We start from the raw sequence: 285411 nt of genomic DNA on the forward strand, positions 1-285411 counted from the left end.
GCAAGGTGAAAAAACAGCCTTCAGAATGGGAGAAAATAATAGCAAATGAAGCAACTGACAAACAACTAATCTCAAAAATATACAAGCAACTCCTACAGCTCAACTCCAGAAAAATAAATGACCCAATCAAAAAATGGGCCAAAGAACTAAACTACATTATTAACATTGTCTCCATGACTTAAGTCTAGAGCCTAGACTGGAAGCAATAAACAAAACCAAGTTAACTCCTGATTTATGGCTTTTTGCTGATTTTCATGATGTAAATATTCCCACCAGAGCCCATTTCAAGCAACCAACACATCCCTAAACAGGGGAGTCAGAAAGAGATGAACAATGAGGAACAGCTTAATGTTTAAAAATGACTGAGTTAAACAATCAGCTCTCAAGATTCCTAAAAATTGAACCATCAGCTATTAGGAGCCAGCATGAGCTGACTCCAGCATGTCGAAGTTTGCATGTGTTGTTTTTCAGAATGCAGAGCAAGCTGGGCCTCAGATCTGACTGCAGTGTTGGGGTGGTTTAAGCTAAGGGGACTAAGTGCTTCACCTGAAGTTACTCAGATGAAGGGGTTCAAGACATATATTTTTAAAACTTTTTCTATGAATTCAGCAGCTATAAACAAAGTGCCTGCTCCATGCCAGATTCCTGTTGAGACAGGTCATCCCAGGATGGATAAAATCATCCCAGCCCTGCCTCATAGAGTGTACAGTCCCAGCTGGTCACGTCCCCTAGGCTTTGCTAAATCCCTTTCCCAGGTCAGCTCCGGAGAAGGCCATGGCAACCCACTCTAGTACTCTTGCCTGGAGAATCCAGTGGACAGAGGAGCCTGGTAGGCTGCAGTCCATGGGGTCGAGAAGAGTCAGACACAACTGAGCGACTTCACTTTCACTTTTTACTTTCATGCATTGGAGAAGGAAATGGCACCCCACTCCAGTGTTCTTGCCTAGAGAATCCCAGGGACGGGGGAGCCTGGTGGGCTGCCATCTATAGGGTCACACAGAGTTGGACACGACTGAAGTGACTTAGCAGCAGCAGCAGTCATTAAGCTTAGTCAAGGATCTTTAGTTCTTTCTCACAGGCTATAGATAATATTCTGAGCCATATCCTGTGAGCTATCTTACAGACACAAAACACCAGGCAGAGAAAACCACATGATGATCAGACCGCACCCAGGACATGAGCTGTCACAATTCCGAGAACTGGCCTCAGAGAAATGGGAACAAATGGACCCTGGAAATGAAGATAAAATGTACCTAGAACAACCAAGATGATGCCGGTCAGACCACCGATGACCAGTTTGAAGATGACTGTCAGAGCTGACTGTGCTGTTACGGCATATAGCCCCCTTCCCACTTCTGTCTATAAAAGCTCTTGCCCCACTGGTTGCCGGGGTGGTGGTGGGGGGTGGGGGGGAGTTGGGTGGGGAGGTGGCCTTTGGAAAGATGTCCTCCCCCCGCCACCAGTTGCTGGCATCTAAAATAAAACAAACTTCCTTTCCACCAGCCTGGCCTGTTTATTGGCTCTTGAGTGGCGAGCTGAGTCCCACACCCCTTTCAGTAACAGAAGCACACCCCATTGTGCTTCGGAGGAGCCTGCCTGGCCCACCCCTCTCCTTCAGGTCCTATCCATCTCTCCTCCCACTACTCCACCTCTGCAGCCTTGACCCTGGTACAAGCCCTGGTGACCCCCCCCTACCCAGACTCCTTCCTGCTCCCTCTTCTCCCTGACCGTTCTCTACTCAGCAGCCAGGGTGATTTTTTTAATAAAAATTCCTGTTTTTATATCACTGCTCAACTTAAAATCCTCTAATGGTGGTCAGGAGTGACAGACCCAGCCCTCGGGCTCCGTTGCTCACCAGCTGGGTACCTTGGGGCTCTGTATCTGTTTCCCCCCCTGCAGAAAGAGGATCACAGAGCGCCCGCTGGAGAGGTTTAAATGCTCAGAATAGTGCGTCACCATCCTTCCCACTAGGTAAGCATGGCATTAGCATCCTTACCTGCTCCTGACCTCAGCTCTCACACCTCTTTATGCTGAACGATAAATAATGATAAATCTCTGCTCTGTGTTCCAGAGCCCCGTGCCTCTCCGCGAGCTGCTCACCACACTGACCTTGCCTGAGCTCGCCCCACTGCCTGACACGCCTTCCCTCATCAGCCCAGCATCACCTCTCAGCTCATCCTGCAGAGCCCTTTCAAGACCGTATTTGCAGCACAGCCTTCCCTTGTCCCAGTCTAGATCAAGTCTCTTGCTGTGTTCCTTCAGAGCACACATCACGTTGTCCTCACACGTGGATTAGGGTGAATATGTAACAGTTCATGTCCTGTCTACACTGTGGACTCTGTGAGCATGCCCAGTGCCTTGTAAAGTACCTGGGACAGGGTGGGTGCTCAGTGTATATAAAATCTCTGTAAAAAACAGGGCTTATTTAAGAGACCACTCATCCTAAGCAGTGTCTCACTCAGTAACATTCCAGTGTAAACTGGAAACTTTGGCCACAAGCCTTGATGTGCCTAAAGGTAGCATTTGGTGTCAACCCTTTCACCCTACTCTCATTTCCCCCATCCAGCCAGGAGCCCTGCTTAGCCGTGCCAAGTGCTCATCCTGACAGCAAAAGAACAAAGATAACATCAAGACTTTTCCCAAGAATTTTGCCCAAGAGGATTGTTAGCTGTTGAGCACGTTTGACTTCCCAAGACCATTCCTAAAGCTTTCAGTGGGTAATTAGTCACTTACTGAGCATCTACCAGATGCAGGACATCATTGCAGCTGCTTCACACACCCACCTTGACTCTGTTCTGCCACAGGAGACTGACCTAGAGAAGGGGGTCAGCTTTCCCGAAGGAAATCCTGAAAGCCATGAACATTCAGCTTACTAAGGTCGAGCAATTCTTCCCTTGTAGGTGCCACATACTTTGTCTGTTTTAAGTCCTTATGAGAGAAAAATATTAAATATTATATCAGGAATTTGCTTTAATACGTCCCAACAGCAAAAATGGTAGAGGAATCAGATGGCACTGGTAACTGAAGCTGGTTGCGAGGTGGTGGATGTGTGGACCAGGAGTGAGCACAGGAATTCAGCAGACTGTTTCTGAGTGTGTGTGAAAATTTCCATAATGAAAGTTTTTAAATAGCGTCAAAACGTATGAAGCCAAAACTGATAGAACTACAGGGATTCGTTGACAAGTCCACCATTGTGATGGAGCGTACAACATAGTTCTTTTCATTATAGATGAGTCTAAGGCTCAAAAGCCTAATTTCATGGATATAAATAAAACTTGGCACCCAACAACTAGAGCGTCACAAAATGCTTTAAGACAAAAGTGGAACATTTATAAAAATTGATCATATAGGGGACCATAAAGCAAGCATCAACAAAGTTCAAATAATCTATACCAAATAGACTATATTTTTGGAACACAATGCACTTAATGTATAAATCAATGAAAAGACAAAATTGTCTAAATATTTTAAAATTTGAAACGCATTCTAAATAACCCAGAGATCAAAGAAAAACAGATAATGTCTTGGTCATAGAGAAGATAATTTTGTCACACTAGCAGTGAGCTGCTGGCTATTCATGTTGACAGGAAAAGTTTTCTGTAAGCTAGTTAGTGCCTTTCAAGTTCTCTATGATATGAAGAGACCCAAGCCAATCACTGAAGGGACTGGGACAGCAATTTAAAGTATTATACATATTATAAGAAAAGTTTAAAAAAATGTTTACAGCAATTATCTATCAGTGATGGATGGACGGATGGATGATTTTCATTCTCTTGCCTAAGCTTCTTTATGTTATTTACGTTTCTATAATGAGAAAGCATGGATATCAGTGCTTTTGGGGAGAAGAAATATGTAAATGATCCAAGGTAGTTAACCCATTAATGAGCATTCACTGTGGGCCAGGCATTGTACTAAGTGCTCTACATAATCCTACCCACTAACTCATGACTGCAAAGGCGCCAAAACAGGGAGTATTCAGCACAAGCTCATTGTTAAAAAGTGGTGGTGTCAGTCGTCTTTCTTGTTGGTATCTGTGCTCTTAGCCACAATTGAATGAATATGTTTGCCTTCTTGCAGTTTCATAAGAGCATCAGAATAAGATAATGGTCCTCTTGACAAGTGAAAGTGTACAAGGCATTTGACGTTCAACAAACATGTATTAAGTACCTATATGAACTGTGCACACACGTAACTATATTAGTGTTAGTTACTCAGTCCTGTCTCTTTGCAACCCCGTAGACTGTAACCCCCCAGGCTCCTTTGTCCATGGAATTCTCCAGGTAAGAATACCGGAGTTGGTTGCCATTCCGTTCTCCAGGGGATCTTTGCAACCCAAGGATCGAACCCAGGTTGCCTGCATTGCAGGCAGATTCTTTACTGTCTGAGCCACCCGGCAAGCCCGTTAACATTGTTAGTGGTGTGTGTGTAAGTCACTCAGTCGTGTCCGACTCTTGCAACCCCATGGACTGGAGCCCACCAGGCTCCTCTGTCCATGGAGTTCTCCAGGCAAGAATATTGGAGTGGGTTGCCATTTCCTTCTGCAGGGCCTCTTCCTAACCCAGGGATCAAACCTGCATCTCCTGCATTGACAGGCAGATTCTTTACCGCCTGAGCCACCAGGGAAGCCCCAGCACTGTTAGTAAGACATGGCTAAAATGAAGGTACTAAACATTCATTACTTTTGCTAAAACCCCATAACCACCCCCCCCAAAACTCCACTGAAACAACAGTAAAGGGATTTAAAAAAATAATAATTCTTACACCCTCAAGAACAGGGCAAGTTTGCAAATCATTAAGCAAATGAGCAGATATGCAAAGCCTAGATGCTTTGCCTGTAGTGAGGAAAGCTAAAAAACAACCCAGTCTGCACCATAAATTCCTCAAGTATTTTGGGAACTAACAGCAGAGTCACTGTCTGTAGAAGTGAGAGTGAAGATGGGGCAAAACTCAAGATGGGTCACTGCAGACCACTAGAATAGCTGCAAGAAAAAATCTCAAGGGGGCTCCCCTGGCAGTCCAGTGGTTAAGAATCTGCAGTTTCAGTACAGAGTCATGGGGGTTAACTAAGCTTCCATATGCCACACTACTAATAAATAAATAAAAACCTTGATAAAATCAAGAGTAGTAAGGATATGGCACAACTGGAATTCTTATACATTGTTGGTGGGAATTAAAATGTCACAATCACTTTGGAAAACCGTTTGACTATATCTACTAAAGCCAAGTATATGTCTAATCTATAACCCAGTGATCTCACTAGGTATAAACCCTAGTAAAATGAGTGCTTATGCCCTTCCCAAAAAATACACAAGAAAGTTCATAATCAGAATAACCAAAACCTGACAAGAGAATGGATAAATTGTGCTGTATATATACGCACACAGTGGCATGCTATATAGCAAAAACAAAGAAACCAAAGCCAGAAAACACTGCTGTCTGGCTGGGTTTATACTGCTCCACAGAGAAAGTGCTGTCCTGAGACTTCCAGGCACTGGCTTTTAACAGGCCTGTCAGCTTACGCTATCTTTTCTGGATAACCTACCACCATGCTGTGAGGGAGCCCAAGCAGCTTCATGGAGAAGCCTTTCTGAGAGAGGCCGTTGGCCAGCAGCCCAGCTGAGTTCCCAGCATCAAATCACCAGCAGTGTGAGTGAACCGTCCTGGAACTGGATCCTCCAGCTGGAGGATATGTGCCACAAAGAAAGACAGAGGCATGGGATCCAAAGAACAGAGGGAGGGAACTCCCTGGCTGATAGTGAAGGGATGGCGTAGCCGACAGCTCTGCACAAGGCATAAGGCAGCCAGTTCACAGCTGGTAGTAATTACAGAATACTGTGCGGCTCAAGTGTGTGTGATATTCACAGAATTGTTACATATATACCAGCGCCTGTGTACATGTGACATTTTATCTAGCATTTCCAGCTCTTTGTGGTAAAAGAGGTAATGTAGCACATTAGTTACCCCCACGGTGCCGGAGCCAGAAGATTTGCATTGTCCTTTTAGGGTCTGCAGTAGTTCAAAGTTGAGGAGAGTGTAGGCTGGAGAAACTAGAGAAGGAGTCCTGGAGATATTTTTTCTGGGGGTATCTCTGAGGTTAATTAATATTTCCCTTAATGATAAGCTTTCTGTAGCCAGTCGTAAAATAATTGAAATATGGTATATGCTGGTCTCATAATCTTTCTCACAGTACAGACAGCGTGTGTCTTCTGAGCTCCATTCTTTGTCCTCTTGAGATGGTTATACACCATGCTCACATTATTGAATTAGGGCTAAAACCTAACTGCACAGTGCAGGACGTTCAGAAGTTACGGGAATACTTGCACGACCTGAGGGGGCAGCTTGGCCAGCAGACAGACAAGTTGTTCCCAAATATAAGGGGGGGCTGGGCAGCAACTAAAACAGGATGATAAAAATAAAGAGCGAGGAAGAGTGGGTGAAATTAGAGCACAGCTAAAAGTAGCAGGAAATACAGGAATTCTGAGAATATCTAAACGTGAGTGATCATTAGACTTAACAGAGCTTTGAAAAAATTTAGGTTCCTGAGAACCATATTCTATAATTTAGAGTCAATAGTGAGTTGGGCCCCAAAATGTATATTTATAAAAGGCTTCTCCCCTGCTTGCACAATCAACCCCATATGGAAACCTGTCCTGAATTAAGCTGGAAGCAAGCTGACATCATCTGGAACAACTGTTTCTCTGCTTGTTATGGGAAAATTCACAAAAGGAGATGACACTGTCTTTAGATAAGTAGTCCCATGGAGGGTGTGTTGATATGTGAGTTTTATTTTACACACTAGTGTTAAGCTTTGCAGAGGATGAGAAAAACGCCTTTGCACAGACTTGCTTTTTTATTTTTTTGGTGGCTATAGAACGTGTGGAAAGAGGCATCTCATTTGGCCACGATTCTTCATCATTAAAAAATATTTATTATGACATAACCGTGATGGGTTTCATTCAAAATGTTTTTACAAAAAAAAAAAATAAAATGTTTTTACATCAGGTCAAGTGGAACTCAGGAAGGAGGGGCGAGGGGGTGGAAAAAAGGCTTTCCGGGAGCTGTCCGTGGTGCTGAACTGATGCCCGGCTCCAGCCTTTGACCTTACATCAAAGGGGCTCTGGGTCCCGTCCCCAAGTCTCAGTTTCCTTTCAGTTTTCACCTCCAGCGTATTCCCTTTCCCCACCCGAGCAGTAGCAAGGGTAGCCCTTTCTATTTTAGTCCTGGGCGGCAGATGACCTTGTGTTGGCCTCCCCCACCCCCACCCCGGTCCACTCCCTCTCCTCCCTGGGCGGCGGCCGATGGGCGCGGCACCCTCCGCTCCTTAGGCCCCCCTCGGCGGGGCGGGGCGGGGCGGCGGGGCGGGTACCCCCATCTCCATCCTCCCTGGGGTTGGCTCCCCGCGCCGTGGCTGGCGCCCTGAGCGCGCCGGGCCCCACCGTGCTGCGCGCCCCCTCCCCACCTCCCCCGCCACCTGCTTCTGCTCCTCGGTCCCGCCCAGCTGGCCACCCCCGCCCCCGGTCCCCGGAGCTGGGAAGAGCGAGGGGGCGAAGGAAGCAATACAAAGGGCGGAGCGGCGGGGAGGAGGGGACGCCGGGGCTCGCGCGGACGGCGGCGGCGCCGGGCGCGGGCGGGCGGCGCGGGCATGGACACCGAGTACCCTGCCTTCGAGCCCCCGCTCTGCAGCGAGCTCAAGCACCTGTGCAAGCGGCTCCAGGAGGCGTACCGGGAGCTCAAGGAGGACCTCACGCCTTTCCGAGATGACCGCTACTACCGGTAGGGGCGCGCGGGCCGCGCGGCGGGCGGAGGCGGCGGAGCCAGGCGAGGGGCAGCCCCGCCCCCGCTGACCCCTGTCCCGGGGCCGAGCTGAGCTCCGGGGCCCGGCGGGGACCCGCCCTCTCCGCCCCCTCCACCCCGCGCCGGCAAGGGGCAGCAGGCCGGCGGGGTGGGCTGCGGCGTTCGCGTGTTGGGGGTCAAGGGCAGCTCCAGGGAGCTGAAGTGGACAGCTTTTTTTCCGTTCTTGAGCCGAGACCCTCAAGTCCTGAGGAAGGGACCCAGGGGGCTTCGGTCCCCGCTGAGTTCCTCCCTCTCCCTGCCCTTCCTGTCCCCCCATCCCCACCCCCACCCCTCCACCCTCCGCGGCCTTCGCTCAGGCCTTGCCCAGACCTGGTCTGCGATGACATCTCTCGCCCTCGAGGGCTGCAGGGAGAGCCTTGGCCTCTCCTCCGAGGAACTCAGGCCCCAGGGGCTTTGGTGGAAATCCCCGAGGCCAGGCTGCTGCGGAGGGTTGGGGGCCGAGGGCCTCAGGGCTGGGCGGCACCAAGGGGAAGATGCAGGGGGAAACGGTGCTCAGCACCCCAGGCAGCGGTGGGTTTGGGCTCGTCTTTGTTCCTCTCCGTCTCCCTCTCCTCTAGCCGGCCTGAGAGCTGTGAGCACCCGCAGCTTCCTCCCTGCGCTTTGCCTTTATCCACTTCTGGTGGCTACAATTACCTGGGGTGTTGCCTTCGAAGTGAAAGGACCCTTCAGGAGTCTGGAGACTGGAGCCTAGATTGATTTTGTTATTAACCCATCTCCCTGACCCTGAGAAACTTAATTGCTAACTCTGCACTTCAAGCTTTCTCATCTGTAAAATGGGAAGCTTGAACCAGAAATCTTGTTTAAGGTGAGCCTTCTAGTGACAGTTCACCGACTCTGTGCTTGAGGACGGCAGTTGTGTTGCACAGCTATCTTTGAAGCGGTGGTACTCATTTTTGTACAGTCCACTCTGGCTAAAGTTCATATGTATGTATTCACAGGTACTCTGGAGAACACGTATCACATTTATCATCAGATTTTTTTCAAAAGCCTAATGGTTTCCCCCAGGCCTAATTGGCACTATACTGCTGACTAATGTATTTGTCATAAAATGACTGAGTAGAAAAGCCCATTTTAAAAAAATGTAATCTCAGGATCATATGGGGTAGCTTTTAGATGAACCTCACAATCTAGGAGATCTGACCGTATGGGTCCCTGATGTCATGGGGCTTATAGGTAATTGACAAGTGAGTGCAGGCTTCAGTGAGTGCTAGGAAGATAATAAACCAGGTGGCATGATAGAGTGATGGGGTGCTGCTCAGAGAAGGTGGGCAAGGAAGGCCTTTTGAGAAGGTGATGTTTGAGAAGGGAGGAATGAGTTCTACCCACTAGACAATAATCTGGGGAGGAAGGTTCCAGAAGAGGCAGAGGAAGTGCAAAGCCCCTGAAGCCATAATAACATGATATGTTCAAGGAACAGACCAACACATTTGGAGCAAAACGGTCAGAGAGATACTCAGGGCCCAGTCATAGCACACTGAAGGCAAGACTACGAAATATGGGATTCTTTGGAATTCCAGGGTGATGCGATCGGAGGATTTAAGTGACGTGAGCAGTTCGGTTGCCTGTCCTGTACAAGCATTTAAATTTTTGCTCCCAGAGTAACTTCATTGATTGAGTTGGATCTTGAAGACCATGAATTCACTCTAGATGGAAGGAGACACTGAATTCTGCCCCCTCGCCCTGGCCTGAGAAGAAGTTTACTGCAGAATCTTTATAATCTTGTGTGTCGATTAGGCTGAATCACAAAGGCTGTTTCCTAGTGAGGGGATGTTTAGGTCATTGAACTGACTTCCCCTGCTCCATTGAATTCTTGTATCTATGAGTTGCACCTTTACAAAGCTAGGTGAAATACTCTTGGGTTTCTAAGTTGGAAAGCTGGTAGTAACAGCTCCTGTGTTTGTCTAGCTGGAAGATGAACTTGCTACTATAATTTTTGCTCCTGTCCTTCTCACCATCTTCATTTCCTCATTAGAGATTTATGACTAAAAATTACCAGGCTATTTTTCCCTGGAGGACCAAGGATTTGCCTCATGTAGATGACAGTACCCCCATAACAGAGTGTAGAAAGGAGAGAGCTTGCTAATGCTGTTTTCAGAAGATGGTTGGCCCCTCAGTTAGGTGGCATGGCTGTTTGCATCTTTGCTATGTAATTTGGTATCACTGTAAAAGAGCAGCCGTGTCATCAAAGGACTCATAGTCATTTTCACAAAATGAGAGATGACAGCTATACTAGGAAAGGGGGCGCCGCATAATGTGGGTGAAAAAAACAGGAAGCTGGGCGTCTGAAATCCTAATGCTTTGCTAATGCCCTTGGCCTTTGGGAAATGTTTGAGTTTCACTGGTGATTGGTTTTCACATCAGAAAAATGAAGCAGGGATGTTGTGAGGCTCAAGTGCTTTATGAAGCTAACACTAAAGATAGTTTCCAGTACAGACACCAGAAAAGCCAAAGCCACCAGCCTGAACCATCAGGTGAAGCACTGACCGTTGATACCCGCTTAGTGATGTCTACCAATTCCTTTCTTTGTTTATGTGGTAGCAATTGACTGTGCTGCTGCTGCTAAGTCACTTCAGTCGTGACTGTCCAACTCTGTACAGCCCCATAGACGGCCTCCTACCAGGCTCCCCCGTCCCTGGGATTCTCCAGGCAAGAACACTGGAGTGGGTTGCCATTTCCTTCTCCAATGCATGAAAGTGAAAAGTGAAAGTGAAGTCGCTCAGTCGTGTCCGACTCTTAGCGACCCCATGGACTGCAGCCCACCAGGCTCCTCCATCCATGGGATTTTCCAGGCAAGAGTACTGGAGTGGGGTGCCATTGCCTTCTCTGAGCAATTGACTGTACTTGGCCACTAATAATCCTTTGGGCTATTGCTTCTCATTCATATTCATGGGGAGAACTGGCTGGCTTTCTATAAAGGAGTCGACCCTTTAGAGCTTTCTATAAAGGAGTCGACCCTTTAGAGCTCGACTCTCAGGGAATCTGTTGTGGCCGTTTGGCTGGTCCATCCTTGTTTCTCAGGTTATTACTTTACCTGTGTAAAATACAGGGGCCATCAAGTTGGGCTTGAGTTTTCTTGGCCAGTGAAGTGATGCTCTGGGGCATCCTCACCCAGGAGGCTTCTGGAAGCAACATTTATTTCATCATTATTTATAGCTCTCTAAAAGAGGAGGAATAACTGAAGCCCACAGCAAAAGTCATAGAATCTCTCCTATACCCCCACCAAACGGTACCAAAGAAAACAGACATGTGTTAACAAGGACATGGAATTTTCCTGCACTACAGATGGGCGCTAAACCGCTACAGTCACCGTGGAAAATAGTTTGAGGTGTATACTAACACTGAACATGCACGTACCTTTTGGCCCAGCATCTCCTCTTAGGTATGTGCCCGACAGACATATACATGTCTGTCAATGGGCGTGCTCTAAAATGTTCATAGCGGCACAATTTGTAATACTCCTGAACTGGAAGGCAGCCAAATACTCATAACAGTAGGACAGATAAATTTGGCTTGTTCCATACTAGAATGGGCATCCCAGGTTATGCTAGTGGTAAAAAAATCTGCCTGCCAATGCAGGAGATGCAAGAGATGCGGGTTTGACCCCTAGGTCGAGAAGATCCCCTGGAGTAGAAAATGGCAACCCACTCCAGCATTCGTGCCTGGAGAATCCCATGGAGAGAGGAGCCTGGCGGGTCACAGAGAGTCAGATACGATTGAAGTGACTTAGCATGCGCACGTGACATGTACTTTCTGTGTGTGTGTTATGCTTCGTTAGAAAGCTCTAAAGAACACCAGCTCCTGTGTCTCATTGACTAGATCGGGGCCCCTTGTCCTTTCTTGAACACAGGCTGGCAAGGGGATGGCATCAGACTTTAGCAAGTGTGAGTGCCCCAGAAGCTGAAGGGGAGCCCGTTCCCCAAGACTTAGCTCTTTAAGGGACTCCTCCCTTGTGTTAGAAGAAGATGTGGAGAATGGATGTCGGGTAGGCAGTCAGCTATGTCCATGGCATGAAGGCTAAAGGGTAAAGACACATGAAGGACAATAGAAAGTGAAAGTTGAAGCCGCTCAGTCGTGTCCGACTCTTTGTGACCCCATGAACTGAGAAGAACCACGCTGAGTGAAGGCTTCACACTGACCAAGCTCTGGTCCACTGTGCAGAATCAGAATGCCATTATTTAATTGACCTTGAGAACACAGGCAGTGGTGGGCATGGAGTCAGTGCTGGGGGACCTAATCAGATCAGGCCTGCTCAGAGCTGGAATCACCTGGGGGATCTTTTGAACATGCCGAGGCCCAGGCCCCACCCTCAGGGATTCTGATTTAATCGTCCTGGGCTGATCCTCAGCCACGATAGAGAAGCTATGTGTGTGAGGGCAAGGTTGACGAGCATCAAGCTGAGCGAGCCTGGAGCATGCACCTCCTTGGTGGGACGGACTTGCCAGCCGGACAGAAGTCTCGGGGTGTTAGCCGAGGCCCCCCCTCCCCTGCTCAGGGCTCAGAGCCACGGTCCGCTGTCACCTCTGCTGATTCAGCCTTCACCAGGCTCCCAGGCTGACTCGTCTTCTTTTTTGGATTGAAACATCTGGTCAGGTTGCAGTCAGGTTTAAAGGTCTGAGAACGATTTTTTTCCCACTTAAGGCAAACCTGCCTATCTTTACGCTGTCCCTTGGGTCCTGATGTGAATATTCACGTTTCAGCAGCTGACTTTCTCCTTGTTTTCAGCTTACCCGAGGCAACTCTTGACTGTTAAGCACTGATGTCTCTGTCTTTTGTTTCGTTTTTGATGGGAGGAAATGATAAGCATCGCTGATGAGACGTGCGTTGTTAGAACCAGCTTCTCCAGCGCCATCATTTCAAAGGTAGAAGGATCATTTCATGAAGCTTACACGTTTGAGAGCTTAGAATTGGGTACAAATCTGGCTCCGTGGGGGGAAGCTGGCACTGTTGTTGTCTCTTTGGGACAAGATACAGGTGTCAGATGGGCCGAGGCCCACGGGCCTGAGCAGACGGATGTGTGAGCAGTGATGCCAGAGCAAGTCAGCGACCCCTGGGCGCCCCGTCCCAACCGCCGTCTTGGTGTGACGCCCCCAGGGAGCATCCCTCCCCAATGGCTCTCCCCTCCCCGCTCTGGGATCCACCTTGTCAGTCACCCCCCTGTTCTAAGGTCTGCCCTCCCCCACTCTGACTCCCTCCCTCTGCCTGGCTCCTTTGGGAGCAACCTTGCTGTCCTCTCCAGCGTATGCTGGTCTGGCTCCCCCCCGAGCCCCACCCGTCCTGTTGTTCTATAAACAGGTTAAAGGTGGTCCCCGCAAGTTGGCTCCCATGTTGTTTGTTTCTTCACTTATTTCCCTGACTCCCTCCCACTGGCACCCAACTCAAATGCTCAAAATTTAAATAGAGCCCAAAGAAGCACGGCCTCCCCAGGTGGCGCAGGGGGTAAAGCACCCGCCTGCCAATGCAGGAGACATAAGAGATGTGGGTTCAATCCCTGGGTCGGGAAGATGCCCTGGAGGAGGGCATGGCAACCCGCTCCAGTATTCTTGCCTGGAGAATCCCACGGACAGAGGAGCCTGGGGTCACCGTCAGACAGGACTGATGCAACTCAGCACACGCACGAACAAGCATACTTTGAGCCTTTCAGAGTCCTTGCTTTGCACACCTATGAAACTGCACCCAGCATCTGCTAGTCACTGAGGCAGCATCGCTGTGACAGACCCCATGGCTATAAAGACCATGACTCGTGTTCCCCTTTGGGAGCCACCCCCTTGGGCTCTGTGAGCAACACCACGGGACACACGGGCCCCTCCCTCCTCCCCCTCTCCTTTGGGAGTTCCTTGCCCTCCCCGTGCTGCGTAGTGGTCTAGGGCCGGGGGTTGGGGGATGAGGGGTGGGGGGAATCCTCCTAAGAGGGACCTCCCCTCATGCAGCCTGTCCAAGCGTCACCCAGCAAAGCTTGTTGTGCAACACTGCCACCTCGTGGTCCTGCCTCTTCCTCCATCAGCCCCGAAACCCGGGAACTCGCCACACCTGTCCTGGAGCCGCCCTAGCCCAGGTCACCAGGGACCTCGAAGCATCAATCCAGTGGCCCCTTTCAGTGGCCCTCACCCAGTGTGATCCTGAAGGATTTGCCCCCGGGGCTGGGACTCTCTCTCACAGCTCCTTGGTCCTTCCAGGGGCCCCAAAGATGCCCTTCCTTCACATTCCCTGGGCTTCCCTTGTGGCTCAGCTGGTAAAGAATCTGCCGCAATGCGGGAGACCTGGGTTCGATCCCTGGGTTGGGAAGATCCCCTGGAGAAGGGAAAGGCTCCCCACTCCAGTATTCTGGCCTGGAGAATTCCATGGACTGTATAGTCCGTGGGGTCACAAAGAGTCGGACAGGACTGAGCGACTTTCACTTTCTTTTACGTTCTCCTCTGACACCTTGTCCTCTACATGGTCTCAACGCATCTTAGGCAAAGTCTCTTCCTGTTTACTGTCTGAGCTTAGAATGGACCCGACTTTTCCTCAAGGCCATGGCACTGTGATTAACGGCGCTAAGCATCTCTGGAAATTACCTTCTCAGGTGGGTGACCTCTTTCCTCCATGCAGTGCCGGTGTGTGAATTGAGTACCACTGGATCCTATGAGCCAGGCATTAGCAGCTCTCGTTGCCCATCGGGCAGCTTTCCAGGTCCGAAGGAGATGGTGAGAGTGGGTCCCAGAGGCTGGATGTGGGGTCAGACCTTTGTTCCTTGGGGAGTCCCGGTCCCCAAGGAGCTGCACGACCTGCTCCTGGTTATTCCCTGACTTCTGAGGTTCCTGGTCCTTATCTTGGCCCAGGGACAGTGTCTTGATCCCAGCTCAGAAACAGGGACATTTGAGGGTGTTTTCTGCTATAAGGTACAGAAAATAGAACATGCAGGTGGGAGTCAAGATATAAATTCAAGTCCCGAGCCACAGGTTTTAACCTTGCTATTGGACTGGTCACTATGAGAGGAAGACCATGTCATACCTGCTCTCCTTGCCAACCAGCCAGTCAGGAGGGAGACTGGCAGCAGGGGCAGCCTCTGTCAGCCTTGCCTGACCCCAGGAGGACGTGAGTGTCCTGCTTCCCCGGAATGAGGTCCCAGATGGGAATGGAGGTACCTGTTGGTTGTCGCCTTCCCCGCCTCTGCCTGTGAACCATCACCGTGGGGGTCTGATGCGTGGCCTCCAGGTTTCAGTGTTCACGTTTCTGCAGTTAAGACTTTGGTTTCTCTATCTCTGGCTGCCACAGGCTGTTCCAGGAATGGCACATTGACTTCCAGGGGGTCTAAAGAAGGGCTTTAGAAGGGTTTCTTAATAGGGCAAGGACCACACATTGAGTTATGAATAACACTGAACAGGGATCTGGAGTTTATTTTAAATGAAGGCTCATATGCTCTTTATTCTTTGAGGGGGAATCATGGGATCTGAAAATACTCAAGGTTCAGTTCAGTTCAGTTCAGTCGCTCAGTCGTGTCCGACTCTTTGCGACCCCATGAACTGCAGCACGCCAGGCCTCCCTGTCCATCACCAACTCCCAGAGTTCACCCAGACTCACGTCCATCGAGTCAGTGATGCCATCCAGCCATCTCATCCTCTGTCGTCCCCTTCTCCTCCTGCCCCCAATCCCTCCCAGCATCAGAGTCTTTTCCAATGAGTCAACTCTTCACATGAGGTGGCCAAAGTACTGAAGTTTCAGCTTTAGCATCATTCCTTCCAAAGAAATCCCAGGGCTGATCTCCTTCAGAATGGACTGGTTGGATCTCCTTGCAGTCCAAGGGACTCTTAAGAGTCTTCTCCAACGGGACCTTAATTGCATTGGCAAAACTTTTTCCCCCTTCAGTGTCCATGAATATGGTAATCTCTCTGCCTGTGTCAACTTAAAAGTCACTCTAAAAATGAGGATGTTTCTGTCTCTAGACAAATTTCATCTCCCTGTAACTTTCATTAGAAGGTCCTGGTCTTGCTCTCAGGGGCCCAGAATGGGCCTACATCTTGGATTGCTCAGCAGCCCTTGGGGACATTTTCAGACAGCTTTGGCAGTGTCCCTGAGTATTTGTTTTCTTTTTCCAGTTTATAAACATCCTTCAGATGACGCAGCCCTTCAGGTGACGACGTTCCCTGATGTCTGTACCGTACGGGTCATTGTTTTCTGGCTTCTCCCTGTCTGTGTTTAGGGTTTAGATTCTTTCTGTGCCCCAAGTGATAGGATTTCAAGTTACACTGCACAGTGCAAGAAGGGAAATTATTGGATCATTTAACTAAAAAGTCCAGTGACAGATGTAACTTAGCCCAACTAAATTTAAGAACTCAGAAATGTCACAGGGGCTCAATTTTTCTCTTTTCTTGTAGCTTTGCTTTCCTCTTGGCCAGGCTTTTCCCAACAGAGAGCAAAGAGAGCCACAGCTGCTGCAGAGTCTCGCGCCCCCTGCTGGGCTGCGTCAGTGAACGCGGGGGCACTCATTCGTCATTTGGTGCTTCAGTTGCACGACTCTGTGCTTGAGGGAAGTCCAGAATGCCTTGAACTGGCTGCTCCCTTTTGTCTTGCATGGGGATTCAATAACAAGGTGCTATGTGCTTATCAGGGCTCTTCCTAGCGGTTCACCCCAGCTTCATTTTTATGTGCATCTTAACGTGAGCAGAGCTATGACCCACACAGCAGAGTTTTTTTTTTTTTCTTCAATGCTACATCTTGCCCTGAACCTAGAAGAAAAGAGGAAGATATTTGCTTCCTAGAGAGCAGAGCAGGTGTTAAGCACCCCAGTTATTCTCCAGGGGCCCGTCTTTCAGCTGCAGTGATGACTCAGCTTGTGCAGCAGAAAGAGCATCGTCTGCAAGAGGAGAACAGGCCTCCGATCTGGGGCAGGACGTCCAAGGCTTGAAGCGTGCCTTGTCCCTGCAACAGGAACCCTGGGGCTCTGGATTCGTTTCCAGGGCCACTGTGACAAAGTACCACGAACTGGGGGCTTAAGCAACAGACATTTATGGTCTCACAGTTCTGGAGGTCAGGATTCTGAGAACAGGATGGCAGCAGGTTTATTTCTTCTGAGGGCTATGAGGGAGAACCTATTCCAGGCCTTTCTCCTAGACTCTGGGGGCCCCGCAGGTCCCTGGGCTCATAGATGGCTGTCTGTCTTCAGATCGTCTGTCTATCATCCGAATTTCCCTCTCTTAAGAAGACACTAGCTCTGTTGGGCCAGGGCCCACTCTGACCTCATCTTAACTTGATCATCTGCAAAGACCCTATTTTCAAATAAGGCCACAGTCCCAGGCACCGGTGGTTAGAACTCCAGCATCTCTTGTGGACTTAGGTTCCTCCCTGCACATACTTTCTAAACCAGCAGCGGAATGTTTGATGAGCAAGTCAGGAGGACTGAGTCCTGACTTGGAGCCATTGCTGCCGTCTTGGAATCAGCACGTCTTGTGGAACCATCTCAGAGTCCCCCTGGCTCTAAAACCAAGACAGCTGTGGGTCTGAAGGGGGTACCCCAGGGACGGTCTCCCCAGAAGACATGTCTGCAGTCTTGTCTGTGACCTGAGCTGCCTGACGCTTATCAGGTTCAAGTTGGGAAAAGGGTATGTGTGTGTGTGCCCGTGTGTTTGTGTGTGTGTGTGCACGCATGTGCATATGTGCATGCATGTGCACACGTGTGGATAGCACATGTGCATCTTGTGCACATGCGTGTGAACATGCGTGTATGCACACACGTGTACATGTTCGTCCGTGTGTGTGTGTGTGCACACGTGCATGCATTGTGTACTAAACCTGGGAAAGTCTCAGGAAAACCAGGACCAGTCTCCCAGCTGAAGCCCTCCCACCTCCAAGGGCTGCACTTGCTGCCCTGCAACCCCCTTCGCTTTCCTTCCATGGGAAGGTGTCCTCCTTTCTTTACACTCTCAGAGAACACGCTAGTGTAGCACCAGTCGTCTGACAAACCCAGTTGTGTCACTTGTTCAGTACCTGTGTCGGGTTGTGTCTCTACCAGGCTGGTGTCAGGCCTGGGACGCTGAGGACCAAGAAAGTTCACAGGAGATGGTGGGGGATGCAGGGGTCAAGCACTGAGAGTGCAAGGTGTGCACGCTCAGCGCAGGCTCTCAGTCATGTCCGGCTCTTTGCGACACCATGGACTGTAGCCCACCAGGCTCCTCTCTCCATGGAATTCTCCAGGCAAGAATACTGGAGTGGGTTGCTATTTCCTTCTTTAGGGATCTTCCCAACTTGCATCTCTTGCATCTTCCTGCATTGGTAGGCAGATTCTTTACCGCTGAGCCATCAGTCTAACAGATTGGGACTGATGCTGAAAAACCCTCCAACTACCAAAAGCAGAGAAGGTGAAGGCTGTGGTGACACTAATTCCTCGTAAGCAGGGGCACCTGGGGGCCCTGAGTCAGGGCTGTGCTGAGCTGCTTGTGTGGGATCAGGACTGGGCCCCAGCAGACTCACTAGTCTTCAGTTTTGCAAATACCAACAGGTACTGAGGCAAGAGAGTGCATTTGTTTTAATGGTCTCTTAGAGGAGAAAATGAGATAATACATGTAAACTCTTTAGCATGGTAGGAAACTTAAAAGTGAGTCTGAAGGTTCTGTGTACAGTTATCTTACCTTTCGAGATGAAGAAAAGAGTTGAAGCAAACATGTTTGTTTGTGGACTTTAAGACTATGGTAGCTAAACTCCAAAGATGGTACCCCAAAGAGCCTCTCTTCCCAGGATTCATGCTCTTTTGTTGTCCTTTGCCCTGGGACCCAGGCAGGCTCTGGCTCTCTTTTCACCAATAGAACGTGGTGGTAGAGATGCTGAATGACGCCTGAGAGTAGGTCACTGCAGCCCTGCAGCTTCAGCTTAGGTGTCTTAGAGCATCTGTCCCAGGAGAAACCAGCCACCATGTGTGAAGTCCGGCTTCCTTGAGACCGTGAGGGGCCCAAGCCAGCCACATGGAGAAGCCACAGGGAGGAAGGAACACTGCCTGGCCAGCCCCCAGCTTTCCAGCCAGCCTAGTTCAGGCACCAGACATGCCTCCAGCAGAGCGAAGACGAGCCATCATGTGACTACAGCCCCAGATGTCATCTGAGTGCATTATCAAGGGAGACCACCAGCAAGCACCGCCCAGCTGAGCTCAGTCAACAGAGAACCACAAGAGAGAACCAACTGCTGTCTCAAGTCACCGTAGGAGGCGCCGTCTGTGATGGCTCCCACTGCCCCCTACGCCCTGGCAAGCTCCCCACCCTGTGAGTGCAGGGTGGACCTGTGATCTGCTGATAACGGAAGGATCAGAGCAAAGGTGGTAGGATCCTGCTTGTGAGATTAGGTGACAGAAGACTGACCTCCGTTGCCCTCTCACTCTGATTCTCCTCACTTGCTCAGTCGGGGGAAACAAAGCTACCACGTCGTAAGCTGTCCTGTGGGGAGCCCCAGTGACAAGGAACTGAGCGTGACCTACAGATCTTGCCAACAATCACATTGTGAGCCTGGAGGCAGATCCTTCCCCAGTTGAGCCTTGAGAAGGCTTCCGTCACTGCTGACACCTTGACTGCAGCCTGTGAGGGAGCCTGAGCCCAAGGACCCAGCTAAGCTGCACCCGGAATTTCCTACCCCCAGAGACTGAGACATAATAGATGCTGTTTCAAGCCACAAAGCCCTGGGTAATTTGTTCTGTGGCAATAGGAAACCAACAGAGTTACTTCAGGTTAGGGTAGTTTGTCATACAGCAATGAAACCTGGGAACAAGTACAATTATAATAAGACAACAAAAACAATAGCCTCATATTGTCAATTAGTGCCAGGCAGAACTTCTGTGCTCCTGGTGTTATTGTTGTTTAGTTGCTTTGTCTGACTCTTTTGTGACCCCATGGACTCTTAGGAGCCCACCAGGCTCCTCTGTCCATGGATCTTCCTGGCAAGAATACTGGAGTGGGTTGCCATTTCCTTCTCCATGGGATATTCCCAGACCAGGGATCAAATCCAGGTCTTCTGCATTGGCAGGCAGATTTTTTTTTTTTTTTTTTTTAAACCACTGAGCCACCTGGGAAGCTCGCTCCCGGCATTACTAAACTTGATAAACAAGAGAAAGCATTTGAACCAAAGAGTTAGACCCTTGCTTCTAATTGTCAGTTCTTAGGAGTAGAGAAGACATTGAGAAGGAAGCACCCACACGTGATGCAACAAGAGGGCTGGGAAGTCTGCTCCCGCCTACACATGATGGGGCGGGGCAGTCCTGGGAAGGCAGCAGGGGAGACAACTGAGCGGCTCATGCAAGTACCTCTGCTTGTTGCAGGGAAGATAAGTCAGCAGCACAGGGCTGTCCAGGAGCTGTCAGGCCACAGGCCAAGAGGTGTTGCTAAACATCAACCGTCATCAACTGTCATCGTGCTTAAGGAAGACTTAAGGTTGAGGTTTTCCTGCCTTGGAACAAAGAGTAGGCATTTACCAAGTTGCTGGCATGGAATTAATTCTTCCATATTCTCTGTATTATCTAGGTCAGAAAAAATTTTCAAGAAATCTGCCACTTAGGAGGGTTCAGTTCAGTTGCTCAGTCGTGTCCGACTCTTTGTGACCCCATGAGTTGCAGCATGCCAGGCTTCCCTGTCTATCACCAACTCCCGGAGTTTACTCAAACTCATGTCCATTGAGTTGGTGATGCCATCCAACCATCTCATCCTCTGTCATCCCCTTCTCCTCCTGCCTTCAGTCTTTCCCAGCATCAGGGTCTTTTCCAATGAGTCAGTTCTTTGCATCAGGTGCCCACAGTATTGGAGTTTCAGCTTCAGCATCAGTCCTTCCAAGGAATATTCAGGACTAATTTCCTTTAGGATGGACTGGTTGGATCTCTTTACAGTGCAAGGGACTCTCAAGAGTCTTCTCCAGCACCACAGTTCAAAAGCATCAATTCTTCGGTGCTCAGCTTTCTTTATGGTCCAACTCTCACATCCATACACGACTACTGGAAAAACCATAGCTTTGACTAGATGGACCTGTGTTGGTAAAGTAATGTCTCTGCTTTTTAATATGGTGTCTAGGTTGGTCATAGTTTTTCTTCCAAGGAACAAGAGTCTTTTAATTTCACGGCTTCAGGAGGGTTAGAGAACAAATATCTGTACCCCCTCCAAGTTTCTAGGTTGAAGTCTCAATTCCCAGCATGGCTGTATTAGGAGTAAGGATGTAATTAAAAGTTAAGTGAGCCTCAGTGGTAAAGCAGCCGCCTGCAATGCAGGAGATGCAGGTTCGATCCCTGGGTCAGGAAGATCCCCTGAGGAAGGAAACGGCAACCCATTCCATTATTCCTGCCTGGAGAATCCCATGGACAGAACAGCCTGGTGGGCTACAGTCCATGAGGTCACAGAGAGTCGGACACAACTGAGCGACAACAGAAGTCATGAAGGTGGGCCCTGGTCTGACAGGACTGTGTCCTGTGAGAAGGGACAGGAGAGACCCTGCACCAGGGAAGGGTCATGTGAGGACACAGCAGGAGGGTGGCTGTCTGCAAGCCAGGAAGAGCCCTCATCAGAAACTAAATTGGCCAGAACCTGGATCTGGGACTTTTAGCCTCTAGAAGGTGAGGAAACCTTGGAGAAGGGCATGGCAACCCACTCCAGTATTCTTGCCTAGAGAGTCCCATGGACAGGGGAGTCTGGCAGGGGGCTACAGTCCATGGGGTCCCAAAGAGTCGCCCACGACTAAAGCGACTGAACACACACGCATGCAGTGTGAGGAAATAGACTTCTATTTCGTAAGCCAGTCACTCTGCATTTTGTTGAGGCAGCCTGAGCTAAGACAGTAGGTTAGGAGGAATTGGACTACACCGTTTCTTTTCCTGAACTGGGGGCCCACTTAGAGCATGAATACTCAGTGTTAGCTGTCACTGGTTATTGTTAACCAAAAAGTCCAGGAAACCATGACAGAGTATGTACAAAATGCTAGACAAACGTCCCTTGCTAAGCTGGGAAATGAGTTGCGTCCCTTGGAGCAGATAGCTGATTTCCTGGGGTAGCACAGCTTCTGCAGATGGGCCTCTTGAGTTGTTGCTTTGAGCTCTGAAAAACAGCTGTGAGTGGGATTCAGCATGCTGCAGGCTGGTGGGCTTGACTCCGGTCCTATTCTAGAAGGAGATTATTTAAAAGAAATGGTTCACTGACCGTTAGGAAATGAACATCAGGTCTGAGTAGGGTTTTTTAAGAAGAAGTGGTATCAGACCAATCTTATTCGTGACACCGAGATCCTTTTTGAAGCAGGTAGTATTAGTAGGAGTGTTAGTCGCTCAGTCGTGTCCGACTCTTTGCGATTCCATGGACTGCAGCCTGCCAGGCTCCTCTGTCCATGGGATTCTCCAGGCAAGAATACTGGAGTGGACTGTCATTCCCTTCTCCAAAGGATATTCTTGACCCAGATCAGCAAGGCAGGGTGTCAGATGAGCTTCCCAGGTGGCGCTAGCGGTGGAGAACCAAGAGAAACAGGCTCGATCTCTGGGTCCAGAAGATTCCCTGGAGGTGAGGACAACCTACTCCAGTATCCTTCCCTGGAGAATCCCACAGATAGGGAAGCCTGGCAGGCTACGGTCTGTAGGGTCGCAAAGATTCAGACACCACTAAAGCGACCTAGCATAGCAGAGCAGAGTTTCAAATACATACATACTCATTTTCCCATGGGTCAAATTTCCAAATTAAATAGGATTACTGGGGAATACTGTGGATATACTACAGCTGGATTTTAGAAGGTTTTAAAATAAGAACAAGGTTGACAAATGTGGGCTGTCTCTGTGGTTAGAGAGACTCCAGCTGGGGGCTCATTTGCATCAGAGTGTCTCTGTGGTTAGAGAGACTCTAGCTGGTGGCCCATTTGCATCCGGCCTCAGCTGGTCACGCTGCATCCCTGTCACATTCAATAATGCATGAGACACCAACACTGGAGGTCCCACGCTGGGGTCAGGTCTTTCTGGGTTCTTTCTAACAGTTGCTGAGAAAAAGCACTTCACCTCTTCAGGCCTGTTTCCTGTCTATAAATGAGGATGATGACCACTGGTAACTCATCAAGCTGTTAAGAGAATTTACAGGCCTTAGGCTTTGCAGGTGCTCAGCAATTGCTGGTTATTCTCATTGGAGAGCATGAACCTGAGCAGAGAGCGGAGGGGACAACCTGAGAATGGAGTACTGGACCCAAGGGGTGGAAGCTGCCCACGTGCTTACTCTCAGGCTGACACAGACTCAGCTGCAGCGTGTTCATTCTGAGCTTAACGAGGGAGGTGCCCAACAGCAGCACGCTCGGAGGAGGGGGACCTGGAGGAGGATGTGGAGGGATGTGAGGGATGGCTAAGCAACAGACCAGCTTCCTCCAAACCCTGGCACACAGCTCCCTTGGCCACAGACACCATCACGGCACCCTTCCGTTTCCTCTCCCATCACAGTGCTAACGATGTAATTGTTTGGTTGTTCAGCTGTGTCCCACTAGAAGGTTAGTCCCAGGAGGACGGTGACTTGCCCATGGATTCTGCCTTGTTTCCAGAGCTGAGAAGCATGCCGGGCCCCCACTGAGCACTCAGTTAAGGTTGGAAGAACAGATGAGTGAGGATAAGAAGGATGGAAGTGACGCAGGGCCACAGCTCAAGGGAGGACCACTTCCTGGAGAAGTTACCAGGAGGCAGTGTGGGCCTCAAAGATGTCAACTCTTTTAAGACCTGGAGTCATCGGAAGAGAGCAGGGGGTCTGTGGGGATGTCTCGGGGAGGTGAGGTTGCTGGCCCAGTCCTCCAAGCAGGCATTGCTATACCCGATAAGCCTGGCTGCAACTGAGAGCTCAAAGCCAGCTTTCTCTGGGCAAATGCAGCCACCAACGTGTTTGGTTTCATCCTCAGAGATTAAAATATTTTTTTGAACAAGTTTGCAACGTTTTGGAATCGGAAGGCTGTCACCTGAAAACTCTCATTTGAAGTCAAACTCTTCAAAGCGTTGAGTGGCAGCTGCCCTCTTTAGACACTGCTGCCCCACCAGTCCCTGCAGCTACGCCGCCTTCACATTTCCTGGTCTTGTCAGGAAGAACCCTGTCCCTCTGAGAGTGTATGAAAAGAATTCGGGAGATAGTCTTTTGTTATTCCTTTAGGAATCGCAGTTTCAGATTCAGAGTGTGAATGGAATTTCTTGTCCTAATTACCAGGATTCAGGCTGTTGCTTTGCCTGGTAACCCCGACCCCACCCCAGCTTTCTAACCTTCACCCCATGAGGCTGGACACCATGCATTCTCTTCCACCCCACCCCCACCCCCGCTGACTGTAGGTGCTCCTCACACTTCTCTTTGGTAACTGTTAATACTTCTGCCTCTAAGTTTGATGAGGGCAGGGGCTGAGTGTTCATGCTGGTATCTTCAAGCTAGTCAACAGCTTAGTGAGCGAATGAGAAACGCACAAGGAAGGCAGCTGGAGTCTTTCATTTTCCCTCGTTTAAATCGGCCCCCAGCAGCATTTCAGGACCTTCAGGGGACATTTCAACCAGTGCTCCAAAGAGGGTCTGGAAATATCTTCATCTGTTCTTGATTTCAGAACTTTAGAACCGTGAGGCAAGATGCTAAATCTAGAAAGTGCTTTTGGTCAGCTCATGTCTCCACACTGTGTAGAAGCAACTCAGACTGCGATGTTTCTGAACACTTGCTCCTGTCCGGGCGCCTTAGCAGAACGGTGACCTGCAGGGTCAGGCTGTCAGCTCTGTGGGAGGCGGGACCCACACACATCCCTCCTGAGAGTGCTTGTCCTGGGACAGAAAACCTGCACGCTCTGGTAGTCGTAGTTCAGAAAAGGTTTGTGGGAGAAGCTACCAGAAAAGCTCCCCTGTCCTCTTCACTTGGGTGTGTCAGAGGTTTGCCCCAGTTTTTAACATCTTCGGGGTCACAAACCTCTTTGTGAAAATGGAAAGTTACAGACCCCCTCGCCAGAAAAATGCAGACACCTATGCGGGAGGGCATGGCAACCCACTCCAGAATTCCTGCCTGGAGACTCCCCATGGACAGAGGAGCCTGGTGGGCTACAGTCCCTGGGGTCGCACAGAGTCAGACACGACCGAAGTGACTTACCACACAGGCATGGGTGTCTATGCAGACACCTTTCAGACAACCGAGGGCATTCCTGGACTCCCACGGCCATTCTCACGCTGAGATGAAGACGCTCTGGAAGGAAAGGGTGGCTGAACTAACGTGCTGTTCCCTCCGCTGGGCGCAAGGGGTAAGAGTCAAGTCCTTCATTCATTCTATTGTGAACCCGTGTCTGACACCCCCCTCCACCCCTCCTACCCAGGGGCCGGCCTCGGCGCTCAAGGGGCTCAGGGGAGGTGGTCGCGCCGCGGGGACCCTTCCCAGCGGCCTGGAAGCTAGGCCTGCCAGGGCTGCCCACCCGTCCACCGGCCTGCGCCCCCTTCCCGGGCCCGGCCCCTCTCACCCGGACCCCTGTCCCTTCCCCAGCCCTGCACCCCTCCCCCTCCCCGGCGCGGCCCCTCCCCGCGGCGAGCCGCTTCCGCGCACGTGACCAGGCCGCGCGTCGCGCTCGGCGAGTCTCCGGGAGCCGGCGCTCCCCGGGCCGCTGTCCCTCCGGCTCCGCCTGCCGCGGCCGCATTGAGCGCCCCGAGCCCGCCCGGCGCCGAGGGCCGCGCCGCCGCGATGGAACCGTGAGTGCCGGCCCGGGCGAGGGGGGCGGTGGGTGCGGGGCGGGGAGTCCCTGGGTCCCCCCGGGCCCGGAGTTGGGGCTCCTCCGTCCGGCTCCGGGAGGCCGGCCGCGGGACCCCCGCCCACGTGGAGCCCGGGGGCCCGGGGAGGGCGTGCCGCCCGCGCTTCGTGCCGGGCACTCGGCGCAGGGGCCGCTCTACGGGCCCGCCTGCCCGGCTGGAGTTGGCGTCGAGATGGGGTCAGGGTTCCAGGGCGGGACTCGGCCGAGCGCAGCGCAGGAAGGCCCTGCTCGCCCCGGGGAGCCGGGTGACCCCGTCTTTCCCCAGCGCAGCGCTATGGAGATGGCTGAGAAGTGCCTTGTCCCCCAACTGGTGCCCCTGCCCGGCCTTCCTGCTGCAAAGGCGGTGACCCCCTGCAAAGGCGGTGACCCCCTGCCCCGGGCCGAGGCTCTGTTCATCCCTGCTTTCTGTCCAAGCGCCAGGTAGAGGGCGGGGCGCTCCGTGGGCTCTTTGATGATGCTGCCACGTTGGGAGACCGCCGCAAGCCTCTTTAGATGTGGGGGACAGGAGGCTTACGAGTTTTACAGTCTGCTGACTTCAGGCTTATTACTTCTGTGAAGTGAAGGGGTTTTAATGAGTAAGAAAACCTGTTCATGGCCTCACAGACGCCGTCCCTGAAGCTTGCAGTTGACGCCACAGAGTCACCTGGGTGTTCCTCAGGGGACATCTGGAAAAGGAGAGAGAATTTGAAAGAAGTTTTAGTATTTGAGTCGCAAACGGTGGCGAGAAGGGGGTCCCTGTGTCTCTGGGGTGGGGAGCGGCGTCTGTGATGGGAGGTGAGGAGGGCAGGTCCCCACAATCAAAGGCTGACCTGAGAGGGGACTGTGAGAGCGTCTCTCTGTGTCTGAGGTTTTAGAGGCTGAAAGGTTTGCAGTGCACTTTTGCTCATTTCTCTGTGGACATAGAGACGCAGGATCTGGGCGTGTTGCCTGAATGCAAACACATGTGTTGCAAGGATAGGTTTTTCCTCCTACTTGTGTAGAAGTTTCTGACCTGATCACTTTAGCTCAACATGGGAAACCTGACTTGCATAAGTATCAGGTCCAGACAGTCTTTGAAAGGTCTTCCTTTTACTTAAACCCCAGAGGGAGGTAGGATAGCGGTACTGCCTCTGCCCAACTCTGGGGGCAACATTCATTTGTGAAGTGAGAAGTGAAAGTGTTAGTTGCTCAGTCCTGTCCAACTCTCTGCGACCCCTTGGACTGTAACCTGCCAGGCTCCTCTGTCCATGGGATTTCCCAGGCAAGAATATTGGACTGGGTTGCCATTTCTTCCTCCAGGGGATCTTCCCGACCCAGGGATCGAACCCACATCTCATGCACTGCAGGCAGATTCTTTTCCATCTGAGCCACCAGGCAAGTCCAGTTATGTGAACAGCACTTCTGAGAACACTGTGAAATTGTGACCCTGTGGCCTAGTGACAAGGAGCATGTCGAGGTCCTCACGTACCGAATCTCTTTGGGCCTGCACAGCGAGGCAGCCCGAGTCTTAGAGTCGCTCTCCTGCAGAGGGTCGGCCACCAGATGCTGTCCTGTCGAGCAGGGGGCCCAGGATTGCTTATACAGAGGTCAGCTGGCCACCACCGTCCAATGCTGAGAACGGTACAGACCTGAAAATGAGGAAAACGTCTTTGGCAACAAATAAAAATCCTACCTTCCGCCTGTATTGGCCTTGCTCTCCGCCTTTCAGTTTTGCTGTTTGACGCCGCCAGCCTGCCGACTTCAGCCTTCGGCCCTCCATCTCCTTGAGACCTGACACCATGCCTTCCATTAAGTTACAGAGTTCTGATGGAGAGATATTCAAAGTTGATATTGAAATCGCAAAACAGTCTGTGACCATCGAGACTACGTTGGAAGATTTGGGAATGGGTGATGAAGGAGATGATGATCCATTCCCCTTGACAAATGTTAATGCAGCAATATTAGAAAAGGTCGTTCAGTGGTGCGCCCACCACAAGGATGACCCTCCTCCTCCTGAGGATGATGAGAACAAAGGAAAATGAGCAGATGATATACCTGTTTGGGATCAAGCATTCCTGAAAGTTGACCAAGGGACACTCTTTGAGCTTATATTGGCAGCAAACTACTTAGACATTAAAGGTTTGCTTGATGTTACCTGCAAGACTTGCTAATATGATCAAGGGGAAAACTGAGGAGATGCGAAAGACATTCAATGTCAGAAATGATTTACTCAAGAAGGGGAAGCCCAGGTATGCCAAGAGAACCAGTGGTGTGAGGAGAAGTGAACTTTCACGTCGGAAGCCGTAACACTGTAAGGATTATTCCAAATACCAGTTGCATTGCTTTGTTTATAATTAACATTAGAAAAAACAGGCAGCGAATGCAGCAGCAAGTCAGCTGTATTAGCAGGATGTTGTCTCATCGCCCGTGTAGTTTCAGTACAGTTCCCAACCTTGCGGCCCAGTTTCTTCTAATGATCAAAAGTTCCTTTTCTTTGCTCTGAATAAAATTGAACTGTGGGATCCCTATGGAAAGTGGCATTTTGGGCTTTCCCTTTTTGTAAAGCAATTTCTACCTAGTTTATTGTCCAGTTAATTTTAGTTTAGTGACTTTTAAAGTTGGCATTGCAAATAAAGCAACTTGCAAAAAAAAAAAAAATCCTACTCTCCAAAAAAGCCCGGAAATCTAAAGCACGTACAGGACTCCAGTGCCTGGTGGGGTCAGACTGCTCTTGGTACATGTGACGAGGAACCCACGGCACCACAGGTGAGAAGGGACAAGGGCAGGAAGAGAAGCCAGGAGCAAGAACCGGCTAGGGAGACTGGGAGCGAGCAGAGCGATTGCAGCAGGCTTCCGGGCTGGGCGCACTCACGCAGGGCTGTTGCCCTGACCCCTCTGCTCAGGTGCGTCCCAGCCTATTCTTTTTAAAAGGTCAGGAGAGGTTGCCATCAGAACCAGTCAGAAAAAAAGTGTTCCCAGTTCTTAAAGCTTTATGCTTAAGTTTCCTGCAAACACATTCCTTTTCTGGTAGTACTAGGGAAGCGAGAGGTGCTGGGAGTTAAGTGCGGGACAGGGGAGGGAGTGTCTCAATTTATTGCTAAAAATGACTAACAGGAACACCTGTGGCTGAGATTTCTCAGGTTCATTTGTTGCTTTGCTCTGACGCAGGCCATTTCTCTGATGGTTTCCATCAGGTCGCCCCTTGTGTGTGTCTCAATTGGCATTTATGGCCAGTTTTTGAAGAGTGTATTTTGCAAGTCTCCTTCCGCCTGGGTGCATTTAAGCGTAGAAAAAAAATGTGTTATTCAGACTTCTGCAGCAGCAAGCGGGTGGCACAGGGGAGCCCTGCGGTGGTGGCTGTGTCCCAGGTCTTCTGAGTGTCCTGGGGCCCTAGGGGACAGCAGACCTGGGTGGGCGTCCTGTTCGTTCAACTGTAGAGCTGTTTAGAGTTGCGTCCCTTAGGATGGTCTCCTTTCTGAACCGGAAGCGTCTCTGGACTAACGAGAGATGACAGGCGTTTACTGTGGGTCAGGTGCTCGTGTGGCGCTTCATATTTGTCATTCCACGTAACCCTCATCGCCTCCGTTCCTGTCGAGAGGTTTCTCTTATCCCAGTTTTCCAGATGGGGACACTGAGGCGCAGGGAAGTCCAGGCGAGTTTCTCCAGGCCACGGAGGACAAAAGCCCGGGAGTGGGCCCCAGGGCCCACGGTCTTGGGGCTCATGCACCCGGCTTCAGTCACAGCTGGCCCTGACTGAGCATTCGCAAAGTTCCCCCTCGTAACTCACCTCGTTATCACAGCAGCCCATGGTAGCAGGGTCCCTCAGTTTCCTGAATTTTACAGTTCAGGAATTAGGGGCTCCAGAAGGTGAAGTGGTTCACCTCAAATCACCCTGCTGGTCAGTGGGGCAAGGGCCTTCCAGCCCGGGCTGCTGGCCTCCAGAGCCTGCAATTCTTAACCTCTGGGCTGGGGGCTGCCTAGCACGGGGCCTGCTTCCTTGCTCAGTTTGCCATGGAAAGGGTATTCGATGACCTGACCAACATGCTCCTGGGTCTGTGTCCCTGGGGGTGTGGCCTGGCAAGCAAGGATAACATGTGAATTCGTGGCTCCCTGAGCAGCTTGGAACATTGTTCGTCAGAATACGTTTTGAGATTGTTGGGCCTTGAATATCTGCCCAATGGCCTTTTGGAATAAGGATAATTTTTTGTGATATATTCAGGTTGGTTGGTTGAAATTTCAGAATTCTTGGGACTTCCCTGGTGGTCCGGTGACTGGGACTCTGTTCTCCCAGTGCAGGGGGCCTCGGTCAGGGAACTAGATTCTACATGCTGTGACTAAGATTTCGAGTGCGGTAACTAAGATCTCGCACAGCCAAATAAATAAAAATGTTTTTTAAAAAGAAATTTCAGAATTCTTATTCTCCTTCTCAAACCCCATTAAATGGTGGGTCATTTAAAATGGGGAGTTTGGTGAGGCTACCATAGAGTGGTGGGTCTCCTTTCCACTTCTAACCTTGTAGGTTCAAATCCCACCTCGTGTCCTGCTGACTGGGACTTTGGCGGGTATATACTCTCCCCAGCCTCTGCTCTCCCATCTATAAATTGGGCTGATGATACCTGCCTCACAGGGAGACCTGACTGGGTCCCAGGTAGGTGCTTAGGGAACATACCTGATGTGTTTCCTGCAGTTGGGTGGGCTCTCTGATCCAGAGAAGGGGCGATATTACACAGTGGATCTTCAGGGGCATCGGGAGGATGAAAACAGTTTTTTTTGTTTTGTGTTTCTTTTTTTAAGAAAAAGTAGAGGGTAGGGCACAAGCACAACCATTCCTATTCATAACTAACTCGGTCGAGTCCTTCCTCTGTGCTTACCACACTCTTCTGAGAGTTCCATTTTTGTCTCCCTCCCTGTGGGTATTATTCTGCCCACCTCTGATTTTTGGACGAGGACACTGACGCCCCGAGAAGTTGCCTGGTTGCCCACCCAGCGTCTGCCTAGGAAGTGGGGAAGCCAGAATTTGAACCCAGCTTGACAGGCACCAGGCCGGCCCTTTGGGCCCTGGGAGATGAGACCACTTTTTGATACAGATTGTGAGAAAAATGAAATCTTAACTGAAACGTGAGAACTACCCAAGAGATGGACCATCCCTTTCCACCGCCCAGATTCTACATTTCTAATTCTACAGTGGGAAACCTGGGTATACGGTGAGCAAATAGCAGCGTTTGTAATCCTGAAGCGGCTTTAGTCTTTATTTATCCGCTGTACCATGACTCGATGAGCCGAGCAAAGACAGGTAATTCTTTGGTGTCATGGAGATGCGTCAGAGCTGGACAGGATCCGTGATGGCATCTTCTGGGACAGAAGTCTGCAGGCTGACTATACATCAGGGCTGGCTTTGGCTCTCATGTGGAGAAAATGTGACTCTGAGCCCCTGCAGCTCCTGTGGCTGTTTCTCCCGGCTGTGTGCTGGTCACCCCCGGTGGGCTCTTGTCACCGCAGAAGCCGTGGTGCTCCCTGCCCCCCACCCCTCTCTCCGCCTCACTGAGAGACGCACCCTGAAGCGTGTTCTCTGCTCGCTCAGGTGTTGTCCACCGCCTGGCCCTTCTGCTCCAGCCAATAAAAGAGGCTCATTGAGTGCTCACCTCCCCCGAGGTTTCTTTCTAATGCTGTTTTATTAACTCTTATGAGGCCTGTGTGGGAAGGAGAAGTGCTTAGCGGGCAAAGGAGCGTTGGCCGTAGGCTGCTCCGGAGTGCCCGGCGGCCCTGACGGGATCCGGGCTTGTCCCCTGGCTGAGGGTGCCCCAGGGCAGGCTTTTGCTGGGAACCGCCTTGGCCAGCTCACTGACACCGAGGGCAAAGGTCAGAGCCACCAACGCATTAGAGAAAGAAGTTACACGTTGACAATTAACGTAGCAGGGAAAATAATGAGAACCTGGGGGAAACCAGGGAAACACCTGGCGTTTGTGAGGCACAGCACAGGGGGGGTTTTGGGGGCGCTGCAGACAGTTGTCACCCACGGGGAAATCCGGGGACAGGCGTGTGCGCCCCCTCCCTGTCCTGCAGGGGGAGATGGCTGCTTCCTCAGGGCAGCCAGTTGGTGGGTGCCTCCTGGGAGCCAGGACCTCGGTGGGTCCGGTCCGGGAGGGTGGAGGGAGGGGCCAGATGGTGGCCTCGACGGCAGTGCCTCAGCACCAGGGACGGCTGGGGACTGTCTCATGGTCAGAAAGGGCCGCCCAGGTGCCTTGAACTAGGAGGTTTCCACGTCTCCATGACTGCCTTGAAGTTTTGCTTTTCGTTTCAGTTTGTTTTTAGGGCTTGGGTATCAGCAGGAAGCTTTCGATTCGGATAGAAAACCTCATGAAAAGTGGCTGACACACGGGGCCGGGGGGTGGGGGGCGGGGTGGGTCTGGAATTTGAGGCGGGAACATCCAGGGTTAATCTGATGGTTCTGGGGACCCGGGCGGCGGGGTGTGTCTCCATATTTCTGTTCCCGCATCCTAATCTGTGGGCGGCAGCCACCCTCTGACATGTGGCGTGGTGACAGGCAGTGCCTCCCCTCAGTCACGGGCACTGAAGGCAGACAGCGACCGGCTGGTTTTCCTCAGGCTCCAGGCCAGCAGAGAAGCAGGCTGGGAAGGGGAGAGTCCAGCATTTTCAGCCTCTGTTGTCGGGGGGCTGGTTTCACCGTCAGAGGAGCAGGGTGGGAGGCGGGCAGAGGATGCTCCTGGAAAGTCAGCGGGTAGTGCTTCCGCCCCACCCTGAAGATCCCTTCCGCGGCCGCGTGTCCCAGCGGACACGCCCCCAGGCGTGTAACACGCTTGCCCCGCGAGAGTCCTGAGGTGCTTGGCTGTCACTGTGAGTGACACGGGAGTCGCTGGAGCTCTGGCTTCCACGGGAGCGGATGGGGGGAGCAGAGCTCTGGGAAGGGGACGGTAGGAGCTGAGTGGGGTTCGCAGGATGACAGGGGCCTTGCCGTCCTGGGGAAGCCGGCAGAGGCTCCGCCTGCACAGTGAGAAGGGCCGAGTCTCGTGTATCTTGAGGGTTTTGTGGATGGTGGGGAGCGAGGAAAAGACTCCAGAGGTTTCTGGCCTCAGCAGTCCGGTTGGAGCTGCCCATTCCCGAGGCGGGAAGCCTGCAGGGCCTCCGTGGGAGGCCAGGGGTCCGGCTCTCAGCGCTGCACCCCCGAGGCGCCCACCCGACGTCGGCGTGGAGACGTTCCGCCCACGCCAGGCCAGGTCCAGCCGGGCTGAGGCAGGACCGTGCGCGCGCTCGCCCCTGAAGCAGGCTGCCCTGCCTGGGGAGTGAGAGCTGAGCGGATGGGCAGGAGCAGCCTCGAGGGGCCCCAGTCAGGTGAAGAGGGTGCTCTCCCGGGAGAGTCCTGCAGGACGGGTGTCCCACCATTTTTTCCTTCTGGGAATGGATGTCTCCACAAACACCTCTTCCTTGGAAGCATCCCTGGGAAACGTGATGAATGCGCATGGTGGAGGGGAGGCAGGGCTCGCTAATTGGGATTAAAGCTGCAATTTTGGGTGTTGGCTTTCTAAGAAAGGGGTTTGTAGGTTCTCTAGGAAATATATCTGTGATATCGTAAATCACCCGTGAAACTGAGGTTTAATTTAGAAGGGACCCAGAGAGTCCAAGTGACAGTCTTTTCCATCACACTGGAAAGGTCTTACAAGGTTGGAGTGGCTCCTTAGAAGCCAGGATTTTTGAGAGTGTGTGTGCGCGTTAGATGCCTTAGTGTGTAAAGATATACGTACCCAGAGAGGAAGACTGAGGTATGGGTCCCCTCAAGAGAAGAAGAGAGACATGGTTGTGAGCCAGCAGGGTTTTGTAGGAAGTCTACCTGCTCTGCTTATCGAGGTAGAAGACTTCATCTGTGGCTGCGCTTGACCCGGCCGGGGTTCATGGGGAAACAGGAGCCGGTCGGTTCCCTGCTCCCGAGCCTCTCACCACCAACTGGAGGGAACCGCATGAACACTCTGGAGAAAACTAATAAAAGTTGAGTTGAACAGATGTTTTCTGAGTGCGTACCGTGTGTCTTTCTGGCGTCTGTGCAGTTAATTGATGCTTTATTTTCAAGCTCTCAGCTCGGTAGTGCTGACCACACGTGCTGTAGTGGTTTAATAGCCTGGGCAGCCAGTGCAAGCGATGGAGAAGCAGGAGAAAGCTTCATGGAGAAGGTGGGACACAGAGGTGAGCCGTGAATGCTGGGTCAGATTCGGGTAGCAGGGAGAAAAGAGCGTTTCGGATCGGGAGAGCAGTACATGGATGGGTTTGTCTGGCGGCTGGCTCAACCTCGTTGGGAAGCTTTATAGAACTTAAGGCCTAAATCCTGGAGTCTGACGCTTGTGTTTGAACTCTGCCTCTGCTCAGTTAAGAATCCACCTGCAATGCAGGAGACCTGGGTTAGATCCCTGGGGTGGGAAGATCCCCTGGAGACAGGAAAGGCTACCCACTCCAGTATTCTGGCCTGGAGAATTCCGTGGGCTGTACTGTCCATGGGTCGCAGAGTCGGACACGACTGAGCGACTTTAACTTTTTCTGCGTTGAGATCCAGGACAAGTCACCTGCCTCAGCCTGAGTGTTCTCATCTGTGAAATGGGACCGTTAATAGTCCCTACCTCAGAAAGCAGCTGTGATGACTCAGGGAGGTAGTTATTCTTGTAGGATACATGCGGGGTGGTAGGAATTTAGGGAAGGATTTGGGGGACCCTCGAAAGCCACAGCAAGGAGTTTAAACTGAGTCGAGTTGGCTGTGGGAGCCACGGAGGCCTTCTGTGCCGGGGTAGCATGTTAACGGTGCTGTGATACCCGCAGAGGAAGACGCACCTGGATGACTGTTGCGGGGCTCATGTGGGAGGGGACCAGGGCCTGGACTGCGAGGCTGGTGTGTGGGGAGCAGAGATGAGGAGGAAGCGAGGCGACACCTGTTCCAGGCCGGCGGTGCGGCAGGAACCTCTTCCGGGCCGGCGGTGCAGGATGAACCTCTTCCGGGCCGGCGGTGCAGGATGAACCTCTTCCGGGCCGGCGGTGCGGGATACATGAGAGACGGGCGGCCAGTGACCCCAGGGCTCTCGGACGTCGGGGTGGAGAAAGGTGGGAGGCAGGAAACGGGCAGTAGAAGCCGAGGTTTCCTTGATGCTATTTTTTTTTTTTTCATGGGTTCAGTTTCAAACCTCTTGACCGTGAAGTGGTGTAGGACTTCCAAGATGTTTTGGGAGCCACAGTTTCTGGGTGCGGTCCGGGGCAGGCAGGAAGTTGGGGACCGTCCCGGGGGCAGGAGGAGTGTTAGAGACAAATCAGGAGATGCATGGTGGGCGCCCGCGGGTCCGCAGCGTGGGGTCCTGAATCTGGACTGGAGAGTTTCCAGAAGAGGGTGGGCGGCCGTGGAGGAGGAGGGTCTGAGGCCGCGTCCGTTTTCTTTTTTTCTCCACCGCTTTCTGGCCTCTGAGCAGAGACCCGCTTGCTGATGGCCTGGTCACAGGGCTGCAGGCCGTCTGCTCACGGGTTCGTGCCCGGGTATGGGCAGGTTTAGGCTTTAGCTTGACTGCGGGGATGTGTGGGCAGTTCAGCAAGGAGGTGGACTGGGCAGAGGGACCCCTGGGTGCCCGATCATGAAAGGACGCCAGGAGGCACAGAGCCCGAGATGCTGGGTGGCTTCAGGGGGCGGTGGCCTGTGCAGTCCCGTGACTCCTCGCCCTGTGTTTTTCCCGTCTGTGGTGGCGTCTTGGGAGTTCTCTGGACTGGGATCAGAAGTGCGGGCCAGCAGTGCCAGCTTGAAAGCTCTGGGTGCGCTGTTTGAAAGCGTTTAGGGACTCATGGCAAGCAGGCCGGTGGAGGGGGGCACGTCGTCAGTCTGTCTGTGGTCTGGGTGGTATCCCCTGGCCCAGGACACGGGCCGCCACATCCCTCCTGCGTGAGGTGGGGTCCTGCCACTCGGGAAGTGGGGAGCAGAGAGACAGGAGGCCCGGGGCCCAGCCCATTCCCTGCAAACCCAGGCCAGCTGGGCTGGCTGTGCGATGCCATTCGCTTACCCTGGGGGTTTATTTTGCCTCCTCCACGTCTTTTTCTTCTGTCCAGTTGGGTGAGACTTGGTTGCCGAGCTGGGAAAATAGCTAATAAATTGGATTGAAGTGGAAAGGGAAATGGCAGGTTTTTACTGAGCCCCCGAGGAGAAAATTGGAAGCAAACCCAGAGTGGTCTGTGTGCTGCAGGAACTCCAGCCTTCTCACCTGCAGAGGAACTGTGCTTTTATAGTAAATCACTGATAATGCGTCTTATTGATGATATGTTTTTAAATTCAAGCATTAAATATAACTATTCTTATTCTGTCCTCTGCTTAGAGGTCATCTATTCTGAGCCATTGGAAGGCCCTTGGTGCCCTCAGAGTCCCTGAGGGCAGCGGGCGGGGGCGAGGGGGGTGTGCACGCCGTGGGTGACTTGGTGTAATTCTTTAAAACAACTTCAGGCATACGGAAGAGTGGTGAAGACTGCGGGTGTTTCTGCACACCCTCCGCCAGGCTCCCCTGCGTGTCCTCGTTCAGCATGTTTGTCAGAGCTCCAGTCCTCACTGGGGCTGTGGCCTTGACGTCTGAACGTGTCTGCACATTCCCCAGCATCCAGTCCATGTAGCTTTGTGTGCTGTTATGAGCCTGGAGGGCTTCCCAGGTGGCGCTAATGGTAAAGAATCCGCCTACCAATGCAGGAGATAAAAGAGATGCGAGTTGGATCCCTGGGTCCCTGGGTCGGGAAGATCCCCTGGAGGAGGGCGTGGCAATTCCCTCCAGTATTCTTCCCTGGAGAATTCCATGGACAGAGGAGACTGGGGGGCTGCAGTCCATGGGGCCGCAAGGAGTCGGACATGACTGAGTGACTGAGCACGCATGAGTGTGGAGATGCCGCGTGCACCGGTGATCAAGTCCTCCCTCTGCAGGGTGCACTGAGGCCTCTCACGGGGGTGGGGTGTGTGGGTGTGACCCAGGAAACCGTCAGGACTGCCGAGGGCAGAGCTGTGGCATCTCGGACAAGAATCTGCCATCTGCCGGTTTCCCCACCTGCAAATCCAAGGACTTCCTTGCTGAGCTCGCGTCTGGCTCTAATAGTGTAAGGCTTTCAGGCTTCTTACGATCCTTAGGATCCCAAAGTTGAATTGGGATCAGGCCACTTAATTCACGAGCTCTCACTTCCCACACCCACCGGGGTTGTTTGTGGTTCCACCTTCACACCCGAGTCCCAGATCGGAAGACACCTGTTTCTTCATTTCTTTGCCGGCCGCCCAATCTGAAAGTTCACTCACTCGGGCCTGGCAGGCCCCACAGGAGAGCCCTACGTCAGAGGACTCGGGGCCCCTTTGCTCTGGGAGGCCGCCCATCTGGGTTCCTGGCCAGCTGTGGCCTTAGGTCTGCAAGGGAGAGGGTGCGTGTGTGTGTGCTCACAGCTGTGAACTTGATAAAGAGCAAACAATCTTCCCTCCTTTCCCGGTTCAGAGCCTTAGTCTCCTCCTCCAGGGGGTTGTGTCATCCCCTGCCTGCTCCGAAGGCGTGAGAAACTCCTTCCTGCTTCCTCAGCTCCTCAGGCCAGGAAACGTTGGGTCATAAAAAGAACCAGGGAAGCAAAGCAAAGCGGAAAACCCCAGAGGCTCTGATCTCTCCGGGCTTCAGGGTCTGGGGTAGGGGGCAGCCTCCCCTTTGGGTCAGGGTCCTCGGAGCCTGCAATCCAGCCTGCCTGGGGCTGCTGGTCAAAGGTCCCTGCCACGTCCTGATTGGCCCGCCCCTGAGTAGGGAGTTCTAGAAGAGACGTGATAACCTTTCACACCACCATTTGCTTGTGACCGAAGAAGAAAGGAGGGATGAATAAGAGGCGCCAGAGGAATGAGTGTTAGGACGGACCCTCGGGATGGGACGGCTTTCCTGTTGGCGTAAATCAGACGCCTGCAGGCGACTGGCCTAGTGGCTTCAAACCCAGACCCCACAGCGAGGGCCAGGCCGAGCTTCACCCCGACGGGTGGGGCCAGCGAGGGGTCTCAGGCTGAGAGGGACCCTGGACAGGAAGCCCGAAGCCGGGGGCTGGAAGAAGATGAGGTAGACACGTGCCTGGAAGCCCCCCACCCTGCCCCGGTCCAGGCTTGACCCTGGCAAATGATAGTCCCCATGCAAGGAGTTAGGGCCTCCTGGCCTGGGCCCTGCTCTGACCGCTGGAGGTGGGGGAGTGGACAGGGTCAGCCTCCTGCATCTCTGACCTGGTCCGCATGTACCAAGTGGACTCTGAGATACATCCTCCCCCTATGAGGGTGGGGTTGGCCTGGGGGCCCTGCAGCTCGGGGTGGCAGAGACCCTCCCCATGCCCTGCTGGGTCCAGAACACACCGAATGGCCCCCAGGCCGGCCGTGGTCACTGAGGTTATCTGGACAGTTTGGTGAGCCAGGTCGCCTGGTCTGGGGCTCCCGGGTTGGGGAGGCCCTCGCCTGCTGCCCCTCACCCAGGCTTCTCCCTGCAGGCTGGCGCCCATGCGGCTCTACACGCTCTCCAAGCATCACTTCGTCCTGGTGTTCGTTGTCTTCTTCGTCTGCTTCGGCTTGACCGTCTTCGTTGGGATCAGAGGTGAGGAACAGTTGTTTTTTTTTTTTGAAGTATAATTGATTTATAAAGTTGAGTGAGTTTCTGCTGTTCAGGAAAGTGATTCAGCCATACATACATATAAATATTCTTTTTCATGTTCTTCTCCCTAACGGTTTATCACAAGACGTTGAATATAGTCCACGTGGCATATAGCAGGACCTTGTTTGTCTATCTTGTATGTTATAGTCTGCCTCTGCTGACCCCAAACTTCCAATCCAACTCTCTCACGCCTCCCCTCCCCGCCTCGGCAACTGCAGGTCTGTTCTCTGTATCTGAGACTCTGTTTCTGTTTTGTAAATGAGTCTGTGTCATATTTTGGAGTCCACATAAACGGGATAGCATCCGGTCTCTGTTTCTCTTTCTGATTTACTTCACTCAGTACGGTCATCTGTAGGTCCATCCATGTCGCTGCACACATCATTCCTTTCCTTTTATGGCTGAGTAGTATTCAGTTGTACATGTGTGCCACAGCTTTGTCCACTCATCTGTCGCTGGACGTTTCGGTAGTTTCCCGGCCTGGCTATTGTGAATAGAGGTGCGTGTATCTTTTTGAATTATAGTGTTGTCCCAATATAAGCACAGGAGTGGGATTGCGCTGGGTCATATAGAAACTCTATCTTTAGTTTTTTGAGAAACCTTTGTACTGTTCTGCGTATGAATTTACATCCCCATCCACAGTGTAGGAGGGTTCCCTTTTCGCCACACCCTCTCCAGCATTATTTGTAGATGTTTTAATGCCAGCCATTCTGACCAGTGTGAAGTGGGACATCATTATAGTTTTGATTTTGAGCAATGTTGAGCGTCTTTTCCTGGGCCTGTCGGCCATCTGTATGTCTTCTTTGGGCTTTCCTGTGGCTCAGATGGTAAAGAATCTGCCTGCAGTGCAGGAGACCCGGGTTTGATCCTTGGGTCAGAAGGATCCCCTGGAGAAGGGAACGGCTACCCACTCCAGTATTCTTGCCTGGAGAACTCCATGGACCGAGAGAGGAGCCTGGCGGGCTACAGTCCATGGGATCGCCGAGAGTCAGACACAACTGAGCGACTTAGACCTCTTATGTCTTCTTTGGAGAAATGTCTATTTAGATCTTCTGCCCGTTTTTTGTTTGGATTGGTTGTTTTTGTTTTTCGGGGTTTTTTTTGAGTTGTATGAACTCCTTGTATATTTTGGAAATTAAGACCTTGTCAGTCAGATAATTTTCAAATATTTTCTACCAGCTCATAGGTTGTCTTTTCATTTTGTTTGCAGTTTCCTTTGTTATGCAAAAGCTTGTAAGTTTGATTCGATCCCTTTTGTTTATTTTGCTTTTATTTCTATTGCCTTGGGAGACTGACCTAAGAAAACAGTGCTATGACTTTATGTCAGAGAATGTTTTGCCTATTCTCTTCTAGGAATTTTATGGTATCATGTCTTACATTTAAAATTTTAATTCATTTTTAGTTTATTTTTGTGTACGATGTGAGGATGTGTTCCAGCTTCTCTGACTTCTATGTGACTGTCCACTTGCCCAGCACCACTTGCTGAGGAGACTGTCCTTTCTCCATTGTGTGTTCATGCTTGCCTGCCGTGTCAGAGGTCATTGACAGCAGGTGTCCAGGTTTATTTGGGGGTCTTTACTCTGCTCCATTGATTCATATCCCCGTTTCTGTGCAATGCCACACTGTTTTGATTACTCTAATTTTATAGTATTGTCTGAAGTCTGGGAGGGTTATGCCTCCAGCTTTGTTCTTTTTCCTCAGGATTGCTTTGGCAGTTCTAGGTCTTTTATGGTTCTATATAAGTTTTAGGATTATTTGTGCTAGTTCTATGGAAATGGTTACAGGTAATTTGATAGGGATAGCATTAAATCAGTAGATTGCTTTGAGTAGTATGGCCATTTTGACAATATTTTTCCAATCTACGACCATTGGATATTTTTCCATTTCTTTAAATCATCTTCAGTTTCCTTTACCAATGTTTATAGTTTTCAGTGTACAAGTCTTTTACTTCCTTGGCCAGATTTATTCCTAAATATTTTATTTTTTTGATATGATTTTAAAAGGGATTTTTTTTTTTTACTTTCGCTTTCTAATATTTCATTGTTAGTGTAAATAAATGCAACTTATTTCTGTATGTTAATCTTGTATCCTGATACCTTGCTGAATTTATCAGTTCTAATAGTTTTTATGTGAAACCCTTAGGGGTTTCTATATGTAACATTATGTCATCTCTCTGTAATGACAGCTTCACCTCTTCCTTTCCAGTTTGGATAACTTGTGTTTTTCCTGTCCATTTCTCTATAATGACAGCTTCACCTCTTCCTTTCCAGTTTGGATAACTTTGCACTGTTGAGTAGACGTGGTGAGTGTGGGCATCCTTGTCTTGTTCCAAATTTTAGCAAGAAGGCTTTCTGCATTTTGCCATTGAGTATCGTGTTGACTATGGGTTTATCATAAATAGCTGTTATTATGTTGAGGCGGGTTCCCTCTTTACCCACTTTGATAAGAGTGAGTAGAGGTTGAGTTTTATCGAATGCTTTTTCCACGTCTGTTGAGATGATCGTGTGGGTTTTATCTTTTATCAATATGGTATATCACATTGCATGTGTTGAACCGTTCTTGTGGCGCTAGGATGAATCCCAGTTGGTCATGGAGTATCTTTTTTTTTTAATGCTATTGGATTTGGTTTGTTAATATTTTGTTGAGAATTTTTCTGTCTATATTCATCAAACATACCGGCCTGTAATTTTCTTTTTTAATAGTATCTTTGGTTTTCGTATCAGGATGATGGTGTCTTTGTATACAGAGTAAATTTGAGAATGTTCCCTGAGGTGAGGAGCAGTTTTGACCTTCTTAGCATCTATAGTTACCTTGGCGCAGTGCCATTCAACTCAGCTTAGCTGTACCCCACTTGCTCTCAGCCCCTGATGACCCCATTATGGAGGGTGATGCACAGAGGGGTGACCTGGTCTTGCCCTTCACAGCAGCCAAGGCCTACGTTCAGCTCGGCAGCGCTGGGTGGCCTTGACCATGTTCTGTGCGTTGGAAGAGTCTGTTTTGCTCTGGGACCTGCCCTGGGCGTTGGGGAATCCAGAACATGCTGTTTGATGGAGGAGACGGGCCATTTAACTGGTTCCAGTGCAGCAGATTCTGGGGAAGGGGTGAGAGCGGTGAGCATGGGATGAGGTAACCATGGAGGGCGGGGGGGCAGTATGCAGGCTCTGACAGCTGCTGGGTTTATCTATTCAAATGATGGATTCCGGAACTGGGAAATTAACTGTAGGAAGGGTTTGGGGACCCGCTGGGCCCATTGTGACGCATACCTGAGCTAAAATCCCATTGATCACCTGGCCTCCATAGGTCCCTACTCCGGTGGACCACATCGGAATTTTGAGTCTCTTAAAATCAGCATCAGTTCAGAGCCAGTGTCCAGCAGTTCCCCAAATTAATGATCTGATTTTCCCCAGTGCACTTGTCCTAGTAGAAGACCAGAGGTTCCTCTGGGAGGATGACTGACGGTACAAGTGTTTGGCGGTGTACTGGGGTGCTTTCTTAAGAGGACCCAACCTTCCCTTTGTTCAAGGGCCTTTGGGTCTGTAAACTGGCTCGTATTTGGAAACTACTGATGGGTTATGGTTCTCTGTTTTTGTGACGTACGTTAGACCTTCGTACGCTTGACTTGAACCTTCCTGCTTATGCAGATCAAGTAAGGACTTGTTAGGCTTCCTGTGTATTTCACGTCTGGGACCACCACCATCAGTTAGCTAATGCCATAGGTCTGTGGGAATCAGATTGTCTGACTGCCATGACTCTGCTGTCCATCACGGTGAGCACACCCACCATGCCTTTGGCAGTTGGTGTCACCTCGTGGCCCCTGCCACCCCTGGGATCCACCTCCTGCCTCTGCATCTTGTTTCCCAGCTTGGGGGCCGTAGTTCCCATGGTAAGGCCCGGCCTGCAGAGCAGGACAATCTTAGCGCCCTTTAAGGATGCTCGGGGCTCCCCTCACAAATGTATTTCTCACAGCAGTGGTGAAAGGCGTGTCTTCTGGACTCTTCCCGTAGGTCTTAAATGACAGATCCACCCTAGCAATCCCACTCCCTAAGTCTGTGGCTCCCCCCCCACCATACACTAAACCTGGGCAGGTGCAGCATTTCTGATTCACTCACTAGAACCACCTTTGGGTCCCTGTTTTAGCCAACCACCCAGTCAAACCCTGGGAGCCCTTTCCGACTCCTGAGCTGCAGCTTTTCAGTGCAGAATCTCTGCTTAGTGAACCCGTATCCATCCGATGGGCCTGAGACGGCTTCCCATTCCTTCCACCGTCATCGCACACTGTGTTCCCTGGGTTTCTGTCTGCATAAATCAGGAAACTCAGGTCGTTCTTCAGGCACGCAGCGCGCATCCTCACGGGTCCTGTGCCTCCCCTTTGGGGCCTGCTGGGATGCGAGTCTAGTTACAGGTCTCAAGGTGAAGGGGGCGGGTCATGTGGAGAAACGGTGTGGTCCTGCATGGCCACTGCCTCCGAGGAGCCATCCCTGATTGCTTTGGTGGGGCAGGGCTGGTCCGTCAAGAGGAGGCAGGAAGGCCCCTTCCAAGAGGAATGGGGAGAGCATCCCACTGGGAAAGGACTTGTGGGAATTTAGCGTGCCCAGCTTCATCAGGACCTTCCTGCGTGTCCCCAGAACAGGCTCCTGTTCACTCCCGGTCAGCGTGGTCACTTCAGCAGGGAGGCTTCCTGCGAGGCTGGCTGCTCAGCAGGGTTGTAATTCAGCCAGTTGCAGGATGAGATTCTAGTGTGATCAGAAGTCTCAGCCCTGTGGCCGTAGGAAATAAGGGTCTCCGTCAGGGCCCACACAGGCGCTTTCAGATCAGGCATGTGGCCCTCGAGCTGAGAATTCAAGTCCCTGAGCTCATCCTTGTCTCTCACCACCTTGTCCAGTGACATTAGGAGCAACCCGCCATCTGCATTATGTTTGTTAGTTTTCCAAGAATGTTCTGAAGTATCCCTAAACAGATCCGCTAAACTCCTTGCCCCTTGTAATAAACGGCTGATGAGGAGTATCTAATGCAAGTATTTTGCGTATGTTCCTGGACCATCAGTGCTCATTTTACTACTGGACACACAGTCGTTAGCATCTTTAATCAGATTAGAGAATCAATTCCAGAAACCCCAGAGCCAGCGTAGAAGACTCACCTTCTCCCCGCTGATCCTAGGGAACCGCTCTCGGTACCAGAATCTGTGTGAGTCAGGGTTCCCCAGAGAAGCTGAATCAGTGGGAGCTACAGAGGGCGGGGGGAGATGAAAGAGGGATACTTTATCATAAGGCCTCCGCTCTCGTGACTATGGGGGCTGAGAGCTTCCACAGTCAGCAAGCTGGAGGCCCAGGAGAGCCGACAACGTAGTTCCTCGTCTGAAGAGGGGTGAGGGCTCGTGTTACCAGCTTGAGGACAGAGGAGAAGAGAGCGAATCCTCCCTGACTCCGCTTTTGCTGTGCCCAGGCCTTCACCGATTCAGACGAGGCCCACCCACACCGGGAGGGCAGCCCGCTTTACTTGGTCTCCTGATTCAGAAGGTGGTCTCATCCAGAAACACCCTCACAGACATGCCCAGAGTAGTGTTTCACCAGGTATCTGGGCACCGTGGGCCCAGTCGAGTGGAAATACAAAATCGCCATCACAAGCTCTCTGCTCCCAGTGACTTTCTGTTGATATGTGTGCTCAGTTGCTCAGTCATGTCTGACGCTTAGCAATCCCATGGGCCAGAATCCACCAGGCTCCTCTGTCCATAGGATTTTCCAGGCAGGAATACTGGAGTGGGTTGCCATTTCCTTCTCCAGGAGATCTTCCCAGTACAAGGATCAAACCTGTGTCTCTTGTGTCTCCTGTATTGGCAGGCAGGTTCTGTACCACTAACGCCAAAGAAAGTTACTTTTTAGAGTGAGGCCGTCAGGATTTCAGAGTTAGGAGCGTCTGAGGAGCCATGGAGCTTTGCAGATGAGGGAATGAGATCCAGAGAGCCTTTAGCTGAGACTCGAGTCAAGACCTCCTGACTCCCAGTTCTTAACACTTCCTGAGAGACCAGACTGCCTCACTTCCTGGGGCAGGAGTGCACTCGGATTGTGAGTCATTTTGAAATGAGCCTGTCTGTGGGAGCCGACCTCCTTCCTGTCTCAGCCTTCATGGACATGCCCCAGAGGGTGCCCCTGCCCCGGTTGAGTCAACTCAGGCATCTCCTGCTCCAAGCAGAGGGTGGTTGGCAGCAGGCTGGGCGTGGCCGCAGGATGGCCCGGAACACCAGCAGGCTGCCAGGGGTTTGCTACAGCACAATCCAGTTCTGAGTGGAATCAGGTTTACAGGGTTTCCTTTGACGACTTTTAAGGCCAAAAAGCTCTGAAATATCACGACGTAAGATCCTTTGAAGCTTGATTCTCTGTTATTTCGGTAAAAACCTTGAGAATATATTAGTATATATCATGCCTTCTTAAAATCCTCAATTTAATATTTTTGGAAGGTTGGATTAATTGGGTGAATGGATCAAGGTGTATAATTTTTTAGCAGAAGTCTTTATACAAACTGTGTAGACGGTATCTGTGTCATTGGTGCTTTCTTAAATCCACACACTGCAGAGAGAGCCTTCCCAGAGAGCGGGGGACGGGGAGGGGAACTGCACACGCAGTCCGTGGAAATCGTGTGTGTCGTGTGCTGTCACGTTCTGTTCGCCTGCATTGGGAGGTCATCATGTGCAGCAGAGTAGATGTTGCATGTCTGTGTTCATATGTTTATATATTTTACATACATATGTATGTGTGTTTGTGTATATGTGTGTGTGTGTGTGTGTACAAAGCCTCTAAAGACAGACCAGGAAAAAGACTATCTCTGTATAATATATGAGACATTCTTGGCATTTGGGAAAAAAATCAATAGATGAATTATCAATATAGTTATAACCTGCTTTTTCTTTCTCTGTTATGCTTTAGGACCCAAAGTGATCCAGACTTCTGCAGCTAACTTTTCACTAAATAATAGCAAAAAGGTAAGACTGGGTCTAAGTGGCAGCTGGTGAGCCCTGTAAATTTCTGAGTCACTAAGAAATGGTCCTGCTTAGAGGGTCAATAAGATCAACCTCCCCCTTGCCCTGCAGCTTGCTTCTCAGGCAACCCACATTTCTTACTCCACTTCAGCTGCTGGCCTCTGGGTCCTCATTTGCTAAAATTACCTTTTTTGCTGTAATTGTGACCTCAGTGCTGAGAAAGGATGGTGGTGTTACCTCTTAGGGAGCCGCAGTTCATTTCCAATGGCTGGTTAGTTCATCCTGATTCCTCTCGTGTGCAAATCTTTTTTTTTTTTTTTAATCTTTATTGAAATTTTCTTCATACTTTTTGTTCAAAATCCTTCAGTTCAGTCGCTCAGTCGTATCCGACTCTGCGACCCCATGGACTGTAGCACACCAGGCTTCCCTGTCCATCACCAACTCCCAGAGCCTGCTCAAACTCATGTCCATTGAGTTGGTGATGCCATCCAACCATCTCATCCTCTGTTATCCCCTACTCCTCCTGCTTTTAGTCTTTCCCATCATCAAGGTCTTTTCCAGTGAGTCAGCTCTATGCTGAAGAGCCAAAGTATTAGAGCTTCACAGCAGCATCCGTCCTTCCAATGAATATTCAGGGTTGATTTTCTTTAGGATTGACTGATCTCCTTGCAGTCCAAGGGACTCTCAAGAGTCTTCTTCAACACCACAGTTCAAAAGCATCAATTCTTTGGTGCTCAGCCTTCTTTATGGTCCAATGTTCATATCCATACATGACTGCTGGAAAAACCATAGCTTTGACTCCGGAGACCTTTGTGGATGAAGTGATGTCTCTGCTTTTTAATACGCTGTCTAGGTTTATCATAGCTTTTCTTCCAAGGAGCAAGCGTCTTTTAATTTCATGGCTGTAGTCACCATCTGCAGTGATTTGGCAGCCCAAGAAAGTAAAATCTCTCACTGTTTGGCAATATGGTCCCCTCTAATTTTTATTCCCAGGACCATGAAAGCTGAAAATAACAGACGTCAGTGACACCCCTGGCATGTTGATACTAAAAAAATGATTCTTGTGAATATGAAAATATTCATTGGTATCCTTCATTATTTTGTTATTTGCATCATCCTATGCACTTTAATCTTTTTTTTTTTTTTCCTCCAAGGAGGCCTTTTCTTGTTATTTAAGTGGCTATATTGTCTCAACGCTGTAGGGGGTAGAAACCACCTGCTTAGATGTTGGTGAGAATCAGAAGTGAACTGCAGGAGAAAGTTAGTCCGTTCTTTTTCTGGAAGGCAGAATTTCACTTATATTGTCTAAAGGAAAACTACATGTTTTTGTTTCCAAAGCTAACATTTCAACCTTTTTTGTAAATTTGAATGTTGTATGTTAAGATGAGGCATTTGGAGACTCAGCTGAAAAAGTCACCCTGATTACTTGACTTCTGTTTCTTTCTGCCTCAGCTAAAGCCAATTCAAATATTTTCCAAACCGCTGTCTACATATAATCAGCAGCTGTGGCTGACGTGTGTTGTCGAGTTGGATCAATCAAAAGGTATGAAGCCTGACACTTTAGAATGATTTAAGGTTCAAAGAGCTTTAAAATCTTCTAGCAACTGCTCAAAGATGAATTATAATGATGGTGATTACTCTTTCTAATACCAGCAAGTTGGAAGCCACCTAAATGTCCTCCAGGGCAAGTGACAGTGCTGCCCTCCGGAAGCGCCAGGAGGCCCTCAGGGCTACTGGTCATGCTCTGGGTGCCAGGCCTCACCCAGGGGTGCTGGGCAGCCTGGCTCAAAGCCTGCATGCTGTGATGCTCCAGCGGCAGCCTCCTCCAGGGGCTTCCGGGAGAGAACTAGGTCCCGGTGCCCTAGGGACACTTGGCAGCGTCCGGGGACACTGTGACATTACGGCTGTCACAGCTGGGGGCAGGGGCTGCTAGCAGAGGGTGGAGACCAGAGAGGCTGCTCACCATCCTGCAGCCACAGGACAGACTCCCACAGTGAAGAATTAGCTGGCCTCAAAATACTTGTGGTGCAAAGGCCGAGAGATCCTGTCCAAAGCACCCACCGTCGGCAATGACCTCGCTCTGTCCACCCAGGGCAGCTCCCCCAGAACCAAGAGCATACGCCACCTCGTTCTCTACATGCTGTGATTCAGAGAGGTGCTTCAGTTGAAAGAATTGGAAAGATAACCCAATGACCGCAGTAAATTAAGTGGAAAAAATGCTTAGAATAAAAAATCAACCCCTTTTTGTAACATTTTAGAAAAGCACTAAAAACCCGAAAGCACTACACCTTTGTGTGTCTAGAAAGCCGTCTGGAATCGTGGACCCAAACATGAAATCACAGTTTCTCGGGCAGTAGGATTATATGTTTAATACTTTACGTATATCTTTGCATTTGTGTTCCTAGATGTTTTTTTAACAATGAGCATATAATCAGAAAAATAAGAGATTATATAATCAGAAAAATAAGAAACTTATGTTTATCTTGGTATGAAGTTAGATTAAAATGTATATGGGAAAGTAAAAAATATAACTTTATCAGCCATGAAATAACTTGGCCTTTTGTGAGATGGAGGTTGGCGGTGGGTCAGAGGCAGACCCTCGAGGGAGGGTGTCTGCTGGCGGGTGTCAGCTTTGCCCACTTGCAGAGGGACCTCCCTGGGCTGACACACATCCAGGCAGGCGGACGCGTCTGCTGGTGTGACCAGCCCTTGTGGACTCTGACACCAGGATTCTTCTTCTGTAGAAACATCTATTCAGACAACCTTCACCATGACTGTTAAGGTTGATGGTGTGGCTCAGGACGGGACCACCAAGTTCATCCATAACAAAGTTCACAACCGGACGCGGACGCTCACGTGTGCAGAGGTGAGTCCATGCGACTGGTCCACGGCGGAGTCTTGCCCCATTCCTGCAGGTGGAGCTACTTTCTTAGGTAAAGACGCTAATGCCACTGATGGCATGGAAGACCCACCCAACCATGCACCAAGACCTTATAAATTCTTAGAAATGCACACACACGTGTGCACTCACACAGTACACACACACAAGCACACACCCTGGCGCCTGATTGTACTGTCTGTGTCACCGCCTGTCTGGCATGGCCACACTGCCTCACGTGAGGGTGGTCTGCCGCTGTCCGTGGTCTGTCTGGATCGCTTGGGCCTTGGGTTGTTCCCAGCTGTGGGATGCACGTCCCGACCCACGTGGGGCACTGGGAGCCAGGCCTCGTGGGAGCGGCCCGCCTTTGTTGAGCATCCGCCCTGGTGCAGCGTGTGGCCCTGGGCTGGCAGAGGGGAGGGTCCACAGCGGGAAAGGAGCCCTCACTGTAGGGCACCGTGTTCCACGAAACCCAAAGAGTGGGAAGCAGGTCCTGCCGTAGTACGGAGGCTCTGTCGGAACCTAACAGGTCAAGGTGGGGCGTGGACAGCACGGGGAGCCCTGGAGAGATCGAGTCTGGTTATAGTATCAGGAAGTGGCCCCATGGTGGTGCTTTCCACATGTGGTCTCATTCCATTCCGGGGGCAGGAACTGTTGCGAGAGCCCCCTTGTGTAGAAGGGGGAACAGAGGCTTAGAGAGGGCGGGACCCTGGCCCAGGATGACACAGATGATGAGTGAGCGACAGTGCCAGGCCTTCAGCCCAGGTGCTTTTGTTCCGAAGCTTGTGCCCTTGACATCCACGCACACCTCCTGGTAGTAACAGGAGAGGCTGGGGAGCCTTTCCCAGCGAGAAGGCGTTCAGATGGGAGTGGTCCTGTCCAAGGCCGGCCGCTGGCTCTGGCCCTTCTGTGTTGATGTCTGCTGGATGGTCCTGAGATGGGTCAGAACCGCCACCTGAGCAGACCGGGCCCCCCGGAGGCGGAGCTGACAGTGCGCCCTGCCCCATGTACTCAGGCAGTGTCTGCTGCTCAGCTGAGCCCAGGCCCTGCCCTGGGTCCCCTGGGGAGGCCCGGGCCGTGGAGCTGGCCCCCTCCTCCTCCTCCGTGGTCCCGTGTTAGCGGGGACAGTGGGCCAGTTTCTGAAATGTCTCTTCCTCATCTGTAAAGTTGGGGGGCTGTGCCTTCCCTGGGGCTTGGTGGAGAGCGGTGAGGATTGAGGTGGGCAAGGAAGCAAGAGCTGGAGCTGTACCTGCTGGCATGAGAGCCCGGATATCCCCTCCCCACCACTACCACGCCGGATGGACAGGAGGGACGGCGGGCGTGGGGACCGCGGGGACCACCAGCCCAGCAGCTGCCTTCTCCACCCTGAAGACGCTGCACACCCACCTCCTCTGCCTCCTCTCGTGTCCCCTAGGGCAGCTCCCCGCCCTGCCAGCTGCCCTCTTGCTGTCTTCAGGACATCCCGGGCTCGGGAAGCCTTGCCCAACAGCAGGTGACTCAGCCCTAGTTGGAGCCGTGGCTCCAGCAGGTGCCACCGGGCAGCCTGCATGTTCCTCGTGGCCCCGGGCTGGCTTGGCCAGAGTCCACGTCCACATCCGCAGGGGAGACCCGAGAAGGCCTGTTCTTGATCCTAAAGGACGAAACTTGGGGCTTGGCCTGTCCGTGGGTACACCACGGAGACCACAGGGGCTCTGTGTGGGAGCCACAGGCCAGAGGAGAAAAGGGAAACGCCTGATCCACCCCATGCATCCTACAGCGACTGCAGAGACGGGCCACGGAGGAAGGAAGGTCAGGCGGAGGGCCCTGAGGAGTCGTGTCCTCGCTGGCGTGCCTCCTGCACTAGTGTATTTGTGAAAATGTCAGTTCATGTTGCATTAACTCACCTTTTTATTCAGGTGACATATTATCATTTAAGTTTATGAAAGTACAGTTGATTTACAGTGTTGCGTTAACTTCTGCTGTACAGCAAAGTGATTCAGCTGTACATACGTGTATTCTTTTTCGTATTCTTCTCTGTTATGGTTTATCATAGGATACTGAATATACTTCCCTGTGCTACCCAGCAGGACTTTGTTGTTGATCCATCCAGTATATAATAGTGATCCCCATGGACTGTACCCCACCAGGCTCCTCTGTCCATGGGATTCTCCAGACAACAATACTGGAGTGGGTTGCCATTTCCTTCTCCAGGGGAATCTTCCCAACTCAGGGATCAAACCTGGATCTCCTGCGTTGTAGGCAGATTCTTTACCATCTGAGCCACCAGGGAAACCCAAATAACATTCCTTCTACCAATCCCAAACTCCCAGTCCAGCTCATTCATGCCTCCCCTGCCCGTTGGCAACCAGAAGTCTATTCTCAAGGTGACATACTATTTTGAATCCTATGAAGTAGAGGAGGTCTAATGATTGTAAATCATGCATTATTTGTTTCTAAATATGTCCATTTGGTTCTTTCTTTCTAAGAACTGCTTTTGGCTGCCATCTGAGTTCCCCTGGGCTCCTGGCGAGCTCCCTGGAGATGCTCCGTGCTGATCCTCTGTGGTTGGAATGGGTCACCTCACAAGTCAGTTGGGGGAGAGTGAGTCCTGCGTGCTTTAAGGATACAGATCTTGCTTGTGCATTTGCAGAAATGTGCGGAAATCATCGTGGCTCACCTCAGCTACCTGAATTACACTAAGTATACAGTGACTGTGGGATTCGAACACCTGAAGCGGCCCATCAAGGAAATGAACTTCACCGTAAGTACACCGGCCGAGCACGGCGTTTCCATGGCTCGTTTGCGTAGCGCCCATTCTCTGTGGAATGACCGAAATAAATCACAGCATCGAAATCGTGTTATTTTGGATGGTGGAAGACGTGTACAATTCTAAGAACTATTAAAAAACCCAGTTTATTAAGTATACATGGAGTGAAGAATAGCTTGAATCAGCGTGGAATTGGAAGACCGTGGTGTCCTGAGACTTAGAGAGAGTAGCCTTGCAGTTGGAAGGTACTGGGGGAGTCCTCTGGGGAAGGTGGGGCCGCCGCTTCCAGGCCTGAGTGGACTTAGACCCGGCTGACCTCTGGAGGGGTCCCTGCTCTCAGGTCCCTGAGTCGCACAGCTCTGATGGTTGTGTGTGCTGAGTCACTCAGCCATGCCCGACTCTGTGACGCTATGGACTGAAGCCCACCAGGCTCCTCTGTCCATGGGATTCTCCAGGCAAGAAGGCTGCAGTGGGTTGCCATGCCCTCCTCCAGAGGGTCTTCCCGACCCAGGGGTCGAACCCCCGTTTCTTATGTCTAATGAACTGGCAGATGGGTTCTTTACCACTAGCACCACCTGGGAGGCTCTGATGGTTAGACTTCCCTGTCTCTCGCCCAGCTGACATCAGCCTCCTTGTCCCCTCTGCTCACTGGGAGTCAGAACAATCAGCATGGTGACCGAGAACGCGGGTCTTAGACCAGACAGAAGAGCTGGGTTCAGATCCCGGTGCCACCATTGCTTCTGCTTTTTGTCTCCTTGTCGTAGAACAGCTACTTCTCAACAGCTGTGACTGTTGAATGAGGGTACCAGTGGGTTCCCTTCTCGAATCGCGCTGTTCTGTGATGTGTTCATGTGACACAGTAATTCACACGACACAAACGCGGCCTGTGAGCGGTTGGCCCCCGCTTCCCTTCCCCCAGCCCCGCAGTCACCTGTCTGCCATCTGTCTGTATGGATTTCCCTGTTGTGGACATTTCATACAAGCAGAATCATGCCCTTCATGCTCTTCTGTGAACAACTTCTTTCGCTGAGCCATATTTTCAAGAGTTCGTCCGTGCTTTGCTGGCATCAGCGCTTCATTCCTCCTTTGCCAAATGCTGTTTCACTGTGTGTGCGTGCCGCCTCTCATGTACCCAGGCGTCAGTGGATGAGCATTCGGGTTGTTTCCATCCTTCAGCTGCTAGGAATAACACTGCTGCGAGTATGTATAGTGAAAGTGAACTCGCTCAGTCGTGACCAACTCTTTGCGACCCCATGGACTCTACAGTCTGTGGAATTCTCCAGGCCAGAATACTGGAGTGGGTAGCCTTTCCCTTCTCCAGCGGATCATCCCAACCCACGGATCGAACCCAGGTCTCCCACATTGCAGGCAGATTCTTTACCAGCTGAGCCACAGGGGAAGCCCGCGAGTATTTGTAGACAGGTTTTTATTTGGATGACCAGGCCTCCTTCTCTGAGAGGTGTGTGGGTGCCTCCTGCACCCTTAAGTGCCTTCACGCCTCTGCGGTTTCCCCCGTTGCCTGGAGGCCTCTGGATGTCGGCTGAGCTTGGGGCCGTGCCCAGCGCCTGCTCGTTTTGTGTGCTGACAGATGGCGGCCGTGGTCACAGTCACACTGCTTTTGTTCATGTCGTCTCTGACCACACAGAGCGAGTTTATTCTTTGTCTGTCTGTGCGTGCTGCAGGTGTTTGAAGATGGCTGTCTCATCCCCTCCGAGGATCTTTCTTTTCTTCCCTTACGGATCCCTCAGACTCCGGGTTTTCTCCCCTTGGCCCCAAGTCAGCCTGGTCTCCTTTGTTCCAGCCTCTGGTTGGTTTCTAACAGTTCAGATGCTGCTCAGACATTACACTCTGCTCTGAAATTTCTTCTCAGTGTTCTTTCTGCTCCAGCCTCTCCTGACCTTTGAGTTTGAATCTGGATTCTGTTCTTTGTTGTGTGACTGATTTTCTCGAACTTTGTCCTCAGAAAATCCAATCAGCGTTCTTCCTGTGTCGTGGAGTTCACAAGGCAGAAGTTGAACTCAGATAGGGCCTGGAGACCAATGTCTGAGCTCAGGTGCACTTTGCTCTCGTCCTGTGATAACATCTGTGCTTTAGACCTTGCTGTTTGCATCCTTCTGATTCGAGAATATGGAAAGAAGAGAGCACCGTGTTTCCCCAACGAGGAATCTCTCCTTTCCGTCGTCTGTCTGAACATCACCCTCTTAAGAGCCTTTTACCAAAGCGCACAGCACAGCAGTGTCTTGCCCCCTGCCCCACCCCGGGTTTAGCTCACCCAACCCTGTCATTTGGGTTTGGGTCACTGTTTGGTTTGTCTTTGATTGTGATTCTTTCCTTTTAACTTTTGTACCTGTTTACATTTCCTCTTAAGCAATCATCACAGTAGCTGTATTATTTTGGATTTATTATAGCTGCTGTTATTTGCTGAGCTTTTGCTCTTTGCCAGGGTCTGCACTAAACTTGTTCTGTGCATCAGCTTACTTAAATGTTACGATATTTCTACAGAGCAGTTGCTTTATGGAAGCGAAATCTGAGGTTTAATATAATTAAGTAAACTGCCCAACTGGGAAATGGAAAAACTGGAGTTTGAACCCTAATCTCTGATGTCACAATTCGTATGTTCTTAATCACCGTGATTTCCACTTTTCTATTAACATCAATTGTTAATAGTTCGGCTTCCATTGCAGACTCATATGTATTTTTTTAGAATTTTATATAAGTGGAATCATACGACAGGTGTGAGTTCTTGCACTCGGCGTAATTACCTGGACACTGCTTGATGGTGGGTGCTCAGTAGTTTATCCCTTTGTGCTGCTGGGTGATAATCCCCGTGTGAAGGCAGCATAGTTGGTTTATCCGCTCCCCTGCTCGTGGCCGTCTGCATTGTTTGCAGATCGGGGCTGTTGCAGAGCCGCTGTGAACCCCCGTGTCCAGACCTTCGCGTGGACGTGCGCTCTCACTTCCTTGGGTGCTTAGGAGTGGGCTGCCGACTCGTGTGGCAGCGCCTGTGTCACTGACGAAGACACGCTGGGCTCGCGGCGGCCGTGTTGTCTCACGCGTCGGTCAGCGCCTGCGAGAGTTCCAGCTGTTTCCCATCTCGTCTCATCCACACTCGGTAGGTCAGTCTTTGTCATTTTGGCTGTTCTGATAGGTGTGTGGTTCCCACAATGGCTCAGCAGTGAAGAATCCACCTGCCAATTCAGGAGATTCAGTCCCTCGGTTGGGAAGATCTCCTGGAGGAGGAAATGGCAACCCACTCCAGTGTTCTTGCCTGGAGAATGCCTTGGACAAAGGAGCCCGGCGGGCTACAGTCCACAGGGTCACAAAGAATCAGACACACCTGAGCGACTGAACGACAGCAGCGATAGGTGTGTAGTGGTACTGTGTGGATTTACAATACTGTGAAAATATTGGTCTTCTGGCTTGCGTTTTTTGGCAAGAAATCTCTCATCCTATGTTTGTCCTCTACAATCGTTTTCCTCCTTTACCTATCCCCTACCCTCATTTTAATATTTTTTTCTCTTTAACAGTTTGATTATGGTGTTCCTTCGTGTACTTTTCTTCCTGTTTCTTGTCCTTAGAGTACAGTTGAGCTTCTTGGATTTGTGAGTTTATAGTTTTCATCAAATCTGGGACAATTCTGGCCACTGTTTCTTCAAATATTTTTTCTATCCTCCTGACTTTTTCCCGTCAATAGAAATCCGAGGACTCCAGATACATTAATACATCTTCTTAGCCGCCTGAAGTTGTCTCAGAGCTTACTGATGCTCTGTGCGTTTATTCTGTTTCGTGTTAAGTCAGTTCTTCTGCTGTGTGTTCACGTTTATACCCTCTGCGGTGTCTCATCGGCTGTCGATCAGCCTCCCGGTCTCGGCCTCACGCTCCTCTGGCTGCTTGAAGTCCTTTGCCTACCAGTTCCATCCTCTGTGATTTCAGGGTCAGTTTGATGGATCACTTTCTTCCTCATCGTGTTTCGTGTTTTCTTGCTTTTTTACACGTCTCGTATTTTTGAATCAGTGCGAGACCTTATGATTGCTGGACTTCTGTACTCTCATGAACATCGCTGAGCTCTGTCCAGGACGTGGTAACGATCTCCTCAGGCCTGGATTTTAAACTCTGCCTGGTGGAAGCAGAGCAGCACCAAGTGTAAGGCTGATGTTGCCCCACTGCCGAGAAAAAACGTGCTGGCGGTGCGCTCCACAGACCCCTGTGCGTGCTCCTGCTGCCCGTGGAGCAGGCGCTGTGCTGACCCTGCGCGTGTGCCAGGGATCCTGCCCATGGAGCAGGCGCTGTGCTGGCCTTGCGTGCGTGCCAGGGATCCTGCCCGTGGAGCGGGCGCTGTGCTGGCCCTGCACGCGTGCCAGGGATCCTGCCCGTGGAGCGGGCGCTGTGCTGGCCCTGCGCGCCTGCCAGGGATCCTGCCCGTGGAGCGGGCGCTGTGCTGGCCCTGCGCGCCTGCCAGGGCTCCTTTCGGGGATTTCCCGGCCTTGGGTGGATTATCCACACTCACGTGCAGATCAACATTCGGCTGAAGGTGTGGGGGCACGACCTTGGCAGGTGTCCGGAGCTAGCTCTGTGCTCTCAGTGCTCTGCCCCGTGAGTCACGACTGGTGAGACTGGTGAGCTCTGTCCCTGCCCTCACCGTGGGGTGTTCACAACTCAGGGAGACTGCGGGCTCGGCTTGGCTTCCTGCACAGTGTGGGGCGACCCGAGGGTGCACCCCTCCCCCCTGAGCGGGCGATCATGGCCCTCACTGCTTCGTGTCCGGTGTGTGTGTGTGTGTGTGTGATTTAACGTTGCAGGCAGGTGAGGGAAATCTGAGTCTTTCACTCGATTGTTGCTCTGTCACAGTTTTTACATCGCTCAGCTGATCTTAATTCAGCACGGACATGATGGTCCTTCCTGGTGCGGTGCAGCACGTATCCTGGGGTCTGGGGATGAACCTGGCTGCTCAGCGGGGTGGGAAGGGCTGCCTTCCGCCCGCCGTCAGCACACACGGCCCCTTCCTCGGCCTGGTAGCCGCAGACTTGACGTGAGTGAGACTGCTCAGCAAGAGGACTGGCGGCTGTAATTCCAGTGTTTTCTTGTGTCAGATTCATATTTCTGTTTCACTTAGTGTCTTTTAGACCATCATACCTACTCACATTTTTTGCACTTTTAAAACTATTTTTTTTCTTTTAATAGAAAGCATGGCTTTTTCTGTCTCTCCCACCCCCTACCCACTGATGGCTTTTTCTAATAAAGAGATTGATAGCATTGATCAATCTTTGATGTGAGATTTAAAAGCCAAATGCTCTTATTATTATAGAACAGTTTATCTGCCAGATTCATCATTAGTATGTTACCGTTTAAAACCATTTTCAACTCTTGGTTCAAAGTATGTGTCCTTTAATATAAAAATGTACTAAGTGTTAAAGTTTTAGAACATGTCAGAAAGTGTAGGAGAACATTTTAAATTCCCTGTAGTCTCACATTTCGAGATGACTGTTGTTAATGATGTGATTGTTTTCCTGCTTTCCATTTTAGTGGAAGACTTACGACCCTGCGTTTTCCCATTTGGAAATCTGGTTCCGGTTCGTCTTTGTGGTGCTCACCTTCATTGTCACTGTAAGTACTGTTCACCTCATGGAATCCTAACAAGGACAGAGTTAGTTTATAAATTCTGGTTGTCAGAGTGCGGGAGATTTATCTGAACTCTGAGACACTCCATCCAGTCGGCCGACCTGATGGTACAAAATATTCTATGTTCTGCCCAGGCGCCGTGCTGCAAGAATGCTGTGGTGTCGTTAGTAAGGACTTCTGAATAGTGTCATAGCAGTTACAGGTGACTGACTAGCAAGTGAATTGTCATGGGTGTTCAGTGACAAGTGTCATGTAACTTGGGCGGAAGGAGTTTTGCCTTGTTTGAATGACATTCTTTGAATGTTGACTCAGCAGGTTCTTGGGTTTTTACATTTGGAGAAGTGGACCAGACCTTTAGTCTTTGGGCTTTTTTCAGGATAAGGGGATGGACGTGCAGGCTCGGGGCTCCTTTGGGATCCGAGGTGTCTGTCCACAAGGGCACCATGACTTTCGGGGGCGATTACAGAAGGCAGTAATCTGTTGTTATAAAATACAAGCAGCCCCATCAGTGCTCCTCCAGCAAGGGTGGGCATCTGTAAACTGAAGGAAGGAGAAGGGGGCCTGCAGAGTGGTGTCTTGCCCTTGTCAGCTGCCTGCCCCATGCCAACGTCCAGGAGATGGTCTGCTCTTTGCAGCAGTGGCTGCTCCAGCTGCCACCCAAGGGACTTGCTGCTTCGCAGACTGACCACTTGCGGAAGGGCACAGGGGATGTGGAGGAATGTGCCAGGAGGTGGTGACCTGGGAGTGGCTGGAGGGCCGCACCCGGCCACAGAGCTCAGAGAGAGGGGGCTTGGCCAGGGCCTGCCCGCCCGGGGAGCTCTCTGATGGAGGGAGGTGGGAAAGTGCCATCGACCCCGGACCAGAGATCCTCACTGTTTCTTAGATTCCTGTTGCCTGCAGCTCTGCAGCCAGACTCTGGGACCCAAAGAACTGGCCCCCGGGGCCCTGTGTTCTCAAATGAGAGAAACAGGCCTGATTCTGACAGATGGACCATCAACCCAGGATGTCCAAATTGCTTAGGAGATTACTGGCTTCTGTTAGATCGCAGTAAAAACAAGAAACAACACCAGGCCTAGAAATCCCAAACCGTGTGATGCTTTAAAGGCTGTAAAGAAGCCTCTCCCAGGAGCCGGGCCCCTTCAGGCATGTGTTTGAAAACAGGCCCGCCGTCTGACATGGCTGTAAGCCTCATTCTGGGGCTTTTCCTCCGGGCGCCCTGGTGTCCCCCAGAAGCTGCTGTCCCCTGTGAGTCGCACCTCGGGGGCGTGTGGCCTGTGCCCTGGGCGGTCCCTCCTGATAAGCAGCCTGCCCAGGAGGAGGCCAGGCCGGAGTGGTCACGGCTGTGACCATCCTCATCCGACCCCTGTCCTGGGATAAAGGCCCGGTTGTCCCTGGTGGTCTCGGTTCAGCCCAGGGTTAATGCAGCAGGTCTGGGCTGGCCCCAGACCTTCGATGTGGGCCGACAGCCGTCAGGAGATGCTGCGTGGGGTGGCCGAGACGGTGACGGGGCCTGGTCTGGTTCGCAGTGCCTGTTCGCGCACTCTCTCCGCAAGTTCTCCATGCGAGACTGGGGCATCGAGCAGAAGTGGATGTCCATCCTCTTGCCTCTGCTGCTGCTCTACAACGGTAGGCCCTTCCTTCGGCGTGGCCCCCCTCCACACCGAGAGCTGGAGGGCATCCCGGGGGCGATGGGGCTCTGAGCAGGGAGCAGGCAGGAGTGCCTCCATGTGGCCAGAGGACGTGGCCCCAGGACTCGCAGGGGCGGGCACTCCCCCACAACCCCCCGCTTGGAGGACTTGGCTGAGGGTGGGAGCCCAGCTGTCTGCCCCTGTCCTCTGCCCCAGAAAGCGTTTCCTTCCAGAGCTGCAGCTGGCGGGAGCAGACGGAGCTCTGCAGTCATCCCCAGAGCAATCTGTTCAGTGGCTTTTCAGTTTGCAAAACAAGACAGCCTTTAGTTCACTACCATCCCCCCAGGCTCTGACCGGGGAGAAGGCCGCCCTGAGCCCTGCCCTCCCGTAGCTCGGGCGCCCGCCGGTCCCGCCTTCATCAGGCCTGCCTGCCTGCCTCTTGCCTTCCAGACCCGTTCTTTCCCCTGTCCTTCCTGGTGAACAGCTGGTTCCCGGGGATGCTGGACGACCTGTTCCAGTCTGTGTTCCTGTGCGCCCTGCTGCTCTTCTGGCTGTGTGTGTACCACGGGGTCCGGGTGCAGGTGAGCCCTTGGTGCTGACCTTCCCGCTCCAGACACTGGCGATAGTCCTGAGGTGGACTCGGCCTCGAGAACCTGTCGTCAGCTTCACAGTCCACAGAAGATGCGTGCCGTGTGGACATGATCTGAGTATCTGTGATCCGGTGTGGTCTGTGAGGGGGTAATGGTTTGCAAGGATTACTAACTTCTCTATTTTTTACTTTTTTTTTTTAAAGGGAGAAAGGAAGTGTTTGACTTTCTATTTGCCTAAATTCTTCATCGTTGGACTACTGTGGTTGGCTTCTGTTACCCTCGGAATATGGCAGACGTGAGTAACTTTCTTCTGCGTGAAACCGCAGTCTTGGCGAGCATTGAACAAGGTGGGCAGACTCAGAGTTGACCGTGTTCTGTGAGCTCATCCAGAAGGGACTCTGTCACCCAAGGTTTCAAGGCTTGCTCGTGTGACTTGTGCTGAGGGTTCAGTTTTGCTTGAACAGCATGTAGAGGTATATACACATGATTCTTCTGGTCTCGGGAAGAAAAGGAAAAAGACCACGTCATTTCAGATATCTCTTTCTGAGAGGCAGAGGCTTCATTTGTAGGGATGATGCTCCATTTGGCTCCTGGCTCGCCACTGTCCCCAGATGTTTTGATTCTCTCCTTTGGTTTGTGTCTGTAAACCTTCCCATCCTCACACCAGCTCCCAGAGTTGATCTTTAATATTTCTGTCTGTCAGTAAAAAGGCACTGCACAGAAGCCTAACGTAGTAACAGCCTGATTCACCCAAACAGAATTTTCTGCAGAAACTCGTTCCATCTCAGGGATATGATTTTAGAAGCTGGCACATCTCATTTCTTGGCACAATGATGGCAGGACTTAGCTCACGTCCACTTCTGTCCCTGCCCACCTGTCATCTCAGTGACCAGTGTCATTTTGAAATGAGTTTCATGGAAGTTTATATTTACCTTTCTTGCTGTCTTTCCCTGGAGGAGGGCATGGCCACCCACTCCAGTATTCTTGCCTGGAAGATCCCACGGACAGCGGAGCCTGGCGGGCTGTGGGCCATGGGGTCGCAGAGAGTCAGATACAGACTGAGCGGCTTCGCACATTGCTGTCTTCGGGTGCTCATCTGTGTGCTGGTGCCATACATGCCATAGACAGGGTGCCTGGAAGGTGAAGTTGCTCAGTCGTGTCTGACTCTTCACGACCCCATGGACTGCAGCCTACCAGGCTCCTCCGTCCATGGGATTTTCCAGGCAAGAGTACTGGAGTGGGGTGCCATTGAAAATCAGTCTCAAAGTTGAAATAGTATAGAGATTCTCTTAATGAAAAATACTGTACTTTACAATACTGAGGACTGTGGGCCGTTGAATCGTGTTGTATTCTTGTTCAGTAGGTAATTCGAGATTTCTCATAAACCAAGGTTTACTTTTCAAAAATCTTTTATGGTTGGTCAGTGAGTAGATTATATTAGTAAGTTTTTTAAAAAGCCAAGTGAGAGAAAGTATAAAATAAACTAGTTATTAATCTATGGCTTTTTTTTTTTGGTAACATCGTATCTTTAGAGTCAATGAATTACATGATCCAATGTACCAGTATCGAGTTGACACAGGAAATTTTCAGGTAAGGATTGTTGGTGAAACCTGCGGATTTTTTTTTTAACTGCTGTTTTAAAAAATGACTCAATTTTTTAACTTAAATTGTGCCGTTGACACAAGCTGGCTAACTGGTTATTTGACAAGGGCCATAGAAAGGTGGAAAACTGGGGGAAATGTGTTTGAATAGTAGGAAAAATAAACCCTACATTGTCACTCCCCATCCTTGGTTTATGGTTGAAGCGCCAGGGCACAGAGGTTGTGCCGATTTCTAGGAACATTGTAGAATAGTTAAGGAAACATTTTGTTCACTTAGTTCTCTGAAGCAGACTGGGGCTGGCTTCGTGGGCCCGCGAGCTCTACAGCCCCAGGGCCTGGCCCTCCGGGTGATGCTGCGCTGTCTCAGTCCTGAAATTTTTCGCACTTTGGGAAGGTGGATTCCAGCGTCTTTATTTAATGCAAATGACAGCCAGCCCTGAGTGTGGCCTCCTTTCGAGGCCCGGGATATGTAGGTGCCTCATGGGCAACCCATCCTGGTGCAGCTTCCGTGGCGCCCAGGCGTGGAGGTGCCTGGGGCTGAGGGGCACCCGGACCCCCGCCGGGGAGAATGGGAGTCCTGTCCCCGGGCAGGGCGAGCCCCGGAGCTGAATCCTGACCCCAGGTGACCCGGACCCCCGCCGGGGAGAATGGGAGTCCTGTCCCCGGGCAGGGCGAGCCCCGGAGCTGAATCCTGACCCCAGGTGACCCGGACCCCCGCCGGGGAGAATGGGAGTCCTGTCCCCGGGCAGGGCGAGCCCCGGAGCTGAATCCTGACCCCAGGTGACCCGGACCCCTGCCGGGGGAGAATGGGAGTCCTGTCCCCGGGCAGGGCGAGCCCCGGAGCTGAATCCTGACCCCAGGTGAGCTTCCGACATTTCCCGGTGCAGCTTTGCAGAGGGTGATCAAGTCTGTGGTTCTTTGTGGGAACTGCTGTCTGAAAGGAGAGAAGTGTAGTGAATGATGATACTGTGTCGAAAAGCGGTTGAGACAGACGTGTCAAAGGGATTGGTGCCAGCACTGATCCTTAACTGGACTCTGGCAGCAGAGTGCCCGTAGCCTCTCCGCTCCACTGCTTGTGAGTCTGAGGAGTTCTGAAGGTCGTCAGTGTGTGCCTTATGAACAGCACATCATAACCTTTGCTCTCAAAGGATATGTGACCTTGTGAGGGAGAGAAGGCGTGGGAAATAGAGACCAGTGTTGCAGTGTGCAGGGGCCCACCAGGTGCGTCCTTGTGGACCGCAGGCCCCCGTTACTGCGGGGAGGCGGTGTCTTTGTTTGTTTTGTCCTCTCTGTGTCTTTGAATTAGCCCTGGGATGCTGTCGTAGGTTTGCAGGGCGGGGTGCCCCTGGAGCTGCAGAGGAGGGGGAGGTGTCCTGGGCCAGATGGGGGAGACACTGTCCCCGAGCTGTGATGGGGCAGGGCGGACCCTTGGGGAATCTGGACGCCCCAGGAAGGCTCTCAGCTGTGTCTCCTGAGGGGCGAGGCCTCAGGGCGGCCCCTCTATGGTGGAGACACTAAGGAAGGGGGAGGAAGGAGCTGCTTTGACACCTTGTCAGAGAAGATTCTGCAGCCCTGGTGACAGATGACATTTGACACTGCTGGTTGAGTTTGTACCTTCCAGGCTACTCATCTGAAAAAGACCCTGATGCCGGCAAAGATCGAAGGCGGGAGGAAAAGGGGACGACAGAGGATGAGGTGGTTGGATGGCATCACCAACTCAAAGGACATGAGTTTGAGTAAACTCCGGGAGTCGGTGATGGACAGGGAGGCCTGGTGTGCTGCAGTCATGGGGTTGTAAAGAGTCGGACATGACTAAGCGACTGAACTGAACTGATGCTAATTTACAGTTAGGGAGTTTCTGTCTGGTACGGTCACTGCTCACTTCTCACGGGAGGACGTGGGGCAGGTCTGCCCAAGGTCACATTCCCGTCCTGCCCGAGGTCACAGGCCAGTCCTGTGCTCCGACGAGGCTTCCCCGACCTGCTGGTGAAGCCCACGGTCCTGGGCCACGGCCGCCGCTCCCTCGTCCCCCTGCATCATCTGTGCGATGGGCAGTGAGGGGATCTTCCCTTGAGTCGTCGTGAGGATTGAGAGAGAGAAGGAGGGTGAAGTGCTGGGCCGGGCTCCGGCACGGCAGGGTCACCGTGGCTCTCGTCACTTGTCCCTGCCTCAGCCCGGCAGTCAGGGAGGCCAGGGGCTCGGGAGTCCTCACAGGAAGGACAGACCGAGCAGTCTAGTCCTGTTACTAAAGGAAACCCTTGAAATCACAGGCTTCTAGAGAGATAGCTGAAGGGGCCCAGGATGGAGGCCGTGAAATCCTTTTTGTTTACAGACGAGAAAACCGAGCCCAGGCCGAAGTCACAGGCTCTGAGGAGGCAGAGGAGACCCTTTGTCTACTGACTGTGCAGGGCAGTCCTGGCTCTGAGAAGGAAGTGCCGGGGCGGGAGGAGGAGGTTGGGGGTGTCAGGTGCACAGGCGGCTTAACTCTCGCAGAGGTTCTGCAGAAGGAGGGGCACCATGCACCCAGCGCAGTGGGACCTGGCCTTCGTCAGCCAGCTTCGCTGTCACAGCTCCCGAGTGCAGACGAGTCGTCCTGCGTTCCCTGCCTCAGGGTCGCAGAACCTAGAGTCTTCTAGATGGTCTGGTTCAGTCCCCTTGGTCCTCGGAAGAAAACCGAGGTCCAGAGAAGCTGAGATCTGGGCCGGACCCACGTCGCAATCTTCCCGAGCAGGGCAGGGAGCCAGGCCCTCACCCCGGGGAGGGGCAAGCAGGAGCCACCACATTTACTGAGCACCTAGTATGTTCTGGGCCCCAGGCCCAGAGCTGCCCATGCGCCAGGGAGGCATTTGCTCGTCTGATGAGCGGGGACCGGGGTGCGCCCCTGGGTGAGCTGGCTGCCTGTGCCGCACGAGAAGAGTCCGCGTGTCCTTGTGCTGCTCGCGGCAGTGACCCTCGACTCCAGGTCCTTTTAGAAAAGCTTGGCTTTCCCGCTTATGGCGTCAGAGGGAAAGACCACCCTTGAGACCCCATGGGCGTTCAAGGGCCTGTCTTGTTTCCTGCCAGGGAATGAAGGTTTTCTTCATGGTGGTGGCCGCCGTGTACATCTTATACCTTTTGTTCTTGATCGTGCGGGCCTGCTCCGAGCTGGGTCACATGCCTTACGTAGGTGAGTGCTGGTCTTCCACCCCTGGTGCAGGGCCGCCCGCCAGGTCGGGGAGGCGGGCACCTTCGGGCTGGGGGGAACCTCGGCAGGGCTGCCGGGGTGACTGGGCCATGTGGACAGTGCCTCAGGCGAGGGCAGGAGGAGCCCAGAAGGTCAGCTGGGGCCCCCGGGGGCCATGTGTGTGGCTATTGGAGCTGCCTGGATCCTTCTGGAATCGTACCTTCCGGGTGAGGCGGCGGGGGTGGGGGTTTCCTTCTTTTTGAATCGAGGCAAGTCACCTGATCTCATAGGGTCCTGCCCCCCAGTCTGTGACAACCAAATAGTAATGGCCACGGACTCACTGGGCACCCTTCCAGACTCGGGGAGGTGGGACAGCGTGTCTTCCTGGGCATCAGGTACTAACTGTGGAGTCCAGATGGGAGGGGGTTTTGTTCGGAGAGTTTGGCTTTCTTTTTGTCTTTAAGATCTCTGGGATGAGTGGATTTTAATTCCAGTGTGGTGATTTAAGAAGCGTGTGTGTATTTCTCTTTCAGATCTCAGGTTAAAATTCTTGACTGCGTTGACTTTTGTCGTGCTCGTCATCAGGTAAGGAGACTATTGCTTGAAAGAAGCAAATGTGAGTTTTTGTTCTACGGTCCCGAGTATCTTTTGTCCCCTTCTATGGGGTTAGTTTTAGGGTGCTCCTCGCCAGGTGTCCGCAGGGTCAGAGGCCCCTCCCCTGCCAGGCAGGGCCCCGGGGAGACAGGACTGTGGAAGCAGCGGGCGCAGGAGAACACGGGTCAGAGGATTAGAAGGTCAGAGGATTAGGTGCTGTGCTCGGACGGGTCTGTGAGCAGGAGTTGTTTTTGTTTGCGTCCCTCCAGTCGGGGTCCCTGAACCTCACCTGAGGGGGGCGCGGAAGGCCGTGTCTTTGAATGAATCCCAGGTCCTTGCTCCCCAGATCGAAACCCTGAGAGAAGCGTAGTGTCTGCATTCCGCTCTCGGTTGTCGGTTGTGCGAGCGGCAGAGACGTGGGCGTCAGCCCCTTCCCCTGGTGGGGCCCCTTCAGGGCTCCCCGGGGCCGGCTCCCCACCGCTGCTCTGGGGTCCCAGCCGTGTGGGGTGGGGGATCCTGGAGGCGTCCGGGTTCTTTCGCCGCCCTCACCAAGCCATGTGAACTCAGCCCGCATTTCAAAACGAGCTGGGTTGTATTCTGCCTCTGCATTCACCTGAAGGTAGAGATGCGTGTGTGGCTGTCACTCGTCTCTCCTCAGCCCTCGGTGCGGCCTCACACCCAGCTCACCTCCTCCTGCACAAACTCCCCCCCACCCCCGCACATTGTCGCCCTCCAGTTGCCCCTGCCCACTGCGTGGGAGCCACGTCTCCTTGGACCGACTCCCTGAAGCTCCTAGGCTTTGTGATCTTTCTTCATCTGACTTTCAAGGGGATCGGCCCGTTGGTGCAGAGGTTTATGGAGCGCCTGCCCTGGTGAACAGGCGGGCAGGCTCCTTCCTCCCTGTTGCAGTGTTTATATTCCAGTGGAGGAAGGCGGTGATTTAAAAAAAACAATGAATAAAGAGCGGAAGTGCCGTAATGAAAACAGAGGTGTGATGACAGCTGGGGGCTTGTGGCTGCTTTAGCAGGGTGGGTGGGGGATCTGTGGCCTGAAGTTGGGCCCTGAAGCTCGGCTCGGGGACAGCAGTGTGTGGGGTGGAGGATGGGAGGGCAAGGGTGGCCAGGAAGTCAGGTTGAGCCCGGTTCCGTTCTCCGTGATGGGGGGTCTTCGCAGGGCGTTCGGCCGGGAGGGAAGAGACCTGGTTTACATTGTATTCAGCAGTCGGTCTGGCCAGAGCGGAGGTTGGACCTCAGGGAGGGGAGGTGGGCTCTGGGTACCAGGACCCTGCGGTCACACGTGTCAGCAGAGAGGCCGTGTGCGCATGTGTGCACGTGCGTGTGTGTGCACACGCAAGTCTCCGTGCAGAAATAATCGTGACTAGAGTAAGCGAAAGTAGCAAGTTTATTGACATATGAAGCTAGTGCCGTTTCTTGGTACGTTTTTACATATTGTTCCTCCCTCCCTCCCTTTTTTTTCAGCATCGTCATCCTTTATTTAAGGTTCGGAGCACAAGTGTTACAGGACAATTTCGTAGCTGAACTGTCGACTCACTACCAGAATTATATCCTTTTCTGGGAAGATGTCAGGCACAGCCTAGTGGAGTGGGTAGCATTTCAGGCCTCTGAGCGTCCAGAAGAGGCAAGAGTCCAGCATACCCTGGGGGCTCCACGCCTGTCCCCCCGAGTGAGAGGCCCCAAGGCTGCTGCGGGGCTCAGCCGTCCCCAGGGGTCGCTCACCAGATGGGTCAAGCCCGGGGACCCCAGCACCTGCCACGGCTGTCCCCTTGTGGGGTGGGGACTGGAGTGGGGCAAGTCACCATCGGAGCCTCCCTTGGGTCAGGCCGGGGCTGCCCGCCTCCCCCTGCCGAGCACTGACTCGGGAGTCTTCTCTCCCAGAGGGCATCCCTTAGCATCTCCCAGGTGTGTCCAGCTGTGGGGGACACCGGTGTCTCAGGGCAGGGCTCCTGTGATCCCGGAGGCCCCGTTGCTCGGCAGTAACCACCCCCCTTTCAGATGCATGACCAGGTCAGCTGTGCGCTCCCCTCTCTGCTCTCAGTGGTGGCATCCATCAGGGGACACTTTGGGGTTCACCCTGGATGTCTTGGGTTCTTTCTGTGGGGCCTCTTATTTACATCCTTGGAGTCAATGCATGATTGTTCACAATTCGGTAACTGAGTTTCACACTAAGCTTTTATCAGATTCTCTAAAGGGTCTGTAATTCAGAAAAGTCTAAGAAGGACCAGTTTGAGAGTCTTGTTTCCAGGTCTTCATTTCACCGTTGACTCACCCATACCTGTGTGGCCTTCCCACCCTTTGTGTGTGACTTGATGGCAGCAGGTCCTGCCGTGGATAGGAGAGGGCACAGCTCACCTGGGGATTCCAGGTGCCCCGGGAAGGTTACTGTGCCCTCTGGCTGGACCTGCCCTGTGGCACCCTGACGTCTGGGCATGGACCCCCAAGGGCCTAGCTGGTTGGGGGCGGGGCTGGCTAACAGCAAGGAGACGTGTCCGGGCCTGCTGCTTCCCTTGACCGCTGTCACCAGCTGAATTCCTGTCTTTCTACGGCTTGTTGAACTTTTACCTCTACACTTTGGCCTTTGTGTACTCGCCCTCGAAGAACGCCCTGTATGGTAAGCTGCCCCCTGACTCCCTGCCCACCTCCCCTTGGCAGGGGCGCCGTGACTGCAGAACCTGCTCTGGAGCAGGGAGACCAGGTGGGCACTCACAGTGAGCCCCAAGCTACAGGTGGAGCCCAGCAAGTTCTGTGTCATCACAGCCCCTCATGCAAGAACCGAGCATGTCGGTGGGCCCTGACACGAGCATCATGACACTCCCCCCGCCCGGTGCCCTGAAATGATCTGTGGAACACGAGTGCCCTGACCATCAAAAGAAAGCCCTATGTACCCCCAGCCCACCTCCCCAAGGACCAAACCAAAAAGCAAACCCAGCAGCCCTCCCGCCCGGGATGAGAAGGGGGCAAGCTCTCTGGAACCCAGGCAGCACTTGGCGCACCCCGGCTACAGGCTGTCCGTGGAGGAGTTCCCAGTACGTGCCCAAGGCCCTGGCGGCATTTGGTACTCCCATCCGCGGTGACAGATCCGGACCAGGGGTAGCTCAGGCCCCAGGTAGGAGGGTGGCCTGGCTCTCGTGAGGACCTGGGAGGATTCCAGGGTGTGGGGCAGCTGGCTCGCAGTCTCCTCCAGGGGGCTCAGTCCCCCCAGGCTCCCACCAAGCCTCCCCACACTGTCCTGGCCTGTAGGTGAGCACATCCCCCGCCAGGACTCGGAACCACCTGTCCGGCTGACACCGGCCGTAACCGGTGGAGGCGAGGACAGAAATCCAGCTCTGTCCGACCCTCATCCTTTTCCCAGGACAGCGCCCAGCCTCTCCGGGCTAATGACACAACAATGCTTGTTGGTTTTCAGAGTCGCAGCTGAAGGACAACCCTGCCTTCTCCATGCTCAACGACTCGGATGACGACGTGATCTACGGGTACGTTAAGTCCCATCTCTGCTAAAGGCTGTCTGTCCCGCGGGAAGCCCTCAGCCTGCCTCTGTGCGTTCACCAAGGAGGCTGGCGAGCCATCTGAGGAGCTGTTCACAGTATCGGCCCTTTTGATTCACCCAGGCGTGTCTCCGACCCCTGGTTCAGGAGGGGCCGCGTGCCTTCCTGCTGGGCATCTGCGCACGTGGTTCTGGGCTGCAGGCCCTGGCGGTGGAGGGGCTGGAGGAGGGGGAGGCAGCGAGAGGAATGGGGCGAGCCAGCAGGGGCCGGGCTCTCAGGATGGCGCCGCGGCGTGGAGAGAAGTCCACACTGTCGGAGCCCGGGGTGTCAGAGGTCTCTTCCGTGACAGGAGTGACTATGAAGAGATGCCCCTGCAGAACGGCCAGGCCATCCGGGCCCAGTACAAGGAGGGCTCCGAGAGCGACTGAGGCCCGGCCGCTGGCCCCGGCGAGCGCGCCCCGGCCTGCCTTCCCCGGACCCGGACCAGTCTGACGTGCAGAGACGCCCTGGTCCTCATTCGTTTACACATGTTTGAAAGGAAAACCAAAACTGAGGGCTAATTTAAATGTTGGGCCTAAATTTACCGTCACACTGATGGCGTTTATTTGGGAAGAGAGGCCCTGACAAAAAGTTTTAGCCAAATCATTTTTTCAGATTCCAGATGAGAGACAAGCTGTTTTCAATGGTAAGAAAGAAATCATTCCTGTTCTTAGTAGAGAGAATTACATGCTTAAAAAAAAAAGTTTGCTGATTTTGAGTTCCCGGAAAGCCTTTGTGAGTGTGGCCCGCAGCGTGGTGGCGCTCCCTTCTCGCTCCCTTTCTCCCCTGCCCCGTGGCACCAGCTGTCGACCCTTCACAGGGAAGCCCATTTCTGAGGCTGCCCCACGAGGGCGGTCCTTCCCCGCTGAGCGGCCGGGGCTCCGGATGACCACGCATCTCCACTTCGGGTCACCGGGGTCGGTTGCTATGAGACGTCTACGCAAGGGCTGTTGAGGGGGAGAGGGAGGCTGGGTGGGCAGGTTCGAGGTGAAGACCGCCACCAAAGCAGAGCCAGGGTCTCAGGAGTTCTGAGGAGGGTTCGACAGGGTTCCTTAAGGATTGACAGGTCGTCAGCTCCAGTTGACAGGGAAGGGTCTCACTGTCACGAGTCTTCTAGAGGTCTGTGAGCCTTATGTCATGAATATGGATGAGGCCCCTGTGGTTGGGGTGGGGAGGAGGGTACCCATGAAATTCCATTGAGCAGTAGTAGCTCTGTTAAGGACGATACTCCTGTAGAGCTTTTTTTTTTTTTTTCAATAAAAGCTAAACAAGTGACTGATAACAATACTACAGATTCGTTATTGCCAAAAAGCTCTTCAGCTTCACATTTGGAAACTAGGTGCAAGAAGGTAACACATTTTTAGATGGTTTATGGAAGAACATCTTTGGGGAGAAGGTAATTTGTGGGGAATCATTCCTGCCTCGTGAGCTTCACACGGTCGTCAGGTAAACGGGTGAATTGCTCTGCGTAAGTGCCGTCTGGAGCTGCTGAATCCAGGAGAAGGCCCTGGAGACCCCAGCTCCTTTCTATCAAGGCCAAGTGTGGGAGGTGGAGCTGTCTCCTTTGCCTTTCCTCTGGCATGCACACTCGTCTCTTGAACGGTTCACCTGTGAGCACTGCAGACATCCTGATGCGTGCCATCTGGGCAAACACAACAGGTAGGGACGTGATTGTTCCACCCTGCAAACAGCGCCTCCACTTTCTCCATCTATGCATTGACTCTCCAGCTACCACGCAGAGCTCAAAGGCATAGTCCTCTTCAGGTAGTGCCGGGCCTTAGAGAGCTTCCTGAAAGACTATTTATTATGACTTTGTACTTTTCTTCTTAATTTAACATACCTTTAATATGGATTCCATTTATATTTGTTTTTAAAACCCTGTAAATAAGAAAGTTTGAATTCAAACAGTTGTGTTGTTGCAAGGGTAATTCAAGTTTACTGGTTTTTACATCTGCAATGATGTGATTCCTTTTTTTTGATTCTGTATATTCAGAGGTATTGAAAAAATTTTCTGTTACCAAACTTACTTCTATTAAGACTCATATAAGTAATTTTATGTAAACTGATGAAAAGTTACTTGTGCTGATTAATGTATTCTAGTATGTTACAGTTTACAAGTTTTAATTGTTGTAACTGTCCATAATTTGGAACGCTTTTACCAGTAATTGTAAAGTATCTGAGGCATTTAGCTGTACACATTTAGGCATTTTTACAACTTATTCTTGTCCTGTAGTGTAACTGTTAACTGATGATTGATCTTCGTACGTTGATTCTTGATAGCATCAGGTCAGTGAAATGAAAAATAAGGGAGTATTTATTAACTTTCTGTAACTAGATTGGAAACAAGGAAGTTATGAAAGAAAGTAGGGGGAAATGGTTCTTTATTAAATCATGCATTTTCAATTTATCTTCTCTGGTGTATCATGTATGTCAACATATTACATCTTCCATGTAAAAATGTGCTTAAAGTATATAGCATTTAGCATGTGCCATAGGTACTAGGTTATAACACTAAAGTCTGCCAGCAACCTTAGATGGTAGCAGGAAAATTATTATTTTTTTGGTCTTGGAGGGTTATCAGAGTTCTGTAAACTAAAATTAAAAATCCAAAGGGCTGACTTTAGTTCTTCCATGGTAACGGCGTGAATAACATCATCTTGGGGATAATTTTTTATACTGGTCTAGTCTGGGGAACCTGGAAGATGACCACAGACCTTTCAGTTTCCCTAGAGAGCTTCATTATCCATGAGGATAAAGGTCCGCTTGATTTATTATTAAATCATTAAAGCAGCGCAGTGATGCAGTTTTCTCTCTTAAGCCCCATTTGAAAGGCTAAAGAAGGGGATATATAAAATATATTCAAGGTTTGTAAGATTGTTCCTGTACATAATTACAGATTGCAGTAAAAGTTCAGATTCAGTATGTAAAGCCAGCTTGCTAAATGGGCAGGTTACAGGACAAATGTCACCAGCCTCAAGTACTCTGTGAACTGTTTACTCAAGGTAAAGTTACTGTTCAGTATGTTACGTACGACGTGGTCAGTACCTTATTTCCTGGAATCCTCTTCACAGGGAAGAACACCGAAGCTTAGAGAAGGGGTGAGGAAAAGGGACATCTCGTTGAGGACTGGATGTAGGACACAAGAATGTAACGCCAGACTATGAAACACAGAAGGATTTTCTGCTACTGGAAACTGCCTTTTTACAAAAGGATTGTAAATGTTTGTAAAATAAAACAACTCTAAATCTTAGGCTCAATGGGAAAGCTAGAGCTGAATATTAGACCCTGGAAGTGCTTCAGCGAGCACACTACCCTGGGTCACAGAATGATCACTGTAATCAGAAGTCAATAAACGTTTATTTACGGCAGATTCACACTGTGGGAGTGGCTTCATTGAGACTGCGTTTCTCTACTCTGGTTTTTCTTCAAATCGTGTGAATCTTTAGCTTTTTACTACCATTCTGGTGGATGTTACTACACTGTTAATATTTGATCCTGTTTATGTACAGTGGCTTCCTCTTTGCATGTGGCGTTAAGGTGACCATTTAGGCACTTTAGGGACGAGAGCAGGGCTTTTTCCAGTTCAGCAGGTGATGCAGAAGTGTGTCTATTGTTGTGTAAACATGGCCCTGGATGAGCCCTGAAGGCGAGGTAAGACCAGGGTTTGGGCCCCACCTCACTTAACTTGGATATAACTTTAAATCAGATAACCTCCCAACACCTTTTCTGACTCCTTAATGGGCTAATTATTGTGGACACAAAATGAGCCACTGTGAAAACAGTGCGTAAGCAGTAAAGTACTAAAACACGTTTGTTGTGATTGCTACTGAAAAACTGATGAGTAGAAGCTGCTGTGTTACGGGTCGGGTTTGGGCCGAGAGTGCCCTTTGGCTAAAAGAATGTCCAGCTTGCCCACTTCCTGCCCCTGAAGCTCCAGAAGAGAAAGGACTTGAGAGTGAAGAGTGACTGATGCTCGGGGCAGAAATCCAGCCAGGACACAGCAGAGCAGTCAAGAGCCCCCAGCCCCCGGGTGGTCACCGTACTGGAGAGAACCAAAGCAGAACTGCAACCTTTCCTGCTTTTTTACAGTTTTACAAATTCTAGCCAGTAACTAAATATGGTGAATTTACCTGTGATACTATTTAGACAATGAAGAAAACACACACTTTAAATCGGAATAATTTATTATTCTAACAAAAAGTACAAAGTATGGAAAATTAGTGTATTTGATTCGTTTCAGAGAGTAGAGAAAGTTTCACACTAGCAGATTTCGGCTTTTAGCACCTTTGAGAAGAAACATTCAGAGTTAAGACAAGCGGCAGGACAGGCTCCTGCCTACCTGCGGTGACAACGCCTCTGACTTGGTGTGCAGGTCACAGAGAGCAGTGTGGTTATTTGTTTTTTTCTCTACATGTTGAGAGTGCCACAAAAACACACTTTGGATGAGAAAGGAGATCGCTGAATAGCCGGCTGGTGGTTAGAAGATGGGAGAGAAGGGATGTGGTGGAAGGAGAGAGGTCGGGCGGGGCGGCTGTCAGATGGACAGGCCGAAGGCGCTGACGATGCAGTACATGGTCTTGTTCTCCCATCGCACGGTGCAGCTCCCTGCGGGGGGAAGGAGGCGTGTTGCCCTGAAAACCGGAAGAGCCGGGCCTTCCGAGTTCTCAGGATCAGGCCAAACGCTCAGTACTCAACTCTCTGTAGCCAACAAAGAAGGTTGGCCCGTCTCTCTTCTATAAAACGTTTTAAAAGGTGACTAATAAATAATGCATTCAAAGACATGAAACAACCAACACACATTTCCTAAAACATGAATCTGAATAGTCTAGATCTCAGCAGGGTCCCTCAGGGACGTGCCGGGGACAAGCCTTCCTGGGGAAGGAAAACCTACCATCGGTGGAGCTGTCCCAGAAGCACGAGCTTGCCGTGTGCAGGCCCGCTCCATTCTTCTGCATGATCACACAGGTCACTAAAGAAAAACAAACTTTTATTAGAGGAATCTACTTGGCAACACATTCCTCTCTGTCCTCATATGTGTATTAGATCACATGGCTGACGTTCAAAATGAAAATGATTGTAGGGGTAGAGCGCCTGGTCCTAGGAAGCTGACACCTCACCACGTGCTTACTCTAAAAGCAGCGGATCTGAAATGCTGTGACGTCCTGGGACGTGGTCCGCAGTCATTCCCACAGCCACGCAGCCCAGGTGGGTGTGCACAGGCCGGTGACATGCTCCTCCGGGAACTGCCTCTGCTGTCTCCTCTCACAGACTCCCTCTCAGCGGTACTTAAAGAACCACCACCACCACCCACCAGAAGTAAAGGTGCCTTACCGATGTACTTAAATGGCTTCCCCAGCTTGGTGAGTTGGCTTAAGGTCTGCTCCACTACGTTTGTGGTCCACTGATTGACTTTGCTGTGCTGATAGGCGTTGCCACCGATGGCGCTTTCTATGGCCTGGAAGACAGAGCACAGCCGGTCAGTGTTGGCACAGCACCCCTTCGGGCCACTCCTGAGGCCAGCACAGTGAGCACTGCGCCCTACCAACTGCCGAGTTACACTTTGCATAAAGTGAAAGCAAGCCTGTTGGGAACCCTGAGGACTCCTTTGCAGACATACCTTTTAGCAGTATTACATTCCATTTGAATGCTTTATCTTTCACTTTGATTATCATGTTTAAAGTTTTGGCTGCACTGGGTCTTAGTTGCAGCACTTGGGATCTTTGTTGCAGTGTGTGGGTCTAGTTACTCCATGGCACACGGGATCTTAGTTCCTCAACCAGGGATCGAACCCGTGTCCCTGGCATTGGAAGGCAGGTTCTTAATCACTGGGCTATCAAGAGGTCCCTTTATTCATTTTAACATTTTTATTTATTTATCTTTGGCTGTACTGCATCTTCGCTGCTGCAAGGGCTTTTTCTCTAGTTGGGATGAGAGGGGGTACTCTCTAGTTTCAGTGCTTGGACTTTTCATTGCTTCTTTTCTTGTGGCATGTGGGCTCAGTTGTTGTGGCTCCCGGGCGCTAGAGCAAAGGCTCAACAGCTGTGGCACCCGGGCACGGCTGCTCCTTGGCATATGGGATCGTCCCAGATCAGGGATCGAACCCATCTCCTGAACTTGCAGGCAGACTCTATCACTGAGCCATTAGGAAAGCCCTCTTTATTCATTTTTTAAAATACATAATTATATAGCATCTGTCAAATTTTTTAAACATTTTGACTGAATTTAATGTTTGCTGTTGTGATTAATTATCTAGAGATAAGCAATGCATTTTCTTCCCACTGAGGCTAGAAAATACTCCCCTTTGCCCATTGCTTTTTTTTTTTTTTTTTCCATTGCTTTCTTAAAAGTACAGTAGATAGAGGAATCTTTGTGGGTTGTATAATCAACAATGTACAAACCTATCCAGATAATCATGTATTTACAAATACTTTCTTTATTCAGCATTTTCTGGTAATGTCATCACAGAAGTATGTTTTTCAGAAAACTAAAGAACTGCTCTATTTCAAAACCTTATTTAAGTTTGTGACACATTTTTTATTATGAAACTGCTTATCTTCTCTTCTCTGCTGTATTCTGGGACAGTTCACGCTGTGTGCTTCAGGGGTTATTCAGGAATACACATGATCCCTGGCCTCACCTCTTGGTGAAGTTGGTAGTGAGGATATTCCTATTCTATGATTTTCTGGGCCTTTTATGTTTATGCCTGTCCTGGTTTCAGGGGACAAAGGTATTAATAGGTCTGGGCTCAGCTTTGTCAAATGGGGCTTCCCAGATGGCTCGGTGGTAAAGAATCCACTTGCCAATGCAGGAGGTACAGGAGACTTAGGTTCAACCTCTGGGTCAGAAAGATCCCCTGGAGGAGGAAATATTGACCCAATCCAGTATTCTTGCTGGGATAATCCCATGGACAGAGGAGCCTGGCAGGCTAGTCCGTGGGGTCACAATGAGTTGGACACGGCTGAGCGAGCAGCTCTGTCAAAGTGGGGGCTGTGCTCAAGCTAAACCACTAACTCCGGCCGTTCTCTCCACATTCACTTTGGAATTCACTGCTTTTCAGGGAGGGAGGAAAACCTTCCTCTAATTTTGGACCCATCCAAGTTTACTACTATGCAGTACTTAATAATAGCTTGAGTACAGAATTAACCTACTGCCCAGGGGCAGAAAAAGCTGCTCAAGTGAGTGATCGGGTGGTCAACGTGAAAGGAACACCAACCGCAATGTTACTTGTGCCTCCAGGGAGACTGGGAAGCTCTGGCTGCAGTAGTATCAAACTTGCTGCCTGGCAACCAAGTCAAAGACTGTGCAGAAAACAAGTGAGACCCAAGGAGACTTCCTAACAAACCAACTCCCCTTCTCACAGCTCTAGTGAAATTCACCCATCTTCCTGCTCCCCACTGTGTTCCTAAGAAACACTGTATTTTGAACAACAATGAAAAGCAGAGTGTTATAGATCCTGCAAAGCAACTAGAAAATGATGCCTCGTGTGCAATACTGTATATGGCAGAACAAGATCACTTCGCTTTTTTTTTTTAATCATTTTGCTTTTTGATGATGTTCATAAAAATAGGTTGTAGTTCTTTAATCACTCTGGCATTTGTCAATAACTTGCATTAACAACAGTTTGCATTAAAGTCAACTCTAAATCATATAGAAAACTTCAAATGGTATTGTCCAACTGAGATCATCTAATGACCGTCTTTGAGCCCCCAGCTTCACTATGCGCTGTTTCTGGCCTCATTCCTGCCCCAGGCGCTCTCCCCAGCGCCCCGCACTAGTCCAGACACCCCCACCTCCCTACAAGTCCCTCAGACACACCAGGACGTTCCTTACCACAGGGCCCTTGCACTTGTTCAGTCTGGAATATCTGTTCCCCTCTTTTCGCTAAGTTAACCCTACTCCTGGGGCTGCCCCAGTAGCTCAGCTGGTAAAGAATCCGCCTGCAATGCAGGAGACCCTGGTTTGATTCCTGGGTCGGGAAGATCCCCTAGAGAAGGGATAGGCTACCTCCTCCAGTATTCTTGGGCTTCCCTGGTAGCTCAGTCGGTAAAGAATCCTCCTGCAGTTTGAAAGATCTGGGTTCGATCCCTGGATTAGGAAGATCCCCTGGAGGAGGGCGTGGCAATCCACTCCAGTATTCTTGCCTGGAGAATCCCCATGGACAGAAAAGCCTGGCGGGCTACAGTCCGTGGGGTCACAAAGAGTCAGACACAACTGAGCAACTAAGCACAACACAGCACAGGAACCCTACTCTTCTATTTTCTCCAGATCCCAGCTCTGAGCTCACTAGATGGGTAATCCCTCACAGTACCACACGAGGAACGCAGTGTGATTATCCGATAAATGCCCTCCCCTCCCCAATTTTGTAAACTCTCTGGGCGTCAGTCCCCTGCATGCACCCTTGACATGTATTTTTGAATGAATGAGCAAATAGCCTTTTTGACTCCCATTCTTATCATCTAAAGGGGGTACCATGGTCAATAAAGCGGATGGTTTAGGAATGTTAAAAAAAAAAAAAAGAGCCCCAAGTGCAGCACCAGGTCTTGAGTGACTAGAAGTTGTTCAATTTTTTAATATTCACTCTTCATTAAACATTAGAAATGTTTATTTGTATATCATGAGTCTTTTATGCTAAAAGATTATAGAACCAAGCTTTAGTGACAATAATGATGCCAGTATATAAAATTTCCTGTCTCAAAATATATAATTTACATAATATGGGAGTAATTCTTATCTAGATATTCATTGAAGTAACAACTGTTATTTGAAATGCCAAAACACACAGGCTCAGCTGAAACAATTCCAAGATAGTATTTAAAACACATTATTTTCACTCATATAAGCCATTAATCAAACATTCAAAAAGGTAGCATTTCTCCTCTTACCTCTTTTACGATGTTGCTCACTTCATCAACAACAAAAGCAGTCTGTAAGGGAAAAAAAGTATTTAAGCCCAATTGATTTAAAAGATCCTTTCCCACTGCACTGATTAATGCAAATTTAGGTAATGAATATAATTCAGAAATGAAGACCTTAAAAATAATCTAACCAGGCTGTTCATTTTACTGAGAAAAATATTAAGTAGCTCTGAGGACCACAGAGCTAGTGAGAGGCAGGAGACTTAGAGTACATGTATACGGTTTCAAGGTTTTTTGGTTTTTCTTTCTAATCATGCCATGACCCATAAGACTAAGACTTAAGATCACTTTAGATCTCAACCTGTCCATCCATTTCAGCCGGCTGTGAGGATCATTAACAAATATGGATGTTCAATGAGTTACTCGACTTTTGTATGAATTAACTCTTTTCCTAATGTAAACTAATCAGGAGGTTTGAAACATAAGACGTTTTGGATTTTGAAACCACTCTTAGTGGTAAAATTTACAATGACTTTCCTATTTCCGGTTAATATTTTCTTTCTCAACTCTGTCTGGCTTCAGGACTATAGTCAGCTGAAGGCACGGCGGTTCTCAGCCAGCATGTCAAGATGACCTGGGAGACAGGCTGCCAGCAGTCGTCTAGTGCCAGGAGCTTTAGTGGTTTTCTTTCTTTTTACATGCGGTGCATCTGAATGGGTACAAGGTTCCCAGAGTCCAGGAACCTCATTTCCTGAGCTTTATAAGCGATTTCCAGGGGGCAGCCCCGGCCCTCAGCCCCAATGCATCCTGGTGGGACAAAGGCAGAGAGGTGGGCAAGGAGCGTTCTTCCCCGCTGGGCTGCTGACCACTGAAGCCCAGTTCCAGCAATGCCCCTTCCTCCCCAGGAGAGTCAGGAGCTGACTGCCTGAAGCCCCTCACCCACTGTACTCAGAAGTCATGCTTGGAGACAAAGCCAGCTCACCAAGTTAACGAAAATCTGTAGTATCTTAAATTACTTCTCCAAGTTTAAAAGATCCTTCCAAGAGGCCTCAGTGGTTCTAAACCATACAGAAAGTCCCTGTGTAAGTTTCCATGTGGTTAAAATATGAGAAAGGGTGAGAGGCATTTCAGTGGACTTTTAGTGGAAAGTACAGCAGCTGTACAGAATCCACTGGGCAGTTTCAGCTTCTGCAGGAAAGATGAACGGAGAAGAGTTACAAAGATGCAGGTGTCTACATGAAGTTAGCAGACGTGGGGGTCAGTAGGGCTGTTACTGACCTACTGGCTCTGTAGGTCAGGAAACAAGGAAGGCAGGCCTACTAGAGAGAAGACAGTCATGGTCTCAGCCTCCAGGGCTTTATCTTATGTAAAACACACACCATTCTGTTCAGCCCCTTCATTTCTCAGATATGCAGTTGAGTTCTGGAATAAGGAAGTCACTGAGCCACCTCCTTGGTGAGGGCCAGAATGAGAAGGCAGAGTATTAAAAACTCCGGTTTGAAGGACTTCCTCTATATTTACTTTTTCAAAGTTACTCAATAATTCCTGTAATACAAGCCATTCTCCAATGACTGCACAGTTGACAGGGAAAAGCTTTTCCGTGGCTACCCGCTCCTGAACTGTGGCTTCTCCCTAAACATTCCCTAGGTTGCTACCACCCTTCGGACACTGATGGTGACACTACCATAGAAGGTCGTGCTGGTTAGGAAGGCTGCATAATACACAGGGCTCCATTGTTTCTACTTCATTATTTGTACTTCAACCAGAACTATTTAGCGAGAAGAAAAGGGGCAACCATTCTGTGAGAGCAGCAGCCGTCAGCTATCATTCCCTGAATGCTCCTCAGCTGGAAGGAAAGCCAGGACATAGCACACGTTAACAACGAATACCTTCTGCCTGGCAAATAACTGTATGCTTTACCCGACTTCTTCAATGGGGCAATGACCTCCCGCCCCACCACCCCACCACCCCACCACCCCACCACCCCACCAAAATCGTAGCTATCGGACTGTCTTGTCAAATGAAACGTGAGCGACGGTGGCGTGCGCACCGTGGTGGGCGTGCGCACAGCGTGGAGAGCAGGAGAGGAACCCAAGACAAAAAGGCAGGTTCTCCTCGCGGGCGCGTCTGCCTGCTGCCCGTGGCCAGAGCAGCAAGTCCATGACTGGGGGCCCCTTGGGGAGCTGTAACTGGGGGTGCGGGTCAGGTGTGCATGTCACTCTGGAGACTCCCAAACATCAGCCGGCAGACGCACACGCGGCCTTCAGCCTCCTCCATCCGCCTGGGCAGGGGTCTGCGCTCGGAGTAAAGGGCGCGAGTGACGGCCGGGGTCGGGGGATGCAGGGGACCGCGGGACGCAGGGGGTCCGGGGACGCAGGGGGTCGGGGGCGCGGAGGGCCGGGGCGCGGGGGGCCGGGGGCGCGGCAGAGGAGATCCCCGGGGGATGTTGCACCGCCGGAGGAAGGCGTCCGGGCGTGCGGAGCCCACTCCCGGAGGAACCACGGGAGCCGCGCCCCCTCCGCGCCCCCGGCCCCCAGGGCAGGGCGAAGACGCCCGGAGTCCGCGAAGCGCTCGGCGGGGCGCCGGGAACGGCCACCGCCCAGGCCCAGAGGCAGCCCGGGTGCCCGCACACGGCCCTGGCTGCTGCCGCCCGCCCGCCCGCACCCCGCATCCACGGCCGCCGCCCGTCCTGTAGCCCACCGGGCGTTACCTCCTCGGCGGCCTGGTAGTCTTCCATCTTGCCGCCCGCGCGTCGCCGCCGCCTCCCCAAGTGGAGCGCACTGCGCAGGCGCGCTCAGACCCCGCCCCCGCGCTCAGACCGCGCCCCCTCGCTTGCACCCCGCCTCGTCTAGGGCACCGCCCTTTCCCTCGGGCCTGTGCGCCTCGGGGTACCTGCAGTGCCCGCGGGATGGGGCCCGCCCCTCCTCCCGCCGTCAGGGAGCCGCGCGTCTCCTCCGGGACACCTTCCCTCCACCAGGGTGTCCCGGCAGCTCCCTGGACAGTTCAGTTCAATCGCTCAGTCGTGTCCGACTCTACGACCCCATGGACTGCAGCACACCAGGCTTCCCTGTCCATCACCAACTCAGTGGAGTTTACTCAAACTCATGCCCATTGAGTCGGTGATGCCATCCAACCATCTCATCCTCTGTGGTCCCCTTCTCCTCCCGCCTTCAGTCTTTCCCAGCATCAGGATCTTTTCCAATGAGTCAGTTCTTCGCATCAGGTGGCCAAACGATTGGAGGTTCGGCTTCAGCATCCGCCCTTCCAATGAATATTCAGAAGTGATTTCCTTTGGGACTGACTGGTTGAATCGCCTTGCTGTCCAAGGGACTCTCAAGAGTCTCTTCCAACAGCCTTAGCTAAAACAAAACAAACTGGAAAAAGTCAGGCCGGGAGGGGAAGGGCTGTCCTGGCCCCTCCCTGAAGTTTGTACCCTGTTGGATTCGTTTGAACAAGTAAGCCGGTTTGGACACCTAGTAACAAATAGTAAAGTGATTTCGGAACGTGATGGGCTGTCTGAGATATTGTTTGCGGCCCCCTTGGGGGTTCCGGAATTAGGAAACTTTAGATCTGAACGAAGCTTACCTTTGGGGAAGTAGGTTTTCCATATAATTTTTTTTTTCCCCTTCAAGTACCATTAAAACATTGTTTGGGGTAGAAAATGTTGTAAAATGCTGCACACTTCCTGGCAGCCTTAACCAGAATGATGTAGGCATACCTTTAACTTGTAGACAAGCGTCTTTATAAAAATTAGTGGTTGCCCTGGGCAATTCTCAGTGGCTCTCCAAGAAGGGCTGGGATAGGTGTATCAGCTTGCACGCGATCTGAGGTTAAAAACTTTGGCTTTGGGGGCTGCGATTTCTGTTGTTTTTACCACACCCTCTCCAAAGCCCAGTAGCTAAAAACCATTTCCCATCCTCCTAGGAAGGATTTGACCAGGGGACCCTGAGACTTTGCAGAATTAAGCTGCAGCACCCACATTCAATTCATCTGCAACCCTTGTTTCTTACGCTATAGAAGCTAAGTTCCATGCTGGCAGAAATCCAATTGATTGACTAATGGATCCCCTGCCCCTTTGATTGTACCTGGCCTGTGGTAAGCACACAATTAAAATGTGTTAAAAGAATCATTTTCCCACACATTAGTTCTGCCCCCTACCCAGTTGCAGAGAACTGGGAGTGGAGGAAAATGCAATCACCTTCCTGGTTTGTGGGATAGGGGAGAGGGGAGGGTGAAAGACACAAGGCTGCCTTGCCCTGGACATTTGACCTGACCAAGAGGACCTGCTGGGTGGCAACAGGCTGCTCTCTCACACCTGGTTTCTGCTTCTCCGAGTCTGGCTTCCACTCACTTTTCCCAGTGTTTCAGCCTCAAGCCTCAGTCTACATGGGATGCTAAGCCTGCCATTTCTGTTTTGTCTTCCCCACATCTAGCTTCTCCTGAGATCCCAAGATCTCTTTTTAGGTGTCCTTCTTGGTCACTTGACCCCACCTGCCCAGTTCCAGCTCCTCAGCGGCACTACCCTCTTCAGCCAGGCAGGGGCCTTTTCCCTCTTCTGATTTTCTTCTGCTTCCATAGGGAGGCCTCAGAGGCCCACTAGCTGAGTGTGTTAGAATTATGTGCAAAGCAGGAGCGGACAGGTTCTGAGTGAGCTTTGAGACCTCTTTTCTAAATTGCTCCACAGCCTTTTAAGAATTTCCTGATTCAAGTGAGCATCCTGAATGGCTGCTAGGATACGGCATTGATAATACTTTGGAATCACACAGACAGTATAATGTGTGTGCTCAGTTGTGTCCGACTCTTTGCAGCCTCATGGACTGTAGCCCGCTGGGCTCCTCTGTCCATGGGATTCTCCAGGCAAGAATACTGGAGTGGGGTGCCATGTCCTACTCCATCTTAAGTTATATTGTGACTGAAAGTCACCAGCATGTGCATAAATCAACAGAAAACATGTGACTGTGAACTTTTAAAAAAATTGACATGACTTCAGCTTATCTGCATTGGTTCTACTCTCCAGTTTTAACTGTCAAAGAATATTCATTCAGTGATCTTAATACACGGATAGTTATATTATCTTAATACAGTCATAGTTATATTGAGTCTGCCCCAGAAATGGACAAATTGGTCTGTTTATCTTCAGGATTGTGTGTTCACTTAGCACACATGCAGTGAGCACTCACTTTGTGGCAGTCTGTGAACTGCAGTGGAAGCTGCAGAGTTGACTAGGATATGGTCTGTATGGAAAAATTTGAAAATCTAATTTTTGTCAGTGTGAGGTCTTGAATTCTAGGCTCAGTGATGTTGTAGTGCTTACAACAATGCAGTGCAAGTGTTGTGTTCTGCCCAATTGATGTACACTTTGTTAGGGCTAAGGAATTTACAATCACTGTGGCAGCTGGCAGGTGACTAGCACTTCCGCTCTGCCGAGAATGAATGTCCATCAGAAGTCCTGGAGTATAAACACACTGACTCAGAACTGCTCACGGATCTCCCGTGTTCAGCCAGATTTTAGAATAACGTTTAGTTTTCGTGCAGTCAGTGGGTTGGATCTTGGGTTTGTTTTTCAATTTGGGGCTTAGCCATGGGTTGGCAGGTGTTGTGTGCTTTCTTTGTTTCTAGTGGAATCTGTTAAATACATTCTTTGGAAATAAGGATTGGTATTGTCAATGCCTTATTTAGCAAGTGTGGGCCTAATAATCCTAGCCATGTCACCTCAACAAATGATATCCACAGCCACAGTTGTGTCTCCTGGTATTGTCTGGGCTCTGCAGCCCTTTGGCATCCAAATCTTATCCTGCGTATGTTCGAGGTTTTCCTTCCTTTCCCTGAGGTTAGGGGTGTCTTACTGAGATGTGCAGTGGAGTCATGCCAAGTCACTAATAATGATGATACGTATGATGATGAAGACAGCAGTTGCAAAATACTCTAGCCTGAAGACTGTAATGTTTTAATGGAGAAGAAAATAAACTTGTGTCTAACACACATCTAAGGTAAGAATCCTGTGCTGAGAAATCGTGTGCTCACGAGAAGAGCTGAGAAATGCCTCTATTTAGGTCTGCTGTCCTCTGGGAAACAGGCACAGTGGGACTGAAATACCTCTGTACCAACAGCTAGTGGCTGTTGCTCTGAACCCCTTGGGTCTCTCTTCCTCCCAGTCCTGGCCCCCACCCCTCATCCCCAAGACCCAACAACTAAAGGATAACTCAGGGCACAGTGGGCGCTTCTTCTGACTGGCTGATTTTCTTTCTTTTTTTTTTTAGTGAAGTATTTATTTATTTATTTGCTACACCATGCAGCATGTGGGATCTTAGTTCCCCACCCAGGGATCAAACCCATGCCCCCTGCATTGGAAACACAAAGTTTTAACCACGGGACCACCAGGGAAGTCCTTGACTGCCTGATCTTCATGCTGTGATGGTTATTAAATAGTGTATCCGTTCTGTGTATATAAAATCATGCACACACTGCACCAGTCAGCATAGGCTAGGTTAGCTGCAAAAACAAATGACCCTAGACTCTTGGTGGGTGATGACAACGGAGGTGTATTTGTCGCTCACATCCATGACCATTGCAGCTTTGCTATGGCTCTGCCCCATGTCTTCACCACGCTGGGACCAGGTGGATGGGGCAGCCTGATTCCAGAGTCACTGAGGGGGAGGGAAGTCGGGGGGACAGTGGCCCGAGTGCTGGTTAGGAAGGTGCTGCTTGTAAGGTGCACGTTTTTGTCATTCAGAGCAGCTGCTTTTCTCGATAGGGATGAATTCACTTTGGGAGAATTTATCCAGCTGTTCCTATGATTTGTGTCATGTTCCATATGTAGGCTGTGTGTGTGCTCTGTTGCTCAGTCACGTCTGACTCTTTTCGAACCCATGAACTGTATCCCGTCAGGCTCCTCTGTCTATGGGATTCTCCAGGCAAGAATACTGGAGTGGGTTGCCGTGCCCTCCTGCAGGGGATTTTCCCAACCCAGGGATCGAACCCACATCTCTTGTGTCTCCTGCATTGGCAGGCGGGTTCTTTACCATCAGTGCCACCTGGGAAGCCCCATATTTACGCTATGGTTCCATACAATTTACCCCCAAAAGTCCAGGCCAGTCTTGCTATAAGTTGACTCTTGAGTTAACAGCTGCTGTTTGAGCTGTGATGACACGAGTCATTTACACTTGAGGTCAATGAGAAACCTCTCGCAAAGGTGGGAACGTTTGACTAATTGAAGCCTCCAGTTTCCTTGCGGGTTTCCTTGCTTGAGTGAAACACCTCGGTAGCATAGCGTGGTCTTTCCTCCAGCTAAAAATGTAAACTGTTGGCCTTCAAGAGCGCCTGGGTGTGGCTCCAGGTGGCTTTGTCCCCGGGGTCCTTGGTGACGCACAGCTGGTAGCCACAGAGGCTCTCAGCGCCCGCCCAGCCCACCGGAAGGAAAGAGAAGCACGTCAGTGGTTCTAACTCAAAGAAAGCTTGACTTCCTTCCCCAGAGCAAGCTCCCCTGGTCTCCTCTCTTGAAGCTGAGGCAAAGGTAGGCTAAGCATCCGAGTCCAGCCCTTCTGGTGGGTTGTTTTAAGGGTGGGGTGGGTAGAGGTTACAGTTAATATAACTTCTCTTACACTGATGACTTTGAAAACATGGGAGAGAACAGCAATGAAAAATTAGACAAAGGATGACTTGTCATTTTGTTGAATAGTATACATTGTAACTGCAGGCTAAGAATGATTTAAATGGAATGGAGGAATACTTTAGAGTTAGTTAAGAAACCAATCCACACCGAAAAACACTCTCCCAAAGCTGTATGGTGTGAATTTTTTCAAAGGAGGTGATGAACGTCGTTTGGTTTCCTTTTTGGTCTGTACATTCTTATACATATAGTTTATTACTATTTTGCTCTGAATTTACTTCACAGATTCTGACTTTTTTCATCCCCCATAATCTCTAGTCTGGAGGTGGACCATAAATATAATTTTAAAAATTAAGTTAGCTGGAGTCTAATTTAAATGTCTTGCAATTCAGCTTCTTTAGCCCCGGAATAGAACTTCTTGACAAAAGGAGAGATTATGACAAGAAAATACATGTTAGCGATTAAGTATCTTACTGTGCTAAGTCGCTTCAGCTGTGTTGGATTCTTGTGACCCCATGGACTGTAGCCCGCCAGGCTCCTTTGTCCATGGGACTCTCCAGGCAAAAATTACTAGAGTGGGTGGTCATGCCCTCCTCCAGGGGATCTTCCTAATCCAGGGATTGAACCCATGTTTCCTGCATCGGCAGGCAGCTTCTTTACCACTAGCGTTACCTGGGAAGCCCAAATATCTACTAAGAAGTTAGAATTGGTATGAAAAAGATTATTTAGCCAAGACAGTAGAAGATTCTAAATTCTTAACTTTTCTGTCTAAACAAAGCATAAGGCTTTGGAGTTAAACAGACCCAGATTAGAGTGTGAGTTTAGGTAAATTACTGAATTGTTGCAAGCCTCACTCTGCTCGTCAGTAAAATGGGTGTCTTGATGGCCTAAGGCTGTAACGAGGACTGAGACTGTTCGTGCAAGGAACATGTCAAGCCTTCTGGTCCAGAGTAAGTGGTAAATAAATAGTCAGGGTTGGTACAACAAAAATTATAGCAACGATTATGAGTAGTACCTCATATAAAGAACAAGATAATAATATCAGTTCTCGTTTCTTTATCCATCCACAAGAAAAGATCAAGTTTAAGTCTGAAATATCATGGGTTTCTATTGTAGTGTTTAGCTTTGATTCTGAAAAAGCACTTGGGTTTTTTTTTTTTTTTTTTTTGGTGGCAAGATATTTATGTGAATGAGAAAGCCTAGACTCCACTGAGAGTGGTGGGGGCCTTTCCAGAAGAGACTTCCAGCCCTCTCCTGTCTCGGTTTAGATGTCAAGTTTTCTAGACTTAAGCCCACATATGCACAATGTCATATATTAAGGACAGAGTTTTGAGGGACCTGAAGCTTACATGATGCCTGGAGCCTTCTTTAAGGAAACAGATACTATAACACAAGGTCAAGTCCGGGGCCTGGCAGGTGAGGCCTGAAGTCCGAGGTCACTGGCTTCTGAGAAAATCCACTTCTGGCTCAGAGACCAGAGACACAAAGAGTTTCTAAAGGCTCATCTCCATTCCCATGCCATTCCTGAGGGACACCAGGTGAATCTTCTCACCTTTGGGAGTGAGCAGCGCCCTGCCTTCACCCGCTTAGTGTGAACGAACCAGTGGTCCCTGCGGCTGTCGAGGACGTCTGTGAGGACACTCCACGAGCTAAAAAGAGAGATGACACTCTCAGGTGAATCCGCGGGGTCTGTGGAGCTGCGCAACTTCGACCCTGCATTCTAGGTAGAAAGTACTGTGGCCATATTCAGAAAAAAAAAAAAAGCAAACTGCAGCTTCTCAAGGAAACAGCTGTGGTAAAGCACAGCAGTGGGGGGGGGGGGGTGCAGGCTCTGGAGCGGGGCTGAGAGCAGGGGCTTGGCTGAGGCTTCAGCGCTGGGCTCGACCTCTAGCTTGAACTGAAAGTCTGGCCGGAGATGACAGTGTTCATATGCAGGCACCTCGCCTGAGCCTGATCACAGCCCCTCCTCTCCGTCACGGGAGGAGGTCGGGGCGTGGGGGTGGGTGATTCGATGACCAGCTGCTCACAGATGACCGGTAGATGGAAGAGCCTGCAGATAAAGAGCGCTTCCTTTCCCGGCGGGCTTTCTTCTACCCGCCCCCCGGGTTTCACATTTCTTGTACTTTTCTTCCCCTGGTCAGCTCTGAAAAGCCGAAGTCAATCTTGGCTGTTAGGCTGAGGGGAAAAAAAAAAGCAAGTGTGGTTTCAGAATTCACACAATCAGATGTTCCATTTCTCTGGCAAAGGGGGGCTCCCACACGTTCCCCTCCGGAATGTCTTTCCCACGCACTGCCCCCCCCACCCGCCATTTCTCCCCTCTCCACGTGGAGGGAATCTCGCCTTCCCCTGAGCGTTTTCTCCTGTAGATCCTTGTGTGCTTCCACTCACCCTGTCACGCCGTCGCTTATTTGTTCACCTGTCCACTTCCTGGCTGGAATTCGAGCTTTTCGATTGCAGAGAGGGGCTCCTGCTAATTTGGTGTCCTCACTACATGGCACCTGAGAGGCTCACAGAAGCCCAATGAAATCAGTGCTGTGGGTCAATACGCCGATCACCACCACCTAACTGCATTTGCCTGGATGCAGAGTTCCACTGGGATGCGGCATGACTGGCTACAGAGGAGATGGAAACGTGTGGATTGAAGCCCCGAGCTGGGTTTAGGAGGGGCCCCCACCTCTGCTGCGTGTGTTCCTATCGATTCCAGAAAAGAGGCTTGACTCCTGCTCTTGGGCCTTCCTGAAGGGGAGGACGGTGATCAGAGAGGACTGCTTCCAATTCCTGCTTGCTTTATTCCAGCCGTTGCTCTCGGACTGTACTGAGATGACTCCAGATTAGGGTTTGATCCTAGTTTCTCCGATACCTGAACTCATGCTGAGATGGGATGGTTGGCTGTGCAGTGCTTCCCCAAGTGGCTCTGGGCAACTTTTTCCTTCAGAGTGGTGATACACTATAGGTTTTATTTATTTTTTAATTGTTAAGTAAAATTAGACTGGTTGGTATGGCGGGATGCTGTAAAACAAAGGCAGTCACCATTACAAAATCACAAAAATGCAATCGAGAAAAGAGACTGGGGGCTAGACAGCTCCATGTGGGTGAAGACAGAACCTGACGCCAGTGTTTGTGACCAAAACACAGTTTCAGAATTCACTGGGTGTGTGAGAGAGTGACTAAGTATTATCGCAGAAAAACCAGGTCTAGGAGATTGTGAATTTCTGCACGAGATCATTAAAACAAAATACTTTTTAGTATGCTTCTCAGATGCTGAAATGACCTCAGATTTTCAGATGCTTTCCAGATTTCTGAAGCCTGGAGCTTTCTGAGATGCGTGTTGCTCACTCACCTGACTATGATCCTTCCTTCCGACTTGAATTCGTGCTTCCTGCTTTGGCAAGCAAACCCGCGTGTCACAATGGTCACTGCGTTTCTCAACTCCAGCCAAACATTAAGGACCTATTTGCTGGGTGATGAGGGATCACTAAGAACCAGTGTCACCACTAGAAGGACACTTGAATCAGAAAGAAGTCAGAGTCATGATAGACAAATATACAGAGGAAAAGGGGGCATAATGAAGGAGCAGTTAATTGTGCTTGAAAATTATGAGAAAGTTCCTGAATTAGTGATGAATTGACCTGGAAGATTAACAATGAATAATGATGATGATGAAACCGTTAGGTGGTGTTTCAGGGGACTCTGAAGAGCTCTTCTCCTTTATGTCTCAGCACAGAAAGAATTCAGCGAGAGACAAAGTGATAGACGTGTGTGTGTGCTAAGTGCTTCATTTGTGTCTGGCTCTTTGTGACCCCGTGGACTGTAGCCCACCAGGCCCCTCTGTCCATGGGATTCTCCGGGCGAGACTACTGGAGTGGGTTGCCAAGCCCTCCTCCAGGGGATCTTCCCGACCCAGGGATCGCACTCACATCTCATGTCTCTTGCATTGGCGGGCAGGTTCTTTACCACTAGCGCCACCTGGGAAGCCCAAAGTGATAGATAAGAAGTGATTTCTTAGAACAGGGTACTTACAAGGCTTACAAGCGAGTGGGCAAGGGGGTACCATGTCCTGAGTATATAGTGGCTTACATCTTTACAATCAAAGGAAAAGTAGAGAGGGGGAGAAAACCTTCTTTGTCTTTCTTGAGTAGATGTTGTGTTTCCGTCATCAACTCCTCCTCCAGATTGAGAAGGGGTTTTTCTTGTCCCTACATGGTCAAGCTGGGTCCACAAATGATTGTTTTTTTAATGTGTGTGGAGCGTGTGTCCTACTGAGCTCGCTGGGCAGGATGTGGGTCTCATGCCACCGTTGTGTTATTGTTTGGGGGCATGCCTCATGCATCTGTTGCACGATTTTGTTGCTAAGCAAGCCTGCTTGGTTTTGTGGTTAAGTAAACCTGCTTTCTTGAGTAACCATTAGCTTACTAATGGTTTTAGTAAGGCGGGGGGGGGGTCTCCCATAGTTTTTCTATTTACAGTCCCCTACAGAGAAGGCAATGGCACCCACTCCAGTACTCTTGCCTGGAAAATCCCATGGATGGAGGAGCCTGGTAGGCTGCAGTCCATGGGGTCGCTAAGAGTCAGACAGGACTGAGCGACTTCACTTTCACTTTTCACTTTCATGCATTGGAGAAGGAAATGGCAACCCACTCCAGTGTTCTTGAATGGAGAATCCCAGGGATGGAGGAGCCTGGTGGGCTGCCATCTATGGGGTCGCACAGAGTCGGACACGACTGAAGCGACTTAGCAGCAGTGGGATTAACTATTTAATCACTTACTTTGCCCCTTTACTCTGTCCCTATTGATACTGTTACTACTACCACAGTTAACATGTGTCAGTGGGTTGTTTATAATATGCTTGCCACTGTGATCTAAGTACTTTCTGTGTTGGGACTTCCCTGGTGGTCAAGTGGTTTCGGCTCTGTGCTCGCAATGCAGGGGACACGGGTTCAATCCCTGGTCGAGGAACTAAGATCCCACATGCTACACAGCACAGCCAAAAAAAAGTGCTTTACATGCATAAATGCATTTAATGCTCACAATGACTCTAAGAAGTGGATGCTATAATTCTATCCAGTTTGAAAGTGAAAGTGTTAGTGGCTCAGTCACGTCCAACTCTTTGCATCCCCATGGACTGTAACCTGCCAGGCTCCTCTGTCCATGGGATTCTCCAGGCAAGAATACTGGAGTGGGTTGCCATATCTTGCTCCAGGGGATCTTCCCAACCCAGGGATCAAATCCAGGTCTCCTGCATTGCAGGCAGACTCTTTTACTGTCTGAGCCACCTCCTTCTACTTTACAGCCAAGGAAATTAAATCCCAGGGGACTTGCTAACTTGCCCACCATGTTCAAACCACATTCCCCTCACTGCCTCCGAGTAAATTAGATCCTTGTAGGGACAGGGAAGAGCAGGAGCGAATGTATGGAAAGAGAAGAGTACACGGGGTATCCAGGGACCCGTCTCGAATGTGTTTGCTGCGGGAGCGTTGGGGCGTTCTGTGGGAACTGAGGATGCAGAAGTCGGAGGAGGCCAGCCCAAGCAGGGTGAGAGAGACCTTGCGCATAGTTTAGAATCTGTTTATAGGCAGTGGGGACCTGGGCTCCTGTCCTGGGAGAGGAAGGACGCATTCCTGCCTCAGTCATGTTCAGTGGCCTGTCCCTCACTCCAGAGATGTCCTGTCCTTTCTCAGAGCAACTCTGCTTCTCCACCCAGGCTCAGCCGGGAACATCCTCCTGTCCTCCCCTGTCGCCAGCCTGCCTCTGACTCACCGTAGTGCCCACTGGGCCCCTCAGGTCGGTGGGCACAGCCAGACTCAGGCCCACTTGTTCCTATTAGCACTTTGGGTTACAGACGCCACGCTCACCCCTCACTCCATCAAGGAACATGCCAACTGATTTGCATAGATTTCATGGAATTCTTTGACCATCTCCATTTCGACTCATCCAAGAAATCACAAGCCTGCAAGAGAGAAGTATGTTTATTTCATCCCTGTTTAGAATAATATGAAAAATAAGCCAGTATGGCTTCTAGTTTCCTGCCAGCATAGGGGACCAGAAACGGAATCCCTAAAGATGGACCTTAAGCTTGCTAGGCCACCAGGTGGATGGAATTCTCTCTGATTTTCTTGGTATTTACCATGGGGCCATGCGACTTGCTAAACTCTGTCACCCTAGAAACCTCTTTTGACTAGGAAGAGTTCACTACAAATAAGCAAATAGACAAATAATTAAAAGAATAAGTAAATCACCATAAGTCTGGGGTCACCTTGTCTTGGATAAATAGACTATAGGCTAAGAAAAGTTTTAGTGAATTTGATCTTGAGTGATTTGGAACATGGATTACAGAGTAAAATCTCTGATTTGGCTATTGCTGTAAAACTTAGAGAAATTTAAATGCCAACATAACACGAATAAAGTATAGACAGAGCTCCAGATTTTGTTCAAGAGGACTGAAAAGATGTAGTTGAAATAATTTAGATAATTGCTATTGAAAGAGAAACACTGAGCAATGTTAACCTGGAAATCAGACCTGGAATTGCACAAGCAAATTCACGATCAAGTTAAAAGCCCAGCACAACTTAAAACAACAAAAGTTCTCTATGTTCCCCATTCCATCCTCTAAAACAAAATAATATGTTGAAAAAATGAACAAGAGAATGATACACCCAGTTTACTTTGTAAGCAACCTGAGAAATCATTGGATCCTCAATTTCAGTGGTTCTTAAACCCCAAAGACCCAATGCTCACTCTTTATAGGAAATATTTTGTAGCTCACCTTTTACTATCTGGAATTGGAATTCATGTAAAATATAATTTACCTTCCTCAATACCAACGACAATAATTCAATATCATTACTGTGATAAAAGGAGAAATAAAGGGACATTAAATTATAAGAATATAATTCATATTAGTTCAATTCAGTTCCTCAGTCATGTCCAGCTCTTTGCGGACCCCATGGACTGCAGCATGCCAGGCTTCCCTGTCCATCACCAACTCCCGGAGCTTGCTCAAACTCATGTCCATTGAGTCGGTGATGCCATCCAACCCTCTCATCCTCTGTCGTCCCCTTCTCCTCCTGCCTTCAATCTTTCCCAGCATCAGGGTCTTTTCCAATGAGTCAGTTGTTCACATCAGATGGCCAAAGTATTGGAGTTTCAGCTTCAGCATCAGTCCTTCCAATGAATATTCAGGACTGATTTCCTTTAGGATGGACTGGTTTGATCTCCTTGTGGTCCAAGGGACTCTCAATATAAGCTACATTAAAAGACACAGTGAAGTTGTCAGATGTTCTTATACCTAGAATCACATTGATTTGTAGATTCACATCTACAGATGCAGATCCTTACCAGTACTGTAGCATTAGTGATTCAAATACTATTAATACAAGCCATGCTGCCCTATGTGATGCCACTTCCTGAAATGGTAAGCAATTGTAAATGAAACCAGGTACAGTCTTCCCTCAGTTTACACAATAGCTTCATTCTGCAAAACCCAGTATATTAAAACCCTGCAAAATATACTTCGTGTTTCTGTGAGTTAAATTCTATTATCAGATAATTATACCTTTTTCCTAGTTGAGTTATCCGGTAAGATGACCAATATTTGTATGGGAATGCAAGGTAATTCTTTGTCACTATGACAGCTGAAACTACCCCACAAATTTCTAGACGGAAGCACGGGACTGCCCCCACTGAAACCCCGAAATGAATCCCGGTAAGATGAAACACCTGTGGCTCTAACGTGTGGCAGGTCTAAGCCACCAGGTCAGGAGGAACACTGGGAGGACACTGGAAATCAGAGAGAAAACCTCCTCCTAGGTTTCTGTGATACTGAGCTTTCCAAATTTGCTGGCATATTGAGCGCAGCACTTAAACAGCATCATCTTTTAGGGTTTGAAATAGCTCAGCTGGAATTCCATCACCTCCACTAGCTTTGCTCATAGTAATGCTTCCTAGGGCCCACTTGACTTCACACTCCAGGATGTCTGGCTCTAGGTGAGTGACCACACCACCATGGGTCATTAAATTTTTTTGTATAATTCTTCTGCATGTTCTTGCCACCTCTTCTTAATCTCTTCTGCTTCTGTTAGGTCCATACCATTTCTGCCCTTTGTTGTGCCCATCTTTGCATGAGATGTTCTCCTCATCTCTCCAGTTTTCTTGAAGAGATTTCTAGTCTTTCCCATTCTATTGTTTTCCTCTATTTCTTTGCATTGTTCACTTAAGGAGGCTTTCTTATCTCTTCTTGTTATTCTCTGGAATCTACATTCAGATGGGTATGTCTTTCCCTTTCTCCTTTGCCTTTTCGCTTCTCTTCTTTTCTCAGCTATTTGTAAAGCTTCCTCAGACAACCACTTTGCCTTCTTGCATTTCTTCTTCTTGGGGATGGTTTGGGTCACCACCTCCTATACAATGTTACAAATTTCTGTCCATAGTTCTTCAAGCACTCTGTCTACCACATCTAATCCCTTGAATCTATTTGTCACATGAACGATCCTGGGGATCTCTATGCAGTCCTGATTGCATCAATTCAAAAAGTCACCCTGTATAGAGAAGATGTCGACACAGATCCTTCAAGATAAGGAAAAAAGTACATTTCAATCCAATAATAGAAGGATTTCCTCATTGTAGTTAGCAACCATGTACTTGAACGACTGAAGGTTTATGGAAGCCAGAGTCAAAATCTCTAAAAGTCAAGAATAACAACTCAGATAAACACTGCACATGCATACCTCTAGTTCTCTAAGCTTTATACTCATCAACTGGGAACCCCAGACAGCACCATGTTTGGGTGTGTATTTGAAAGGATTTCAATGAATGACAATTTGGTGGTCTCTCCTTGGAAAGCAAGGAGATCAAACCAGTCAATCTTAAAGGAAATCAACCCTGAATACTCTTTGGAAGGACTAACGCTGAAACTTAAGCTCCAGTCCTTTGGCCACCTGATTTGCACAGCTGACTCATTGGAAAAGACCCCGATGCTGGGAAAGATTGAGGGCAGGAGGAGAAGGGGACGACAGAGGATGAGATGGTTGGATGGCATCACCAATTCATTGGATATGAACTTGGCAAACTCCGGGAGATGGTGAGGGATAGGGAAGCCTGATGTGCTGCCATCATGGGGTAGCAAAGAGTCGGACATGACTTGGCGACTGAACAACAACAAGCTCCATCCTTAGTTAATCTGAAATCAATATAATGCTGATACTTGAAGCACAGTTTTGCAACTTCTGCCAAACCACTGCAGAACTTTTTGTTCCATGACCTAAAGACACCTTGAGAACCCCTTTGTTTTCTTTCGGTTTATCAGAACTATATGCACCACTTCGATTTGGGGTTTTGTTTTGTTCTGAGCCACCAGGGCAGCCTCAGCGCTCACGTACAGGACTGTTTGGCTGTAGGTTCCTGGCAGAAATTGTCTGCTCCTTTTCACTCTGGCTGCTACTGTTTCTCTGACTTTAATTGTCCTCTGTGTGCTTTTATAGGTGGCCCTAGTGGTAAAAAATCCATTTGCCAATGCAGGAGACGCAAGAGACACGGGTTTGATCCCTGGGTTGGAAAGATCCTCTGGAGTAGGAAATGGCAACCCACTCCAGCATTCTTGCCTGGAGAATCCCATGGACAGAGGAGGCTGGTGAGCTACGGTCCATGGGGCTGCAAAGAATCAGACATGACTGAAGCGACTGAGCGTACATCGTATTGTTAGAAATGGGATAGGGTGTAACTTATCAGTCATTAAGTCCTGTACCGTAATCACTTAAAGAGTGTCTGGCACTTGTTGAATGCTTGATCAATATTTAATTAATGAATGGCTGACGGATGGATTCCAAAAACCAACTCAATTTGACTTTTCTGTAACTAGCAGTGGATGGCCACTAGGGGGAGGAAGAGTGCCCACTCATCCCTGCAGAGGCCCCTGTGAGGCCACCGGCACGGGTTTGGTAGAGAGCTGCTGCTGCTGCTGCGTCGCTTCAGTCGTGTCCAACTCTATGTGACTCCAACCCTAACCCCGTCCCTGGGATTCTCCAGGCAAGAACACGGGAGTGGGGTGCCATTTCCTTCTCCAATGCATGAAAGGAAAAGTGAAAGTGAAGTCGCTCAGTCGTGTCCGACTCTTAGTGACCCCATGGACTGCAGCCTACCAGGCTCCTCCGTCCATGGGATTTTCCAAGCAAGAGTACTGGAGTGGGGTGCCATTGCCTTCTCCATGGTAGAGAGCAGGAATGTTTTTAAATAACCAAACCCTGCGTGTCTGGACTAGGTAAAGGCCTGGCCACCCGCAGGAGTGAACACTGAGTGCTCCAGGAGTTCTCGTTTCCAGCCTAGTGCTGACTGGTCCCGCCTCCCGGTGGCACTGAAGGCCGGGGCCAGACACCTGAGCCCAAAGGCCACATGGAGAGAAAGCTCAGGACATAGACGGTGTGTTTCGCTGCTAAGTCGCTTCAGTCGTGTCCAACTCTGTGCGACCCCATAGATAGCAGCTCACCAGGCTCCTCTGTCCTTGGGATTCTCCAGGCAAGAATACTAGAGTGGGTTGCCATTTCCTTCTCCAAAAAAGTTGGTGTGTTTTGAGCCAAGTGCAAAAACCTGCACTTAAAATACTTGGGAATCAGACAGACAGGACAGTACTTGATTCAGTAATGTGGTTAATAGGTTAGAAATGAGAGAGAAGCAACAAAAACCAAGGAATGCGTTTAGAAGAAATAGGCCCATGAAGTTGGTGACACTTTCCCGCTTAACACTTGATAACAAGCTGTTTCCTAGCATTTCTTCTTCCCCAGAGACTCAGAGCCTCGGGGAGCTAAGCTCTGCTGTTCACCTGGAAACAGGACCTTAGGAGGGAGGAGGTTTTGACCCTGCTGAGGCTGGAGCCCGAGTCCTTGTTCCTGTGGTTCTCCTGCCATCTACACGGGAGGCCTTTTGGGAGCAGGCACTCGGGAATGCCTGGCTGGAGAGCGGAGGCCAGGACCATCCCCTGGCAGCCCCGGCTTCCCTCCTCCTCATGTAGCCTCTGCAATTTGGGTGGGCCAACTGTTTTAACCTTATCATACAACAGTTTGTGTGCTCAGTCATGTTTGAGTCTTTGCAACTGCATGGACTATAGCCCTTGAGGCTCCTCTGTCCATGGGATTTCCTAGACAAGAATACTGGAGTGGGTTGTTCCAGTACTTCCACCTCCATGGGACCTTCCTGACCCAGGGATCAAACCCCGGTCTCCTGCCTTGCTGGTGGATTCTTTGCCGCTGAGCCACCAGTGTAGCCCCACCTCACAACAGAGAAACTGACAGATAGAGGCTCCTTAAGCCAAGGGGTCCTTAGCCTATAGTCCCACGAACTTGGATGTGAAAAAATTTATATCTTAATTTTCATTGACTTGTAACTAAAGTTTAGCATTTCGTCGCAAACCACGATAGAATTAGCAAGACTTGTGGTCTCCACATCTTGTTGCAGATATCTCAGTATTGCTTGCAATCATTGCTACTCTGAAATTACAGTCACTGTTAGATCACTGCTAGATTTCATACATCCCTGGCCACATATATTATTATAATTTAAAATATTTCAGTATAATTGATTTCCTTTGTTATAATGTATTTTATTTTATGCATTTAAATACAGAAGCTTCACCAGATAACCAGAGATTAAAAGAGAAAAGAATCTCTGCTTAAAGGGAATGATCCCTTAGGGTTCTATTAACCTCTTTTTCACTGATTTGCTATGGATCATAAATTAATATAATGTGAATTCCTGTTGAGGCTGAACAAAGGGAGTTTAGCTTCCAAAGCATTGAAAGGACATCTTATTACTAAGGAATTCATGTAAATTTGATAACAAAATGGCATTATAGAAAGTACACTAATTAGATCTGCATTTTCTGCTTTTCACTGACATGTTTTATCAATTCAATACCATCTTGGTTGGGGAAAGAAACAGATCAAAGGTGCTGTGTGTCTAGTGTCACTGATGGAAAAAGTAAGTAGGAGGAGTGGAGAACCTGCCAACTCATGTTAACCAGAAATAAGACCCCGCGCAGAAGGCTGTTGCTAAATACCATTAAAGACCATAACTAACTGATAGACGGAGGTTGTGGTGATATCCCTTCATAGATCCTTAATTGATTAAACATTTTTTTGAGTTTTGAAGTTAATTGTAAAAATTGCAGTTAACAGATGAAATTGTAGATATCCTAAAGTATTTTCAATTAGGATGATGTACATTCAATATTGGAGGAGGAAATGGCAACCCACTCCAGTGTCTTCCCTGGGAAAGCCCATGGACAGAAGAGCCTGGCGGGCTGCAGTCAATGGGGTTGCAAAAAAAAGTCAGACAAGACTTAGCAACGAAACAATAACACATTAAATATAGACTTTCATGCCTCTGACCACTCAGGATACAGAATTCATATCAGAAAAATTCAAGTGTGGAAGTCTGAGGCTTTTAGAAACATGAGAAGTCCCATTTAATAAAATTTAAAATCTTACATTATCATCACAGCAAAAAATGCAAAGATCTGTCTGTAGAGCATTTTGTCTTAAAAATGATGCTATTTTTGTTGTCTTTTCTACAGGTACTGAGCTGTCTGGGCCTCTAACCATCATCAGTGCTCCCTGTAAACCTATGAAGGGGAAGGTTAATGTCTGTGTCACTGAATACTCTTCCCCCTGCTGTTTGTAAATTCCCTCAGATTGGGGATTACTTCTGCTTATGCAGAAATTATCTGCGTAATTTATAACAATCTCTGGCAAAACCTCAGAAAAAAGATACGCTTCTTACTTAGCCGGATGTCAGAGGCTGCGGCAGGACCCGGGGAGAAGGCTCTGCAGATGGCATGAGGCTCTGGGAGCGATGATCCCAACGGAGGGATAGCTCCTTGGAACTTTTTTCTCCTGAGAAGAGTGACCCAGTTAAAAAGAGGAGAAAAGCTACGAGCAACACTGTTGCCAATGAAATAGGAGAGGGAGTGCTTTCAAAAGCGTGTGGCGCTGTTGCTGGACTCTGAGCTCATCCACGGGACTGGGGCGCACGGCCATGGAGTAGAACTTCATCGTGGGTCTGAGAAGAGACGGAAATGGCCCAGCAAGTCAGCCTCGGTTCCCTCCAGGAATCGGAACGTGAAGCGATCCTCCAGGTTTTGTACCGGGACCGGGAGGTTCAAAACACGGAGGCGGAGAGGATACGGTAGGCGGTCGTACAGATGGTGGAATTCTTGGTGTTTTTTGGCTTTTTCTGCTTGGAGGCCATCTCTCCTTGGCGTCTTGCTGCTTGCTTAGCTAATGCCATTTGCTCCGCATTCAGCCTCTTGTCTGACGAGAATCTGAAGCAAGGGCTGTGGGTGGAGGTGACCTTTGCTGTGTCACTAAGCTTCGGGATGGTCAGGGAAAGAATGCCTTTTTTCCCCACTTAAAACAATGCCTTTGTGTGATAAGTTAGTTGTCTGTCTGCCTGTCCATTTGCCTGCTTTGCAGGAATCGTTCAAGGGAAACCTTCAGACTTCCCATACACCCTTTCAAGGGAAAGACTTCTGGCTAAGGGTTTTCCTAAATTATTTTTGGTGGTAATTGAAGGCCCAAAGAAAGCAGCTTAGAAACAGCAGATCTGCTGGCGCCCATTCCGAGCCTTCTCTTTGCTTACTTTTGCTTGCCAGCCAGCTCTGAGGAAATGGGGAGCATGAAGTCTGAACCTGCCCAGCCTGCTCCCAGACTCCTTTGTCAACAGAGAACAGCTTCTCTGTCTCTGAAGGGCACGGGCTGTTTGCCATTAATTTAACACTTAACAGAGCAGGCCTGGGCTATCAGCACATGTCTCTTGTTAGCTGTCAAGATGCATCTTTAATATAATGATGCTTTGTTTATTGATGTTTATGAAAAATGTGAGGTCTAGAAAATAAGTAAATGGGATAGCCTTTTGATCTCATTGCGTTTTTAATGGCAGAATTCTTTTTCAGAGTCTGCCAAGAAAAACAAACATATAAAATAAATCTTCGGACCACCCAGTGTTTGAGGAAGGAGAGGAAATTTCTGGGTGAACTGGAAGTAACAATGTTCCTTTTCTACCCTCCTTTGTAATCCCAAAGCTGTCCAAGTGTACTTACACTTTCTTCCGCTTAAAAAAAAAAAAAATACAGTGAGCAAAATAGAGTTTTCTTTGGTGATGGAAGATCTTTCAATGATTTAGAAGCATCGTTTTGAATGTCAACAAAATAACGTGGATATTTTGTTCCAAGGGTACCGAGAGTTGGCTGTAAGCTTGTTTCTCGGGATTAGCTTCTTTATCCTAAAAGTGACAGAGAGTCCATAAAAGAGTATTCTGGCTAATGGTATGTTTTATGGTTCAATGTAATATCCCTTTGCACTAAGAGGGGTCTTCCCTGGTGACCCAGATGGTAAAGAATCCGCCTGCAATGCGGGAGGCCTGGGTTCCATCGCTGGGACAGGAGGATCCCCTGGAGGAGGGCATGACAATCCACTCCAGTATTCTTGTCTGGAGAATCCCATGGACAAAGGAGCCTGGCGGGCTACAGTCCATGGGTCAAAAAGAGTCAAACATGACTGAGCTACTGACACATTTGCACTAGGGCTATCTTCTTGGGAGGGACAGGAACTGAAAGTAACCGACCACCCATAAAAAATAGTAGCAAAACTATAACATCAGTTAAATAACTTTGTTGGGGCACTTATAACAACAGCAGGCGTGTATGCTGTATCAGTTCAGTTCAGATCAGTCGCTCAGTCGTGTCTGACTCTTTGCAACCCCATGAATTGCAGCACACCAGGCCTCCCTGTCCATCACCAACTCCCGGAGTTCACCCAGACTCACGTCCATCGAGTCAGTGATGCCATCCAGCCATCTCATCCTCTGTCGTCCCCTTCTCCTCCTGCCCCCAATCCCTCCCAGCATCAGAGTCTTTCCAATGAGTCAACTCTTCGCATGAGGTGGCCAAAGTACTGAAGTCTCAGCTTCAGCATCATTCCTTCCAAAGAAATCCCAGGGCTGATCTCCTTCAGAATGGACTGGTTGGATCTCCTTGCAGTCCAAGGGACTCTCAAGAGTCTTCTCCAACACCACAGTTCAAAAGCATCAATTCTTCGGCACTCAGCCTTCTTCACAGTCCAACTCTCACATCCATACATGACCACAGGGAAAACCATAGCCTTGACTATGCTATATACTTACACATCATTCCCTGTCTTGAATGTTAGAATTGGTGCCGTTTTCCTGCATATCCCTCTTCTTTCACTGTTTTCTTTACCATTATAATGCCGCTTGGACACAAAGGGATGAACCTAGAACAAAATCAGCAGCTGACTCCTCCGGGCCAGGCGGAGTGTTTATGCTTTGCCATTTCATCCTTACAGCCACCCTGGGAGGTAAGGCTTTCACAGCTGAGAAAACCTCTGAGCCTCTGCTCCGGAAGACGGCAGGAGATCCTGGTTCGCACAGCTGTGTTAGAACCCGGGGGTGCTGGATGGCAAAGCCCCTTCTGTGTCTCCATACTGTTGAGGCCCTTGCCACGTAGGGGTTTGGCTGGCTTCTGTCCTTCCACTCAGTTGGTTCTTACCACTTAACTCTCTGTACCACAGGAATCTGAAGACGCGCTTGCAGCATCTCAGGTGGAAAGGCGCGAAGAGCGTGAGCCAGGAGTACAAAGAGAAGTCCTGTGCCCGCTGCCAGCAGACCCTGGGGCTCCTGCTGAACCGGGGGGCCGTGTGTCAGGGCTGCAGCCACCGCGTGTGCAGCGAGTGCCGGGTGTTCCTGAGGAGGACCCGCGCCTGGAAGTGCACCGTGTGCTTCGAGGACAGGTGAGGATGGGCGGGGCCGGCCAGGATGGGCGTGGCCAGATAAGATGGGCGGGGCGGTGGGGCAAGGATGGCTGGAAAGCCTCGAAGATGGTCCAGGACAACAACCGATAAAGACAGCTGTCATTCTTCACACTTAATAGGAAAATGTTCAGAGAATGCTTAATATGGAGCTGCCTTTCTAGACATGGAAATTATTGTAACTCAAAAACACATTTTGCTATATGAAAAAAAAGTTTTGTTTTTAATTTACAAATGTTTGTAATGGCTGCTGCTGCTGCTACTAAGTCGCTTCAGTCATGTCCGATTCTGGGCGACCCCATAGACAGCAGCCCACCAGGCTCCTCCATCCCCGGGATTCTCCAGGCAAGAACACTGGAGTGTAATGGCTAAGAATCAGCTAACCTAGTAGTTAAGATTCCCTTCAATTTCTTAACTAGTTAGTTTTGTTAGTTTTCTTAGAGCTTAATTTATCTCTTTGAGGAAAAGTGGAGCGAATTGTAATATAAGGAATATTAGAGTGTCCCATGGAGCTTTATTAAGGCCTTTTTGAAGGAAGAAAGTTGACCTGTATTGATGCTCCACTAAAGAATCGGTTATGGTTTCAATTAGTGATAGACTGAATCTACATTTATTCTAATCTTTTGATGTTGTGAGCTTTTAAAATATTTTAAACACGGAATTGGTATTTTTGAAATACCCTTCTTGGAAATGATAAAGAACATGTATGGCTTGATCTCATACTGTTCGAAGCAAGAATGGGCTGGTCATCGATTCCTGGAAAACCCAGGGAGTTGTTGTGGGGGAGTGTGCACAAGGACATCACAGAACTCCTGAGGAGCAGAAATGTTTGTGTGGTGTGAATCTAGGAGAATAATCTGAGACTGAGATTTGAAAAGAACTTCTAAATGTTGCTTAGGTGCGTGCACGCCTGGGCAGACTGTGAGGTGATTACACGGTGAGGGCACACTGGTGGGGCTTTTCTTGCCCCCTAAAGTGGGAGGATTGTGTTCATAAGCATCCTGGCATTAATCTCCTTAAACTTCCCCTTGCTTTGTGAGCCTTAATGTACTTCAGTCTACCGGGGTCCAGCCCCGGTGGAGTCAGGGGTTTCGAAGGGGAGATGGCTTCGGCGATCAGGATATGATAGAATTAAAGATATAAAGAGTGGTTAAATAAGGATAGCTAAGTGAGAAAATTCAGTGGAGTAAAGAGGCTGAATAACTTGGTTTACGTGGAAAGCTAATAAAATTCCAAAATAAGGAACTTGCGTCACCTACGTAGGCCGCAGGCGTCCTCCTGTTCTCCCGAAGGAGAGGAGACACTAAGGCCTCCCCAGTCAGATCTTAGAAGCCCAGGCAAAATTAGTAGGCTTCACGAGCCTCCACGCTCAAGATGGGAATTCAGCCAGAAGGTGAGAGAAAGAACAACATGGGGAGACCACATTTCGGTGAACAAGGCCCACATTTTATTTTCCAAAGTAGTTTTTATACCTTAAGTTGTGCATAGAGGATAATGGGGGAAGGGGTAGAGTCAGCAGTAAGCCAGGCTTTCTTCCTGCAAACTTATCATATGCAAAAGTTTAGGTGAATTACATCATCTTCTGGCCAAGAGGCCTGTTAACATTTTATGATCCTGTCTTCAGAAAACGTATTTTTCTCTAAAGGTGATTATTCTAAAGTCAGGTGCCACCCTCCAAAAGCATTAGATAAAAGTTGCAATCCTATAGGGCAAAGATGTGGTGGGCTATAACAAGAAAAGAATTAACTCAAGGGTCCAAGGTTACAAACATTAAAGCTACTACTTACATTCCTATACACCAATTATATTAATCAATACACTGCCAGGGACACAGTAGGTAAGGGATATGGAAACTTAGCAGCAAACATTGGCCCAACAAGTGAAAAACCCTTCACCAATACAATTTCTAATCAATCGTTTAACTGCTCAAAGGAATCTGTATTTAGACAGTTTAGAACATCTCATGCCTCTCACAGTTGGGAGGCTCTGAACAATCACATGTGGCCGGAAGAACCTATTCAGGCAGGCTAGAGGACGTCCAAAGGAGTTTGTAGGTTGAAACACTCTTGTCATGCCCAGGAACTTTATTAACTGGAGCTGTAAGTTAACTCTTTTTCAGAGAGAGGTGGTGGGGGACAGCCCCCCGTAAAGTCAGAGGTGTAGGTGAGAGCACAAAGCAGTAAAGTAGGCAGACTCTGGTTTTGGGGGTAGATGCTTGAGAATTTCCAGGGGGACTCCTGAGGCTCGATCCCACCTTTGCGTATGCCAAGCCTCCTTCCTCATGACCTTTGCCATGGGCGGAGTTCCTCACTCTGGCTCCTGGCATCAATCACTCATTCAAAGGCAGGTCGTTCAACCAGATTGCCTTGCTCCTAAGCACCCCTCTCTGAAACAGCATGTCACGTCACATCCACGTGGCCAGAGTCACCTCCAAATATATCAGGTTTCCTCAGTCTGTCAAAGCCAGCACCCTTCAGGCTTTTCTTAGCTTGAGAGGGAAAGAGAAAGAATTCCTGTGAGCCAGCCCTGGCTGCACTTGTGCTCAAGCAGGTCCTGGGCTCTTGAGAGAGGAGGGAAGGTCCTAAGACCCTCTTCAGCGAACCATATGTACTGGGTTGATAAACACTGATGATAAACACTGCGTCACAAGGTAGTAATTCTTCAGCACTTCTTTTAGTGGTTAAAGTGAGTAAAGCGAAGTCGCTCAGTCATGTCTGACTCTTTGCAACCCCATGGACTGTAGCTTACCAGGCTCCTCTGTCCATGGGATTTTCCAGGCAAGAGTACTGGAGTGGGTTCCCATTTCCTTCTCCAGAGGATCTTCCAGACCCAGGGATTGAGCCTGGGTCTCCCGCATTGTAGGCAGACGCTTTATCATCTGAGCCACCAGGGGAGTCTCAAAGTGAAAGTGAAAGTCGCTCAGTCGTGTCCAACTCTTTGCGACCCCATGGACCATACAGTCCATGGAATTCTCCAGGCCAGGATACTGGAGTGGGTAGCCTTTCCCTTCTCCAGGAAACCTTCCCAATGCAGGGGTCGAACCCAGGTCTCCCACACTGCAGGCAGATTCTTTACCAGATGAGCCACAAGGGAAGCCCCTTTAGTGGTTAACTGGAAACTAAAAATCAAAACAGGAGGACAGGATCTGAGGCAACCTCCCAGGAAGGGGGGCCGTGTTGAAATCTCCGCCCTGGAGAGCACTGTGCCCTGGGGCATTGTAACTGAACCCCTCTAAGCTCTTGAAGTGTGATTTCTAAAACCCCAGCTTCCTGGTGTCGAAATAAGGATGTTTTTCAAAATATGAGAGATAATTGCATTGCTCTGAGAGAACTGACGCAGGAAATTGTAGGGCGAGAGAGCTAAGTAATTTATAACAACCCCCCCCCCCACCTTCTCTTTGCTTCCTTTCTTTGAAGCTTTCTACCCTCTCTAGTTTTGTCCACTCTGGGCTGCCGTCCAGTCTAGGGGGTCAAACCAAAGAAAAGGCTTGGTGAAGTGTGAGAGTCTTTGACAGTCTTAACTGGGACCTGGACAGGTTTTCGACCCCAATCGTTTTCTTCTCCCTGCTTCTTCTTCAGCCTAAGACCCATCCCTCAAGAAGTGGATTTGTTGTGGGAACAGGAGGAAAACATAGGTTTTAAAATCAAGCAAAAGTAAAGTCTAGGGTAACAGTTTTGAAGAAAGCAAAACCAGTGTTCAGACTGCTGCAGTCAGTGCAGAGGGCCTGTGAGCAGCGCTGGCCCTGGGCTTGGGCTGAGGGTCCAGGAAACAGATGAGGATTCTGCCTGCTGGGTAGGTTTTCTGCTCAGGACCCGTAGGGGCTCAGGGGAGGGGGTGGGGGACTAAGCTGGCTCAAGGTGACTTCCCAGAGCACCCTGTGGGAGCATTTCTGGAAGATGGTCAGGCTTAGAGAGGGAAATGAATAGTCAGGGACAAGGAATAACATGGGCATGATGCTGACTCAAACTATTGGAGTTTTAGCTTCAACATCAGTCCTTCCAATGAATATTTAGGATTGATTTCCTTTAGAATTGACTCTCCTTGCAGTCCAAGGGACTCTCAAGAGTCTTCTCCAACACCACAGTTCAAAAGCATCAATTCTCCGGCACTCAGGTTTCTTTATAGTCCAACTCTCACATCCATGGCTCCTTAGTTGCTTCAGACGTGTCTGACTCTTTGCTGCCCATGAACTGAAGCCCACCAGGCTTCTCCATCCATGGGATTCTCCAGGCAAGAATACTGGAGTGGGTTGCCATTTCCTTCTCCACACATCCATACATGACTACTGGAAAAACCATAGCTTTGACTTAACGGACCTTTGTTGGCACAGTAATATCTCTGCTTTATAATATGCTGTCTAGTTTGGAGATAGCTTTTCTTCCAAGGAGCAAGTGTCTTTTAATTTCATGGCTGCCAGTCACCATCTGTAGTGATTTTGGAGCCCAAAAATATAGTCTCTCACTGTTTCCATTGTTTACCCATCTATTTGCCATGAAGTGATGGGACCAGATGCCATGATCTTAGTTTTCTGAATATTGAGTTTTAAGTCAACTTTTTCACTCTCCTCTTTCACTTTCATCAAGAGTCTCTTTAGTTCCTCTTTGCTTTCTGCCATAAGGGTGGTGTCATCTGCATATCTGAGGTTATTGATATTTCTTCTGGCAATCTTAATTCCAGCTTGTGCTTCATCCAGCCCAGCATTTTGCATGATGTACTCTGCATGGAACTTAAATAAGCAGGGTGACAATATACAGCCTTGACGTACTCCTTTCCCAATTTGGAACCAGTCTGTTGTTCCATGTTTGGTTCTAACTGTTGCTTCTTGACCTGCATACAGATTTCTCAGGAGGCAGGTCAGGTGGTCTAGGATTCCTATCTCTTCTAAGAATTTTCCACAGCTTGTTGTGATCCACACAGTCAAAGGCTTTGGTGTAGTCAGTAAAGCAGAAGTAGATGTTTTTCTGGAACTCTCTTGCTTTCCTGATGATCCAAAGGATGTTGGCAATTTGATCTCTGGTTCCTCTGCCTTTCTAAATCCAACTCGAACATCTGGAAGTTCACAGTTCACGTGAACTGTTGAAACCTGGCTTGGAGAATTTTGAGCATTACTTTACTAGTGTGTGAGATGAGTGCAATTGTGCGGTAGTTTGAGCATTCTTTGGCATTGCCTTTCTTTGGGATTGGAATGAAAACTGACCTTTTCCAGTCCTGTGGCCACTGCTGAGTTTTCCCAATTTGCTGGCATATTGAGTGCAGCACTTTCACAGCATCATCTTTAGGATCTGAAATAGCTCAACTGGAATTCCATCGCCTCCACTAGCTTTGTTCGCAGTGATGCTTCCTAAGGCCCACTGACTTCACATTCCAGGATGTCTGGCTCTAGGTCAGTGATCACACCATCGTGGTTATCTGGGTTGTGAAGATCTATTCTGTATAGTTCTTCTGTGTATTCTTGCCACCTTTTCTGAATATCTTCTGCTTCTGTTAGGTCCGTACCATTTCTGTCCTTTATTGTGCCCATCTTTGCATGAAAAGTTCCCTTGATATCTCTAATTTTCTTGAAGAGATCTCTAGTCTTTTCCATTCTATTGTTTTCCTCTATTTCTTTGCATTGATCACTGAGGAAGGCTTTCTTATCTCTCCTTGCTATTCTTTGGAACTCTACACTCATGTGGGTATATCTTTCCTTTTCTCTTTTGCCTTTAGCTTCTCTTCTTGTCTCAGCTATTTGTAAGGCCTCCTCAGATAGCCATTTTGCCTTTTTGCATTTCTTTTTCTTGCATTTGCTTTTTATCCATTGGCCAAATGAGGGTACGAGTGACTTAATAGTCTTTGAAGCCTTCTGTTACCAAAGATACAGTGAAAAAGTGGAAATTTGTGGCATACTTTTTGGAAAGTTTATCTTGTCCTTACTAAAGGGAATATTTACACAATAGTTTGAGTGTCATCACTTTAGTTGAAGTTGATTTCTCCTATGGTCAGTCATGGCAGGTCTTGCTTCAAGAAACCTTTTTGTGATGAGTAAGCTTCCTGTATCCTTAAGTTCAGACTTGAAGTTGTCACTCACTCAGTTCCGCTGAACCTTTTCACCCTACAGGAAGGTCAGTGCCAGGAGGCCATTTTTCCAGGCTGACACTCAAGGTGCTGGTGAAGTGCTGCCTTGGTTTGAGCTCTGGGCTGAAATGTAGCTGAGAGTTATGGGCACTGGGGGTGGAGGGCTACCAGACAGGCTGGTAGGCCCTTTCCAGTCGTGTGTTTGTAGGAATTTCCACAATAACAGACGCACATCCATAGATCAGCCCAAGAGTGCATTCCAGTGCCAAACAGACGTCATGGGTAGATTTTTTGATTTCGGATGATTCTACTCCTGCACTGTTTCATGAATGCAGATATCTGTGAGATCCTGATTTCCCAATTTGGAGTTTCTTTATTTTGATTCATTTTCAGTCAACTGAAGTGTCTCTTCAAAGATTTTTCTTCTCAGAAGAGCATGTGGGTGGTGTGTTTTAAGCCATTGCCTATCTGAAGATGCCTTCAATAGCCTTTCCTCATGAGTAAGGACTTCCCTGGGTTTTATTCATTTTTTAAACTATTTTGTTTTTGGGTGTAGCTGATTAACAGACATTGTGGTGGCAGTTTCATTTGAAGAACCAGACATTCATATCTATCCGCTCTCCACCAGGCTCCCCTCCCATCCAGGCTGCCAGACAACTTTGAGTAGAGCTCCATAAGCACATGGAAAGTTCCATAGCACACAGCACATGGAGCTTTGAGCAGAGTTCCACGTGCTATGCAGCAGGTCATTGTCGGCTATCATTTTCAACACAGCAGTAGGACTTCACTGGGTTTTAAAATCTCAGGTCCCAACTTTCCATCTTTAAGTTCGTTTAACGTGTTATCATTGTCCTTGGGAATCTACTGTAACAGACACACTGGAGACTAGCTTTATTTTTCTTTATTGATCATCTGGATTTTAGGTAGTAGAAGCATATTGGGTTTTTTCCAAATCCTTGTAATTGAAAGCAGTTTCTAATATCTTCCTGGGTCTGAGTCTCTCCACACTGATTTTCATGGATTAAGAAGAATTCCCTGGAGCTAGCTGTGCCTTGGATGTGCTTGTTGTTTTTTTAATTATTTTTAATTGTGGAGAAATACACATAAAATTTACCATTATAGCTAAGGCTACGTGTACAGTTTAATGGCATTTGAAAGTGTGGGTAATCATTAGTCAAACCCACTTCATCAGCCTTCACTCATCAAGGTCATCCAGGAGACTTACATACCCACTGTTATCTTTTTAAAAATGTTTATTTATTTTTGCTGCTCTGGGTCTTGGTTGCTGCACATGGACTTTCTCTAGCGGTGGTGAGCAGGGGTCCACTCCTCATTGTGGTGCATGGGCTTCTCAATGTGGTGGCCTCTCTTGTTGTGCACAGGCTCTCGGGTACATGGGCTGCAGGGGCTGTGGCACAGGGGCTTAGTTTCTCTGTGGCATGTGGGATCATCCCAGGCCAGGGATCGAATCCTGTGTTCCCCGCATTGGCAGATGGATTCTTAGCCCCTGTGCCACCAGGGAAGGCCCTCAATTATTTCTTAAATTTCAATTAATTATGGCTGTGCTGCGTCTTCCTTGTTGCGTGTTGGCTTTCTCTGGTTGCAACACCCCCTCCATTCTTGTCCTAAACAGTGAGATGTTCACCAAGTGAGTTGTTTTCCAGGAACTGGGAGTCAGCGGCCTCTCAGTTCAGTTTGGTTCAGTCACTCAGTCGTGTCCGACTCTTTGCGACCCCATGAATTGCAGCACGCCAGGCCTCCCTGTCCATCACCAACTCCCGGAGTTCACTGAGACTCATGTCCATCGAGTCAGTGATGCCATCCAGCCATCTCAACCTCTGTCGTCCCCTTCTCCTCCTGCCCCCAATCCCTCCCAGCATCAGAGTCTTTTCCAATGAGTCAACTCTTCGCATGAGGTGGCCAAAGTACTCAAGTTTCAGCTTTAGCATCATTCCTTCCAAAGAAAACCCAGGGCTGATCTCTTCAGAATGGACTGGTTGGATCTCCTTGCAGTCCAAGGGACTTTAGTTTGAGCTTAATTGGCTAAGATTGGATAGGCCCACCGACCCGCCAACTGCGCGTGCGTAAGGGTCCTCTCCGTGACCTTTTGAGGTCAGAGGGCAAAAACTCCACCCCCCCAAGATCGTGGTGAGTGCCTCCATCTTCCCAAGAGCAGAGGCCTGGAGCCTAGTTACACCTGCACACAATGGCCATGGCCCACCTTTTAAGAATCACCCTTCCCCACGCTCTGCACACCCAGAGCCCCTGCCGCTTTAGTCTTCATCCCATCAGTACTTTGAACCCTTGCCGTCCGGGAGGTGGATCTGAGGCCTGCTCCCTCTCTCTGCACTTGGTTGCCTTGAGAATAAACCCTTGCTTTGCTGCAGACTTCAGCGTCTCAGCTTACTGCACGTCAGGCAAACCAACCTGGTAATACCTGCGTGTTGTGGTACAACCATCAGCACCGCCTACTTCCAGGCTTTTTCATCTTGCACAACTGAAACTCTGTTCTATCCAGCAGCTCCCTGTTCTTCCCTCCCTCCCCTGCCCCTCTGCCCGCATCCATCCTTCTGTCTCTCTGACTCCCGTGGGCCCCTCACACAGGTGGAATCACACAGTGTCTGTCTGTGTCTGGCTCATTTCACTAAGCACATGCTTTTCGAGGTTCACCCGTGATGCAGCATGCTGCAGAGTTCCTCCCTTCTTAAGGCTGCCCTCACGTTCTTGAGTGTGTATGCATCACCTTTTGTCTGTTCATCTGCTTATGAGTGCTTGGGTTGCTTCTACCCTTTGGCTGTGGTGAATAGTGGATGTGCAAACATCTCTTTGAGACCCTGCTTTCAATTCTTTCAGGTGTATTCCAGAAGTGGGGCTGCTGAGTCACGTGGTAATTCTGTGTTTAATTTTTTGAGACCCACCATACAGTCTCCAACAGCTGAGCTGTTTCACGTTCCCACCAACAGTGCACAAGGGTTCCAGTTTCTTCACCTGTTGCCTTCTGGGTTTTTATTATTATTATTATTTTTTTAATGGTAGTTACTAATGGGTGTGCGGAGAAGGCAATGGCACCCCACTCCAGTACTCTTGCCTGGAAAATCCCATGGACAGAGGAGCCTGGTAGGCTGCAGTCCATGGGGTCGCTAAGAGTCGGACACGACTAAGTGACTTCACTTTCACTTTGCACTTTCATGCATTGGAGAAGGAAATGGCAATGCACTCCAGTGTTCTTGCCTAGAGAAGCCCAGGGACTGGGGAGCCTGATGGGCTGCCATCTGTGGGGTTGCACAGAGTCAGACACGACTGAAGCGACTTAGCAGCAGCAGCAACAGCAGCACTAATGGGTGTGAGGTGGGGGTTTGCTTGTGTTTTGACTCAGTAACATTTTCTTCGGTCAGCTCTGACTATTCTTTAATGCTGCTTGGCCTGGCTTATTCGGGATAACCTAGCTTGGTCTTGCTCTCTCGCTTCCATTTATATTCCTTATCCCTCAGCGTTCACTGTCTTTTTCTTTTGTGTTCTGGAAAGGCATCCTTACTGAGTCAGCGTCATTGATTCAACTCTCCAGCTTCTCAATTCTGCTCTTTCCTGTTGGTAAAACAGCTTGCTCTGCGTTTGTATTGTTGTTTCCTAAATCTTCCTTGATTCTAGTGTGTTGTCTCTTGTTGGCTTTTCCTTAAGTCTTTCTGTTTCTTTTTCATAGAAAAGAAGGAAAGAGAGTGTTTGTCTCTCAGTTGTGTTCGACTCTTTGCAACCCACAGACTGTAGCCCACCAGGCTCCTCTGTCCATGGAAATCTCCAGGCAAGAATACTGGAGTGGGTTGCCATTTCCTTCTCCAGGGGATCATCCCAGTCCAGGGATCGAACCCAGATCTCCTGCATTGCAGGCAGATTCTTTACTGTCTGAGCCACCAGGGAAGCCCCCTTTTTCATAAGAGGCGGCAGGTCTTAATTAAATGCCTTTGAAGACGACTGCTTTCTGAAACTTCCCTTGGTTCCCGCAGTGATGGACCTTGAGTAGCCGTTCCTGGCCTGCAGGGCTCTTTCTCCTGCCTGCGGCCTTTTGTCAGAGGTTCTGCGTTGTCTTCAGACCACCAGGTTGGGGTTTACCAACAGAGCCCTCGCTCCTTGTCTTTGTGGAGCGGTGGAGGAGCCAGTTCTTAGATCTGTAGGGAAGACAGGGTGCTACACAGTGTTTAACCTGGTTTCCAGGCTTTAAGGAGTGCAGCACTGTCCAGCTACAGTAGAATTATTTCATTGACTCATTTTCTGATGTAACAAACCAGGGACTGCAAACTCCTGGCCAACAGGCAGCAAAGCGCCCACAGGCTTTATTTTGTTGTCCTGCTCAGTGTCTAACATTTGCCCTTTTAGTGCCTTAAAGTGGGCATGGTCCGCCAGCTCACCATAGCGCCTCGCCCGCCCTCTTGTCTCATCTCTCGCCTTCTCTCTCCATCTGGTTTCTGCTTGGTGCCTGACTCTGTGACCCCTGCCCCTACACGTTCAGAAAGCGTGACAAACGTCAGCCCTCGGTGCCACTGGGGCTCCGTCTCTGTTGGTCCCACCTTATCCCTTCAGTTCGCAGGACGCTGCCTGCAGGGGTGGGGATGTTCGTTATTCACCAGTCCACACATTCATTCACCGGCCCCACTGTGTCTCTAAGTTGTGCTTGGGGCTGTGGATACAGCGCTGAATGTAACACAGAGGGGACCTGCCTCCTCTCAGCGGCCAAGTAGAGTTATTCCTGTTTTGCAGGAAGCTATGGTAGCCACTTGATTAAAATCGTTCCTTTATCTTATCTTGATTCCGACTTCTCTCCTAGTTACCCAGGATTTAATCACAACGATCAGTCTTTTTTTTCCTGTAAGAACATTGAAATCAGATCAACTGAGCTGGTTGGTAGAAACAAAAGAAAAAAAACCTCATTATTTTGCTTTGTAACTAAAACTGCCTTAGATATAAGATTATTTGAAGTAAAAAAATTTTTTTTCAACTGTATGGGTGCATAGGACCATTTAAGCTGGGAATTACCAAGTGATTGGACAAGCTAGTACAAAGAAATTAAGTTGATGCTTGGTTTTACATTATTTGGCTTCTTTGTTTGGAATTTTTGTAGCTTGTCTGTCTAATAAGCCACCAAGACTTTCTTGAAGCTTCCTTGCCATCAGGGTGCTGGTTAGAGAGCAGGTCTGCCTGGGAGGGGTGTGTCTTAAGGCATTGGAAGAATCCTGGCATGCAGACGAATTTCCTACCTCTTGTTTGCTGAACTGTGGAAATATGTTTAGCAATTTCTGGGAACACTGTGCTGACTTCTCTTGGAATATAAAGCATGGATGTGACAGCTTGCCGACCTGCAGGTGCGAGTAATTTGAATGCAAAGTAAAGATGCAGTCTAGCAGGCCTGTTTGGCTCACTGCTTGCTAATAGTGATAAGGTCAAACTATCTTTCCATTAGAGTCCTCCGTTCATCGCATTATTGAACATTTGCATGCTAGAATTTGCAAAGTGCTTTTCAACAGTTTTCTCTTTTGCTAATGAAATGACAGCATTAATGGAGTTCAAGGCTATGAAAATGGATGCTGGAACCTCCAGCAGTTTATTAAGAGCAGTATCACGTGCTTGGCATTTATAATTACAGTGATTCCCCCTGCAGAGTGAGTGGAGAGTCAGATGCAGAACTCAGGTCTGACTCTAGACTTTTTATTCCCTCCACCACCCCTGGAGTTTGCTTTCTGAGATGTATTTATTAGGTGACTGAAAGAGTTTTAAGGAGGCAAGTTGTGATTCTACCAGAAAAATTTAAAACTGTTAATCTCTTGCTGGGCTCTGAAAATGTTCCAAGAAGTTTTCATAGCCAAATTCTGATCGAGTCACTGGGGGAGAAATTCCTTTGGTTCCTGTGAGTCAGGCTACCCTGAGTTGGCCCTAATGAAGACAGAGATATAGCAAGATCTGCTCACCTCTGCCTTAGACAGTAAGACCCATAAATGGTCCTCCTTATAAAGCCTGGGATTTGAGTGGACAGGGAGCCATTATGAAAGCTCTTAGGGAATAATTGTTCACGAAACAGCTGATTCTGCAGAAAGTGTTTGTGGAGATAGGGCTGCAGTCTAGTTCTCAAAGGAAATAGCCTCGAACGCAAGAGGTGCTTGTCACTGTTTGGTTTAGGACTGTGGTACTTCTCTCCTTCCGTTCTTTAGTCACAGATAAGCCCAAGAGACCTGTGGACTTGTGTCCAAATCTATCCCTGCCAAGGAAGCTCGTGCTTGAATTGCACAAGTAATCCATTGGGATTCTGTAAGAGGATTAGTTGGTTGCATCAGATGCCTAGCACTAGAAGATACTAATATTTTACTTTATCTGCTTCTTGTATAGGTTCTGAAGCCAGGGCTAGAGGCAGACTTTTTAATAAAATGTTGTAAAATGTAATAAAATAAAAATGTTTATTCAGGCATTTTCACCATTTGCTCCTCTGTCCCCTCAGCTGTTCTTCCTTTTTCGTGATTGTGTATCTACAGGTGTGTTTACTCCTCAGTGACAGCTTGTGTCTGGCTGGCTCAGCTGCCTACAGAGTCATGGACTGAGTTGCTGCAGAAATCTTAGCTCTGATCTCTTGTCTGGTCTGAGCCCTTGCCCCACCCACAGCACCTGTCTCATATATAAATGTTTCTGGTCACAGGTAACAGGCTGGAGAATTTGAGAGAGTTAGATGAGTTGGAAGGGTCATGACCCCCAGGAAAACAAATCAGGTTCAGTTCAGTCACTCAGTCGTGTCGGACTGTTTGCGACCCCATGAACCGCAGCACGCCAGGCCTCCCTGTCCATCACCAACTCCCGGAGTTTACTCAAACTCATGTCCATCGAGTCAGTGATGCCACCCAACTATCTCATCCTCTGTCATCCCCTTTTCCTCCTGCCCTCAATCTTTCCCAGCATCAGGGTCTTTTCAAACGAGTCAGCTCTTCACATCAGGTGGCCAAAGTATTGGGGTTTCAGCTTCAGCATCAGTCCTTCCAATGAACACCCAGAACTGAGCTCCTTTAGGATGGACTGGTTGGAGCTCCTTGCAGTCCAAGGGACTCTCAAGAGTCTTCTCCAACACCACAGTTCAAAAGCATCAATTCTTCAGCTCTCAGCTTTCTTTATAGTCCAACTCTCACAATAAGTCAGGAAGTGAAGTTTATTAATCACAGCGAGGCCTCTTTGTTTCCATATTTGATTTTTCTCTCCTGCTGTCCTCATCCTAATGCTTAGATTTTGTCCTGCTTATAAGGATGGAGGAAGCATCTTCAGAAATAGAGCAATTGAATTCACCACCCCACTTATCCCGCAAAACTTTCCCTGTGTTTTGACCCTCTGCTTGTCTTAAGTACCAGAGGGGAAACTTGTGTGGGGTTGCTATGTTCTCCTTCACGTGTTTTGTGTCAGTTTAGTAGATTAGATACCTGAGTTTCTGATTTATGCGTGAAAACGCTTCCCCTTCTCTCCAGATGTGTCACAGTTGCACGTTTCACATGTTTTTGGCTCTGAATGATATTGACTGACTATCAAAATTCTGTTGCCAGAATTCATACATGCTCTGTGTATGTTTCTCAAAAGGCAGATCAGGTGGTCTGGTATTCCCATCTCTTTCAGAATTTTCCACAGTTTATTGTGATCCACACAGTCAAAGTCTTTGGCATAGTCAATAAAGCAGAAATAGATGTTTTTCTGGAACTCTCTTGCTTTTTCCATGATCCAGCGGATGTTGGCAATCTGATCTCTGGTTCCTCTGCCTTTTCTAAAACCAGCTTGAACAACAGGAAGTTCATGGTTCACATATTGCTGAAGCCTGGCTTGGAGAATTTTGAGCATTACTTTACTAGCGTGTGAGATGAGTGCAATTGTGCGGTACTTTGAGCATTCTTTGGCATTGCCTTTCTTTGGGATTGGAATAAAAACTGACCTTTTCCAGTCCTGTGATCACTGCTGAGTTTTCCAAATTTGCTGGCATATTGAGTGCAGCACTTTCACAGCATCATCTTTGAGGATTTGAAATAGCTCAACTGGAATTCCATCACCTCCACTAGCTTTGTTCATAGTGATTCTTTCTAAGGCCCACTTGACTTCACATTCCAGGATGTCTGGCTCTAGGTCAGTGATCACACCATTGTGATTATCTGGGTCATGAAGATCTTTTTTGTACAGTTCTTCTGTGTATTCTTGCCACCTTTTCTTAATATCTTCTGCTTCTGTTAGGTCCATACCATTTCTGTCCCTTATTGAGCCCATCTTTGCATGAAATGTTCCCTTGGTATCTCTAATTTTCTTGAAGAGATCTCTAGTCTTTCGCATTCTGTTGTTTTCCTCTATTTCTTTGCATTGATTGCTGAAGAAGGCTTTCTTATCTCGTCTTGCTATTCTTTGGAACTCTGCATTCAGATGCTTGTATCTTTCCTTTTCTCCTTTGCTTTTTGCTTCTCTTCTTTTCACAGCTATTTGTAAGGCCTCCCCAGACAGCCATTTTGCTTTTTTGCATTTCTTTTCCAAGGGGGTGATCTGCCTCTTGAGAAATTCGTATGCAGGTCAGGAAGCAACAGTTAGAACTGAACATGGAACAACAGACTGGTTCCAAATAGGAAAAGGAGTACGTCAAGGCTGTATATTGTCACCCTGCTTATTTAACTTATATGCAGAGTACATCATGAGAAACACTGGACTGGAAGCAGCACAAGCTGGAATGAAGATTGCCGGGAGAAATATCAATAACCTCAGATATGCAGATGACACCACCCTTATGGCAGAAAGTGAAGAGGAACTCAAAAGCCTCTTGATGAAAGTGAAAGTGGAGAGTGAAAAAGTTGGCTTAAAGCTCAACATTCAGAAAACGAAGATCATGGCATCTGGTCCCATCACTTCATGGGAAATAGATGGGGAAACAGTGGAAACAGTGTCAGACTTTATTTTTGGGGGCTCCAAAATCACTGCAGATGGTGACTGCAGTCATGAAATTAAAAGACACTTCCTCCTTGGAAGGAAAGTTATGACCAACCTAGATAGCATATTCAAAAGCAGAGACATTACTTTGCCAACAAAGGTTCGTCTAGTCAAGGCTATGGTTTTTCCTGTGGTCATGTATGGATGTGAGAGTTGGACTGTGAAAAAGCTGAGCACCGAAGAATTGATGCTTTTGAACTGTGGTGTTGGAGAAGACTCTTGAGAGTCCCTTGGACTGCAAGGAGATCCAACCAGTCCATTCTGAAGGAGATCAGCCCTGGGATTTCTTTGGAAGGAATGATGCTAAAGCTGAAACTCCAGTACTTTGGCCACCTCATGCGAAGAGTTGACTCATTGGAAAAGACTCTGATGCTGGGAGAGATTGGGGGCAGGAGGAGAAGGGGACGAGAGAGGATGAGATGGCTGGATGGCATCACCGACTCAGTGGACGTGAGTCTGAGTGAACTCCAGGAGTTGGTGATGGACAGGGAGGCCTGGAGTGCTGTGATTCATGGGGTTGCGAAGAGTCGGACACGACTGAGCGACTGAACTGAACTGATACTTTATAGAAGAGAATTTGACATAAGTTGAAGTTTTAATGTTTCTGAAACTTGCATAACCTAGGAATTGATCCTTCTTTTTATAGCAGATGATTTTAATAGTGTCAATAATTTATAGTGTCTGTGTGTTTAACTTCTTATATCCTGAAAGGCTTTGACAGTTCTGCCTTTCTGAGGCTCTATGAAGTTGAGGGTGGTTTCTTCAGAAGTTTGGAAACTTGGAAGATATTAAGAGCTAACATGCTCTGGGAGCTAACATGCTTTGGGACTTCAGTTTCGAGCAGTGGCCATATAAAGTCCCCGCACTGCTCTGCCTATAAGTAGGACAGGAGGGGATATAGGGACATAGACATGCCCAGGGAGCCGCTGTCAGACTTGCTGCCCAGCAAGAGGTCACTTTCGCTGTCTCTCAAGTGGTCCCGGGATCTCCAGTGAAGCCCACTGATCCATGTCCCAGACTTCAGGTCCTCCCAGGAACCTTCTCAGCTGAATTCGCTCTGCTGGCTCTTGGTAAATGTTGTGGTTAACTCAGACTAACCTCACCATAACCCAAGGATGATCTCGCTTAGCTGAACAGACAACATTGAATTTATCTGATTATCCTTCATGCCATTGTTCCCCACCATAAGTGTGATAAACTGGTCATTTTGATGGCAATTTTGTTTCTCCCTGTGTATTTATTGTGTATGGGTTAAACACATATGTTAATATGTATATATTACATGGTAATGTGTACAGGGATAAAATGTACCCAAGTAGAAACTCCAGCTTTGTTGCTCATTTCAATATTATCTTTCTATTTATTTTTACTTATTTTTATTTTTATTGAAGCATAGTTGATTTATAATGTATTTGTTTCAGATGTATAGTAAAATGATTCAGTTTGATATGTAATATTCCTTTTCAGAATAGGAATATAATATTCCTTTTGTAGCTTTGCTGCTTTCCAGTCAACTCACTTAACCTCTATGGGAAATCTGTATAGTTAGGGGTCTGGGCCAGAAATTTGAACTCTGAGCTCTTTTGCTAGACTAATATTTTGATATTATCTCCCTGCTTGGTATGAGCCAAATACAGCACCACCCACATCGCTCTCTGAGGCTTCCTTTCTGCTTGTTTTCCAGAAATGTGAAAATAAAAACTGGAGACTGGTTCTTCGAGGAACGAGCCAAGAAATTTCCAACGGAAGGTAAATGCTCTTAAAATGTTTGCTGAAGTGAAATATATTCCTAGTTTAAAAATATTTGGTGGTAAGACTTTTGAATATGAAAAACTTAAAAAGGTGTGGTATATGGGCTTCTGTCTGGTCCTCCTGTTCCTTTTGTCTGAATGTTCCTGTCTTTGGCCCTCAGTTCAAGTGGCCACCGCCTTTGCTTCTGGGGCTTCCCTCTGTGCCCACACTTACCCCAGCTCTAACCCCGCTAGAACCTGCCTGTTCTCTGTGAAGTTGCCCTGACCTCTGCCCTGGGAGTAATGTCTCCTTCCTCCCAAACACTGGCTTGGGCATCTCTCCCATAACTGTTAAAAGTGCCCCGTATTATATCATCATTGATGCCCTTCTTTCTCTCCATCAGCAGACACTCTGCCTTAAAAATCCTGTTAGCTCCTTACAGCCCCAAACCTTGTTTATGATAATTGATCAAAATGATGGAATGAATCACTGAAGACCACAGTGAGAGAACTGTGTTAGAATTTAACAGATTCTGGTGACTCTGATGTGAGCACATGTGATTATCTGCGTCGAGTGTGTGTTTGGTCTCCGCACCCCAGATGTTTTTAAAAGCACTAGCCAAGTTGGTGTCATTAGTAGCTGGGCGTCAAGGCCTTGGAGAGAACAGGACATGCTTTGGTTACAGAAGTGTCACGTGAGAGGATGCGGGCTGGGCAGATGAGAGGATAACTTATCAGGCAGAGGTGTATTTACGCGTGGTCAGAATAAAGCACAGAGCTGTGCCCCCCTCCTGGGCGTCGAGGTGGTGATCTCAGGTGGCCCCGGCCTGTGGAGGCTTGGAGCTGGTTTTCCGTTCCTGGCCAGAGACCGAAGTTAGGCTGCAGCAGTGAGAGCCCCAGATCCCAGCCGCTAGACCCCCAGGGGCCAGTGACCAGGCCCTGGCCCATCAGCTGTGTAGAGATGTATTTACACAGAGAGAGGAAGCAGCGAAGCAAGTAAAGTGTCTGAAAGGAGGAGAAAGGGTACGTGTGGACACACACACGTGGACTCTGAGTTGTGCCCTCGTGGTAGTTTGAATCACTTGAAAGATTGAAAGCAGGAGGAGAAGGGGGCGACACACGATGAGCTGGTTGGATGGCACCACGGACTCCATGGACGTGAGTTTGAGCAAGCTCTGGGAAGTATTGAAAGACAGGGAAGCCTGAGGTGCTGCAGTCCAAGGGGTCACACAGAGTCAGACACGACTGAGCAACTGAACAACAGAACATACGGGGCGTTTCTTCCAGGGTTCCTTTGGCCAGTTGTCCTGCTTGCCTGGTCCTGAGTCAGTTTTGGTTTATCTCAGGGTTCTCCCGTGTGTGCGCACACCTCTTAGCCAAGACGAGTCTAGCGAAGAGGCCTCTGGGTAGTTGACCTCACTTACCACTAGGTGACACCCGCTCCCTTTTGACCTCCAGGGAGCCTTTCTGCAAGTATGTAGTCAGGAAGGTCTCCTGGACTCCGAGGATGAGGAACATGTGGTCTTTTATCTCCTATCTGGGCAGCAGGACTCAGTTCTTCTCTCGCTCCTCATCTTGGGAGCGTCTGTCCACATGAGACGAACTCGGGCTGTTCAGCCAGGGGCCCATCTGCCTCCTGTCTCAGTGACACGGGTGTCACCCTCCTCTGTGACGTGTGACCATGAGGAGTGCACACAGGGAGCCTGGGCTGACCTAGAGGGGGTGGGGTGGCCGCAGACACTGTGGGTGGTCGGGAGGAGACAGTCACGATCTGAGGTGGAGAAATAAGCTGTTTAGCCTTAGCTAAAGCGCATGCATGTTGACACATAAAGGGAGTCATTCATCTAGAGTGCTAATGCTCCACTTTTATTTTAATAAAAGCACCTTGAACTGAGGTTTAGTTGGCGGCAAATTCTCCCCTGAATTACGTTCCTGACTCTGCTTATTGAAGAAAAAGTGACATTTCTGCCGAATTTATTAGAAATCTGGAGGAATGTGCAACACTGATGGGATTGTTCAAGCTGGAAAAAAAAAAAAGTAGCAAGTGTGTATGATTTTTATCTAGACCTGTGTTTCTCCATCCGTTTTTCATTAGTGTCCTCTTTCCAGCCTACAAACAGCCTTATCAACACTGTTTCCCAAATATTACCCATTCATGAAAGTTTAATAGCACAGATATGTTGCATAACTATGTATGCATGGAAGGTTCGTCTTTGTGTATGGAAACCTTTTGGAGCAGACCACAAACTCTTGCGGTATCTAAGATTTTTTTTCATCCTCCAAGCAGTGTTTGCTCCTTGAGGGCCATCAGCCTGTGTCTACCCAGTACACCATCTAAGCAAGCATGGCCACGTGGAGTCTTCTTGTTTATTGCTTTGTTCCTTGAAAATATTTTTTGGTTGGAAGGTGTAGGGGCTTCTTCAGGTGGTATGTAAGTTCTCATTTTTTTTCACTCCTAGTCCTAGTTCATAAATAATAGGTCTTTAGGGAGTGAAGTTTCTGTTATTTCTCAAAACCAATTCAGTGAAGACATCCTGGAATTTTTTTTAGTATGTTGTTGGCAGTTCTGGTATCATTATTTCAGGTAGGGAAGTTGATTTGCAGGCCAGACCATGTGTGTGCGTGTGTGTGTGTGCATGTGTGTGTGTGCATATATGTGTGTGTGCATATGTGTGTGTGTGTGCATGCGCATGTTGCTACCTCATCTTTTCAGCATTCTTCCTTTAAGTGAGGAGAAGTAGGTCAATCCACCGGGATAACCTAAGACCTAAAAAGGGGAAGAGGAAAGAAGTTATACCAACTTCCTGGGTTTCTCTCCCTTGTCCAGCAACTTTTCCACCAGAATGAAACCATCAGTAAGAAAAAAAAATTAGAATAATGCAAGTCAGCCTAGGCATGAATCGTCCTTTTCAATTTGTGTCATTTTCATTTTCCCCAAAGTAGGATGCAAAAGAGAAAGCGAATCCTTCCTTCTCTGCAATGCGTCCTCAGTGCTGAGATGCCTCGTCTTCCTGTGGCCCAGTTTTAGTTGAGTTGGGCTCAGAAGGTGTGGAGAGAGGAAGAGATGTGCTGCGTGGGGGGTGGGGGGTCATGAGGAAGACCGTGCGCCTGACCACAGGTGGGCGGGAGGAGACGGGTTGGCAAGGGGGCTGCTGCAGGGTTATCCAGACAGGCAGGAATTCCAGCTCACCTGTCTGTGCCCCCAAAAGAAACTTAGCTGAGTTGGGGTGCTCCATCAGATGAGTGCCAGGTAGGAAAACAGAGGCCACGCGCTGATTTGAAGAGACGGTGTTGAGGGACTTGGTTAGAGAGGTGTTATTGGAGGGCCTGGAAAAGCAAAAAGAGACCGTGAGGGAGCCACAGAGATGTGGCTGCGGGGAGCAGACACGGCCAGGCCTCCTGCCGCGTGGATCTGATGGAGACAGGGTGAGGCCCCTCCTTCTCGCGCCCTCTCTGGGTGCTGTGCTTAGTCGCTCAGTCATGTCCAACTGTCTGCAACCCCACGGACTGGAGCCCACCAGGCTCCTCTGTCCATGGGATTCTCCAGGTAAGAACACTGGAGTGAGTGCCATGCCCTCCTCCAAGGGACCTTCCCAACCCAGGGATCAAACCCATGTCTCCTGCATGGCAGGTGGATTTTTGCCATCTGAGCCACCAGGGAACCCAAGAATACTGGAGTGGTAGCCTATCCCTTCTCCAGGGGATCTTCCCGACCCAGGAATCTTTACCTGGCAGATTCTTTACCCATTGAAATACCAGAGAAGCCCTCCCTCTCCCTGCTGGGCCCTACTAGGGAATCTAAGCTCCTGATGTGTTTGAGAAACAGTGGTTCTGCATATTACCTAGTGTGTTTGTTGTAACAGTGTGAACTCAGCTCTCTCCAACCTTCAAAATCCTAAGTGGAAGCTAGGAAAACAAGAGGGTGGCTTAAACCTCGAAAGGGGATGAGACGGCTCAAACCAGTGTCTCTTTCTAGGCATTAATTATCTATTACTGGATAAAAAATTGCTCCCAAACTTAGTGGGTTAAAACAATCTTATCACTTCGCATGATTTCTGTCTTCAGCTGAAGGCTTGCCTGGGGCTGGAGGATCAGCTTTCTGGGGGCTCACACGCTTACCTGGCAGTTAGTGCTGCTGGTGGTGAGCGGTGGGGTTCCTTCACCCCGGACACCTCCAGTAGGCTCCTGAGGGTCCCCCCACACAGCAGCTGGCTTCCCATGGGGCAAGGGACACAAGACAGGCCAAAGCAGAGCTCTGCATTGCGTTTTCATATTTTAAAAATGTTGTGATGAAATATTAAGCATTTTAGCCATGTTTAGCTATACAGTTCAATGGTATTAAGTACATGCATTTGTTTGGCTACCATCACTACCATCCTTCTCCAGAATTTATCATCCCACGGTCTCCCCTCTCAAAGCCCCTCATAACATCTACTCTATTTCCTATTTTCTATCTCCATCAATACATGGCCGAGGGTCAGAAGTCACGCCCTGACACTTCTTCTGTGTCCTATAGGTCAGCTTTTTTCAGGGCAGAAGGGACTACGTAAGGGTGTGACTCAGGAGGCAAGACTCACGGGGCCCTTCAGGAGGCTGGCTACCACAATTCTGACATTTCTCCCACCCCAGCGTCTGGAATCCTCCTCCTGCCTTTCGTTCTCACTTCCAAGGCCGCAGATCCTAGCTCATCCCCATGCCTCCACCTGCTTCCCCCATCCTCCACTCTGTGAAGAAGGAGATATCTTTTCTCTTTTAAAAGTGGTATTTTCTGGTTATAGAAGTAACACCAGTTCATGGCAGAATATTTGGGAAACGCAGAACAGTATGCCAAAGGCAAGAATAAGTCCACTGAGGGTCAGTACTACTGTTAATTACACGCACGCGCACATTCTCGTGGCCCCCTTTCTGGGTAACCCTGTACATGTGGGGGCACACACAGACTAAGCAGTTTTTCTAATGTGTTAATGATCAGACTATATATATAGGCTTTTGTCTTTTAAAATTCAACTTGGCATAAACCTGTCCTTATGCTCTTATGAGACTTCTTCCAACGTACACCGATGACTGCATAAAATACATCAGATGAACGTACCACCATTTATCAGCTTGTTCCCTCTCGTCTGCGAGTGTATCACTGCAGTCAAATTGCCGTGTTACAGATGACTCTGCAGTGAATATCCTATACAGGCATCTTGGCATCGGTGTTCATTAGATTCTTAGAAGGAGAATGACTGGTCAGAAGTGTGAGCACTGGAGATGCCTGACGTGTTTTGCCAGATTCCACTCTGGGAAACACGTGTGTATCACATGACCCCGGCATGTTCAGGCCCAGGAACGGCCCCCTCGTCACCCTCTGGCGCCCGTTAAATCATCCCATCTCTTGAACATGATTCCAAGTTACCTTTGTGATTTTGTTCTGAATGTGAACTTAATATGCATTCATTTAAAAGATGTTCAAAATACCTCACCCTGACAACTGTTTACCTTTAGTGCATATCATTTCTGTTCTTTGAATATACGTATCCATGGTTGAGTGTGTACGTATAACTGTGTAACTCTATGTACACATTTAAAAGAGCATTTAGACTAAACCATAAGGAACTGATGCTCTTGGGTTAAAAATAAAAAAATTGAGTAGAGGCAGTTTCATGTGAGTAGAGCTAATATGTTTGTCTCTCTTGGAATGTGGCGGTATTTATTTAACCAAATCGCTATTGTTATAAAGTTAGGGAATTTCTAGTTTTGCTGTTACAATTTTGGGGGTTTGTAATCTTATTAAAATATTTTAAATAATATAAAAAATAATAAAAGTGCAGTGAACATGCTTGTAGATAAATCTTTGGCATGTCTCTGAGTATTTCTAGAAGCAGAAGGACAAGATGAAAGGCTGGGAACATTGCCTTCAGAAAGGGTGTACCCGTCTCGCAGGACGAATTGTCCTTAAAAACAAACAACAGCTTTGTCGCTTGTAAAACCACATTGGTAGTCCAAAGTAGTCGCTTGCTGTTTTCTTTGAATTCTTGTAATGACTAATGGGGTTGAATATTTTCTACCTTTTTGACCTTTTGTAGGTGTTCTTCATGTTAAGCGTACTTGCCCTCTATGGTCATGTTAATTGCATATGTGTCTTTATGTTTTCTGACATACAGACTTTTTTTCCCTTGTCGATCATCAGATCTGCCTTTTCCTGTGTAATTTCTTTTATGCTCCAAGAGCCCTTCTTCCCCGTGCCATTTGTTACATACCCATCCATATTTACTTTCTTCTAACTTTATGGATTATTTGCATTCAACTGTTAATGCATCAGGAAGCCAGCTCTAATGTAATTCTCCCAAGCATCAGTTTTGTCTGTACAATCTACCCCACCGTCAGTCTCCTTCCCATGGGCTAGTAACCCAGGGCCATTGAGTCACACAGCTCTGGGTGCTGCTCACCTCGTACCCCAGCCGGAGCCCCGGGGGGTTGACCATGTGGATGTCACACCCAGGCTTTGAATCCTTTGAGGGCAGGAGCGATGAGCAAATGAAGCAAGGACCGAGCTGTTTGGAGGTGAAGGAGCTGCTGTACGCAGTACTGTCTGTTACCAGTGGTGGCACTGAGTAGGCGGCTAAGAGTGAAAACTTAGAGTTCTTTTCCTTGTTGGCATTCAGAAACCCACAGCTACCTTTAATGTCAATTGGAGTAATTCCAGGAATCATTATCCCCTCTGTCACCCCATTTCCTTCTCAGACGCTTTACTCACCTCTCTTAATGGCCACTATTGGATATGTCCCACTTAAGATAAACGCTCCCCAGATTTCCTGGAGAACAGACAAGGTGTAAGTAATAACCCAATAAAGAGTAATAAGTATTAAGTGTGGCAGTTTGTGCTAATTTTCCAACCATTACAAAGATTTAAAAACAAAAAATTTCAGCCGCCATTCTCCATTTTGCAGGGAGAGGATATGAAAAGTATTTTAAATATCTTGTTTTCCCTAAATTTTTTTTCCTGATTATAGACTGGCTTTTTTTCTCCAAGATTTTGTAAGTTGATATAGTTGTGTTGTCTTAAAATAATTCCTTAAATGCCACAGTCACAGTTCGTTTGTGGTGTATCAGAATGATCAAAACGCACAGACGTTCAAGGACAGTCTTTAGGCAGCTGCCTGTGGTTCTGGGATTGTTACCTCCCGCTCCACCCTCAGTCACTGGGCAGCCTCTGTGCAGAGGGCTTTAATGTGGCTTCCAAGGCCCCTGCTCCAGGGTCAGCGAAGCGCTATTTCATATTAAATTCAAAGTTCCTGATTCGGTGGGATCAAGTGAGGCCCAAGAGTATATACAGACATCTCTAGATAACTGCGAGGGTTTTGGTCCCTCGGTCCCTTGGTCCCTTGGTCCCTTGGGTACCAAGAACTGAGGATGCTCACATCCCTAATGTGCAATAGTGTAACATTTGCATGTAACCTATACAGATGTTCCCATATACTTATAAGGAATCTAAAGACGATTTAAGCCCCTAGTGCTATGTAAGTACTATGTAAATAGTCGCCAGTACGCTGCAAATTCAAAAGTTTTGCTTTTTGGAACTTTCTGGAATTTTTGGTTTTTTGAAAATTTTCCACCTATGGTTGATTGAACACAGATGTGGAACCTGTGGACAAGGGGACCAATATATTTAACAAGTCCCCAAGTAATTCTTCTTACGCACTTTAAAGTTTGAGAGGCAGTGGTGAAGTAGCACATTTAATGAACAATGGTGATGGAACTTTTCTAGACCATTAGTAACGGGAAAACAAACTGAAACTCATCTTTACTTTTTGACATCTGCTAAGTGTGTAAAGACAGCGCCCTCTTCTGGCTCCTTGTTGTACATGCACATGTTTTACTTTTTTCTTTTCAATTTTTTTTTAAACTTTATTTTATATTGGGGTATTGTGATAGTTTCAGGTGAACAGGGAAGGGACTCAGCCACACATAGAAATGTGTCTATTCTCCCCAAAACCCCTCCTATTCAGGCTTCCGGTTAACAGTGATCAGAGTTACATGTGGTATATAGTAAGTAGGTCTGGTGATCCATTTTAAATATAGCAGTGTGCACGTGTTTTTAATTTTTTACAGCCATGACTTGTTACTTGAGCTTAAAATCAGAAAGCGCACGACACTAATACTTTTTAAAACGAATACTTTTCAAGTTTAAAAATGGTCAAATGTGATATATAAACAATATATTGTGGCTTTCACTCTATTGTTGATAATTGGGGAAATCATGTAGGAAGGCTGCACCGATAACAGAGCCTCTGTTAATGGTCTCAGGGATCCACTGTATGACTAGCCAGGATTCCCTCATGATTATGAAGGGAAATAATTTTTCACTCCCCTTCTCAGTGGTGAATGTGATTTAGTTCTTCGTGTGACTTTTCAGAGTTTTATTCTTGGATGTGGTCCAGCCGATCTGAGGGCCATCATGACAGCATCCGACTTGCTGCGTGGGCCTGAAACACTCAGGCTTGTGAATTAAAGGAAGCGGGTTCCAGTAAACGTGTGGAGACTATCACAAGGCCTGCCCTTGTCACCTCTGTGTTGGCTGGCTCAGTAAAGCCCTTGCCCCACAGTTTAAGAGGATTCTACAAAGGTGATTCCGTCAAGTTTTCTGTAAGTTACAAATGCAGTATCTAGTGCTTACTTTCTTGAGTGTGTCTTTATGAAATTCTGTTTATTTTCAGGTATACAATTTTGCATATGCTTTTGTCTTAAAGAAAATGTGGCATCTTACTCCGGATATTTTCTCCTCCCTACTCTCTTTAGGAGAAAAAGACAAAATCGGTACCCACGAAAGAGTGTGCTGAGATGATTTTCAGAAGTCAGTTTCCCTAATTGGATTCCTTGTCACATCCCTGACAGATTTTTGGACTGGTCCCTTTAAACCAGTTAGAACACAAGCTATCAAGTCAGATTATGATTGATGCAGTGACGTAAGAGCTTGGCCTTCAGACATTTTGTTCGCACCCCATGTTTCTAGGTGATAATCTTTCAGGGGGTATGTTCTTGAATTTAGTCATCTTTGATTTCATGATGCCTTTGGCTTTGTCCACAGCAGCAACTCAAAAATTGAATTGTTTAGACTGTCCAAGTTTCTTTGAAACTATCAATTCACCCCAGATATATATATATAGATATATATATATATATATATATATCTCAAATATTCACAAAGAGACTAGAGTTCTCTTGCTGCTTTCTGGGCCCCAGCGATCCTCCCAGGACTGTTGCTGTGCGTCTGTCTGTTCCACATCCTCCATGCTCTGTCCTCCACCTCCTCATAGTGAGATTGTCTACATAGCCCACATCTTTGGTCCCAAATTATCAAGACCAACTTGCCATCCATCATCATTTTTCCTATTTAAATGAAGACAATGGGAAACCAAGGTGAAATAGTTGAACTGAATATGATTTCTGAATTAAGAATTCATATGAAGGTCATGGCATCTGGTCCCATCACTTCATGGGAAATAGATGGGGAAACAGTGGAAACAGTGTCAGACTTTCTTTTTTTGGGCTCCAAAATCACTGCAGTTGGTGGCTGCGGCCATGAAATTAAAAGACGCTTACTCCTTGGAAGGAAAGTTATGACCAACCTAGATAGCATATTCAAAAGCAGAGACATTATTTTGCCAACAAAGGTCCGTCTAGTCAAGGCTGTGGTTTTTCTAGTGGTCATGTATGGATGTGAGAGTTGGACTGTGAAGAAGGCTGAACGCCGAAGAATTGATGCTTTTGAACTGTGGTGTTGGAAAAGATTCTTGAGAGTCCCTTGGACTGCAAGGAGATCCAACCAGTCCATCCTGAAGGAGATCAGCCCTGGGATTTCTTTGGAAGGAATGATGCTGAAGCTGAAACTCGAGTACTTTGGCCACCTCATGCGAAGAGTTGACTCATTGGAAAAGACTCTGATGCTGGGAGGGATTGGGGGCAGGAAGAGAAGGGGACGACAGAGGATGAGATGGCTGGATGGCATCACTGACTCGATGGACGTGAGTCTGAGTGAACTCTGGGAGTTGGTGATGGACAGGGAGGCCGGGTGTGCTGCGATTCATGGGGTCACAAAGAGTCGGACACGACTGAGCGACTGAACTGAACTGAACTGAACATGGTACATACATACACAATGGAATATTACTCCGCCATGAAAAAGAACAAAACTGTGTCATTTGTAGAGATGTGGATGGATCTAGAGACTGTCATACACAGTGAAGTAAGACAGAGAAAAACAAATATCATATATTAATGCATATATGTGGAATCTGGATAAGTGCTACAGATGAACCTATTCATAGGGCCAGAGTAGAGACAGCAAATGTAGGGCACAAACACGTGGGCGCCAAGGGAGAAAAAGGTGATGGGGTGGGATGAATGGGGATTTGGGGGTTGACGTATATACATTACTGTGCATAAAATAGATCACTAATGAGAATCTACTGTATAGCTCAGGGAACTCTACTCAGTGCTCTCTGGTGAACTGAATGGGAAGGAAATTAAAAGAAGAGGGGAGATACACACACACACTTACAGCCGATTAACTTTGCTCTACACTAGAAACACACAACATTGTAAAGTAGCTATACTCCAATAAAAGTTAAATTTTAAAAAAAAGAACTCATATGTTTGCATGTTTAGACCAGACTACTGATTAGGGTAATTTCCAGGGACTATCTTGACAATTGGACATTGAACTATTTATATGAATACATTTTTAAAAGGCCAGACACATATATACTTAAACAATAAATCATTTGAAATTGCAAACTCCTCATTCATTTTTTCATTGTTGTAAAATATGCATAATATAAAATTTACTATTTTAACTAAAGTGTACAGTTCCATCAGTTCAGTCATTCAGTCGTATCTGACTCTTTGTGACCCCATTGACTGCAGCACGCCAGGCCTCCCTGTCCATCACCAACTCCCAGAGCTTGCTCAAACTCATGTCTATCGAGTCAGTGATGCCATCCAACCATCTCATCCTCTGTCGTCCCCTTCTCCTCCTGCCTTCAATCTTTCCCAGCTTCAGGATCTTTTCCAATGAGTCAGTTCTTTGCATCAGGTGGCCAAAGTATTGGAGCTTCAGCATCAGTCCTTCCAATGAATGTTCAGGACTGATTTCCTTTAGGATGGGCTGGTTGGATCTCCTTGCAGTCCAAGGGACTCTCAAGAGTCTTCTCCAACACCATAGTTCAAAAGCATCAATTCTTTAGCACTCAGCTTTCCTTATGGTCCAACTCTCACATCTGTTCATGAGTACTGGAAAAACCGTAGCTTTGACTAGATGGACCTTTGTCGGGAAAGTAATGTCTCTGCTTTTTAATATGCTGTCTAGTTTGGTCATAGCTTTTCTTCCAAGGAGCAAGTCTTTTTTGATTTCATGGCTGAAGTCACCATCTGCAGTGATTTTGGAGCCCAAGAAATTAAAGTCTGTCACTGTTTCCATTGTTTCCCCATCTATTTGCCATGAAGTGATGGGACTGGATGCCATGATCTTAGTTTTTTGAAGGATGAGTTTTAAGCCAGCTTTTTCACTCTCCTCTTTCACTTTCATCAAGAAGCTCTTTAGTTCTTCGCTTTCTGCCATCAGGGTGGTGTCATCTGCATATCTGAGGTTATCGATATTTCTCCTGGCAGTCTTCATTCCAGCTTGAGCTTCATCCAGCCTGGCATTTCACATGATGTACTCTGCATGGAAGTTAAATAAGCAGGCTGACAATATACAGCCTTGACGTACTCCTTTCCCAATTTGAAACCAGTTTGTTGTTCCATGCCCAGTTCTAACTGTTGCTTCTTGACCTGTGTACAGATTTCTCTACATACAGATCCGTAGCATTAAGTAAATTTTCATTGTTCTTTAAACATTACCAGCATCCATCTCTAGAACATTTTCCTCTTGCAGAACTGCAGCTCTCTACCCAGTAAGCATCTCCTTTATCTCTTTTACTCCTCTAACCATCAGCCTTTCTACTTTCTGTTTCTATTATTTTGATTACTCTAAGTATCTCATATAAGTGGAATCATAATATATTTGTTCTTATTTTACTTAGCATGTCTTCAGTGTTTATCCATGTTGTAGCATATATCAGAATTTTATTCCTCTGTGAGACTGAATGATATTCCATTGTATATATAGCCCACATTTTGTATATCCATTCATCTATATGTGGACACTTGGGTTGCTTCTACCTTTGGGCTATTGTGAATAATGCTTCTGTGAACACTGATTTACAAATATCCGTTCAAGTCCCTGCTTTCACTTCTTTTGTATTTACATCCAGAATTGGAGTTGCTAGATCAAGTGGCAATTCTACATTTAATTTTTTTTTCTTTTATTTTTTGAGGAACTGCCATATTGTTTTTCCATAGTGGCTACTCCATTTTCTGTGCCCACTGGGAATGCACAGGAGTTCCAATTTCTCCACATCTATGCCAACACTTGTTTGGTATTTTTTTTTTTTGGTAAGAGTAATAATGGTGTGATGTGGTAGCTCGCTGTTTTTTGTCTTTCAGTCAGCATTTATTGGGTATCTACAAGCCTGACATGTATTCAGTTCCATGTGTGGATTCTTTTTTGATGATTTGATACCTATTTATATAAGTATTTAATATGTATATCTATTTATATACATATAAATGAAATGCTTACCACAGTAAGGTTTGTTAATGCATCCTTCACTTCACATAAGTACCATTTGTTGCTGATGGTATGCTGAGAACGTTAATGCTCTACTCAGAGCAACTTTCAAGCGTACAATGCAGTACTGTTAACCGTAGTCATCATAGTCAGTATACACTAGATCCCCAAACTTACTCATCTTATAACTGAAACTTGGTGCGCTCTGACGAGCCTCTCCCCATTTCCCACCCACCCCAGCCTGCAGCTCCTGGCAGCCACCACTCTGCTTCCTTTCTATGAGTTCAGTGGTTTTCGATTCCACGTTCAATTGACATCATGTGGTATTTGTCTTTCTCTGACTTGTTTCACTTAGCATAGTGCCATCAGGTCTTTCCACACTGTCGCAAATAACAGGATTTCCTTTTTATGGCTGAATGACATTTCATTGTATATATACCGCATTATCTTTATTTCATTCACCTCTCAGTGGCCACATAGGTCATCTCCGTGTCTTGACTATTGTGAGTAATGCTGCAGTGAACATGGGAGTGCCAATGTCTCTCTGAGATGGTAATTTCACCTCTTTTGGAGGTAAACTCAGAACTGGGATTGCTGGATCACTGTAGTTCTACTTTTTAAAGAAATAAACCGAGGAACCTCCGTCCTGTTCTCCTTAGTGGCTATATCACTGTGGCTTTGACTTGCATTTCTCTAATGATTAGTGATGTTGACTATCTCTTCATCTGCTTCTTGAGCCATTTCTGTATCTTCTTTGGAGAAATGTATGTTCAAGTCCTTTTGTGGTTCAGTTGCTAAGTTGTGTCTGACTCTGTGACCCCACGGACTGCAGCATGCCAGTCTCCTCTGTCCTCCACTATTTCCCAGAGTTTGCTCAAATTCATGTCCATTGCTCGGAGAAGGCAGTGGCACCCCACTCCAGTACTCTCGCCTGGAAAATCCCATGGGCGGAGGAGCCTGGTAGGCTGCAGTCCATGGGGTCGCTAAGAGTCCGACACGACTGAGAGACTTCACTTTCACTTTCATGCATTGGAGAAGGAAATGGCAACCCACTCCAGTGTTCTTGCCTGGAGAACCCCAGGGATGGGGAGCCTGGTGGGCTGCTGTCTATGGGGTCGCACAGAATTGGACGACTGAAGCGACACAGCAGCAGCAGCAGCATGTCCATGGAGTTGCTGATGCATTTGCAGCATGTCCATCTCATCCTCTGCTGCCTCCTCCTCCTTTTGCTTTCAGTATTTCCCAGCATCAGATAAGGGTCTTTTCCAATGAGTTGGCTCTTCACATCAGGTGGCCAAAGTATTGGAACTTCAGCTTCAGCATCAGTCTTTCCAATGAGTGTTCAGGGTGGATTTCCTTTAGGATTAATTGGTTTGATCTCCTTGCAGTCCAAGGGACTCTCAACAGTCTTTTCCAGCATCACAGTTCAAAAGCATCAATCTTAAGTGCTCAGCCTTCTTTATGGTCCAACCCTTTATTTATTTATTTAAATTGGAGGCTAATTACTTTACAACATTGTAGTGGTTTTTGCCAGACATTGACATGAATCAGCCATGCTCGTACATGTGTCCCCCATCCTGAAGCCCCTTCCAACATCCCTCCCCATCCCATTCCTCAGGGTTGTCCCAAGTGCACTGGCTTTGAGTGCCCTGTTTAATGCATTGAACTTGAACTGGTGATTTATTTCATATACAGTAATATACATGTTTCAATGCTCTTCTTTCAAATCATCCCACCCTCACCTTATCCCACAGAGTCCAAAATTCTGTTTTTATATCTGTGTCTCTTTTGCTGCCTCGCATATAGGGTCATCATTACCATCTTTCTAAATTCCATATATATGCATTAATATACTGTATTGGTGTTTTTCTTTCTGACTTACTTCACTCTGTATAATAGGCTCCAGTTTTATCCACCTCATTAGAACTGATTCAAATGTATTCTTTTATGGCTGAGTAATACTCCATTGTGTATATGTACCACAGCTTTCTTATCCATTCATCTGCCGAGGACATCTAGGTTGCTTCCATGCCCTGGCTATTATAAACAGTGCTGCAATGAACATTGGGGTACACGTGTCTCTTTCAGTTCTGGTTTCCTTGGTGTGTATGCCCAGCAGTGGGATCTCTGGGTCGTATGGCAGTTCTGTTCCAGTTTTTTAAGGAATCTCCACACTGTTCTCCATAGTGGCTGTACTAGTTTGCACTCCCACCAACAGTGTAAGAGGGTTCCTTTTTCTCCGCACCCTCTCCAGCATTTACTATTTGTAGACTTTTTGGTAGCGGCCACTCTGACAGTCCAGCTTTTATATCCGTACGTGACGGTCCAGCTTTTATATCCGTACATGACCACTGAAAAAGCCTTGCTTTGACCATACACTTTATCAGCAAAGTGATGTCTCTTTTTAATATGCTGTCTAGGTTTGTGATAGCTTTCCTCCCAGGGAAGAAGCATCTTTTAATTTCATGGCTACCATCTGCAGTGATTTTGGAGCCCAAGAAAATCAAATCTGTCACTGCTTCCATTGTTTCCCCATCTATTTGCAATGAAGTGATGGGACCAGATGCCGTGATCTTAGTTTTCTTGAATGTTTAGTTTCAAGCCAGCTTTTTCACTCTCCTCCTTCATCCTCATCAAGAGGCTCTTTATTCCTCTTCACTTTCTTCCGTTAGAGTGGTATTGTCTGCATATCTGAGGTTGCTGACATTTCTCCCTGCAATCTTCTTTTTCAGTGTACATGTCTTCTTTTTATTAAATATCACCCTGATAATATCACCCTTAACTCACATTAACTTCAAAATTTGATCCTAGAGAGCTGAGTTAGAGATAACTTTATGACTTGTTGATTTAAAAGAAGAATTTGAGAACAAGTAAAAGCTGAAGCACACTTTTAAGTCCATCTGAGCTTAACACTAATAACATTTTAAAAGACAGTATCCAGCACCCATCAAACACCATCACTGACACTAAAGTAGATGTAAGTGAAAGACATAAAGGCCTTTTTGTGGAAAACATGTTTATAACTCTTAACATGCAGGATTATAAAAATTATAAAAATCAAACTACATTTCTCACATTACTATTGCAACCTTTAATGAAATATCATCATTTCTTGAGATTCTCCCCACAGTCTTGATTTCAGCTTATGATTCACCCAGCCTGGCATTCCACATGATGTCCTCTGTATAGAAGTTAAATATATATCCAAGGTGACAGTACACACCTCAGTGTACTCCTTGCCCAATTTGGAACCAGTCTGTTGTTCCATGTCCAGTTCTAACTGTTGCTTCTTGACCTGCATACAGGTTTCTCAGGAGACAGGTAAAGTGGTCTGGTAGTCCCACCTCTTTCAGAATTTTCCAGTTTGTAGTGATACACAGAGTCAAAGGCTTTAGCGTAGTCAATGAAGCAAAATTAGATGTTTTTCTGGAATTCCCTTGCTTTTTCTATTATACAACAAATGTTGGCAATTTGATCTCTTGTTCCTCTTTGTTTTTTCTAAATCCAGCTTGAACATCTGGAAGTTCAGGGTTCATGTACTGTTGAAGCCTGGCTTGGAGAATTTTAGCATTACTTTACTAGCATGTGAGATGAGTATAATCGTGCAGTAGTTTGAACATTCTTTGGCATTGCCTTTCTTTGGGATTGGAATGAAAACTGACCTTTTCCAGGCCTGTGGCCACTGCTGAGTCTTCCAAATTTGCTGGCATATTGAGTGCAGCACTTTAACAGCATCATCTTTCAGGATTTGAATTAGCTCAGCTGGTATTCCATCACCTCCACTAGCTTTGTTTGCAATAATTTCTTCCTAAGGCCCACTTGACTTCAGGTCCTTCGCCTGTATTTGAATTGGGTTGTTTGTTTCCTTAAAAAGGAGAAGAAAGCTGGAAGACGTCTACTTCCTGATTTCAAAACTTCTGCAAAGCCACAGTAATCCAAAGAGTGAGGCACCGGCATAAGGACAGTTATGTGGACAATTGGAATAGAATAGAGGCCCCAGAACAGAACTCTTGTGCATGTGGTCAAGTGACGTTTTTAATTGAAGTATAATTGATGTACAGTGTTATACAAGTTACAGGCGTACAGCATAGTAATTCAGTTTTCAAAGGTTATCTCCATTTATAGTTATTTTAAAATATTAGCTATATTTTCTGTGTTGTATAGTCAGGAGAGTTTTTTGACAAGGGTGCCTATCTCATTCAATGGGAAAAGGAGAGCCTCTTCAATAAAGGGTGCTAGGAAAACTGGATGTGTCCATGTAACAGAATGAAGTTGGACCCTTACCTAACACCATAAACAAAAGTTAATTCAAAGGATCAAAGACCTAAAAGTAAGAGCTAAAGTGTAAAACACTTAAAAGGAAACATAGAGGGGACTATGACATGTATGGGGCTTTGATGGCCTCCCTGATGGCTCAGCTGGTAAAGAATCTGCCCGCAATGCAGGAGACCCCAGTTCGATTCCTGGGTCGGGAAGATACACTGGAAAAGGCAAAGGCTACCCACTCCAGTATTCTTGGGCTTCCCTCGTGGCTTAGCTGGTAAAGAATCTGCCTGTAATACTGGAGACCTGGCTTCAATCCCTGGGTTGGGAAGATCCCCTGGAGGAGGGAAAGGCTACCCATTCCAGTATTCTTGCCTGGAGAATTCCATTGACTTGTATGTATAGTCTGTGGGGTCACAAAGAGTCAGACAAGACAGAGCGACTTTCACTTCACTTCACAATGATTTTTTACTTTTTTAAAATTTATTTATGGCTGTGTTGGGTCTTCGTTGCTGCTCACAGACTTCTTCTAGCTGCGGGGAGTGGGGCTACTCCGCCTCGTGGTGCCTGGGCGTCTCATTGCCGTGGCTTCTCTTGCTGCAGAGCACAGGCTCTGGAGAGCAGGCTCTGTAGTTGTGGCATATGGACTCGGCTGCCCGGAGACATGTGGCGTCTTCCCGGATCAGGGATTGAACCCATGTCCTGTGCATTGGCAAGGGATTCTTAACTGCTGGACCACCAGGGAAGTCACGATTTCTTTTTGTGATTGAAGTGTGGTTCATTTATAATGTTGTGTTTCAGGTGTACAGCAAAGTGACTCAGTTTCACATACGTGTGTGTGTGTTAGTCGTTCAGTCGTGTCCGACTCTTGCGACCCCATGGACTGTAGCCCGCCAGGCTCCTCAGTCTGTGCGATTTCCCAGGCCAGAATACTGGAGTGGGTTGCCGCTTCCTCCTCCAGGGATCGAACCTGGGCCTCCTGCGTTACCGGCAGATTCTTTACTATCTGAGCCACCAGGGACGTCCAGTTTCATATATATGTCTAATTTCATATATATATATAACTTCAGATTCTTTCTGTTATAGGTTATCACAGGATACTAAATATAGCTCCATGTGCTGTGTAGTAGGTCCTTGTTTATCTACTTTATATACAGTCATGTGTATCTGTTAATCCCAAGCTCCTACTTTTTCCTTCCTCCCCCTTCCTCTTTGGTAACCATGAGTTTGTTTTCTTTGTCTGTGAATCTGTTTTGTAAATAAGCTCATTTGTAATTGAGGAAAAAAGATTTCACATATAAGTGATAACATATGTTACTTGTCTTTTTCTTTGACTTACTTTGGTTAGTATGATAATCCCTAGGGCTGTCCATGTTGCTGCAAATGGCATTATTTCACTTCATTGTTTCCTTTTATGGTTAAGTAACAGTCGTTGTGGAGAAGGCAATGGAGAAGGCAGTGGCCCCCACTCCAGCACTCTTGCCTGGAAAATCCCATGGATAGAGGAGCCTGGTAGGCTGCAGTCCATGGGGTCGCTAAGAGTCAGACACAACTGAGCGACTTCACTTTCACTTCTCACTTTCATGCATTGGAGAAGGAAATGGCAACCCACTCCAGTGTTCTTGCCTGGAGAATCCCAGGGACAGGGGAGCCTGGTGGGCTGCCGTCTATGGGGTCGCACAGAGTTGGACACGACTGAAGTGACTTAGCAGCAGCAGCAGCAGACATATGGCAACTCACTCCAGTATCCTTGCCTGGAAAATCTCATGGAAAGAGGAGCCTGGTAGGCTGCAGTCCATGGGGTCGCTAAGAGTCAGACACAACTGAGCGACTTCACTTTCACTTCTCACTTTCATGCATTGGAGAAGGAAATGGCAACCCACTCCAGCGTTCTTGCCTGGAGAATCCCAGGGACGGGGGAGCCTGGTGGGCTGCCGTCTATGGGGTCGCACAGAGTTGGACACGACTGAAGTGACTTAGCAGCAGCAGCAACAGTCCGTTGTATACACACCCCACACCTTCTTTATCCGTTCATCTGCTAATGTACGCTTGGGTTGTTCCCATGTCTTGGCTACTATGAATAGTGCTTCTATGAACACTGGGGTGCATGGATCTTTTTGCATTCGTTTTCTCTAGATATATGCCTGTTTTGTGCTAATACCATGCTGTTTTGATTACTGAAGCTTTGTAGTATAATCTGAAGTCTTGGGAGGACAGTGATTTCTTATATAGGACACCAAAGGCAAAGGCAACCAAAAAAAAAAGATAAACTGGACTTCATGAAAATGAAAAAGTTCTGTGCATCAAAGGATACCATCAACAGAATAAAAAGGAAAGCCATAAAATGGAAGAAAATATTTGGAAATCACATATCTGATAAAGAATTAATATCTAGAATCTTTAGGACAGAGAACTCTTGAGACCCACATTCAGTTCTTAGAGAAAGTTAAAGGCTGTGGAGAAGCAGTTTATACCTGATTATTCCCTGGTTCACTGCAAACCCAGGCCAGTTATCTTCAACCTTAGGTGTCTCTTTGTGGAAGAGTTACTACCCTGCTCTTGAGGATTATTATTAACATAGAAGCCATTCAGACCTTCTGCTGATAGGATGCAGGGAGCTTAATTAAAGGGGAAAAATTATTTTCTTTCCTGCAGCTAAGCAGAAGAGTAATGTCTAGTGGCAGAAGGACACTACACGTGATCCTCGTTCTGCCCACAGGATTATAAACCTGCTGTTAATTTCCATTCTTCTGGAAGGCTCTGGTGGCAGGTTCACAGCTGTGGCCTGCGTCTCCTTCCATCCTAGAATGGTGTCTTGGTCCCAGTGCCACCTAAGCTCAAACATCTCTAAAGAGTGAAACATACCCTCAAAGGCTCTGGAATCCAACTCTGAAACCGTTTGTGACAGGATATCATGGTTCTTCACATTCTAAGGGACTTTTAGGTCAAATTTTTAGAAAGATTTTTTTCTACTTTGCATAAGTGAGCCAAAGATTGGTTTAAAACTTTATTATCCTAGGGACCTTTTCTTGCCTATGAAAAATGAAAGTCCTAAAACACCTTATAATTGTCTAACACTGCCCCCTGCCCCAGCCTCTGGTTTTAGTCACCTCTGTCTAGCATTTGGAGCATACTTAACACTCCACTGTGGGCCAGCCCTCAGGACTGTCACATACAGTTGTGCAGGTTGGGCACTGTGCAAGGGGGCCACCTAGATTTGTGTGTTGATTGATTGTCATTATTTTTCTGAAAGGCACAGCAGAATGTGTTATTCTAACAAAATCCATATATTACGACCAACTCCTAGGGCAGACAGAGCATCTTGATGGAGTGTATTTGCATAGTTCCCAGGGAGGCTTTGTGTGAGTAACCCCTACCTGTGCTTTGCTTTGATGATGGGAAAGACTGAAGGCAGGAGGAGAAGGGGGCGACAGAGGATGTGATGGTTGGATGGCCTCATCAACTCAATGGACATGAGTTTGAGCAAACTCCAGGAGATGGTGAAGGACAGGGAGGCCTGGCGTGCTGCAGTCCATGGGGTCGCAGAGTCAGACACAACTTACTGACTAAATGACAACAACAATGTATAAAATAGATAACTGATGAGAACCTACTGTCTCGCTCAGGGCACTCTACTCAATGCTCTGCAATGACCTAAATGGGAAGAAAATCCAAAAAGAAAGGATACATGTATACATACAGCTGATTCACCTTGCTGTACAGCAGAAACTAACGCAACACTGCAAAGCAACTGTACTCCAGTAAAGAAAATGTTAAGAATAGGGATAAGGCAGGTGCTTATAAGAAATCCTGTAGAATGGATGCTCACTTTGAACCAGGCTCCATTTTAACACTGGCCAAGCACGCCAGCTGCCCACCAGCCAGCGTCCTGGACCACAGGTCCTGCTGCAGATGCCGTACCCTGCCACCCTGATGCCTTGCTGGGATGACGAGGTCCCTGGGAAAGAGGGCAGAGGGAAGACTCTGGAATGCCCCAGTACAGCTCAGTCAGCCAGCTCCATCACATGGTCATAGGTGGCTGAGGGGCCCCACACCCTGAATCATGGGATTGGCGCGGCTTAGTCTTCTAAGACATGATCGTTAACCTCCTCTCCGACAGTGTAAGGCCCCACAGCAGCCCTGCACTATGGAAAAGTCATGGAACCCAGACAGCTGTGGAGTGAACAGAGTCTTCAAGCAGAAGGTGGTCTGACTCACAGCTTTCCCAGTGAGTCAGCTCTTTGAATCGGGTGGTCAAAGTATTGGATCTTCAGCATCAGTCCTTCCAATGAATATCCAGTTGATTTCCTTTAGGATTGACTGATTTGATCTCCTTGCTGTCCAGGGCCTCTCGAGAGTCTTCTCCAGCACCACAGTTTGAAGGCATCAATTCTGTACATAGCAGTCTATATATGTCAAGGCCAATTTCTCAGTCCATCCCACCCCCCTTTCCCCACTTGGTGTCCATACTTTTGTTCTCTAGTCTTATGCCTCTATTTCTGCTTTGCAAATAGGTTCATCTGTACCACTTTCCTAGATTTCGCATAAGTGTGTTAATATATGATATTTGTTTTTCTCTTTCTGACTTCACCTTTTTTTAGAGAAGTGGATATAAAAGTAGATGCAGTGTATCCAGTAGTACACAGACGTGTGATGACTTGCCACAGACACTCTGTGCTAGTCCCAGGCTGGTTTTGGATCTAGAAGCCTCTGCTCTGCCCTGTGGTCCATGGGGATGCCTACCACTCCCTAAGTTCCTGCTTATGAGCAGAGATTGTGTCCCCTGACTCTTACCTCTGTAAAGAGCCGTGTGTATTATACACAACGAATGTGAACGAATGGACAAAATTATGCGGAAGCCAAGTGGTGGAAAAAATGACCTTGTTTCATATATATTTGGTACAGCTCGAATGAGGTCACACTTACTGCTAAAATAGCATTGGATACTGTTGTTGTCATATTTATTATAACCCGCCTCTGCTTGGCAAGCCCGCTGGTGCTGGCGACACTGACGAGGCCCGTGTCCTCAAAGGGTTCACCGTCTAGCAGGGGAGATGGATGTATATGCCAGCAGTTACAGGGCATCAGAGGAATTTTAAAGCAACTGCGCCTGGCAACCATGACAAGGAGCCTGGTGAGTTAGGTCCAGAGAATAAACCACTAGACGGAACGCGAAGGCACAACGTGGTGTGAAGTGGTGCCGCCTAGTGGCGGTGGGGCTCCTAGGAAGTTCAGCTTCGCCTGTACCTGCAGCAGGTGGCAAGGAGAGGTCAGTGCAGACTGAGTCACACGGGACCTCCGAGATGGGTCTCTCCAGCTGCGGTAACAAATTACAGTGACCTGGGTGGCTTGAAACAGCAGAAATGTATCGTCTCTCAGCTCTGGAGGCTGAAAGTCCAAAGTCGAGTTTCCAAGATACCCGTTTGCTCTGCCGGCTCTCGAGGAGAACCCCTCCTTGCCCCTCCCGGCAGTCCTCGGTGTCCGTGGCTCGTAGACGCATCGCTCCGTCTCTGCCTCTGTGGTCCTGCCGTCTTCCCTCTGTGCGTGTCTGCCCCTCTGTCCACGTGTCCCCACTTTGCAAGGACACCAGTCGTGTTGGATCAGGACCCACCCGGATGACCTCACCTAAGCTCCATCTGCAAAGACTCCTGTCTCCAAGGGCGGTCACGTTCACAGTTGCCTGGGGGGAGGGCTTCAGCATATCTTTTCTCAACCCAAAGCAGCTCTGTGTGTTGGCTGAAGAAGCTGCGAAGGCTGGGAGTTGCAAGCCAAGGACAGGACCTGGAGTGTGTTTTGGAGGGTGAGGGGCGGGGGGGAGAGGCGGCCTCTGGAGGGTGCTGGCAACACGCTCGCTGCTGGGCACTCACTGCCCCACCAGAGGCTGGACGCCGCAATCACAGGCCTCGTTTCTTAAGCAGGATAAGATACGCATGACAAGTACAAACCACTTATGAAATTCAGACAGGATTAAGAATTTTCAGGGATTTGGTTGTTGGTTTACGTGTGGTGGTTCCCCACAGAAAAAGCCCTTGCTTTTTATTATGAACATTTCAAACGCAAGCCAGAGCAGAGAGAAGGTCACCCCCTCATATGGTCACTGGCGTGCTGCCCTAACTTTGCTGTGCCTGGCTTTGTAGGCAGGTTGTCACGTGAATGCCAGCTTTTTTGTCGTTTGTAATGTTGGGCCCATTACGCAGTCCACTGTGCTTTGAGGGCAGGAGGAGAGGGGGGCGACAGAGGATGAGGTGGTTGGATGGCATCATCAACTCAGTGGACATGAGTTGGAACAAACTTTGGGAGACAGTGAAGGACAGGGGAGCCTGGCATGCTGCAGTCCATGGGGTTGCAGAGAGTCGGACACGACTGAGCGACTGAACAACAGCAGCACAGTCCCCGTGAGCCTAGGTTTTCACTTACAGAGTTGAGACGGCTCCTGGTGACGCCCCACAGCAAATGCAGTCAGTGTCCCACACAGCCCCTGGCAGACAGTCAGCTTCGAGGATAATAAATGTCTCTGTGACTTTCTGAATGGGCCCGAAGCCTAGGACCCTGGGACCCAGACCCACAGCCGCTCTCGGTAAAGCCTAAGGAGGCCACCAGAGTGGGACCTCAACCTGCCAGTCAGGAGACCTGGGGGAGGGGCATCTTTCAACGAGCATTTCCCCATAGTCATTATGCAAATTAAAAAAAAGAGTTAACAAGAAATAAATGTTCAGTGCTTTTTAAGGAAAGCCTCTGGTAAGAAATGACTGAGGAGTAGAAGAGAAAAAAAGAGTAAAGTGGTGATGCACAGGAACAGAGCCCCAGGGTTGCTCCTCCACCTCACGCCCCAGGCCACCTCCGTGAGGCTGGGGGTGCGCCTGGGACTCTGCATGGCTCACGGGCTCCCTGCTGACAGCTGCCCCCGCAACACCTGGGGGAAAAAGAGCGTGGGGCACCCTGGCTCCCCTGGGCCAAGCCTGTCCCTCCACCCATTCTTGCAACTCCTGTGAGCTGAGAATGAGTTTTACATATCTTAATGGTTAGAAATCAAAAGAAGAACTTTTGTGAGACATAAAAAATTACAACCTAGACAGCATATTAAAAAGCAGAGACATTACTTTGCCAACAAAAGTCTGTCTAGTCAAAGCTATGGTTTTTCCAGTAGTCATTGCTGGATATGAGAGTTGTACCATAAAGAAAGCTGAGCCCCGAAGAATTGATGCTTTTGAACTGTGTGGTGTTGGAGAAGACTCTTGAGAGTCCCTTGGACTGCAAGGAGATCCAACCAGTCCATCCTAAAGAAGATCAGTCCTGAATATTCATTGGAAGGACTGATGCTGAATCTGAAACTCCAATACTTTGGCCACCGGATGCAAAGAACTGACTTATTTGAAAAGACCCTGATGCTGGGAAAGATTGAAGGCGGGAGGAGATGGGGACGACAGAGGATGAGATGGTTGGATGGCATCACCGACTTAATGGACGTGAGTTTGAGTAAACTCCGGGAGTTGGTGATGTGGAGGCCTGGTGTGCTGTAGTCCATGGGGTTGCAAGGAGTCGGACACGACTGAGCAACTGAACTGAACTGAAAAATTACAAGAAATTCAAATTTCAACGTCCATTATCAGAACACAGACACACCCACTCTTTAACACGATGGCTGCAGTCACAAGCGCACAGTTGAGCAGGTGGGAGAGAAGGTACAGAGCCTGTAATACTGGCCATTTGGACTTTACAGTTAGGGTGTGTCAACTCCGAGGGTGGTGGTTCCCAGTGCCGCCAGCAGGGGGCAGCAGAAAGCCGTGTATGTGGGCCCAGCCTCCCCGGGCTCAGGAAGGGTATTTAGGAATGTGATGGGGAGACCAAGCTGAGGTTTAGGAGGGAGGTACAGGCCTGGGGTAGAAAGGCAATTAGCGAGGGGAGTGAGTGGAGAACGCCCAGGGTAAGTAGGGCAGTGGGGCACCCTCCTTAAGGGTTGGTGCGAGAGTAGACCCCCAGTGTGGAGGCCCAGGTGTGGGCCGTAGGGAGACGCTAGAGGGCTGCAGGTGGTGGGGAGAGGAGCATCGTTTTGGAGAGGGGGGCTGTCACCTGGTGGTCATGCCTCTGGGCAGCAGTCCCAGCAGTCCACGACTGGGAGGACGAGGGGCCAGCAGCCCCTGAGCTGTGGTCCCCCTGCCCCGCCACCCCCAGGGCTCAGAACTGCCCCTCCTCTGGAGTCTGCACTCTGGCCCAGGACAGGCTGAACAAGCAGTGTCTCTGTCTAATCTCCCTCTTTCCTCTGTCTTTCTCTGCTTTCGCAGTGATGGGGCCCTCGGTGCACTCGGGGTGGCTCCTTTAGATTCCAGCCAGTCTTCTTCCCCGAGGCTTCTGCAGATGTGAGCCTTCACTCTTTACAAGCTGGCTCTGCTGGTTTAGCGCTCAGCCTTCGGGGTGAGGCCTTTTTTATTTTTAAAGGGTTGTTTTGTAGTCGGACAGTGAGGAGGCTCACTCCTGTTAGAGTCTGGTGAGCACCGCGGTGAACCCCAGAAAAATGCACATGGGCAAGTGGACTCACAGTTTGAAATGTGATTTCAGGGCTCATCCGTCACCTGAGCTCCCCAAGTTAGGACCCCTGACTGGCAGTGGGCATAATCCCTGTAGCTCACACGGTAAAGAATCTGCCTGCAATGCAGAAGACCTGGTTTTGATCCCTGGGTTGGGAAGATCCTCTGGAGAAGGGTATGGCTACCCACTCCAGTATTGTTACCTGGAGAATCCCATGGAATTGGGGGGAGGGGGAGATCAGATCAGGGTCAGCTGGGGGGTTAGCCATCCCCAGCTTTAATGTTTGGGGCTTGATATAAGAGTACTTTACCCCCCACCCAAAGGCTCCCTGTAATTCCTGACTGTCTTACTACCCCGCCCCTGCCGCCCTGCCTCCTGTCTTATGGAGATGATGAAATATTTAAGGCTTTCTTTGGGAAGGATTATAGCCTTCTGAAGAAAAGTTATGACAAACCTAGACAGTGTATTAAAAAGCAGAGGCATCACTTTGCCAACAAAGGTCTGTCTAGTCAAAGCTATGGTTTTTCCTGTAGTCATGTACAGATGTGAGAGTTGGACCATAAAGAAAGCTGAGGGCCAAAGAATTGATGCTTTTGAACTGTGGTATTGGAGAAGACTTTTGAGAGTCCCTTGAACTGCAAGGAGATCAAACCAGTCCATGCTAAAGGAAATCAGTCCTGAATAATCATTAGAAGGACTGAAGCTGAAGCTCCAATACTTTGGCCACCTGATGCGAAGAGCTGACTCATTGGAAAAGCCCCTGATGCTGGGAAAGATTGAAGGCAGGAGGAGAAGGGGACGACAGAGGATGAGATGGTTGGATGGCATCACCGACTCAATGGACTCCAGGAGATAGTGAAGGACAGGGAAGCCTGGCATGCTGTAGTCCATGGGTTCACAAAGAGTCGGACACTGAGCGACTGAACAGCAACAACAAGAAAGCCTTCTGAAAGCACAACACGGGAGTTGCTCTGACCTCCTAGGACCATGCATCTGGCAGTTCTCAGCTGTGTGCTGGGTGCTCTGGGGGCTTCTTGGGAACTTCCCTGAGAGAATCCACTTCTGGTCTCCAGGCTGGGCAAGTGCACTGACCTCACCCTGTGCATTGGGCTGGGAAACATTGTGTTCACAGGACTGTGGGCTTTAGAGAGGGCTATTTTTAGGGTCTTAATACAGCACATCATAAAATCCCCTTTCCTTGAAACAAAAAGAGTACTATATCAGATGGAGTCTTATTTAGGAAATTATTAGCCTCTATAACTAGAAATAAGTAGATTACATTTTTTAAAAGATTAATTCAATCTGCGTAACAAAGAATGATTAAAGGAATATAGTCACTCCATTATGAAATGTTTGCAGAGGACAACTGGAAGCTTAGAAGCTTGAAGTGTTTTTCAAATGATCCAGAATTTAAAAATCTAATTCAGCATCAACTTTCAGTAAAAGCAATCATTTCCAGCAAGTATTGTCTCATTCTGTGTGTGGGCGTATGTGTGTGTGGAACATCAGCTTTAGGTGGAATATAATTTAGGTAACACAAAATTCACCTGTTTAAATGTACAGTTTCATGATTTTTTGGTAAAACATACAGATTCCCAGGTGGCTCAGTGGTAAAGAATCCACCTGCCAGTGCAGAAGTAGATGGAGATGCAGGTTCGATCCCTGGGTCAGGAAGATCCCCTGGAGGGGGAAATGGCAACCCACTCCAGCATTCTTGCCTGAAAAACTCCATGGACAGAGAAGCCTGGGGTTTCAAAAAGTCAAATATGACCGAGCAACAGCGCACACCCCAAAATGGTCTCTTGCTTTTTAATCACAAGATGCACTGTTAGGAAAATAATAATTTTAATGTATTAGATCCTGTATTTCCATCATCTGTGTTGTATTCCTACTAATAAATGACCTCTACCGATATCTCTTCCAGGCAAGCACGAGACAGCCGGAGCAAAGCTCTTGCAATCTTATCAGAAGCTGAGGTGAGTGTTGTCAGAGGCCAGGCCGTCCTGGGCCCTCGGGGCTGGAGCACAGAGGACTCAGCGAAAGAACGTATAGGTCTCCTGACTTTCGGATGTCACTGCTCTGGAATGTAACTTTAAAAAAAAGATGATAAAAAGTGCCTGGAGAAGATGCAGAGATATTTCCACATTCTTATGAAAAGCTACAAGGATTGAGCATAAGATTTTCTCACAAGACATTTTGTTTCTTGAATTTTTTTGATATGTTTTCAGGAAACAAAATGTTGTTTTTGATGGCATGTCCAATGAGATTCAGGACTTCCTGGGTGGCTCGGTGGTAAAGAATCAGCCTACCATTGCAGGAGATGAAAGAGACTTGGGTTCAATCCCTGAGTCAGGAAGATTACCTGTAGAAGGAAATGAACCCATTCTAGTATTCTTGTCCGGAAAATTCCATGGACAGAGCAACCTGGTGGGCTACAGTCCATGGGGTGGCAAAGAGTCAGACATGGCTGAGCACATGCACCAGTGAGATTCTAAACCAAGCATTTGCTTTTATGAATCATTCATGTCCCCAACATCTTGCCCGGTGCCTGACACTTTAGAAACATTTGTGGAATGAACACTGGTGGGTTTGAATAATGGCCTGAGAGATAGTAACTTTATAAACAAAATTCTAAACACCCAGCCATCGTGAAGAGAGCAATAATTCACACACCCGACTATGCCGAATTTATTAAAGTGTTCTTGAAAAGTCTCCACCAGCAGCTTTTGTTTTGTTTTGTTTATGGTGAGACTTTCCAATTTCTGGATTTTTCATTGTTTTACTCCGTCCGTCCTCGTGCCAACTTCTTTTAGCATATACTTATGATTCCTCTTACTGTCGGTTTTTACATCCGTGACATCTGGGGCATTCTGCTGGGTGCTGTCCACTAAGAGGACGCTCATGTCCACGTGGCACCCATGTGTGGAGTCCGGGTGCCAGGGCAGCCAAGCCACAGAGCCGGGGCCCAGCACCCCAGCTGTTTTGTGAACACACGGCTGGAGTGCAGTGCCCTGGCCTGGGACCACAGGGCTGCGTCTCCCACGTTCAGACCCCAGGAATCAGCCCTGTGCGGGATGGATCCAGGCAGGCTGCTGGGCCCCCTTCTAAAAGGTGAGGCGTATTTTTTTGCAGAAAGGCAGAGGACTTGAATTGCAGGACAAATGTGAATGCTGTATACGTGTAATACTCACAACCCGTTTCTTGTCCCTGTGTTTCCCCTCAGCAACAAGATCTCCGTGGTTCCTCCCACTCCACCGCCTCTCAGCGAAAGCCAGTGTGGCGGCGGCCCTGCCAGGGTAACGTGCCTGTCCGGTGCCCGCTGGGTGGGGACGGGGAGGGATGTGGAGGAGACCGGGCTGAGAGGCTGAGCCTCATGGCAGAGCGATCCAGCCTTGGCTGGAGGGTCCCGAGGCCAGGAGGGAAGGGGGCCCCCCGTAGGAGGCCGAAGGTGCTGGGCTCTGCCTGGGGTCTGGGTTCCCATCACGCGCTGGGGGCCATGGGCCCGCCCCCCCCCACACCCCGCGTCGTCAGTGGACGTGTCTTCCGCCTGCATCCCACATCCCTATCTCTTCACTCTTGTCGTTTTCTTGCTTCTGTCCCCTCACCGTGCCCTTGAGTGTGGGGGTCTGGACGGGCTCCCGTGTGTGTCAGGGGCCTTTGGGGGTTGGAAAGGGAAATACAGGTTGATTCACAGGCATGTGACTCACAGATGGGGGAGTACCTGTGGAAATGTGTGTGTGCGTGTCTTTGAGTGTTTGTAGGTGCTTAGCGTAAAGACCAGGACTCTTCCCATCCAGAGAGTTAGCTGTGTGATTCTGGGGGACTTACCTGGGCTCCCAACTTCCCTGGTGGCTCAGACGGTAAAGCGTCTGTCTACAATGCGGGAGACCTGGGTTCGATCCCTGGGTCGGGAAGATCCTCTGGAGAAGGAAATGGCAATCCACTCCAGTACTATTGCCTGGAAAATCCCATGGACAGAGGAGCTTGGTAAGCTACAGTCCATGGGTCTCAAAGAGTTGGACACGACTGAGCAACTTCACTTTCTACTTTTACCTGGGCTCCCACCTGGGAGGCAGCAATAATCATACTCGTTTGGCTCGCCTCCGACGGCTGGTATGAGAAATTACCCAGATAATGTCTGTGCTGATACTTGGAAATTGTCAAGTGCCATGGAAACATGTGGTTTTGATTATTTATTATTCTGCATATTAAAGGGAGTAACTCCATCTCTGTACAGGATATACATGTCTGCTGGCGAGAGAATTCTTTTTCCAGTTTCAGACTGAGACCCCAGAGTGACCTTCAAAATCCTGCTCTACTCTCTCCTTGGGAGAGGTTTCCTTTACTCCTTGAGAGTAATTTATCTGAAGTTACTCGAGCACAGACATGCTCAAGACATATTACTGGGACGGATGGACGGATGGACGGATGGATGAGACTCGCAGAGGGGGTGGCCTCATTTCTGTTCTTTCTCTGCCCTTTTCCTCTCTCTTGTGCACTGGGGGGTGGACCTGACCCCTGGCTCCAGTCTGGCTCCTCCACGTTGACGTCCTCTCTGGACCGAGCTGGGGTCAGTGACGTAAGAGAAGGCCAGAGAAGTAAGAATTTGCTCACTGAGTCTTTGAGGCCATGACGTGTCCGTGCTTATTTCTACGAGGTAGTTGTTAGCTTTTCGACAACCACATGGTACTGCCCCTTCCTTTAAGGCAGTTGTCAAAACTCAGAGGAGAGACGCTGAATAAAGAGGGCTCCTCCCTCCTCTCTAGAGGCCTGTGCCCCAGAGACACACGTGCACACACCCACATGCACCCCAAGAACCCACACATGCCTTCACCCACCCATACAGGCATTTGGGGGTTGGTGGCCTGGAGCCTTCTGGGGCAAACACCAGTCATCAGACAGAAGTCTCATTCTCTCCTTCTGTCTCTGCTTTAGTTGCAGGAACTCGGGCAGTTTAAAGGATTCAATAAGTCTGTGGAAAATTTGTTTCTGTCTGTCACCACCCACATGAAAAGTAAGTGGCTGCCTCTCCGGGGGTTCTGGCACTGCCCTGCAGGCCAGGCATGCGCACCGGCTCCTGGAGAAAGCCAGGGCCCTTCCCCTGTCCCATGTCTGCATCAGCAACAGCTCTGAAGGCCCGGCGTGCACTGGGACCTTTCTAGCTGCCAGCAGAGCAGGAGGCCCCAAAGCTTCCAGCGGGTAGACTGGACAGCGGCGTGGACGGCACTGCTCGGAGGGGAGCGACTCTGGCGTATCCTGGGGGACAGGGGACAGGGAAGCCCCAGGGCTTTGTGGGAGGGTAGGCGTGTCTGGGATCTCGTCTAGAGGGCAGAGGCAATGTACCGACTCAGCCCTGCCCGGCATGCGCGGGAGACACTCATCAACAGCGCGAGGGGTGGGCCACAAGACAGAGGGGCGCCCTGAAGGGGCGCTGCCCAACACGATAGCCTCTGGCCTCACATGGCTCTTGAAATGTGGCCAGAGGAAAACGCACGTCAGATTCAGGAGACTCGCTATTGACCAAAGAGTAAACATTTTCATTAATAATTTTAATACCGATAATATATTTTCACAATACGTTGAATGAAAATGAAAGTGAAGTCACTCAGTCATGTCCAACTCTTTGTGACCCCGTGGACTGTAGCCTACCAGGCTCCTCCGTCCATGGGATTTTCCAGGCAAGGGTACTGGAGTGGGTTGCCATTTCCTTCTCCAGGGGATCTTCCCAACCCAGGGATTGAACGCAGCTCTCCTGCATTGTAGGCAGACGCTTTACCATCTGAGCCACCAGGGAAGTCCTAATATATTGGATATGTTGCATTAAGTGAAATATAGTATTTGAATTAACTTTGCCTGGTTCTTTTTGCTTTTTAAAATGTAGCCACTAGAAAATTTGAAATGACATATGTGAGCTGTATTATATCTCTATTGAGTGTTGAGTGGTTTCAAGGTCCGTGTTTGAGTGACAAGGTCCACGTTAGTGACAAGGCTGTCCTGGGAAGGAAGCCTTTTAAAGGACACATTCACCTTTGAGGGGGCACTTACCATATGGGGTTCCTTCCTTCCTTTCTTTACTCATCTGAATTCTAAACTACTCTATTGCAAAGAAATTTTTAAGTCATCTTTTCAGGGTTTGCTTATGGAAATGGTTATAAGGATACCCCAAGGCTTATTTCTACCCCAAGAAGCAGTATTTAATTGTAAAATCTCTTTAAGGAGCCCCTAAAAACCCAGCTTGTTTGTTCAGCTGCCTTCTTTGTGTTTGGACAACCAGACACTTGGGATGTATAATGGCCTAAATTCAGGGTAACCCGGTGGGGAGGTTGGGCTTGAACCCCCTTGACGGCAGCCCTGCCTGCAGAGACCTGGGAACACACGGTGACCATTCAGGAGCCAGCCCCCCTGTCCCGTGCTGGGGTCCCACGTCCAGTGGGATGTCAGGGACTCTCCTCTGGGCCCCAGAGCTCGGGGTGCGGAAATCCTGGAGAAAGTTCTCAGCAAAGCTGTATGCTCCCACCTGTCTTCCTTGTATTTCTTTTCTAGAACTCTCCAAGTCCCAGAATGACATGACCTCTGACAAGCAGCACCCGGAGATGGTCCCCAGGCAGCGTGAGGGCCGGCCGGAGAGGAGGAGCCAGTCTGACACCGCGATCAACGTGACCACCAGGGTATCCCTGGCCACCCCAATGCCTGCCCGTCTTCTCTATAGAGTTCTCTGTCCTTTTATTTCAAAGCTAGACATCAAGCAGTCTAAAAAACACTTATAAACCCCTCCATTGGGTGGGGTGGGGGTGCTGGCCAAATGAAGGTTAAAATTCAGATGTATTGATTTTGGAACATGGTTCAGAAAGGGGAAAGGCTTCCACGTGACCCCCATGGCCCCCTAAGGCTTCCAGGCCACGCCAAGCACGAAGGCTCAGCTTCAGTCTTGCCGTGTGCCCACTTATTCCTAGCCTGCGGATACACTCGCTCAGGCCAGAGGCTGGCACGTCCTGCTTCCAACCACCTCTGGTTAAAATCTGTCCTGATCTCTGAAACTGTTGAAATCATAAATGCTGCACGTCCAGGTGTGGTCGTGAGGGGACTCTGCAGGTACCTCCACTGGAAGAGATACCACCTGACAAAGGCCTGTAGGGAAAGAATTACTCTTCCCACCAGGATTAACCAAGCCAGAAGCAGATGCGCTGGAGTGTGAGGGAAAGTGGATGTTAGGGTCAGGAAACCTGGGTTCCGGTCTGGTCAAGGTGACCTGGCCGTGGCAGGCACCACCACCTGGCTGTTTGCAGGTGTGACAACTCCGGTTGGCTTGACAAGACAGGTGCCCTTCTCTGCAATACCGGGCTCTGTTGAGGGTGTCCCCAGACACACTGTTCTGTAGGCAAAGGGGTGATGGTAACCTCACCTTCCTGCTGGGACTTCCGCGCACTCTTAAGATGCTGCATTCTGCCTCCATTCACCAGGTCATCACGTGACCTCCTGAGCATCCAAAAGCAGCCCCCCTCATCCCCCCAGGGAATGAAGGTGATACTGCCTGTTCCTTCCAGAGCAGCACAGTGTTCCTGCAAAGATCCCCCGAGATAACTTAGGCAGCAGTTTAAAGTCTCTGTTGTCTAAATATAAATCTAGATTGCTCATGCGTGTTACTCTGTGCCGGGCTCTTGCTAAAAGCTTTGCCTTTTATCCTCATACCACCCTGAGTGGGTATTCACTTGACCCTGTTTACATCTATGGAAGCTTAGGGAGATTGTCACAGACCCCTGGCAACAGAACCAGAAATGGGGGCCTGGAGTCAGTCTTGGTTTGGAGGCTGAATGCTGATTCTCCACTTTAACGTGTATGCAAGTCACTTGGGGGTCTTGTTGAAATGCAGATTTGAAGTCAATAGATGTGGCTGTGGGCGTGAGATGCAGGATCTCAGGTGTGTTTCTGAGGAACTCGGGACCGGGCAGGCGGTCTGCCGCCTCGCTGTAAGGGCAAGCCGTGGAGAGTGTGTGACATGTATTTGGAAGGTCTTTGAGACTCCGAAGTGCAAACAAGCGTGTGTTCCTTTCGGCTCTCCAGCGCCCACATGAACACCGTCCAAACTCGTTCCTGAATTGAGGTGGAAGAGAGGGTCAGCGTGCGTTTAGGTGACACTGGGTTCTGGGCAGATGGAGCATATGTTATTTATCAGGTTGGTCAAAAAGTTCATTTGGATTTTTCCATAAGGTCTTATGGACAAATCCGAATGAAGTTTTTGGCCAACCCAATACTTGATCACATTTCATTGCAAAATTCCTGAGAAAGATATTGCTGCTCCTATGATAGAAATCTAGAACCTGAATTTTAGTGCAAGGTTAACCACCTTGTCTCATAGCCATGGCTCATGAAAAGTGGAACCAGGAATACACCCCAGGTTCGTCTGACTCTTAACTTATACATTCTTAACCTCTTCAACATATGCTCCACCTAAGGAGGACAAATGAACTTTTTAAATCCTTAAACAACCCTGTGAAGCCTGGGCTGTTACTGTCCCATTAAAGATGAGGGACTCGGGTGCCAAGGGATGGCCCGGGCGGGTAGCGTGGTCAGAGTGGCAGGGCCAGTCGGAGGCTACCCCCAAGAGCATTCCTGTGATTCCTGCCAGGAGACACCAGCAAGGTTTGCAGACCTGCATGGTTCCTGCTTCTGATGTCACGTACCAGGTGCTGGGGCATCGAAAGTATCCGTAGGCTTCACTCCTGACCTTCTGAAGTGATGCAATGTGACATCACCCTCCCCGGCTGCTCGTGCCGTGGCGGGGGGGACTGCCGGCTGACTGCAAGGTGGTCTGAAGGGCCAGCGGTGCCCAGGGGTAGAAGCCAGGAGAATGGGGTGGAGGGGTGTGTCCAGAGAGCCCCCAGCGGGTGGATCCTTTGTCCCCGGGGTGCCCACTTCACTGCCACACTCTTGGCAGGACACGCTTAGGACTTTCTCTCTCCCCACATTGCTTGAGGTTGCGGCAATTTTAAAGAGAAATTTAGCCAAATGTTTATAAAGTGCTCAGTAATTATGGCATGATCTATAAGTGCTAAATAATTACTGGGTCAGCATATAAAGAGCACATCTTTAAATAGGATGTCTGTCAGGCTGCAATTACGCTTTAGCTGGTGAGCTCACGACAGTTCCACTCACACTTCTATAGGAACGTGTAGGAGCCTCTCGCCAGCAGTAAGGAGGCAACACGGTGGGTGCCCTTTGTAAGTGGGGGACGCCGGCGGCCTTCTGCCGGGGGTGACACTGAGACACAGAACTAGGAAATCGTTGTCTTAAAATGATGCCAGGATGAGAAATCCCTGGGAAATTAGTTCAGGATTGCTTCTAAGTTATGTCTCTATCCTTTAAGTTGGAGCTGCAGAAATTCTCCGGGAGATATCTGGGCCAGGGTTCATCAAGAAGTGAATTTCTGCTGCCGAACTGCCCTCCTCTGGGGTTAACTCAGTCTTCATAAACCCTGGGTGCAGCATAGCTGTTTTCTAGCACTCCTGCACACACTAAACTTTATACTTGTTATTTTTGTTGCTGTTGTTGCTGCGTCGCTTCAGTCGTGTCCGACTCTGTGCGACCCCATAGACTGCAGCCTACCAGGCTTCTCCGTCCTTGGGATTCTCCAGGCAAGAACACAGGAGTGGGTTGCCATTTCCTTCTCCAATGCATGAAAGTGGAAAGTGAATAATTGCTAATTTAGCGTGTTAGTAGCTCAGTCATGTCCGACTCTTTGCATCCCCATGGACTGTAGGCTGCCAGGCTCCTCTGTCCATGGGATTTTCCAGGCAAGAATTCTGGAGTGGGTTGCCATTTCCTTTGCCAAGGGATCTTCCCGACCCAGGGATTGAACCTGCATTTCCTGTATCTCCTGCATTGCAGGCAGATTCTTTACCCACTGAGCCATACGGGAAGCTGATAGACAATTTTTTAAAATCTGCATTTCTTTAGTTCCAGGTGAGCCTTCTAGTCTCCTTTTTGAACACCTTCATTTCTGAAATCCTCGCCTTGGGTGTCCGGTTCCTCCAGCCCTCTGTCTCCTGCCCTGTGCCCACCCTTTGGTGCCCCCGAGCCACCTATTCTCTGGAGGACCTCACACATCACTGGGCGTGCGTGATCTCATGGCCAGGGTTCTGCCTGGCCTCTTTGGTCCCTGCAGTTTGGCCTCTAGCTAGTCCAGGGACGTGCTTCACACCTGAGCATCATGGTAGCCCCTCATCCTGGGATACCCTAACTTTGGGTCTCTCCTCAGCCAGCCTCAGTACCCACTCAGGTCACACTCCCACTGAAGACCACCCCAGGGGCCCCTCCTGCACTCGCCCTCCCTCTCATCCCACTCACTTGGCTCGTGCCTCCATTTTAATGGTTTGTATCTCTGATGAGCTAGTGAGCCCTGGGGCTTCCCAGGTGGCTTAGCAGTGAAGAAACCACCTGCCAGTGCAAGAGATGCAGGAGACTTGGGTTTGATCCCTGGCTCGGAAAGATCCCTTGGAGCAAGGAATGGCAACCCATTCCAGTCTTCTTGCTGGGAAATGCCATGGACAGAGGAACCTGGCAAGCTACAGTCCATGGGGTCACAGAGTTGGACGTGACTGACCACACACGCACACAGTATGTCCTTGGAGAGCAGACAAAGCATCTTCTCGGCCTTTCCCTCCTCCTCTTGTCCCCAGTACTTAGAGTGGTGCATTGAACACAGTGTTGCTTTAACAAATGTCATGGAATTGAGTTGAGTTCTGGGAAGTGAGAGCAAGAACAAATGTTACAGAGGCAGTCACGTCTTTCATCTCTTCCATACTAGTCTTAGCTTTTCATTCCTGAAAATTATGACCATAGGGCAGCTGTTTATATTTCCAAGTTGAACTTCCAACCCAGTGTCACAGTCTAAAGTCTCAATTTGGAAAATTTGTCTTTTCAACCAGGAAGAGGTTCCCCCCTCCTTGTTCTGTACCATTGCCGTCCGATACAGTGGTCCCCAGCCTTTTCGGCCCCAGGGACGGACTTCATGGAAGAAGTTTTTCTGCAGACCAGGGTGGGGATTGGGGGTCGGGAATGGTTTCAGGATGATTCAGGCACGTTACGTTCACTATGCTCTTTATCATTATCACGTCAGCTCCACCTCAGATCATCAGGCATTAGCTCCTGGGGGCTGGGGACCCCTGCAGACAGAGCTTTCTAGCCACTGCCTCATGTGGTTACTGAGCACTGGAAATGTGTCTAGTGCGAACAAGAAGCTGAACTGATTTGATTCTAATTGACTGGAACTTAAATAGCCCCCTGTGACTAGTGGCTACCATATTTGAAAGCACAAGCTGTACACATTATAGAAATCCCAACTATAAAATATTTTTGTTTAATTTAGAGACATATTTTGATTTTTTCCCCTTTTTTAATGAGCATGTCAGAGATGAAATTCTGCCTCACAGGCTGAATACTCTATTTCATGTGGTTAAATGCCTGTGTCATTGTGAAGGTCAAATATGGACTTCAGTTTCTTTAAGACTTGTACTAATCCTTAAGTACTTTCCTGGTGGCTCAGATGGTAAAGAATCTGCCTGCAACGGGGGAGACCTGGGTTTGATCTCTGGGTGGGGAAGATCCCCTGGAGAAGGGAACAGCAACCCATTCCAGTATTCTTGCCAGGAGCCTGGTGGCTACCGTCTATGGGGTTGCAAAGAGTCAGACACGACTGAGCGACTTGAACTCACTCATGTCCTTAAGTAATCCACCCGTCACTGTTCGTGAATGTCTCAAAGCTCAGTGATGTCTGCCTTGGGACCCCGAGTGTGTGTGTGTGTGTATGTGTGTGTGTTTTTGTTTATCCACATGGAAGCGTGCCCTTTTATTCAGCACCTGGAAGTTTACATATTAGCCACATGCAGGCCATGCTCATTGAAGTCATCACATTTGAACAAAACCAAACTGAGATGCCGACTATCCTGTTAATTTTGTGTGTGTTTTTTCAGGCTGGCACACCAGATATTCTGAAACCTCTCAGTCCAGAGAGTCCCAGACGCCCCATGAGCCCGGTTTTGAAGCAAGAAGACATCTCATCCAGTCCAGTGCTCAACACTTCGTTCTCAGGAGGCTTGAGACAGGTGAGTCTCATCTAATAATCCTTGACCCGTGCTGTGTGGTTGTCATTATGTCAAACTGGATTGGTCAGCAAGGGTACAAGCGATGTGTTGTCTTGTGGGATAAACTGGAGCACAGTGAAGTGCTGAGGTGACATTTTACTTAGATTGACAGCTGGGGGAAGACAAAAAAAAACCTGGCTAATCTTTGGTGGTTTTCTCTTTTACATCTTATTGTGAGCATAGTCATACAGGCAGAGAGTAATTCATAGTAAGTCACGGTGTCTTAGGATGAGACGTGTTTAGTTTTGACGAAGTCTGATTCATCAGGTTTTTCTCGCATGGTTGCTTCTCTGTCTGTTTTAATTAGTTGCTTTTTATTTTTGGTTGCATGGGGTCTCGGTTGCTTCGTTGCTGGTTGCAGAGAGCGAGGGCTACTCTCCGTTGTGGTGCAGGGGCTTCCGCTTGTGGTGGCCTTGGAGCATGGACTCGGGCATGCGGGCTTCCAGGATTGCGGTGCATGGGCTTAGATGTGTGCCCACGTGGGATCTTCCCAGATCGAACCTGTGTTCCGTGCATTGGCAGGTGGATTCTTACCTCTCTACCACCAGGGAAGTCCTTTCTGTCTTACCTGCCCACAGGTCATGAAGATATTCTGCCATGTCTTGTTCTAGAAGCTTTTACAAAAGCATAGCTTTTATGTGTGGTCCCTGCTCCAGCTCATTAATTTTTGTGAATGGTGAAAGGTGCAGGTCGACGTTCGTTTTTTCCAACATACGAATACAGTTTATTCCAGTGCCCTTTGTTAGAAAAAGGACTCTGATTTTTCCATTGACTTTGGTGTCTTTGTTGAAAGGCAAAGGACCGTGTCACTGCGGACCTTCTCCTAGGTTCTCTGTTCTGCTCCACTGACCTGTTTGTCTTTGTGCCAAGGCCGGACTGACGTGATCACTGTAGCTTTGTAGGAAGTCGGGTGGTTTAAGTCCTCCAACTTTGCTCTTTTTTGAGATTGCCTTGTAATGTTTTAAACATAGAGTCTTTTCATAGGCAGGCCTTTTTATTCGTTCACTTGTTATTCAAAAACATTGCATGAATGTTGACTCTGTGTCTAAACCCATGATATGTATTAGATATGTAAGAAGGAGCCTTGGGTGAGGGGTGCTGAGGCTTCAGTTAAAGCTCTTTAATGTATTCAGTGACCTCAGACAATCACTCAAGAGGGAGGGGACATACCTGTGCCTAAGGCTGATTCATGTTGATTATATGGCAGAAACCAACAAAAGGTTGTAAAGCAATTGTCCTCCAATAAAAAATCAGTTCAGTTTAGCCGCTCAGTCGTGTCCGACTCTTTGCAACACCATGGACTGCTTTTTGTGACCCCATGGACTGCAGCATGCCAGGCTTCCCTGTCCATCACCAAGTCCCAGAGCTTGCTCAAACTCGTGTCCATCGAATTGGTGATGCCATCCAATTATCTCATCTTCTGTCATCCCCTTCTCCTCCTGCCTTCAATCTTTCCCAGCATCAGGGTCTTTTCCAAGGAGTCAGTTCTTCACATCAGGTGGCCAAAGTATTGAAGCTTCAGCTTCAGCATCAGTCCTTCCAATAAAAAATAAATTAATTAAAAAAAAAAATAATCACAAAAACTCCCTCAGCTTCAGAGTCCTCATCAAGGAGATGGTATCAGAATTGTTGTTCTTATTTCACTGGATTGCTTTGGTAATCAAATGGATGCTTACCTTCTGTGGTGTAATACAGTGGTTAAGAACTCCGCTTCTAGAAATCAGCATCTTGGTTCACCTTCCAGCTTCATTAGTGGAAGGAGCATGTTCCAGCGCTAGTATTCTAACCACTGTGGTACTTTAGCCTTCGGGTGGTTGTATTTTTATGAAAAATAGTGTCTACGTCAGAAAATGATAAACTTACCCCATCCCCATGACTGTCCAGCAGAATATTCAGAAGTCACAGCAGAAGCAGGCTAGACCTTGAAGAAGCGCCAACATCCTTGATTCAGTCCACAAAATGCTGGCAGTTCCCAACCCACCCTTTGGCTCCAACCACTGGCTCCTGTAGGTGGTCCCTCGTCCATCAAAACCATTGCTCTACACCCTCGCTGCTCAAAGTGCGGGGTTACCTGGGAGCTTCTCAAAGATCAGAATCTCTAGCCTTCCCTCAGACCTACTGGAGTCTGAATCTGTAATTTAGAAAGAGCCCCAGCAAATTCAGGCTTCCCGCATGGCTCAGTGATGAAGAATCCACCTGCAATGCAGGAGAGGCAGGTTCCATCCCTGGGTCATGAAGATGCTCTGGAGGAGGAATTGGCAACCCGCTCCAGTGTTCTTGCCTGGAGAATTCCCATGGACAGAGGAGCCTGGTGGGCTACAGTCCATGGGGTCAAAAAGAGTCAGACATGACTGAGCAGCACGTACCAGGAGATTCATGCACACATAGACATGCAAATTGAGCCCTGTCAACTTCAAATCCAAGTGAAATACATTGTTTGTTAAGGATTCTTTAGCAGTCTAGGGATGTGCAAAAGCACTGCGTTCAGTTCTCGCAGCCCCTATTGGGGGACCCTCCCAACTCCTGCCCTGGGTCACCTCCTGCCCTGGGTCACACAGCAGCAGTCCTAGCGGAGCCAGACGGAGTGGCCCTCCCCCACTTGGATGCCCTGAGCATCAGGGATGGTCCTGCCAGGGCCTCTCAGGTTGCTGCATTGGGGTATGGGTGTTGTTTATACTGGAGAAGAGTTTGGAAAGGTGAAGGCTCTGAATGAACACTTCCCTGAGGGGGAGCTTAAGCAAGGGCAGCTCCAGAACATTCTCTCCTGGGGCTGAACCCCGTGGTGGGTACGGACAGGGAGGCAGAGGAGCGGCCTCTGGGAGCTTTTCCAAGACCCATGGAGAATTTGCCTCCACCCCAGCTAACGTGCGGACTCCAGCCAACTTGAGGGTTTTTTTTTTATTATTATTAACTAGTATTTATTTATGACGGCATCAGGTCCCAGCTGCGGCATGCGGGATCTTTTGGTGCAGCGTGGGCTCTTGTAGCTGTGGCATGTGGCTTGTGGGAAACCAACTTCCTAACCAGGGATGGAGCCCGCGTCCCCCGCACTGGAAGGCAGACTCCCAACCTTTGGACCACCAGGGAAGTCCCCCAGCTTGAACCTTGATAAGGCTGATCCAGGAGGACGGGGCCAAACCCTCCTAAGAGTTTTTCAAACTCGTCCAGGGTCCTCTCTACTTGACTCTTAAGCTCCTCCAAGGCCCGGAAACCAACACAGAGGTAGACACACGACTCGGATCCACCCCACAGCAGTCCGCGGGGCCGTCCTCGAGCTGCCCACAGCCCCGCACCTGCCCCCTCTTTCAGTCCTCGCCGGGGCGCTGGTCCTGGAACAGCTGGACTCAGCCTGCTTCCCAGTTCCTTGGGCTGTTCCCTCTCCCAGGCTCCAGGTTCTCTCACTCCCTTCCCTCCCTTCCAGTCTTGGCTCCAAGGTCACTTTCTTAGGAGCTCTGGCCTCTGCCCTGCTCTGCCTCCCTGGCTCACCTGCTCTCTGTTTATCCACATGCTTATCGCCTTCTGCCCCTGCGTAATTGGCTTTACTTGCGGTTTATTGTCGATTGTCATTCCCAGGGGCCCCGGAGCAGTGCGTGACACTTAATGGCACTCAGTAAACATTTGTGAGATGGTTGGATGCATTCTTATCAGAGCTATTCTTGAAAGCCCACTGTGCGCTAAATGCAGAGCTGGGAACTCCGCCTCCAGGTCATTCTCACCACAGTCTTGTCCTCGGGATGCTGTTGTCCCATTTCACAAATGGGAAAACTGAGGCTCTCGGAGGGTATGCCGTTTGCTAAGGCTGTATGGTCACTGCAGAATTCTGACGGGGAGTCAAAAGTCCAGGCCTTCTGTCTTACCCCAGAGGAATTGTTGGCCTCCTAAACTGACCGCTACCCCCAGTTCAGCTTTGCTCACTTGGAGCCGGTCCACACCCCGAAGACTTTCAGAGTCGTTGTAGGGGAGGGGAGGATGCTGGGGTAACAGGATGTGGTGAGTGTATGTTTCGCACTAAGACTGTTTCTTGGGAAAGTACCTCTGAATTACGGTGCAAATTCAACCTGATGCTCTCTTTGCCCTTTCTTCTAAAATCTCCTCTGATTTGTGCCCTCAACATTTATCATCACGAGGTTGAATTATTAAACATTCAATCCTAACCTGTTCCCCTTAGACTGAAGCAGTGTGTGTTTGAGGAAACTAAACTCCCACAAAGCCAGGAACAGTTTTGTTTCTTGCCTGAAGAAACGTCGCCTCCCTTTCTGAGAAACAGGAAGTTGGGGATAGAAAAAGCTTATTAAATCTCTGCTTATTACAAAAGTAAGAACTCAAACGGACAATAAAGAGAGGAAGCACTCAACTTCCTGAGCAGTTAAATCAGTGCAAAATTAGAACAAGTGCAGTTTGGGGACCATTTTAGCAAATTTAAGAAGTGACACAGCTCAGTGTTGGTGAGCGTGTGGCAAGGCAGGTGTTCTATAAACTGCTGGTTGAACTACGGGGAGGGCAACCAGCTTCAACAGGCATGCTGTCTTTCACTCAGCGATTTTAGTTACAGGAACTATTCTTTAGAAATCGTCATGAACTTTGCCAAAAAGCATGTATATGTGGATGTTGAGGGCAGCATTGTTTATCTTCATAACTTTTTTTAAGTTTGAAAATTTGGAATTAGCCAAAATGTCTAAAATAAGGCAGTGGTTAAATAAATTATGGTACATTTATTCAGAGGAATACTTTGCAACTATTAAAAGTCATGTGGTTGGAGGATATTGAAAAGAATAGCGAACATAGATATCGATAAACAAAAATATTAAGTTACAAAATGGTATTACAGTAGCACAGAATTAGAAAAGCAAAATGAATATACTATAGACCCTGGATTGTATCGAAAGGTTGAGAATAGTTGGCTTCTGCTTTCTTCTTAAATTTTCTTGGCCTTTTCTGTGTTTTCTGAATGTTCTCCATAAACATGTAATGTTTGTGAGAAGAAAAATCCAAGTTCTTTAAAAAAAAAAAAAAACAACAGAAAAACAGAAAAACTCCTCTAGTTCTCAGAAACGTAGCGTTGGTAGTGTGAAGAAACGTGCAGTTACATTTTTAGTAATTCCCTGGGGAAAAAAAATTATATCCAAGGTTCCCTCTGATTTTCGATTTCGCCTTCACTTCTGTTTTGGAAAAAAATCCATGAGTTTCTGTCAGTGTTTTCAGCCAGCTGACGTTTGCCCTGGAGCTGAGGTTGCTATGTCTGGGGGAGCGACCACGTGCCAGGAACGCGCATCTGGGCCCCCTGCACCTGGAGGGGTGGGAGTGCAGCTGCTGGAGCGACTTGCAGTCGCTGAAGTAAAGCTCCAGCTCCCTAGATGTTTCTCTTAAATGTCAGTCTGAGACCTGGAGCCTTATCATGGCATTTAGGGTCACTTCTAAGTGGGAACTGTCTCAGAGCGTTCACCCCACCCATCTCACTGTGCTCGCTGGGGTTTTGGAAACTTCCATTTTCCTTTAGTATTTCTGAACTTCTCTGGTTGCACTGACTTTTTAAAAAAGAGTACTTAGCTATACACCCACATTAACCTCTGCTGTTGTTGTTGTTCAGTCGCTCAGTCGTGTCCGACTCTTGGCAATCCCATGAACCGCAGCACGCCAGGCTTCCCTGGCCTTCACTAGTTCCCAGAATTTGCTCAAACTCATGTCCATTGAGTCAGTGAGGCCATCCAACCATCTCATCCTCTGTCGTCCCCTTCTCCTCCTGCCTTCAATCTTTCCCAGCATCAGGGGCTTTTCCAATGAGTCAGCTCTTCGCATCAGGTGGCCAAAGTATTGGAGCTTCAGCTTCAGTCCTTCCAATGACTATTCAGGGCTGATTTCCTTTAGCATGGACTGGTTTGATCTCCTTGCAGTCCAAGGGACTCTCAAGAGTCTTCTCCAGCACCACAGTTCGAAAACATCAATTCTTCGGTGCTCAGCCTTCTTTGTGATCCAACACTCACATCCATAAATGACTACTGGAAAAACCATAGCTTTGACTAGATGGACCTTTGTTGACAAAGTGATGTCTCTGCTTTTTAATATGCTGTCTAGGTTGGTCATAGCTTTCCTTCCAAGGAGCAAACATCTTTTAATTAAAATGTTGTTGAATAACTTAAGTATCTATACAGATGCTCTTGCATGTAAAAAGAAAAACATAAAAGTAAATATATTATAGCCTATTCATCCAGTGGACCCCGGGAGTGACAGTGAATGAACTAAAGCTACACTTAACTGTATAGATGAATTTTTAAAGCTTGATATCAAGAAAGTACACTACTGGAGAATATGTACACAGTATGATTTTAATTATATAAATTCCAAGATCAGCCAAAATGAATCGATACATTGTTTGGAGGGGATATATACACATGTAATAAAACCAGACAGAAAACCAAAGATGATAAACAGAAAAACTTGAAACGCCCTTGACCTGGGAGCAGGAATAGAGGGAGTCAGATAAGGAAGGGGCCATGGAGCATTTCCATAACCCCGTTTTAATCTTTCTTACATTGAGTGGTGAGTATGTAGATGTTTAATAATTAATTATTCCTACCCATTATAGGGACTTTCCAATATATTTCAGAGTAAAAAGAAAAAGAAAAGAGAAGGAAAGAAGAAAAAAAAAGGAAATGATCCACTCAGCTTACAAAGAGTGACTACATCATTTGGTTTCAAAAGCTGAATAAATTCACTAAAGCGTAGGCACGGTACTCAGTTTTTTACACAAAATAGCCATTGAGCTTCACACCAATCCTATGAAACAGATCCCCACTCTATAAATCAGGAAGCCGAGGCTGTGGAGGATGAGAAAAGTGCTCAAGATCACACAGCTTCTAAGTGTCAGGGCCAGGGAGACGTCTGTCTGGCTCCACCACCGCCACCGTCTGACTTCCCTGTGGTAATGCTCTCCCCGTGCTCTTGGGGAAGTCAAGATTTATTTATTTGTTTGTTTTAACATATGTGTGGTTTCAGTTGACTTTCCTTGACTTCTACCTTTGTGAAAATCAAAGGGCATCAGGAGGCCTTGCTTGCGGTTACAGCAGATAACGCCTGACCTTCAGAGAAAGTCGCCACACGCTCCCTGCCCGCTTTAAGGAATTCTCCTTTGCTTTTTGCTGAGACTTTTCTTTTCCCAATCAGACAGAGCCCTGGGCTCTAATAAATGTCAGGCTGGGTTCTTAGATGCTCTTCTAGGCCAGGACCTCTCAGTCAACCCTGTTTACTGCTCAGAGGCTCAACTTGCTCGGAGATCCTGGTCTGTCTACAGGGAAAACAGAAGCAGAGAAAACCCTCCCGGTGGTGAAGTCCTGAGTTATCGGTGAAAGAATGCAGAAGACCAAAGGACGCGCCCTGCTGGCCTTCCATTATCTGCGGCTGCACTTTCCCCCGCCAAGCAGATCCGCCGTTGGGTTACTCAGAGACACTGCCATTAGCCAACCGCCCAAGGAATGAAGAACCCCGGGCCCACTTCCAGCTGCTACTTCTGGTTTGCCCTGTAATTTTTGGGTGGGTCTCAACCTTCTTTGACCTCTGCTTATCTTACACAATGAAGGATGAGTGTTGCTTTCCTGGCTGCTTTATAATTCTGGACACCAGGCTGGCTGAGTCAGCTGTGCTGCATACGCATACCTGCCCCTGAACAGCTGTGCACATAGTAGGGCAGGCCTGAAGCCCAGTGTGAGTGTGAGGGATCAGGTCTGCCCTGCCATGTCACCAGCTCCAAATACGTCCACGGGACCAGCCATGCTGACTCGTTTCTCTGGGAGACTCAGTCTCCAGCTCTCACAGCAAGCATGTCACACCTTCTTCAATGGGCTTCCCTGGTGGCTCAGCTGGTAAAGAATCCACCTGCAACGCAGGGGAACTGGGTTTGATCCCTGGGTTGGGAAGATCCCCTGGCGAAGGGAAAGGCTACCCCCTCCAGTATTCTGGCCTGGAGAATTTCATGGACTGTGTAGTCAGTCCATGGGGTAGCAAAGAGTCAGACACGACTGAGCGACTTTCACTTCGCTCAGAAGTGCTTCCCACTCTTTCTCCTCATTCTTAACAAGTAATCCTCCCTTCCCACTTCTCAAAAAAAAAAAAAAAAAAATTAGCCTGGAATTCTTGAATCCTCCTGACACCAAAGTTAACCTGTTCGGGTTGTACCCACCCAACTCCCCTTCCTGCCCAGACAGAAGGTGCCCATTTCCCCAGCAGGGCTTGGACTCCACCCTCTCCTGCCCTTTTTATTTCTTCCATGGAAGGTAGCATAGCTTCTTTTCCTTTCCTTTTAAGATTTCTCTCCTTGTCCTGGATTTTCAGCAATTTTATTATGATGTGCCTGCATGTAGGGTTTTGTTTCATTTCGTTTAATCTTTTGGTCAGGCTGTACGACACGTGGGACTCTGTTCCCAGACCAGGGATTGAACCTGAACCCCTTTCATTGGCAGCATACAGAATCTTAACCTCTGGACCACCAGGGAAGTCCCCAGGTAGTTGTATTTTTAAATCCTTTCGCTCTGGAATCTGCTGCTGAGGGATATAAGTAAAGTCACCCAAGGTCAGGACTCCCAGCCAAGTCCTCTCACTCATGTCTACTGCTTCTTCAGGGCAAGGTGCACAACCATCACACTGCAGTATTTGCAGACAGAACTTCTTATTTTCCCCAAGAATTAAAAAGCATTTATTTATCTGGCTCTACCGGGTCTTAGTTGCAGCACACAGGCTCTCTAACTGGGGTGTGAGGCTCGCAGGTTTAGCTGCCCTGCAACATGGGGGAGGAAGGGTTTAGTTCCCTGACCAGGGATCGAACCCACGTCCCCTGCATCGTAAGGTGAATCCTTAATCACTGGACCACCAGGGAAAGTCCTGGAGAGAACTTTTTAAATCAAAATACTTCACGTGCTTTCTTTATTCACCTCATAAATGCTTACAGAGGATTTATGATGAGCCAGGCACTGAATGGGCGATAGAGACGAGACGGAGGCAGAAACACCCTGTCCCCAGGTTCCAGTCACCTGGGAGAGAGGGACGTGATCTGCAGGGAGACCTGCTTTTGCCCCAGGGTGCAGGCCAGCAGTCTTGGCCCATCTGGTGCTGCACTCACTCAGGGTTGGGTTTCAGCCCCTGGGAGGACTGGTCTACTCCAGGGGCCTCGGACTCCCAGGAGGAAAGCCCCTGAATGTCCCAGCTGCGTATCTGGACAGTTACCAAGCCCCTCTTCCTGTGTGGGGAACCTGGACTCCAGTTTCTTCTTTCTAACAAGGTGGAACTTCGGAAGGCATTCCCAAGCTGCTCAGCCTCTCAGCGTCACGACCCTGAGGGAAAAGCGGCATCGAGCGTCACTCTCGCCCCCACACGGCTCCCTTTTCGCCTCAAGTTCTGGACACCTGGGCTGTTCACTGTGCCCGGCGCCAGAGCCTCTCAGTCTTCCTGCCTGGGTGCCCACTGACGGACAGGTGCCTTCAGGAGAAACGCAGCCAGGACCGCAGGCTCACCTCACTGTGCTTCTCTTTAGCGTCAGGGCCCCTGGCCTCCCGACTGCCCTGGTAGCCTTGGAGCCGTGTTTGTTGTTTAATTCAGTTTTCTACTTGTTCTACAATCCTAAAGGAAATCAACCCTAAATACTCATTGGAAGGACTGAAGCTGAAGCCCCCAGTTCTTCGGCCACCTGATGGGAAGAGCCGACTCATTGGATGAGATTGGTTCGATAGTATCACTGACTCAGAAGACATGAGTCTGAACAAACCCTGGGAGATAATGGAGGACAGAGGAGCCTGGCGTGCTGCAGTCCATGAGGTCACAAAGAGTTGGACACAACTTAGCCACTGAACAACAACAACAGCTTGTTCTTGGCAGCAGAGTCGCTGTAGTACAATCTGGTCTCACGTGGCCCAGGGCGGAGGCCCGCCAGGAGTGCCAGGTTAATTATCAGAGCTCTTAACACCTCCATTCATCTTCTCTGGAGCAGCTCAGACCTCTGGCCAAGCCTCCCTCTCATTCATCTTCCATCTTCACTCTTGTGCCTCCCTCATTCGTGTGGTCTGACCACTCCATGCCTTTCTGAGTGTGTAACGTTTAAAACACATTTCCCATCCCAACAGTTGTGTGGGTGTAGGCAGATAACATGTTTCAGGGCCAGGACCTGGGTGTGGTGAAGTTGGTCGGGTTCTTGGCATGAGTTAGTTCAGGTTCGGAGTTCTTGGTTTTGTTTTGATTGCTCTCTAGTGAGAGAGACTCAGGCTTTCTTCTTGTTTTTTTTTTTTTCTTTTTTTCCCCCAGGATGTTTTACAGCGTTGAGGAAACTGCTGGGAGAATGGCAATCACGTTGAATTCCCCGTCTGTAGAGTCAGCCCTGAGACGGTGGCATGCAAAGGGTGGCAAATACTTAAGCAGATTGAACAGCGATCAGGCATTTTGTTCCTTCCCTGCTATTGATTCTTCTCATCTCCGCCTAGAGCAGCCTTACTTACGGTGGTTTTGTTTTTCATTCTGGGGACCCACAGCAATTGAAACACAACTTACTATTGCTTTTACATACTTTACACTGTTGTTGTTTAGTCGCCAAGTCGTGTCCAACTCTTTGCAACCCCATACTGGCTCTTTGCAGCATGCCAGGCTTCCCTGTCTTTCTGTGACTCCCAGAATTTGCTCAATCCCATACCCATTGAGTCAGTGATGTCATCCAACCACCTCATCCTCTGTCACTCTCTTCTCCCTTTGCCTTCAATCTTTCCCAGCATCAGGGTCTTTTCCAGTGAGTCAACTCTTCGTATCAGGTGGCCAAAGTATTGGAGCTTCAGTTTCAGCATCAGTCCTTCCAATGAATGAACATTCAGAGTTGATTTTCTTTAGGGTTGACTGGTTTGGTCTTATTGCAATCCAATGGATTCTCAAGAGTCTTCTCCAGCCTCACAATTCAAAAGCATCAATTATTCAGCACTCAGCCTTCTTTATGGTCCGACTCTCACATCCATACATGACTACTGGAAAGACCATAGCCTTGACTATATTTTACATACTCTAGTCCATTTACTTCTTACCACACCCTATGAGAACAGTATTAACTTTTCCATTTAGACTTTCACAGGCTGTTGCTACTGCTGCTGCTAAGTCGCTTTAGTCGTGTCCAACTCTGTGCGACCCCATAGAATGAGTAGCAATTGATTCAACCTCTTTCGAATTCCCAATCACTTGGCCCCCAGACTGTGCTGCCCTTCACAGGGCTATTCGTACGGTGGATGTTATCTGCCCTTGAAGATTTATCTTTGCAGAATTGCACGGGAGGTAGTTCACATCTTCCCAAGTGGTTTGTATTCAGGAATGAGATTGTGTAACCTTATGGCTAGGCAAACAGCATATCTGGGCAAGACCAGCCCTTCTGAAGATTCCTCACCTCCTTGTTGGTCTTTTTGTGGCTCAGTTGCTACATGTCTGACTCTTTGCAAGCCCGTGAACTGTAGCCCTCCAGGCTTCTGTGTCCTTCAGTGTCTCCCAGAGTTTACTCAGAGTCATGTCCTCATCTCCTTAGAACAGAAAACGTGGCAAGTTATTGTGCAAAGTACAAGATGGCATGTTATTAACTTAATGTGAGTCAGGATGTGTGCTCTGTGTGAATTTTGATTTATTTGATATCTTGAAACCAGAACTGCAAAAAGACACGTTGATTAGCTGTGAAGTAACTCGTTATGTCTGTCGTTCTTGCTTTCAGGGAAGTTTAATCAGCATTAACAGCACTTGCACAGAGATGGGCAATTTTGACAAAGCTGATGTCACTGGAGAGATAGAATTTGCCATTCGTTACTGCCTCAGAACTCATTCTTTAGAAATATGCATCAGAGCCTGTAAGAACCTTGCCTTTGGGGAGGAAAGGAAGAAAAAGTGCAATCCGTAAGTTTCTTTGTCTAAGTTTTGGCATATGATAATAGATTTATTGACTCTAAAATTTATATGGAAAAGTGAAAGTCCAAGAAAAACCAAGGCAATAGTAAAAACAAAAAGCCGTGTTAAGAATTATCTTCATAAAGCTTAGTAATTCAAACAATGCGTGATGGATGCAAGGACAGAAAGAAGGTCAACAGAGCAGAATCAGAAGTCCAGATACAGATCTTAGGATACGTGAGAACATAAATGATCAAGAGGCTATTAATAATCAATATGTAAATGATGAAATTCAGTACATGGTGCTGGGAAATTTGATTTTCCATGTAGGAAAAATAAAATTCTATCCACACAACCCATAAATAGGTTAATTTTCTTCCAATTGGTAGATATGAATAGATATCATTACTTTAACATGCGTCTCCCTGATAACAAAAATGAGCAACTGCATACATGCACCCATCACTTAAGGTGCACTCCTCTTCTGTGAACTCCCCATCCATATCTTTTGTCCAATTTTCTATCAAATTGTCATTTAAACATTTATTTACAGGGGCTTGGCTTTTTTAAAATCCATTTTCGATGCAACTCTCCATTGGTTTTACCTATCTTACATGTCTTCTCCTAGCTGTTACTTGTTTTCCAACATTGTCATAACTTTTCTTGTAGAGAATTTGATAATGTCCAATTTATCCTTTTTTTCCTTTAGAATGTCTGCCTTTCGAGTTTGTAGGAGAATTCCCCCTGAAAATTTTAAATACATTCTTCTCTGTTATCTTCTATTGGAGTTTTTTCAAACTTAGATACTTTCATATTAGAGCTGGAACTGATTTTCTGTGTATGGTTTAAAGCAAGCCCCACATTTTGGTCTTTTCCTTTCCCAACATGGAACATTTTTAGCACACAATTCTTAACAGTTGGGGGAAAGGAGTAGTTTGTTGGTCCAATCAAACTCTCCTCTGCTCTGAAACCTTCAGTAGCTCCTCGGTGCATTGCTAAAGCACTCTGGCTCTCCATCAGAAATCCCTCCTGTCTTTCCAGTCTTAACTTCTATTATTCCCCTATCTGTACCTTCTGCTCCAGGAAAATTGGAATAATCATTGTCCCAAAACTACCCCCCTGAAACAGGAAAGTATAGCTCATTCAAAGGGAAAGAATAAAACAATAGAAGCTTTCTCTGAAAGAGATCTTATGGTGGATTTACTCAACAAAGATTTTAAAATAACAGTTTTAAGGATGCTCAAAGAACTAAAGAAAGATGTGGAGAAAATTGGGGAAAAAAATGATGTATAAACAAAATAGAAATATCAATAGAGAGATGGAAAACCTAAAAAGAAAACAATTCTGGAGCTGTGAAAGCTACAATAATTGAAGTGAAAATTTCACTAGAGGAATTCAGAGGTAGGTGTGAGCAGGTGAAAGAAAGAATGGGTGAACTTGAAGATAGGATGATGGGATCCTGAGTCTGAGGAACAGAAAGAAAAAAGACTAAAGAAAAGCAAACAGAACCTAAAGGGCCTGGGGACACCATGAAGTGAAGCAGCATGGGTAACATACATTCCAGAAGGGGGAGAGAGAAAGCATGGAGCAGAGAGAAGCCTGAAGAGATGGTGGCTGAAGACTTCCCAAATGGGAGGCAAGGCACAGATGTCAGAGAAGCGCTCTGAACTCCAGGGATGGTGAACTCAGAGACCCACACTGAGACACATTATAAACAGACATTTGAAAGACAGACTCTTGAAAGCTGCAAGAAAGAGGTGGATTGTCAGTACTAGGGAATTCCCAGTTAGAATATCAGCAGATTTCTTATCAGACACTTCAGAGGACAGAAGGCAGTAGGTGCTGAAGAGACAGAGACAGAAGGTGCTAAAAGGAAACGAAACATGCAGCAAAACCGTTCTGCAAAAGTGAGGGAGAAATCACAACGGTCTCAGGTACAGAAAGGCTAGGGGAGCACGTTACCCCCTGCCCTGCTCTGCAAGAAATTCTCAGGATACAGAAAGGCTAGGGGAGCACGTTACCCCCCGCCCTGCTCTGCAAGAAATGCTCAGGATACAGAAAGGCTAGGGGAGCACGTTACCCCCTGCCCTGCTCTGCAAGAAATTCTCAGGATGACCCTGGAAGTGAAATGAAAGGACACTGGACAGTAACTCAGGACAAATGAAACAATAAAGACCTCGATAATGGCAAGTGGACAGGCAGTTACAAAGGGTAGCATAATGGTGAACAGTGGGAGGTAATTCCACTTTTGTTTCCCATATGACTTAGGACAGTACTACTTTTTGAAAGATTATGGGTGTTGTTTTGGCTTGTCACTCCACACTTGGTCTTTGACATAATTTAAGAGACTAGTGCATTTAAAAGAGTTAGTACTTTCTAGTTTGGGACACATGGGCTTCCCAGGCAGCACTAGAGATAAAGAACCTGCCTGCCAATGCAGGAGACGTAAGAAACCCAGGTTGAGGAAATGGCAACCCACTCTGGTATTCTTCTCTGGAGAATCCCATGGACAGAGGAGCCTGGTGGGCTACAGTCCATAGTGTTGTGAAGAGTCAGGACTGAAGAGCCTTGAGCACACACGTGCAGATATAGTTTTGTAACATCAGCAAGGGAAAGAGGTTAGGATAGAGCTGAAAAGGAGCAGAGTCCTTATGTTGCTAAGGTTAACATGGCATGAATTCAATTAGTGCTATAACTTTAAGATGTTAAATGCAATCTCCTTAGTAACTACAAAGAAAATAGCTATAGAAAAACAAAACAAAACAAGCAAGAAAGGAATTTAAATGTTTCACCACAGAAAATCAGCTAAGCACAAATGAATATGGAGGACACAAAAGCTGCAAGGCAAAACAAACAGCAAATGACAGATGTAAGGATTAATGTTTCTTATCAGTTGACACAGGTTTGGTCTCTGGGTTGGGAAGATGCCCTGGAGGAGGAAATGGCAACCTACTCCAGTCTTCTTGCCTGGAGAATCCCATGGACAGAGGAGCCTGGTGGGCTACAGACCAAAGGGTCACAAAGAGTCGGACACGACTGAACACACATGCAAATGCGATTAGTAGTTAATTTAAAGAAAAATGAATTAGATTGTCCAATGAAAAGGCAGAAACTGGCAGAACGGATGAAAACAGAGATTGTAACTGTATACCATCTACAAGAAACTCACTTGAGATCTAAAGACACAAAGGGAAGATATTCCATACAGACGGTAAACGAGAGTGAGCAGTGGTGGCTGTACCATTATCAGACAAACAGGCTTTAAGTCTAAAAAGATTACAAGAGATAAAGGACATTATATATTTATAAAAGGTTCAGTACAACAAGATGAAATGATCCTAAATGTCTGTACATCTAATAACAGACCAGCAAGATATAAGAAGCAAAAATTGACAGAATTGAAGAGAGAAATATTGAGTTCACATTGGGTAGTTCAGTTCAGTTCAGTCGCTCAGTCATGTCCGACTCTTTGTGACCCTGTGAACTGCAGCACGCCAGGCCTCCCTGTCCATCACCAACTCCCGGAGTTCACCCAAACCCATGTCCATTGAGTCGGTGATGCCATCCAACCATCTTATCCTCTGTCGTCCCCTCCTCCTCCTGCCCTCAATCTTTCCCAGCATCAGGGCCTTTTCAAATGAGTCAGTTCTACACATCAGGTGGCCAAAGTATTGGAGTTTCAGCTTCAGCATCCGTTCTTCCAATGAACATTTGTATTGGGTAAGATCTTATAGAAAAACGTATATGAACTTTTTTGGCTAACCAATAGTTCTTCAGTAATAGTTGGACATATCAATACTCCAGTCTCAGTAACAGAACATCCAGACGATGATAAGAAAGGAAATAGAGGACTTAACTAGATAACGTGGGTGTGTCTTTTATTGTAATGATTTATGCTGTACAGATATATTTGGTATCTCTTGTTTTCCAACGTGTGAGGTCTCATAATGATCAATGATCTGAGTCAGCCAACAGTGAGGTATTGGTGATGAGCCTTGAGTCCTGCTCTATAAGAAGCGTGACTGAAATGGAGGCAGAGGCCTGAGGCTGGGGTTCCAGCGGGGACCCTGATCGGGGGAGGGTTCCTGCTCTCTGTGGCTTTGGGACAGCAGAGCTGGTTTCTAACCCTTCAGGACAGGACCTGGGCGCGTGGTGTCCCTGCCATCAGTGCCACTGCCGGAAGAGCCCGGAAGGACAGTCTCAGGACCTGAGCGGAGGGGTCAGCCTGGGATGGGGCTCCAGGGGGTGGGCGGCCTCCAGACCCAAGGAGAGGGGCTCAGGGAGGCCAGTCCTCAGCTGTCAGGACGCAGTGTCCGAGGCCCCGCTGGAAGAGCGCGGCGTGCGGCATACACTTTCCATTTCCACGTTTTTTTCTTGCGGGTTGGGGAGAAGAGGCAGGGGGAGTGAGGACAAGCTGGCACAGGCCTCAGGATCCGGGTGGATGAGAAACCTGCCGCCCACCGAGCCCCCAGGAAGCCCCCGCTTCCCGGGGCATCACCAGTGATGGAGCGTGACGAGTGATCCAGATCCAAGAACGGGGGCATGAGAGAAGCGGGGAGCTTCACACCCCCAGAAACGTTCCAGAGGATTATAGCCAGAGACTGAGTAAACGGGGGGCTGTGCACCCAGCACTGTCATTGGGGTGGCCGCTAAGCCCTTTCTGTCAACCCCAGAGGCAGCGGGAAGCGGCGTTAAGAAACCGCTGACATGCAGTTCTCCTCCTGAACCCTTTGCCCGCCCCGCATGCTGGGCTCTCACCCCTTGCTGTCTGCATTTGGCCACCAGGTATGTCAAGACCTATCTGCTGCCTGACAGATCGTCCCAGGGAAAACGCAAGACCGGTGTCCAGAAGAACACGGTGGAGCCGACCTTTCAGGAGACCTTGAAGGTACTTGCTGGGCAAATGCTCCTGGGCAGAGTGTCCCCATCCCAGGCTGGGCTTCTGGGGCCATAGTCCAGCCAGTGGTTCCTCCAAACTCTTGAGTCAGTTAAATGTAAGTGCAGACACTGAAACATTCCGGCAGGGCTCTGTCAATCAGTGGCAAGTGGTAGAAAATAAATTTCAGCCTTTGTACAGAAAAAGTGCTGAGTCTGATGGACCAGTGCATGGCTTTGGATTAATGATTTGCGAGACAATGGTGAAAAGGAAATAGGCTGCCTCGCCGTTTCTAAAGGAGAAGGAAATGGTACCCCACCCCAGTACCTTTGCCTGGAAATCCCATGGACGGAGGAGCCTGATAGGCTACAGTCCTTGGGGCCGCAAAGAGTCAGACACGACTGAGCTACTTCACTTCAGTTTCTAAAACTGGCCTGTTCTGTTGAATTTTTATGATTTTCAGAGAGGTATCATCAAACCAGGGGCCCTGTAAATGAAACTGCTGAGGTGATAGCTTTGGGAAAGTACTTCTTTGTTCATAGTATCTGGCAGACGCAGGTCTCTTCTTCTTTTATGAAGCTCTAATACTTTGGCCACTTGATGCGAAGAGCTGATTCATTGGAAAAGACCCTGACGCTGGGAAAGATTGAGGGCAGGAGGAGAAGGGGATGACAGAGGATGAGATGGTTGGATGGCATCACTGAGTCAATGGACCTCAGTTTGACCAAACTCCAGGAGATAGTGAAGGACAGGGAAGCCTGGCGTGCTGCAGTCCATGGGGTTGCAAGGAGTTGGAACAACAACAACTAAAAAACAAAATTTCTGGAAGAATTGTTCAGGTTTTCATTTTCTTTGGCGCTAAGAATTGTGACTGGCTTAGGGCAGAGACCAGGGAGGGACTGCCTCCTACTGGGATACAGGGAGGAGAATTGCAGGTGATGTCTAGCGAGCGTAGGTAGCAGACAGGTGTGGGAGGTCTTGAGCTGGAAGGACAGTCCAGATGCACAGAGATGTGCCCACTGAAGGCTAGTCAGCCCAGGGATTCCATGCGTCAAGCCCGAGAAAAGAGAGGACTCTGTCTGCCTTCTGTGGCGAGTAGGGGCATTTGGGAACTCCCAGCCAGGGGCCATCTGGGGAGCTGGCGCAAGAGTCCTACTCGGGACATGAAAACAGCCATTGTTTTCTGTGTCCCTGCTGTGACCAAGTGCTTTATGTACCCTCTGAACCGTGTGTTGGCATCCTCACTTAGCAATGGGGAAGCTGAAGCTTTGAGAGTCCTTAAAAGTACATCCATGACCCAGGATGGACAATCAGTCCTTCACAAAATCTACGTTCCTAAGGACTCCCCCAGGAATTGCTTTTAAAAGCAGATTGTAGAAGGAAATGGCAACCCACTGCAGTATTCTTGCCTGGAGAATCCCATGAACAGAGGAGTCTGGCAGGCTACAGTCCATGGGGTCGCAAGAGTCAGACACACGACTTAGCAACTTTCTTTTCATTTGTGATTCAGTAAGTGTGGGTAGGGCCTGAGGTGCTACTGGTCTGGGACACTCCTCCAGTAGCAAATCACTGACCCTGGTCTTCATGTGGCTTTGCTCACGTAACAGAATTTTGAAAAGCTCTGTGCTACCTCACACATTGTGAGCTTCCATATAAAATTACTCGTCACAGGTTTAAGGTGTTTTGTACTGAACAGAGGCTGACAAATATCTCATATTTTATGAAATGAGACAAAGATGAGCATTGACTATAGTTTAGATAACTATTATATACTTTGATTTTTAAAGTTTTCACTACCTTAGTTAAAGGGCACCCAGAATCTCAACTCAGTGTACAATGAATGTTTTATCCAGTCTATTGTGAGTATCTTGGTTATCCTATAAAGCTTCCCAGATACATTGAGAAGAACCGATCTTTATTCTAAATGTAGAACATCCCAACATGGACCCAGCTTTAGGCTTTCGTAGAAATCATACGTAAGATGGAAAAGATGGGCCAATGAAGAAGCCAAGCAATCATGAACAGTGTATCGGAAACCAGGATTTCAGACCCCTTATTCAGCTCCCTGGAGGCCACATCCCTGGGGCAAGGGGCAGGAGTATGATACCGAGCTTCACCAGTTTTGAGGAACGTGTATGTCAAAGTTGATCTGAAAGCCGACCCTTGGTTTTCTAGGCACAGCACGCCTTGGGGAGACTTCCTGTGCTCCACGGGGTGCGGGTGCTCCCCTGGAAGACCACTCAGTGGGGGGCTGGGGAAGGGTGAACAGTGACACTCGATCTGAGCGACAGTGGCTGTGACCTTAACCCTTGTTCTCTGGGGTCAGTGACACTGGTACCCCGTGGAGACTAGCAAGCCAGGGTCTGCCGGCCCAGCCTCCTGGGCCTTGCCGGCAATGGAAAGTAGGTCTTACTTTGCACTGTGGCCTCAGTCAGCCAAAGGGAGTTGTCCTGTTTTGTCAGGAAGGGGCCACCAGTCCGCCCAACGTGCAGAGCTGCCCCGAGGCGGGCAGACCCGGGGGACTGAAAGCTTTGCTCCCCGAAGCACCTGGCTCTGAGAGGGCGCAAATGCTGCATGGTGGACTGATGGTCTGGACTGCACTCGCGGGGCTTGTAGCCATGAAGAAAATAACCAGATTAATTAAGAGTTTAAAGATAGAATATGGAACAAGGGGCAGTGTTGGAGACAGACGAAAAATCATCCGGGAGCTGTGAGCCCAAGCTCACTGTCTCTGCCTGCCTCCACAGTACCAGGTGGAGCTGGCCCAGCTGGCCAGCCAACAGCTGCAAGTGTCCGTGTGGCACCTGGGCGTGCTCACCCGGAGGGTGTTTCTTGGAGAAGTGATCGTCCCTCTGGCCACGTGGGATTTCGAAGACAGAGAATCACAGTCCTTCCGCTGGTATCCGCTCCGGGCCAAGGTGAGCTTGAAGGCCTCCCTGGTGGCTCAGGTGGTAAAGAATCTGCCTGCGATACAGGAGATGCAGGTTTGATCCCTGGGTCGGGAACATCCCCTGGCATGGCAACCCACTACAGTTCTTGCCTGGAGAATCCCATGGACAGAGGAGCCTGGAGGGCTACAGTCCATGGGGTTCAGACACAACTGAGCAATTAAGCACAGCCCCCACCCCCAGCACGAGAACCAAACTGACTTGTCAAAGGGATCCCAGAAGAGAATCCCAGAAGATCCCTGGGAGCCAGGGCCCCTGCCTGCCTGTTACCCTGCAGTGGGAGCTTCAGCCTGGCTCCTTGGTTGAGGGGTGGGCTGGAGTCTCACCTGCTCAGCTGTGTTCAGGGTCCCAAATAGCCCCACCCTCACTGGGGTCCAGACACCAGCTGAGATCAGGCTGGGGGTTCAGGTCCTGGTGACGGCCTGGTAGGTCCACACGCTTCCCAGATTTCAGGGTCACCTGGTGTCAGCTGAGGAGGCTTGACCTTCTCGAGCTAAAGTACCCCCCAGACCTGCGGGGCTGTCACGTGCCGTCCCTCCACCCCCAAGCAAACGGTAAGCGGTGAGGATGGCCGGACCCCGTGTCCTCAGGAAGGCCGGCAGGGGCCCCAGGTCAGCTTGGCCGGGAGGGTGGGCCAGGCTGGTGGCCGCGCAGGTGAGAGGCCAGGGAGAAAGGGCTGCGTTTCTTGGGGCGGCTGCTTTGCCCGTTTCTGTGCCAAGATTGCCGACAGGGAGAGAGCATGGACGAGAAAGAGAGGGGACGTGGGCTCTGCCGTCTCCTAAGAGGTGGCAGCAGGGTGTGGGGCCACGTGAGAGTCTGGCAGGGCCTTTACAAGGGCTGGGTGGGGCCCAGGCGCCCTTGTCCCTGTTTTCCCCTCCAGAGGCCCCGGGGGCTGTTTTTCAGGATGCTTCTGCTTAGAAATGGGCTTCCCCTATGGCTCGGATGGAAAACAAAACAAAAAAAAACCTGCCTGCAATGCAGGAGACCCAGGTTCAATCTCTGGGTCAGGAAGATTCCCCCAGAGAAGGAAATGGCAGCGCACTCCAGTATTCTTGCCTGGAGAATTCCAGGGACAAAGGAACCTGGAGGGCTACAGTTCATAGGGTCACAGAGAGTCGGACAGGATCGAGTGACTAACGCTGCAACTCTGCTTAGAAGCAGCTCTGGTTTCTGGCCTCTGTGGTGTTAAGCCCAGGCCTGGCAGGGTCCCACCCTCCCTCCCATCTCTTTTCTCTTGTGGGGTCTGCACAGCTTGTCCCCAGTCCCCTCCAGTGCCCTGTGCTTGCTCTTCTCAGAACCTCAGTTTATCCTCAGGCCTCCTCTTGGAATCTCTAAGGTCAGCCCAAGACGGCGCTTAAATCCCCGCTCCCCCATGAAGGCTCTCCTGATTTTCCCTGCCAGATGTGGTCTACGTGCCGCGCCCCCCCACACCAGCTCCCTGTTAAGGGGCCCCATCCTGTCTTCTTCCCCCAGATTCTTATTCAGGTTGAGGCAGGCCACCGCCAAGGCTGGTCATCTCTTTGATAAGCAGGCAAGGAGCCGAGATCCCCAGACTGAACGGCGTCCCTCCTAATCCCAGCTGATAGACAGTGACTCTCCACGCTGGATTGGGGCGGGGGTCTGTTTACAGGCCCACCCTTTCAGCCCTGCCAGGAGGGAATCATGGGGTTGTCACAGATTTCTGGAAGCTGAGGGCGGAGGCTGCTCCCTGCTGGGGGGCCGGAATGAATCTAGATGCTTCCGTTCCCCTCCCCAAACCTCTCCACTCACTCACTCGCCAGGTAGGAGGCTGGCGTACCTCTTGCCCCTGTTCCTGGGCTTTCCCAGGCCTGCAGAGGCTTTGCCAGGATGGGGTAGGCAGGGGGAGGTTGGAAGGGGACACTTATGGTCAGTGCTGAGACAATGAGAGGAGTCCAGAAAGTTCTGGGGGCTGGGGAGTCCTGCCTCTGAGCTCTGTCTCATATCCTGCAGGCAGAGAAATCCGAAGACAGCCTTCCCACCAATAACGGAGAACTCGCAGTCCGGGCCAAGCTGGTCCTCCCTGCAGGGCCCAGAGAGCTCCAGGAGGCTCCAGAAGGTGGGTGGCCTCCTGCCTGCAAGCATCTGTCCTTCCCTGTCACTGTCCCCGAGCCTGGGGCAGCAGACGGCCTGAGAGGCTGCAGCCTTTCCTTTCTGCTGCCCACTGAGCCCGTGTTCCAGGAACGCCCATCAAACCTGCGAAACCCAGACTGCTTCTCTGGACCCCTCAACTTAGGAGGGAAATCAGTGATCAAAATTAGGCGTGTGATGCCCACTCGATGGGCTCTTACAACACCTGCCTGGGGGCTTCCTCCCAGGCGGCCGGCTCGCATGCTGTCTTACCGGAGAAACAGTCTGGCTGTGGCCCTCTGTGTGGACTGACACCCGCATTATGGTCCGGTTCGCCTCCAGCTCCAGGCTGAAGTGCCTGCCAGGCTCCCAGTGACCGGTTCCCTGCTCCCACGCCACGTGGGCAGCGGCTGCTCGGAAGGGAGGAGGGGTCAAGGTCCTCAGCTTCACCAGGTGGAACTGACTCAGATAACGGGGGCACAGGAAAGCGTGAGGTGCAGAGTGAAGACAGGGAGAGGAAGCAGTTCCACATTATTCGCAACGTTGTTTTCAGCCGCTGTCGTGCGACCCGGTGGACTGGATCACACCAGGCTTCCCTGTTAGTGCTCTCTTTGATAGAAGAGGGACTTCCACTGCCCACGCTTGCAGGGCCCCCAGCAGACCAGTAGCTTACACCCTGTGGTCATCGCAGCCCCCGGACAGAGGTCTCTTCCCCAGCCCACTGGCTACAATTGGCTAAAGCTCCTGCATCCTCCTCTCCTTGGCTCTTCATGCCTCTTGGCAGCTGCTGGGTGCCTGGGTTTTGAGTCCTTCCCTGATGAGGCAGTGGGCAGCATGTGAGCAGGGCCAGGGGAGCCCCGCGTGCTGGACATGTGCTCTCTCGCTCTGGTGGGTATTAACACATCCTCTGGTTAAGCTATCAGTTGGAGGGGATGGCCTTGCATGCTGTAGAAATCAGGTTGGTGGTAAATGCCAGCTTTCCTTCCAGGGACGGGAGATGAGCCATCACAGAATGGTCAGCTCTGCTTGGTAGTGCTGGGAGCCAAGAATCTACCTGTGCGGTCAGATGGCACCTTAAACTCATTTGTTAAGGGGTAAGTATTCCATTGTAGTCAATCATTATTTATTGATGACCATTACAGGCAGGGCTTCCCTAGTGGCTCAGATGGTAAAGAATCTGCCTGTGATGCAGGAGACCCGGGTGCAATCCCTGGGTCGGGAAGATCCCCTGGAGAAGGGAACGGCTACCCACTCCAGTATTCTTGCCTGGAGAATCCCGTGGACAGAGGAGCCCGGTGGGCCATAGTCCACGGGGTTGCAAAGAGTCGGACACGACTGAGCGACTAACACTTCTGCTTTCATTACACCTAAGGCATCATCCCTGTAAGGGAACACCAAGTGTAAGCCACTTTAAACTTGTCTTATTTTAGCTTCCCTATGAAAACCCAACATAACGTGTGTTAAAGACTAGTTTCCGAGAATTCGTGGGACTCAGGCGTGCTGAAGCTAGATTTGGAATACATTTTAAACTAAACCCTAATCTTATCAGTCCGTACTGTGACACCAGTGATGGCACTGGTGACTGAGGGGAACATGGAGAAAGCAATATGATTAGTAAACGTTAATTTAGCTCGACACTGACATCTCCTCTCGGATTAACAGTAAGATGGATGACTCTGTCTCATTCTCATTCACTACGGGTTTAACGGTGTCTCCAACAGTAAAGCAAACAGTTAATAATTATATAGAACTGCCAAATCCCCAGTCAGTGACATAATGGAAAAATGACAGTTTACCTTGTCTAGATAGAACTGGGTTCGTGTCCTAAGCCTGCCACTTATCTGTACGGCCTTGAGCAAGCGACTGACTTAGCCCTCCTGGATTTCTTTTGTCTGAGAACAAGGTTAAAAGAGATAATGTGTGTACAGAGTGCTGCTCCCTGGGTAGCAGGTCTGACGAGCCTGGTGGTGGTCACACCAAGGAGGCAGATTAAGACTAGGGCCATGTGGCCTAGAATCCCAAAGCACTGTTAATCCTCGGAGCAGAATTCGACCCTGAAAGTTGGAACATCCTAGTGAGAGATCACAGAGCCAGGTCTCGAAATTCCCATGCTCGCTCCTTGCTTACAATTTCTGTTCTGCGGTGGGCTTATGAGCACTTTCCGAACACGTGGTCTCTCCAAGGAGCAAGTAGCAACAGGGAGCGGGGGCACATGGCAGGCTGAGCTTACGGGTTTTGAATCTGTTTCCCTGTGCAGCTGTCTCACTCTGCCAGACCAGCAGAGGTTGAGACTCAAGTCCCCCGTCCTGAAGAAGCAAGCCTGTCCCCAGTGGAAGCATTCCTTCATTTTCAAAGGCGTCACCCCTTCGCAGCTGAGGCAGTCCAGCCTAGAACTGACCGTTTGGGACCAGGCCACCTTCGGGGTGAACGACCGCTTCCTGGGAGGTGCCAGGCTTGGTTTGAGTAAGTGACCGCCCTAACATTCATACCATTAAAAACAGTGTTTCCATGGTGGCAGGTGACTTAACTGGCTCTGAAACTGCCTGGTGGTTTGGTCACTAAGTCGTGTCCGACTCTTGTGACCCCATGAGACTGTAGCCCACTAGGCTCCTCTGTCCGTTGGCTTCTCCAGGCAAGAGTACTGGAGCGGGTTGCCATTTCCTTACCCACCATAAATGGTAGTTTAGTTTTTACAACTGAGCGATAATACAGCAAAGTATTTCAACGATTTAAATCGGATTTAGATCTGCTAAAGAAACAAAAATTACAGGTCTCAAAATGGGCTGGGTACAGCCTTTGCTTTTGTTTCTGGCGTCAATCATGAAAGGATTATTTTCTTAAAGGAGAATATCTTCTTAACCCAAACAAACAGCTATTCAGAAATGATCTCATTAACGGAGGGACTAGAGGGCGATGCTTTTCAGTCTTGCTCAGAGTGCTGGCTTTTCCTGGGGCAGCGAGGCTCCCAAAATGCTGCAACTACCAGGATATCCAGACACGCTCCCAGGGCCTCTGAGACCACTGGGGAGAAACCAGTCTCATGGTTCGATTAGCCTTAGAAGGAACCCTGTCCACGGCACCCTCTTCTCACGGAAGGCAACTCCTCTCTGCAAGCTAGCCTAGCCCTTCACCTGTCTGCAGCCACAGTGATATATTAAGCCCTTCGACCCCCTTCTGGAAGAAACAACCCAAAGCTGTCCTCTCCTTACTTCCAAACTGCAGGGAAGAAGCCCCAGGCTTTTGTAGGCCTGTCGGCCCCTGGGGAGGACACCTGAGCATGTCCACACCTGCTGTTAGGGGTAGGTCCTCTCCCTTACTCACCGGCGGGGCACATTTTCATCTGAAGTTGCAGAGAAAAAGTACTTTCCACTTTGCTGAGAAGGGCCGGTGGGCATCCCCCGGCTGCCATCACCAACCTGTAGCCCCATCACTAACCTGTCCCTTTGCTCACACAGAGGAGGACCTTCCGGGCGGCGCGCACACAAGCTCACAGGCAAAGCTCCAGTGGCAGAAAGTCCTTTCCAGCCCCAACCTATGGACAGACATGACCCTCATCCTGCACTGACTGCTGCTCAAGCGCTGCGGGGCTGGGTGTGGACACGCGCTGGGCGGGGGTCCCTCGGGAGTGTGAAGCTGCCTGTCTGTAGCCAGCCCACCACTGAGATGGTCTTCCAGACCCTTCTGTGTGTATTTAAGTTAAACAGGTCAATCATTGATGTATATACATTACTGAGTCTCAGGTTGGTTGTCTGTGCTTTGAGAGATGTACAAAATGACCAGATTTCAATAAATGTTCACCAGGTACCCTGGTCCCCCTGCGCTTAGCAGTGAAATTATGTCTTTCAAAGAGGAAAGAACATGGTGAGTACCTAATTCCTCCCCCCTTGGCTGTGGAAAACTGTTTCTGGAGGTGGTCAGCTGACCCCATGGGAGTCATTTCGGCCAGTAAGGGTCACCCGAGGGGTGGCGGCCTCTCAGCGCAGTTGCCAGGCTGTGCAGATGGTGGGTCGGAGAAAGGACAGAACAGAGTGTGGATGGGAAGGCTGGGAATGAGCAGACAGCTACCGGCTCTTCATGGACGTGCTTGGGAGCAGGAGGAGGTCAGGGGAAGGTTCTGCTTGTGGAAGGACTGAGATCCTGACCAGGTCAGAAGGGCCCTCACGGCTGGCGTGTGAATGATCAGAACAGCCTGTGTGTGTGTTGCAAATAAGCAGCTCTGACAGAAAATTCAAATGCGCGCATAGTCAGTTACACACACGAAGAACACTAAAAACAAAACCAACAACAACAAGTCATTTCCGAGATGAAGACGGCAGCCGACCGGCCTCCTCACTGCTCTCAGGTCATTTCAGGTTCAGGGCCGTGGTTTTTAATATGTAATTCTTTTATTATTCTGTAAAAGGTAACAAAATATACAGAATGAAACTTTCCCTTTTTTAAACTAATGTTACAAACCCATGTTATCGCTTACATATAAATACTATACTCTATAGCTGATTATTTAGGTGTGTGAGTCCAACAATGTAGCCCTCTACCTGTTAAGCAAAAAAAAAAAAAAAAAAATTATCCAGAGTACAGTATCCAGCGTTGTTTATCCTGAGGGATCCAATGATCACAGGATTTTGTCAAATGAACTGAAGGCCTCAGAGGAAGGAAATGGTGTGTGTGCGTAGGGAGTGCGTCAAACTTTTCACCCTTCAAAAAACAAATATACAGAGGTGGATCCTTCATAGAAATCAAGAAAATCAATTTCGGCTAGTTTCAGATAGAAAAAAAGTATGGCACAGAATATAAGCCACGATGTGGTTTTAATTATACTGAATCTCGTATCACACATGCCAGCATGGAGGAGTTAGTTATTTCAGACTTTATAGGCATCTTTCCTTAATTGATTTCATCCTGCTCCAAGCAAAAAAAAAAAAACAGGAAGTGATTCAATAAAAATAAAAATAAGAATCAGGCCTGTTTGGCACTATGATACCATTGGGAAAAATAAACCAGGGAAACTGCCGCCGGTCCCGGCCCCAGAACATTCCCACTGAAGCAACTGCTCTTTTGGTGAAGGACCCGGAGCAGGGAGAGGGTGGCGGCCCGAGGGCTGGGGGCGGCGCGGGGCGGCGCGGACTAGCCCCCGCGCGGAGCCAAGGCCCGACCCTTCACATGGCCTCGAACTCGTCGATGCGCTGCTTGGTGTTGCCTTGCCGGATCTGCCGCAGCGTCTTGTACTTGTCCCGGCCTTGCCTCATGTTCTCATTGTGGATGATGTCGTTGTGGGTCCGCTTGTTCTCGTCTCTGGCCTGGGACAGCTCACTGGTCAGAGTCTGCAACGGGAAGTGGCCCGTGGTCAGCCAGGTGACCCGCCTGGGCGCCCCGCCCCGCGGCGCCCCGCCCCCCCGCCATCCCCGGGCCCTCACCATCAGCTGCCGCTGCACGCGCTCGTTCTTCTCGGCCTCGGTGATGCGCTTCTCCTCGTTGCGGTCGTCCAGGATGCCCTCGCTGGACAGCTCGGCGCTCAGCTCCGTGCCCTCCTCCTGCGGGCCCTCATGCACGTGGTAGTTCACCGGCTCGTACACCGGTGGCGGCGGCGGCGCGGTCATCACCAGGTGCAGCTCCTCCCGGGTCTTCACCAGGTCATCCTGGGCTTCCTTGGCCTTGGGAAGCAGGTTGAGAGGCAGGTGAGAACTTTCACAGAGAACCTCGGGCTTGAATCCTTAAGAACCACCTTTTAACTGAAGACCCACTGTCCGTGCCTGCACCCTCCCTTCCCCCGCTGCCTGGATGCGGCGGGCTGCAGCAGCGCCGAGCGGAGGGCTAGGCTCTGGCTGACCTGGTGGCCGGCCCACCGTTTGTGCAGCCGCCCCCGGGTCTGGAGACCGGGGTCAACTGCACCGAGAGAAGGGAGACACTTTTCTAAGTACTTTAACTTCTTTACAATCCCTGTATATGCTTATTGTATATACTTTTGAAAAAAAAAATGATGAAGCCCTCCAGCCACTGAAGGGTTTTTGATGTAGGATTTTACTTTCCTCCGGTGGCCGGGTGGGCGTTGCTTATCAAGCTCTTCCCTGCCTGTCAGCACGTGGCTCACACCCATTCTCACCCCATAGTCCTTCCAGCAGCCTGGGGGGTGGGCACTGCACCACCATCCTGACCCTGGAGATGTGCTTAGTTTGTACCTGTTTTGTAACCCACTTCTCTCACTTAATACTTGAGCACTTCAAAAACCCAAGGACCAGAATCTTCTGCACACAACTCTGGTTGGGGGCAGAGGAGGGGGCCACCGCAGGTGAGGAAGGGCTGGCGAGGGGGGGAGGAGCCCCACAGACTGACAGAGGTCTACCCTCCAAACTTGATGGCAGCCCCCCCAGGAACAGTGCAGTCTAGGGGAGGCAGGAGGGAAGTTGTTCTATTACAGCCACAACCAACTAAACCTCGTGTGTGTGCGTGTGTGTGTGTGTGTACCTCGTGTGTGTAGCGGGGTGGGGGCGGGGGGGTGCGCAGCACAAGCCAGGTGTTGCAACGGGGAACCGAGCCTCAGAGGTGAGGCCGCCCACCCATCGCACAAGAAGGAGTAGCCAGAGCCGGACTCGCGGGGGCTGGAGACCCCCAGGGTGCAGGTCTTCTCCCGAACCGCAGGGATGCATGTTCCAAGCAGCAGAAGGGGACTCTGGCCGTCCTGTGGGCATCTACGTAATCTGACTTAAAGCTAGCTGCCGATGGGGCATCCTGAGCCCGGAGGGTGCGCTCCCCTGCTGACCCCCGCCCCGTGCCCCGCGCTCACCCGGAGCTGCCACTCTTCCACTTCATTCTCCTTGCGCCGCCGTGCCTCCTCCAGGAGGGCGATCTTGGCAGTGTACTCGGCGAGCTCTGTGGCCTGGGGAAGCAATGGAAGCCCAGCTTAGTTCCGGGACGGTTTCAGCGGGCCACTTGTGAAGGAAGGGTCACATATTTTGGTAGATGGTGCCCCACCCCTGGCCGGTGGGGTCCATCGCCCACTGAGGCTGCGCGTCCCTGGGGCTGCCGCGTCCACTCTCCTCCACCCGAGGCCAACCACCACGGGGCTCCCTCCCCACCGGCCACTTTACACCCTCAGATCACTTTACAGCCCCGCCACCTAATGTACAAATGATCATCAGGCAGGTGTCACTCTGCCAGTCCCCAGGGGCAGCCTCCCTGTAATACAGCATGAGACCAGTGGCTCCTACCAGCTGCTCCTGGCTTTTGATCTGGTCGGCTGCCTGCCTCTCCAGCTCCTCCTTGGCACGCAGCGCGGCCAGGCGGTCAGCCTCCAGGCGCCCCGCCTCCTCCTGGGCCCGCTTCCTCTCCTCCTCCAGCTTCAGCGCTCTCTGGATCTGGTCGGAGAGCTCTAGAGAGAACGCAGAACCAGAGCCGCTTGAGGTGCGCTTGGGGACCCTCAAGTCCTGCCCCGATTTCCCCCCAGGGGACTGGATGGGACCCGGACAGGAATCACCCCTATGCTGCGGAGTAGGGGACCAGGTTTGGGGCTGCTCCTCCCAAAGACACTGTGGAGAGCACTGGGCAGCTGGTTCCTCAGGGCTCAGAGGACCACATCCCCAGGGTGAGGACACCCCCCCCACCCTCCAGGCTGGGTGAACCCTCGCCCGGCTGCTCTCAAACTCAAGAGATCGGGACTGCTCGCCTGGCTCTCAGCTTAGAACGTGAGCAGTGCAGCACGGCTTGGGTGAGCTCGGCAGAGCGCTCTGCCTTTGCGAACCTCTGCATCCTCATCAGGAACAGGGGGATAATTCAAACCTCACCCCAAGGGACCCCAGGGAAATTTAAAAGGATTACATCCAGAAGCATTTGGGACAGAACCCACAGAACTAGCTTCTAATCCAAATAACCACTTTATCATGTCTCTTCTGCAAGTCTCTACTTTGGGTGTGAGCTTAACGGAGAGGGGTCCCTCTGGGTTGCCTGTGTGACCACTATCCGACCCTCCCATCACAACTGGACCAGAGCCCCTCCTCCCAAGAGGCCCCACCCACCTTTCTCAGCCTTCCTGGTTTTTTCCTCGTAGTCCTGAAGCCTGAGCATCAGCTCCTCCTTCTCACGCATCATCTGCTCTTTTTCTCTCTCCACGGTTTCTCTCCTCTTCTTCTCGGTTTCCAACTGCTGCCTGTTTCCAGGAGGGAAGGTAAGCATGGTGTCCACACAGCAGCCTGCTCATCCAAGCCCCAGGCCCGTCCACCCAGCAGAGGACACTGGTGACACCACTGACCCCAGGTGCCCTGATGGCTCCCCGCCTCAGGGGGCCCGCACACTGGGAACCGCCAGCCCCGCCCCCTCACCATTCTGCCCCGCCCCTTTCCCCGTCACCCTGCCCCCTCACCTCTCCAGCTGCTTCTGGTGCTTCTCCTCCCGGGCCTGGGCCTTCATCTGCTGCACCTCAATGGTGTCGGGCTTCCGGCGGCGCATGTACAGCTCATGGTTCCCCATGCAGAGCTGCAGGATCCGCTTGTTGATCCGCAGGCGGGGGGCGTAGAACACGAAGTCCTGCAGGACAGAGCAGGGCGAACTCTGACTCGGGGACGCCGGGCCTCTGGCTGGCTTCTCCCAAACCTGATCCCACCCAGTTCTAGATTCCTTGTGTAAAAGGCGAGAGAGAGGGAAAGCTGCTGACCCCAGCGACGGGGTGGGGCGGTGGGGGCGGGTGTCCTCTGTGAGGGGGGCGAGCATCCTCCAGGACAAGCAGAGGGACTGTGTGTGGTCAGTGCACATCCATGTGTGCACACGCCGGAACCCCCGGCTGGACCAGCGGCGGACATCCTCCTCTGACCTCTCCAGCCCCCAGTAGCCCCATCCCTGATTCTTACCTGGACAGCGTAACTTCTATTTGAGTTTCCATCTCCTCCACCTCAACCTTTCACTTCCCACCACTGCCAACGAACCGGGGCACCGCCGGAACTTCAGTGCCAGCCGGGCAGCTCCAGGACCCCATACGAATGTCCTGGCACACATGAAGGCCTTCCGGCTGACTCCCCTTCCCCTCAGCTGCGCTCTCACCAGGAGCAGGCCTACATGGTACCCCCTCCTCAGCCTGTCGTGTCCAATCCCACACACCAGCGGCCACAGCACCCCCAGCTTGCTTCTCCTCCTCCATGGCTGTCACTTCGGTGCCCACTGTAGCCGAGGGGAGACATCGGCCACAGGGGATGCCAGCGCCTCACCCTGCCAGCCTGTCCTCTATATTCCATCCCGGGACAGCCTCTTGGAGCGCTGGGCCATGTTTGCTCACCTCTCCCTTGCTCTGTGTGGACACCTACTTGCCGGGCAACAGTTCACGCGGCCCTGCCATGTCTGACCCCATGACCCTGGGCAAGTCCCTCTGCCACTTGGAGAGCCTCAGGGTCTTCAGCTGTACAATCAGCGGCTTTGTTGTCAGGACTGAGTCACAAAATATTCCTGGGGACTGAGAAAGGCGCCTGGCACAGGAAAGCTGGCTGATAAAGAAACGCCTGGCTCAGACTTTGGGCTGCCTTACGACACAGCTACTGGAAAGCCTTCTTGAAAACAACAGAAATCACAGCACCCAAGGGCTTTCTGACTCTGGGACCGCATGGGTCTGGGACACAGAGTCTTCTTTCTTGGCTCCTGGTCACCCGTGTGGCTAACACAGGTGACAGAGGAACAGTGTGGTTTAGAAACTCTGCCTAAAAGTTAAAGTTATCTGCTTCCTCTTCCTACTTTCCTTGCTCCTGGGAATCACAGCGCCCTCCACATCCAGATGCCAAGACTGGAACAGGGGAGGGTGGTCTGAAACAAGGGACCAGCACTGCATATCCCCCGGACTCCTGAAGCCTACAGGAACCTGCCAGGTGAGCTGGCCGACACGCCCAGGAAGGACCTACTTAGGCCTCGGTCTCTCCACCTGTCCACAAACGCTGGGGAGGGAATGACGGCAAGCCCCGGAGCCCACGGACTTCCTGGGTGGGGCTCTCCTTGGGGTTTACAGGCTTGTTATTAAGTCATCGGGTTTCCCAAGGAGCAGGGAGAAACAGGTATTTTTATTACCCACCTTTCTCCTGTTACACAGGGGAAAGCCACCTCTCGACGGCACAGCCGTGCTACCCAGGTGGGCCCTGGCTGTGGTTCCCAAGTATTTGCAAAGAAACTAATGAAAAATGTCACTTGAAGAAAAAAAAAAAAAATCAACGGTCAGAAGTGCAGGTGACACTCCCCAGAGCACACAGCTGCCTGGACACAGGGCCTGTGAGTGCCGGGGATGGCAAAGAGCACCCATCGGTGCACGGGAGACGAGGAAACTCCTTGCGCTGCCTTTGAAGGTGGCCAGTTTCTGACTTCAAGTTAAAAACTAAAGGCTAATTTTCAGAGATTTCTAAATCCACATCTCCAGCCCAGGCCTCCTGATGCGACTTGGGGCAGGCTAACTCTGGCAAGAGAACAAGATCCTCAAAACAGAAACCAGGAAAGCTTGAAGAAAGTGAATCCAAGGCCCCAAAGAAACAGGGGAGCCTCCGGGCTGCCCCCTGCTTCGATCGGCTGGGCAGGGCTTGCCGTCGAGGGCAGGTCTCCACCCTTCTGCTGTTTCCATGGGGCACGAACAAGAGGCCCTTTTCCAAGGGGAGCCAGCTGTCTCGGCCCAAAACAGGGCCACCCTTGCGTCAGGGCTGACTGTTCACGACCAGAAGGTCCCAGCACAGGAGTCAACACGTGGCCCCAGACTGCTGCATCTGAGCGGCCGGCCGGGAGGAGGAGCCACCTGGCCTGGGCACGGGGCTGGGGCTCACCTGGGGGCTCCCTGGGCGCTGCCCTCCACATGTGCTCAGGGGTCCCTCCCCGTGTAGTAAGGCGACCTTTGGGGTTCCTTTTCTCCCTTCTAAGTTAAAGTGTAAACTTGGAAATTCTCTACTACCTCAGGCACAAAGCCTGAGACTGGGCAAAGCAGCCCTGGGAGGTCTGGGGGCCTCAGGGACTCACTTGTTCCTCCAAACCAGCCCTTTACTCCACCACACCACAAGGTGCCTGGGCGGAGACCACCTCCTCCAGAAGCCCCCCACCCCGGAACCCAGCCATCTGAAGCCATTGCCCACCCCCCACCTCTCGTCTCCATCCGGATTTGTGCAACTGTGCTGTTAACTGCAACGGCACTGCCAGAGGGCACTGCCCTCATTTCCCTGTTTCATCTCTCCACTGGCGTCTATACTTCACAGGGCGGGACCCACCCTGCTCTGCTGTGCCCACCATCCTAGAGTCACACCTGACAGGCAGCACGCGACCTGCAAAGGCTTCTCCCTTTTTTCCCCTTTAAGTGATGGCTTCACATAAAACCAGATTATAGTAAAAGTACACTCGACTAACTCAACCCAGTGCGTTACAACTGCCTCTGCTTGGGAGTTTATGATTATACCCTTCCAGCTTTGCAAAAGCTAAATTAAACTCAATTTGAAAACACATACAACTTAATTCAATAGTCGACCTAGAATTCCTGCTTCTGTCCGTAAACATCTTAAAAAAATGCTCTGAACAATCAGTAACATCTCAAGTGCAGCCTGTACGGGTCGCAGGCTCTCCTCGCCGCCCCACGTCACCGCCCACATCACGCGGGTACACTATGGCCCTCGGTTCGTGGTGCCGCATATTAATGTGACCCGTTACCATGGCGCCCGAGAGTCTGTATTAAATGCTTGTTTCATTTATAACAACTGTTCAGCTACCCATGGAGCAGGAGTCAAGAGTTTGCAAATAGCAGGAGTGCTGCAACTGTCCCTCAATAAGGACAATACTTGACCCATGGTGTTCAGACCTCTGTTTTCCCCTTAGGAAAACCCCCATGGGAGGAACAGCTGGACAGCAATGCCACACGCTGTCCCCTGAGCGTTAGCCATCAGCAAGCGCGGCCAAGTCCAGGAGGGCTCCCAGAGGTGTGTCTCCCAGCCTAACGCTGTTAACTGTGGAACAAAAATTACCCAAGAGACGAAGTCCTTTTCCGAACCATAATTTTGGTAAAATTCACAACAGGCTCTGAGAAGGGTAAGAGAATTCCTTCAAGCAGCAGTTTTTTTTAAGAACAGATTTCCGAGTAGAGAACAAACTCCTCCCCTCTGCCCATCGGCCCCTGCAAAGGTAGTTCTGAAATCACTGGCTCCTTGTCACACACAGAAATCTGTTATCTTGGAGACGCGTTTGGCTGCCAGAATGAAAAACAGTAACGGTAACTGCCGTGGACTTACAGGAGCCTTCTTGTCGATGGGCTTGATGACAAACTTCTTGTCATTGAAAGAGATGTTCCTGATCTCGCTCCATGGGAAGCCAATCTTTGGGGTCAACCTAAGGTCCAAAAAAAAAAGGTGGGAGAAGTTACATGTGTACTTGGATTGGCTAAAGAAAGGTTTGCAAACCCATTTTTTTTTTTTAGTTCAATTACAAAAAGCATAAAGCGAGTCCAAGAATCACAACATGTAATATCCATCATAGCCAAGACAGCTGCCATCTGTGCTGGGCAAGCTGACAGGTGGGGGTCAGTGAGCATACAGCTCTGCGAGGCCTGGATAATATTCCATTTAACACATTTTCCTCAGTGACTGTGGCCTCAGTGACAAGTCTCCCAGCTTGTAATCTTGAGGTCAACTTGGATGCCTAACCTGGCACATCCTTTCATCCTTTGAAACCTCTCTTAACAACCATCCTTTGCAATTCATTCCCACATCACCACCCTGACACCTCTCACGTGCCGGCAGCCTAATCAAGTCCCTTGCGGCAGGAAGCTTACTTCCCGTCTGCCTGATTAATGTCCCATTTGGTCACTCCATTCCCCTCCTCAAAAATGCCAATACGGCCCTTACCCCACCCAGTTTCTACAGATGAAACCCACAGTCCTTAACTTAGTATCCGAGAGCCTTCTAACCGAGCCCCAGCGGCCGGGTTCAGCCCATCCTATCAACACAGGGTTCACTGCCTGCCACCCCCTGCCTGGAAGGGTCTCCCACCGCCCCCCCTCCCCCCTACCAACCATTCCCAGACATGCAGCTCAGGCCAGCTCACTCTCGGTCTTTCGACAGCCCTTCCCCTCTCCAGGTGCCGTCCCTTCTACTACACAAACTATTCTTGTGTTACTCACATTACTGCATTATTACTGAGCTCTCTGAACACCAGGCAGGCACACGTTCTGATGGCTAAGAGCATGTCCTGTGTTTCCCATACACGTTCCACCCAGAGCAGCTGCTCACTAACGGAGAAGGAAAGGGCTTGGCACAGTTCAAGTCCAGCGCTTCCTTGCCGATTGTGTCTGGGTGGCCACTTCATTGCTGAAAGTGGGGGTGTTCAAGTCCCCCCCACCCCGTCACTGTGCAGTTGTCTGTTTCTCCCTTCAGAAAATGTTTGTCTTTAGCTGCTCTGATGCTGGGTGCTCGTGTATGTACAATTGTTACATCTTGCTGAGCTGAAGGCTTGGTGTGGATTCGGCTCCTCTAGCTTTCATTTGCATGATGCAGGTCCTCCTGGCTGGCCAGACACCTTCCTGGACGTGTTCCAGGCCAGCGCTCGGATCACACACCCTAACGAGAGCCCCACTGCGGTCCTACTCCATCACGACTCGTCCACCATTGGCCGAAACTCTGGGGTTTTAATTAGCATTCCTGGGAAGGGTCACTGTATGAGTTTAAGACCACATTGCTCTGCAAACTTCATAATTTCCACCCTATTCTTTCTTTTTTCCCCTTGGGAGACAGAGCCCCACCCTCCTCACGACCGGGGTGACTAGGATGGGAGGGCACCATCCCACCTCCCCAGAGGGGAAACAAAGCCCCTCCTCTCCTGGGAGGCACCAGAAGCCCTTTTCTGGCTTTTGCCTGGAGGAGTCCTCCACCCTATTCTTGCAACACATTTACCATGGATACCTTTCCAGAAGTAAGGACAGATCCTCAAGGCATCTTTCAAAGATGCTGCTGTCAAAAACACTCCGTGCCTGTGTACCGTAAACCTCCAATTTAGCAAAGAAAAAGTGCAGAGAGGGCTTCCACTGCCTACCAGCATGTTTAACCAAAAACAGATGGGCAACGTAGTCCCGCTATGACGACGCAAGCCGGGTCAAAGCAGTGGGGGTGGCCTCTGAAGGCCGGGAGAGGGCACCTAAGCCTCTTCTGGGACCCAGGAGTCAGGGCACTGGCCAGGCTGTGGTCTAGGGGCCAAGCCCTCCTGGTACGCATCCTTTTGTAAGCGCTCTCCTATAAGACCACCAGTGCCCCAAATACATCTGGTTAACATGCTTCACGGCACTCAAAAAAGCACACAGGGAGTTTGTTCAGTTAATCATCATATATGAAATATATAATGTTGTTGTTTAGTAGTTAAGTCATGAATGACTCTTTTGCCAAACCCAAGGACTGTAGCCCGCCTGGCTCTCAGTCCATGGGCTTTCCCAGGCAAGAATACTGGAGTGGGTTGCCATTTCCTCCTCCAGGGGAATCTTTCCAACCCAGGTATCAAACCCAAGTTTCCTGCCTTGGCAGGTGGATTCTTGACTGCTGAGCCACTGGGGAAGCCCTATCACTTAAAGTCATTTTGTTTACAGGCCTCTGAATACTGGAAAGGAACTCGGCACGTCATCTGTCCCTGCCATGGATGTCAGCCTCCGTCCTTCCACTGAAAGGCCGTGGAGGAGAGACACCAGGCAGGCATCAGCTGCTTCAGAACACTTTGCTCCAGAACACATGGCCAGCGTGCTGGGAAGGGCGAGGTGCTGGAACCAGCCTCAGCCGTACAGTCAGCACTGTGGACCAGGCTTCCAACGCCCTGGACTTTCAGGAGCCAGTGATTTGGTCTCTGGCTCCTAGTTTTATCTGGGTCTCTCCAAACAGTTTCTAACACAGAAAACTCGGACCTTCAGGCTAGACAGGCATGTTTCTCTCAAGAGCTGAGCAACCCGTCTCCACAGCCTCCAGCTTCTGCTTTCTGCTGTACCTGCCAAGTTTATCCCTGTACGACTGAAAACCTCATGTAACAATTTAGAGTCTCCATAAACGTGACTCTAGAACAAAGATGAGGACCTAACGTGAAAATTCTGACTCACTTTTGAGTTAAAGAGCCTCCTTTAATTCTTGACCATAATTGTAAGCCGACAAAGGTTTTTCTTTTTTTTTCTTTGAGTTTACTTACAGGACACAAACAGAAAAAGACCCAAAGAGAAGATTTCTAAACGATAAGTCTGTTTTGTGCATATGCTCAGTTATGTCCAACTCTTTGTGCCCCCATAGACTGTAGCTCCTCTGTCCATGGGATTATCCTGGAAAGAATATGGCAGTGGGTTGCCATGTCCTACTCCAAAGGATCTTCCCATCCCAGGGATCGAACCCGCATCTGTTATGTCTCCTGCATTGGCAGGCAGACTCTTTACCACTCACTGTGCCCCCCGGAAACCCAAGTCTATCCTTACTTAGGCATAAAAAAATGTTTTTTTAAGTATAATTCGAGAAAAACAGGGAATCAGAGCTCTTTGGAGAAACAGCCAATCCCAGGGCTGGAGCAGGGTCTGAGACATCTGGAGGTGCCAGAAAGGAAGAAGTGACTTGAAAATCTGCGGTCAGAGGAGGGCATAGGAGCCAACTCAAAGGAGCTCCAAAAAGCAAATCTCAATCTGAGCAACAAAATAACACATACCCATGAGTCCATATTAATATCAGTAACTAAACAATAAATGGAGAGGAGAAAGTGGCTTCTTTCAGTAGAATTCCATTAATATCTATAAACAAAATGATTATCTTTAAAAAAATCACTTCTCAAATACCACAGTAATAACTGTTTCATGCAAGTCTCAACAATGGATGTAAATTAATAGATGCAAGTATAATAAATAGGATATTCACTGGACTCTCCCCTAAATATACTTATTGATCCCGAAAAGGAGGAGAGTATCTTTGCAGGAAGCCAGGCAGATGTCACCTTGACCTGAGATTCAAGTCAACACCAAAAGCAGGACATTCCGACATCACAGGCCACATGGTAGGGCAGGGCAGCACTTTTGTGGGATTCTTGCCCAAAGTGCAAACCTCAGATCTTATCGTAGGACAGGATCAGATCCGAGGTGAGGGATTTTCTCAAGAGTCAATGTCAGTACTCTTCACAGGTGTCAAGGCTGTGACAGACAGACTGTGGGACTGTCCCAGATGGAAGGAGACTGGGGGTGGGGGGTAGGCGGGGAGGTAAGGGTGGCGACTGAATGTAGGTGGGATTCCAGGCAGATCCTGGGCAGAAAAGGGACATGAGTGGACAACTGAAATCATGGGAAGACCGTCCACAGACTGTTAAGAGCATCGAGTATCAGGGTGAACACACTGTGATACCTGGACCCTGTTTTATGTGAGATGCTAACACGTGAGGAAAGGCTTCTCGGGCGGCTCTGTGGTAAAGAATCCACTTGCCAAGCAAGGCAGGAGGTACGGGAAATCCCATGGAGAAAGGAGCCTGTGGGCGACAGTCCATGGGGGCACAAAGAGTCGGACACGACTGAGCAACTGAACAACATCTGGGGAAAGGCATATGGGAATTCTTTGCACTTAACTATTTTTGGAAACTTTTTGAAGTCTGAAATGGTTTCAAAGTGAAAAAATGGTTAAAAACATTTAAATTGGAAACTTCCCTGGCAGTTCAGTGGTTAAAGACTGAGCTTCCAATGCAGGGGGTGCAGGTTAGATCGCTGGTCGGTGAACTGAGATCCCACGTGCTGTGCGATACAGCCAAAAAAAAATTCAAAACACGAAGCAGACGGTGATGATGACGTTCCACACTGTGACAGGAGTTTACAGGCATGTGTGTGTCTAATATCAGCAAATGAGCACTCAAGAATTGTGAATTTCGTTTAAATTTTTACTTAAAAAAAAAAAAAACATACTACTAGTCAGTTGCTAAGTTGTGTCTAACTATGACCCCATGGACTATAGCCAGTCTCCTCTGTCAATGAAATTCTCCAGGCAAGAATACTGGAGTGGGTTGCCACTTCCTTCTCCAGGGGATCTTGCCGACCTAGGCATCGAACCCGCGTCTCCTGCGCTGGCAGGCAGATTCTTTACCACCAAGTCGCCTGGGAAGCCACAAAACAGACTGAACTCTAGTAACTAATAGGCACTTTGGGGCGAGTATACAGATGCCTGCAATCTACTTTGAAATGTAGAGGAGGGTGTGGGGACAGAGGGCAGTGACATGTGGACAGGGGGAGGCGTCACAAAGCAAGGGGTTAAATGCCAGCGGTGGAACCTTGGTTGCAGGCACGTGGGATTCACTGTAAAATACTTCCTGTGTTGTAGTTCATTTGAAAATTTTCATTGGAGGAGTTTAGAAAGGTCTGGTGGGAGGATGGGCTTGAGATCAAAATTGGGCCTCAGAGACGGGGAAGAGCAGGCAGAACCACCGAGTCACCTCCCTGGGCAGGGATGAGCCTAAAGGTCTGCCCTCTACGTGGAGGAAGTCGGTTAACCAGGCCCTGCCCTCCCCATCAGGAGGGACCAACCCTCTCTGCAGGGCCGGAGCATCCGAAAACTCCCAGCACCCTGTTTCTGCTGCCCACTCTGCCACGTTAACAGCCACCAAGGCGCCCCCAATCACGTGTCCAAACTCTCTTCTCGGCCAATCAGAGCTGGGCTTTTAAACCTCTTCCAAGCGGTGCTCTAACTCTTTCCGGAGGGGTCCTTGTGGAAACAAACTTGTGTCAGAAACCTAGCTATTCAAAAAATAAAATCTGTTTTGTGTTCAAATTGGGGTACCAAAGACAGAAAGGAGGATGGTCTGACAATGGTGATCCTGATATACCTGTGAATCCACAAAACTCACGAATCATAAAATCCCTTTTTGCTCTCCTCGGATACACAGGTAAGTCATCAAAGATAAATAAGGACAAAGATGTAACACCAGTGCCCCTCCCCACTGAAGAGAATACCTGCCCGGGAGCAAAATTTTTAGAAACTGGAAAGAATTATGTATTTTTAAATGGGTGAAACATTTCTAACGTTCATCAACAGAAATGGAAATCAGGATGTGTGATTACAAGCATGCATGGGTGAGCAATGTAAGGGGAGAGACACCGGCCTTCATCTCGTCCCCATCCCCTCCTGCTGCAGCCACGACCCACACACAGAGGCCCCAAGGAGTAAGCTCTGGGAAGGACGGGGCTGGGGAAAGAGGGCTTCCAGAAGGCGCAAGAGCTCACGGCAGATCAGGTTCCTCTGATCTTCTGGTTTTGTTTTTGGCCAGAAGAGGCCACACAGCTAATCTCAACCTTCCCTGCCCCAGGCTGACGCCGGCGTCAGCAGCCGAAGTCCACCCCACGCCCTCTCCTCTCTGAATCAAGGGTTTACAGAAAGACAAGTGCTTCCTGCCCTACGCGCTCCCACTTGACTGTTATACACACAATGGAAAAGGGACCCCAAGAAATATCCCCCATCCCGGCATGTTTAATACGAAAAAGGATAAGCTTTTCAGTAAAGACACCTGCTTATCTGCAGGGCTTCCCTGGTGGTTCAGCAGTAAACAATCTGCCTGCAATTCAGGAGCCACAGGAAATGCGCGTTCGATGCCTGGGTCAGGAAATTCCCCTGGAGGAGGAAATGGCAACCCACTCCAGTATTCCTGCCTGGAAAATCCCAGAGACGGAGGAGAATGGAGGGCTACAATCCATGAGATTGCAGAGAGTCAGACACGACTGAAGTGACTTAGCCCGTATCTGCAAGGTGCACCAGGTCTCTATCACCCAACACGCACTGGACAGAGCAGATTTCTCCCTTGAGCAGCGCTCCAGGTCCTCATGGTGCTCCACCGGCAGCTCCACGGCTGAGGGTCAGCCTTTAACACAACTTTACCACAGCTAAGCGTTGTCACCGCAGTCCTCACACCCAGCCACAATCACTTGCTCATCCGAGGAAGGGACTTGACAGTATTTGCTTCAAAGGAGCACAGCTCTGACTACCCAAGAACTAAGGGACCTGCCTGCAAGAGCTGGGGGCAGCAAGACGCGCCCCACACCCCCCAGGGTCTTCTTCAGGAGGCCACTCGTTCCACAGCTCAGCTGAGGGGTGGGTGGGAGCCGGAGGGGAGGCAGGGCTGGGGGAGCCAAGCGGCTCACTCAGGTTTCTCCTCGGAGGAAATGGGCATTTATGTGGGTGGGAAGGCGTGGTGATGAGCTGACAGCAGCAAGTTTTTGCCCCTGGCAGTGTCCTGCAGCTTGAAAAACCTGTTGGGACAGCCCTGGCTGTGGCTATGTTACAAGATCTGCTCATTCAGGAGCCAAGTTCAGAGCAGAGGCGGTTTCCCACGCATGTTACCATGAGGCCGTGGTGCTCCCCTAGGACTGGTCCTGAGACCCTGACTCATCCAGGCTGGTTACGTCTGGGTCCAGTGGAAGGAGTGCATCGCAAGTCCTCAGGGACTCACTTCTGGGTCCTCAGATGAGTCCCTGTGCTCCTCTGCTAAGCAAGCCACAGCCTAAGTGTAACTAGAGTCGTCTGACTGACACCATGCCTTCTGGTGGGTGGAGAACGGCGCTCCTCCATCCACTCTGGGGGCTCGGCCCAGGGGCGGGGAGTGTCCTACACAGACCCCACCCCCCAGGAGCAAGGGTTCTGCACCCTGGGTTCTGACAAGCATGCTGGGATTACAGCAGATTTCTACAGATGATACTGGGCTTCCCTGGCAGCTCAGTGGTAAAGAACCTGCCTGCCAATGCAGGAGAAACAGGTTCGATCCCTGGATTGGGAACATCCCCTGGAGGAGGAAAGGGCAACCAGTATTCTTGCTTGGAGAATCCTATGGACAGAGGAGCCTGACGGGCTACAGGCCATGGGGTCGCAAAGAGTCGGACACACTGAGTGACCAAACCACGCTACATACAACATCGTCTGTTAAAAGCAGTGCTGGTCTGCTCGTGATCGTGGCGGGTGGGGGGCAGCGTACCTGGGGCATGGGAGCGCAGAGACCACTAACATGGGAGCAGGTAAGACGGGGGAGTTGCCACTTCAAGACCAAGGAGCAGGGACCTGCCGTGGAAAACTCGCCCTCGCTCAGTCAGAACAATCTTATTCTGTGAATCCAGCTCCTTGGCAGGAAAAAGGCATCTGTGCAGAGTTCGTAACCACAGGGATGGGCAAAGGAAGGTGGCGGGGGGTGGGCAGCCCTGCATTGCAGAAGAGCCCAGTCAACAAACATTAACACTCTGAGAGGCAATTGGATACCTCCCACAAGTTGAGGATTTAGCTAAATTGTCTGTACATAAAAGCTATTGTTTACAGAATCTTAAGATCTCAGTAGGATCACAAATATTCTTGGCCAGATTAGCACAAACCTCAAACTGCCCACCACTGCCAGCTGGTAGCTGTGGGCAGCCTCAGAGGAGGGGGCGGGGTGCCCTCCTGCAGCTCTGTCTTTCACAAGCTCCAGAGCCTGTGAGGTCATGGACCTGGTGGTCCCCCTGCTGGGCCCCTCAGCACATGCTACATGGGCTGATAGACAGGCTGAGAGAGAAATAACAGGAGAGAAAGCACACGCGCCTTTGAACCAACCTCCCACACGGCCACGTCACAGCCGCGAAGCCCTTGAGCGGCAGACGCTGGCCGATCAGTTGCTAGGTAAACACTCTGACAGTAACCCACATGCGTATCTGCCACTCCCTGCACTGTTTCCAGGCCCAAATACCCCACCAACAGAAGATAATATAAAGTTTGACTCACTTATCGTCTTTCTCATAGATATTTAGTCCAAGGGCATCAACGCCGAGCCAAAGGTCTGTTCCTTTCTTATTTTTTATCTCAAAATAGTTGATCCCGTACATTTCCAGGTCCTGGGCGATCTTCAGGTATTCCAGCATGGCGCTGTCCCTACGTGGGGAGAGCGGACACGGGCGTGAGCCGCATGCGGCTATTACACCAGCGCCTCCACCGCGGCCCCTCTGCCAGCCTGTGACCCGAGCAGACCCCCAGCCGTCCTGGACACCGACCGCTGACACCCTTCACATGTTAGCAAAGGACTGAACTGGATCACGCTGGTTCCTCTGGACGCAGAGGACGTCCCTGTAAAACCTCGTCGCTGGGCATGATCTTGTCTCCTGGCCGCCCACGTGATGCCTCAGGGGGCCCCAGGAGCTTGCCCCGCCTCTGCCCTCCCCGATCCACCTCACTAGGAGCACAGAAGATGCTTGCATCAGAGAGGAAAGGCCGAGGACACACGGTCTCCGAGGCCCAAACTGCCCATGAACTGCAGTGGCCAGGACATCATTAGAGCTGCTGCCAGTGCCTGAAAGGACGACGACAGGACAGACGTCCCACACGCCCCTCTGGTGCTTCTTTAATAACAAGTGTTTCTCTCTCGGGATCTTTTTCAACACTGACACCCTTTTAAAGACAACCACCTTATGGACCTTGAATGAAACAGCGCGCCTGATGGTCTGTGAATAACGCTCTGGCCCCCAGGATGAAATTGAAGCATCTCAGACACAAGTTTTTCTTTCCTTGAACACCTGGCTTTAAGAAGAAACCTCACTGGCAGCTTGTTACACCTTCCCTGCCAGGAACCAGCCACCAGCGGCTCCGAGCGGGTCACCGAGTCCCCTGAAGGACCCTAACCAGAGTCTCCCCTGAGAGGACAGAGCCCAGCCTGGCACTCACTTGAGCATCCCGCGGTGTTCTGCATGCCACACCTGGATCCGGTCCTCCCACTGGTCCCTGGTGAGCTTGTGCTGGTCCATGACTCTGGGTGGCAAAGGAAGAGGGCACAGGGCCGTCAATCACCCCAAAGGCTGGGAGAGGCAAGTGACCGGCCACGGCCCAGCCTCACCCAAACGGTGACTTCTTTTTTTCTCCCAAATAAAACCATCTACTTCCTAATATGCAACATTTCTGACAATTAACAGAACTGGACAATTAAGAACCTGGAATGAGAAGAGCCTTGTCTTCTGGAAAAATTTTGAAAAGGTATTTTATTCTAAGCAGCCTCTTCTTCCAAAAGGGGTCAATTATGTGACCACTAGTAAATAAAAGAGATTTAATAGGGGCCAACTTATCATCTACCAGGGAGAGCCAAGAAGCCACGTCACGCCTGTGAGGACGGCCCCGCCCTGCTGAGTATCTCTGCCGCAGGCCCCATTCGGGGGTGGGGATCGGGGCCTGGGGGAGCACTGCGCTGCAGCGGGGGCTGTTGACAGAGTCCAGGCCCTGCAGAGAACCCAACCCCCCACCAGCCCTGCTTGCTGACCCTGCTAACCCGCCACCCTCGAGGCCCACCGGCTGACCTCTGGGGGATGAGCCGCTCGGAGCCGAGGTACCCCGCCTTGTGCAGCTCCTTGTTGTAGTCGCCGAACTTGGCCTGCACGGCGTAGGAGCCCAGGAGCACGGCGGTCTCGGGCGGGCAGTAGATCTCGTCGCTGAGGATGCCCTCCTTCACTTGCAGGAAGAAGAGCTTCTGCGTGATGTCCTGGATGAGCTCCTCGGCCACGTCCTCGGGGTAGAACTTGGCCCGGAACTTGAACTGCAGCGGGCTCTCCTTCCTGACCTCCTGGGCGGACACCTGGGTGGGTGGAAGCCAGACCCTCATTACAAGGTCCACCCACAGACAGAGACCCGCCAGCCCGGCACAAGCTGAACCACTGGCTCAAAGGGTCTGGCAGGCCCATTTTCAAAAGGTAATGGTGACTCTGAAAGTCACCTTTTTAGCATGGAAGACAGAAGGCAGGTGAGAATCCTGTGATGCCCTCACAAGAGCCCCAGCCCTGGTTTGCGGGGGGTGGGGAAGGGGGAGCGATGCTGTAACTCCCAGGGCCTGTCCAAGTGACCCGTGAATCTGGCCTCTGTCCATAGGGCCGGGCCAGCCCAGAACCACCGCCTCGCTTTCCGTAATTCTTCACGGCCTCCCCTGCTCTTGCATGCCTCCTACTGCCCTCCTGCCAGGTGCAGTAATACGGGAGGAAAGCAGGACTTGGAGAAAAGGGAGAAACGGTCTGGAGAAAAGACACTTAGCTTACTGCTTTTCTTTGTAATTGTTAATGGAATTATCCAGACTGTAGAGTTGGAAGGAACTCTATCACAGGCCCAAACAAAGCAGTAACAAGACTTACAGAACACTGGATGATTCATGGTTTTTAAGATTAACAGTCTCGTTGGGGAGGAAAAAAAAAACAAAACTAAGGTCAACTAAGCGATTATGCATCACGTACTCCGGTAAGGAGAAAGACCAGGGTCTAATTTCCAGCCACTATCCCCGTTTACCTGAAACCAGCAACCTTTCTGTCTATAAAGACTTTTACACAAATAGAAAGGGACAAAAAACAAAAGACAGAGTTTCAATGTCAACAGAGTAGACCTAACCCAATTAATAGCCTGTAAATAGTTAACTCTGACTTACCTTTTTATCAAGTTTCAACCATGTAGGAAATCCTTTGTTATCCACATACTGGAGGCCAAAGTACCACACTTCCCTAAGGCCGATGGTCTTAACCACCTGTAGGAAAGGGACGGGGGTTGGGCTGTCACGAGGCGCTCTCTGGAGGAGCACTGGCCCGGGAGCCCTGCCACGTGGTGCAGCAGACCCTCCACAAGAGCGAGGCGCTGGCTTCGTCACACCGGGCAGCCTCCCCTACGCTGCCAGTTACCAACAGACACCAACCATTCAGTCCTTTTTGATTTTAGGCCACATGGTGTCTAGGCTCCTAGTTCCCTGACCAGGAATCGAACCTGGGCCCACAGCACTGAAAGTCCCGAGTCCTAACCACTGGACCGCCAGTGAAGTCCTTGAAACACTTGCTTTCATACACGTTTCAGCAGTGTTAGGGATAACAAAGCTTATAATGTCACCCTTACTGCTCTGGCCCCCATCGCAGCTTCCAGAGTAAAGACAGCCCGGTGGGCTGCAGGGGGCACACAGAGACACACGGGGTCACCAGCAAAGGTGTGTGTGCCCCAGGTGTGGCTGCTCCCACCAGGGGTGCCCACGTGCAGAGGCAGCAAGCTTCCAGGGATGAGGGGGTGCTCAGCTTTACATGTGCCGAGACTGACTCCAACCACCCCCAGAAATGTGAAATTCTGATACAGGAAGGGAGAATTCAGCCCTAGGTCATAGGGAGAGTTTCCGTTTCAAATCCTCTCCGGTGCTGGTAAGTCGCTTCAGTCGTGTCCGACTCTGTGTGACCCCATAGACGGCAGCCCACCAGGCTCCCCCGTCCCTGGGACAAATCCTCTCTAGTACTAGGGAAAAAAGTCTCCCGTGGTCGGTCAGAGAGAGAGTCCCACGCTGGTTATTTTTGTGCCTTGAAGCCCAAAAGCAATTTGCTGTGGACACTTGCTGAATATCATCAAAACCGAGTCCTAGGATTTTGCTGTATAAATTCTATGACACGTAATGTTAAGCCTTGGAAAAAAAAAAAAAAAGGTTACCATTCTTCAAACATATGACTTCTATCAAACTTGAAAGAGGACTGTACACACCGCAAGTGACAAATCCGATATCAATACTGAAGTCTGCCCTGAGCCTGCTTCCTCACTGGCTTTGGCAGGAGGGGGCGGATACTTGCTGGAGGCCCCGGCTGTTCACTGCCGGGCCAGGGACAGACCCACTCATCCACTCCCTCCACACACCCAGAAAAGGGGAGGAAGGTCTCTACCCGGGACTCCTCATTGTGAAAGACACAAAGGCTGTGTTGACCCCCATCAGGGCTTACCCCCGAGACTCGGGTGAAGCCCCAGGTCTGGTTTCCATGGTAGCAAGTGCAGGAGGCCGGTTCCCAGATCAGGTTTCCTCCAACCCCCTCACTGCTAGTTTCTAACTCCCCACAAGCCAAACCTCCCTCCACCTCAAGGTCTGGATAGGAAACCTGCCCCGCCTTCCTCTCTGAGCAGCTTCAAGGCTGCCGGAGAAAGCCCCACGTGGCCCAGCCATCCCCGCTCCCTGCCAGCCCTTCCGCTCCATCCACCAACTGCAGCCTTGGCCTGGGTCTGACCCGCGGGAAGCCACGTCCTGTCCACTCAGTGTCCCGGCCCTGCACCTGGCGGAGCCCTTGGGCAGACCTGCTCACTGGTTCAGGGAAATTTGGGGACGATGAAAGGGAGACCCCACCAGACCCCGGTAAGTCACCTCCAGCTTCTACATTTGCCAAAACTCCACTCCAATTTCCAGGTCGGTGCTGGGGTGCGAAGCAGCGCCTGACCACCGGCAAGGCCTCTCAGGAAGGCTGCCAACGGAGCAGGTGGCCGGGAATGCACACACCCAGCCCAGCCCTGTCGCCCTACTGGGCCCTCAGTCCCAGCGCAGAATCTATGGAGCCCGGAAAAGTAGGTCTCGCTCTGCCTAAAGCTCAGGAACTGTTCCATTGAAGAATTATCATGGCCCTCACAGTGGTTCGCTGCTCTTGTTAAAAGGGAGAGGTGCATGCTGGCACCCGAGGGGCTCGGGATGCTGCAGCTGCAGGGAGGGCTGGGAGATGCTAGCCTGGCTCCTCACTGTGCCCTGTTCCCCCGCCCTGCACCAGGTGGCAGGAAACAGCCAGGGGGACTGTGGAGACCCCCGTGGGAGAGGCAGCAGGCAGGGCTCGCAGGTGAGGCCCTGGCTCAGGAAGACTGCATGGGGTCCCTTCTCCTCGGGGACTGTGGACAGGGAGCACCCCTGGGGAGCACGGGTCCCGCTGGCGGTCAGCTCCACCAAGAGGAGCAAGCTGCGGATGGAGGTAATGACTGTGCTCAGCAAACAAAGGGATTCAGATGCTCTTTTCTAACTGGGAACCCTCTGAAGTGCGCAGAGACCAACCTGATCAAAAAGCTGCTTTCCTGTGGTGTTTGGCTGGATGGCAAACTCCAGCTCCGCATCCATGGTGGTCACTCGGACGTTGATCTGAAAAAAAAAAAAAAAAAAAAAAAACACATCACGCTTAACCGGGTGTTCTTGTAGATGTAGCCCAAGTCTTCCACCGAAACCCAAAGGTCCCGAGCAACGCGGCAAGAGTGTTCCTCCTCCACACCCGAACTCATGTCTGTCACCACACACACACATCCAGCCTCCACATCTGAGCTCACGTCTGTCACCACACACACACACACACCCAGCTCTGCACACATATGCAGCTTGGATTCAAACGTGTCCTCGTGGCTTTAAAAAAAGCACACTCACACTTAGGTCTAAGCTGTTTTTCTATAAAGATACTTTGATGACTGTTAATATACTTTGCACACACACACCATCTCACATTCTGACCCCTACCCACAGGTCTGTGAAGCCCCACGGGTGGGGAGCCGCCCCTGGGGAACCCACACCAAGTCTGCAGGTAATAGGAGAGAAGGCTATGTACAGCAACTTGAGAGACCTCAACAGTGAAGGGAGGCGGGCAAATGGCTGAAGACACGCCCAGGAGGACAGAGTGCTGTGCAGGAATCCAAAAGGATAGTTATGAAGGCAGGAAAAACACGGAAGCATTACCAGGACAGGAAGGCTGGGAAAAATGTCATCGAAGCTGCCATACAGTTGGTGGTTTAAAAACATTTACTTACAGGCAATTTTCAAATCTATCACTTGAAAAAACCCAGAACTCGCTAGCATCTGAAAAACATACAAATCTATCTACTTTATATCACAGCCCCGGAGGAAAATTTCACAGCAACTACGGTACTTAAGAAATGTTTGCTTCTCACCATTTTTCAAGTGAAATACAGAAACAGCAGATAGACATATATTCCAAACTCGTCCCACTCAGATGGAAATGTAACAAGGACACAGATTAACTGTATTATTTAGCCTCCTGACGTAAGTTCTGAACCTGGTGAGGCCCTGGCTAGATACATAGACTCGAAGTCGTAAAGACTAATTTTTGTTCACGTAGTTTTTTCCCTAAGGCTCAAAACTGTGACGATGGATACATACATCCAGTCCGTCTTAAAGGGTCTCTGCCCAACATAACATAGAGAAGGGAGGCACAATGCTCCAGGTTTTAAAAAGTTTCCTCTCCAATCTCAAGTCTACACATTCAAGAAATGAAGTTTACTAAGAAGCAAGACTAGGCACATCTTAGAGACTTCAAGTTTATCAAAACATAAAGCCCAAGTTTCTTCCTTTTCCTGACAGCAATATTTTAAAGAAGTCACGAAATGGCTGTTATGAAGCACAAAATAAAGCAAGTCTCTCTCTCTCAATTATGGTTCCAAGGCCACATATGAGAGATGTGAAAAGCAGCCCCAAACGCAAACATTCTGTAACAAATGCAGCTCCGGGTTACACTCAGAAGCCTACCGAGGATGCCACACCTGAGACTACAGTGGGGAGGTGGGCGCTGACCAACGCTGGACCTCACAGGCCTTTCTCTATTATTTACTGACTCAGAGACTGAACGACCAGACGATGTGGGCCCAAAGCTTCTACCCCGGTTGAGATGAATACAAGAGACCAGAGGCTCACACTTCAGACTCTTAACTTCTAAACCTTGATCACCTCTAAATCTGAGGAAGAGAAAAAAAGTCACCTCCTAAGACCAATGCTAATAATTAACATAAAAAAGTGATCACCACACCATGTTTAACCATTTTGCAAACTTATTAACAGGAATTTAGGGGGGAGGGGAAGCTATTTTAAGGTTCTGAGCAGGTTCACATTTGACTCAAAGTTCACACAACTCTTTGAAAAAGCAATAATCTGCAAAATGAATACTTATTACTAAGGTTAAGATGTGACAACCCAGTGATACATAGAAAATGAACTTCTTAAAAATTAAGTGTTATCAGGAGGGTCTGTGCAACCTGCAAAAACTGCCCTTCCCGCCACAGGACTTAAAATCACCCTCAGCAGCTCCGGGACGTGGTGCCAAGTGTCACCTGGCCTGATCTTTCTAGGAACTTTCCCGAGTCCAGCACACTGGTGATCATGCAATCTGGCGCAGGACCTGGAACACAGCCGGCAAGCCGGAGAGGGGGCAAGGCTCTTCTGACCACGGGCCGGGCAGCGGGAAGCAGGCGTCTCCCCACCAGCCCCGTCAGAAGGAACAGCTAACTGGCCCCAGTTCGAATTCAGGGAGGCACTAACACTCTCAGACAACCCCCAAAAGCACAAAGTCAAGGTAACTGTGATCAGTGTATGCATGTTTCACTAACGGCACACAGTCAACCATCTTGAGACCAAGGTTGAGACAGAACTCATGACAGCCAGACACTCATGAACACCACGTGAATGAGCCCAAGCGGCTCTGCAGGACTAGACGTGTGTGTGCTTGATGCGCCCCCAGCCTCCTCACACCCCTCACAGGGGCTGGGGCTTATGCTCCATCAGTAGTGTGTTACTTTACACATCTGTCACAATGCGGAAATACAGTGTGAACTTTCACAGTTTAAAGTGATACGTTTACTCAGAAGATTGGGACCATTCATCTGCATGTTTTGGTCCACTTATCCAGGGTTGTTTTTTTGTTTGTTTGTTTTTTAAAGAAATCGGGCTTTGGCGTCCCAACTCTCCTCTTTATTATCCTGTCCGGTTTCCCTGATATAATCGGTTGTTTTAAGTGTACCTGGAAAAAGCGAGCTCTTGTGTTTGCAGTGGCGCCACGGAAAAACAGTGGGATTACGTGCTTCACATGACAAACGTGAGAACGGTCCCGTGAGAAGCGGAGGTCCAGGGCTTAAATGCATCACCACGCAAACCCAAAAGACTCGCAGACTGGAGAAAACCACCGTGTTTTGCCATCTTTACTGCCTTTCTATTCTCCCCCAGATCACACACTTTTATTAAAGGCGATATTCTCTGAAGGCAGCAAAATCCCATAGGAATGTGCGGTGCGGGTGTGCAGTTAGTCATTTAAAATCTACCCCCAAAAGGGCAGTGTTTTTTCCCAGGCTGAAACCCTTTCTAACATTCTGCTGTGTCTGAAGGGGGCAGCAGTGATAAAAGTTTAATTTTGTCCAGGTACCCTCACCCCTTATATACACACAAAGAACCATGTGGCTGGCGTAGATGATAAATTTAATAATTCATGTTGCTCCTTCAAACGCTACTCCATTTGAAGCTATGGCATGAAGATGCAATTAGATTTCTAAAATGTCAGAACCTAAAGGAACCAGACATAAGCACACTCCACTATCTATATTGGGAATTCGTAAGTGAGTTTCAACATGGGAGTCACATTGGCACTCTACAATAATGAGGTGAACCTAAAGGAACCAGACCTGACCACACTCCACTATGTATAATGGGAATTCATTAGTCAGTTTCAATATGGGAATCACATTAGCACTCTACAATAATGAGACTCTTTTAAACAGTTGTATACTAGGTCAGAATTTTAAAGTAAGATAATGTGTTTTAGGGGCTTCCCAGGTGGCTCAGTGGTAAAGAATCTGCCTGCCAATGCAGGAGACACAGGAGAACTGGGTTTGAGTCCCTAGGTGGGGAAGATCCCCTGGAGGAGGAAATGGCAACCCACTCCAGCATTCTTGTCTGGAGAATCCCATGGGCAGAGGAGCCTAATGGGCTACGGTTCACAGGGTGCAAAGACGTGAACAGGGCTGAGCACTCACGCACCTTGGCTCCTCCTCTGGCAAGGCACGCAGAGGGGTGGTAAATTCACATGAAAATCACGAAAATCACGAGCCGGCTGGGAGACTGTTTTCACGGACAAAGGAGAAGCTCACACCTGTTTTCACATGCGCAAAGAGGGGGATGCTCCTCTCCAACCAGACACACGATACAGTACAGGTTCTGTTGCTCCAATGCAACTGACAACTCTTTTCCCAATAAGGAATTAAAGGTGTTAAACCCCAATCTGAAACCTGCCGTCCCCTTGGCTCATTCTGTCCAGCAGATGGGCACTCGAACACCAGGCAGGCGGACAGCCGGACCTGCCTCCGAGCCCAGGCCTCCTCCCGCCCCGGCCCCCGCGGTCCCAGCCCCCAGTGTGGGGGAGGCATTCCCAGCTCAGTGGGCCATAAAATGAAGACTTATCTGTAAGGATCTTCCAACTCTGCATTCTACAGCTTAACGACAGGAGTGGCTTTCGACACTGCACCATCCACCCCGTGGCTGGCACTTTCTGCACAACTAACTGAACCTCGAGAGAGGGGAAAAGGCCTGGGGGTGGGGAGGCAGTATTCTGAGGTCGCGCAGCCTGAGGCTCTCGGTTTCTGATTTTTTTGTTTAGTTAATCAAAAGGCTTTGAGAGTATACGGTATTCATGCAAATTGTGAAATTCCAGGACAGTACTTTGGAAAACATGATTTTTGAGCCTTCTCAGTGTAATTTTATCAAAGTGGTATCTAAAATGCCTTCTAAGAGTCTGAGATACGGAAGAGAGTTGACCATAAAATACTATTATTTTACTCGTAACCCATATATGTGTAAGCTGAATTTCTGGCTGTCAAATTACCCCCCTCACTAATCTCTCCTCACTTTAGTAAGGAAATCTAGTCTTGCAATTTTTCATTTGAGAAATGTCTACTTCCTCCTGAACTACTTTAAACTCGGTGTAAGAAAGATAACCTCTCCAGCCACACTTTTTACAAAATAAATTCACACCGTACTGAAGACCAAGACAGGAAGGAGAATTTCAAGACCAGATCTTTCACAAACAAGCAGCTGCTTTACATCTTAATAGACCAACCCAGTTCAGGTGATTTAGAAGCCAGAATACTGCAGGGGAAACAAGTTTGCAGTGATTTTACTATATACCTGGAATCAGGAAACCCACTGAGAAAGGGAAATTCAAATAGTAACATTTGAATGTTTGGACTGCAGGCAGTGGACTCGGCAATAACAGATTAATCCGTATATTATCACACCTGCATTTACTCAAAATTAGTGTGAGCACAACTATCTAAGCACCACCAAGATTACGCCGAGGGCCTGACCTTTCTTAATCATTTAAAATGTCAGCGGCTGTTTTCAACATCCCCGCCCTCTTTCAAAGTGCCACTTCAGCAGCTTCCACAGTTTTCAAATATTTGGATAAGAGCCTTCAAATGCTTAGAAAGGCTCTGACAGGAAGTTGTCTGGTAAAATTTCTCCCACAAATGGGAGAACGAAAGCCCGAGAGCGTGAGGAGGAAAAAAAGTTTTACAACTGAAACGAACTGTAAAATCTCCTTCAGGTGCTATTTTGGTTCACGTACTGAATAATTACTGAGATGATACTGTATTTTGGTTTTTCATCCTTGAATCATTAGTCTACAACAGCTTTGTTAGAATATAACTTACATCCCATAAAACTCACCATTTAAAATGTGCACTTCGGTGGTTTTTACTAACTTCTCAGAGTTATGCAACCAACCCCACTAATTTTAGAAACATTTCATCACCCCAGAAAGAAATCCCATGCCCACTAGCAGTCACTCCCATTACGCCTTCCTCCCAGCCCTGGCAACCAAGAATCTACTTTCTGTCTCCACAGACTTCTCTATTTTGGACACTTTACAGAAACAGAATCATTTTACCACGTGGTCCTTGGGGTCTTGCTTTTGTCACTTCATGTTTTCAAGACTTATCCGTTGGATCATGTATGAGCACTCCCCCTTTTTCACTACCAAGTAATATTCCGCTACCTGGATCCCTTTTGTCTGTCTATTCACTGCTGGTGGATATTTTGGGTTGCAGACCTTCCTTATTACTTGCCATGTTCTTTGGTGATGATATATATGAAACAGCTGGAAAACAGGTCATTTGAACTAGACAGTACTTTGGCCACCTCATGCAGAGAGCTGACTCATCGGAAAAGACCCTGATGCTGGGAGGGATTGGGGGCAGGAGAAGGGGACGACAGAGGATGAGATGGCTGGATGGCATCACTGACTTGATGGACATGAGTCTGAGTGAACTCCGGGAGTTGGTGATGGACAGGGAGGCCTGGTGTGCTGCAGTTCATGGGGTCGCAAAGAGTCGGATAAGACTGAGCGACTGATCTGATCTGATTTGATCTGATGGTCAATGTGGTATTCAAATGGATAAAAAAAAATTTAGGGGTGAAGATGAAAGAAAATGCATTTTTTAAACCAAAATGCAATTTAAGTGTGCTGCTGCTGCTAAGTCGCTTCAGTCGTACTGTGTCATTTAAGCTGTAAATAAAAATACGCTGTGTTCTCAGGAAGAAGGTGCCAGCTTGCCAAACAAAGCACTGACTCCTGCCCGCCCCGAGGTGCCCTGGCGCTGGAGGCCACAAGGCCTATGAGGCCCTTCCCTGTACAGACCAGGAGCAGGTGGGCAGAGGGAGCAGCCCTCCCATGGGCTGAAGGGAGAACCCAGGCTCTCTTGTTCAGGGGTATCCCAAGCAACTCAAGTTCTTTCTCTGAATTTTAAGCAGCAACAGAGTCTTGTTTTGCACTTAACTCCGATGGTGTGGAGCACACCATCGCCAGCATTCAATGAAGTGCCCAAAATCTTTTTTTATCTCAACCTTAACTACCTCTGTGTTTTTCAACACTACCTCTGTGTTTTCCTTTCGTGGAGTCACCCCCTAAACCCTTCCGGGGCCCGTTTGCTGAGGCCACACCAGGCCTGCTTCCTGGGCACAGAGGAGGCAGGAGCAGCCACGCCTTATAGGCTGCTCCCCCCGGGCCCCCATGCTCCACCAGGGGTTCTCGAACTTGAATGCACCGCAGAGTTAACCTGGAGAGCTTGTTGAAACAGCTTCCTGGGCCCCGGGCCCAGAGGTGCTGACTCAGGAGGCTGGGTGGGCCCCGCTCTTCCCCGCTCACAAGAGAGGCCACACCCAGGCAACCCAGCTGGGGAAAGAGGCCTGGCTAGCACTCTGAACATGCAGGAGCCACAGCTTCTTTTGGCAAGATTAATGGCTCCCCCCACCCCAGTTTTGTTTCCTTTTAACTTTTGTTGCTGGGGAGGATGTGGACCACTTTCAAAAGTCTTCACTGAATTTGTTACAACATTGCTTCTGCTCTGCGCCCTGGGCTCTTGGCCCTGAGCACCTGGGATCCATCTCCTCCCACCCGGCACCCCCAACACACACACTGGAAGTGTCACCCACTGGTTGGCCAGAGAAGCCCCCAAGGTTAATGTACTGACGGCTACTGCTGATCCTCCACCACAGGAAAGTACTCTTGACTAGGCTTCAGTTCCGGAGAAGGCGATGGCACCCCACTCCAGCACTCTTGCCTGGAAAATCCCATGGACGGAGGAGCCTGGTAGGCTCCAGTCCATGGGGCCGCGAAGAGCTGGACACGACTGAGCGACTTCACTTTCACACATTGGAGAAGGCAATGGCAACCCACTCCAGTGTTCTTGCCTGGAGAGTCCCAGGGACGGGGAAGCCTGGTGGGCTGCTGTCTATGGGGCCGCACAGAGTCGGACACGACTGAAGCGACTTAGCAGCAGCAGCAGCAGGCTCTCGTTCAGTACTAGACCTGAACTCACACAGACAGGTTTTCTTAATGAGATGTCTCCACAGAGGAATCCCTGTTTTAGTCCTCTTTGCAGCCTGATCTCCTTTAAGATAAAAATCAATCTCCATGAACAATACTCCAACTCAGTTAAGTCCCAGCGTTAGCTATGACACACAGTGGTCATTTACAAATGCTGGCTAACAGATAACTACCCTCTGTAAATCATTACCATGAGCTCAGCAAACCTGATTAAGGAATCAGCTGAGTGTAGAAACGCAGACCTGTGAATTCAGCCAACTTAGAAAGCAAAGTCGGAAAGCCCCAAAGGCCAAGTGATCTTTCGTTGTTTAGCTCCTCTCGGGCCACATCACTCATCCTCCTCACATGGTCTTGGCAATGGCTGATACGTTACAGACAACTTTGTTTCTATAAAATGAAGTGGCTGTCTTAGATGTTCAGTGCTGCCCCCAGTAACACTGTTTATTATAAACAAAATTCTACAAAATAGTTGCCATTAAAAATCTGATGACCATACTTTACATCGCTACAGTTTCTAATAAGCATATAGTTTTTTTAGAAGTGTCTAGTGTTCTGTTCATGAAAGGCAGTTGAGAAAACGCCTGTGTGGTACACCATTCTTGTAAGCATAGAGAGGTCAAAACAAAAACCAGTATGTCAAAAAAATGAAAACACTGTACAGAGAGAAGACGAGTAAATAGAAATGTGGCCTTAAAACACATTTTTCATTAAATGGAGTAATGTCCACAGTAAACTGATACTGACCATAGTGGCAAAGACATCAACTACGCTGTCAGTCAAGAGGGAGGCAGGGGTGGCTCTAAAATGCTGCCACCAACAGCAGTGGCTACAAGTCACCTTGCACCTGAAGGCAAGCTGGATTCACAGCAATTCCAGAGGCACGCGTGTAAGCTCGAGCTCTTAACACCCGACTTCATGTGGTTTACTGACCTTTAGAGAAGGTGGGAAGAACGGCTGACTACATCTTACTAATAATATAACCCTATGGCAAACCTGACCACCAATGGATGATAATTTTTATTATTACTCCTTCCTTTCATGCTCCTCTGTATCTTAAGTTTTAAACTCAAGATAAAGTATGTGTGTGTGCTTGTGCCCAGTCATGTCAGACTCTTTCAACCCCATGAACTGCAGCCCACCAGGCTCCTCTACCCATGGAATTTTCCAGGCAAGAATCCTGGAGTGGGTTGCCATTTCCTTCTCCAGGGGATCTTCCAGACCCAGGGACCGAACCCGTCTCTTGCATCTCCTGCGTTGCCAGGTGGATTCTTTAGCACTGTGCCACTTGTACCCAATCGTTATCTCCTGTCTTCTTTTTCAAGGTTAAAGAAGAAAAAGAATCCGGGTGAAGAAACTGGCTGGTTAGGCTTAGGAAAACTTTCCAGATGCCAAAGAAAACTGGCCCTCTAGCTCCACAAATCTTGTAGAACAAAAAATCTATGGAATTCATCAGAACACAAACTGCCAGGCAATGCAGTAAGAATTCCACACACCATCAACTGGTCTGAAGCACAACAACCCAGCTGAGACACATGGGTAAGACAGACACAAACTCGCATTCTATTAAACTTTCCGTAAAACTGTACAAAACCAGGATAATATAGCAGCCTCTTATTGCCCAGTAATAGGAATAATAAAACCATCAAACGTTAGGGCTACAAGAGTCCACTCGTGACAACTCCTGACGAGGTCAAAGTGCTGGCCTCGCTTCCTGAGTCACGGATAGGCGCTATTCCTGGGACTACAAGGACAGGGGGATGCCTGCGTTGGTTTCCCCTGGTCTCCTGGCGTCCATCAGGGAGTTCTAGATGACTGCATCCCTGTGATAATGGTCATTCCTCCAGCAGGAAGTTCTATATTCAGACTGAGACTGACAGTAAGAAAGACTCCAAGTTCCCTGTAGGTAGTATCTGTCAAGAAACTGAATTTAACCCAGCACAATCGAGCACCTCAGGCAAAGCCATCATCCTTCTGGATGCCAACGGCCCTGCCCTCCCCGCCCACTTCTCCATGCCAAGAACCCGCCTGCCAATTCAGGAGAGGTAAGAGACGTGGGTTCGATCCCGAGGTCGGGAAGATCCCCTGGAGGAGGGCATGGCAACCCACTTCAGTATTCTTGCCTGGAGAATCCTATGGACAGAGGACCCTGGTGGGCTACAGTCCATAGGGACACGACTGAAGCGAATTAGCACACGCACGTAGACTGATGAAAAGTCAAGTCAGATCTAGAGAGTTCAATGTCAAATAAGCCAATGCGACTCTATTACAAACCAAGCAGCAATAGGTAGAGTTTCTTGGTTCCCATCTTCAGAGAGTCAGGATGCCCTGGGGTGGGCATCTGCCTTATGTTACAGAGACTTCGTATCACTTTAAGGAGTATTGGGAACTTAGAGTGGATCATGAAAACCCACACTACATACCTCTCATTTCCAAACTGCTCTCCTCCACCACCTTTAGGCTAAGCTTACAGGGAAAAAGCTAAATTCTTAACATGCTGTGGATAATAACAGGGCAGAGTGAAACGTGAAAGCTGGGTCTTGGAATTTCCCTATAACTTCTGTTTCAGATATCTACATTATGCCATATTTTAGATCCTATTTATGTTACAAAAATATATGTTCTAAGTAGAACAGTTAGAATAGGGAGGAAAGAAAAGTGAAAGCCACTCAATCATGTACGACTCTTTATGACCCCATGGACTGTACAGTCCATGGAATTTTCTAGGCCAGAATACTGGAGTGGGTAGCCCTTCCTTTCTCCACGGGATCTTCCCAACTCAGGGATCGAACTCAGGTCTCCCGCACTGCAGTTGGATTCTTTACCAGCTGAGCCACCAGAAGCCCAAGAATACTGGAGCGGGTAGCCTATCCCTTCTCCAGGGGATCTCCCCTGGCCCAGGAATCGAACCAGGGTCTCCTGCATTGCAGGCGGATTCTTTACCAACTGAGCTATCAAAGAAACCACAGAATAGGAAGGAGGAATAACTATTTCATAGGATGACTCTAAATGGGTATTTAGGTAAAAGTTAGCCTGAATACCTTCTTTCAAAGGTTGAGAAACTGAGGCCTATAAATTTCCTTACCTATTAAAAATATTTATAGTTGTATAGCTCTTAAAATGTTAGTCCTAAAGCTGTATCTTCATTGATTTTAAAATTTTGAAGTTTGTTATTTCCAAATTCCAGAGTGTACAGTCTGTAAAGTACATGGATAGATGATACAGACAGGAAAAAAGAGCTCAGATCTACTAATACCCATTGTATAATTTCAAGAACATGAAGTGAAATCCCGAGTCTTTCTAAAGAGCTCCTTTTCCTCTGAAAGTAGGCCACTTCCTGCCCCCAGACCCACTTCCTGTCAGCCAAGGCTGCTTAACAATACAAAAAGCGGACAAACCACTCCCGCCTGTGCTCGTAACTAGAGAAAATCCTGACTTTAGAGCTGGAAGGGAACTTTCTGAGTGTCCCACTAAAAAGGAGGGTCAGTCCCCTCCCCTACTTTAAAACCGGGGTTTTGCAAACAGTCAGTGCTATACCCTCCCCGCAGTTCACCAGCTGAGGCACTGCCTTTGGAAGGAGGAAACTGAGGCCGTGAGAAACCACTTGCCTGCCCCCTGACAAACGCAAGCATCCTCACTCTCATCCAAGTTCCAGGTCCGCGCTGCAGGGTAACCTGGTGGGATTTCCCTACCTGCCCATGACACGTGAAAAGAATATCCCTGATACCTGCTGGCTCTTGGTTTTTACGATCTTTTATTGGGAGCGTCTGTGAGTAGGAACTGACTTCCTCTACACTAGGAATCACATACACCCAATGTGTACATTTTAAACTAGACACACGGACACCACTTTCTGTAGGAAGGGGTAAAAACAGAGAGAAAGTTTACCTTTTGCAAAAGAAACCTGTTTCTTCCCAGAAACACAAATAATCTATACCCACCTCTGCTCTCCCAGCTCTGGGCAGGTAAAACAGATCATCATTCGAGGTCACCTTCTCTGTATCTACTAGGCTTGTGGATTCTTGATTCTGTGATATATGTCATTTCAGCTTTACTAGATGTGGCATACGATTTCAGCACTGATTTAGTTCACTGAGAAGGGAGGTTAATCATATCCACAAACTTAGGATCCCATAAAAGAACGCAAAGTAAGGGACAGGGCCAAAAGGGCTATCACATGCTACAATGGTTTTTAATTCCAGGCTCATAAAACACAGGAAATTAAAGGCCTATAGACTAAACTTCATTCCACCTGGAGCGCACTGTTTTCTTAGTAAATTTAGAAGTTTATGAACAGTTTTCTAATCCAGTGGGGGAAAAGCTTGTGAAAGAATTAAAGTGTCAAAACAACGTCGTTCCTTTGCTAACCTGATGTTTTAGCGAAGGGCATATGAAATAAGCCATGCTAAAACCCTGCACCATTTCTGAAATAAATCGTTGCCCCTAGTTAAGATCACATGTGCTGCAGTATTATTACTAACTTCTACACTGGGAATGGTGTTAAAGAATATTTCTCCTGTAAGGAGCTTTGATAAGGTGTACTTGAACTTGACCAAGAAGTCTTTACTTCTACCATCTTTCAAAAACAGAGACCCCAAACAATGTTTTTTTTTTAATCCAAGCTAAAAAACAAACAAAAAAATCAGCAAACAAAATCTGCTTTGAGTAAACCAACTTCGGTTGAACTTGTGCCTTTAAATCACTTTGTTTCTGAAATTATAGGAAGTTTATAAAAAAATAACCTCTTCAATTTATACTTTGTCACAATCAAGTATGTTACATCTGGAGCAGGATTGTAATTCTGTAGGCGGTTCCTGGACGGGAGTGAGGAGACCTGGTGGCTGCTTCTCAAGCCCGCCCACCAGCCCCTGCAGCTCCCCGCTGCTGCATTTCCTGCAGGTCTCACCTCCTCCCACCCCACCCCCAGTCCCAGCACGGACTGCACACTCATCTCTTCAAATGGCTGCTCAAGATTCCACTAAGTAATGCCCCACCCTTGAGTGTGCTCATTTCCAATTTTCAGCTTCGAGAATGCAGCTATTGAGACAATGACCTATTTCTAGTTGGGTCACCCCTTCCCCCACCAAGAAAAAAAAAAATCGTGGGAATAGAGAGTCATAGAGGAACCAACTGGGAACAGACAGTTCTGTGTGTTTCCAAGTCACTGCAATTCTGACCTGAGTTCTCCTTTAATAAAAGGAGTGTGGAGGGTGAGAGGGCCCAGGTGGGGTTAAGTCAGTCCCCAATTTCGTCCGAGCACCAAAGGGCTGCGGTTCTCCTCTGGGGGCCAGATCCTGGGGGGATCTGGTGATTTGAAAAAGTGACGGCATCTTTCCCCTCTGCCCCTACAAGGTGCTTTAAAAAAAAACAAACAAAAAACCAACCTTTTTATTTTGGAAAACTGGAAACATTCACAAAAGCAGAGAGAACAGAGTGGTGGACTCCTCATCCAAGACTCCTGACTCATCCACTCTACCACTTAAAAAATTTTTTTTGCTAGTACATTTTAAGACCATTGTATATCACTTCACTTGTAAAAACTTCAGTATGTAGCCCTAATGGACTTTAAATATATTTTAAGCTTAGATACATATATAAATATATATAAGCATACACAAATACAAAACCACCATGTCCCATCATAGCCCACAATTAAAAAACTATTCCTTAGGTGGCGCTAGTGGTAAAGAACCTGCCTGCCAATGAAGGATACCTAAGAGATGCAGGTTTGATCCCTGGGTCAGGAAGATCCCCTGGAAAAGGAAATGGCAACCCACTCCAGTATTCCTATCTGAAGAATCCCATGGACAGAGGAACCTGGCGAGCTACAGCCCATGGGGTCACAAAGAGTTGGACATGACTGAGCAACTTATTATTATTAAAGTTTAGTCAATGTTCAATGGCTCCCCAATCCCTCTGCAACTTTGTCATCTTATATTTCCAAACTGCCCTGTTTGGCCAGTTTCTTAATAAACATCAGGTTTTCCTCATCCTATCTCCCTATCTAAGTCCCACTTAAGAGTCCCACCCAAACAGCAATGTATTATGTAAGCAGATACTTGAACACCTAATGAGCAACATCCATAATTATGTAATCAAGGCAGTGAAACAGCTTGACGAGAATACTAATATATATTTTCATAAATAAAGAGGCGGTTCCAATTTAAAACTTAGGTTCTAAGCTTCTACCAAGTGATCTGTGATTCAGTTTTCTCTTTAAAAACTTAAGGAACAATGTTGGATATGTTTCTAAAACCTGTTTTACCAAAAAAACCTATAGACGTAGTAACGGTGAAGTGAAGTGAAGTCGCTCAGTCGTGTCCAACTCTTTGCGACCCCATGGACTGTTACCTACCTGGCTCCTCTGTCCATGGGATTTTCCACGCAATAGTACTGGAGTGGATTGCCATTTCCTTCTCCAGAGGATCTTCCCCACCCAGGGATCGAACCCAGGTCTCCCGCATTGTAGACAGACGCTTTACCATCTGAGCCACCAGGGAAGTCTAATAATAGTACAACATGCAAAATATTATTCAGAAAGAATAAATTTCACAAAAACAAATGCTTGAGAAATGATGGAAGAATCCAAGCAGGTATTGCAAATGACCATGTACTTATCACCAAACCTACTGTGAAAACAGGTTCCTACAGAAATGTCACCTTGGCTCACGGTCCAATGCAATGGTGATTTACCAAAAAAACAAAAAAAAAAGTCACATGCTGTTGGCTAAGTCACTCTGCTTGGGGTTTCAACTCTTCAACCAAGAAAACAATCAGTGAAGAGGATACAAGTACCTGCACCTCTTGGCAAAGCCCGGATGAGAGCGGACCCCAGCTCCCATCACCCCCGTACAGCAGCTATCTTTCTCCACTACAGTGTAAGGATCTTGAAAGCAGGCATTACCCCCATCTTGCTCACCAACATACTCCCAGGACCGAAATAACCCAGCATACAGTAGCTTCTCTACTTGTTGAATGACAGATGAATTTTACGGAGGGTTGTGGTGGTATTCATTGTGGGAACAGGAGGAAAAAGCAGGCCAAAAATCTATTGCATTATTAGGCTGTTTAAGTCAGGGGTTAAGAAAAAAAAAAGGATGCCCACCATGAGGTATGAAAGCTTTTAATCAGATCAGAATTCACTTGTTCCAAGTGGAGTGGCCACATTTACACTGTCCTCTGTGTGACAAAGAGACCCTGCTACACACAGTTCAAGGCAGGTCCTGGGACCTCATTTCCAGAGAGGGGGAAGGGCTCGGGGACAATGAGCGGCAGGCACGCTCCCTACACACCGACCCTTCTTCCCTCTATCTGCCAATGAAGCAAGCACTTAAACGTCTCTTCCAGAAGCAGATAATGATGCCCCCACCCCCAAACCACTTGGCTTCTCACTCTGGGGCCAGGAAAGACAGAAAGCAAAGAAACGAGTTTATCTATCGCCGTTTTGCGTAGAAATAAGCAGTAAGGGGCGGACAGTGAGAGAGGGGGCTCTCCTTTAGCCAAAATGCTCCCAACTAGGGATCAAATTATAAAACCATCTAGGCTCAAACACTCACACATAGACAACAGTTAATTTTAAATGATCGGTGATGGAAAAAAAGCAACCCATTCATATAACACTCTCTTTCCAACTCAAATATCGGGTACAAATTGCTTTCTTTTAGCATATGCCAGAAACCTGTCATTATACAATGGCTGAGCAAATGTGACACAGGATACCACCACTTCCCTAGAGAAACAAGATCTGCAGAACACCAGCCTTGTTTAAAACATTACCACAGCGCCAGCCATGCCTGCTCCTTGGTGATGAAGCTCACAGGAAACGTCCACCTCAGGCCTGCGATGCACTGGACGCCAGCTAACGAAACCAATTCTTTGTACTTTGATGAAATAGTTTTAAAAATTGGAACCAATGGGGTGGATCCGGCTCCATATACTATTAGCTTCGTCATGAAATAGACAGGAAGTTACATAAAAGGCTCAGCAATAATTACTTTTATCCTAAAGCAGGGATTGGCAAATTTTTTCAGTAACAGGCCAGACAGTAAATACTTCAGGCTTTGCGGGCCATTATTTGGTGGTTGTTGTATATTATTGTTCTTACTGCTTGGAAAAACCCTTCAAATTGTAAAAACCAATCCTGGTACCCCACAGGCAGAGGAGGCCTTTCCCTACCCCATCCTGAAGTGGAAACAACGGTTTACGATACTTGAAACGACAATCTTTTGATATAGACAGTTTTAAATTGATCATCTCTCAGGCAAAAATAGAAAAGAAAATTAGGCTGTGGGTAGTGAGTCGGACATGACTGAAGTGACTTAGCGGCAGCAGCAGCAGTGACTTCAAATCTAATAGAATGGAGAGCAAAGTCTAATGCTGCTTATTATAAAGTTTCATCCTTTATCAATAAAAGTCCGGTCAGGGTCAGAAATTTTTCATTTTGCGTACAAGGTTTGTTTTCTCAAGTATATTAGGTTAAAAGAATAATTATTATGATAACACACTTTTTTCCATTTCCTTTGAAACAGCATTACTGTTTATCCATGGGTGTTTAAACAGGCTTGGAGGATGGAATGGGAATCGTAAAACAAGGAAAACAGTAGCAACCACTGCTGCTGCCTGAAATGCCCTTCTGCCTTTTGGCACTGGCGAACTCCTACGCATCCCTCAATACCCACCCGAGGCATCTCCCGCAGCTGGGAGGCGTTTCCTGGCTCTCCAGGGCACATAATATTCTGTATCTCTATTACCACACTCACCATACTGCACTGCAATTGTTTACATACCAGGCTCCCCTTCAAGGCAAAAACCTCTTATTATTATAGTCGACACCTAGCACATAAGGCATATAATCGGGCTTCAATAAATGAGGAAGGAACCCATGTGATTTACAAGGGAATTCTGACAATGAGAAGACAGAGGATGAAAGAGAGAGTACTCCCTTTCACTAAATAACCCAAACGTTTCACACCGCTGTTTTCCCTGAAGATCTACTGACCAACGTCACCTGGTTCATAGCAACCCAGGGTCAAAAGCCCTCGGTTTTAACTACGGGTTACACTGGGAGTTTGTAGATTATGTTTCAAGGGGGAGGCGTGCATAGGAAACTAAATAAAGTTCACAACGTTGGAAGAGAAACTGTTTGGATTTCACAAATATAAGCTTTGTCTCAGTTTACTATGATTTTTTAAACCTTTTGTTCTTTTTTTTTAACTTAAAAAAATGTATTTGGTTGTCCTGGATCTTACTTGTGGTGCATGGGCTTAGTTGCTCCACAGCATGTGGGATCTTAGTTCCCTGGCCAGGGATCAAACTCATGACCCTGCAATGCAAAACGATTCTCTACCACTGGACCCTCCGGGAAGTCCCCTGTCTCAGTTTATTTTACATAACATTCTTTTCACTTAAAAAATTTTTTTTCTTTAACTTTCACTTTACAGAGGAACAAAATAGAGCCTCACAGAAACTAAATGGCTTGCCAAAGTACAGGTAAATAGTAAATTACAAAACTATTTTTATGGCTCTTTGCATTTTTATTTTATTTGGAAAAGTTATGTACGTTAACTATATTGGGCTGGCCAAAAAGTTCATTTGGGTTTCTCCATAAGATGTTAACAGAAATTAAGTATTTCACTTTAGTCAAAAGTCTCTAACTCATAGCACAAAGTTTATTTTTCTTTCTTAAAAAAGAAAACTATTTACAGAAGTCTGGAATAAGATCTTTATTCTTTATGTCAAAAGCCATAGATAGCATATTAGAAGCAAAATAAGGCAACTTTCTGGTCTCTTCAATAGATATTCCATATTTAATTAGTAGTGGCAGATGCACAGAAAGCGCTGAAATTAAAAACTAATTAATTGAGTAGTTGAATCCCAAGTGTAGTTAGTACTGAAGTTAAATAAAACATAAGGGATAATTCAAAATGTATTCACTAATTTTCAAAGAAAAGACTGAATCCTACTACTTCAGATTCGAATTGAAATGCCTAATTACTGTAAGAAAGAGTTATACTGAATTACCCCAAGAATTCCCAAAGTGTCAGATTCAAAGTTTAAGCTAAAAAAAGTAAAGAATTGTTAATTAACTAGTTGTGATATTGCTTTCTTTTTCTAAAATGCAACAACTAGTAAAATTATTCAAAATGTTGTTAGAAATTACAATACTATTATTTAGGATGGTAATTAAAAGGAGAGGCCAGTGTGGAAGGATAGGAGAAAAAAGAGGAAAAAAGGAATGAGATCTCTTTGTTCCCAGCCATTTAATAGGAAATGTTGGCCTCTTTTCCCCTTTAAAAACAAAGAGAGCCAAAATTTGAAAGCTCGTTGGTCACTGCCAAATTAAGCTCTGCAACTGAACTCCCTGCAGAGAGAACTTCAAATCAGAGACACGCTCTGCACCATAGCTGGGCTTGCCTTTCTGCAGCCTCAGCCCCATCCAGTGATCTCCCTTTTCCCACCCTGGCCACGTTCCAAACACCAATGTCGGCCCCCATGGCACTGGAGCTGGGACCGTGTATCTATGCCCTGAGCGCCTCTGCCTGGGCGGAGGCACTGGGATTACACTGGCCATCATGGCCCACACACAACCACCAGTATCAACCCCACTAAGACAGCCTCATCGCATTGCTGGGGCCCAAGAGAAAGGAATATATAAAAACTGTCCTTTTCCTATGAAATCATCGGTTCCCAGACTCTGGGAGTGCATCGCAGCCATCTGGGGAACTTACTTAAAGCACAGACACCCAGTCCTCCTGTCCCCAGAGATGGGGATTCAGCAGAGGGACCAGGAACCTTCACGTGTCCAGATACTCTGGAACACCCTGAAGTGAGAGTCCAGTACTAAATGAACGCTCGCGTTTAACGATGTGTGTCTACAGCGTGCATGTACACTCAGGAGAAACCTGAAGCTGCTGGACCACTTTTAGTTGATGCAGGTTCCAAAATCCTACCATTGGCGAAGTCTGGTACTTGCAAGATATTATGGCAGCGGGCCATGGTGAGAATCATGAAAGAAGGTGAGTTCTTTCATCAGTCACAGTCACAAATTTATTAACATGTACCCACCAAACTCTAGGCCTCCCCTCCCACACTCGATCCTTTTCCAGGCTCCTTATCTCAGAGGATGGCGTGAATGGCACCACCATGCACCCAGTTGCGCGAGCTGGCGCCCTCTGGCCCAGCATAACCAGCCCATCACTGAGCCCCATCAAGGTCACCTCCGAAAGAGCTCCCAAACTCATCCTGTGCCCCCGACCCCGCACCCCACCAGGTCCCGGCGGCCACTGTCTCTCAGCACAGTGCCTCCTGCCTCCAACCTCAACTCTAACCCTAAGCCTAAACCTAACTCTAACACTAACCTGAAAGAAAGTGCTCAGTTGTGTCTACTCTTTGCAACCCCATGGACTGTAGCCCAGCAGGCTCCTCAGTTCATGGAATTTTCCAGGCAAAAGTACTGGAGTGGGTTGCCATTTCCTTCTCCAGGGGATCTTCCCAACCCAAGGATCAAACCCAGATCTCCTACATTACAGGCAGCCGCTTTACCGTCTGAGCCACCAGGGAAGCCCTAACCCTAAAGCAAGTCTGACCAGGCCACCTCCTTCCAAGTTAAAACCCTTCAGAGCTTCCCTGGAGTTAAGCCCCCACGGGGCTGTTTCCAGGCCTTCTCCTGGAAGCCTACACTCACCTACTCTCTCCCACCACAGGGCCTGCATGCAAGTGGTTTCCGCGGGCGGGTGTGCCCCCACCTGGACACCCCTGCACTCTAGCTTCTCAAGCACAGGCAGTGCTGTTCCTGACCCCCAGCCCAGGACTCCCCTGCAGGCACAGCTTCGCACACACTCAAGTTACCCCACGACCACTGTCTGTCCCTCCCACCGGACTGGAAATCCACGGCAGCAGGGGCTGTTTCTGCGTCTGCTCACCAGCCTCAACACCAGCATGGTAAACGAATGCTGGACAAAGGGATGAGCGCACAGACCCGTTCCCTGTGCCTTCCAGCATGACCAGACAGACAACACCGCCCAGCCCGCGTGTCTCACCAACACGTGAGAGTCTCAGCTGCCTAACTCTCCATCTGGGTGCGGTGGAGGGGGGGAGATAGACAAAAGTGACTCCACGTGTCCTCAGTTGGGGGGGGAGGGCGGGGGGATGAGGGAGGTAGAAAACATATCCCTGTTAAAATCCTTAATGGAAAAGAATACAAAGTCTCAAGAGGCAAGGGCATCTCAGAAATTATCTGACGACTCTAGCACAGGGCAGGATTCCAAACACACTTTCAGTTGTTCTACTGAAGGGAGTCGATCTACTTGTACATTAGAAACTTCCTTATCGACACTTCAGGGCTGAATGGCTAAGGCATCACGGGTGCCACTGAAAGGCAGCTCGGGCTAAACTTCTCAGAAACAGCTGAGAGCTTGGCCCTGACACAACAGCCTTTTCATCCCTAAGCCTGACTGCAGCGGCTTTCCTTCCTGCCGCCCCGTGGGTCCTCTGTCACAACGAGGAAAGAGGGTGGGGGAGCGGGGAGGAAGCAGGAAGGGGAAGGAGCCCGTGGGTCACCTTCAGTCGACCGTGGGCACACGGGGCAGGCTTCCTGAGCCACGGCCCTGAGCACCCAGTCCACGCCTCTCCCAGATGAGAGACACCAACCAGGCCAGACCGGCCAGGTGGGCAGAGGCCGTGGTGCCTTCTGGACCTCAAACCATCCTCCTTGGCTGTCTACCCGTCACAGCCCAGAGCAGCTCTGGGAAAAGCAAAACCAGACGATGGACCGCAGCCCTGCAGCTCCCGGGGGACCAGCCCAGGGGACTGAGCAAGACTCCTCAGTCGGCCTGCCCATTTCCACACTGGCTGGCTTTTCTACTCAGCTGTGTCACACGTTACCTAAGCCTCTTTCCCTTCTGGATGGCTCCCAGGGAGTTTTCCAGGTCCCCTTCCCAGTGTCTGCCTGAGTCTGGGCTCGGGTCCCAGACTGTAAGCTCCCTGAGGACAAGATCTGTTGCAACCATCTGCGTGATACTTTGTGCCTGGCACCCAGAGACGGGGCCAAGATGCTCTCTGAAAGCAGACGTGCAGTCTTCCTAACGAGCAGTATCAAGAGAAAAAGCAGCAAATAGATATCATTTCCTTTATGTAATTGTTTTGCGAATAGAGTCACCATCCACTGACTATTCAGACACAATCAAAAATACTCTGCCTGCCAAATTCAAGGGGTCAGAGGCGGCCCAGATCCTGACTCTACAGCCAACTTTACGGTTTGCCCTTATTCCTGTTGTTAAAAATCACAATGGGAAGTCACCTACCAGAATTCTTGGTTTGGGCTTGAATAATAGGAATCGATAACTGTTCCAAGGACACACCTGCAAAGCTTGCTGATGATGCATCCACTTTAACATCCAGGGAGGGAGCAAAAAACAACAGTAACAAAAACTAGATACACTCTAACAGCCTTAGAGGGCCCATCAGCCAGTAAGCTCTTAAGGACCTGCAGGTGGCCCTCATGGGATTCACATGGACAAAGAGTTAAGTGTATTCATTTTACAAGGCAAAATCTCCAAGACCCTACTCCACCAAAAAGGTAGGAGGTAGAAACTTCCCATGGTCGACATCTGTGGCTCATAAAAGGACACCTCACAATTCCACCTGCAAATAACTGTAAAAATTACATAAAACATAGTCTTTCAGAACCTTACTCTGAGTTACTGCGACCCTAACATACAAGGAGGTTACAAGTCAAGAATGGCTACTACTATCCTTCCTGAAAGAATTCAACAACTACTTTGTCAGAAAAACATTGTTAAGTTTCTGGTCCATCATAAAGGAACTTTAAAGCCAAATGAAATGAAAACATACCTGCCCTAAGAAAGAAGAGAGCCTTAAAAAGCAAGGCCATTCCCACACACGGCACAAGGGTGGACTCTGCGGACACCGTGCCAAGTGGAATGAACCATCACAGAAGGACAAATGCTGTGCAATCTCACGTGAGGCACCGAGAGGAGTCAAAGGCAGAGAGACAGAAAGGAGAGGGGCGGCTGCCAGGGGCTGCAGGGAGTGGGGAAAAGAAGTGAGTGTTTAATGTGCACAGTTTCCGTTTGGAACGAGGAAAAAGTTCTGCAGGTGCGTGGTGGTGACAACTGCACGACAGTGTGCACGTACTTAATGCCCTAAACTGTACGCTTAAAAATCCCTGAGACGGTCAAGTGTACGTCATGTAAACTCCACCACTAAAAAACAAACAAAAAACACACACGCCAGGAAAAGAAGACTTTATGAGAAACAAAAGTAGTGACTGATAGGAGACGGGTATACCGACTGTTATCTGAGTGATATTTTAAAAGCTGAACTCTCAACATCTTTTCTTTAGTGAAAGCCACAGACCAGGAGCGGTAAGTTCCTGATCACTGCTCTGAGTAACCAGTACAGGGCTATGCCCGGAGTAAAGCTCTATGTTTAGGTCCGTTTTACACCACACGAACTGTAAAGCCCGAAGGTCATGTGCCAACTACCAACTGGAAATGAAAAGAATTATTCAGTGTAGGAAAAAAAAATTGTCTGCATCGTGAATGAATCATCTTGATGATGTAACTGAGGCGAAACCTCTACTGGCTTCTCAATCTATTAGCCTATGAACATAGTAATTTATTTAACCTAACAGTAAAAACTTATAAAGAACTCCTTTCAGAGAATCTAAAATGTGACGGTAGAAAACAAAACACATAAGCACTGACTACAGAACCAACTCGTTTGAAAAACTAGAAGGTTTCTCATAAACTCCATACGTATATGAAATTATGTATGTATTTTATGTATGGGGTGTATTTTCATAAATTTCGTAGGAATCTTTTATTGTAATTTTCAGTGAATCCAGATATTCTCGCCACTGGGATTCAAAACTCCAAAAATCTTCAATTATCTCCTCCCCAATTATCTGGTCACCAGTTCACCTGTGTTCAAGCTGGTGTAACAGATACCACTTGCTAAGAAACAATGGTCACAAAGAAGCTGCCTTGTTCGCCCAACTTAAATGAAAGCCGTATGAAGCCCAGGCTGGCCACCATCCCACCAGAGAGACAGATTCAGGCGACATAAATCAGATTCGGGGAGAGTGGGGGTAAGAGGTGCGGGCGCAGCAGCGCTCGGGGGTCAGCTGATGTTTCGGAGGTGCGCCAGGAGCCTGATTATCAAACTCCTGGGCTGCCTGCCTTCATCTGCAATTCAAGTTCATTACCAAAGCCCTCTCCGAGATAGGAATCCTGCTGCCACCAGCAAATTCCCGGGTTAACAGAGCACGGCTTCAGTAGGATGAACTGGAACGAGGCTACCCCCAGAGAGTATCCCCTCCACCCCCCCTTTAAAAGAGAGCGCCAGGGGAGGAGTTGGGGCTCGCCTGCTCCCAGACCCGGGAAGGCAGCGGGCGCGCGCCGTGGGAAGCCACCTGCCTCTCCTGCGACTCAGGCTCCTCTTCGGGGAAGAAAACTTCCAGGTTGTCTTAGGACAGGGGTTTTCCACCGCCCAAAGCCGTCTAAAAGGCATTCGGATTTTTCTCAAAGACCCTAACCCCCAAGGCGCGGTGGCGGAGGGGGCTCGCAAACAAAAGGGCCGTAGAGAGAACAGCATCGCAATCTTGTTTTCTCCAAGAGTTCCACAAAGGGATGACGAGGAAGAAAAGAGCGGAGACGATCCCCTGCTCCTGCCCTCTCGTCCGCCTAGAACCTTATTCTACCCCCCCCCCCAAAAAAAAACCCCAAAAGCCCCAAACCTCGCCCAGATAACTCCGCTTGAAAATCGTGCTCAACACATCCCGCCCTGCCCACACACATCCGAGAACTTACCGGTTTCGGCATTTTCGGTTCTGGACGGGTTTTCTCGCCTTCCTTGGAAACACGCTCTCCAGCAGCAGCTGAAACGCCCTTTCCCGACCTGCAGGCGGAGGAAGCCCTGTGAGCGTGCCCAGCACTCCTCCTGCCGCTCCCGCCGCCGCCGCCGCCGCCGCCCCAAGACTCGGCGCCCGCCCCGCGCTGCCGCTTAAGAACCGGCCGGGCGGGCGCCGGAATGAGTCACCGCCCAACCTGCAATTACCGCGGGCCGGGCGGGCCCAGCGCCGAGGGGGCGGTGGGGGCGCGGCGCCGGGGGGCGGGGCGTGGGCGGAGCCATACGCCATGGGGCGGGGCCGGAGGCGGGGCCCGGGCGGTGGGAGCGCGGCGTCGGGGGAAGGAGCGCAGGGGAGGGGTGTGGCCAGGGGCGCGGCCCGGCGGGGGCGGGGCGCGGAGCGCGGGCGGCGGGGAGCTCAGAGGAGAGGACAGGAGGGGAGGGGAGGAGCGGGGCGGGGCCGGGCGGGGCCGGGCGGGGCCGGGCGGGGCAGCTGCTGGCTAGGGGCCTGGGCTGCTGGGAGAGGGCCGGGCCGGGTCGGGGCCGGGGGAATGGGGGGCTGTCCGCCGAGGAACTTCTCGAGGCGCCCCGGAAGCCCGCGGGATCCCAGAAGACGGCAAGTTTCACTTTGTGAAGCAACCGTTTGCCCCAGGGCTGAAACCGCAACCGTCAACCCTTTGAGAAATACTTTGTGAAAATGGTCCCCGCCCGGACGCGGGCGCGGGGGGTCGGGGGCGCGTTCACGCAGCCCGGGCTCCACCGGCGCTCCGGGAGAAGGGCCCGAGGGGCCAGGCTGGGGCGCGGGAGGTCGCGCGGCGGCCACGCGGGCAGCCTCGGCTCCACCTGCCGCGTGTGTGGGCCGCGCCAGGGTCCCGCCGGTCCTGGGCTCCCGCGCCCACTGCCCCGTCGGCCGGGCGTCCTGCGCCGCCACACCTGTCGTCCTGTTCCGGCCCCTCAGCCGAGCGCGCGGCGCGAACCCCGCTCCCGCCGACCCGGGCCGCGCCCCGCTCACCCGCGGCTCCTGCAGAGGACGGCTGCGCTCCCCGCGATCCGTGCGTCCGAGCAGTGCACCCGCGGCCCGCGCTCCCGAGAGTCCCCGGCGGGGCGGGGCCCCGGGGCCGCGCCCCTGCCCACCCCGCCCGGCCTGCGAGGTGCGGCTCGCGGGGAAGATGGCCGCGGGGACCCGGGGAGGGGGCGCCCCCCGCCTCCCCCACCCTCGGAAAGACCTCCCCTCAAGCCTTCTCTGCCCTTCTCCTCGCCCTCGGAGAACTTTGCCGACCTTGACTCAGCTCCCGAGGGTGGAGGAGAGGTGCGAGACCGTCCCGCGGTGGACCGAGGGAGTGCAGGGATGTGTAAATAAGCCTGCTGGGGCCGGAAGGCTGCCGCCGCCGAGGAGCGGGGCCTCTCGGGGTGCGGCCGTCCCCGTGGTAAGGTCATTTTGTCGTCCTCGACCCCGGCGCCGAGACGGGATAATTTTTGAGAACCGGGGACCTGGGCTGCTGTGTCTCCCCGCGCACGTGGCCGCCTCGGCGCTCTGATTCCGCGGAGATGATGGGCACAAGCATTAGAAGGCGCTCCATAGCCCAACGCTCTTGGTTAAAGGACACCCTTGTGGCCTCATTTGACTTGATTAACTCAAAGTTTATGGGGGGGTGGGGGCGGAGGATAGAGAAGAAATCTCCTTAGAAATTCTGAGAATTTTTTTTTTTTAATTTTGTTTTTGCAAATGGTTCTCAAAAGGATTTAAACACACACACGGACCTTGGTGGCCATTGGGATTTGTTGCGCAGCGATTAAGAGAGCTAACGAGAGCACCGGTTCTCAAAGCCTGCTTCCCAGACTAGCAATAACAGCATCACCTGGGAACTTGCAGAAATGGAAATTCACAGCTACTTCCCCAAACCTACAGAATTAGAAACTCTCCGCCTGGGGCCCGAAGTCTGAATCTTAAAGCCCTCCAGGTGATTGTGATGTAGGCTAAGGGTTGAGGCCAGAGATTTTCCTGAATTCCTTTCCTGGTCTAACTCCCTATTTGAGTTGAATAAGTTATTTAACACTTTACCATTTGTAAAATGGCATAATTATGGCACCTATTTCACAGAGTTGTTATGAGGATTTAAAGAGTCAAGGACTTCCCTAGCGGTTCAGACGGTGAGACCCAGATTCCATCCTTGGGTCAGGAAGATCCCCTGGAGAAGGGAATGGCAACCCACTCCAGTAGTCTGGCCTGGAGAATCTCATGGACAAAGGAACCTGGTGGGCTATAGTCCATGGGGTCACAAAGAGTTGGACACCACTGAGTGACTAGCACAACAACAATGAGTGGATACATATAAGATGCCTAGAACAGTGCCTGGCACATAGTAAGAGTGCAAATCTGTCCTGGTACAGAGAGCAACTAGTGACTCTGGGCAAACACTAAATGGTAAGAGTCTCTTAGGCGATGGCACCCCACTCCAGTACTCTTGCCTGGAAAATCCCATGGATGGAGGAGCCTGGTAGGCTGCAGTCCATGGGGTCGCTAAGAGTCGGACACCACTGAGCGACTTCACTTTCACTTTTCACTTTCATGCATTGGAGAAGGAAATGGCAACCCTCTCCAGTGTTCTTGCCTGGAGAATCCCAGGGACGGGGGAGCCTGGTGGGCTGCCGTCTATGGGGCCGCACAGAGTCGGACACGACTGAAGTGACTTAGCAGCAGGATAGAGATACTAGTAGGACCCACTTCATGGGATTGTAGGGATTGAATGAGGTAATGTGTGCAAAGTGTTTAGCACCATTCTGGCCTCTTAATGCCTATCCTTTCTTTGGGATGGACTGCTTTAGGGATAGCCCTTGTCTCCTATGACCCCTTCCCCCACCCCTAGCTGCAGGTCCAGGGCATTTCAGACATCCAGGTGAGTAGGGAGGCCTTTTTTGAGATTTGGTCCTCTATTTGGGCAGGTCTGTTCCCTCTGAAAAAGGAACTTTTAAGAAGTGAAAATGTAAAGGGAACTGCATTAGTAAGGTAACTGAAAGGTATTTAACCTAGTGATAAAACTTCAGGTTGGACATGTCATTCCTCCCATGCTCTATCTCCACCTCTTATCACTGCCTGGAGCCTTGTTAGTCATTTTCGGTCCCCAACTATACTGATAGGATATGCCTCTAATTTTTTTTTTATCTCACCCAGGTTACAGTATTTTGTTTTAACTGGATGTTTGAAATAGCAGTAGCCTAATACCTTCTGGAGCATTTCTACACTTTACCCTTCAGGGGAATACTAAGAAATGAACTGACCTGTGGCAGTGTTGTAAAAATGAAAAAAGATCACAGGTTTTAGAAGCACACAGAGCCAAGTAAATTCTGGTTCCAGCTCACAAGCTGGTCACTTTGGGCAAATCTCTTAACCTGACTGAGCTCTTACCTCTCCATCTGTAGGCTGGAGATAATGTTTATTTCATAGTGTTCTTGTGTCACTGAGTCGTACAATGTTAGCATTCAACTAACTCAAAGGCAACTTCTAGGTATAATTTTATGGCATAAGTTAAAATAGTACTTTGTAAATCAACTATATTTCAATTAAAAAAAATCTACATGGGGAGGGAGGAGGGTTCAGGATGGGGAACACATGTATACCTGTGGCGGATTCATTTCGATATTTGGCAAAACCAATACAATATTGTAAAGTTTAAAAATAAAATTTTTAAAAATCTACAAATAATGCTGGAGAGGGTGTGGAGAAAAAGGAACCCTCCTACACTGTTGGTGGGAATGTAAATTGGTACAGCCACTATGCAGAACAGTATGGAAGTTCCTTAAAAAAAAAAACTAAAAATAGAGCTACCATATGACCCAGCAATCCCACTCCTGGGCATATATCCAGAGGAAACTGTCATTCAAAAAGATACATTCATTCCAATATTCGCTGCAGCACTATTCACAATAGCCAAGACATGGAAGCAACGGAATGTCCATTGACAGATGAATGGGTAGAGGACACGTGGTATGTGTGTATGTGTGTGTGTGTTTATGTGTGTGTATATATTTGTGTGTGTATGTGTTCAGTTCAGTTCAGTTCAGTTGCTCAGTTGTGTCCGACTCTTTGTGACCCCATGAATCGAAGCACGCCAGGCCTCCCTGTCCATCACCAACTCCCAGAGTTCACTCAGACTCACGTCCATCAAGTCAGTGATGCCATCCAGCCATCTCATCCTCTGTCGTCCCCTTCTCCTCCTGCCCCCAATCCCTCCCAGCATCAGAGTCTTTTCCAATGAGTCAACTCTTCGCATGAGGTGGCCAAAGTACTGGAGTTTCAGCTTTAGCATCATTCCTTCCAAAGAAATCCCAGGGCTGATCTCCTTCAGAATGGACTGGTTGGATCTCCTTGCAGTCCAAGGACTTTCAAGAGTCTTCTCCAATACCACAATTCAAAAGCATCAATTCCTCGGCACTCAGCCTTCTTCACAGTCCAACTCTCACATCTGTACATGACCACAGGAAAAACCATAGCCTTGACTAGATGGACCTTTGTTGGCAAAGTAATGTCTCTGCTTTTGAATATGCTATCTAGGTTGGTCATAACTTTCCTTCCAAGGAGTAAGCGTCTTTTAATTTCATGGCTGCAGTCACCATCTGCAGTGATTTTGGAGCCCAAAAAAAGAAAGTCTGACAGTTTCCACTGTTTCCCCATCTATTTCCCATGAAGTGATGGGACCGGATGCCATGATCTTCATTTTCTGAATGTTGAGCTTTAAGCCAACTTTTTCTCTCTCCACTTTCACTTTCATCAAGAGGCTTTTTAGTTCCTCTTTACTTTCTGCCATAAGGGTGGTGTCATCTGCATATCTGAGGTGATTGATATTTCTCCCAGCAATCTTGATTCCAGCTTGTGTTTCTTCCAGCCCAGCGTTTCTCATGATGTACTCTGCATATAAGTTAAATAAGCAGGGTGACAATATATAGCCTTGACGTACTCCTTTTCCTATTTGGAACCAGTCTGTTGTTCCATGTCCAGTCCTAACTGTTGCTTCCTAACCTGCATACAGATTTCTCAAGAGGCAGGTCAGGTGGTCTGGTATTCCTGTCTCTCAGAATTTTCCACAGTTTATTGTGATCCACACAGTCAAAGGCTTTGGCATAGTCAATAAAGCAGAAATAGATGTTTTTCTGGAACTCTCTTGCTTTTTCCATGATCCAGCGGATGTTGGCAATTTGATCTCTGGTTCCTCTGCCTTTTCTAAAACCAGCTTGAACATCAGGAAGTTCACAGTTCAGTATTGCTGAAGCCTGGCTTGGAGAATTTTGAGCATTACTTTACTAGCATGTGAGATGAGTGCAATTGTGCTGTAGTCTGAGCATTCTTTGGCATTGCCTTTCTTTGGGATTGGAATGAAAACTGACCTTTTCCAGTCCTGTGGCCACTGCTGAGTTTTCCAAATTTGTTGGCATATTGAGTGCAGCACTTTCACAGCATCATCTTTCAGGATTTGAGTATATATGTGTGTGTGTATGTGTGTGTGTGTATTCTTTTTTATGACTGAATAATATTCCATATAAAGAATGAGAAATGATGCCATTTGCAACAATATGGATGGATCTAGAGATTATCATACTAAGTGAATTAAGCCAAAGATAAATATCATATGATATTGCTTATATATGGACTCTGCTGCTGCTGCTGCTGCTGCTAAGTTGCTTCAGTCGTGTCCGACTCTGTGCGACCCCATGGACTGCAACCTACCAGGCTTCTCCATCCATGGGATTCTCCAGGCAAGAACACTGGAGTGGATTGCCATTTCCTTCTCCAATGCATGGAAGTGAAAAGTGAAAGTGAAGTTGCTCAGTCGCGTCCAACTCTTCTCGACCCCATGGACTGCGGCCTACCAGGCTCCTCCATCCATGGGATTTTCCAGGCAACAGTACTGGAGTGGGGTGCCGTTGCCTTCTCCCAATCAGGAGGTTAGGATTAACATATAGGCACTGTTATATATGAAATAGGTAACTAACAAGGACCCACTATATAGCCTTATAAGGGAGAAGAAGCTGAAAACGAAGCTGAAAAGTGTATATATATAAACTTAACTGAATCATTGTGTTGTACACCTGAAACTAATGTGATATTGTAAATCAACTGTATTTCAAAACAAAAGTATAGAGACAAGCAATGATCGCAAAAATGAATGGTCACTACAGAAATTGGAAAATTATATCAATAAGCTGAATCAACTATTAAAACAGCACATCATATTTTGCATATACTTTCCTTATGTCTTACATTACTGAAAGCATTAAATCTTATAGTACATGTTACTTACTGTACAGGTTTTTATCTCCCCACAAAAACACTTATACTGTATCTTATGTTTTAAAAGGACTTTCCAAGGGTAACTTAATTTCACCTATGTTAGAACCTAAGCCCCTCCCCAACCACTGCACCCGCACTTCATCCCCGCAACTTACACACAAGACTGAACTCCATGGAATCTATGCCAGTTGCTTTGGACTGTAATGCTGAATCAGGTGTGCCTTAGACTCACTAATGGATCCTCCTCCAGAAAACACGGGACAGTAAGTCTCAGGTGAGCCCGGGGATCTTGCCTTTAACAAGTCTCCAGGTGAACCTGGAGAACCACTAACATAGGATGTGGCAGGAACTTGACAAATGGCACTTACCTTGCCTCACCCTTCACCCTTCTTTTGTGAAGTTATTCCCCTGGTTTGTAAGTCATGGTTTTGTTCACATATGATAATCAGTACCGTGGAAGGAAGTGAAAAATCCTGAAGCCAGGAGTCTTAGATACCATTCCCTACTCTCTTTAGACTAGCTATTGACCTGGTACAGCTTGCGCTTCATTTCAGGGTTTCGGTTTTTCAGCCAGAGGAGGGAAATCATACATCTACACGTGAGCCCAGCTGAAAGGCTGTTTGTTGCTAAATTGCTCGGAGTTATTCAGGCAAGGTGACAGGAAAGTGAGTTAGGGTGGCCCTCTCAGAGGCTGTAGACACAGACAAGCAAGAGATCTGTCTGCACAGAACATCCACTTCTCCTGGTCCCAGACTGCCCGTCAGCCACTTCGGAACCTGTCTCCATGCTGGTGCCAGGCTAATCTCAACCAAGAGCAAGCTCACACATAGCGTGACAGTTTCTAGCCCCTGTTACTTCTAAAGAACAGTCAGTAGGCAACAGGGAAATAGACTACCCTTGGTGAAATAAGGATTTGTGTTATCTGGCAGGACTCGATAACCTTGGGTGAAAATTCAGGACAGTAGGTGAAAGAGCGTAAGAATGAGTAAGTACGGCCTGCAAGGTGGTCACCCTGCCCTGTGCCTAGAGATCATTTTGGTAAAGAATCTGCCTGCAAGGCAGGAGGCCCAGATTCAATCCCTGGGTCAGGAAGATCCCCTGGAGGAGGCTGTGGCAACCCACTCCAGTCTTCTTGCTTGGAGAATTCCATGGACAGAGAAGTCTGGCCAGCTACAGTCCATGGGGTCGCAAAGAGCTGGACATGACTGAACAGCTAGGACACACACACAGGACAGTAATCTAGAAGACGCTTGGTACAGTAATCTAGGAGGGATGGCACTGTTTATGTAATCTGAGTCTGCTAATAATTCTGTCCAGCAGGTGTTCTGTTCCGTCTCTTTGGCTTACTTAAGACCTTGCGTAAATAACCTTAGTAGTCTTCATGTAAAAGAGTACTAATGACAACACTTGTTTGACTAATAAAACCCCACATGTCATAGCGTCTTTTATTGTTAGTTTTCTTGTATTTGATCAATTTAGGAGTTGTTTTTTTTTTTAAGTTTCCAGTTTACAGCCATGTTGTAAGATGAGGCAATGGACAAGGAGGACCTTGAACATTATCTACTCAGATACCCACGTTTAACAGAGAAAAGAGCCCCACAGAGGTTCAACTGCCTACATTCCTACCCAAACTTCTCTTGTCAAGACAGCCCAGGGACGGCGTCTTGCCAAATCAGCGGGCCAGACTGCTCTATCTGATCTTACGCCTCTCCAAGCAGACTTGGATACGTGGAGCACGCCCGGGGAACATTCTCCTCTTGGGGTTCTTTTTGCTCCTCGCCCCCCCTTTCCTGGTTCCTCCCCGAGGCTGGCTCTCCTCCCTGTCACTCCTCCCCCAATCTCTCACTGCAGGCGTAGCCCGGAGCTCAGGTGACTCAAAGTTCATTCCTTGCCCTTTATCTATGGACCCTCTCTTCCCAGGTCCTCTCAGCTGCTCCAAGGCTTAAATGCATCTCTAGCCCCAACCTCTCCCCTGAGCAACAGTTGTGTACTTTGTGTTTCCAGTAATCTGGATTTTTTAAAAACTACCCTCCTTCCAGCCTTTCCGTTGGCCCTGAAGCTAGAGGTCAGGTTGAATTCCTCTCTTTGCCTTGACCCCACTCCATCCTCTGTGCTTCTGATCCAACAGCCCCATTTAAGAATATATCAGATTGAGTCCGGAGAAGGCAATGGCACCCCACTCCAGCACTCTTGCCTGGAAAATCCCATGGATGGAGGAGCCGGGAGGGCTGGAGTCCATGGGGTCGCTGAGGGTCGGACACGACTGTGCGACTTCCCTTTGACTTTTCACTTTCATGCATTGGAGAAGGAAATGGCAACCCACTCCAGTGTTCTTGCCTGGAGAATCCCAGGGACGGGGGATCCTGGTGGGCTGCCATCTATGGGGTCGAACAGAGTCCAACACGACTGAAGCGACTTAGCAGCAGCAGCAGCAGCAGATTGAGTCTCTCTCCTGCAGTGAATTTCACAGTAAAATGCAGACCCCCTTCCTTGTCCTCTTTCTTGTCTTCCTTGTCCCTGGGTGGTCTGGCCCCTTCCTGCTTCTCCAGCTCTGTGTCCCTTCCTCCCCATCCTTGATTTCCCCCAGCTGCCCACCTCAGGGTTCTCGTCCTTGAGGTTCCCTCTGCCTGGAATGTGCTTCCCACGTCTCTGCCAGCCTGGCCTTTCTTAGTGTTCCAGTGTTTTGCCCAAAAACTCCTTCCTCTGACAGCACTGCCAGCTCCCCAAGTGGAGTGCTGCCCCTGGGATCACTCCCTGCCACTTTACCTGATCTACTGTGTTGAGAGCACTTGGCATTCTCTGCTGTAGACTCGCTTGTTTGTGTCTTTTTTTTTCTGTCTCTAGCACAAAAATCGAAGCTCCTGGCTGTCTTAATTCATTGCTTACCCTCAGCAGCTAAGACTAGCACCTAATGGTTGTTCAATAAATAAATGAAAGAATGAACACTGCTAGTTAGTACAAAAGCCAGGTTACATTACTCAGATTAGTTTTCCTTCCAACATACCACACCATCTGCTGGATTGCCGACCATGGAAATGGCTCACTAACCTAGATGTCAATTGTTAAAAACACCACTGAAATCTAGATGACAGGAGGAAAAAGAACACATTAAAAAAAAATCCATCTCTTTATAAACTTTCAAGGGTTCTCTTAAAGTTTCAGTTCAGTTCAGTCACTCAGTTGTGTCCTACTTTTTGCAACCCCACGAACTGCAGCATTCCAGGCTTCCCTGTCCATCACCAACTCCTGGAGCTTACTCAAACTCATGTCCATCGAGTTGGTGATGCCATCCAACCATCTCATCCTCTGTCATCCCCTTCTCCTCCTGCCTTCAGTCTTTCCCATCATCAGGGGCTTTTCCAATGAGTCAGTTCTTCGAATCAGGTGGCCAAAGTATTGGAGCTTCAGCTTCAGCATCAGTCCTTCCAATGAATATTCAGGATTGATTTCCTTTAGGATGGACTGGTTGGATCTCCTTGCAGTCCAAGGGACTCTCAAGAATCTTCTCCAACACCACAGTTCAAAAGCATCGATTCTTTGGTGCTCAGCCTTCTTTATGGTCCAACTCTCACATCCATACAAAACTACAGGAAAAACCCCAGCTTTGATAGACCTTTGTCAGCAAAGAAGTGATATCTCTGCTTTTAAATATGCTGTCTAGGTTTGTCATAGCTTTTCTTCCAAGGAGCAAGCGTCTTTGAATTTCATGGCTGCAGTCACTGTCTGCGCTGATTTTGAAGCCCAAGAATATAAAATTTGCCACTCTTTCCACTTTTTCCTCATCTATTTGTCATGAAGTAATGGGACCATATGCTACAATCTTAGTTTTTTGAATGTTGAGTTTTAAGCCAGCTTTTCACTCTCCTCTTTCACCCTTTTCGCTTTTTGCCAGTAGGGTGGTGTCATCTGTGTTCTCCGTAGTGACTCTTATATCCCACTGAGCATTGAAGGTCTGAATCCTAGAGATCTGACATGTACCCTGGAGAACTGGAACTTAACAAAAATAAAAAAGCTGTTTGCCAACAGGGCAAACAAATGCTGTAGCAAGTGATAGATGCTACCTGACTCAGCTGACATTACTGAATGGCAGAGGGACTCACTCCAGAGTGAACTCAGCTGTATCACATCTTGAGCAACGCTTTAGGCTGAAACATGGACCACATTCTTCATTTGACAAATATTTACCGAGCTCCTACCCCTTGTCAGACGATTAGCTATAGGGGGAGCCAAACAGATGAAACAAGCCCCCAAAGTTTACACTTAATTAAACTTGGCCTTCAGCTGTTTGGAGTTTACCAGATTCTCCATGAATTTCTATGAACTTGGCAGCGTCCCTTGGACAATGTGAAATTCCAAACCACTTCCTCAGACTGGGTCCTCAAGTGACACCACTCCCCCCCCAACAATTTGATTCCAGAATGCCTGGATGGCGGGGTGGCAGAGCCCAAAGACAGCTGTACGATCTGAGCTGAAGCCTACTCCGCTGTTAGCCAGGCCTGTGGGCACATCACTTCAGAGTACACCCTAGACACAATGCTGGCATCACAGGGCGCTGGGCTGGAGGAAGGTGGTCCCTGCAGAGGCATGGTGGGCCAGCTGCCCCTGCTTCTGCTCATGACTGTTCCCACACGGGAGTGTGGGCCCTGTCCCGCCACACGTCTAACTTTAAGGAAAGTGTGAAATCCTGATTTTCATATGAAATTTCCCAATTTTAAAATATTGGCAATGTTTTTTTTTCAAAACACTATGCAAGCCAGACGAAACCCGCCTGCAGGCTGGGCATGCGCCTTCCCCCTCTAAAGGCCGGCTTTATTGTCTGTGTTCACAGGAGCTCAACTTGAGCTGCGACACCCCATTCAGCTCCCTGGCACTGCCACTGTGGGAGTGCTCCTGCGCTGTGGCCACGCTGCTGGCTGGGGCTGCTCCGTTTGTGTGTGTGTGTGTGTGTGTGTGTGTGTGTGTGGCAGAAAACACACAGACTGGCCCCAGGCCCTGCCACACAACCTTTGCATCCTGAACACACACTAAATGCGTTCTCAGGGGTCACACTTTCCATGTTGGGAACTGTCACAGCTGGGAGCGCAAGGTCATACACCTAAGGGAAGCTGGAAGAAGAAGTCCCCGGCTTTGTAGTGGACACACCTTGAACGAGGGGTCGAGGCTTGTCCTCCCCGTGGGCCTCCTTGTACATTGCCCTGTGCAGTCCTGGGCTTGCCCCCCAGCGCCACCCTCCCTTCCACCCTCCTGCACACTAACTCAGCAAGAACCGGGGGCTTCCAGCGTCTGACCTTTTCTTGCCGGAGGAGTGTGTTTTGCATCTAGACTAGCGATGCCCCCACAGCCTCGGGACCGCGGACCTCACCGGCTGCTCATCGCCTTGGCTGCAAAATGGGAGAGACGACCTGGAACAGCACCCCGTGGTTTGAATTAGAATGTTCGTGCACTCCCAGAGCTCAACCACATTTCCCAATAGTGGCTTTATCAGCAAGCAAGCTCTGGGGTTTTTTCTCGGCGGTTTCAGACCTGGGATGTGCAGAGAAGCGATTTTATTCAGCGCCTTCAAACTGCAGCCTAGGCCTCTAATCTCTCTGCCCCAGGCTGTTCCATGAAAGTTGAAAACAATGATCATCCCTCAAGTGTCATTTCAGTGCTGTAAATTTCCTGCTGCCATTCTCTTTATGCTTCCTGAAACAAATGAATGTGTCCTTTTATTAAAGATTTCAAGGTGCTCTCAGCCAGCAAGGCTTTTTATCTGGACGGTTTTCATCCCCGCAGTATCTGAAGGAGAATCTGGGCTCTAGAATGCCTCCCACACCCTTTCCCCATTTCCCCAAGGGGCTTGGAAACTCATCCTTCCTCTCCTGTAGCTGTTGTTCAGTCGCTCAGTTGTGGCCGACTCTTTGCAATCCCGTGGCCCACAGGACGCCAGGCCTCCCTGTCCATCACCAAATCCCAGAGCTTGCTCAAACTCATGTCCACCGAGTTGGTGATGTCATCCAACCATCTAATCCTCTGTCGTCCCCTCCTGCCTTCAATCTTTCCCAGCATCAGGGGCTTTTCCAATGAGTCGGCTCTTCACATCAGGTGGCCAAAGTATTAGAGCTTCAGCATCAGTCCTTCCAGTGAATATTTAGGGTGGATTTCCTTTAGGATGGACTGGTTTGATGTCCTTGTAGTTCAAGGGACTCTCAAGAGTCTTCTTCATCACCACAGCTCGAAAGCGTCAACTCTTTGGCGTTCAGCTTTCTTTATGGTGCAGCTCTCACATCCATACATCAGTTCAGTTCAGTCGCTCAGTCGTGTCCGACTCTTTGCGACCCCATGAATCACAGCTCGCCAGGCCTCCCTGTCCATCACCAACTCCCGGAGTTCACTCAGACTCACGTCCATCGAGTCAGTGATGCCATCCAGCCATCTCATCCTCTGTCATCCCCTTCTCCTCCTGCCCCCAATCCCTCCCAGCATCAGAGACTATTCCAATGAGTCAACTCTTCGCATGAGGTGGCCAAAGTACTGGAGTTTCAGCTTTAGCATCATTCCTTCCAAAGAAATCACAGGGCTGATCTCCTTCAGAATGGACTGGTTGGATCTCCTTGCAGTCCAAGGGACTCTCAAGAGTCTTCTCCAACACCACAATTCAAAAGCATCAATTCTTCTGCACTCAGCCTTCTTCATAGTCCAACTCTCACATCTATATATGACCACAGGAAAAACCATAGCCTTGACTAGATGGACCTTTGTTGGCAAAGTAATGTCTCTGCTTTTGAATATGCTATCTAGGTTGGTCATAACTTTCCTTCCAAGGAGTAAGCATCTTTTAATTTCATGGCTGCAGTCACCATCTGCAGTGATTTTGGAGCCCCAAAAAATAAAGTCTGACAGTTTCCACTGTTTCCCCATCTATTTCCCATGAAGTGATGGGACCAGATGCAATGATCTTCGTTTTCTGAATGTTGAGCTTTAAGCCAACTTTTTCTCCCTCCATTTTCACTTTCATCAAGAGGCTTTTTAGTTCCTCTTTACTTTCTGCCATAAGGGTGGTGTCATCTGCATATCTGAGGTGATTGATATTTCTCCAGGCAATCTTGATTCCAGCTTGTGCTTCTTCCAGTCCAGCGTTTCTCATGATGTACTCTGCATATAAGTTAAATAAGCAGGGTGACAATATACAGCCTTGATGTACTCCTTTTCCTATTTGGAACCAGTCTGTTGTTCCATGTCCAGTCCTAACTGTTGCTTCCTAACCTGCATATAGATTTCTCAAGAGGCAGGTCAGGTGGTCTGTATTCCCATCTCTTTCAGAATTTTCCACAGTTTATTGTGATCCACACAGTCAAAGGCTTTGGCATAGTCAATAAAGCAGAAATAGATGTTTTTCTGGAACTCTCTTGCTTTTTCCATGATCCAGCGGATGTTGGCAATTTGATCTCTGGTTCCTCTGCCTTTTCTAAAACCAGCTTGAACATCAGGAAGTTCACAGTTCAGTATTGCTGAAGCCTGGCTTGGAGAATTTTGAGCATTACTTTACTAGCATGTGAGATGAGTGCAATTGTGCGGTAGTCTGAGCATTCTTTGGCATTGCCTTTCTTTGGGATTGGAATGAAAACTGACCTTTTCCAGTCCTGTGGCCACTGCTGAGTTTTCCAAATTTGTTGGCATATTGAGTGCAGCACTTTCACAGCATCATCTTTCAGGATTTGAAATAGCTCAACTGGAATTCCATCACCTCCACTAGCTTTGTTCGTAGTGATGCTTTCTAAGGCCCACTTGACTTCACATTCCAGGATGTCTGGCTCTAGGTCAGTGATCACATCATCGTAATTATCTGGGTCGTGAAAATCTTTTTGGTAAAGTTCTTCTGTGTATTCTTGCCACCTCTTCTGAATATCTTCTGCTTCTGTTAGGTCCATACCATTTCTGTCCTTTATCGAGCCCATCTTTGCATGAAATGTCCCCTTGGTATCTCTAATTTTCTTGAAGAGATCTCTAGTCTTTTCCATTCTGTTGTTTTTCTCTATTTCTTTGCATTGATCGCTGAGGAAGGCTTTCTTATCTCGTCTTGCTATTCTTTGGAACTCTGCATTCTGATGCTTATATCTTTCCTTTTCTCCTTTGCTTTTCATTTCTCTTCTTTTCACAGCTATTTGTAAGGCCTCCCCAGACAGCCATTTTGCTTTTTTGCATTTCTTTTCCATGGGGATGGTCTTGATCCCTGTCTCGTGTACAATGTCATGAACCTTATTCCATAGTTCATCAGGCACTCTATCTATCAGATCTAGGCCCTTAAATCTATTTCTCACTTCCACTGTATAATCATAAGGGATTTGATTTAGGTCATACCTGAATGGTCTAGTGGTTTCCCCTACTTTCTTCATCCATACATGACTACTGGAAAATCCATAGCTTTGACTAGATGGACCTTTGTTGACAAAGTGATGTCTCTGCTTTTTAATATGCTGTCTAGGTTTGTCATAGCTTTTCTTCCAAGGAGCAAGGGTCTTTTAATTTCGTGGTTGTAGCCACCATCTGCTGGGTGATTTTGGAGCCCAAGAAAATAAAATCTATTACTGTTTCCATTTTTCCCCCATCTATTTGCCATGAAGTGATGGGACTGAATGTCATGATCTTAGTTTTTTGAATGTTGAATTTTTTGTGTGTAATAAAGTTTTATTAAAGTATAAAGGAGATAGAGAAAGCTTCTGACATAGGCATCAGAAGGGGACAGAAAGAGTGCCCCCTGCTAGTCTTCAGCTGGATGTTATATAGTCACTGCTGCTGCTGCTGCTAAGTCGCTGCAGTCGTGTCCCACTCTGTGCGACCCCAGAGACGGCAGCCCACCAGGCTCCCCTGTCCCTGGGATTCTCCAGGCAAGAACACTGGAGTGGGTTGCCATTTCCTTCTCCAATTAAATTTTGAGTTTTAAGCCAGCTTTTTCACTCTCCTCTTTCACCCTCATCAAGAGGCTCTTTAGTTTCTCTTGGCTTTCTGCCATTAGAGTGTTACTATTTGCATATCTGAGGTTGTTGATATTTCTCTTATGAATTTTGATTCCAGCTTGTGATTCATCCAGCCCAGAATTTTGCATGATGTACTCTGTATAAAAGTTAAATAAGCAGGGTGACAATATACTGCCTTGTCGTATTCCGTTCCCAATTTTGAACCAGTCAATTGTTCTGTGTAAGATTCTAACTGTTTCTTCTTGACCTGCATACAGGTTTCTTAGGAGACAGGCAAGATGCTCTGGTGTTCTTGTCTCTTTAAGAATTTCCCACAGTTTCTTGTGGCTTCTCTCATTTTCTTTATCAGGAACACTATCTTTCCCTTCCTTTAAAACACTACTCAGGATGCAAGCTGCCCTAAACAATGAATTGGACTCCATTCTCCTTAAATACTGTCTCAATTCTCAAAACATGTGAGCTGAGACCTACTTGGTCCACATATTTGTTATGACAAGTTACATCCAATAGAATTTTTTGCTAGTAAAAGCATTTGAATTTAAGGCAGGAATTTGATGGGGCCTTGAAGACATTTGTCTTCGTTCCCTGTAGCTACCTCAGCGTCTGACACACAACAGAACTCAGTCAACGTGTTTCTCTCATTAGTGTGGTGGAATGGATCAGGATATTTTCCTTTGCGACTTCTCCTAGAACTAAAGTTCTTAGCAAACAGTAGCAACCGAGATGTTGCAATGGGTGACTCACTGAAGGTTTATCCCAGAGACCTTTCACAGAACAGTCTATGTCCGAAAATAGACTCTGGTTCTTTATGTTGTAATTACTCTTTTTCTTTCCCATTTCCTCATCATCCCAATGTGCTTACTGTGTATCTCTTTGTTTATATGTGTTTTCTGAAAATGTGTATTGTTCTGTGTACACACACTTTTAATTTGTATAAATGATATGAAGTTGTGTCTCTCCTGAGTCACTTCTCCCCACTCAGCATTGCTTGTATCATCCACCCGTATTGTGGGTTCATCTAAACCCTTGCTCCTTGTACCTGCATAATCCTTCGTGTGTGTATCCACGATGTGTCCCCTGTCCCGGCCCCCACCCCACCCCCCAGATTGGACTTTCAAGTTCCCTCCACTGATGCCATGAATATTGTATACAGATCCTGTGGACCTGAGGATTTCACGGGGAAATATAACCGCAAGGACTTGTTGGATCCCAGGAATGTGGTCTTATAGCTTATCATCCAGGGGGGCACTTTAATAGCCACACCAGGACAAGAAGCATAAACCGTGACTCTCTCGAGTAAATGGAGATGTGCGCTCACGCTAGTCAACTGGACCCCCAGCATGGTTCCTGCACTGCACTCACCCAGCGGGGCCTGGGGGGTCCATATGTCCCTATCTCAGCATCCTTATTTGGTATCATGACAATAACTACAAAATGTCTCAGTACTGTTTTAATCTGCATTCCTCCAATCACTAACATGTCTGATGTGTTTGCTGACCTTTCGGATTTCCTTTTTTTGGAAATTATTGCTATCCTTGGCCTATTTTTGCTGTGGTTTTCTTGTTGTTTGCAAGTGTCCTCTATTTTCTGGTTACTAATGCCCTGTCCGCTTTAGACATCGCAAGTATGTTCTCCATCAGCTAAATTAATTTTGTCCGTGGTGTGCCTGATAATCAAACTCGTCCGTTTTCTTGTCTTTATAACGTTTTCTGTTCTGAACATTCAGCTGTGGAAGCACTTTCTTTCCCCAATTTCAGAAGAACGTTCTCCTTCATTGTCTTCCCTTATCTTTTCAGTTTTCCCTTCCTATCGGTCTTTAATCCCCCTGGAAATGTAGTCCACTCTTTCATGGAATCAATAGGGATGCAATTTTCTCCTTCTCCATTCAGAGAGGCAGTTTTCCCAGCTCATTCGCTTCACGAGCCCTTCTTTTCCTTTGATTTGTAGTGACAGCTTTATTGTGTGTGAAGCTCCCCTGTGTCCCTGGGTCTGTCTACAAGTTCTCCATTCTACTTCATTGGTCTGTGTGTGTTTGCAAGCCTACCGCATGATGGCTTCATAGTAAATGTATCTTAATAGCCAACAGAGCAAATTTCCCCTCATTATTCCTCTTTTTTCAGCACAGATCTCCATGAGATCCCATTATAAACAAATGAATCTCATCAAAGTCTCTGCTGAGATACATCCAGAATTGGCAAAGCTGCTCCACTTATAAATTGTCTGTTAATATTATGGTCCTTGTTTGGTCATTAAATGTGAAGGGTTTATACATTTTAAGTTTTCATTATAGAATTCAGAGTGGCATTTCATTTCTACTCAGTTATAATCGTTGTGAACGTTTTGAGCGCAGACCTCTAAAAAGTAAATGGTGGCAGTATCCTCTGAGAGGGGCCCCTTCGCTGCCAAGGGACCAAGACAGTGCCTGGCAGGCAAGCTGTGTGGACACAATGGGAGATTGGCCTGGCCTTCTGCATGCCCAGTCACTCTGGGAGTGGTACAAGAACCCTTGCCCCCACTCCAAGGTCTCTGGGCAGCAGGCCACAGGTCAGGTTGCCCCTGAAGGCCTCAGTGCCTGCTTGGCATTCGTACTGGTTATAAACGTCTGAATCACCCTCCATGCCTTCCCTCCTTCCCACCCACGTCCTCTGGTCTAATCCCGGACAATTCCATCCTTCCCCATCTCTTCTGTTCCCGCCCAGTTCCCACTGCTCTCCCCAGCCCAGTTTCCAGCCTTCACGGCACTTTCTTGGCTCTCCCAGTTAAAGCGCTCAGTCCACACTCGCCCTGCAGCCCCAAGGGTCAGTGTGGATTCAACACCTTGGGTCTGGGGACCGCAGTCCGTGTCAGGGTTGTCCAGCTGGCCCTGAACTTCTCCATCTTGTTCTTACATTGTAACCCAGACCACCCATGCAACTGATCTTATTTTCTCAACCATCTTGTTGTATATTCCTTGATAATAATCCATTTTATTAATTTGCAAGGGAATGACAGAATTACAAAAAGAAAGTCTTTATTTTTTCTGCATCTTTCTTTAATGTCTAGCTGGATGAAAGACAGATAGGTTCTCATGTCTGCCTTTGCATTCAGTTGAATAGATTCGGTAGAGTAAAGCTGGCACGTGCTTTTCCATCATTTGACAATCATTTCAGGAGCCCCATCTAATCTGCTTTGACATTACATGTCAGGTCACCTCTGGAAAAGTCCTCTGTACACTCACACAAGAATGAGAGGGTAGGGGACTTCCCTGGTGGTCCAGTGGTTAAGAATCCACCTTGAAACCCAGGGGGCGCGGGTTCCATCATCTCTGGTCAGGAAACTAAGAGCTCGTGTGCTGCAGAGCAACTAAATGTGTGCACTGCAAAAACTGAGCCTGCACACTCTGGAGCCTACGTGACACAACTAGAGCCTACGTGACACAACTAGAGCCTGTGCACCTCAAGGAGAGATCGCGCGTGCAGCGCCTGAGATCCGACGCAGCGACATCAATATTTTTTTAAAAAAGAAAGAGAGTGTCAAAACCAAATTGAACCCCAGTGGTACTAAGAAATAGTTTTGACTTCACAAACCCACTGAAAAGGTCATGGGGACCCCCCCAGGGGTCCCAGCACCCCACTTTGTGAAAGTCCTGATATTCTATGGTTTCCATCTTTACTTAATAAGTGACCATCCTATGCAAGACACTGGACTGGTCTTGTATTGGAGCCTTGTTTTAACCCCTGAACCTGTGTGCAGACCCTTCGAGAACCTGTGTGCGTGCTACGTTGCTTCAGTTCTGTTTGACTCTTTGGGACCTTATGGACCATAGCCCGTCAGGCTCCTCTGTCCATGGGATTCTCCAGGCAAGAAGAGTGGAGTGGTTGCCATGCCCTCCCCTCCAGGGGATCTTCCTGGCCCAGGGATCGAACCTGCGTCTCTTACATCTCGTGCATCAGCAGGCAGAAGCTTTACTGCTGAGCCACCAGGCAAGTCCCTTGAAAACCTGGGTGAGGACTGACTCTTTTCATTCCACCTCCATGAAATTAAAATTTAGGGGGAGGGTCCTACCACCTGACCACCATTTCCTGGATGCAGATAAAGCACAGACATTACAGATCACCTGTTCTAGTGACTCTGGGAGGCAGATGGGAATAATATTGTTGGGAAGAAGCTGAGGCTCAGAGATGGTGTCACTCACCCAGGGCACCCAGACAGAAGGCAGCAGACAGGACTGAAGCCAGACTTGAACGGCAAAGCCCCAGCTCTCCGCAGAGCTTCGTAGTGGCTCCCAGTTCCCACCTCACCCCCACCCCGCCGCCTCACCCCCCTTCCTGCTGCTTCAGTATCTGAAGCAGGGACCGGGCCGCCCAGAGGTAGGTGCTCAGTGCCTCCCCTGCAGAGCCACTATAATCCTTGCATTGTTTCCCCTTTATCTGTTCATTTACAAAACAAATACTCATTAAGCAGTCCCTTCCTGCCAGCCTTCCACATGATCTATTTTTCAGTTGGGCACTGATAGCCACAGTTGGGGCCACATCATGCTTCAGCTTGCGAACCTTTGGGGCTCACTCAGGGCCGAGGCTGCCCGAGCGGCCAGGAAGCGCTGGGACCTGGGACCAGGCCATCCACGGGGCTGGGTGTGTGTGTGGGGGTCTAGAGGACACAGCCAGGCCGGCCCTGCAGGCTCAGCCGGGGGAGATCATGAGTGGATATGTGGGTCCAGGCTGGAGCCGACCGGACTGAGGGAAAAGTCCAGGTCAGAGGAAGGACAGGAGTCCTGCGAGAGGGTCTGCAAACGAATGGAGGGCCCTGCCCAGGAGACCAGCTGCTAGATTGAGACTGAGGGCAGGCAGAAGTGGGGTGGACCGAGGCCAGTGGGATGTCACGTCCTGCTTCACCGAAAGCTGGGTCTCGGACCCAGAGGGGACACAGCCTGGTCCTCTCAGCGAGGAGGGCTGCTGGGGAGCCCCGGGGGCAGACACCGCCCCAACAGCTGCGCCCCCACGGGCTCTGGAGTCCCAGCATCACCCCCCATCCCTCCTCACACCCGGCTTCGCTCTCCCGGGCCCTTCCTCGCCCAGGCCTGTCCCACAAGCTCTTCCTCTGGGCCTGAACTCGCCCCTTTGCACTGGCCAGGCGAGCTCCTCAGCCCCGCCAGCCCCTGGCTTCCCTTCCTGAAGCCTACGTCTCCTTCTAGACCAGGCACAAAGGCAGCAAGCCTCTCTATTTCCTTGCTCAGGCCTTCCCAGTCAGTTTGCCTGGAGAACGGGCAAATGCCTCTAATGACTATGCTGTATACCTCTGTTAAAGCACTCCTCATTTTGCCTGGGGCTGCTGTAACAAAGCATCACAGACGTGGCTTGAAACAATAGACAATTCCCATCTGGTTGTTCCGGAGGCCAGGAGGCTGAAATCCCTGTGTTGCAGGGCCTGCTTCCTCAGAGGCTGGTAGGGGAGCACCTGCCTCGCTGCCTCCAGCTTCCGGCGGCTCCGAGCAGTCTTTGGATTGTGGCTGCATCATTGCAGTCTTTGCCTCATCAAAAGATGGCTGCCTTCAACACGTGTCTCTTCCTGTAAGAGCATTGGTCACCGCTCAGCAGGGCCCAAGTGAACCTGTAGATCTGACTCCAGAGGGGAAGGTGAAAGTATTAGTTGCTCAGTCCTGTCCGACTCTTTGTGACCCCATGGGCTGTACCCACCAGGCTCCTCTGTCCGTGGGATTCTCCAGGCAAGAATACTGGGGTGGGTAGCCATTCCCTTCTCCAAGGGATCTTCCCTACCTAGGAGTCGAACCTGGGTCTCCTGCATTGCAGGAAGATTCTTCACCATCTGAACCACCAGAGAGGGGTTGAATATAAATGTTCCCAGCACTTTAGGGATGCCCTTTGCTGGCCACTTGCCAGATTCTGCTCCCTCAGAGCACTCTCTCCCACAAAGGAGAGTCGTCTGGGACCCACTAGCTTACACTGAATTGATCTGGCTATACCTTCCACACACACACACACACACACACACACACAGGCCTGATGACTGATTTATTGCTTAGCGTGGCTTCCTCTAGTTCACCTTCTTTTCCTGTATATTAGGTTTTCCTTTAAATTTAACCTTCATTTTCTTAAAATGTTTACTTAAATATCTGTTTGAATTTTTTTTGCCATTCCCCCCATGGCTTTTGGTGTTGCTATTTTATTTTTATTTATTTGTTTTTAGGCTGCACCACGTGGCGTGCAGGATCTTAGTTTCCCAACCGGGGATGAAACTCGTGGCCCCTTCATTGGGAGGGTGGAGTCTTACCCACTGGCCCTCCAGGGAAGCCCCTGGCCTCCCGCTTTGAGTCACTGAGTTGACTGCGGCATCAAACAAACCTTTGGTGTTACAAATTGTCTCCCAGTGAGGCCAGAGGGGATGGGCACAGCACAGGGGCTAGTCGCTAATGTCTACAAAATACTACCCTGGCCCCCGCAAAGGAGAATCATTTAAGCATTTGTGAGGCTTCATCTTCAAAAGTAGCCAAAGAATTCAAATTGACAGATGATCCCAGAACATCTTTTGCCGTCAGGGAAATTAGGTTATTCCTAAGAACACTCAGAATACCACATGTACAGTTCAGATGATCTTGGTATACTCGTGGGACAGCAGTGATTGTAAAACGAAAGTAGTTAACGTGTATATGCTCTGTTGGGGAGGCTAAGGGGAAACAGGTGTTTAGCCTAGAAAACCACTTCTCAAATTTCCTATGAAGTCAAGGGTTCTTGGGTTTAACTTTGAAACAAACTGAAAAGTTGAAAAAAAAAAATGAACCCATCAGTTATACTGGATTAAGCGTTCAATCTGCTTCACCCTGACCTCATCTGACTTGATTATATCTATAATGACCTCATTTCCAACGTGAGGTGCTGGGGATTATGATTTCAACATATCTTTGGGGGGAAAGCAATTCAGCCCGTCACACCTGGCGTGGTAGTTAAATGTACACAGGTCGATGGTTTTGGAGTGACCCAGACCTGGGTTTGTCACTCACCCTCTTGTGTAAGCCTGAGCAACATCCTTAAACTATCCGTCTTTTCTCATCTGTAAAATAACCACAATACCTAGAGTTATTGCTGTGATATTTCTTAGTCAGTCAGCATACATAGTGAGTACCCAGGAAATTGTCATTATTATTATTAATATTGTGTGTTGAACAGAATAGATTCTTGATACATAAGTATTAGTCACCACTTCCTCTAATAAATATTTACTACACTGGCAGGCCTGCAATCCTGATGAGTTTTTCCAGAGGGAGTCTGGAGAAGCAGTGGCCAAGCCCTGGAGCATTCCGTCTCCTGGCATGGTGGGAGCCCCTGAGGAGGTGATGTAGCAGCTGTCCATGCCTGCTCGGGTGGCAGGGAGATGCCGGCTCCCACCCCCGCAGCACAGCGCGGAATCCTGGCTGGCTCTGTGGGAATGTGAAGGTGGAGCTGACAGGGACTCCACACACTGGTCTTTGTTCTCTAGGCCATGTGTGTGCATGTGTGTGTGTGTGTGTGTGCACTGGGGGAGGACCTGGGAGACAGGGGACAGGAGAGCCAAGCATCTTTTTGAAAGAATATATTCAGGATGGAATGAAAGACAGCAGCCAGAGCATAACCTCCAGCTCTGGGGACCTTCCTGATTTCTATAAAGACTAGATTCTCCTCCAGAAAAGAGTAGGCGGTGGGTACAGCTAAGGAGGCGGAATCAGAGACCTGTGCCGAAAACACAAATAGAACTCAGAGTGGCTGGGATGACCTCGGTGAACAGAGTTCTCTTCTGTCAAATGGGGCTGATAAAAATCTACCCTATTGATAGGAGGACTTCCCAGGTGGCTCACTGGTGAAGAATCTGCCTACAATTCAGGGGACACGGGTTTGATCCCCGGGTTGGGAAGATCTCCTGGAGAAGGGAATGGCAACCCACTCCAACATTCTTGCCTGGAGAACCCCATGGACAGAGGAAACTGGCAGGCGATAGTCCATGGGGTCGCAAAGAGATGGACGTCATTTAGTGACTAAACAACAACAACAATCAAACAGGAACAGGATTCAAATGCCAGCCGCAAGTATTTATGTCCTTCTGTTTCAATGGGTTTCCTTTTCTTAAGAACAAACCCTGGCCTGACATATGGCTTCCTTAGATTTTAAATGAATACTTCCACCACAAAAACTAATCACCAACTCCTTGAAGTTTATGAGGAAATTGTTTCAAGGGGATACAAAAAAGGGAGTTACAGATTTTTAGGAAAGAAAAAAATGGTGGAATTTCATCCAGGAACCACATGTCTAAGAGTCACTACACCAGGCAACACGTGTGGTGATCAACACTGACAGACATTGCAAAACATGGGTAATTTTATTATTAAATTGACATCTTTCAGCATAGCAGGTGAGGGCAAGGATAAGATATACACTGATAGCCAGAACACAGCACAGAATGAGGGAACCTCTGTGAGAGGTACAGAGAGTGATGAGGTCAGAGAATAGAGAGCTCACATCTTTGGGTGGCAATAAGAAGAGCACCTGAGGTTCTTTCTTCAATGTGGGATCAGAGCAGGAGAAGGAGAAGGGAGAAAACTGTAGTAGCAAGTGATCCAAAGTAGAAAATTAAGCACTAACTAGCAAGGCTTGGATCCTAATTTGGACGTTGATTGCCACATTCAGTTTCCATTCTGATTCTGCATTCATTTATCATATTTGCATTTACCCAGGTGAGGCAGTCTGCAATACAGGACATGCAACTATCTTGTCCAGTGATCCATGCAACCATAACATAATGTAAAAGTACTGAATTCTAATTTAGAAGCCTAGATAAATATTAGCAAAAGCTGCCCAATAATTTCAACAATAAACCGTATGACTAATCAGAGACTCTTAGAGAGAATGTCAGTTCAGTTCAGTCGCTCAGTCATGTCCGACTCTTTGCGACCCCATGGACCACAGCATGCCAGGCCTCCCTATCCATCACCAACTCCTGGATTTAATTTGCACTAAAAAGTAGCTAAAACTTCATGTGTAGTTTGGATGGCAGCCAGAAAAATGGACACTAATGATGGGCAGTTCCTCAAATCCAAAAGATTGATAACACTACAGTGATATTTAGGTAAACATGGCAACTTCTTTTAGAAACTTATTTCAGTATATTTTCCGCATTGAGCCTTTAGGTTTGTTATTTATAACTTTGTGATCTGAAGTACACTAAAAATAACTCAAACTGTTTAACTCTTTCACTATCTGCATAATATAATTGCTTTAGGCTTTGAGAAAGTTGGGTTTCCCATTTGAGTTTCACAAGGTGCATTAAATGGGGGACTGTCTAGTCTGGGGACACTTTAGGAAGTGATGTCACAAAGCTCTTCAGAAAATTCCCAGGGTTCCAGGACCTCTGCTTTCTGAAGCAGGACATACCACTGCAGAGGACCATGCCAGGCACGATCCAGTCAAGTGCTCAGTATAAATGAATCTTGGAAGATGTTACATTTTGGTGGGGTTCCAGGCTGAGCGATCAAAAACAGAAATGAGCTGGAGAAAACACAACTTCTTTGAGACCCTTAGTTGTTAGGTCTTTTTAAGACACAAAGATAGAGATTTATCTCTGCTAAGTTCAGAGACTAGGTTTGAGTTTCTTGAAATTCTGGAAAAAGTCCAGCAAGAGACTGAAAGTACATTGAAAGTGATTCAAGCTTAAAGGAAAAGATCATAATGCTCTTTTAAAAAAAAAGGCAATAGCAGTAAGAGCAAAAACAATCCCTGAGGTTACTAAAGTACCAGGACTTTGAGTACTGCCAATTAAACACACACACACACACACACACACACACACACACACACACACACTTTCCTCTTAAAGAAATGACTTACACAGCATGTTAAAGCATATGAAAATATAAAAATATAAAGCTCTTTGGTAAAAGAGACTGACTAAATTTGGGGAGACATGTAAAAGAGTCGAGTTATTTATGTGATTGAGATTAAGTTTCATCAGTTTAAAATAAATTGTTATAACAAGATATTTTATGTAATGTCCATTAATCAAAATGAAAATATCTACAGAAGAAACACAAAAGAAAATAAGAAAGGAATCGAAGTATATCACTTCAAAAAATCAACAAAACACAAAATGAGTCAATAAAGGAAAAGGACAAAATAACTTTAAAAACACACAGAAAACAATGAACAAAACGGCAGTGGTAATTCCTTTCAGTAATTACTTTAAATATAAATGAATTAAACTTCCCAATGACAGGACATAGAGCAGCTGAGTAAAAAGCAAAAACAAGATCTAAGTTTTTCCTGACTATCAGAAACTCACTGAGAGTTTTAGGATATATATAGGCTGAAAATGAAAGGATGGAAAAAATATTCCATATAAGTGGTAACCGAGAGGGCAGAGGTAGAACTTAAGATAGAAATTGTCATAAGCAACACAGGACATTATAGAAGGATAAAAGGGTTAATTCACTAGGAAGATATAACAACTATACATAAGTATCTAATATCAGAGCACCCAAACATATGAAACAAACAGAATTTTTGACAGAATTTAAGGGATAAATAAACAGTAACAATAATAGAAGGAGGTTTCAAAACCCCACTTTCAATAAAGAATAGAACCCCCAGACAGAAGATCAGTAAGGAAACAGAGGACTTGAACAACATTATAGACCAATTGGACCTAACAGAACACTCCAACTAACAGAAGCAGAATACACATTCTTCTCAAGTGCACAAGTAACATGCTCTAGCAGAGATTTCATACAAGAGAAGGTCACAAAACAAGTCTTAAACAAATTTAAGCAGCTTCAAATCACACCAAGTATCTTCTCTGATAAGAAACAAAACTAGAAATCAATAGCAAACGGAAAACTTAAAGATATGTGGGAATTAAATAGCACAATTTTGAACAGCCAATGGGCCAAAGAAGAAATCACAAGGAAAGTTAGGAAGTGTCTTGAAAGAAATGAAAATGAAAACACAACATACTAAAACTTACAGGATGCAGCAAAAGCAATACTAGAAGGAAGTTTATAGTGGTAAACGCTTAGAAGAAGAAAAGAAAAATCTCAGATCCTAGCTTTACACCATAAGGAACCTCAAAATGAACAAACCAAACTCAAATTTAGCAAAAGGAAAGAAATAACAAAGATTAGCAGAAATAAGAAAATCAGAGAAGGGAAAACAATAGAAAAGAATTAACAAAACTAAGAATTGGTTCTTGAAAACACAAAATTAAAAAAAAACTTTAATTGAGAAGAAAGGTAAGGTTCAAATAACAAAAAATTATAAATAAAAGAGGAGGCATTATAACTGAAGCTCAAAAAGAAAGAGTCATAACAGACTCTTATGAACAATTATATACCAACAAATTAGATAACCTAGATTAAGTAAATGCATTCCTAGAACAAACAAAACTGAAGAGTGAAGAAATTAAAAATCTGAACAGACCTATAATTAATAAGGATGTGAATCAATAATCAAAACACTTCCAACAAAGAAAAGTCCAGGAGCAGATGACCTCACTGAAGAATCCTAGTAAACATTTAAAGAAGAATTAACGGTATTTTTCAAATATTTCCAAAAAAGTAAAGAGGAGGGAACACTTTCAAACTGCTGTTATGAGAGTAACATGTGTGTGTGTGTGCTAAGTCGCTTCAGTCGTGTCTGAGTCCTTGTGAACCTATGGACTGGAGCCTGCCAGGCTTCTCTGTCCATGGGATTCTCAAGGCAAGAACTGGAGTGGGTTGCCATGCCCTCCTCCAGGGGATCTTCCCCACCCAGGGATCAAACCTGTGTCTCTTACGTCTCCTGCATTGCCAGACAGGTTCTTTATCACTAGCACCACTAGGGAAACCTCTATGAGAGTAGCACTACCTCGAAATCCAAAACCCAACAAAGATACTGCAAGTAAAGAAAACCGCAGACCGTATCCCTGATGAATACTGATGCAAAAATCCTCGACAAAATGCTCTCAACCAGATTCAACAGCACATTAAAAGGATTATACATCATGACCAAGTGAGATTTATTCTTGGAATGCAAGAATGGCTCAACATAACAAAATCAAGTCATGTATTGATAATAGATCGCATTGATAGAATAAAGAAAAAACCTACATGATAATCTCAATTGATACAGAAAAAGCATTTGGCAAAATTCAACATCTTTCATGATAAAAAATCTCAACAAACTACAAATAGAAGGAAATCACCTCAACATAATAAAGGCCATATATGAAAAATTCACAACGGACAGCAGATGCCAACAGTGAAAAACTGAAAACTTCCCCACCAAGATCAGAAACAAGGCAAGGACGGCCACTCTTGCCACTTGTATTCAACACAGAACTGGAAGTTCTGACCAGAGAAATTTGGCGAGAAAGAGATCAAACACATACAGAGAAAATGAAGATGTAAGATTATCTCTATCTGCAGATGACACAGTCTTATATGTAGAAAACCCTAAAGATTCCCTCCCCAAAAACTGTTAGAACTAATTAAAAAATTCAACAAAGTTGCAAGATATAAAATCAACACACAAAAATAAGATTCATTTCTATACCAATTGTGAACAACCCCAAAAAACGAAGTTGAGAAAACAATCCCATTTACAATCATATCACCAAAGAATAAAATACTTAGGAATAAACTTAACCAAGGAAGTGAAAGACTTGTACACTAAACACTACAAAAGATTGTTAAAGAAAAAAAAAATGTAAAGAAGACAAATAAATGAAAAGGCATTCTGTGTTAATGGACTGGAAGACTTAATATTGTGAAAATGTCCATTCTACCCAAAGCAACCTACAGAGTCAATGCACTCTATCAAAATACCAATGGCATTTTTTTACAGAAATAGAAAAAAATTCTAAATTCATATGGAATCTCAATGGACTCTGAACAATGATGACAATCTTGAGAAAGAAAAACAAAGATGGAAGTCTCACACTTCCTGATTTCAGCATATTATACAGGGCAATGGCATTTAGACAGATGGTACATACACCCTTATGTATCATATGGTCAAAGGATCTTCTACAAGGCGACAAAGCTTCACAGTGGGAAAAGCAGTCTCTTCAACAAATGGTGCTGGGAAAACTGTATAATCACATGCAAAGGAATGAAGTTAGACCCTACTTTACACCATAGGCCAAAAATAACTCATTCAAGACTTAAATGTAAGACCTGAAACTATAAAACTCCTAGAAGAAATCATAAGGGAACGCTTCATGACATGGAATTTGGCAATGATTTCTCAAATATGACACCAAAAGCACAAGCAACCAAAGCAAAAATAGACAAAAAAGATTACACCAAACTTAAAAACTTCATAGCAAAGAACCATGAACAGAGTGAGTAGGCAACCTATGGAATAGAAGAAAATGTTTGCAAACCACGCATCTGATCAGGGGTTAATATCCAGAATCTGTAACTCATCAACTGACAAGCAACCTGATTCTAAGAATGGGCAAAGAAGGGTTTCCTTGGTGGCTCAGTGGTGAAAGAATCTACTGCTACTGCAGGAGACAGTGATTCAATCCCTGATCTGGGAGGATTCCACATGCCTCGGAGCAACTAGCCCGAGCACCGCAATGACTGAGGCTGTGCTCTACAAGAGAAGCCCACGCACACAACCAGAGAGGAGCCCCCGCTCTCAGCAGCTAGAAAAGAGCCAGTGTGGCAACAAAGACCCAGCACAGCCAGAAGTAAATACAATTATTCAAACATAAATTTAAAAAATTGAAATGGCCAAATAACTTGAGTAGACATTTCTCCAGAGAAGACATACGAATGGCCAACAAGCATATGAGAAGATGTTTAATGTCACTAATCATGAGGGAAATGCAAACCAAAACCAAAATGAGATGTTATCTCACACCCGTTAAAATGGCTTCTATCAGAAAACAAAACAGAAAATAATAGGTGTTGGTGAAAAACAGGATCTCAATGAAATTTCAAATATCATTCAACCTTACAAAGAAAAAAAAGGAAATCCTGTCATATGCTACGACATGAATGAATCTTGAAGACCTTATATGCTGGGTGAAATAAGCCACTCACAAAAAGACAAATACACGTGACTGCACTTATCTGTGGTATCTAAAGTAGTCAAACTCAGAAACAGGAAGTAGAATGGTGGCCGCCAGGGCCTGGGGGGAGGGGAGAAAAGGTAGATGTTGTTCAGTGGGTGCAGACTTTCAGTTTGCAAGATGAAAAGTTATAAAGATCTGTTGCATAAGTTAACATACAGTTAACAATACTGTTACAATGACTCTTAAAAATGGTCAAGATGGTATACAGTTAACAATACTATACACTGACTCTTAAAAATGGTCAAGATGGTATTTTTTACATAATGTGCTTTAAACCACAGTTTTTAAAACCTCAAAAAATAAAATAAATAATTGTAAAGTTATTCCCTAATATTGATGATTACATTTCTTGTCTTTGCTCTATTTTTGTTTTGTCATTAAGTACAAATATGGGTATGCCCTATGTTTGGGGAATATTAAGTATGCTGCTGCTGCTGCTAAGTCGCTTCAGTTGTGTCCGACTCTGTGCGACCCCATGGACTGCAGCCCACCAGGCCCCGCCATCCCTGGGATTCTCCAGGCAAGAACACTGGAGTGGGTTGCCATTGCCTTCTCCAGTGCATGAAAGTGAAAAGTGAAAGTGAAGTTGCTCAGTCCTGTCCGACTCTTCGCGACCCCATGGACTGCGGCCTACCAGGCTCCTCTGTCCATGGGGTTTTCTAGGCAAGAGTACTGGAGTGGGGTGCCATTGCCCTCTCCGATATTAAGTGTACCCAAACCTATAATAGAATCCTATAACTTATAAAAGTTAGATAATTTCAGACTACATGTAAGATGCTCAGTCTGCCTTAAAGAGAACCAGGAAGTGGTATTAATTGAAAGTAAGTAACCTTTTAATAGCCCTTATCTCACCTGCAGTAATAATTTGAATAGTTCTTACTGGTATCAACTATTCCTTCATTCAGTCAAAAATCATTTGATGAGTACCAGCTAAATGCTAGGCATTGTCCAAACTACAGAATCAGAAAGGAAAAGATGGCCATAATAAAATAATAGTGTTGTCTTCTTTTAAGGAATTTGCAATCTAACAGAGAATGGAGGGGGAAAAAAGACAAAAGAGGACAACTAGAGGTCTTGGGTACACAAAAAGCTATTTGAGCCAACCAAAGATATTTATCGATTTGAATTGCCCAGTATTTTTTTCCCCGTCTTCCAGTAACAGAACCGGTACTTGCCTTGGATATCTGTTCATTCCCCATTCTCAATCCATGTGGTTTGGTGAACTGACTAGTTCCAAGTTTGGTCCTGTGACCCAAACATGGCCAGAAATAAAGTGGGATTCCCCTTGTCCACAGTGCTTAGTTTCAAATCCTTAATTCCTCCAGTGGGACTCAATTCTGGGTTGTTTTCTTTTTTTAACTCTTGGGAGAACCAGAAATAGACTTCTGACTATTAGGATGTGAACTTGGCCCTGCTGACTATAAGCGCAAATGGAAGAAAGCACAACCCAGAGAAGAAAGAACGGTTGGGTCTGGAGGACGCTGTTTGAGTTCCTAGGACCGACTTTGCCAAGTCCCCTCAATCTTTCAGTTAATTGAACTACGAAATTCCCGTTTCTTTCTTAAGCCTTTTGGACTTGGGTTTTCTGTCACAATCAAAAATCCAGAGTAGAACCATGCCTTTAAAATTCAGCTAATTATAGACCATTATGTCTCATATTAACCTGGATGTAAATTTGGATTATCATACAACCACGGAAACATCAGGACATACAGAACATTTTGTAGCCCTCTTTTAAAAATTCTAAACTGTGATGTGTAAGTAATCCATCTAATAGGTTCTATAAAAGAACATTCGGAATGTATACATATGCTTTTATTGAAAGAAAGCGCTTAGAAAAATAAATTATTAATTTAAAAGAATCCTATTTTGCCAATATTCCTTCCATTACTAGGGCATTTAAAAGATAAAAGCCAGCCCATTGTTTAAAAAATATTCTAGACCTTGAATTCACCAACCAACAATGAAAATAAACCTAAATTTGCCTAGTACTACGAACTTCTTTACAAGCTTTCAACATATTATTTAAACATATGTATACTCCAAAGCCCAAGATTATCTGCGATGTCCTTTGTATTCATCATGATTATTTTTTCTTCTCTTAGTGAATAAGCTTTCTAATTTATAACTGGGCTCAGATTTCAATTAGTTTGAATTCTCTGAGCAATGACTGAGCATAGGAGAAACTTAGGGAAAAAAAAAGAAGTAAAACTCATTGAGTGTTCATTATATATTATCTAGAATTTCCGGGACTTCCCTGGCAGTACAGTGGATAAGAATCCACCTGCCAATGCAGGGGACACGTATTTGATCCCTGGTCCAGCAAGATTCCACGTGTTGCGGAGCAACTAAGCCCACGTATCACAACTCACTGAATCTGCGCTCTAGAGCCCTCCAGCCAAGACTGCTGAAGCCCGTGCGTCTAAAGCCTTTTCTCTGCAACAAAAGAAGCCACCGCAATGTGAGGGCCCTGCTTCACAACTAGAGAGGCGTCCCCGCTCAGCTTAACTAGTGAAAGCCTGCAGGGGCAGTCAAGACCCAGTGCAACCAAAAATCATCTAAAACTTCCATCGTAGAATTTCCAGGGATTTTCTAGAATATTATGCAGAATTATCTCCAAGTGCTGTGCTGGCATTGACAGCAAGACTCTCATCTCAGGCACTTGTAAGAACAGGCCTCCATTCCTAACCCCTTCGTATTTGGAAAGTTGTGCAAAGACAGCTTTAAGAATTAAACATGACCAAAGTGCTATAAGTGTCTACAAATATACATTCTGGTTTATAACACATGAAACATATTAAAGCACTGAGCTACACTTAGGAATTTGAAAAATAATGGGAGTGTTGGGTCTGAATCATTGTCATTGGCAGATGAGAACGTTGATCTCTGGGGTCCAGGTCAAGGCTGTCAGGCCCCCGACCCTCTTCTACTAGCATAAATGACTATTCCCTGGACCTCATGGAAATGGAAGAATAAGAACTAGATTCCCTTTAAGAACTTTTTCCTTCCTGGTAAATTCGTTGTTCAGTTGCTCAGTCATGTTTGACTCTGTGACCCCCATGGATGGTAGCACGCCAGGCTTCCCTGTCCATCACCAGCTTCCTCAAACTCATGTCCGTTGAGTTGGTGATGCCATCCAACCATCTCATCCTCTGTTGTCCCCTTCTCCTGCCTTCAGTCTTTCCCAGTATCTGGGGCTTTTCTAATGAGCCAGCTCTTCAAATCAGGTGGCTAAAGTATTGAAGATTCAACTTCAGCATCAGTCCTTCCAATGAATATCCAGGACTGATTTCCTTTAGGATTGACTGGTTTGATCTCCTTGCAGTCCAAGGGACTCTCTAGAGTCTTCTCTTCGTAAATGCAGCCAATGAATTTTGATTCAGGGGCTAAATGTTTTTCAGTAAACTTCCTGCACATTCTATTAATAGTCAAGTCCATCCTCAAATCTGGAGGAACACTTCATTGTGTAATATAAATGAGTACCTAACTTGACTGAGAGCAACAGAACACTGCATAGCTTGGCTTACACATGGGTTTCTTTTGGTTTCTTTTCCACACACAAGAAACCTGTGGATTGATGGTTCCAGTGGGTCAGGGCAGTCATCAGGACCCTTGGCTTTTTCTAGGCTTCTGTTTGGGCTTCCCTATGGCTCAGTGGTAGAGAATCCTCCTGCAGTGCAGGAAATGCAGGAGAGTCTGGTGCTATCCCTGGGTCAGGAAGATCCCCGGAGGAAGAAATGGCAACCCACTCTAATATTCTTGCCTGAAAAATTCCATGGACAGACAGCCTGGTGGGCTACAGTCTAAAAGGGAAGAGTTGGACATGACTGAGTGACTGAGCACAGCACAGCCTTCTGTTTGGCAATCCTTCACGTGTGACATTTGTCCTTCATGCGCCTTGCCAGGTGCTTGCAAGATAAATGCTCTACGTCTAGCATCATGGCTGTGTTCAGTAGGGAAGGGCAAGGGGCAAAAGGCACATGCTGGGTGAGTGTATCCCTTTTAAAAGGGTCCACCCAGAAACTCCACCCAGAAAATTCTGTTCCCTCTCATTGTTCTGAATTTCTTCCAATTTCCTACCCTCCTCCACACATACATACCAGGGGTTAGATGGTATAAATTAGTAGAAAATAAATATATTGTCTCTCTAGGTTGACAAATCTGTATTGAACTCTTGTCATAACTAATGATTCACTGAGTAACTCACAAGCTGACGTGTTTACTGTCATTTGAAATGAATTTATAATGCGTTGCTCTTGGTTTGATTAAAAAAGAAAAGGTTTCTGCGTGTTGGATCGTGAGCACCCTCCTGCCTCAGTGCCTCTGCGTTCTCTTTATACCCTACATGGGACACTCTTCCCCTAATAGCTAATGTTCTCATGTTCTCTCATGTTCTCAGGTCTCCAACTAAACGTCGAATCCTTGCCAGCCCTCCTTGTTTATACTGTGTAAAACATCACGTCTCATCAGCTCTGACCCCTTCCTCTGCTTTAATTTCTTCATAACACACTTAATAGGGCTTCCTGGTGGCTCAGTCGATAAAGATTCAGCCTGCAATGCAGAAGACCAGGGTTCGATCCCTTCTCTGGAGAAGAAAATGGCTACCCACTCCAGTATTCTTGCCTGGAGAATTCCTTGGACAGAGAAGCCTGGCGGGCTAGAGTCCACGAGGTCGCAAAGAGTCAGACACACCTTATCGACTAAACCACCACCACCATCATACACTTAATGCCGCCGGACCTTAGAATATATGATTACATAGGTGTTCATGGTTGGTCTTGCTTCCTTGAAGGTAAGCTCCATGAAGGCAGGCACTTTGCCAGCTGTGTTCTCTGCTGTCTCCAAGGGCCTAGAGCAGTTCCTGGCACACAGAAGGAGCTCAGCAAGTGTTAGCTGAAGGAGTGAATGATTGAATGATTTAGCTTATTACAGAACTCTCTCTATATGATTGGCTAAGGAGTCATTGCTGGTGTCCAAGGAAACAGCCACCTAGTGAGCAAAAGAGGGCATAAGCCACCAACAGAGCACCTACATTGCCGCCTCTGGTCTATGGAAGGGGCACCTTTTGTTAAATAATTACATAACAAGAAACTCTACTTTCTATAAGCTATGAGTGTAGATACTTTACAGTAGCTTTAGTGTCTAATATTTTCAGACCTTAATTGGACCTGATAGATTAAAAAATATGTCAGATTTTTAAGTATATCAGTGTTTCTGAGACAACCTTTTGATTTACCTGAACAATTTTACCCAATGCAGTCAGAACAGAAGCAGCTAGTAACAACTTACGCCTATGGCTAAAAGAAACTTTGTGTTCAATGGGTTCCCAAGCTCTGCGTTGTTTAGTTTGCTGCTTTATACACTGTTGTTGTTCAGTCACTGAATCGTATTTGATTCTTCTGCAACCCCATGGACTTTTCACTTTCATGCATTGGAGAAGGAAATGGCAAGCCACTCCAGTGTTCTTGCCTGGAGAATCCCAGGGACGGGGGAGCCTGGTGGGCTGCCGTCTATGGGGTCGCACAGAGTCGGACATGACTGAAGCGACTTAGCAGCAGCCGCAGCAGCAGGACTGCAACTAGGCTCTTCTGTTCTGGGACTTCCCAGGCAAGAATACTGGAGTGGGTTGCCATTTCCTCCAAACCTAATTGAAAAACTGAACTTGTATCCTAAGATTTTGGCTTCCCCATTCACTCCAAATTCTTAAATATATAGGTAGGAAATGAGTTACTTTGTATTTTTAAGAAAGCTAGAATCAAGGAGGATACATTGAAAAGTCAGGTGATTTAGGGAGTTCTAATGGTCTCCCTTAGGGAACCCAGTGTCAAAAGACCAACCATGAAGTGAAAAGTAATTATACACAGGGGGAAAGGCATTGGAGGACAGAGGAAGGGGGAGAAATGATAAGAAGAGAGGAAACGATTTTCTCATGAACGCTGACAAAATAAGGAAACATGTTAGCTTACTTTTGCCAGAAGGTAAGGAAGGACGACTATAACATTATTTGTTCTGTTAGCAAATGATGTGATTGTCTTGTCCCATTCAGCATGTTTCCTTCTCCAATTGTGATACATACTGAAATGTGGAGAGTTGGGCTGACTGTGAAAATCTGTATTTTCCATTTGCTGTGTGAAGTTAATCGCGTTTTGCACATTCCTCTGGTAGCATTTATCTTGCTGCACTGTAATATCTGTTTACATTTTTGTGTCCTGGGGTAGATCAACAACTCGGCCAGGGCTGGGCCTCTAGACTCATAATCTCCTTTGCACCAGTAAAAGCCAATAAACATCTGGTTGATCAATTAAGGAGCAGAAATACCATTGCTCTATAGTCGTTCAATATTCAATTAAATTCAGAAGACCTTGAAAATCCTGAGTCTACAGATGAAGTCGAGTAATTTGTCACCAGTCAACTGGTGTCCAACTGTTTTAAAAGAGAGGATTAGAATTACTTAAAAATTCTCTAAACATGTTAGAGATTTTTTTTTAGTAAATAGAATATTTAGTAAATATACAGGAAATCTATTCCAAATATAATAAGAGGAAATTAATGTTTGGAGATAAGAAGAGCTTCTTACCATTAAACAACTTTGCAAAAAGTTTGGGCTTCCCTGGTGGCTGCGTATAATTATTTCTTCCCTTTATGGTTGGTCTTTTGGCACTGAGTTCCCTAAGGGAGACCATTAGAACTCCCTAAATCACCTGACTTTTCAATGTATCCTTGATTTCTAGCTTTCTTAAAAATACAAATAACTCATTTCCTACCTATATATTTAGACTTTGCAAAGCAACTTTATTTTGCAAAGAGTTTATTTCCAAAATAATACTCAAATTTATGTTGACTTTGCTCATATTTATGATACTTTACTATTTTTCAAATATTATAGCTTGCTTCCCAAATTGAAAATTTTAGGGGTCAGTATTGACACACTCACTCATTTATCCACTGGTCCACTCAACCAATATTTACCGATCCCCAACTATGTGGCCAAGCACTGAGGATATTACAGTGAACGGATATAGACTTCACAGAGCTCAGAGTTATCAAACAATTATGCACACACGCAAAATCTCAACGTGATAAGGAGCTAGATGGACCTGACCTGGGGTTATAAAGGTCTGCCCTAAGCAGGCTGCTCAAGGAAAGCTCTCTAGGAGAAATGATGACTGCACAGTATCTGAGGGAAGGTAGATTGACCAGGTCGGCAAATGAGGGGAGAGGGATTCTGCAGAAGGGATAGCTAACCAAGCTTCCTGTCGGGGATCAGGCCCACATGGCTGAAGCAGGAGACCCGGGGAGTGTGGTGTATCTTGGAAAAGTGGGAAGTCACTGAAATGCTTTCAGCCAGAGTGGGATAGGGTTGAGCAACCTGTGGCAAGAGCGATCCGCCTTCTCAAAGACCCTGTGTGGACGGAGGACTAGGGGCCACTAGACTGGCTGGGGCGTGAGGCGACTAAGGCCACAGGCAGGACACGATGGAGGCTGACTGTTTCCCCCACCCCACAGAGAGGGACTCCTTAGCAAAATCAGTGCTTTGACAGCAAAGTAAAATAAAAGCTGAAAACATATTTTCCAATCAACAAGGAAATGGAACACCAGCCACAATGAACTCAGGTTGTTTTTTAAATTTTGAGCCAAAGTTAAGGGCTATAATTTGGGAAGAGCATCTCAGAAAGCTCTGAGAACCGGTCCACACGTAAGAGGTCTGGACACAGCTACATAAGGTTTTTGAGACAGAGGGCTCTGCGTCCAGTGATGCATTACTGACAATTTGCATCATCCAGATCGAAGCATGATCATGGTGTGTCATGTGACCCCTTACAAGATCAAGAAAGAATGTTACCTTTAAAAAAAAACCATGTTAATATCAATTCATTTATTTATTTGGTTGTGCCGGATCTTCGTTGGTGCATGCGGGATCTCAGCACGGGACTATTTGGAGAGTTTTTAAAGAGGTAATTAAGTTTAAATCAGGTCCTCAGGGTGGGCCCTGATTCAGTGTGATCAGTGCTCTTATAAGAAGAGGAAACTTGGATGTAGAAACACACAGAGAGAAGACTGTAAGACGCAGGGAGAGGGTGTATATCTGCAAGCCAAGGAGAAAGGTCTCAGAAGAAACTGTGTTGACACCTTGATCTCTGACCTCTATCTTCCAGAAAGATGAGAAAATAAAATTCTGTTATTTAAGCCACATCAGCTTTAGTATTCTGTTATGGCATTCCTAGCAGACTAATACACAAACCATACTGGCCAACAGTCCTATTCTTAAAACCCAGTTTCATGTACGAATTCTATATCATGTTTCACTTCTTATTAATAACAAATAGTATTTCCTGAGCCCTTACCTTATGAACTGTGGTGTTGGAGAAGTCTCTTGGGAGTCCCTTGGACTGCAAAGAGATACAACCAGCCCATCCTAAAGAAATCAATCCTGAATATTCATTGAAGGACTGAGGTTGAAGCTGAAACTCCAATACTCTGGCCACCTGATGCGAACAGCTGACTCATTTGAAAAGACCCTGATGCTGGGAAAGATTGAGGGCAGGAGGAGAAGGGGACGACAGAGGATGAGAGGGTTGGATGGCATCACCGACTCAATAGGCATGAGTTTGAGTAAACGCTGGGAGTTGGTGATGGACAGGAAGGCCTGGTGTGCTTCAGTCCATGGGGTCACGAAGAGTCGGACACGACTGAACAGAACTGAACTACCTTATATGTCAGACACTGTGCGTGACCACTGTCAATGTTGTTTAATCCACACAAGCCCCTAGGCATAGGACTACTGTGATCTTAATTTTTATGGGAAAGAAAGCTGAGTGTAAGAGATGTAAAGTAACTTGCCTAAGGCCATCTAATAGGAAGGGTACAGAGTCAGGAGTCTCCAAGGCACCGCCCTTAGACTCTGAGTCCCCTTTGTGACAGTGTGAGGAAGCTGGAGACTTATTGCACCAGGGGCTCCAGAGGCGTGGCTGACTCAGCATCAAGTTCTTTTCCAATGAGTGGGCTCTTCTCATCCGGTGGCCAAAGTATTAGAGCTTCAACTTCAGTATTGGTTCTTCTAATGAATATTCAGGGTTGATTTTCTATAGGATTGACTGGTTTGATCTCCTTGCAGTCCAAGGGACTCTCAAGAGTCTTCTCCAACACCACAGTTCAAAAGCATCAATTCTTTGGCACTCAGCCTTCTTTATGGTCCAACTCTCACATCCATACATGAACTGGAAAAATCATAGCTTTGACTGTATGGCCTTTGTCAGCAAAGTGATGTTTCTACTTTTGAATATGCATAGCTTTTCTTTTGTAGGTGAATGGATACAGTGTGGTACATCCAGATAATGGGATACTATTCAGTACTAAAAAGCAATGAGCCATCAAACCATAAAAAGATGTGGAGGAAACATAAATGCACATTACTAAGTGAAAGAGGCCAATCAGAAAAGATTATATACTGTGTGAGTTCAACTATACAGTGATCTGGGATTAGCAAATCTACAGAGACAGTAAAAAGATCAGTGGTTGCCAGGGCTTGGGGAGACAGAGGGATGAATCAGTGGAGCACAGAGGAATTTCAGGGGAGTGAAACTGCTTTGTATGATATGATAATGGTAGATACATGTTATTATATATTTGTCCACACCCATAAAATGTCCCGCAGCAAGAATTAACTGTAATGCAAACCATGGACTTTGGATAATGATGAAGTGTTCATGTAGGTTCATCCCTTGTAACAAATGTACCACCATGGTGGGGGGGGGTGTTGATAAGTGGGAAGGCTGTGCATGTAGGGCAGGGTAGGGAGCACATGGGAAATCTCACCTCCCCTCAGTTTTGCTGTGAACCTAAAACTGCTCTAAATAAATGAATGTCTTTAAAAAAAAAGTTTATCAATTTTATCAGTTTTTTATCAGTTTATCACTCTAGATTCTTCTTAATTCCTACAGAAACCATCAGTAGCCCCATTAGCAGTATTAAGAGGAAAGCAACATTTCAGAGCTCAGATGAAATATTTTGCCTTTGCTGTTAGCAGGAGTCACAGGATTCCTAGACCGTAGATGAACTTAAGCAGAGACAAGATTGGAAGAAAGTACCAGATCATCAAGTCACAAAGTCCTTGATGACTGAAGCTGAACGTGTTCCTACTGGTGTCACAGTGGCGCCCCTGTTGATTTGCACGAGCGAACATTGGTAAACATTTACATGGGGTGCACGCAGGGCACATGTACAGACTGCTCCCTCCTATTCAGGCCTTCAGCTGGCATCAGAGGTTTAAGACCTTGGAATGCTGACAAGAAAAACACACTTTGAATGTCTGTTTCAAAAGGCAATAAATGGGATGGGATAACATGCTTCATCTCATGGAATATTGAACTTGTCCTGAATGTAAATCTGCCTACGGAGCACCATTGTGAGAAACAGCGAAAATCCAGCTCTCCGGCGAGGTGGCCCCCAAGCACCACCATCTATCCCCACCAGCAGTTGCTTCCAGCCTTCCGCAGACATGCCTGCCACCACTCAGAAACACTCAAGACTTTGAGGGGGAAAGGAGTGGAATTTCCCCCATACATGGAAGGGTTAAGCACTGAGTCAATGTACATCAAATGCCACACCCAGTTTGAGGTCCATGAGGGTGAAGTAATTTATCTGTGAGTCATATCACTGAATACACTCTATTCTACAGAATGTTGGTTAGCAACTCCTTTCCAAACATGGGGTCCGCTGGTTCTGTGATGCACAACATTTGAAAGAGAGAGCTGCTCTTGTGACTTAGCATCAGGCAAGGAAACAGATCTGGCATTGAAACAGGTTTGGGTTTTCAGCAATAGATTTAGACTCCAAAGTGTTATGTTGCCTGATTCAGTTTTCATACTAAGTATGAGAGCCCAAGGGGCAGAACCACCCCAGTGCCCCTGGCGAAAGGGCAAAAGACAGACACTTCAGAGAAACATTCAGTTTAGGATTAGGAAAAGAAAAAGAAAAAGGAACCCAACCCAGTGACCCTCTTGTTTTATTATGTCATGGCTTTTTCAGAGGCTCTGAAAAACTTCTTAGCCATTGGCAGGACTTCATACTGATTGGTGCTTTAAACTAGAACCTTAAAGCCCAGTTATTGCAACCACAGATACTATTAAAAGAATCCTACATTTGTGAGTCAGAAGGAATGAGCAGGCAAGAGGGTGAGGCTGTGTGTGTCTATGGCTGGGAGAAAGGTGTGATGAGTTGCTGTTTTGTTGCTAGGCAATAGGTTTTATGTGACAACAATTCCCTTTCTCTAAAGAACCCAGAGTGTTCTTTTTGTTTCATGAAAGCAGTGCATTTTCTTAGTACAAGAAGTACGCACAGAGTTTATATTAATTCATAAGATCATAGTAAACAGCATTTGTGAAAGGGAATGCTATTCTACGTCTCTGTTCTTTTGTTTGCTTTTCATTGCCACCGGAGAAACCTTTGCTTAAACAGACGTGGCTCTTTCCTTTTCTCATCTGATTACCATTATTTGGCTTGCCTGGCTGTGGTTTGTGTGGCTCTGATTCCCTCCAAGAGAGTTCTCTAAACTCCCCGGGCTGAGTAGTCTTGTGTGAGCTTGCCTCTGAGCTCCTCAACAGAGAACACATCTGCATTTGGAAAGGTTGTTGAATTTGATGTTACAATTTTTAAGCTAGTTAGCTAATCTTGATGTGAGCATGTTATGGTCTCTTCTGTGTTTCTTCTTGTTTTAGCGATTCCATCCACATTTAGTGGATGTGTGTTGTGTACTGTCGTGATACAGTTCCCAGGATAGGCCCTGGGTCTCTTGCATCCTTACAGCCTTTACAGCGTCTGACTTGGGATATAGTAGATGCTTAACAAATGCTTGTTGAACGTCAGATGAATGGATGGAAGCACAAAGATTAATGTAGTGCTGCCTTTCCCAATTACACGGTTTTTCAGTAAATTCAGGGCAGACCCAGAAAATAATCAAGTGGTGACTGATATCACAGGTAATGTAAAAAGAGGCAGAGATCTAAAGACACTTAATTTGGAGACCTGTCTTTCCTCCATAAAACCATATGTTTTATATAGAAATGTCAGTCAAAATCTTTCCACTATAGATTCAGAGCACTGATATTCTTCTAATTTTAGGAGACTATAGAGTTAACTCTAAAAGTGGAAATGGCTTGAGAACTAGCCCCAGGTTTAATGTTTTTTTTTCCCCTAATCTAAGGTTTCCTCCTAAAGCAGAATTAGTGCTTTGCTACCATGTTACGACATAATCTGAAAATGTATCTCTGACAACAGGAAGTGACATATGGGCTGGTCTTTCTTTTTGACAGTCCAGAAAAATCTTCAGATGTAGTTTGTCTCTTGGGTGTTAGAAGATTAAAATGCTTCCCCTGTCCCATCCCCACCACCATCTGGGACATTGATTTTTGTTCCCAAAGAATAATGGTTAATGCTCACTGAGTGCCAGCTAATGCTCTAAACTCTTTATATGAATTAATCCCTTCAGTCCTCACAATAGTCTTACAAGGTGGATGCTATTTTGGTCCATTTTACAGAGGGAGAAACTGAGGCACAGAGAGGTTGAGTAACTTGCTTAAGGACTCTGCATCGAGTATGCAGCAGAACTGAGTCTGGAACCCGACAGACTCGCTTGATTCCTCTCTCCGAACCTTCTATGACATTGCCACTGAAACAGAAGGAGACAGACAGGATGACCTAGCACAGGAATTGTCCCCACCAGGAGTGGCCTCTCCACCCCATGGCCACACTCTCCCTGGCCTTGTTCTGTGCTGGTTTAGGGCCAAAGGACCACTGGCACCAAGATGCGAGGGTCTTGCAAATGTAGTGAAGGCAAGAGCCAGCTCAGTCCCACAGCTCCCTTGTCCCTGAGCTGAACCTACGCTTAGCTGAGCTGACCTCCCTGGGCTTGATTTGGGACTTACCCCTCCAGACCTGCATTCTGAAAGCCTGGGACCAGTCTTCGTGGAGAGCCAGGCAAGGCCCTGACACCAACTGCCTCCGTTAGCATCTAACTTGGCATTGGCCAAGAGGAGGTACCCTCCCTGCAAGGACAAGCCTGGGGCTACACCCAGGAAGATGTCCTGACTCTCATTACAGACAGAACATTCTGGCACTGCCACCCTGCCGAAAGGCTGCCGTAACATAAATGGCCCTCTCCTCCAAGGGATGGAGGGGTGGGGAGGGGGCAGGCACACACACACACTCACACACACACACACTGCATACTTTTATGTAAGAGGTTTGCCTCTCACGACAAGACGCTCCTTTATCAGCAAACACTCCTGAAGGTACAGCCCATACCTGCATTCCAAAGACCACACAAATCACTTCCCTCCCTTCTAAAGGCCCTCTCTCCTACAGTGAGTCACAGCAACTGCAGAAGAGCAGTCAGCGGTGGGCCCCACCCTTCCCACAGGAAGTGAGAAAAAGCAAATATATAGTGTTTCTCTCAGCGCTGCTGCACATGTTAAATAGGTGATCTTTAACAGCGAGAGCTGTTTACGAGGTACCAACAGCTCTGGAGAAGTACAATGGGTCCGGGGACCGGCGGTAGCCTGGGAGAGACTACAGGACTCCTATAAACTCTTTTATGAACGGGGCTTTGAAATTCCAGAGCCCGCAGGAGGTGGCTCCCTCTTTGATTCTGCGTTGCTGGGCCGCCAGGAATGCATAAGGATTGGGGCACTTGGGACACCTGAGATTGTGGGGTCAGAGAGGGAGCCCCAGGGGAGAATTCCAGAGCTGGGGCTGGGCTCTTTCAGCATTAAAAACAAACTGTTGTTTCTTCCATGAACCTCAGTGCTCTAAACCCTACATAAAGAAGTGAATGTTTATGAAACTCCAGGACCCAGCAAAGTCCAGGGGAGGTGGTGTCTGAAAGGCCACTGGGGTCCTTGGGATAATACTGGGGTACAAATTGCCATTCAGCAGGGCTTATGCTGTGACCACTCTGGGGGCAAGCACCCCTCGTTACCTGTTCTATTCCAACTAGCCAGTTGTAGACAGTCTTCAGTGACTGGAGCAAGCCATCATTCCACTTATTCTCCCTCCAGAAAGACAAAGGTGCCACCTAAGAAACACGTCTGGAACCACGCAAGGCCATTACTAAGTGAGGAGGACAGGTCACAGAGAGCCTAGGCGCGCTGGCGTCACCCGGGCAGGGTCCCAAGTTCCGCGTTTCTGCCTGCTGGTGACCAGGCTGCTGCCCGCGGTCTCTCATTGAGTATTTGGGGTACTAGAGAGGGCTTCTTTGGTGGCTCAGACAGTAAAGAATCTGCCTGCAATGTGGGAGACCTGGGTTCAATCCCTGGGTTGGGAAGATCCCCTGAAGAAGGAAATGGCAACTCACTCCAGTATTCTTGCCTGGAGAAGTCCATGGACAGAGGAGCCTGGGAGGCTACAGCCCATGGGGATGCAGAGAGTCGTATACGACTGACTGAGTGACTAACACTTTCACTTTCACTTCTTAGAGAGCACTTAAGAGGGGGTCATTCAGTGGACCCTGGGAGAGTCAGGGAGGCTTCCTGGTGCATGAGCGGTTGAGATGGATCCTGGGTAGTGAGATTGCATGCTGATGAGAATAAAGATACCCCAGGTCCTCCATAAGGCAACAGGTGACCTGGTGAATCCTCGCCATGTACAGCCACTACTCCCTGTTCCAGGCAAGGACCTGTCTGCCAGCTATCCCGGGGGCTGGGGGGCATGGAAGCGTGGAAGAGTCTAGAAGCTTGCAAACCGAACTGCCATTCAGCAGGTGGAGACGAGGTGGGTTTGGGAAATGAGGACAATAACACCAACCCCACAGGAGCACGAGCAGTCGTAGATATGATACTTGGTGATATTGTTGCTGCTGACACAAAGGAATGCTCTGTCTCCTCTTTATTTCTGAGCCTTGGGCCAGCATGTCCCCAAAGGGCTCCCAACTGAGTCAGGAGCCCCCTTCTTTTCACCTGTGGTCCTCAGGGTGCAGGATAGTCCACGATGCTCGGATGGATGGGAGAATGGCTTGGCCTTGACAAGAGGGCAGGAGGGCCTTGCTTCCAGGGACTAGGAAGAACTGAGATTGTCCCTGTTCCTGGACATCAGCAGGGAAAGGACCCAAGGAAATCAGGACTGATTCATTGGTGGGAAACGATACTTTAAAATATGCTGAACAAGCCTATCCTTACACTGAAACATCACCATGTGGCAGACTCTGTTTCAGTCACAGTGTGCCAGGGGATGCTCGAACCCGAGGTTCAGCCAGCTCCAGGATCGGGATTCCTGCATGTTGGGGTTTCTGCTGCTGGTCATCTCCAGGCCCGGCTAAGCCACACACACTCCACGGGAGCGAGGGCTGTGCTGAGTGCAGCCCCTGAGGTGCTCGCAACAGAATGTGTGGAGCTCACTTGGCCCAAATATTTCCCTCTCGAGATAAACCAAGTGATAAATGGAAGGTATCAGGCAATGTCAAGCTCCAGCTAGGCCAGACCTCTCTGGAAGAGAAACTGGGAATGTTGGTGAAATGGGCAGAATCTAAACAGCAATGATTTATTTTCTACAATCTCTGGCACTTTTGAATCCTCATATTTTCCCCCTCCTCCCCTTCTCTTTAATAGGGCAGAACAAACAATCTTGAGGCCAATTGGCTGAGGCTGTGTTTTCCTCTGATGAATGATGGTTTTTTACATGGCCGTTACTAAGGCATCAATGCTACTCCAGTTCTTTTTTTTCCCCTTTTTAAAATAATCTTTTTTATTTTTGGCTGCGCTGGGTCTTCGTTGCTGCTCACAGGCTTTCTCTAGTCGTGGTGAGTGGGGGCTAGTCTCTAGTTGCAGTGCATGGGCATCTCATTGTGGCAGCTTCTCTTATTGGGGAGCGTGGGCTCTCAGCACGTGCACTTCGGTAGCTGTGGCCCCATGGGCTTAGTTGCTCCATAGCATGTGGGATCTTCCCACATCCGGGATGGAACCAGTGTCCTCTGCATTGCAAGGCAGACTCTTAACCACTGGATCATCAGGGAAGCCCCTGCTCCCATTCTTCATCTGTTCTTTCAAGGATTTAGCCAACATGTCAAGCTGTGTCCCAGCTTTGGAGGGGAAGAGACATAAGGCCACCTCCAGTGTCTCCTCTTTTCCCTGGCACTCGCTGGAGACCCCCATCCCCTATGGCCTGATCTCCTTGCCCCACACTTGCCCCACCCAACTCAGCAATCGCGCCCTCCCATCCCCCACCAACATACCCCAGCCCAGGTGGCTCGCACAGTGGCCTCTGGCTGACCAAAGTTTGCCAGCCTGGAGCCCTCCCACCATAGACTTTTGGATCCTAGGTCTCAGGGTCCAAGGTGACAACGTAGTCATCTCAACCTCATTTATGGAGGGAGGGGGCCTTCCTGGGGCACCTCACTCCCCCCTTGGGTCACACAGGCATTTTAGCAGCTGCAGGTATTGGCTCAACCTGGCAGAGAATAAGCAGTCAGTAAATAGAATACTTGCTGATACCATTAACAGCTGCAGGTTTTTGCAACCATAGGCATGGCATGGTGTGAGGGTGTTGGGTCTACAGAGATGGGCAGGATGTGGTCCCTGCCTCTGGCTGTTTCAAGGTCACTGTGCACAACTGACAAAGAATGTATTCGTAAATTGAAGGTAACGAAGGTCAAGCAAGAATAACATGCTTCGTGCTTCTGAAGCATGTGAGGGTTTGGCTGACTCTCCTGTGACAGGGGAGGTTACATTCAGGCTGCATGGCAATCTGTGTCCCCCCAGTTCATATGTTGAAACCCCCAATGATGGTGGTATCAGGAGGCGGGATTTTGGGAGGCACTTAGAATAGCAAGGAGAGATAAGAAAGCCTTCCTCAGAGATCAGCGCAAAGAAGTAGAGGAAAACAATAGACTGGGAAAGACAGAGATCTCTTCAAGAAAATTAGAGATACCAAGGGAACATTTCATGCAGAGATGGTCACAATAAAGGACAGAAATGGTATGGATCTAACAGAAGCAGAAGATATTAAGAAGAGGTGGCAAGAATACACAGAAGAACTAGACAAAAAAGATCTTCATGACCCAGATAACCATGATGGTGTGATCACTCACCTAGAGCCAGACATCCTGGAATGCAAAGTCAAGTGGGCCTTAGGAAGCATCACTATGAGCAAAGCTAGTAGAGGTGATGAAATTCCAACTGAGCTATTTCAAATCCTAAAAGATGATGCTGTGAAAGTGCTGCACTCAATATGCCAGCAAATTTGGAAAACTCAGCAGTGGCCACACGACTGGAAAAGGTCAGTTTTCATTCCAATCCCTAAGAAAGGCAATGCCAAAGAATGCTCAAACTACCACACAATTGCACTAATCTCACATGCTAGCAAAATAATGCTAAAAATTCTCCAAGTCAGGGTTCAACAGTATACGAATTATGAACTTCCAGATGTTCAACCTGGATTTAGGAAAGGCAGAGGAACCAGAAATCAAATTGCCAACATTCACTGGATCATCAAAAAATCAAGAGAGTTCCAGAAAAACATCTACTTCTGCTTTATTGACTATGCCAAAGCCTTTGACTGTGTGGATCACAACAAACTGTGGAAAATTCTTTAAGAGACAGGCATACCAGACCACCTGACCTGCCCCCTGAGAAATCTGTATGCAAATCAAGAAGTAACTGTTAGAACTGGACATGGAACAACTGGTTCCAAATTGATAAAGGAGTACTTCAAGTCTGTATATTGTCACCCTGCTTATTTAACTTATATGCAGAGTACATCATGCAAAATGCCAGGCTGGATGAAGCATAATCTGGCATCAAGATTGCCGGGAGAAATATCAATAACCTCAGATACGCAGATGACACCACCCTGATGGCAGAACGTGAAGAAGAACTAAAGAGCCTCTTGATGAAAGTGAAAGAGGAGAGTGAAAAAGCTGGCTTAAAACTCAACATTCAGAAAACTAAGATCATGGCATCCAGTCCCATCACTTCATAACAAATAGATGGGGAAACAGTGGCTGACTTTATTTTTTGGAGCTCCAAAATCACTGCAGATGGTGACTGTAGCCATGAAATTAAAAGACACTCCTTGGAAGAAAAGATATGACCAACCTAGACAGCATATTAAAAAGCAGAGACATTACTTTGCCGACAAAGCTCCGTCTAGTCAAAGTTTTGTTTTTCCAGTAGTCATGTATGGGTGTGGGAATTGGAGTACAAAGAAATCTGAGCGCTGAAGAATTGATGCTTTTGAACTGTGGTGTTGGAGAAGACTCTTGAGAGTCCCTTGGACTGCAAGGAGATCCAACCAGTCCATCCTGAAGGAAATCAGTCCTGAATATTCATTGGAAGGACTGATGCTGAAGATGAAACTCCAATACTTTGGCCACCTGATTTGAAGAACTGACTCATTTGAAAAGATTCTGATGCTGGGAAAGATTGAAAGCAGGAGGAGAAGGGGACGACAGAGGCTGAGATGGTTGGATGGCATCACTAACTCGATGGACATGAGTTTGAGTAAGCTCTGGGAGTTGGTGAAGACAGGGAAGCGTGCTGCAGTCCATGGGGTTGCAAAGAGTTGGACACAACCGAGTGACTGAACTGAACTAGGTCATAAGGTAAGAGCTCTTATGATGGGGAACAGGGCCCTTATTAAAAAGGCTCCAGAGCCACGTCTGCCCCCTCCCACCGCGTGAGGATGCAGTGAGAAGGTGTGAGCTGTGAGCCAGGAAGAGGGCTCCCACCAGCCACTGACCGTGCTGGTGCTTGACCTTGGGCTCCCAGCCCACAGAGCTGTGAGAAATACATTTCTGTCCTCCATAAACCACACTGTCTGTGGTATTTTGTTATAGCAGCCTGAGCAGACTAAGACAGGCTGTTTCTTCAGGGCTGAGCAGACGTCAAAGGGAGAGGGCACCTCAGGCAGTGACGGAAGGATGTAAAGGTGAAGAGGTGGGGATGAAAGGCAGTGGTCTTTTTCGGGAGAGCATCCAGGTTGGTGGAGTCGGGGAGATAACGGGGCCAAGGGGAGGGGAGGCTGGAAAGGCACCATGAGTGTTCACGTGAGGGGCCTTGTGCAACCAAGGAGGCAGAACCTTGACCTGTGAGCAGTAAGGAGCTAAATGAGGACCACGGTGACTCTAATGATGGGACCCTGAGACTCCATAGGAGGTGGGGTGATGTCATGGAAGGTCAGGTGAAACGAAAGCTTAGGGGTCCCCTGTTCAGAAGGGTCCAGAGAATCTAGTGCAGAACCATACATGCCTGGGAATTTGACAGGTTTCATTCTATGTACGTGACACTCCCTTCGTGGCACAGGTGAGGAAAACTGCACTAAATGCTTACTCGGCCTAACTGCCTTGTCACATTCTCCAGAATGACTACACAAATCGCACGGTTAAGTCCACAGTCATTCTACTGAAGCCTGACCCCCCAATAAAAGGACTCGCCTGGTATACAAACCCATTAGAACACTGGCATTCCACTGAACAAGTCTCCTTCACATGTGAGTAATGACCATACGGTCATTCTCTTGATACCAAGAGGGTGCCAAGGAGCAGTTCAAATCAAAGCTTAGGTTTATCTGGAGAGAAAAGTCCTAGGAGAACCTAGGACTAGATTGAAAAGATGCTACCACAGAGACTTCCCTGGCGGTCCAGTGGTTAAGACCCTGTGCTTCCACTGCAGGGGCATGCGTGATGCCTGGTGTGGAGCTAAGACCCTGCACACTTTGTGGCAATGGATGAATAGAAAACAAATAAGACTCTAGAGCAGAGGAAGTCCCTGAGTTGAGTTTACCTCTTGACTCTCAAGCATTGTTGGGTCAGCCTGATTTGTGTGGAAACAAAGATGGCTTTACAGAGAAAGTGGGACGTGAGTTTCAGGCCCCACACTTGCCTGGCCCATTGCGAAGTTCCTGTGCCATTTTTTAAATTCTTCAGTTCAGTTCAGTTCAGTCGCTCAGTCGTGTCTGACTCTTTGCGACCCCATGAATCACAGCTCGCCAGGCCTCCCTGTCCATCACCAACTCCCGGAGTTCACTCAGACTCACGTCCATCAAGTCAGTGATGCCATCCAGCCATCTATCTCATCCTCTGTTGTCCCCTTCTCCTCCTGCCCCCAATCCTTCCCAGCATCAGAGACTTTTCCAATGAGTCAACTCTTCGCATGAGGTGGCCAAAGGACTGGAGTTTCAGCTTTAGCATCATTCCTTCCAAAGAAATCCCAGGGCTGATCTCCTTCAGAATGGACTGGTTGGATCTCCTTGCAGTCGAAGGGACTCTCAAGAGTCTTCTCCAACACCACAGTTCAAAAGCTTATCTTTATGTTATTTTTCTTGGGGGTGGGGTAAATAAAACATGGGTACATTTCCAACGTGTAGATGACATTAATCTTGAGCAGTAAGCAATGGGAGCTTTTATTTAAGCATTTTCTGATTCAAGATGTCTCCCTTGAAGTAAGGAGGCTTCAAGGGAAAGAACGAGAGGTTGTGTTCACTGTGTTGCAGATGCTGACTTCAACAGACACTTGACCTCAAGAAGCTAATTTGTGCTGTCAGGCCCAACTTTTCAGAATCCTTTTTTCCCCCCAAGTGGGGCACAGCTGGCTCAGCAAGGGTAACTAGAGAGACTGCAGCACACCTTGTGAGCACCTATTAAATGTTTAGTGAGCAAATGCTTGTAATTGTGGTACAAACATATTAGCCCTAGCATGCCTGAAGTCCTTGGATTTGTGTGCGGTTTGAATAATTTGAAAAACACAAAAATGTTGCAAGAACAACTCAAAGAACTTGTTAGCTCTTGAACAACTTGAGAGTAAGCTGTAGGCATGATATCCCCTTAGCCTGAAAAACTTTAGTGTAGAAGGCCTACAAACAAGGACAGTTTTCTACACAACCGGGATGTAACCATCAAGACCAGGAAATCAACGCTGAAACATGATAACTACCACCAACCCCATTCAAGCTTTACCAGGTGTCCAAATGGTGTTCTTTGCAGACAAATGATACAAGCCAAGATGAGGCACTTCATTTAGTTGTCGGATTTCTTTCATCTCCTTCAGCCTAGAGTGGTTGTTCAGTCTCTCCCTGTCTCTCAAAACGATGACATTGTGAAGGTTATAGGCCGGTTCATTTGCAGAATGCTCCTCAGTTTGGGAGTGTCTGATATGTTCTCATAATTGGATTCAGATTGGGCATTTTTGGTAGGAATCCCACAGAAGTGATTCATGTTCTTACTGCATTCTATCAGGTGACATGTGATTTTCTTTGTCCCATTATCAATACTAATTTTTTTGGACAGCTGCTGCCTCGGATTTATTTATACAAATAGCACAGGAAGATGCCAGCCTCGTGTGGACAGCAGCCCAGGAAGACACTAGTCCTTCTTTCCTCACCCTGGCACGTGGAGACCTTTATGGGGCATGGCCAGCTTTAGGAGGCTTGAGTTGAGCTGGAGTCAGAACTGGAGCTGGAGCTTGGCCAGTTTGAGCCTTGGCCTTGGCCCCTGGCCAGCAGAACTTGAGACCCTTGCTGCAGGGACCAGCATGCTTCCAGAGCTTGGAAGGACAACGTAGGCAGGTCAACTGAACTTATGGCTGATGCCCTTTGAGATATTGAGCTTGCTTCTTTGGACTTCACAAGCACCTTGACAGCTACCAAGGCATCCATACTCACAGCTTTGGCATTATTGGCCTGTATCTTCTTCAGGCCCTTCTTGTCCTTCGTGGCAAAGCACATGTTCCTCACAAAATTGCTATCTTAAGAATGGTATCTTTATAATTTCTTAAGGCAATTTCTGTGCCATTTTCAGGATTGGTTGTGCATGATACAGCTTTTGGACTTGGCATGTCTGCACTGTAGCCCACCAATGAGGTTAACTTTGATCACATGATTCGGGTGATATCTTTTAGGTTTCCCATCATTAACTTCCTTATTTTCTCTTTGTTTGCTGCTGCTGCTAAGTCACTTCAGTCATGTCCAACTCTGTGCGACCCCATAGACGGCAGCCCACCAGGCTCTCCTGTCCCTGGGATTCTCCAGGCAAGAACACTGGAGTGGGTTGCCATTTCCTTCTCCAATGCATGAAAGTGAAAAGTGAACATGAAGTCGCTCAGTCGTGTCCGACTCTTAGCGACCCCATGGACTGCAGCCCACCAGGCTCCTCCGTCCATGGGATTTTCCAGGCAAGAGTACTGGAGTGGGGTGCTATTGCCTTCTCTTTGTTTCAGTTCAGTTCAGTTCAGTTCAGTCGCTCAGTCATGTCCGACTCTTTGCGACCCCATGAATCGCAGCACGCCAGGCCTCCCTGTCCATCACCAACTCCCGGAGTTCACCCAGATTCACGTCCATCAAGTCAGTGATGCCATCCAGCCATCTCATCCTCTGTCGTCCCCTTCTCCTCCTGCCCCTAATCCCTCCCAGCATCGGAGTCGTTTCCAATGAGTCAACTCTTCACATGAGGTGGCCAAAGTACTGGAGTTTCAGCTTTAGCATCATTCCTTCCAAAGAAATCCCAGGGCTGATCTCCTTCAGAATGGACTGGTTGGATCTCCTTGCAGTCCAAGGGACTCTCAAGAGTCTTCTCCAACACCACACTTCAAAAGCATCAATTCTTCGGCGCTCAGCCTTCTTCACAGTCCAACTCTCACATCCATACATGACCACAGGAAAAACCATAGCCTTGACTAGATGGACCTTTGTTGGCAAAGTATTGTCTCTGCTTTTGAATATGCTGTCTAGGTTGGTCATAACTTTCCTTCCAAGGAGTAAGCATCTTTTAATTTCATGGCTGCAGTCACCATCTGCAGTGATTTTGGAGCCCAGAAAAATAAAGTCTGACACTGTTTCTACTGTTTCCCCATCTATTTCCCATGAAGTGATGAGAAAGACTATGCACATAACTCATTGCTCACCAAACTTTTTTTCACTTAGTTTAGCATTCATTGATGTTTCCTGTTTAAATTAATTATTGCTATAGTGGTTCAGAGAAGGCAATGGCACCCCACTCCAGTACTCTTGCCTGGAAAATCCCATGGGCAGAGGAGCCTGGTGAGCTGCAGTCCATGGGGTCGCTAAGAGTCGGACACGACTGAGCGACTTCATGTTCACTTTTCACTTTCATGCATTGGAGAAGGAAATGGCAACCCACTCCAGTGTTCTTGCCTGGAGAATCCCAGGGACGGGGGGAGCCTGGTGGGCTGCCGTCTATGGGGTCGCACAGAGTCGGACACGACTGAAATGACTTAGCAGCAGCAGCAGCATAGTGGTTACCAAAAGGTTTCTAATTCTATCACTGTATCTAGATAATCTGGATTGGTTGGCGTACTCCTCTGAGTCTGAGGTATCTCTCCCATCTGTCTGTCTACCGGTCTACCTATCATGCTTCCTTACTTTCTAGGCCAATGTGATGTTCCAGGTTCATCTTATACTTTCCCTGACTCAGCCCAGGAATCAGGGAACCCCGGTTGATTTTAGTAAATAACGGGCTTTAGAAACGAGAATCAATTCTGAGAAATTCTGAATTTCTCAGAAATTCCGACTTTTCACTGGCAAACTTCATGCAAACTTTATCTACAGGGATGAAATAGGATTTTCCAATATTCCCAAATCCCTAGATTACTGAGACTATCAGTAGATCTTGCTAGTTTAAATGTTCAATTAAAGAGTTCTTTTGTACTGTATCCTATCTAGTATTTTTAGGTGTTTTCTAGTTAGAGTGTTTCAGATTTGATTGCCCACCGGTACCAGAAATTTCAGTCCCGAACACCTAGTTTGAAAATACTTTAATCGAAATGGATACATGTACACATATAGCTGAGTCCCTTCACCGTTCACCTGAAACTATCACAACATTGTTAATCGGCCATTCCCCAACACAAAATGTTTTTGGTGTTAAAAATAATAATAAAAAGAAAATACCTTAATTGCGGAATTACTCTGAAAGATGCACTACTATTAGCAAGTGAGCTGTTGTGTAGCCAGGTCTAGAATGTATGCCACTGACTCTCCCTTGGAAATTTCCATTTTGGGGAGACCACCTGGGAAACGTCTACACAACAGCTAGACATCAGGCTTTTTTAAAGTCTGCCCATCTTGACAATCTATCCCCAGTGGTATGAAACAGCTCCTTCCAACCTAAACTTTTCATGCACCTGGCAAAGCTGCCCTATCTATCTGTCTATCTTTCTATCTATCTCCCTTTAGTCAAGATTTCCACAGCAATGATCACAATGTTTCAGCTGGTGATCTCTGTCACCAGAAGTGAGTTTGAAGAAGGGGCTTGTGACCAAGGACTATGTGAAAGAATCTAATGATTGCTGATGTTATCCAGAGAAGGGTTTATCTTGCATTCCAGGCATTTTTAGGATTCCTGCTGTAAATAAGGCTTCCATCATGAACCATCCTGCCTAGATCCACCCAGTATAATTCCTTAGTTTTGCTGTCAAGGGAATAATCAAGATTCCCCAGTGCAAGACACAGTGAATGGCCAGGAACATTTCTGTATCTCATTCTGATGGAATCTGAGTTATACAATCTCTAAACACAGCCATTATAGAATCAGTATCCAGCACCTTTTGAAGCTCAGATGCACCTCTGAACTGACCTTCAGGTGCTCATTCCACTGTGTGCGTTCTTGTGATCTACTGAATCCTTTTGGCAGGAACACTCAGCCTTCATCTTATCGATTGTGTTTACGTTAAATGTGGCCCTTCAGTGACTGCAGCATTCTGTAATGCAAACTCGATGCCTAGGAACTTGAATGAGCCATTACTGTAAACTCCCAAATGAAGCAAAGAAGCTTATCATGTGTTTCACAGTAAAGCGAGTAATGTCAGTAAAAAATCCTTAACCTTGCAGATTATCGACACAAGTCCCAGTCTAAACATTGTGTAATACTATATGTATTAAAGGTGGCAATTAGGCCCCAGGCTGCTGGGGCCATTTGTTTACTAAAAAAAGAACAAGGACTGATATCTGGCAAAATAATTTCCCAAAAACCCACAAATTCAGCTGAAGTTCTAATTCTGGGTAAAGCAGAGATAGTAAAATGCCTTACCAAGGCACCTATTAGGGGAAATAAAACCACTCAGCAGAGCCTAAACCAGATCCTAGTCCTCCATTTTTCTCCCTTTGGTATGGCACAGAAAGCCAGTCCACAGCCTACAGGAAGCAGCTTTTCTGACATCCTCTTAATTCCTTTGGACTCCAGGCGACCTACAGAGCTTTAGTGTGGCTCTTAGGATGTTGTGCTCCGACTGCCTTCATCTCCCAGAACTCCCACAGCCTGAGCCCTTGAGCTTGGTGCTGCCTACAATCCCCATAGCCTTCTCCAAATGTATGCCCCTACACACATACTTAAATTCTTCTGTGGTAGAAATTAGCTCTCAGCTGCTCTATTTGCTTGCTCATCTCTCACCTCCTTTACATTGGGAGCCAGTTACAGCAGTCACCATGACTGATTCATACTATTTGTATGCTTGGAACAGAGAAAGAGATCCAGAATTATCTGTTGAATGAATGAATGAATGAATGCTTCAAATGGGCCATTTAAAATGTAGATTCTCGTAGGGTCAGATTCCAGGCTGGAGGCTGTGTTCACTTGCTTTGCACTCGTAGAGGGCACTTTCATTACCTGCTACTGTTTGGCTCCTTAGTTTTGTCAACAGAAGATATTGTGTTGGGGCAACGGTAAAGAGTTAGGGGACAGGCAGGTTTTCAAAAGGAGTTCTTTATTGGAGCAAAAAATAAGTCAATCACACCTTCAATTACTCTTGCTGGCAATGAAAGGAGTTAAAAGGATGAATCAAAACCATTATACTAAGCAATATTGGCATCTGGCATCTGTAACATTACAGGCTCAGTTCATATTACTACATTTTTGCAGCTCATGACTTTAGTTATTATCAGTTATTTTTAATAGCTAATTTTATAATTTATGATAAATATTAATTTCTCATATCATATATAATTGTATATTAATTTCTCACTCCAAGACAAAAGTTCTATTAAAGATTTCTAAGTCTAAAGCTATAGGTTAATGTGGCCTAAAAAAGTGGGTTTATTTCATTTATTTTATACTGAATTGGCTGTTCAATTGACTGAATCAAATAATCCAAAGAGCTATTTGGGTATTAAGTACATGTTGCCTAAGACACACACTTCTGAACAGGGAAAAAGTAACTCTACTTAAATTCAAATTTAATTGAACATAATGCTTTGCAAGTTTCTGGAGGCTCAGTTTACCTAAAACATATTTGGATGTGTAATGATTTGCAAAGTTTGCATTTTTGCAGTAACATCCAGGGCCATCTGACTGAGCAACACAGCACATTTTATAACTTTATAATTGAAAAGAAGACTTAAAACCTTCTCTTTGCCTGATTCAGTTCAGTTCAGTTCAGTCGTTCAGTTGTGTCCGACTCTTTGCGACCCCATGAACCGCAGCACGCCAGGACTCCCTATCCATCACCAACTCCTGGAGTTTACCCAAACTCATGTACATCGAGTCGGTGATGCCATCCAGCCATCTCATCCTCTGTCATCCCCTTCTCCTCCTGCCCCCAATCCCTCCCAGCATCAGGGTCTTTTCCAATGAGCCAACTCCTCGCATGAGGTGGCCAAAGTATTAGAGTTTCAGCCTGATTAGCAGTGATGAAAACAATCTGTTAATCGATTAACGCAAGATCAATCAACAAAAATGAATGGCTTTTAAGGGGAAAAACATCCCTGGCATTGTATTTTGTAAATAATGCCTTTAATTTTTTTTATTACTGCCTAGTTCCTGTTCTTAGCTTTTTGTGTTTGTTTTTCTTTTTTGTCTTGTCAGACCAAATCGTTTTCAATAAGAATTAAGGTCAGAGTTGAAGCATGGGACCAGTAGGAAAGAACAGAGTATTATTGCTATAAAATACAGTCTATTTCCCTAATGTCTGCTTGTGAACCAGGCTATTTTGTCGAAATGTTTTCAGAAAGCTCTATTAAGGAATAACTGATGTCTTATACCTAATAGATTTTTAGTAACTATTTGTTCAATGAACAACAGACACAATTGAAACTGAAGCCACTATTTGGAAATGATGTTGCTGAAGTTTCAATAAGGAATTTTAAAGCTATAGATGAAAATAAGTGGTCTTAACGTAAATTATTACCTATGGAATTTAGTGCTGCCTATGTAGCTCTGTAAAAGGAACAATAAATGGATAATCATCACAGTTGGGTACTTTCTTTCTTCTATAGCCAAGGAAAAGGGCAAGAAAGAGAACATTTTTTAGAATCTATATACACCACACACTAATCCAGGGAACTTCACAGATGTCACTTGCAGCAGATAAGGAAAATGAGTTTCAGAGAAGTCTGGAAACTCCTACAACATTAGACAGAGAAGGAGGGTGATGGGCCGGGGATTTGGAGCCTTGGAGCCACTGCATGACTTGTATTTGGAATTTCCATCAATTTCTGGTAGCTCTGTGGGGGGGAAGTGTAGAAAAATGTTTGAAAGCCACTGTTAAGACCAGTTTGCTTCTTGGTTCCTAACCAACCAAGTGGATCTAACTGAGGCCGCTCTGTAAACAGTCCAGTCTCCATATCAACCGGCACAGCAGAATTCAAAATCTTTTCCAAAACTTTGCACTGCATGTTGAATATGGTCTGTTGTTCAGAAGTGGAGAATATTAAGACCCCTGGCACCATCACCATTTTCCTTTCCTAGCAATCCTTTTCCTAAGCCAGCAGCAGGACAAACATCTTCCTGAGCAATTATGGCACTGACTGAGCTCAACTCCTCTTGGGCCAGAGAAAGCTGAGTTTTCAATTTATTAAGACAAGGAAGAAACAGATTACAGAGCTCAGTACTCAGTGGCACAAACATTGGAGTCAGACCACCACGGGGATAAATGTGAGCGCTGACATCATATTGTATTACTTCAGTCTAGTTAATCAATCCCTCTGGGCCTTAGTTTCCCTTTCTGTAAAATGGAATAATAATGGTATCTAAGTCGTGTGGATTTTGTAAGCATTAGAGAAAATGTCTGTTAAGCATTTACAAAGCCTGGGTCATTAAAAATAATGAATGATAATTTTCACTGATGTGCTCAATAGTTATATTCTTTCTACACGCGTTAGTTGCTCAGTCATGTCTGACTCTTTGTGACCCCACGGACTGTAGCCCACCAGGCTCCTCTATGGCATTCTCCGGGCAAAAATACTGGAGTGGGTTAAATTCCCTTGTCCAGGGAATTTTTCCAACCCAGGAATCCAACCCACGTCTTGCGCACTGCAGGTAGCTTCTTTACCACCTGAGCCACCAGGCAAGCCCCTCTTTCTACATATCTAAATGCAAATAATGTTCAAGGCTGTGAGCTCAGGAAACCTTAAGAGGCGTTCAGGGGCTTTGCAACCAGAGGTAATATTTGTGATTACAAAATTTAGGAAACAGAACTCCTCAACAGAATCCTTTTCAAGCTAAGTTCCCATCCAATACGGAGTGGTGGCTTCAAATGGTCCTTTTTACTTCTTTTCAGGTATGATAGGAGTTTCCGCGAATCACACTTTGTAGTTATTCAGTAACTCTCACCAAAGAGGCTCAAACTTGCCTGTCACCAAAAAAAAAAAAAAAAAAAATGAAAGAGCCTTGAAACTCAGAGCAGTAGTACACCTGACTGGTGGAGAGCCAGCAAGCAGGGGCGGTCAGATGTGGCTCTGATCACGATGTGGGAAAGAGGTGGAAATAAGATCCTCTGGAGATGTCTAGGGAGCGTTTTGTTCCTCTGGTTTCAGAAAAGGGTAAACCACAGCAAGGAGAGAAGAGAGGAAGGCCACAGTCAAGAGAAAGGACACAGTCGGACAAAGGTTCCAGAGGGCGGGCGGCCTCACAGGTCTGGTTCAGCGAAGGGCCAGGTTAGCCTGGCAGAAAGACAGGTCTGCAGAGGGAGCTGACAAGCGCTTCCACACAGGAAATGACACTTTGGCAAGGTTCTCGCAGTTTCTGCCATGTGGCTTCTAAGTGTCAGGCCATTGAGCAACTCCCTCTCCAAAGCGTGAATTAGTTCGGTTCTTAGCAGCCTGTCACACAGGCTCATTAAAAACGTAGCCCAACCAACAGACGGCAGAGTGGCCACGGCGGCCCCAGCGCCCCTTTGGAGAAGGTCAGGGCCTAGGGAAGCTAGGGCCCACGGCCTCCTCTTACCGCGAAGCCGCCGGAAGCGCCCCTCCTCCCGAGTCTCGGCCCCGCCCCGCGCGGCGCGCGAGCGTGTCCTCACCCGCGGCCGACCAATCAGAGCGCAAGACCAAAATAGTGCCGTATAAATGCGTGCCGGCCGGCACTGCCAGCTCGGAGCCGCGCGCTAGGGCGGGGTTGCGCGCGCAGGTGAGCGGGGCGGGGCCGGGCCACCTGCAGGGAGGGGCGGAAAGGGGCGGGCCTCGCGCACCTGCTTCCGCCTGACGTGGGCGGGGAAGGTAGTCAGCGGCGCGCAGCAAACAGTCGTGGAATTTGAGTTTCTGGGTGAGGAACGTGGAACCCGCGAGCTCCGCTTCAACAGGGCTTAGGGCTACACTGCTCTCACTGGTTTCCTCACCGTAAAGAAGCGCCATCCACAGTCTGCAAGCCTGCGAAATAAAGGGCAGACCGCAGCCGAGTGTCCAGGGGCGACTCCTGTCCCGCTCCAGCAAAAGTTAACTGAGCCGGCGCTTAAGCCCTGGAAGAAGTCTAAAAATTAGTGGACGTGTCACCAGCCTCTGGGAGCAGCCGCACTTGTGGGTGGGAGACAGAAGGGTTCACGCCCAACTAAAAGGCCGAAAGTGATAAGATAGACATGCTTCCCAGGAAGAAATGATCGATGCAGGGAGGCATTTCTTGGGGTCACATTTTTAGGAGGAGGTGAAAAACAAAGGTAGTAGTAGGTGGGAAAACAAAGGCTTTCGCGTCATACACACCTGGTTTTCAACCTCACACACCTGGTTTTCAACCTCACACACCCGCTCTGTAACTCTGAACTCTGAACTCGTCAGCAAACCTGGGAGTGGTCCCATCTTTAAGATGCAGATAACAGTACATATCCCATAACGTATTTTTGAGTAAGCCCCTCCGGAGATCATATTCATTTCTCTCTCCTTTTCTTCCTTCCCTCTCTCTTCCTTTGACCCTCTCCTTCATTTCCTTTCTTTTCTCTTTCTTTTCTCATCTTTCTTCCTTTTTTTTTTCCTAATTGAGATGTACCTTTCACACTGAAGAGATCTTAAGAGAACAGCTGGGTGAGCTTTTACACCGTATAATCAGCTCCCAGATCGAGATATAGGATATTTTTCATCACCCTAGGTTTCCACCTGCTCCTTCCCAGTTAATACTTACCACCCTAGAAGGAGCCATCCTGACTTTATGACTATGTATTAGCTTTTCTGTTCTTAAACTTCATATGATTGCAGTCAAGTAATGTGTCTTTTTCAGACTGGTTTCTTTCAGCCAACAATGTCTGTAAGATTCATCCATGGTATGGCATATATCAGTAATTTGTTTACTGTTGGGTAGTTATGGAAAAACGCTAACTTTCTGGCCAACCCAATATTATATGGGTTGAGTCAAGTATAAGCTTCCCTTGTAGCTCAGTTAGTAAAGAATCTGCTTGCAATGCAGGAGACCTGGGTTTGATTCCTGGGTAGGGAAGATTCCCTGGAGAAGGAAATGGCAACCCAGTCCAGTATTCCTGCCTGGAGAATCCCATGGACAGAGGAGTCTGGCAGGCTGCAGTCCATGGGGTCACAAGAGTCAGACAGGACTTAGAGACTAAATCACCACCACCACCAATATTATATGAAACATACAACAGTTTATCCATTCCATCATTCCAACATTCAGTCCATTCCATCATTGATAGGCATTTTGGTTTTCAGTTTTTGGTTGTTACGACTGAGGCAGCAAGTGAACATTCCCATGGTCTTTGGTGAAAAAATACACACAATCTTGTTGGGTATATAAGAATGAGTGCAAATTTTATGTCATGGCATAGGTGTATGTTT

At 48.2% G+C, this 285411-nt stretch overlaps 4 protein-coding genes, 3 long non-coding RNA genes and 1 pseudogene across 14 annotated transcripts; 3 read left to right on the plus strand and 5 right to left on the minus strand.

The window, feature by feature from the left end:
* Positions 1-7604: 7604 nt before the first annotated feature.
* On the plus strand, positions 7605-70866 carry TMEM181 (transmembrane protein 181). Of its 4 annotated transcripts, none has more exons than XM_086318573.1 (17): positions 7605-7773; positions 38008-38111; positions 45086-45141; positions 46591-46681; positions 47883-48004; positions 50646-50756; positions 56286-56366; positions 57908-58007; positions 58460-58590; positions 58803-58894; positions 60132-60189; positions 63264-63366; positions 63897-63948; positions 65436-65518; positions 66496-66585; positions 67381-67447; positions 67809-70866. In XM_086318573.1, exons 1-17 carry the CDS (start codon positions 7643-7645, stop codon positions 67885-67887), a joined length of 1551 nt encoding a protein of 516 aa, XP_086174699.1. In that variant the 5' UTR covers positions 7605-7642; the 3' UTR covers positions 67888-70866. The 4 variants fall into 4 exon arrangements, with proteins under 4 accessions (XP_086174699.1, XP_086174700.1, XP_086174703.1 ...); XM_086318574.1 differs by lacking the exon at positions 7605-7773 and adding an exon at positions 25377-25492; XM_086318577.1 differs by lacking the exon at positions 7605-7773 and adding an exon at positions 34481-34608.
* On the minus strand, positions 16190-28573 carry LOC147366409 (uncharacterized). The gene is made up of 5 exons (XR_015133372.1): positions 28208-28573; positions 26999-27158; positions 26137-26216; positions 24906-24998; positions 16190-16559 (listed from the first exon to the last, which is right to left on the minus strand). It is a non-coding gene; the product is annotated as an uncharacterized LOC147366409 (long non-coding RNA).
* LOC147366410 (S-phase kinase-associated protein 1 pseudogene) lies at positions 27173-28043 on the plus strand (annotated as a pseudogene).
* Positions 70867-71664: 798 nt separating the features above from the next.
* DYNLT1 (dynein light chain Tctex-type 1) lies at positions 71665-79125 on the minus strand. Its single transcript, XM_086318578.1, has 5 exons — positions 79064-79125; positions 76381-76422; positions 72830-72953; positions 72390-72467; positions 71665-72103 (listed from the first exon to the last, which is right to left on the minus strand). The coding sequence occupies exons 1-5, from the start codon at positions 79088-79090 to the stop codon at positions 72033-72035; spliced, it is 342 nt and encodes a 113-aa protein (XP_086174704.1). The 5' UTR covers positions 79091-79125; the 3' UTR covers positions 71665-72032.
* Positions 79126-83730: 4605 nt separating this feature from the next.
* Positions 83731-179722, plus strand: SYTL3 (synaptotagmin like 3). Of its 3 annotated transcripts, XM_086318579.1 has the most exons (16): positions 83731-83866; positions 96519-97129; positions 99532-99750; positions 116480-116544; positions 143894-143945; positions 145193-145265; positions 146905-146983; positions 148513-148637; positions 153939-154070; positions 165823-166001; positions 170778-170880; positions 173616-173786; positions 175788-175893; positions 176893-176998; positions 178162-178367; positions 179360-179722. In XM_086318579.1, the coding sequence occupies exons 2-16, from the start codon at positions 97020-97022 to the stop codon at positions 179467-179469; spliced, it is 1836 nt and encodes a 611-aa protein (XP_086174705.1). In that variant the 5' UTR covers positions 83731-83866; positions 96519-97019; the 3' UTR covers positions 179470-179722. The 3 variants fall into 3 exon arrangements, with proteins under 3 accessions (XP_086174705.1, XP_086174706.1, XP_086174707.1); XM_086318580.1 differs by lacking the exons at positions 83731-83866; positions 146905-146983 and having other exon boundaries at positions 96965-97129; XM_086318581.1 differs by lacking the exons at positions 83731-83866; positions 96519-97129; positions 99532-99750; ... (4 more) ...; positions 148513-148637; positions 153939-154070 and adding an exon at positions 161498-161636.
* On the minus strand, positions 84019-86971 carry LOC147366413 (uncharacterized). Its single transcript, XR_015133375.1, has 2 exons — positions 86351-86971; positions 84019-86137 (listed from the first exon to the last, which is right to left on the minus strand). It is a non-coding gene; the product is annotated as an uncharacterized LOC147366413 (long non-coding RNA).
* On the minus strand, positions 172767-176260 carry LOC147366414 (uncharacterized). 2 transcript variants are annotated; one of them, XR_015133374.1, is made up of 2 exons: positions 176178-176260; positions 172767-173832 (listed from the first exon to the last, which is right to left on the minus strand). It is a non-coding gene; the product is annotated as an uncharacterized LOC147366414 (long non-coding RNA). The 2 variants fall into 2 exon arrangements; XR_015133373.1 differs by having other exon boundaries at positions 172767-173879.
* Positions 179723-180270: 548 nt separating the features above from the next.
* Positions 180271-226172, minus strand: EZR (ezrin). Of its 2 annotated transcripts, none has more exons than XM_086318582.1 (14): positions 226121-226172; positions 225072-225159; positions 201657-201740; positions 199263-199358; positions 198154-198428; positions 197531-197614; positions 196598-196744; positions 188120-188216; positions 184258-184421; positions 183914-184044; positions 183110-183270; positions 182686-182778; positions 181319-181555; positions 180271-181225 (listed from the first exon to the last, which is right to left on the minus strand). In XM_086318582.1, exons 2-14 carry the CDS (start codon positions 225081-225083, stop codon positions 181061-181063), a joined length of 1746 nt encoding a protein of 581 aa, XP_086174708.1. In that variant the 5' UTR covers positions 225084-225159; positions 226121-226172; the 3' UTR covers positions 180271-181060. The 2 variants fall into 2 exon arrangements, with proteins under 2 accessions (XP_086174708.1, XP_086174710.1); XM_086318584.1 differs by having other exon boundaries at positions 226042-226172.
* Between the last annotated feature and the right edge of the window lie 59239 nt (positions 226173-285411).

Source organism: Bos grunniens, chromosome 9 (assembly GCF_055505025.1).
Source record: "Bos grunniens cultivar Pamir isolate PY7600 chromosome 9, Bosgru_T2T1.0, whole genome shotgun sequence".
NCBI classification, from domain to species: domain Eukaryota; kingdom Metazoa; phylum Chordata; class Mammalia; order Artiodactyla; family Bovidae; genus Bos; species Bos grunniens.

Coding starts and splice junctions, on each gene's coding strand:
- TMEM181 (XM_086318573.1), top strand. CDS start 7,643: ATGGACACCGAGTACCCTGCCTTCGAGCCCCCGCTCTGCAGCGAGCTC. Junction 58,895..60,131: donor ACCCTCGGAATATGGCAGAC/GTGAGTAACTTT, acceptor TCGTATCTTTAG/AGTCAATGAATTACATGATC. Junction 66,586..67,380: donor CTCGAAGAACGCCCTGTATG/GTAAGCTGCCCC, acceptor GTTGGTTTTCAG/AGTCGCAGCTGAAGGACAAC.
- DYNLT1 (XM_086318578.1), bottom strand. CDS start 79,090: ATGGAAGACTACCAGGCCGCCGAGGAG. Junction 72,468..72,829: donor GAAGCCATTTAAGTACATCG/GTAAGGCACCTT, acceptor GTTTTTCTTTAG/TGACCTGTGTGATCATGCAG. Junction 72,104..72,389: donor CTGGGACAGCTCCACCGATG/GTAGGTTTTCCT, acceptor TTCCCCCCGCAG/GGAGCTGCACCGTGCGATGG.
- SYTL3 (XM_086318579.1), top strand. CDS start 97,020: ATGGCCCAGCAAGTCAGCCTCGGTTCCCTCCAGGAATCGGAACGTGAA. Junction 166,002..170,777: donor AGGAAGAAAAAGTGCAATCC/GTAAGTTTCTTT, acceptor TTTGGCCACCAG/GTATGTCAAGACCTATCTGC. Junction 176,999..178,161: donor TTAAACTCATTTGTTAAGGG/GTAAGTATTCCA, acceptor TTCCCTGTGCAG/CTGTCTCACTCTGCCAGACC.
- EZR (XM_086318582.1), bottom strand. Junction 197,615..198,153: donor GAGCGGCTCATCCCCCAGAG/GTCAGCCGGTGG, acceptor TTTGCCACCCAG/AGTCATGGACCAGCACAAGC. Junction 196,745..197,530: donor GAACACCGCGGGATGCTCAA/GTGAGTGCCAGG, acceptor CTCCCCACGTAG/GGACAGCGCCATGCTGGAAT.